Source organism: Uloborus diversus, chromosome 2, assembly GCF_026930045.1.
Source record: "Uloborus diversus isolate 005 chromosome 2, Udiv.v.3.1, whole genome shotgun sequence".
Lineage (NCBI taxonomy): Eukaryota > Metazoa > Arthropoda > Arachnida > Araneae > Uloboridae > Uloborus > Uloborus diversus.
Genome location: NC_072732.1, coordinates 150,970,094 through 151,174,248, shown reverse-complemented (window position 1 = coordinate 151,174,248; position 204,155 = coordinate 150,970,094). Strand labels below are relative to the sequence as shown.

The window sequence follows — 204,155 nt, the reverse complement described above, 5'->3', positions numbered from 1 at the left end:
CCTGTTAATACCAACATATGGACCAAATTTTGTTTGATTCCGCCAGTTACTTCCTGAGGAATAGCAAGCACGCGTAACTCGAAAAACGTCCCATTGCTCCACCCCCCCTTGGAGGAATTCGCGCCAAAAACTAATGGGCACAAGTTCACATAGGGGCACATATGTGTACTAAATTTCGTTCGATTTCCTGCGGTAGTTTTTGTTGTAGAGCGGCCACAAAAAAACTGGTCACACACAGACGTGACACACATACACACACACATACACACACACATACAGACAGACAGACAGACATTTTCCAAAAATGGTCGAAATGGACTCAGCACACCTCAAAACGTTCGAATCCGTCAAAATTCGAAAATTTGCACGAATCCAATACTTTCTTCTTTATATTAGATATAGAAGAAAGTAAAAATCAAAACGACTTTTTTCTGAGTAACAAAGATTAAAAATTCACTTCGTCCCCCCCCCCCCCAAATGCCATTGAAAATCTACTTCATGTGTGACCCTCAAGCATAAGGACGCCTGCCTCTGATGCAACATTTTTTTGATAATTGAGTGAAATTTGACACTTCGCTTCAGAAATGAGATTGATTTGTTAAATCCACGTATATGCAGCCTTTCTTTGTCATAGATTCTGCAAATTGTTGAATATGTTTAATTTTATGAGCCACGCAGTAGGAATATTGCATACAGTCCAATCTGTATATTTCGAATTTCACATCAAAGAAAAAAAAAACGAGATAAAGAGGTTTCGAAATACAGGGGCTGTAAGAAACTTTTTATAGAAATTTGAAATATGATGGTGAAAATTTGAAATCGATACTAAAGACAATATGGGCTCTTGATTAAAATTCCTCTTTATTAGTTTTGTTAGGTATTTATTCTAGTATTACATTATTAAGTGCTTTATTGCGAGTTTAAGGAATCATTTTGACAGTAAACGAAACTTTAAGCATATCTTTTTCAAGAAAAAGTTTTTTATTGCTTTTTGGTCCCTGATTTTTTTTCTTTCTTTTTTTGATTCATTATTTATCCTCTTGAGGTTAGCAGTTGCTGCAAATCTAACTTCACCAGTATTCTACGATTTTCCTTCTTTCATCACTTGAAAAAAACTTATACTTTCTTTTCACTCCTATCATTTCGGTTTTCTAAGGAATCACAATTTTAAGAAAGAGAGCAACCAAAGAACAGTACTAATCCAGATAACAGAGCGAAATGGCTTTTGACTGGAATGACCTTTAACCATGAACTTGAAATGTTCATCTTACATGTCAAACCTGTGAATTTCACCCCTTTGGTCATCTTTCAAGAAATTGTGCGAAACGACTGTCCTTTGGTTAATCTTCCTGGAAAGCCTATTCGTGGAACGCATTTCTCCCTTTTTTCTACTGCCTCCTCACCAGGAAACATCACGATCAAGGAAATTCAAAAAAATTCCAAATTGGTGGCATTCGAAAGAGCATTGGAAAACATGTTTATGGCACTGAAACTACGTGCCCTCGTGACCACGTTATCGAAATATGATGTCTTAAAAATTGCCGAAATTTTTAGTAAAGTCGCCAAATTTAGCGAGTTTTGTTCAGAAATGGAAGGTACGGCACGAATTCAACATCTGCATCTGACAAGACATTTCACTTCCATATTTGGTCACCACCAAAGCGTGTGAGAAATATCGCATTAATTCTTTACTCGGGGTGACTACCATGGCGCGGGGTGTCGTGGCACAGATTGCGGCATTGAAATTTTTAGGGGCTTGTGTTCCGGGATATTAACGTGCAACTGTATAGGGGAAAACGCCACAGCCCGAAATATTTGTTTTATTTTATTGTAAAAACAATGGAATTTTTTGTTATTCTTAAGACTGTTAAAAAACTGATGTTTAAAACTTTTATGCTTCTGCGGGTGAAATATTTCCACTGAAAGAGTTTTTTCGATGATGAAACTGTTTTGAAAAAAATATGATAACCGTAGAGAAACGGTAAACACACTTTAAAGTCTTTTTTTTTTTTTTTTGAAAAGTCGTAAATCTGAAGTCTTCAACAGTATCTAAATACGAAGAAAACGACATTTTTAAAGATTTCAAACTCTGTTCTCAAATTAAAAAAAAAAAAAAAAAACGATTTCTGTCAGTTATTTCCAGTGTGTTTTTCGTTACGTGTATCGTTTTCAAGTTATGTGTAAACCCTCTAACAAGTCAAATAAAAAAAAACTGTATTAGTTTTTATTTTGCTCGTATTTGAATTCCCTTTTAATGTGAAACATAATTGGTAAAAGTGACTTCAGTATTTTTAAAAATGACTAAATAACATGCAATATGATGTGCATTTACGTTATAGTGACTTTCAGTTGCAGTGACAGACTTTTTCGAACTACAGGGGTTGTTGTAATGAACGTCGACTATAAAATTTTTGATAAGAATCTGTTATGAAGTAATTTCCGACATCGTTAGTTTTGCTGTGCAAATTTTTGACATTTACTATCCGTTGTTTTCTTTTTTTTAATTATTATTTTTTTCGATTTTAAATTAAACATTTTCACTAGCAGTGGTCAGACAATAAAACTTCATGAATGATAATAACTTTTGAAAAAATAAATAAGAGCTGGGATACTACAATCCATGATCATGTTCTTTCAACATCAAAAACTATCCATTTTATTTTCAATATATAAGCTTTAATAAGCATGTTTTTTTTTTACTTATTCGTATTAATTCTCGTACATAATTATTAATTACTTACAACACATTTCATTACAAGAATACAAACTTAAATTAGTTAAGTAAAACACACTTGAAATGCACTTAAATTCTGAAATGCATTATTATCACGATTACAAAGTTAAATCCTACGTTCAATTTCGTTATGAAGTTGTAGCTCCTCTGGATAAAGCTCTCTAGTTTCCATTTCACAGGCTTCATAGTTACTTTTTAATTTTACCCACACAAGTAAAGGGTTAATTCGAAACATCGTTTACGCGCTTTGCAGATGACCAGAAATGAAAATGAGAGTCTTGCTAGACGCAGGCGATGAAATCACGTGGTATTTTCCATTTCTTGCCAAGTCTTTAAATTTGGCGAATTTTTGTAAGATTTCGACAGACTTTGACCCCCCATATCTCAAAAACAAAAGGACGAGGGCACACAATATTTGGGTCAATTTTTTTTCTAAAGATACTCTTTCGAATGCGACCATTTTTAACTTTTTTCATGATTACTGAACTCGTGATGTTTCCTGGTCAGCTCTTGAAGACAATTCCTCCGTTTCTGAGTTGAAGAAAACGTTTTCGTTTGCTGCTTTAAACATCATTGGGCTTTGAATCCAAAAATGATAGCATAACCGGAATTGGAGACAATAGAGGTTTTTGTTGGTCTGGTCTCGTGTGTGTCATATTTCATAGTTAGAGTCCCTATATGAAAACGTAGTTTTCAGAGTTGCGACAACAGCTACGCTCGGAAAGCGCAACCGGTTACAGGAGAAAGATAGGGTTGCCGCCGAGCTGCAAGATTGGCTCCTTGTTCGCTTTCGAGTTTCATTACAAAAAAATAGTCACAAGCGGGAGCGGGTTCTGAAGGATGTAAGCACGCGGATTCGAAAATGCATGCTGTCAATAAATGAAACACTCAATTTTGATTCAAACATTAGAAAAAGACAAAATGGCCCTGTGTTAGCAGAATTAAAAGCAGATTTTTTCTTTAACCTTATTCTCTTTAATACGATTAATTTTAAATTAATCAAAAGATTCTGAGACAACGAAAATTATATTATAGTTTGAATTGATTCAAAATGAATGAAGGAATAAAAACTGATTAAGAAACTGAAAATAAATAAATAAGCAACAAATAACGAACATAAAAAATTGCTTGTTTTTGCTACATTAATTAAGTTTTATAAAGATTTTTGAACATAGAAATATTTCTTGAATTGATATCAAAAGCATTGCTTATTTATTTATTTTTTTCTATAAAAGGAAAAAAAAATACAATTTTCTGATTTAAATGGAAAAGTTTAGCATTAGCTTAAAAATTCCGAAAGGAAATATATGCCTGGGATGTCCACCTACGGGGGAGGGGGGGGGGCACCCATGTATATGCAAAGGAAAGTTTGAAAGAGTAATACTAGAAATATGCAGAAGCTTAAAACAAGGTATCCTATCCAGGCCCGGATCTATATATTTTGGGCCTCCCTGCAACAAAATCTCTATAACTCCTCCCCAGAGGCCATCAGTGGGTATTTGTAACATTATATAAGTCTTAGTGCTAGGTTTTTTTCAATTTTTTTCTTCAATTGCATAGGCCGTTGAACCCCTTAAGACCTGGGACACCCCACACTGCGGGGATCCTATCTCGCTCCCCCCTTACTCCAAAAAAAAAAAAAAATTAAGAACCTCTGAATATTTCAATGGTTTAGTGGGCACACCTAGTTAATAGATTAATTTGTATTTAGTTGAAAACGAAATTATATTAATCAGAGGTAATTTTTATTTGAAACTAGATGCAGAAAGAAATATTCAGAAATGAATTGGGAAGTTAAGGGAGGGGGGCGTGTATTTTGACATATATTTTTTTAACATTCGTATATGCATAAGAAACAGATGTCTCCATTGTTTTATATTTATTTCTTGAAAGTACACTATCTATTATTTAAAATTTTCAACAACATTTTTATACCAAAACAATACTAGAATGAAAGGTAGTTAGGTAGTAGACATTTTTTTAATGAAACAAAATTAAAACAATTCAGAGCACCAAAAAAGGACTTGTACTTATTTTGAATTTTTATGAGAAAACAAAAACTAAAAATTAAAAACAATTTAGCATGAGGAAAATTCATTTATTTCATGCTAAGTTTTCAGATCAATAGCATGATCTTATAGTTGTTATCTTGTTGTTGTTGTAAACAACATAGATCTCTGTTGTTCAATTTATTTTTTGGTGTTATTGTATCTATAAACTTTATTTAAAACACAAAATTTCCAGCATTTTCATCCAAAAAAGAAAACATTAGTTTAATTAAAAACTTCAGTCACTAATGGGCTAATCTTCAAAAAGTGCAACTTTGCTGTCACATGCCTTTTACAGTTAAAACTAAGGAATAGTTTATTAGTTTTTAATTTCAGCAAAAATATATCCATTTAAATCTGCCGACAGTTTTTTTTTTTTGTAATAATTTTTATTTATTTATTTATTTATTTTTGGGAGTTTGCAGCATGTGAATTCTTACCTCAATGTATTAGAATTTAATTAATTCAAAATAAATGAAGTGATAAAAAAAAGGTAAGAAAATGAAAATAAATAAATGAACGACAGATGATGCACGTTAGAAATTGCTTGTTTTTGTTTCGGAAAGGCAAGCGTTATAAAGAGTTTTAAATCTAAAAATATTTCCTGTAACCATCTAAAAAGCAATATTACTAATAAAAATGGTTTGCTATTAAAAAAATTGCATGTTTAAGTTTACCCTGTACAATTTTCTGATTTAACTGTGATTAAGTTAAACATTAAATTAAAAATCTGAAAGGTAAATATGCAAAGGAAAATTTGAAAGCTTAATACTAGAAATAGGTAGATGGTTAAAACGAGGTAACCCCCCCCCCCCCCCAAAAAAAAAAAAGAAAGAAAAAATACCAAGAACCTCTAAATTTTTTAGTGGTTCAGTAGGTAATCATGGTTAAAATATTAATTTGAATAAAATTTAAAATTATTACTTTAATTTGATGTAGATAGAAATATTCAGAAATAAATTGAGGAGTTGAGGGGGTGTAATTTTAAACATTACTTATTTTCAACTCATATGAATAAGAAACAAATGTATCTATTGTTATTTATTTATTTCTCTGCATCATACATCTATTACTTAAATTTTGAACAATATTTTCACATCAAAACAATATTACAAAGAAAAAATCATTCACAGCACCAGTAGAGGACTTGTACTTATTTTCAATTTTTGTGGAAAAGCAATGTTTACATTTAATTTTGACAGATATTTTAAATACAACTTAGCATGAAGAAAACTCATTAATTCCATACTAAGTCTTCAGGTCATTACCACATAAAAATTACAGCTAAAGTATCTAATGTTCAATTTATTTTTTGGTGTTGTTACATCTGTAAACTTTATTTCAAACACAGAATTTCCAACATTTTTACACGAGGAAAAAAAGAGGAAACAAAGACATTTTTCTCAACTAGGCAATCAAACTCAAACTGAGGGTACCGAAACAGGATTTGTAGTTTTTATAGATTTTGGGACACACTATTATTATCAATAACTGCTTAAGTAACAAAATAGGCAAAGATTAATCTTTGTGTTTTCTGAAATGCAACGTAACCTCAAAATATTTAGATGTTCAAAATGTAGTTATTATTACCAAATTTTTAAAAATTCCTTACTCCAAAGTATCATTTCCTAAAATTAATAATTATGGACAAAACATTAGTTTAATCAAAATTTTCAGTCACTTATAAACATAAAGAAAATAATTTTTGTTATAGGCTTTTTTCCCATCTACTCAATCAGGGAGTTTCGATTAGACAGGGCAAAATATACTGATGCTTGTAATTTGTTTTCTTTTATACTATTTGTGAAGTGAATGTTTGTGAAAAAAAAAAAAAAAAAACCTTGATTGAAATAAATTGAATTTTTTGTTCAGATTTTTCATATAGATTGCAATTCCATTCATTACCCTGTATCATGGATGGATGAACATGAACTATATTCCAACATCCTGAAAAATGCTTCCAGAATTTAGTCAGAAACAGAGAAGGTGCATTGACAGTCGGAAGTGGACTAAGATAACAGTTGCTACCTATCCCTTCCAAAAATTGGAGTTATTTGCAGTTATTCAAATCCTGTCCTGTAGTTTAAATGGGGAGAAAAATCTCTTCTTGAGGGGGGGGGGATTTCTGGATAACTACACAAAGAGAATAAGCATCAATGAACTGTTCATTTAATGCTGAAATAAACAAACCTAAATATATCTTTTATAATTTTATGTATACCTAAATTTTTTAGCTTTGCATTGAATACCGAAAAATTTATTAAAAATCTAAATTGAAAACAATATTTTTACATGACAAACAAGCATAAACCTTAAAGCATTTGTTTTACAAAACAAATTCAAAACTCTAAATTTACAGAATCAAAACAGAATTCCAGCTATTTCTCAATTTCTGTTGCAAAATTATTGTTTGTTTTACCTCTTTACATTTCAATATTATTATACAAATGAATGATAATAAATATGATAACAAGCGTGACAAATCAGAAATACAGCACTGTTTGTATGAAAATCAAAATTTCATTTAATTACACTGTTTAGCATTTAAACGCAGAATTTTTGTTGGTTTGTATGTCATTGTTGAAAGTCCAAAGCCCATTTCGGCAACAAATTTCCTGAAGTCATCAGCATAATAAGAAGCATAACAAACATGAATGGCATATTATGTATGGAAGTTTATTATTTTTTTAACCAACTTCATTGGTTTTGATAAAGATGTCAAGCTAAGAAAACTTGGAAAATGATTTCTGGACATCCTGGTAAACTAAATATTGGATATCATTCTATTATACAGCGAACAGTACAATACTATCATGAGTTTTGTAGAACATCTGCATCAGAGCTATAATTCAGCTAGTAGTTGAGCTTTCTTCAAGTTGCAGAATATCTGGAAGAAACTTAAAAAACATTAAGGGCAAATAAATTTAAAAGCAGAAGTAAAACTCTTCAAATATGCTAAATCGTCAATACGGCTGAACACAATTGGCAGGAATGTTTTTTTTAACTAGTTCATAAAATTATAAATGGAAAATAAATAAACACACTTTAATTGAAATAGAGCTGTATTTCAACTACTTTGCATTAAGTGTGTTGTAAAATTTAATTTCAAATAACAGGGTATATTTTAAAAACACTTGAAAAAGTAAAACACATATTACAGGGGAATATTTTACCTAATTCATCCATCTCTTTTGACTAGCATAGATTGTTTTTCATTTAATTATGTACATATTTGTTACTGTGCATCATCTTTGCTCTTAAGAAGAGAAGTTTATGATGACTAAAATAAGTAATGAACGCTCGTGATTCTAAATTTTTTAGGAACCGTGAGAAAACTTGCTTGTTTTTTCTGCACCTCACTTAAGAATATCCACAACAAAATTGTAGGGGGAGGTGGGGCACGTTGGACAGTGGGGCATGTTGTACGGGTTCCAATTATTTGAATAATATTAATACTTTTTATTTTATTTTTTGACCAACAAATAGCTACTATGGTCCTACAAATCCTATAATGAAATCACGTGGTACAGTTATATTGAACAAATTTCATTCCAGAAAGTGTTATTTCAGCAGTCCTGAGTACTTTTCAGAAAACTATGAATTAATTTTTTTAATGGTTGTAGTCAAGATTGTGGAAAAAAAAAAAATTGAACTCCTGTCTTAAACTTTTATGCGAATGCCACTACCTCATCAAAGCGATTACTTGTGATTGTGATTGAAAAAATGTGAGTGCATACTAAAGAAATTAATTATAAACTGTTTTTGTTTGTTTTTAATATATAAATTTAAGTGAAGTAAAAATATAGAGAATGCAATATACTGATGCTTGAATTTAAATTCTTTAAAATAAAGCCACATTTTTTAGTAAATTCATTTATCTATACCTGATATTTCAGCTGGCCACATGAATCAGTTTTGAAAGCCGAATGTTGGGCACCACTGTTTTAGAGCATTTGAATTCCCCTTTATTTCAATGTTCTATTTCCTGACAAAAGTATTGATTTTCTAAAGACTTCAACAAATTAAGATAAGCTCTGATAAATTGAATATCTATTTATTTATATATTTATTTTTATGAGTGGTTGAAATGAACTCGGATGCAATTGAATTACTTTTCGAGTGGGTGAGGCAAAATCATGAACATGTAATAAATGAATATAAATAATGAAAGAAAAATTACTTTTAAAGTTGATGCATTATAATAATAATATAAGAAAGTAAATAACTCTGATTTAAGGAAGCAGTTACTAAACACTTTATTTTGCATTGGTTGAAAACATCGGATAAATATCAAAATATCCAATATACAGTCGACTCCCGCTACAAAGCGATCCAACTTACGCGAAATGGCTATAACGTGATTTTTTCAACAGTAAAGAATTTTTGAGCTAGCGCGAATTCCTCGCCCGCAACATGAAAATTTTCGGAAAGGAACCGCGGTGAGTAAGTTGTTTTTCGTGAACGGACCTTCATCCCTTTAGAATCACTGAGAGCAGAAGTACCCACACTGTACTAGTCTTTTATCGCTTATATAAATAACTACTTCTCATTTTCCATTATTTTTTTTTCATTCTAAATGCGAAAGTTAACGATATATAATGACACCTAGGAGCGATGCTTTATCTAAAGTTGGTGAAGATAGAAAGAAAAAGAGAACGTTTCTGACAATTAAAGAAAAGGGAAAGCTTCTTAAAAGCTGAAGCTGAACCGAAAAATGCTTCGAAAGGTAGCACAACAATTAGGTATGACGGTATGAGTGAATCTTCCATACGTACAATTAAAAGTCAAGAAAAGGAAATCCATAAAAGTTCACCGAGTAATAGTATCCAAGCAAAATGCAAAAATTATGAAAATGGAAGCTGTTTTTTATTGTAAATTAAAGAAACCAGGAAGAGGGGTAATGCCATAGCTGGAAACTTAATAAAAGAACCAATGAAGCAACTGTATTTAAAAATATATTAGAATAACTGCAGCATAAATCATAATTTTCACTTTTTTTAAGTTACAAATATCATTACTGAATCAACTGTACAGTACAACTATAGGGCATTTGTTCTTACTACATGCCGTACGTACAGTACTGGTTTATTTTACGTCTTTTTTCCCATTGATCATTGTTTTTGTGCATCATAGCAGTATTTTACGTTGAATAAAACGGCTTTTTTTAAAATACAAATAAAAATCCAGTTCTTTATGTAAGAAACAGTAAGGTATGGTTAAGAAAAGGTTTTTAATTGTTTAAGGTTGTGTTTACACGCGTGTCTAAAATGATTGGTTATGTTTATAAAAGTTTTTACACATACCTTTTTCCACAACGCGAAATTTCGACTTAAGCGAGAGGTCTTGGAATGCATCCCTCGCGTAAGTCGGGACTCGATTGTACATCAAAATATAGGATATTTTCGAACCCTGATCTTTACAGATAATCTCAAAACCCCACGATGACAGCCTTTATTTTAAAATGCAATTCCACACTAGTTAAAATTTAACTCCACATTAATCGAGATAGGATTATTTAAAAATAATTTTCGCCAGGGCCGATCCTAGCAGGTGTGCAGAGTGTGCACCGCACAAGGGCGGCCAAAGCAAGGGGCGGCCGCAGGCCGCATCAAAAAGTTATTTTAATCAAGCAAAATTCCTCAAGAATTTCTCAAAAGATAACTTATAATAAGTCAAATAAATGTGCTAAATTTTAAATGTTCAATTATCAAAGTAAGTGCCGATTTCTCAACAGCATAGCATAGTTTAAGAAAAATAGATTGTTAGGGAACATTGTGATGGTTCATTGTCCATTAATATCTACTCTTTACACACATGCTTCATTTGGTTGCAAAATTTATGACAGAACCGGTAATCAGGCATGGATACAGGGGAGGGGAGATGAGGGAAATGCCCCCTCCTGAAGCATGAAAGGGTGCCTTCTAAAAGGAGCACTCAGGGCCACTAATGTTTACCCTCCAAGCTTTTATAGACCTAAACAATGAAGACATACTTTATATATTATATTTAAAAAAAGCTATACTGATTAGATACTCTTACAAGCATTTCAAACAACAAATTCTGTTTTCAACAATCGCGGCTGCGTGGAGAGACTGGAAAATTGCGATTCCCCTGAGAGTCAAATATATATGAATGAACTAAAATTTTGTCTTTTTTCCCCTTTACAGCATTTTTTTCGAATTAAAATCACTCATGAACTGCCCGGTTTTAGATCAGGGCTCTTGCCTCGGGTAGTAAATTTAAACGTGGCTTCAAAACGAAGATCCAAAAGGATGCCATGACCTTCTTGACGAGACTAAAGAAGACTTAAAATGGCGTTTTTAGGACTTTAATTTCGGAAAATTTTGCTGATTGAACCACCGATCTTAAGGACCCAATTAAATCTCTGATTCACCCCTTCCAACTTAACTTAATCAAACATAGCCTGAAAATGCTGGCTTTAAAATCCAAAATGTGTTTCCAGAGGACAGCCCTTCTTAATGTCATCAAAAAATTGCTTAATGACATTTTTCCTATTTTTTTTTCGAAATTTTGGTGATGGAGGGCCCCGAAATCCATTCCCAAACATTACTATTAAAGATAGTCTCAATTAGCGTCTTTAGAGAGGTCCCTAATCCCACCCCCTCAGTTTGAAATTGACTTCGGTTTCAAAAAACAGTTCGTGAGGATACACTGAACCCCTGCCCGCTCTTTGTCCCATCGTAATCAAACAATGCCTAAAATACGATTTTGGAAATTCAATTCCTAACAAACTCTAGAAGAGAACTGCCTGGCTTATGTAACTTTTTACGGCGCTAGGGCATATACCCATCTATCGTCGAAGTGAGGTGGATAAAAGTCTATAGTTGTGTTTTTCAGATATTAATATCGAAAAATATCCGAAAGATCCGCCAAAGCTTCCCAGTTTTGTAAACGTCACCAAAGATAGCATAAAATTGCACTTTTAGAAATATCCGCTTGAGAGCCCCAAAGCCCTTCCTTCCCAAAAATAGCTTAAAATGGATTTTAGTTCCGAAAAATATTTCGGTTCGGAATTTTTTCACGTTTTCCCTATTGTTTTCAAATATAGCCAGAAATGGGTTTTTGAAACAATAGTGCCAAGAAATTACCGGAAAAAAGCCGCCAGATCCCTTACCGTCACCAAAGACAGCCTAAATTTGCGTTTTAAACTTCAATTTCGAAAACTTTCAATGGGAGATGATTGAATCTACCTCTCTCTAGTAACGTCAACAAAGATAACCCAAAACTGCTTATTTAAAGCTTCAGTTTCGGAAAATTTTCGGGAAGAGCGGCGATTTTTCCTAAGCTACGGTCACAAAAAATAGCTTCGAATTGATTTCAATTTTGAAAGAATTTTAGGAGAGAATTCCAACATTACTTTTCCCCTGAAGTCTCGAAAAAGTTCCTAAAATAGCGATATTTAACGTCAATTTCGAAAATTTCTCCATGCACCTTGAATATACCCGACTCTTTTCTACTTGCAACCAAACACAACCAAAGATTACTAAAACTATTTTTCATACGCCAATTTCAATAATTTTCTGGGAGCAATCCCCCCTTTCCTGATCTCCCTCCTCCATCCTTTCACTGATGTCACCGAAGAAAGACTATAAAATGCGTTTTTACGACTAGTAAATTTTGGCATCTATTATTTTCTTCAAAGATATTGTACCTAAGAAGTTTCTTACTAGAAAATTTTTCTTCATTTTTATAAGTTCAACCTTCTGTTTTTTTTTTTAATTTATTTTTCTTTTTTTTTCTTTTTTTTTTTTTTAATTAGAACTTGATTTTGAAATTTGAAGAAATATTTATATCGGCGTCAAAGATTAGTCAAAATATGCAAATTACTCTTGAAGGGCGGCACAGTAGGTCTTTGCACACGGGCGGCCGACACCCTAGGATCGGCCCTGATTTTCGCACCAAATATCGAAATTTTTACGAACTTGATGTGGGGTGAGAGCTTCATGTACTTTATTTTTCTGATGATCTAGAAGAGTAGAATTCTTCTAAAGTTTGATTCCAAGAAACAGGTTGTGTCATAATGACACACGATAGACGTGAAACATTTTAACTATTCATCAAACACTTTTGAACACATTGTGTTTCTCATTCATATTTTTACATAAAATTATATACATGTGTCCACTGATAATGATCATCTTCTTCCTTCTTAAGAAGAGAAATGATCTGTTTACGATAACTAAAGTAAGTAATTACAAATGTACATATTGATCTCCGCGCTGCCTGAACGCAGTAAATGCAACCATACAAAATGAGAAAGGAAGCGAGAAGAGTGTAATGTCTCACTTTTCTCCAATACCTGAAGGCAAGCAAGTCACTGCTTTCCTACTAACCGACATTGCTTATCCCCACCACTTTTCACCACACAAAAAGGTTGGATCATAACTTCAAAGCCCTCGCATAAAAAGTTTTAAAAAAATCTTTGCTTCACAGCATTTTATCATACAAGTATTGATATTTCAACCCGCAAAACTTTAAATGTACCCAATTTCTGACAAACAAGAGCTGTGGCTGGGAGGACTTTTACAATCTCAAAAACCCATGATAACGGTCCTGATCTCAAAGGTAATTCAACACTTGTTAAAACTTAATTATGTATCAATCATGGCCATAACTATTTAAAAATCATTTTCTCAATAAAAATAGAAATTTTTACTAACCTGAAGCGGGGTGATAGCATGCACTTTATTCTTCAGGTGATAAAGAAAGAGTAGCATGTAAAGGAAATAACTAGGCAACCTAAAAATTAGTAAACCCTAATTAGAGCATAATAAAAAGACCAACACACTACTTGAAATGAACTTAGAACATCACAGTTTTCTGTTTATGATGGAACACACAGCGAGTGACATGCTTGTTGAATAAAAAAGAGTAAATTACCAAAATAACCAAAACTGCCTACAATTCATTACATTTTTAATAAAATAGTACCCTTTTTTTTTTAAATTGGCTCACTCAACCTAAAAAATCGATAAAAACTGCCGTGTGTCAAGCAAGTGTTCTACTTCATATCCACCTCAAACGCTTTGGCAAATTCATGCGGTGACATTAATTTCATAATCGAATTGACATTTTTTTTTACAATTTTTAACTAATAAATATTTGGCAGAAAATCATAACAAATCGTTTTTCCTTAAATGTAAATGTTATTAAAAGATACTGCCAGTAAGCATTGAAAGTTCTATAATTTATAAGCATTTATTTCCTCTGCATCTCCTTCCAAAAAACAAAAATTTGACACTGTAAATACTTACATTGCATAAAGAGAAGATTTAACTTGGAGTTTTATAGCTTGAAGGAATATTAAAAACGATACATAACAGGGGTCTGTCCAGGATTTTTCACAGGGTCCGTTTTTTGTGAAAAATCAAATAATTTTGTGAAAAATCAAATACTTTTGTGAAAAATCAAATAATTTTGCAAAAAAAAAATTACTAATTTTTTTTTGCAAAAACGAAAGTTTCGACTCTTGAGATGGTGGAAACTGCATCATTGACACTTAAAGATGAGTGTTTTCCCTCTTTTCTGTTGAGAATATCATTCTTTAGTGCTTTTAAGTATTGGGGGGGGGGGGAGAGGCATCGCTCACTGGGAGATGGGCACCCCTCAAGTATCAATATTTATGTACCATTCTACATCATGTTAAATTATACTAGAAATGTTATTTGTATAGTATTTAAAACAACTAAGAAAAAAAAAATTCAGTCAGGGGTTCAGCATTTAAATTTTTAACCCAAGACACTGTTTAAGAGCACAGAGTTTCGTTTAAAACTTATAAATTCCGTGATTTTTACAAAAATAAAAAAAAATATTTTATTTGTTTACTTCTTAACTAAGCGTACTAAACATCGAAAATGCGAAAAATCAGATTCCCATAGCAGATGCAAAGAGATTGCAATCCTCAAAGTGAAGGCATCAAAAGTATAAAAACGGCTTGTAAAATAAATATCTTGGATAAAATTATTTTAGATTTGCATTTTAGAGCCCTATGATAAACATATCAATAATATCTGGACACAGTTGAAGCAATAATAATAATAATAATAAATAATTAAAATAAAAAATAAACAATCGATTCAGCATTTTAATTATTCTCATAAAAGAAAATGGAATTCCGCTTTAAAAACCTGAAATAAGCTCTGTTACAAAAATAAAGAACCCTTTTCATTTATTTGCATCCAAATAAAGCGAAGTTAGCTAGAAAAAAGAATGAAATATGATTCTCATATCGAATGTAAAAAGATTTCGTTTTTCAAAATGTAGGCATCTATAGAAAAAAACGGTAAATAAAAGAGTTTATTTTAAGTTAGTTATCCTTTTTAGCATCGAAAAATCAAACCCATATAACTTTCTCCCAAAATAACAGTTTAACATCGCACCACTAGACGCTGACGCTAAGTGGTGATTAGTTTGAATTTGGTAACTCTATCTGAAGCGATCACATCCCCCCCCCTACTACCCTTTGCAGTTCTAAGTTCATTTCGCTGTATATTATTGATTATTAAATCATGAGTGGGGAGAAAAGTGCTTACTACGCCTATTCAGAGAATGTTGACGCTTTTTCAAAGAAGTTTACAACAACACCGCTGCATAAAACAAACAAGCAAAATTATAAACCAAACTGACTTTCAGCTGTTAATTTCTTTCAAAGAAATCAACAACAGGCATTATATTTATTTGGCCGTAGTAATTTAATTGGATTGCAGGAGCATCACAAGAGTGCCGATTTTTTTTTTTTCTTTTGCGAAATTAGCTGATTTTGTATAAGTTGATTCCTCTAATTAAACTTTAAAAAAGGTTCCAACCATTATCGTTTTTATACAGGAAATATGCTGTATTATTTTAATTTGAGATTTGCTCTTTCAATAAACAATTTGTGAAAGATCCGTTTTTGTTTATCAGAATTTTGTGAAGGGTCTGTTTTGGTTGATCGGGATTTTGTGAAAGGTCCGTTTTGGTTGATTGGATTTTTGTGAAAGGTCCGTTTTGGTTGATCGGATTTTTGTGAAGGGTCCGTTAACGGACCCAAATTTGCTCTGGCCAGACCCCTGCATAAGTCAATTTTTGTCAATGATCAGGAAAAATAAAAACCCTAACATTAAAACATAATTTAAAATGGGTTTTAATATCAAGTCACATTTATTTTTAAAAAATATTTCTGCAACATACAGCATTTATAATACAAATCACAAGTTAAGACATCCTCACGTACATCACAAGTGTATGTTTTGTTTACTTTCACTCGTCGCCAAGCACGAAATTGATCGCGCCAAACCGAATACAGAGATCTATCGTTAAAAAAATTTAATTTACACAATTTAAACTTTTGCCTTGTCTCAAAGTGTTGTTTTTCAATAACGTTGTGATTGGAATAATCGATTTAACAGGAAAACTAACTATAAAAGACCCAAATAAAGTGTCAGAAGGGAATTTTAGCACACCGGAACACATGTTCTTGATATAATTACGCGATAGTTAAAGAAATAGGAATGGACTCACTCAAGTAAAGCTACACACGTATAATTTGAACATTGTAGAACAGTAATATGAGCATTAAAATCTTGGACTCACCTTTAATTTTCCAGATTCTGGGTTTTTCCACAGCACTGTCATACGCTCCATATTAATCCTACGGGAGAAGAAGAAACACTGCCTCAGGCGGTCTTCGACCAATAGGAAAATGATACCGCGTTGTCGCAACTCTGAAAACTACGTTTTCATATAGGGACTCTAGTCATAGTCTAAACGACCTTTGCTAACCAGAGTATCCATTGCAATCACATTGATTTTTCAGCCAGTATTTACTGCGTTTTCTTTTGGAAACGTACAGTCTGTTTAAAATAAGACATTCTAAGTGAAAGTTGTTGCATAATGAAGCGAGCAAAACCTATATCAAAGAAACCCAAAGAAAAAAATTAAAATGACGAAAAGGATTGCCCTAAAAAGAGAAAGTTAACGTCGTCTGAAGAAAATGAAGTGCAGTATGCAAAGCAGCATCCTATCGGGGACTTCTGAAGGTAATTTTATTTTAATTCAAAAGAAAAACTGCATAGCATTACATGAATAAAATGTTTAAAAGCGAAATGGATCTAGATTATTTCTATTAGCTTAGTTCAGATTAAAAAGTAGAAAATAAAAAAGACTTCTGTTTATAATACCCGAAAATTGCTGTTGCTCTCTCAAATAGATATTTATGTAAATTCTAAAGCAGCTAATAAAATTAAAAGTAAAGACTTGTGAGGAGAACAGATGGTATGCATTTGAGCGAACAACTTTCTTCCGCCTATATTTCTTCCCTAACTTTTTTTATTCAAATTTTATTAACTGCTTTAGAATTAGCATAAATGTAAATACATAAAAAGTAACATATAAATATAACGATATGAAAAGCAATTTCATTTTTTGCTGGTTATAATTCAAGAAGTCTTTTTTTTTTCATTTCATGCTTTTAGTGCAAACCAAGTTAGTAAAAATAGTCTTTATAGTCTGACCACCGATGAGATTGAAAGTCAAACATCCAGTTTACAGGCGGAAATGGAAGTATGTATTGACTTTCAGGGATGCCAACTTTTGTAGATGTAAGTTTGCCTCTAAATTAAGCAGTCACACTGAAACGTATGGAACCATAGACTAATAATAAGAGTAGACCGAGCTTTCTCATTCTTCCTGATAAAGAAAATTGGTTCATAGATGTATCATGTGACTAGTGGAAGGGCTTGGCGAAGACCTTGGCAGCATGGTTGCTAGATGGCAACATTATCTATAGTTTGGCACTCGACATGTATTTTAAGACAATGTGTTTTCATTAAAAAGAACTTCCAGGTGCAGAGATTGAACTGTGTTTCTTTTAGTTATGCATTATTTTGACATTAGTAATAGTTTTTGATCAGTTTTCGGTAACTTTTATTTCATTTGGAGCTGTCAGCGTTGGCGTGAACGAAATGGCGTAAACGTTTTGCGTTAACGCAAAAATGTACTAATCGGTATCTTAAATTGAAACTGTAGGTAAAAATCTTACCGTTTGCTGATTCCTCTTGGTCGCTTGCATCTTTTATTGCTTAGAGAGTTATTGAAATTGACTAAAGAAAATGCACAATACTATCTAAACAAAAAACTCACTATATTAACAAAATATTTACAACTTAGAGTAACAAATTTACAAATCGGACACCATAAAAGATCATTCTTCCGTGTTCCATCAATTCTATTTATTTTATTTCGCGCTGGCGTTGATCGTCTGCTACGATTAACGCCCGCTGTTGCTAGGATATCCACCAGTCACATGGTTTGGTTTATGAGCAGCAAAAGGGTTGCCATAGCTCGGTCTACTCTTATTATTAGTCTATGTATGGAACACGCTCATCAGATATTTGATTTCCCCCTGATTTGGATAGACTGGTTTTGACAAGATGTTGTTAGAAAATTTCACTTTAAATTAAATGGAGGGAAAAGAAAAAAAAAGTTGAATTTTCCGTAACATTAAAAAAATAAAAAATTCTTTGCATTTGTTTTGTTTGACACAAGTATCGGAATTCGGGCACCCCATTCCAAATTATGTAAGATTCACCTCCCTCTTATTTTTTTTAATACTAAAAAAATTTGCACACACACACATACATACATATATATATATAAAAGAAGAACCCCCTCCCCCCCCCCCCCGAAAGTCGAGTCTAGCTACGCCTCTTGTTTTAATTATTCTCATAATCTGTACTAAGCTGAAAAGTTTTTGTTTGAAGGCGCTAATCTCAGGAACTACTGGTTTGAATTAAAAAATTCTTTTTGTGTTGAATAGTCCATTCATTGAGGAAGGTTATAGGCAACAGGGCCGGATTTAGGGGAGGGCAGGCGGGGCTACTGCTCCGGGGCCTCCACAATAAAATTTTTACAAAATATCCTTACTTTCATAAGTCGAAAATATCCGATATATACATATATATCAAAATATTCGGATGGATATATATATATATATATATCTTACAAAATATCCTAACTTTCATAGGTCGAAAATATCCGATATCTTAATACATAAAAATCTTCTGTGCGGACGTTTGTCACCATAAGGCTTTTAAACGGCTGGACCGATTTTGATCAAATTTTTTGTGTGTAATTAAGTTGTGGCAAGCATGGTTTCGAAGCGCGATGGATGGAATCGGAAACGTTTTTGTTAATTAATTAATTTAAACATTGGATGGTTATATCTCCCAAATGGTTAATATGTATATTAACCTATTGTTGAGCGAGAATTGAAATAAATATTTAACCCGTTGCCAAAGGACAATTCTCAACTCCAACAAACTATAGGGGGCGCTGCAGCCACTGTCTAATGGCCGATGAAAAAACTAAAACAAACGCACGCTGGAACATATATAAATTGCTTCTAAACTTAGGAAACGATAGATATTTTTGTTCGCATGTATGATTTTTTGTTCTTTATTCATTTGAAAAGAGTTTTCAAAGTCTTTTTGTTATTCTGACCCATGTAGAAAGAGATTAGAAATCAAAAAGTATTACGAAAGCAAAAAATTATGCAGAACACACACTAAGTTGTTCTGAAGCAGCCATTTTCACGATGTTGAATTCGGAATTCTTAAATTTTTGTTTCGCTTCGAACAGCATTTTCATTTTGTACCGTTTTTTCTATACATTAGTACATATTAAGTTCAGTTTCGTGACATTTCCGGCATTTGTTGACATTTTTGTCTCATAGTGCACATACGTGACAGACTGTCAAAAGTAACGTTTAACACTAGATAATTTATTTCTATGACTATATGACTAGATATCAAAAGAAATCATCATGCATTTAATTCATTCGTCATGGAAATGATTTAACTGATATGCGATATCTTGTCAAGATACATTATTCTTTCACACAATTTTAAAACCATAACCCTATAAACAGATTTTTGGCGAACTTTTATTTTTTATTGTTCAAATTCTTAACGTTCTTTCTGGATTTTTCAATCTGTTCTGCGATAAATATTTTCAAGAAAATTTATTTGCATACTGTCTATTTCAGTAGGATGCTGTAGTAACAAAGGATATTTAAATCATTTATGTGGAATTAGGTTAAGGAAAAGTGTCCAGTCAATGTTGTTAAGTTCGTTTTTTTTTCATCAAATTGTAAAAACTAATATTTATTCAAATTCACTCAGAACAAGATAAATAAAATGTGCACTCACAGTTTATATATGGTGGTAGTTTTCTTTTCAGTTGATTGACCATTATTTCTTTTTACTTATCGAATTCTGTAATCTTACTATCATTTTATTCCACTCATGATAAAAATTAAAAATGGTTTAACTAAAAACGCGAAATCTCGCCAAGGCTACTTTGCTCGCACACTACTAAAACTATAACCCTAAACAAATTTGGCGAAACCTTTCAGCTGAGAATAAAAGGGATAAAGTAAATTCTTTCTCGGTTAAACATTTTTCATTTTGTTCTACGATAATAAATTCAAGAAAATATTTTGCATACTGTCCATTCCAACTAAATGCTGCTGTAAAATATGATTAGTTAAATTAATTTAAGATTAAAAAAAACTCATATTCTTACAAATTCATACAAAACAATAAAAAATTTTACCTGGTATAACGTTATCCAATTTTGTTAATCCAGAGTTTTCTTGTTTACACTTCCACCATTTAATTCTTTTTTGAAAGAAATAAAGAAAACTAACATTATTTTGAGAAGCTCGAGAATACTACTAAGGGACGAATTAATTTCTGTAGCTGAAAGCAAACTAAGACACATCGATTGCGTTAATAAATACTCAGAACAAACTGCCTGTGTTTACGTCAACAGACACACGTCACGTGGAACGCAACGTGGCAATGTTTTAGTTTCATCGGCAGTTTTGTAAATCACCGCAAGGTAGCGTATTCGAGCGCTGGAGTTCCGAATATCAGATATTTTTGATGTTACGCTGTTGCGGATGACGATTCCAAATGATGAATTACGCAAATAAAAAAAAAATACACATAACAAACTATTTGTTTTGCCCAAAATAAACACATGGAACGCAATGTTTTAGTTTTATCGGCAGTTTTGTAAATCTCCGCAAGGTAGCGTATTCGAGCGCTGGAGTTCCGAATAAGAAAGCTAGCTGTGCTTTTTGAAATGAAATTTTCCACTGTGATATGTCAATTGAGATTACATAAAACGTAGAGAGAGAGTGAAGCCTTCGTTTCTTGAAAGCTACGATTCCCGTCATATAATTTGAAGTAAAAAAACTGGAAGGTTCACGCAAAACGTGTGTTCTGTCGTAGTTTAACCATGTGACCGGATCGGTGCTTTAGGTTTTCCTAACCAATTGATCATAAAGTACCGTACCTAGCAGCATTTGTTTCTCGACTCAAATCCATCTGAGTTTTGGCACCAATGTCAAGAATGCTTGAAGGATTATCAAACTAATTAGTACATTATTAAAGGAAAAGATGATATACTTTAAAGACGAAACAAATTTTATTTTCGTTCAGATAAATTATAACAGGGCTTTTGTCGGATGTCTTTTCATCCATAAGCTCATTATTTTTTACATTGAAAAAGGCGTTCCCTGTAACGCCGAAACACGTGTCTGCTGTAATTTACAAATTTGTGCTTCTACTTACGATGTTTGGTCTGACTTGACTATTCAGCACAAAGGTATTTATTTATCTTATAACAGGGTAGTTCTGTACACAAAAGATCAGTGCAGTGGAAGATCTTTATCTTTGGTGGAAAGAACAAATTAGGCAATATATGAAGTTCTAAAAGTTTTCGTTCAAAAGATCGGACCGCTAATCTGTCGGAGTTGGCTTCGCTTACCGATCGGCTGGATTACAGTAACGTAGTGGCTTGGCGACTTTGGCTATAAACAATAGAGTTGCGTGATCATTTGTTTACATTTTAAAACTACTGTTAATGTAATTTATTATATTTTTTTTTTATTCTGCGAAATATTTCAAATTGCAAAGATTTTTTTTTTTTTTTTTTTTCGTTTTTAAAGAGTTTTTAGTCATTTTAGTAGAAGAATGTGTGTTTTTTTTTTTACATCGGGAGGGTAGGGGGAGGGAAGGAGTAATTTTCGCTTATTCAGAAAACTGTTTTTACCTTTATCTTTTTTTTAAACGATATCCATTCGATTGTTTTATTCTTTTTCATATGGGGGATGTTGCAGCGGGATTTCCCGTTTGTTCTAAATGGGTAGTTCGTTTTTTACACTTAATATCCCAGGACGCTTTTTATTTTTTGCCCAAGTAACACTGAAACGTTACGTCATCGTTACATCACGTTGCAATTAGTTGAAACATCGTTACCGTTTCCTACACAACGTGATATCACGTTGCTTTATCGATTCGTTACAAAAAGCGTAATTTTGAAACGTTACATCACGTTGCAAATTTCTTAAATTTGTAACGTTGACAAACAGTTGCAAAAGAAACGTTACTTATCGTTACTTTTCGTTGCACCTTTTGCCTCGTCTTCGGCAACCTCCGAATCCTAGTGGCCATTTTCAGTCAACAACTTCTGGCTTGCTATGCCGCCATTGTTTGCAGCTTCGCAATCGCGATCTCTCATCACTTTTAGCGGTAAGTACTTTGTATTATTGTTAGTGTATTATTGTTGATATACTTATTTAATCAAAAAAAAGTGTTATTGCATATTTTTATGATGTTAATGAACTGCCGTTGATCGGAGTTTGAGTATTTTTCCCACCGTACTTTTATTTATAATATTGTTTGAAAGAATAATGTTAGATGTTTTTATTTGAGTATTTATTCATTGATTTCTTAAAAAGATGCTGAAGCTTGGGGATATGTTCCATTAATAAGCTATAAAAGCGATAAATGATACCATTTTTTTACTCATTTAATCGGCTTTTTGCAGAATGATTTTGACGAAATAATTGTAGCAATTTTTTGAAAAAAAATTTTGCCATGTAACTGAAATTATCTTTAGTAATAATACTTCAAATTTTAGTTCAAAACTTTCATGCCATTCGAAAAATATTTCTGGAGTTCTTTAGTGATAATAATAATTATTTTTTTCAAGGATTTATTTATGAAAAAAGTTTTTATTTGATTTGCAGTAATATCGTTAATTTTGATCATTAATAGAACTCTAATTGATGTAAATTCGGCTATGCTATGTTATGCTCTATTTATTTTTAAGTGTCAGGAGTGCTCTTACAAAATATTGTGAATGAAGCAACAGTGTGAGAATACTCGAACGCCTTTAAACGGAATGAGACATTTTATTAAAAAAACAAAAAAAAAAACAAAGATTTTATAAAAGTATATTGACACTAATTACATTAACAAAAAATACAGAATACTTACTGTATCAAAATTTAAGGATTCAATGAGCCCACCTCCATTCTCAACAAGAAAAAACAACTTTATTCAAGCTTTGAAAAAAAAAAAAATCTTAATACAACGCTTAAAAGCAACGTGATGTAACATGATAAATAAAGGTTGATGTAACGCTTCAAAAATCGTTGATGTAACGTTACTGAAACCGTTGATGTAACGTTACTAAAACCGTTGCTTTTGCGTTTTGCAACGAGACATATTTTCGCTCTATCAACGTTACCAACGTGATGTCAACGATTCAGAGCAACGTGATGTAACGTGATTTATGTTACTTGGGTTGAGTATGGTTGAAGGAACAAACCATCAAGTACGGGAGAAAAGATGGTTAATAAAACAACTGCTCAGTTGGCATTAGATAAATCAAGTTGTAATAAATTTACGGATTCTGACACCAAGCAGGTTAAAACATTTTCTTTTTACTTATTTTTTTTCAACAGAACGGTTCAAACACTTGATAGTTTATTGAAATTTTATAACTTTTCAATTTACAAATGTTGCACAGAACAACGTCTGTCGGGTCCTCTAGTATACATATATATCAAAATATTCGGATATATATATATATATATATATATATATATATATATATATATATATATATATATATATATATATATATATATATATATATATATATATATATATATATCAAAGTATCGGATATTTTCGAAAATATGATGATCTTTTGGAACCCTGATTAGGGGCCTCCACTCCTTCGTTGCCCCGGGGCCTCCACACTTCCTAATCTTGCCCTGATAGGCTATATACATCATACTGTGTTTAATAGGAGTGGAGCAGCAATAAAGTGAAATTAAATCAATAATAATCATGATGCATTTTTAGTTGCATCAATAGCTCGAACTTTTGTTGCCCGAAGAGCTCAGTCAGTAAAGCGCTGGGCCAGCAACCCTACGGTCTCAAGTTCAAACCCGGCCGTGGGCAAGAAGATTTTCAGCATTAATTTCCCGGCTCATTTAAAAATTAATTTGTTTTTAAATCAGGTTTTTTCAATTTTTCTTTTTTTTTTTCAATTTTCTTATTTTACGGAAAACATTGATGTGGATAAGGGTGTGTAATTTTTTACTATATATATATCATAGCGTTATGTATTTAAAATAGATATTAAATACATATTTTGTCTTATTAACATGGGTGAAACTGCAGAGCACAGCTAAAAATAAATAAAGGAAAGTATAAATTGTTTGTCAATATTATTACTGACTTAGGCAATGCTGGGTATGTTTGTTAGTTAAAAATAAAAACAGCAAAGAGTAAAATAATCATATTTGAACAATTTATGTTCATATACAGTTTAATTTTGCAGGGGAAGAAAGAGAGAGATAGAAAATAAATTTTATTTTTCATCTAAATATTATTTACATCGATAAAAAGAGCAATTTATGCTTGTCTCAAGTTTTCATACCATGTCTGGAACGCAAACTTCCGAAATGGTTGTTTCTAGTGAAAAACTTTTTTTTTTTTTTTTTTTTGTGGTTCCAATGAATTGTGCATGATGAAGCCTTTTATGTGATGTATGAGTTCCAATCGAAAGTTTTCACTTCAGTTGTACAGAATTACAGGTAAGAGTTTTCCAATCTTTACTTTTCTATTTCTGCCAAATCAATGATCATGTCGGTAGCGCAAATTAAAACGCAAAATAAATAAAACCAGGGGCGGACTGGCTATGTGGGCATTTGGGCAAATGCCAGAAGGGCCGGTCCCCCGAGGGCCGCCGAGAAAGGATCAGAGCCTTAGACCAAGCAGAAGTGAAATTATCGGGCCGCGGCCCCCAAAGGGATACCGATAGCTTGGGGAAAGGTTTTTAAAACACTGTGTGGTGTACCGTAAAACTTTTCATGGGGGGCCGTTATCGGGGCCGACGAGAGGCCATGTTAGCCTAGTCGAAAACACAGGGCCGCCGAGCGCAGATCCTTGTCAGTCTGGTCCCCGGGCCCCCTCCCGCAGAAAACTTATGCTACTCCAATTCCAATCCGAACCCTTTCAAGTGCCATGTCCTTATTTTTACAACTAGGCTAATGTGGTCTCTCGTTGATCCTGCGGAAACAAGGGGCCTGGCTTGGAGTCCAAGCAGTATAAATTTTACAAGTTTTATGAAGGGGGTGGGGTCCATCTTGGTTCTCGTCGGCTGAGGCCCCCTCATAACACGTCTTCATACATATATGTGTGTGAGTTTGTATGATGTATAGTAGTTTTATGATATTTTTAATGAGTGTTTTGATCTCCTCTCATTCTCTTCGCGAAGCTGCTATATTTCAGTAGCTGTTGTGTACGAAGAGGGGGGGGGGGGTTGGATGTATTTTCCACTGGGGCTTGGTTAAGCTTACGGTGCTTTGTTCCTGGTCCTTCCTGAACGGAAAAAGGCCGGCCAAGAATTACCCACAGCCACTTGTTTTATTTTTCAAAGTAAATGCAGTTTACTATTTTAATAAAACTAGATCCCCCTTTTAGTGTCGAAAGTAAGAAAAATCTCTGTTTCAATGTTTAAAGCCTTTCACATCTGTGTGTGGCCTAGTGGTTCGCTTCAGGGCAGTTTCACAGCCGCTTTTCATGAATAGTTATTTGTACAATCTAGCTAAACTTTCTCTTCCTTGCGAGGATTGTCCCTGCTAAAAAAATAATGGTGTAATCGAAGACGTTCCTCTTGACAAGAAAGGAAACGGTAAAAAAGAATTGGAATTCTGGAATTTGGAAATCTGGAAACTGGAATTTGGTGAGGCGATCCTATCGTCGCGTAACATACATTTGATGTTCACTTAAATAAAAGGAAACAAAAGTAATCTTCTTCCAATTCATCTGAAGTACATGCTATCTTACTTTTTTTTACGATGGTTTTTTGTCAAAATACTTATTTTGGAATGACCAGAACTTACTATATCTTATCTAAGGAATCTCCCTCTTGGAAAAGGAATAGGAACAGAGCTGTGGGAAGTACACACCAATACAAAACAGCGGAAATGCTCAAATATCCCTTTTCAACAATTGAACGTCATAAAGCTGTCAACATGATGTTTTTCTCTCAGTTTGACGAAACGGACGAAAGCGTTCCCCGCTAGCCTAGGGAAAAAACGTTCACTGTTCCATTGGCCATAGTCCCTCTTTCAGGAATTGGGAGCCCCTTTTATGGATGCCCTCATCAACTGCCGCGAAATTTGGTGGTCTTTTTTGCGTGTTGTGAAGAGGCTGAACCTCAGAATCATTCTCTTAAAAAGAGCATTCTGCTTTAGCTCATATTCTCTGCGCTACTAGCTCATACCACTTACTTTTTTTTTATAGTTTTTGCCTTTTCTTTTTCGATTCCCAGGATTTTTTTGCTCATCATGTATGGTTTAAAATCAATTTTAAGATTTTTTTTTTTTATAAGTGTAACACCATATACGTCATGAACCTTTTCGTTCACATAAATCGTATTTTATTTCTTTTCCTACACCTCTGCTTCTAAATATTTTTTTTATTAAAAAAATTCATCAAATTAAAGTAAAAAATGAGTTAAATATTACACTGAAATGGGAACGTTAAGAGCAGTATCGGAAAATGTTTATTTAAAAATTTTTTCGCATTTTTGTCATGTGTTGTACTTTAGCATTCATGTACAAGCATGCTTATTTGCTTTCCACTTTAAAAAAAAGGTCAAATTGTATCATTTCGCTATTGTTAGTATCGAATCCAAAACACGTTTAATGTCTCAAAAATTCATCTCTGTAGATACTGCGCTTTATCTTCCCACGTTTGTGTTAAGTTAACATCTTGAAAAATGTTGTCTTTTCTGCAAACTTAATATCAAAGTAAGAAAAATAATATAGTTCTATTTAAAAAAATAGGCTTAATCATTTGTTTCTTTCCATATTTTGCAACATTTTAAAAAGGAAAAGAGAATTTTAATGCTTTTCCTTTTTTTTTTGTTTCTTTACGGTTGCAATCAGAGAAAGAAAAAGGTTAATAAACAGTTGTAGTTACCAAAATGATAGTTTGAGAAATCCAAAGCTCCGCCCCTTTTCTTTGGGACAACTCTCATTGGATGATTTTCTTTGTTTACATTGTAGTACTTTGTTTACATTGAGTCGTAGGTGCCAAATTTGGCAGTTTTTGGAAAAATACGCCAACGCGACCCAGTTACCGTAATTCTACCATCGCCAGATTCCCAATTATCGAAATATCCCCCTCACTTTCACTCAGACATTTACAAGACTTATATTATCTATATATATAAAAATGAATGTTTGTCTGTATGTCATCCATGAACTCAAAAACTACCCGGCAGATTTGGCTGAAACTTTCAGCGTTTGTTATTTTTGGTACTGGGAATGTTTATAGACCAGTTCGAAAAAAATCCGATCGATAGTTCCTTTTTTATTCCAATTTAAGTCACAATCCATTGGATAAATACGAATAAAATTATCGGCTGCAGAAATTTATTCGCGTGAAAGATCTCATTGATAAGAAGTTAGCTTTTGCCATTTTTCTTGAGTTTGAACAAATAAATTCTTTCTTTATTGTTTTATGGCTTTTCATGCAACGGGGGGATTTAAAACTTTTTCTATTTGATATTTTTAGCGATTGATTGATCTTGCAAACTGCGTGAGTACAAAATTTGAGTATAGTCACGGCTTCACTTGATACCTGGACCGATTATTATGAAAATTGCTATATATATATATATATATATATATATATATATATATATATATATATATATATATATATATATATATATATGTATTTTTCCACGGAAAAGGTGCATAATATGCTCATTGAAGCCACTCGCCACCAGGTGGCACTGCAGAGTAGCAACTTCTGCCCCGTTCAACCGATTGTCATGGAAATCAGTATAATGATGTATTTTTTTTGTTGGCGTAGCAACGCGCGTCGGGTACAGTTAGTATATATATATATTTCAATTGCTTCTACATTCCAGTACGTGGAAAGGATGAGATAAATCCAACAGTATTGTATTCAAAAATATGCATCCGAAATTACATATTTCCTATTTCATCTATTTCAGCCAGAGCAATTAGCACTACTGTTTACTTGTAAAACGCACTGATGTTTTCAAAGTTTCGCGCCAAGTCATAGATCGACGACTGGTGGCGTAACGAAGCGGGGGGGGAGGGAAGGAGTTTTCTGGCCTGTTATCACGTGTGTCTCGCTCTGGCCCATGACGTCCCTGGGGATTGAATTTTTGTATATGTACTCAATGGCCCCCCCCCCCCCAAGAATATGTATACAAAAAATCATGACCGTAGCTCCCCGGGGGGCTGTGATAGAACCCCGGGAAGGTACAATTTGGGGGGGTAAAAAAGAGGGGGGGAGGGGAGGGGGTCAAATGGCATAAAAGGCACATCAGTAGGGCACAAGGAATGTGTGTGCGAAATTTCAGCTTGATTCCTTTTTTCGTCTGGGCTGTAGCCCTGTCAAAGAAAGCGAAAACTTTTTTGAACAGCGATTTTATAACTTAATACCTCCTCCCCCTGATGGTCCAGGGGATTGTATTTTGGTTTACGGCCGTCAGGGGTCACTAGAGATTGAGTGTACCAAAAATCAACTCCGGCGGTCTTCATGGGGCTGAGATACAGAGGGGGTGAAAAACCCAAAAGACCCCAACTTGTTCTGTCGTGTAATCTTGGTCTTGGTCGCTTTTATTTCCTTTCGTCTTTGGCGGTGGATTTGCTTCTGTTGGCTGCTGACGTTTGGTTTCCTTGGCGGGGCGGTACGCTCCCGCGTCCCGTAACACCCCGTTTGCATTGCGAGCTAAGCGCGCTCAACCCATCAATGCACTTACGAGCTAAGCGCACTTACTTTAAAAGTCGTTTGCACTAGAGAACGCACTGGTCTTGTTGAGCTGCTTCCCAGTGTCGCTCAACTGAAGCGGCTTTGAGATGCGCTAAGTGAATGCGCAGTAGGTTAGCTGAAAACTAAGCGGCTTAATTCCGCCAGTGCAAACGGGGTGTAATCCATACGTCTAAAAATACTGAGGGGTGTCCCGTTATACTCTGCTCCTTTGCAAAGCATTAACGCATCCATGATCATTTCCATGATAGAACCTTCCTTCACTAACAAATCAGAAAAATCATTTCTATTGTTGAGGAATGACTGAAAATTTTTGTTTTGTGTCATCGATGTCGGTATTCTCGATGTTTTTGTCCTTTTTTGTCCAGTCAGTTCTGAACTGCGTGAGTTTAATAACTTTTCTTCTGGAAAGAGCTGTCTGGAACCATTCATATGAAATGTCTCCAGTGGCCCAAACTCGATTATTAGCATGCCAAAGTGCAGTTTATTAAGTGTTATCTGAAATCTTTAGGAGTTTGGATTTTAAAAGAGGGAAAATTTTTATCTGTTTGCACTGACGCATCCACATAAAACCGAAACTCATCCGTAAAAGAAAATAAAGGTGTCAAATCTTACCTGGTGGGCATCGAACCTTTTTTTCACAGTACATAATAAAAGCCCGTGATCATCACATTTTCTCGAAGAATATTTCATTTTACTAAAATAGAGAGCAAGGGCGCACTTAAGGAGCAGCAGAAAGGGCTCTGTAAAACCCTGCCCCCCCTCCCCAAAAAAATTTGAAACCACTCATTGTGAATAAGGATTTAATATTTTGCTCTGGCCTTTCCCAAAAGATATTTCTATATACGTACCTGATGGGGGTGTGGTGGGGGGTGCTGAGCAGAGGTCTAGCCCCTGTTCGAAAATGACCTAGTTACGTCCCTGGAACCTGCGTTTATGTCATAGCACATAAACTGGTAGTAAAATCGAAATCCCATAGGAGAATTTATAATAATAAGCCTTATGGAACATTTTTTTTTTTTTCAAATATTTGAACAGCTATTAATTCTTGCAAAGTACATATAGATCTTAACAAAAGATCTAGTAAATGTGATCAAAAAAAAAAAAAAAAAACTTATTTTATTCTTTTTGATTACCTATGCATTTAATATTTCACCATTTTGTTCAAAACGCTTTTTACTCATTTGTTTAGGATTTAGTTGCATACTTTAAAATGGTTCAGAAAAAAAGAAGAAAAGCCTTTGTTTCTCAAAATATGTTTTCCCCTTCATGTTTAATCATCCTAAAAGGATGTAACATGAAAAAGAATTAATTTTCTATTGATTAGCCATCTACTGATATAATTAATAAAATTTTATAAATTGTAATCGTTAAACTACAAAACTAGCATTACAACGCTTGTTTACGGTGTTTACTGGCATAAGAGTGCATGTTTTTCAGATTTCCTGTAGTTCCCCCCCCCCCCCCACCTCCCACAAGGGCCGGTCGATGTTAAAGATTCCAGGGCCGAATTTCCTTCCCAGTCCGCCCCTGAATAAAACTATTTTGTGTACTTGAAACTAATTTTTCTGCCATGAGAATAATAATGCGTATTAATTTTCGAATCTTTAATTAACGAGGTTCAGCGAGCAAAAATTCATCATGTTGGTAGCACATCATTAGAAACCATTTGTTACTGAACCTGATACGTACATTACCGATGTTTTTTCACAATTCTTGTCTTATGTAATGAGTTTGTTGACTATTTAATGATTGAAAAGCAGTTTAATTTCTTAAAATATGCTTCTAAAACGTTATTTTCTTCCAAAATTTTGAGTTCTCTAACAAAATTATCACAGTTTTTTGCCCTCTTTTCTCTTGCATAAATATTCAGACCTTTGTTCGTAAGTACTTGCCCCAAAAACTATAATTTTGTTTTAAAAAAGTAAATCTGTTGACTTGTGCAAAATCCACCCACCCTATTAACTTTAATTTCTGAGTATCTTTGAAAATCGAAAATTTCCGTGATCAAATTGGAAGTTTTCTTGATATTCATCCGAAAAGGTTCACAGAATTAGAAGCAAAAAGAAAAGAGTGAAGAAATGAATATGAATTCAATCTTGAAAAGTTTCTCAGGAATGGGCCTCACTTCCCAAAACGTCTAAAGTTTCGATTTTCAAACTATAGTTTCGAACAACTTCCCGGGTAGGACCCCCCAAACCCCCTGTCTGAGAGTAAATATTACATTTATGGATTTTTGACTAAATTCTTATTGCTATGTTTCTCTCTTCTCATATACATATTCCTGCTTATTTGTGTCTTCATATTTTGGTAATGACCGCCCTCCTAAACTAGAATCTGGATCTTTCTCTCTCTCTCTCTCTCTCTCTCTCTCTCTCTATGTGTATTTTAATATATGTGTGTATGAAAATAAAAAACATTAAGGGAACTCCAAACATTCCCCTCAACACACTGTTTTGACTTTGCAACAGCCATGAACTTGAACAGAGAGTGTTAAGAACAACATCATCATTAACATTGTTAAAATTGTAAAAATCAATTATCATGATTGAAATGACTACACAACATATTATAATTATTTTGAATTGATATGAAATGTATATGTGTGAGAGGGCTCCATCACTTCAGATACCTACGGGCCTGCAGCAGTCTTAATCCGACCCCGGCCCTTCTTAGCAGCAATAGATGTGTACTTTTTGGTGCAAGTTAGTTTGGAACCCAAGGACGGAAGGATCTTCAAAGCCCTTTAAAAAAAAAAAAAAAAACTTGTGTACGCATATTTCCATCAAGTTCTTCTTGTTTGCAGGTGGAGATGGATTTTTAATGCTATTCTTAATATGAGCTATTTACATAAATTCTGGTTTCTGCGGGAGGAGGATTTTCATTTTGTTCCAATTGTAACCCGCATTTTAATCTGATTCTCTCTAATATGCAGTTTAAGTCTTTACGAAACGAATAAGATTTTAAGCAAATTTCGGGGGTTGGTGGCCACGAGCAGGGGATTGATCCCCCTAGTAAAGATTAAAATAAATTATGATTAGGATGCGGTAATGAAGTTATGATTATTATGGCCAATTTTCATCCATACACTTATCATGAAAGATAATATATTTACAGCATATACCGTTGTGGTATTTTGATTTCTCATCACTGTTAAATGATAGGAATTAGTAATTTGTACATTTTGTATTTAGATGAAGTTTTGCTATTTTAGTTCATCTATGACTATAACATCAAAATTATTGGGACTGTTCCAAAAAAGCATATTTTTCCAGATTCCTCAGAAATAATACACCAATTGTTCTGTAACATTTGTCAGGTAAAAAGTATGCTCCAGCAGCTGTCATTTTGCAATAAAAAGTGAATCACCCATGCTTTTAGGGGATCAGTAACAAGATGGGATAACAATAAAACTTTTTTAATCATCCATCATCGTAAATGGCTGGAAATAAACAATAAATTTCAGAAATTACTAGTTTAAGAACTATGTAGAATTCATTTTTATATTTTTGTAATAGTATCCCTTATATTTACAAAGATCTGAGCATTTCTTTTAAAAATTCCAATTTTGCTCGAAGGTTTTTAGGCTCACAGCACACAGAGTTTTCCATCAAACCTTAAGAAGCTTTCAAAAAGCTTGACAGCATACAAGAGAAGTAAAACACTAAAATTTGCAATTAACATATTAAAAATTTCCTGAGGTATGAACGTTTAAAGCAATTAATTTTTCACTCTGCATGCTCAAAAGATAGCAATTTATAACCTTCATAATTCAAAACTCAAGTAGATCCCCCTAACTAGTAGTAAAATTTCAGTTCAATATCTAAAAATTTTAAAAACGATAGCAGCGATTTAATGAGCCGAATTTCAATAGTTTTTTGAAAAGGCAACAAATCGTGTGGGGTCGTTCTCAAATAACCTGTTTTTTACAATGAATCACATTGAACAGGCATCTCTTGCCTGCAATGTTGTAGCAAAACTTTGCGAACGACCCTTTGCGATTCGTCGCCTACCAAGAATAATTGACACTCAGCTCATTGGGCTTTTAAGTTATGAAGGTTATAAATTCTTATCTAATTTTTCTTGGGGAAAACCTGAGAAAAAAAAAATCCTCAGGAAAAAAGATTTTTTTTCGTGTTTCAATTCGCGTATTTCTGCGTGAGTAACTAGTTAATACGTGAAACGGGTAAAAATAAATGAGACTGATTAAGATTGTTCTTGGAAAATTCCATAAATTAAATGTACAGAAGCAGAGTAATAAATGCGAGTAAAGAAAAAATATTCGGCTATTTCTAATTTCTTGGTCGGCCAAGGCCATTCAATCAAATCCAATATGAGTAAAAGTTCTTTCTTGATGCAGGCGCTTGTGTTTATGAAGACAAAAAAAAAAGTTGGGGGAATTTTAGAAGAAAATTCGGTTATTTGGGGGGGGGGGGGGATTTCAAGAGAAAAAAAATATCATGTGAAGAACATTAGTTTTTATGAAAAGATTAGTGTAAAAAGAATTTTTTAATTTGGGGAATTTCGATAGAAAACATCGCTTTTTGGGGAAAAGATCTATAGGAAGTGGGGAAAATCTGGATTTGTGTGTGTGTGTGACCATCTGGTTACAATGGAGAGAAAAACGAGTGGCGAAATGGCGCCAAAACAACCCTTTTGCTAACCCTTGCAGAAAATGAACGAAGTACGTTTCTATGGCAGTAGACGGGCTCAGACTTTATGTTGGGAGCTTTGCTCTTGAAAGACACAGGGCCCAACTAACTAAAAGTGAGGCCCAAGGCCCCCAATGCTTTGGAGGCCCCTTCTGTATTCCATCACTTTGAGATCAAAGCACTTTAAGTCAAAGCAAAATGATGTTTAACACTTATTTAATGAGGAATTTTTATTATTTTTACAAAAATACACATATTTTGGATGCTATGCATAAGTTTTTAGAATCGTTTGGGGTCCTTAAGGGAGATTGGGCCCCAGGCCCAGGCCTAGCTGGTCTGTGCGGTAATCAGGCCCTGGAAGGACAGACAGTACTTTCACAAAATATAAAGATAAATTCTACTTAGTAAATAAATTTATTTCCGAAATTTATAGCTTATTACCAGCTAGCTACTTACGATGAGAGATGATCAAAGTCGTTTTTTTTTTTTTCTTTTTTTTTTTTTTTGCTTTTTCAATTAAGTCCCTTAAATGGATGGAGGGTTTAATTTTTATTGGAAAATGACAGCTGGAGTATACCTTTTATGTGACAAAAGTTACAGAACAATTAATCTCGTATTTCTCGAGAAATCCGTAAAAATGTGAATTTTTGAAAGTGTCCCACTACTTTTGACTGATATAGTGTAGGTGTTTTTCCTGAAAAACCGTGATGCTAATGTCCCCCCCCCCCCTTTTTTTAATGTAAAATCTGCTGGAGTTAAGCCTCGGAAAATAATGAATGAAGAGGAAAAAATGAAGGAAGGAAACCGCAGACAACTTGTAACCATGATGACGAAAATTAATCTCTCAAAAATAAATATTAGGTATGAATTAAAACTGAAATAAGTATGGGCCCAGTAGAGAGGGCTTACAGGTTTACCATTAAAACTTAAAAGTTAACTCACTGCTATTTAAATCAATTTGAATGCAAATGTTATTAAATATAACATGAACAAATACTTAATAACAATCATTATTATTTTAGCATTTAAAGGTTATGTATGTTGCAGTTAGTTCTTTTAAGTTGCATACGTATATAAACGTCTGCATACTGTAAATAAATATGATTTCTATGGGGAAAAGATTAAAATAATTCATCGTTTTTGGCTTTTTTTTTTTTTTTTTTGTAAATTAAACGAGATTCATTCTTGCGTGAGCTCTCTTTTTGCTTTTTTGAAATTTTGATCCAATATTTTTCTTAAATTACTTAAACTTGACAGATAAAACTTGAAATCATCTTCATTCGTAAGCACCGAACTTAAAAGAAATCCTCGTAGACATTTATTTTCTTCTTGAATCACTGCTAAATAGTCCCGTCTCGTTTGTGGAATCGGGTGGAGTACTGCTCTTCTCTTTTCCTTTCGTTACTTTGCCTTTTTCTGGCTCTTCTGGATATTTCAAAACAGCTATACGAATCTGATTCTCGGCACATAACTTTTCGGCTTCAATTAACTGTTTCGATACCAGATCGACCTTCTCTGCTAGCGTGGTCAATGAGGCTTGAAGGGTTTCATTTTCTTTAACTGTTCTTAAGTAAAATGTTTTGTTTTTCTGAAGATCAGTAACTGGTATGCTTTGATTCTTCTGGTGTCTTTTTAAAGCTGGGTCTAGCTGTAAAGTTTCCGGTTCCAACATTAATTTCATTAAGCTTTGATGAAGTATCATGTATTCTATCAACTTGGCATCATTACCAGCTCTCTCTTCATATTTCTTCAGTTTTTGTCTGGAAATTTTAATATTTTTTGTTAGACTCTTGTATCGAAACAAAGAAGCTCTGTGCGTTAAACGCAATTCATTTAATTCTTTTTTCAGCGCATCAATTGGTGTATTTTGGCGCAAAAAATTCATCTCTCTTGCCTTGAAGCAATGTCCTGTAGAGATTTTCTTGCTTTTCTGGAAGCTGCTTTATGTTGAAAAAATGTCTTGGGTCAAAAGGGCCGCGGTAATATTGCTTATGTGGGGCTTCTAAAACTGTGATCTAAAGGCCGCTAATTTCAGTTTTAGTGTCAATATTTCTTGAACTCTTCCTTGCCAACCTGGTCCTTGACCCTGCCTGACTAAAGCAGGGATGTCAACTTCTTCGCCAATTTCCCGGTGGAGAATTTCTTTATATTTTTTTTATCTCATCATTGATGTTCTTCATTAGGTCTCGCATATTCGTTCAATTTCTTTTTATTAAATTCAAGTTCTTGGTTTGGTGCTAATGATTTTACTTTTGATTCTAATTTTGCAATCGGTTGTGGCTGTAGATTTAAATTCTGTTTCTTCGCTTCACCCTCAAAATTGTTTAGCATTTCTTAATCGTTTATACGTTTATAATATTTAATTAAATATCAGATTTATATCTTTTTCCGTTTCGAAACCATAACTCATTCATTACGTCAATTTAATTTCACTAAAGTAAACCTGATTATGTGGTATTAAGCTGTTTTAAAAATTGATAATTTTACTGTAAAATCATTTCGGGTTTGCCAGACAAAATATTTTGATTGTTTGAAATTATATCCTAGGCTGAACTTAAGGCAAAATGTGTTCAAGGAACTGAAGGTACTGAAGGACAGAATGACTTCAAAAATAAGTAGCGTAGAGTAAAAAAAAAATTCTTTACTCTGTGATTAGTAATCATACATGTGTGTCATCAATACCCTCCATCCATAACTTTTAAATGTCAATTTTGAGTATGGGATGTTAACGCCGAACAGTTATTATTATTTTTCGACGCAATAAATAGATTCATTGGTGCTTCAAAAATGCGAATTGGGGCCATAATGTATACTTCATCAATGGTTGCACACCCCTCCCCCCTCATGTAACAGAATGTCTCTGTATAAGTGTTAAAAACGCATTTACAGGTCAGCTTTTTGACGTTAGGTAAAGGGATTGACACAGAAAGTTTTCCATGATTATTTTTTGAAAATGAATGTCCAAACAGACAACTTTAAACAATCTTCGATGATGCTAGGTTAAAGTGAATAGGGGAGCTCTTCCCTAGAAAGTGTTTGAAATCGCTGTCTTAAAAAACATAATTGTGGGGCATCTTTTAATGACGCTGAGGGAGAAAATGAATACGGGGAGCATTTCTTCTAAATTTTTTCGAAACTGAAATTCTGATAACACAGTTTTAGGACCACTTTTAGTGATATTTGGCAAGGCACATTCAAGGGGGGGGGGGTGCTTTAAGAGTTGGGAGGTGTTAAGGGCGTATTTAAGGAGTGGGACCCCCCACCCTCTCAATGAAATAAATTAAAAATTACCCACTCTGAATAATTTTGTAACTTCAAACAAAAGAGAAAAGAACATAGACATTTCCATTATAGCCCGCCAAAGATGACACAAAAGAGCTCACCCTCCATACAATAATTGTTATCCAGGTTACTTTTGATTTCCAACCAGATTGTAATATTAGTGCTGACAGAGTACATGTGTTAAAAGTCCCGAGCCGGATCACACCAACAGGACCCTCACCAATGCATTGTCTTGTACAATTAAACAGATAACATAGCTCCAACCACCCTATTCCTAGTGACAGCAGGAGGAATTTCACTGCCCCGGGTGATGTTGGCAAGTGCCGCCCCCTCGTCTCAAAAATACATATACATTTTTTAAATCGTCGTACACATTCCAACGTATTGATGCAATTTGAGCTGTAGAAAAAATAAAACTAAAAATCAAATTTGATTGTCGCCTTTGGAGTCGGACCTGCCTATCCCAAGCTTGCCAGAGGGAAGAAATGATCCCTTCTTGTTTATTAAGTGTCGAACATTAATTGCTCGTATTTTGCGAGGAGGAAAATGTGCTTTTAGCAGTTTATTGACAGAGACAAAATGAAGGCCACAGAGGCCAACCTCCCCCCCTCCCCCTATTCTAGATAGATTTTAGAATTTTCTATTATTTCCATTTTTTTTTTTTAAATTTCATTTGGAAAAAAAAAAAAACTTCTCGTGGTAACGTAAAACGAATTTTTCTTCAGGGGAGGGGGGGCAGTTGGCATTTTCCGGGAGGTCAGTGGAAGCCCCCCACTCCTCACCCCCCCCCTCACAAAAGCTACATGAATGAATAAACACTGTCTACGGTAGAGGAGGTGTCCTAAAGAGGCTCTACCTGATAACGAAATGGGAAGATTGGGCGCCGGGAATTTTGGGAGCCGAGCGTTTTGGGCGCCGGGAACTTTGGGCGCCGAGCATTTTGGGCGCCGGGAACTTTGGGCGCCAGGAACTTTGGGCGCCGAGCGTTTAGGGCGCCGGGAACTTTGGGCGCCTGGATTCTGGGCGCCGGCCGAGGCCTTCGAGATAGGAAGGTCATCCAACTAGCAAATGACGTCATCGTTCGTCGATCCACAATGATATTGGAAAATGAGCACTTCGATTAGTATTTTCGTTTAATTAAACTATTTGGTTTATTTATTATTGTCTTCTATTATTTTAATAGCATTAAAAGTTCTACTTTTTCATTTGAAAACATAAAAAGGAACCGATAATAATCATACACTAAAAAATACACTGAGCTTAATTCATAGTATTTTACATAAAAACATTTATAAGTCTTACAAAGTATTCAAATAACTAAACACGATTTTATTTTACAATCATGTTAAAACGAAGTGATAAATAAACACAGTTTTATTTTTCATTTGAATTTTTCTTTAAACTAATCGCATTTTAACTACTTGTATATTGTATTGAAACATTAACTCTTAAGAAGTATTCAAATAAATAAATGAACTTTCATTTTACAATTACATCAAAACAAAAAATAATTTTACCATTGTATTTGAATTAGAATAAATGAAATTTTAAAAAATAAATAAATTTTTTTACTTAAGTAAATGGGAAACATGACTGCATTATGTTTCAAAGACATAACATCAAATTAAAGTATATAATACCAGATTTTTAATGTTAACTTAGCTGAGCAAATTTATGCTTTTAAAAAGACATGAATGCTTGGGTGCCACCCCCCAAAGTAAACACTGCCCTACCCCCTTCAATTATGAAAACTTCAAGAAAAATACCCCAAAAACATCTCCCCCATCGCCCTTAAAATTTCAAGGGCACAGTTATTTAACTATAGCCGTTGAAAAGCTACCATTACTATGAGACTATGATTCCGACCCCCCCCCCCCCCTTCGGTGGGCACTTTTGAAAAATTACACAGGAATTCAACTTGAAAAACGTTAATTAAAGAAGGAATTATGCAACATCATGAATACTGTATGTTGTACATAAAAAAAATGTATTCAATATCTAAGCAGCCTTTTTTTTTTTTTTTTTTGGAATTTGGCTACTTTTCCATTTTCAGCTTTTTCTGCTGCTAATGATTCTTGTGGGGGGGGGGGGGCTTCAATAGTTCATCATTTTAGGCTTTGAAAAATTATTTTAAAAAGCATTAATTGATGACAAAGTAACCTTTTTCAAAAAACTTTTCATAGAATGACCATTTTAGCAACTTTCTTCAATACTTAAAACCTCATATATGTTAAATTTAGATCAACATTTTGCTGAGTATGCTCTTTTAGGAATTCAGTGTGACAGTTTTGTGACAGGGGGAAGGGAGGGGATAACAAGAAGTGTGACATCACGCGTTGTTTATAACAATATGCTCATGTTGAACAGCGTTACATGTAACAAGGAGGGGGGGGGGCATTTGTTCAAAATTTCGCAGCATACTTTATGGACAGCCCCTTAATTCAATTTATGTTACAGTTTCAGAGTTCTTGAAAGCTTATTAACAGAAAACCCAAGGAGTTCAAAAAATATGTAGTTCAAGACATTTTGCCCTTTTTAAGCATAAACAAACAAGCATAGAGCATTTGGCAAAAACACGTTGCGTATCCACTGCTCAAAAGTAATATTTCGTAAGCCCAGAAATTATGAATACCTTTTACTCAACCACAATTTGTGCATAAATATCATATAACTTAAAGACAACAGTGGAAAAAAAACATATATATATTTTTTTAATTTACGCTCAGAACCAGCTTGTTTGAATAACATTGCAGGAGCGTAGTTGGGGGGGAATGTTTGAGTATCGAACCCACGACCTCCGGCGTTCAAAGCTAATCTTCTACCTCAGAACTACGGAAGCCCATCAAGGAATGTTTTTCGATCAAAATAACACATGCTAGCGTATGAAACAATTTAATCGAAATCGAAAATATAAGATTAGTTCAGTTAAAAGCCTGTTTCAATAAACTTGTTTACATACATGTTAACTGAATATCAACACCAAGTTACGTTGCTTCTGATAGCAACAAGTATATTTGCAGAAAATTTTGACATATGTATATTGTCAGCTTGGAAAATCCATTTCGAATTAATGCGTGTACAAGGTTGAAAAAAATAAAGAAATAAAAAGTTGCACGTCAACCATTTCAAATATTAAAGCAGTACGCTGAAATTACAAATTAGACAAAGATATCAGAAAGGAAACTGACAATTGTTTGTGTAATAGAGGAAAAGTTAAGTAACCTTAACTGCATGAACTCAAAAGCATTGTTGAACTTAAAAGCAATTTGTTTATCTGAGAAAAATACTTACCTCCGAACTTTAAAATTTATTCCATAAGGAGTCCAACTTTTTTCTTCTCATGCAGGTTGTTCAGAAGCGGAAATCGCTAACTCACTTTCACTCAGCACACTTACAAAACTTATATTATATATACGAGGCGTGTTTTTAAAGTAAGTTCCGTTTTTATATAAAAAAGGAACGAGTACAGATAGAGCTAAGTAATTTAGTGCACAAAAATCTACCACCCTCACGCTATTTTTCGACATTGCTCCCGTGATTTTCCAAGCATTTGTCATAACGTGGTACAGGTTTTTGTATACCTATTTGTACAAAGTTACCGCCCGTTTAGTCAACCATGAGGACTCTTACAGGGCTTTGGCTGGGGCGTTTTTGAACATCCTCTGGTCTGCCCTCACCTCGCTCGCAGCATCTTTCATTTGTTTCGGCATCTAAAGTCTTTCCAAGGTGGTCTGTGGCACTACAGCAATAATGAGCTCAAAGAACATGTTATCCCATGGCTGACTACACAGGCGGCAATTTTATTGCTTCTACATTCCGGTACGTGGAAAGGACGAGATAAATCCAACAGTATTGTATTCAAAAATATGCATCCGAAGTTACATATTTCCCATTTCATCTATTTCAGCCAGAGCACTACCGTTTACTGGTAAAACGCACTGCTTTCAAAGTTTCGCGCCAAGTTCAAAGATCGACGACTGGTGGCGTAACGAAGCGGGGGGGGGGGGGAGTTGTCTGGCCTGTTATCACGTGGGTCTCGCGCCGGCAAGCGAATTTTGAAACCCTCTCAATTAGTGCATTGGCGAAATTCGGAAGAGGCCAAAATGGTTGGCGAGAATTTCGCAGTGCTGCTCTTTGCGGAGCGCAATGCTCCTTATGCTCTGCTCAAGCGCCTCTGCTTGCAACCTGTCCGTTTGAAAACAAAGTTCATTGTAATAGTCGCGATTGTCATAAAGTTCTGTATTTTTAAAACTCTGAACGATATTCTGTGCAGTCGTGAAAGCTTGGCTTCATCTTCATTCGTTATGGCTTTCATATTTTAACTCGTATTATATTTAAAATCCTTGAAACTTATGTTTTGTCACATCCAATCTTATTTTGTGAAACAACCACGAATTTTGTTAGCGTTACTAAAAAGTTGTTATATTGTTGACTAATATAATTAAAAAAATATATGAATTTTTTGGGATATATTTGACGTTTCTTTTAATTCAGTATTGATTCAATGTGTTTTAATTCGTAAATATACTTCAGTTTGATTCTTCTGTGTGTTGAAGTTACGCATAATTCAAATTGCAGACGATATTCCTTTTATATTTTCCGAAAAATATTAAAGTGCATTTTACTTATGAGTTAAAAACTAGTTGGGTTATGGAACAGTCAAAAAATATTAAGAATTTTTCCTACCTTTCCTGCAATCCTACTGGTGATTAAAAAGTTAAAGTTGAAAATAAAGAATGATAACGGAATATCATATCAATTTATTTTAAATACTAATAAAATATCGGTTGTGTTTCTTTAAAAAAAAAAAAAAAAAACCTATATTGTCCCCTCAAAGCAACAGTAAGATATCTTAGTGTTATATCTGTGATTAGGTATGTTACTGTTGTTCTGAAGCTATGATGGTATTTTGGTTTTGCATTAAAAAAAACGAGTTTAGACCAAAATATCTAGGACAGCATCAAGACAAGTAAAAAAAAAAAAAATTCTAAAGATGGAATGGCAGATCTACCATGTTGCAATTGTAAGGGGCTCCCAGGACAAAAATTGCAGCCTTTTTTTATTTATTTTTTACTTAGTTCTATGATAGACAAAGACTTAATGAACTTTTTAGAAATATCAATATTTTGAAATTTACCAAACTAAACAATGAGATGGGCTGGTCATTTCTCAAGAATGGAAAATGACAGAGCTGCGTTGACGGTCTTTAGTGCGGTCCCATTTGGACAGCGACCAATATGGGTAGACCAAAAACAAGATAGGTCGACTGTGTGGACTCTGATTTTGATTTCATTAAAATCAAAAACTGAAGGTCAACGACAAAGAGGAGGACAGCCTGGCGGGATCTCCTGAAAAAGGCCAAGGCTCGCAATGGGCTATCCAGCCTATTATGATGATAATTACAGACAAAGGGGTCCCCAAAAATATATTTCAATGGGCCTCTTAAACCCATAAATCAACCACTGAAAACTAATCTTCTGGTAAATCTGAAGTAATTTGAAGTGAATATTTACCAAATACTTGAACTACCTATAATCTGTGAAAAGGTAATTGTTTCTTATTCACAGTAATTATTACAATTGGCTAAAATCACATTGGTTTGCTCAAGACATGAATAAGTACAGAAATTCGTAATTTCTTAGTATTCCTGAATTGCTAATACTTCGTATAAGCAGGCTTGTCATTTCGAATTTTTCCAGTGTTTGAGGGGTGGGAGAGGGTGTTTACTCAATGCAAATTTTATTGCAGAAACTACAACCCCTTATATGTAACATTAATTTCTCAAAGCTGGGGGTGAGGCAACTGACCCTCCTAAATGACATGCCTGCTTATAGGAAGTTTAAATTTCGACGGGGTCAACAAGAGGCCATGTCTGCCTGGTGTAAACCTAACCGGCAGCTCTGTAATACTGTGATTAGGATTTGCGTAGCCTTCACAATATTCCCAGGTTGGGTTTGCCCCAACTATAGTGGGCCTAGCTTGGAATCTAAGTGATATATTTATGGAGGGCTGAAAAGAATAAGGTTTTGTCAAAATGTCTTCTGTTGAAAGGTTCTTCATTCATAAGGGCGTAAGGATTGGTAGGGGCACCATGGGCTCTCACAACCCTTTGCACTGAATCTTATTCAGCTCCCCATTCTGCACAAAGTATGGAGTTGAGAAGACGATTGAATGTCATGGAGAAGCGTGCCATATCTTACGCTCACTTAGGCTTCAGATCTGGCCCTTCCCCCAATTTTCCTTCCACTTCCACAGTGCCATGAATTCAAAATTAATTATAATGCAAGAATAATTAACTGCAAGCTCCTTCTGCAAACTTATATGGATTGCTTTGAACCTAAAAAAGAAAAATATGGGTGGCTCACATGTTGTAGGGTGCTTACATTGGCTCAAGAGCCCCCCCCCCCCTTTTCCCCCGACTACCAATCACTTCTGAAGTGCTCCAAATTCAGAGTTAATTACAATATAATATGAATAGCAACCCCTTCTGCAAGTTTTCCGGATTGCTTCACATGCCATGAATGTAAGGGAAAAAAAACGGAAACGAACAAGTTCAAAGGGTGCAAGAATGCACTAGCCAAGGGCAGGGGCGTAGCTAAGGGGGGGTTTTGGGGAAACACCCCCCCCCCCGAAAAGTTTGTCTCAAAAAAAAAAAAAAAAGAGAAAAAGAAGAGAGAAGAGAAAGAAAAAAAAAAGAAGAAAAGGGAAAAATTCCAAGCGATTATACATATATATATATATATATATATATATATATATATATATATATATATATATATATATATATATATATATATATATATATATATATATATATATATATATATATATATATATATATATATATATGTATATATATATTATATATGTATATATTATATATATATATATATATATATATATATATATATATATATATAAGAAGTAACCCCCCCCCCCGAAAGTCGGGTCTAGCTACGCCACTGGCCAAGGGCACTCACTTTGGCTCCCCTCTTCCCTCTAACTTAACTATCACAGGTGCTATGAATTCAAAGTCAATTATAGGCAAAATTAACAAGGCCAAAAAAAAAAAAATTTTTTTTAGAGCTCTGAATATATTATTATCATTAGCATACAAATGAACTCACACCTATTAGACTATAATGATTTAGTACAGTTAAGGAGTGACACAAGCTCGGAGCATAAAACAATCGAAATGGAACAGCTTACAGTTCCTGGGGCCAATGACTACTGATTGCGAGTAGTTGGTGGTAGACAAACGTGTCATTTCAATTTTTTCTAGGAAATGGGGGGGGGGGGGAGTGTGCAAAGGCTGACACTGGTCGCTCAAATTCTCACGAGCTCCCACAGAGCATAGGAGCAGTGACTCAACATCTTCCCACCCATCCTTCCCCCCCCCCCCTTTTTTTATAAAACTAAAAACTGAGACAGATGAAGGTGAAATTACAAATTAAATGAAAAGGATTATATTCTTTCCTGAGATCAAATGTATTTCTTAGATCATTAAATGGTAGTATTTTTTAGATTTTCTCACGATATTTTTATTGTTAAAAAAATTTATGAACTAGCCAAAATCTTCAACATTGTTCAGAGAAAACCAATAAATTAAAACATCAACAACATAAGAGAAGCACACTCAGATCGTATTTCAGTTACTATTCTCAAGAATATAAAAAAAATCAACAGTCAAAGAAACTCATTTTGAAACAGCATGTATTATCTACCATGTTTAAATCTGTTCTGCGTCTCTTTCAATGTGAGTTTATTGCGAATGTTTACAGCAAGCAGAATTTTCCAAACATAACAACAATACAGAAGTAAATTAAGATTCAGAAGAAGCCCTACGAAAACGGAAATATTTCACAACGCAAAAACGGTAAATCGGGAAATTAAAACGAACTAAAACTTTAAACAGCAGTATTTCGCATTGCAATTTCTACCTCACAATTTAAAGGGGCGGCTCTGTTTACATTTTACTCGGGGTTGCTTTAATTTATGCAGGTTACCATGCTGTTTAATAGAACGCGCTCGTTTTTATTTCTCATTTCTATTCTATTCTATTCAGGAGTCACAACTGACTTCAACTGTATTTATGTCGAGGACTGCATACTATGTGCCTTGCCTCTATTATTTTATGTACCGATAGATGGCAGCACCATCACCGGATCGAACAGTTAGTGAGAATTTTGAACTAGCCCAGGAGCTAATAGCTACCTAGTACTAGCGCCCCCAGAGGTATCGTTTCACTTGGAGGACATTGAGACCACGAGCATATTTAACGTCGCCCAGTCCCCTTTAATGACGACGGTGGGTCTTCGACCAGCGAGGATCGAACCCGAGGCCCTCCGGTCCCGAGTCCAATGCCTTACCGATCAGGCTACCACGGCCCCATTTCTCATTTCGCCCTTGTACTGTAATTGGTTTTGTTCGGCGATCCTAACCGATCGACCGCTGAGTAACCGGTGACTAACCGCTGCGTTTTATTATCAACCGGTTACCGTATTAATATGTTGATTAGTTGATTGAAGCACGTGATCATTAGATGTCACGTGATCGATTGACCGGTAGCTACCAGTTGAGCTCGTCGAACGCAAGCATTCCTTGCGTTCGACGAACCTCATCGGTCGACCAGTTACTAACCGCAGCGTTCTATGATCAACCGGTTACCATTTTAAGCAGTTGATTGGAGAATGTGATCATTAGCTGTCACGTGATTAACTAACCGGTAGCTACCGTGACGTAAGCATTGAGAGCGTTTCAGAATTCGCCGCCGGGAACATTGGGCGGCGAGCATTTTAGGCCCCGGGAATACTGGGCACAATATGCTCGGCGCCCAAAGTTCCCGGCGCCCAAAGTGCTCGGCACCCGAAATGCTCGGCGCCCAAAGTTCCCGGCGCCCAAAATGCTTGGCGCCCAAAGTTCCCAGCGCCCAATATGCGGCGCCCAATCTTCGGCGGCCAATCTTCCCATTTCGTAAATTCTAAGTGAATTTGCAACTTCAACAAACTATTGGGGTCACTGCAGCCACTGTCTACGGCGGATGAAAAAGGTAAAACAAACGCACGCTGTAACGTATAAATTTCTTCTAAGCTTAGTAAATGACAAATTTTTGTTCGTATGTATGATTTTTCTTTTCTTCAGTCTTTTGAAAAGATTTTTTTAATGTTTTTTGGTTATTCTGACCCTTGTAGAAATAGATGAGAAATCAAAAAATATTACGAAAGTAAGAAATTAATGCAAAGCACACAGAAAGTTGTTCTGAAGCAACCATTTTCACAATGTTGAATTCTGGGCGCGTTTCTAAACTCGAGACCGGTCGCGACCGATCGAGACCAGGAGTGTTTATAAACTCTCTTCGGGGGCTCCGAACGAAACCCACTCGTGTTTACAAACTCCGATCGTGGTCATTTCGGTCGCGACGCGACCAGAGCGACAGCGCTTTTTCGCCGGGCGAATTCGTCACGTGACCGGTCGAATACTGTTTTTGCACAAATAGGCCCGCGAAACTACTCTTATTTACATTTTGTTGGCTGCCGCGCAGATTGAGAGTATTAGAACAAAATAGAAAAAAAGTGCATTTTAAAATTCTCAATCATTTTAATTTTTTTTTTGTAACTACTGACAACCTGATCCACTGAATGTTTGGCGGAATCAACTCTTTTATTTTGTCTGTTCTTTTAGAGGAACACATTTACATTGCATGTTGAAGTTAGAAATTCATTCGTACAGCGGTCCTTAAACGTGGGGATAGAAAATAAATTTAAATTTTTACGCTCGAATGATGCATATGTAGGGTAGAATTTAAAGTTGAAATAATGGTAAATTTTTGTAAACGATGATTGAAAGCTTCGTTATCATATTTAACGCATGATTGTTGGCCCTAATATGCTGTTACAGTTGATATTTTTGTCAACCTAAAATTTGCAACTTTAGATCTGCATTTAAGATTCTTTTGATTTTCAGTGTGTTGGTTTTAATGAACAAAATTCAGTTTTATTTGCTTCAAGCTAAATGGAAATTTTATATGTCAACACTAATTCCTTTTAAATTCTATTCCTTGTACATATTAACAGGATATTCTGTTTCTTTTTTTCTGAACAAGAGTTTCATCAAATATCACAATATACTTCCAGTTTCAAAACTTCAACTGAAAAAGTTCTTTCTTTAAAGTAAAGCAGCTGCATTTATTCCATGTTAACAAAATGTGATAGTTCTAGCTGTATTGCAGAATAGTACTTTTAATTTCCATTTTTTAATTTTAAATGGTCATCTCTACTGAATATTCTCTAAATTTGCCAAAAAACACAGAAAAGGATATATCTTTAAACATCTCTACAAAGGTACTAATAGAAAAGTGGACTGCCAGCTGAATATTACTTAGTACTAATTTTACATGTTAAGCTTTTGTTAACTTATGTATACAAGATAGCAAAAAACAATGAGTTCTCAATTTATACCAGGATACGTGTTCAACATATATTGCAGATTGCACAAGTAGGATGAAAGTGGCATTTTTTGAATTTGATTACCATTTAGTGTGAATGCTCCAATGCTTTTCTAGTACACAACAGCTTCTTTGAAAAGATGCAGATTTTCTCATGGATGGGGACACCACTTTTTACCAGAGCTTGAGCATCATTTTCGGTTGATCGGGCACTGCGTGTTCAACCATATTGGGGAAGGGGGTATCATTACCTGTTCTAGCTTTTATTAAAATAGAACAGACTAGCATTTTTAGAAAAAGTTGATTTTTTTGAGCAATATACCTTACTATTCACATTTAACGCATCAAAGAATAAATTAATATTTGTGCAAAACAAAACTTTTGATGAAATTTCCAAAAAATCATTCTGATTTTTGTTACAGCATTTAATTGGTGTAGTCCTGAAAAAAAAGGTGGGGGATAATGCTTACAGATGAATCAGTGGTATGTTCAATGAACACTGGTTTGGGAAATTAAAGAGTTGGAGAACATCATGCCCTCTTGACTACACACCTGAAATACTTGAACTGCCAGATCTAGGGGGAGCAAGCCGGAGCTTTTGTCAGAGGGTAAAAATCTACAGTATAACTTCGATTTAACGATACCTGATTTAATGATTTTCTGAATTTAAGGATACATTTCACTGGTCTGGGTTTGACTGCATAGAATGTCTATGCTCCTCGATTTAACGATATCCTTGACTTAATATCTTTTTCCAGTCCCTTGACAATTGTTAAATCGGGTTTAAACTGTATTTGTCTTATTTTTTTTAAGTCGATGTACAAACTCAAAGAAAAATGAGTGAAGGCATCAGTTGTCTGGATAAATGAAGGTTTACTGCATTACACGTTTCCGTGACATAAAAAGCATTTGAGTGTTTTAGACTAGCGCTTCTCAACCTTTTGTGACCCGCAGACTGGTAAAAGCTGTTGAAAAAAGTTTGCAGACCATTTAAATTTCTTTAAAAAATATATAAAAAAAACTTACATTTGCAGACTATATTAAAAACATGCGACACTTTTTTTTTTTGAGGCTGTGGTTTTTCTTCCATTTATGGATTTATTTTAGAAAAAAAAAAAACTTCTGACTCAGGGAACGATAAAACTTTATAAAAGATTGTGTTGACAGCAAAGTTTTTTAAAAAAATTGTTGCAGAGTAATAAAAATAAATGAATAAATAAATAAAGAAAGGAAACTTAACAGGATTTTTTTTAAAAAAACATGAATGAAGAAAAAGTGTTTGAGGACTGGTCATGATTTTTTCCTGCTAACGAGTACTGGTCTGCCGGACCACTGGTTGAGAATCGCTGTGCTTCACTATAAAAAATGTTAACTTGAAAAATTTATTTTTAAATACGGTAAAAAAAAATTAACATGAAACTGAAGGGACTAAATTTTTTTTGTTTAAAAAATTGAATTAATTACACAATACTTTGTCCGGACTAATATATCATTGCGTGTTAACCATATATCATGTTAAACTTTTTTCACTGTATATCCATAGATGCAAGTTAGGAGACGAGCCCTGGATTGAAAGTATCTTGAATATGTGCCAGCATCCTACAGTACTTATTTATCAAAAAAATCAGATATTGACAGTTGGCCCAGTTATTTTCATGGTCAAATTTTTTTTTTCATTTTGCCATTACCTAAACCACGAAGGTTCAGGTAATGGGAATGTTCAGGGTGTGGAAGGTCCACCTACCACATAATTTAATTACCCTAGCAAAAGTTCTGTAGTCCTGCCTACATCTTCGGACATTTTCAAAAACCATATTCAGGGGCAGACTGGATCCCGCAAGAGGGTGTCAACCTTGGCCTCCAAAGGGCGCAAAAAAAAAAGGTGTAAACAAAAAAAAAAATGCAACAAAAAGATGGAAAAAGAAAGGAAAAAAAAACAATGGTACACAGGTTTACGAGTTAAAAGAAAAGAAACAGAAAAGGGAAGTCACACAGGTTCGTGAACGCAAAAAAAAAAAAAGGAAATTGCACTTAAATGTTTTTTTTTTAAAATTGATTAAAAGAAACCTTTTTTTTTAAAAAATGTTTTTAGGCTTGAGGGCACATTGGCCCGCGGGCCAGTCTGCCCCTGGCCATATTTAAATCACTAAGATGGAGACTGAACACTAAGCACCCTTAAATATTTTTTAGTGTAATGTGCATAAAATGAAAGATACAATAAACCAAATTTTACTGTAAAACTATACCACCTTTGCATTTTTCAATATTAAATTGAAAACAAGTCATTTTGAAAGATCTTCTCTATTTTGATTCTTTGAAACTTTACTGGTAATTAGAAATATGCATTACATAAAATGTTTAATATAAGAATATGCTTTATTTAGAACAACAAAAAACTTCTAAATTACGGTAAAACTACAGTTACCCAAATCAACCGGACCCCATTCGTATTATTAGATTTTTCCGATAGTACATTCTAATCTACTGTCGGCCCCATTTACACAAATATTGTTAGTTCCACCATATATTTGAATAAGTGGGGATTTTTAACATTGCATCTACGGCATGGTAAATATTCGGTTCCGGGATATTTTATTTATAAGCGGGGTATTCGTTTATCCGTTATGCGATTAAGCAGAGGCGACGGTATTTACTGTATGAATGTTGAAATTCAGAAAAACTATTTTTAAAGAGAAAGAGCTATCAATTGGTCAAGTAGAAAAGCTAACGCTTTTCATGCTAAGTGTACTAACAAGTGCTGCTGCAGAGAGAAGGATAATAGCATGCGCCGACAGAATAATAATTTTCCAAATTGCAGCGAGTGCAATCACCTTTTTTTTTGCTCAAATTCTGAAAGCGATTCAGATAGTTCTTGTAGAGTCATACTGTATATGTTAATGTATGGCATAACAATAAGAAACGCTTTGAATTTTCAAAAACCATTTTATAAGTTAAATTTTTCAATAGTACATTTGTCATTTACTAATCATAAAACCAGACACATGTTTGCATATATATATATATATATATACAATGGAGTCTCGAAAGTTAGAAGTTTCACTTAATTTGAGGTGTTTAATTTATATTATCAGTTATACAGTTTAGTTCCAAAAAATTGATTTTTATTAAAATCTAAAAATAAATACGTACAGCGTACAGACCTCGTGAGAGAAAAAAAGTTGCTTAGAGGTAATTAAAGCAAAATTTATGCTGAAATATCTGTGATAATTTTCCATGAAGACAATGCTTCCTTTTCTTTGCACAAAGAAAAGAGGCTCTTCCATACATTCTCTAAAAAAGGGTGCAAATTTAATCTGGAAGAATTTTCCGGATAATCCGAGTTTTCATCGATACGAGCCCCCAATTACCTTGAATTTTCGAGTTTCTACTCTGTACCCATATGGTAGTTTCCGCTTAATGAGATTACTTGGACAATAATTTTGATACCTAACTAAATTTGTAGAACGTTTTTCAGGGATCCATCCAGTTTTTATTTTTTAAGACCCCATTTTGTGAAAAAGCTAAATATTTTTTTGAATTTTCTTTATTTTTGAAAAGTGAATCATTTTGAATTACCAGGTTATATTTCAATTTGATAGCTATGAACGTGGCAAAATGATGCTTGTGCAACCTTTTAATTAGGTGTACGAAGGAAATTGTTAATGTCCAAGCTATAGAATCACAAAAAGTCTTTATTGCGGGTCACCACTTTTTCAATCTGTAGTGTCCCATGGTGAAGGGAGACTCTGAATCTTGACTTTTATTTCATGATGCAAATTTTTGTGAATGAGCTGCATTTACAATGTGTAATTTTGTGAAGTATCCACAAATTGGACCCAATTCAGGTCTGGGTCGATCCCTGTTCTTATATTTTTTCAAACAATTATGTATGATTAGATACATATTTTGGCGAACTCTGGGCCACAGAGAGCCAAGGAGGGCCCCTTGTCCGTTTGGTCGATGGGTGTCCCGCTTCCTATAAAACTTATAACATTTCCTGAAATGGCCTATGGTCGGCTCTGGGTGAGCAACAAAGGTTGTTCACAAATTTTGAGGTACTCCCAATGTTGAAAAAGCAACAAGAATAACTGAAAAAATATGCTGGTATCATTGTGGAACTCGACTATGGACATTTTTGCTGTCGTCATAATATAGCACTCGAGACTCGGGAGAAGTACAGCGTTTTTTTTTTTTTTTACAGAAATTTTTTAAGAGATAATTTGAATCACAGACAGTTTTAAATCTTATCAAGATTCTGGTTGAAGTTATTGTGTACTTGAATTTGTTATTTTTGATTTCAATGAAATCCTATCAACTTGAAACAGCAAAACATGCGAGAAAAATCAAGTAATTTTGTTTGTTAATTGAGCTTTTTACTGAAACAATATTATCAATGTATCATGATTATTACATTGTGCAAGTAAATGAGATAGAACGAACATCAAAACACCATAATTGAAATAACATTGGACAATAACTATTCTTACTTACCTGTCACAATCCAAAAAAGGGAAGCATATAGAACAAAAAAGGTCAGCAACAGAGTATGTTAGATTTTAAAGTATACTAGCACTCTCTTTTGCTGTCCATTTTGTTATCGATATTTCCATAATAAAGCTCGTTTGATGCAGTAGCGTAGTATTGACTAACTTTATATTAAAAAAAAAGACTGAAACAAAACACTTTTTGAAAAAACCTTCTTTGATTCTTACAGCTATAATGCATACTCAACAAAATTAGTAATGAGAGCTAAATATCGATCAAATTCAAATAAGAGCTAATGAATAAGCTGCTCTTGATTAAACTGATAAGCGAAATCTTGTCAAGATACCTTCACTCCTTCACACAATGCTAAAACAATAAGCCAAAACAAATGTTTGGCGAAACTCTTCCACTGATAATGGCAGCTTTTGCAGAGCAATAAAGTAAAGTTGGCGCACTATGTTAGCGATAAAAATTCCAAGCTTTTATTTTTATTGTTCAAATTCTTAACGTTCTTTCTGGATTTTTCAATCCGTTCTGTGATAAATATTTTCAAGAATATTTATTTGCATACTGTCCATTTCAGTTAGATGCTGTAGTTAATAAGATTATTTAAATCAATTATTTTGAATTAGGCTACGGAAAAGCAGTAATTTTTCAGCATGGCTCTCAGCCAATGTTATTTAGTCCGCTTTTTTTTCATCGAAATGAAAAACTAATATTTATTCAAATTCACTCAGAAAAAGATAAATAAAATGTGTACTCACAGTTATTTAGCAGATATTTTTGATATTATGCTGTTGCGGATAATGATTCTAAATGATGAAAAATATATATATATATATATATATATATATATATATATATATATATATATATATATATATATATATATATATATATATATATATATATATATATGCAGTCGAGTCCCGACTTACGCGAGGGATGCGTTCCAAGATTCCTCGCGTAAGTTGAAATTTCGCGTTGTGGAAAAACATATGCATACAAATTTTTTAAAGCGTACCAAATACTTTTAGGCACTTATAAACACCCCTCAAACTGCTCTAAAGCATTCCTTAACCATTACAGTTTCTTCCATAAAGAACTGAACTTTTACTGTATTTAAAAAATAAAAAAAACTGTTACTCAAAATAAAGTACTAAAGATGCACAAAATGGACGACCAATGGGAATAAAAGATGAAATAAACCCAACACGGCACGCACTGCATGCAATAAAATTAAAATGATGCACAAAATAGTACTGTACTGTAGATACTGTAGCAATATTTACGAGTTAAAAAATGAGGATACTAGTGATGATTTATGCTCCAAAATCATATCGTTATTCTTATCTAATACATTTTTAAATACGCTTCACCTTTTATTTAAAACGTTTGAATTTGTGGCTACATCTCCTCTACCTGATCTTTTTATTAATCCACAATGCAAGAGCGCGCGTAGCTTCCATTTTCATAATTTTTACTTTGCTAGACTGCTCTGCAAGCTTCAATATTGAAATTTAAGTTCTAAACTTTTACGGACATCTTTTTGTTTTGACTTTTAATTGTACATATGGAAGATTCACTCATACTTATTGTCGTGCTACCTTCGACGTTTTGTAATTGTTCTAGCATATCAAGAATCTTAGCCTTTTTAAATTTTTTTTATCAGAAACTTTTTTTTTCTTCACATTTTCAAACTTTAGATGAAGGTGACACAAAGGTGCCATTATGGTTATTTGATGCACTAGACTAGTTTGGAGTGGGAACTTTGGCTGTCAGTGATGCTCAAAGGGACGTAATAACATTCACGAAATCAATATTTAGTAGCCAATAACGAAGCTAATACTTCCTTCTAAAAAAATTCATGTTGTGGGCGAAAAATTCGCGTTAGCTCTAAAATACGTTACTCGTGAAAAATTCGCGTTATAGCCATTTCGCGTAAGTCGGATCGCGTTGTAGCGGGAGTCGACTGTATATTAATTTGAATTTTTGGCATCTTGAACTCAAATTATGTTTTTCGCAATCACGATCGTTTGTGTGTGTGTATGTATGCATGTGTGTTTGTGGCTGTGTGCAGGCGTGAGCGTGTGTATGTGTAGGTATGCGTGTGTGTGTAGGACATGGACGCAACCTGGACACGGTTTTCACAAGAGGAGCAGCATCGTGAGGCGGACGGTCGACGGTGATGCTGCAGAGGGTGCTGGCGGGAAATAAAATCAGCATAACTCCAAAAACAGTCAAATGAGAACAATAAGCAATCGTGATTGCTCAAAAACATAACAAACTGCTTGTTTTGCCCAAGATGGTACACGTGGAAGGCTATATGTTTTACCTTTTTCGGCAATTTTGTAAATCACCGCAAGGTAGCGTTTTTGAGCTCTGGAGTTGCGAATAATTTATTACTTAAAACTTACATTATTGCTGATACTTAAGACCTAGTAATGACTCCCTCCTACAGTGGCGGATTGGTTGAAAAAATCGGCCCTGGCATTAGGAGATGTAGCGGCCTCATAACTCTTTTAGATATTAAATTTTACCTAACGATTGGGCTATCAGTTAAATATGAGGAAATTATTCTTAACAACTAAATATGTTTTATTCAAACAAAATTTAACAGATAGGGACGCTTCTGCGCTTTAATGGTGAACAAATTGATACAGTATTAGCTAAACCTTATTTTGGGGGAAAATTGTGATTGTAATTGTCCATTTAAGTATTTTTATAATGCCCGGAACTTGATTGAATATTTCCGTAATGATAACACTGCTTGGCTAGTATGTCCTTTTCTGCAGTCATAACAAATAATTTAATTGCCCTGTTTTATGAAACAGATCTAGCGATGTTCATGGGTGAAAGAATAAAAGGCCGTCTTAGAACGTGATGGCTCCCTCGACACAAACATACGTTACGTGGCCCTATCATAAACATTCCTTTTTTTAAACTGCCATACCCTGACGACCCCAGACTCGATACGAGGTCAAAAACCTAGTGGGAGGGGTCGGGTACGAGTTTGGCAGCCCCTTAATTTTTTTTTTTTTTTTTGTCAAACGCATGTATCAATGCAAAGAGAGAGAGAGAGATAGAGAGAGAGAGAGTGGACTTAGCTTTCTGGCTTCTGGGAGTCATTAAAGTATTAGCAATATAAACTAAATGGAAAGATTAACATTGAGTCTGAAACAGAGGGTTCCGGGGGGGGGGGGGCCTCTCCCCCTGAAATGTTTTGAAATTGTAGTTTTAAAGCTCAATTTTAGACAATATTTGATGATGTTAAGGGAGCGTAGGTTCAGGGTTTCTCCTGCTGTAATTTTTCGGAAGTGGAAATCCAAAAACAGAATTTTAAATTATCTTCGAGTATATGCTATGAAGAGCGGTTCCGGGCGCCCTCCTCTGAAATTTTTTTAAAAAAATATTGGCTCCAAAAACGCAGTTTTAGAAGATCTTTGATGATTTTAAGTCGAGAGATATTCCGAGGCCATCCACCAGAAAGTTTTCAAATTGAAGTCTTTAAAGCCTTTTTTGGTAAAGACTAGGGCACCGGCAGTCCCTCGAAAGTTAAGTTCCAAAAACGAAATTTTTTCTGACTTTCAGTGATGTTAGAAAAAGGAGTTTTCAGGAGGCTCACATATCAAAATTTTCGAAATTGAAGCACTAAAAACGAGATTTAAAACGTTCTTCATTGATGATGTCTAGAGAAAGGAGGGGACGGGGCACCTTTCCAGAAAATTTTTGATACGGTTAATTTAAAATCAGTTTTAGACCATCTTTGGGAAGGTTAAAAAAATGGGAGAGGTTCGAGTGCTTTCCTCCAGTAAATTTTCGAAACTGGAATTCCATGTTATGGCGGGAGTGGATTCGCCTGTTCTCTTATGAAGTTATTCAAAATTAAAGCCCCAAAATTTAAATTTTACACCATCTTCGATGATATAAGGAGGGGGAGGGGAGGTTCTGGGGTCCACCAGAATTCTTTCAACATTGGTTTTTATCTACTTATTTTCTTTTTAAACTGAGGGGCCCGAAACCGTGAGTTTGTACAGCGTACAGAAAACTTTGTTTCGTCAAAAAATGCTTTAAACTCACATTTCGCCGGCCTTTGGCCTTTGATTTGATAATCTTAATAGTGTAGAGTCTTTCATGATCCTCAATGGTATTTTAGAATTGCATTTTTTATAAACAATTTTACGGAAAAAAATATTTTGTCCCTTTTATTCCAATTGTTATAAACAGGGTCGCCGAGAGCAAAAGGGGAAAAAATGACATAGGTCAATTTTTTTCACAGGCCCCCTTCTACACCTTTGACCATTAGGATATTTTATCCTCTGCACGAGTTCATTTCCGAGCCGAGCCCCTATTCTAAGTTGACACGACCTCAAGTCGGCCCTTGTTGTAAGTTGCATTTTATAGCAATTGTGAATTGTCATTTATAAATAAAACTGTCGAAGAGACCAAAAGTATTTTAACTTTTTACGACTGCTAAGGTTCCCCGTTTTTTTATTTATTTATTTATTTTTTATTACACCACTAAAAATATATTGGCAGCCCCAGGGCCCGACTAACTGAGAGTGAGACTTTAGGCCTACATTAATTTGAAGGACCCCTGAAGACTAAGCAGTGTTTGATTTACATTTTAAAGCACGAATGAACATTTGGAGACCTCTTTGTCTAATCACACAACTATGTATCAATCACTTATGTGCATTTATGAATCCCCTTTGGACCCCGTCATAATCGTGACCAAGGAAAATTCGTTACTGGCTGCATGATTAAAAATTCCTCTTTAAAGAAGTTTTTTTTTTTTTTTCCAATTAATAAATCATATTTTTTTTATATTTTTAATACATGTATTTTTCATATCGTTGCAATGCTATGCATAATTCTTTGAAAAATTTTGGCCCCTTAGGAACATGGGATCCCAGGCCTAGACTTAGTCAGCCTGTGTGGTAATCAGGTCCTGAGCAGCCCTATTTCAGAATTTCCCCCTCCCCAGTCCTCTTGGTGACGGCACTGTCTCCCTCCACCCTCAAGCTTTATAGCCCATGCGTAAAGAGGAGCTGAGTCTGTGTTTTGCGAAGTTGCGTTATTCTAAACACATGCGTGCAAAATTTATATTTTGCTGTTAGTAGACGTAGACAGGACCGAAATACTTTGCTGTTAGATGATCGGCCCGAAGCATGACCGGCCCACCGGGCAAATGCCCGGTTGCCCGCCGGCTGTATCCGCCACTGCCCTCCTAAACCAGAAGCTGAATCCCTTGATACCATCATGGACAATCCCTCGTTTGCTAAATGCATTTAGCTTTTTGACGAAGAATCCCTATACAATACGAATTAGTGATGTTCCGGATATCCATTTCCGCGGATATCCGAGGGAAACTAAAGATCTGTATCCGTATCTGCTACTTTTTTGACGGATCTTTAAACGGATCTTTTCTATTCTAAAAATTTCTAAATATTTGAATAAAAGACTCTTAAATTCCGCTTAAATTAGGTTTTATCCCCTATTTAAATTATAAGGTATCATTTCAGAAAGCCAATTTGTAACCCTCTAGTTCCAAAAAGAAACGGGTAATAAATTTTAAAAGTGGATCTGTGTGTTTATTTGTGGCATCGTAGCTCCTAAACAGATGAACCGATTTTGATAGTTCTTTTTTCGTTCAAAAGGTGACTTGATCGAAAGTGTTCTTAGCTTGGTCTCGTTTTTGCAGAACTTGAATTACCGGAAATATTAATAAAAACCGACTTAACGTATTTCAGAATTATAGCAGTAAAAACTTATCCGTACGTTAAAAATATTGGCCCCAAATTGAAAGAACTAAGTTTTCTGCGTTTGATATTTGTTTGGAACTTCCAAGTTATATACAGTAAAAGCTATAATCTTATTAAGGAAATTTTAAATGCAATTCAAAGCCTTTATACGCGTGATCGGTAGCTATTTCATAGTCGGATAAGGAGAAAAGCTCAATGATTTAAAATTTCTATCTGCTGTCAGTTTCATATTTGTTAACAATATGTGTTTTCTGAGTCGCGAAATCCATCTCAATATCAGATCGGCTCTCTGGGACATTTTTTTTTTTTTAATTTTTAGTTTAATATTAGTTTCTGTTATTGATTTATTGATTTCTAGCCTATCCAGTAGCAGCTTTGCACTCTTGCTCCTGTATCCTGCATCTACCAAGCAAGCTAGAAATAATCTATCACATTCTATTTAAGCATTAATGCAGCGTTGACCGGTTCTTTCCAACTCTCCCTTTTAACGGTGATTTCTTTCAAGAGTAAATCATAGTTTTGATTATATTTTCGCCGTAGATGACATTTTTTGAAGAAGCAGTGCTAGATTATGCTGACGGAAATACCTTCCGTAACAAATTAAACACTTGGATAGTTGAATTGGGTTAAAAAAAAATTGAGATCCGTATCCGTATCCACGGATCTTGACACTAATTATCCGGTTCCGTATCCGCGGATCTACTTTTTTGACGATCCGGCACATCACTAATACGAATATATAACTATAAAGCCTAGAAAGAGCCCCTTCTAGGCACTATATAACTCGAGTTTGAGACGTTTTGTTACACGAATAACGAAAAGGAGGATCTTTCAAGCTTATGGTTCTCGTGTTTTCTGCGCGAATCCACCAAACGAAATAAAATAGAATCGTCAATTTCAAATTTGCTTTGGCAACAAAATTGCAAAATATTTATTTCTGTTTTTTGTCAAGATTTTTGTTTTCCTATTCTTGGGATTCCGTGTCCTGTGATGTCTGTGTTTGTAATGCTTCCTGCTTGAGCAAGTAATCTTTTGAATTTGCATTAGCAATTTTAAGAAATGTGAAAATTCCAAACAAGGGTTTTGCTCTGTTTTCTATAATGTAGATACAATCGATTTACTGATTTGTTTGAAGGCCATTGTGTTGGATTTTTTTATCCTGCTAATTTTTTACTTGAAAAATTGTAAAGAGGGCTTAAGAAGCAAGTATACTTTTTTTTTTTTTTTTACTTTAATTCATCGCCTTTAAAAAAAAATACTTTTCATGAGGTAAAATGAATGGGGTTTCAGCAAATTTTCTATTTTCTTACTGGGATATTTGATTTTGTTCGACTAATCAAAGTAGTCGTGTTTTTTCATATTTGAGTTTAAGCTGTTATCTGTCCAGGATTTTTCACAAGGTCCTTTTTTTGAAAAAAAAAAATCTGATACTTTTGGGAAAAATCAAATAATTTCAAAATTTATACAATGAACGCTGCACCACTAGAATTTTCATGAAGGTGTTTTAAAGGTATATTTAATCTTTTCTGGGGAGAATATAATTCTTTTCTGGAGGGGGGGGGGGTCTTCATTGTATTTAAAAGGAAGGAGAGGATCATCGCTCTTCTGGAAAAGGGTACCCCTGATATATTTTCCTTATTATACTGGAAATGTCAACTAGAAAGGTTAAAAATCTGGTAAAAACTTAAATAATTGAAACAAAAATAAAATTCAGGTTGCAGTTTTGGATTTAACTTTTTGACATTATGATGTTCTTAAAGATATCCCAGAATTTGTATTAAATCTTCTCAATTTTGTGATTTAAAAAGCAAAACAAAAATGAAATTTAATTGTTTACCTCTTTCTTAACAAAGGGTAATAAATAACAAAAATGAAAAAAATCTGATTCCCGTAGTAGATGCAACTGGGATCGCAATTTTGAAAGTGAGGGCATGAAAGGTATTAAATTGGCATGTTATAGAATTTGTCTGGAAAAAAAAATCAACAGTCCCACAATTAAATCCATATAGACCGTAATATTTGTAATTGCAAATTAAATGTTTAATTAATTGTTTAGTTCTATGAATTCCTAATAGATGGCGGGGTAAGTTTGGTTCTATGAATTCCTAATTGATGGCTGGGTAAGTTAACTAACTCTTGAGAAGGCACTGGCTGACAGTGTCGATAGCTGTGAGGAACCATGCCCATGCTACGCTGTTGTGATTAGTGAACAGATTTTTGAATACTGTCGGATCCAGACTTACACAAGGGATACGTTCTAAGATCAATCTCGTTATGGAACGTATGTTTAGAAATATTTTATATTTTTTTGAATTTTAATTGTGGGCAGTTCTCAAAAGGTGGGAGCAAACACAGACTTCAACTTTGAAGCTTCAACACCAAATAACTTTCATTTTAATTAACTCTAAAATTTTTGAGGTAAATTATAATGCTGTATAGAGACAAGAATTGACATAAATTATGGAAAAAAAGCTCTTCAAATGCCCTTAAAAAATATTTTCTTTGCTAAATGGCACAATTTTGGACATACCAAAACGTTAACTGAGCAAATGTACCATTAAAAAAATTTTTTTTTAATTATTTCCATACGTTTCAAAAAAAAAAATCAAAGGCATGAATGAATCTTACACTGAATAATTTTTTGTTAATATTTTACACAAATAACAAAAGTAAAGACAGATTATTTACTTTGTAAACGATTTTAGAAAAAAATAAGTTTGAAATTTGATGCATGTCCAAAAGTTACGATCTTTACAATGCTATTATTTGAGAACTAAGTATATGATGTTTTCATTTTAAAGGTATTTATCGATCCTCAGAATCAGTTTTTAATTGTTTAAAAGTGTTTTCATAAGCTTTTATGCAGTATCTTAGAAGAAAAATAATTTTTCTTAAACATACATGTGAGATGTCCAAATGGCGTTACGATCTTGACGCCGATAATTCTGTCCGTTTATTTGTAATTTTTTTATAATCCACTGTCTTCTAACATCAATAAAAAAGATTACTATGATGTTATCTTTTTTAATCCATTGGTATTTTGGGAACAAATCTGATATACCCCCCTCTTGGGGACTTTTTCCTGTTGGCGCCAAAAAAGCGTCGCCAAGAAAACTATGTATGACGTCATATGTCATACATCGTTCTTAGCGATGCTTTTTTAGCGCCAACAGGAAAAATTCAAATTATGTCATTAATTATTTAATGAAATTAATGCATTAATTTTTTTCCGTTGTTTCTCCGGGATACGAGCCCTCGGTCTCATAGTACTTTTGTAATGAGACCTCGGCTCGCCGGCCCTGCCTCGGTCTCATTACGAAAGTACTATGAGACCTCGGGCTCGCCAGGACCTCGCTGCCGCTCGGTCCGTTATCCCTCCAACTTTTAATATACATCACAGTCGGATATAAGTCACAGATCTCCTCCGTTCAGTATACAATAAAGTCACAGATTTTATGTGAAATTAACACCATTTTTGTGCTACAAAAATGCCAACCAGACCAAAATACAAACTACCAGAAACACACTAAAAACACAATAATTCAAAATATGTTCACTTACCTTTTTTACTTTTCTTTTACTTCCTCACGTGAGGCAGTGCACATATGTTCCGCTCTTAGGGAAATTATCCCATTTTTTATTATCATTACTTTACAAAAATATTTAAATTATGTTTGTTTTGACAAAAAAAATTCCAAAAAAACAACAACCTTATTTTACTTGTATTTTGTACTCCACCCAATTAATTTCGCGAATTATTTCCAAAAACTTTACAAACATATCCTCATTTTTGTATTCACAATTTTTTTTGTATAAATAATAAGCTAAATAAAATTTAAAATCCCCTAATCTATTATATGTTGGTAGAGTACTTTTAACGTGTCTCCATGTGGATTCAATTGTGTTAGTGTGACATTTAGTTTTTGGATCTACAAAATTAAGTTTATGGTTGACTGTTAAATGCTCATACCCCTCCTCCCCCAATGTATCATATGCCCTCCAACAATCGAAGTGCACCGTCGTGCCTGGTAGTATCCACTGCTTAATTGCCAAAAATAGAGTTTCCCTACCCCTATCCCCAACAGCAACCAAAAAAGTTTTCCCCGAACCCCGTTCAACCCCCCCAAAAACCCATTGTCCCTCAACTGCATGTCCCCGATTATATTTTCTTTTCCCAAATTTAGATTCATCAACTTCAATAACTTTCCCAACCCCCCCTATTTGTTCGGATTTTAATTCAATGTAATTTAATATTTCTTCATTATATAATTTCGCCAATCGGCTAAAGTTTGTGATGAAAAAAAATATTGACTTTCAATATCAGCAGTTTTGGTCCCAATTAAAATCTCATATGTTATCAAAAAAATCTCCTCTATTTTCAACTTGCTAGAACTAAACCATGACCCACTCCTGATCATTGCTTCTTTTCCACAAACAACACCCCCAATAACCTTTCTACAAAAAAAAATTAACCCATCTGAACATTTTTTAGTTTTTTTAATTTTCATAACAGAATTACATCTAGAACATAACATTTCATTCTTAAGTAAACCAATTTCCCTTAAAAATTCTAAAAAAACCTCTTTATTTTCAATTAGTTTAAATATAAAAAATCTATTTAGGACTCCGGTACGTCCAAACGTTGGACGACCTGACGAAAAAGAAAAAGAAGATTCATTCAAAAATTTCAATTGATACATTTGGACAACATCACAAACCGAACTCATAATTAAAATAGAAAATTCAACTAAATTAACATTAAAAAACAACAAGAAAAAGAATACTCTAAAATAAAGTTTGAATTGAAACTTTATTTTAGAGTATTCAACTTAAAATCTCCCTAAGAGCGGAACATATGAGCACCTACCCTCCTACCACACAGACACGTGCAAAAAGACAGACTTCGAGAAACTACTTTCCAGCGTTCAAGTTGCAAAACCAGGGTTGCCAAGTTATCGCCTTATTGGCGATTTTCGTATCGAGCGAAAAATTAAAATCTCGCCAAGAGGGGGGCATATCAGAGGAGAGCCGTATTTTGCATAACTAATACGTTATACATTGAACAATACATAAATTACAGTAGAAACATGGCTTGTTATGATCGAATGAAAGCCATTTTGCGCGAAAATCGCCAAGCAAACCTCCGTTGGCGACAACACAGTATACGATAAGCTAAAGGTTACCAGAGGGGGATTCCAGTTCGACAAATGTAGTTAATCGTCAGCTGCACCAGTTTTGGCGCCTTTATCACCTGCGCTAGCAATTTTTTTTTTCCCGCCGCTTTTATTATTTTAGAATTTTTTTTTCTCTTTCTTTTAAACATAATTTAATGATCTCCAAAAAGAAATACGAATTTCTTTTTTCAATAATTTTTTTTAGACATCGTTTTAATTCTTATGACATTAGAAAAAATATTCATTATTAAAACTGATGTCACTTTTTACATTCTTTCTTAAAGCATATTTTGTTTATTTTTCCTTTAAAAATATATATATCGTATCTGTCTCTATTTTTATTCCTTATTTGTTCCAATAAATCAAACTACAAGTTTGTATAATTATTTCCATGAAGCTTTTTTCTACCTTTCAACTTCTTCAAAATCATTCCAAAACTTAATTATATGTAAAGAGCAGTATGTATAGCCATTCAAGTACTTCATTAATATCCTCTTTATCATTAAATTGCAAAATTCAAAAAGTAGTAAATAAAATTTTCATTGGAAAAGTTAAAAATCAGATTAACAGTTGTCAAAAATGGTGGAACTTACATTATGATGATGTCCAAAATCCGTTACCTACAGGACAACAATGTCCAAAATGTGTTACCTACAGACTGCTAATTTAATTTGCTAATTTACAATTTTTACAAATACCTGCTGTCTTTTCATGTTCATATATTGTGTTCTAGGTATGCATACTATAGAATAAAAGCAAAATTGATATCAAATTCGAAAATTTTTGAAATTGCTCAAAGTTAACTTTTTTGTTCCCACCTTTTGAGAACTGCCCTTGTACGTATCGAAGATTCACTCATACCTAATTGTCATGCTACCTTCGAAGCACTTTTTAATTGTTCAAGCACGTGTAAAAACTTGACCTTCTTTAAGGGTCAGAAACTTTCTCTTTTTTTTCCACTTTCAGATGAAAAAGCGCGTTTGATAGCCATTCTGTTTTATGAACGTTCATATGTTAAATGAAAAACAAACGTTAAGAATCGGAGCAGTTATTTGTACAAACTAAAGCAAAGCATTGTTTAGTTTAGACTTGTACAGTGCGTGAATTTCCACTTTCAGTGATGCTAAAGGGATGAAAGTCTATTCACAAAACTAATATTTAATGTCAACAAAGCCCATTCTAACGCTCTGCTGCTCCTTTCCAAAAAATTTCATGTTGCAGACGAGCAATTTTTTGTCTGAATTAAAAAATTCATTACTACTGAAAAACTCACATTATAGCCATTTCGCGTAAGGCGGATCGGATTGTAGCGGGATCCGACTGTACGTTTTGCTTGTCGACTGTTGCGTTGTCGCGGGATGCCGACTGTGCCTGATTTTGTGGGATCCGACTGTACGTTTGCAAATTCAGGTACATAATTTGATATTGTAGGACTTTTCTATTGGGTTTTGTTTTCCTTATTTTTTCAACATTTGTTTTCGTTCTTATAGTTGAAGATAGTTACTTATCTAAATGAATAATTTGATTTGTCATATTATTCAGTTGTGAGTGTTCTTTATATCATTTTTATTGTAGCATTGTTTATTTGGCGAATCAATTTAAATTGCAGGGAAAAAACCCACTTCACTCGCTAAAGGGAAGGGTTACGGCTAGGGTAGGGTCTCTAAAGGGCAGTGTGGCGTGTTAAGTGATGAACTATGTAGTTGAAGGATTATTTTCAGTTTTACAACTAACTAGACCTCAAGATTCAGAAAATTTTCAAGTGGCCAATGGCCACTAGACTCAAAAAATTTGGTGGCCACCAGTTTTTCGGGTTTTGAAAACAGCGCTCTAGTACAAGAATGGGGGGGGGGGGATTTCAATTTGTATTTCTTAAAACAAATATTATGAAAGTGATGCTAAAGGAATGCTTACAAGAAATATAAAAAATCATTAAACCAAAAATAAAGTAGTGTACACAGTGAAAAAAAAAGTATTTCCCATAAAAACAACAACAAATTCCTTTAAAATCTTTTTGTAAATCATTGCAAATGCCATGGTAGTAAAAATCAACATGCTCTTTTCAGATAACTAGTTTAATGAAAAGAATTAACTGTATGAAAATTAGCACGAAGGGAATCGAAAAAATATTAGATAAACATATGATTTGATTTTTTTTCAATAATTAAGATTTTTTTTTTTTTTTTGGCATAAAAATAATTAACGACAAACCTCCTCCAGTAATATACAATTTGGCATTTACCAAGAATATATTTCCAAAAAAAAAAAAACATTCTTTTTGCATTATTTGAACTAAAGATATGACCAAACATAGCGACTATGTTCCATACGCAGCATCTCCATGTTAGGATGACTATGAAGGGAAAACGATCAAAGGACTGGCTATTTGGATTATATTTTAATCTGATGCGATTGAAGATTAAAAAATTACAACAGTTATTCGAATACAAACTAGCCCCCGTTGTTTAAACGATTTTCAATGGAACGTATTCCTAATCGATTGCGAGTATTAGCGTCCACATCACCGCAGAAATATCTATATTTTATAGAAATATAGTAATATAGTTTTTTTTCTTTCTATTTTTAATGATATATAGGATTTTTAATGAAATACATTATTTATGGGACTACATGGAACATTGTTTATGGCAAAGGAATGATAAAACGGGGCTCACAGGGGAGGGGGGACTTTCTGCGGTCAAAAACAAGTTGCCTTTTCAAGTTTTAAATAAAATAATTTGTCTTCCTATTTTGACGATTGTTTCAGAATAAAGGCTGTTTGAGTTAATTGGGAATCAAATAGGATCGGAACGACCTTCGATGGTTTATGTAAAAAAACATACAATATGATGTTTTTTTTTTTGTTTCACTTTTAAAGAATCGAAATTTGCAAAATATTTTCATACTTTTAGAACAAGATCAATAATTAATCCTTAAAAAACTACAATTAAGACAAAATAGTCAGTTTTTAGCACATAAGCATCTAAATCAATTAGAATTTAAAAAAAAATGTTCTGAAGATAAAATTTCGCATTTTTCCAGAAAATAATTACGAATTACCCGGGGAAAAAGAGCACATTTTGCGTTGTTATCAATAGTTTGCACTGCAATGAACATCCAATGCCATTTTCGGAAACTTAGGCTCTTAAAAAGTCTTGTGCACTGCCGTCTCGGGAATGACCAAATATGGCGACTACGACAAAAATTAAGAAATAATTTTTTGAATTTGGCGTGAAAACAATTTAAAAATAATAAATCTTCGTGAAACTACAATTCAGTTGAAAAGTTTCTAGCACATTTGCGTCCAAGGCAATGAGGATAAGATTAAGTTTTAAGAACAAAATTTTTCATTTCTCAAGAAAATTACATATTTAAAATAAACCTAAAATGTAACCTACTCCTCTTTATGACGGAGCTTTTCAGACATTTGCAGAAAAACTTTTGACACAGTATATACATATATATATATATATATATATTATCAAGTAGTCTCTTATTGTAGAAAAGGCAATTCTGTTCTCCTTTACCTTTTATATCCTAATATATAAAAATCTTCTGTGTGAACGTTTGTCACCATAAGGTTTTTCAACGGCTGGACCGATTTTGATCGAATTGTTTGTGTGTAATTAACTTATGGCAAGCATGGTTTCGAAGGGCGATGGATCAAATCGGAAACGTTTTTGTTAATTAATTAATTAATTATAACATTGGATGGCTATATCTCCCAGATGATTAATATTTATTTTAACCTATTGTTGAGCGAGAACTGAAATAAATATTTAACCCGTTGTCAAAGGACAATAAAAAAGCCAGCTCTGCTTTTGGTAATGAAATTTGCTACTGTGATATGTCAATTGATAATAGATAAAACATAGAGAGAGAGAGAGGCCTTCATTTCTCTCTCTCTCTCTCTTGAAAGCAACGATTTTAGGTCCCGTGATATATTTTAAAGTAAAATACTGGAAGGTTCACCCGAAACATGCGTTCTGTCGTCGTAGTTGAACTATGTGACCGGATCGGTGCTTTAGGTTTTTCTAATCAATTGATCAGAAAGTACCGTACCTAGCAACATTTGTTTCTCGGCCGAAATCCATCGGAGTTTTGGCACCAATGTCAGGAATACTTTTAGAATTGACTAACTAATTAGTACATTATTAATGGAAAAGATGATGGAATTTAAAGACGAAACAAATTTTATTTTTGTCCAGATAAATTACAACAGGGTAGTTTTTACACAACAGGTCAGTGCTGTGGAAGATCTTTATCTTTAGTGGAAAGAACAAATTAAGCAATGTATGAAATTTTATAAGTTTTTGTTCAAAAGATTGGACCGCTAATCGGTCGGAGTTCGCTCACTGATCTGCTGGATTACACTAACAAAGTTGGCTTGGCGAATTTGGCTATAAACAATGGAGTTGTGTGATCATTTGTTTATATTTTAAAGCTACTGTTAATGTAATTTATTGAATTTTTTGTTTATTTGGCGAAATATTTCAAATTGTAAAGAATTGTTTTTCATTTTAAAAAGTGTTTAGTCATGTTTAAGAGACTTTGTATAAGAATGTGTTTATTTGACATAGGGAGGGGAGGTTGAGTGATTTTCGCTTATTCAGAGAACAGTTTTTACATTTATCATTTTTTTAAACAATATTCTTTCGATTGTTTTATTCTTTTTCATACGGGGGATGTTGCAGCGTGATTTCCTGTTTGTTCTAGATGGGTTAGTTAGTTTTTTACACTTAATATCTGAGGACACTTTTTATCCTTTGAGTATGTCTGAATGAACAAACCATCAAGTACGGGAGAAAAAATAGTTAATAAAACAACTGCTCAGTAGGCATTAGATAAATCAAGTTGTAATAAATATAAGCATTCTGATACCAAGCAGCTTAAAACATTTTCTTTTTACTTATTTTTTTCAACAAAACAGTTCAAACACATGATTGTTTATTGAATTTTTTTAACTTTTCAATTTACAAAGTTTGAACAGTACAACATCTGTCGGGACCTCTAGTTATTACATATATTATTTATATGTTTGCATTAAATGAAATCTGCATACAATGTTTTTAGTACAAATTTATGATATTGCCTTGAAAAACATTTTTTTTTTGCCTTGAAAACTACTTGAATTTTTTTTCTCCCTAAAGGTATGTAGTTGTTTGAAAGTTTCTTTTGCAGAGAAGAAAAATATATTTCTGTCCACAACATAAAAATATTGGAACTTGTCCTCACTTTTGGCTACACTAGTATCTTTATCACATTTCAATTATGTCTGTTATTAGTGAATTATGTTTTTTTTTTTTTTTTCATACCATGTATTTATTAAGCATGTTCTACAAATAGATTTTTTTTTTTGATAGATTTTGCCATTTTTTTAGCATAAATGCACTGGACAGTTCATTTAGAAGGTGGTCCACAGCGTGTGAATCATGCTGCTGTTGCAGTGGGGTCGAAGATATATTCTTTTGGAGGTTATTCCAGTTATGATGAGGTATCTGGAAGGATAGATGTGCAAGCTTTAGATACAGGTAATGCTGAAAAGAATGTGTTGTTTAATTTTTATTTGTTCTTTGAGCTCTCTTAATTTAAATTTTTATATTCTACACTTTTACTCTTCTTTTTTCTGCTAATAATGCTTCAAAGATTTTAGATACTTTTAAGAAAAAATTAAAGACTGATGTATACTAGTGTTTACTCTGATGAAAAAAATAGGGTACTAATGGGATTGTTTCCATCAGTCAAAAGTACTAACTTATAGTCTCTGAAAATGATAAAATGAGCAAAAAAAACATGGAGCGAGGAAATTCTTTTCAAAACGTTTAACTTTTAAGTAATTTTTTTAATTGTCTGATTTTTCAAACAAGGCGTGATCTTTGCGCGTACTCCACTGGGCCGCTGAATGTTTATGTTTGTTGTCTACAACGTTTCCAGGTTATGATAATTCAGTAGCAAGTTAAATATTGCTCTCTACGCTTGATATCAACCATATTGTTGCCACTACATATTAGGGGCATTCCAAGGTATTTTTGACACTTATGTATAGTCCGTAACCTGACCTTTTTTTGCCATAACTTTTTAATTTACTGTTTGATTAGCATATTATTTTATTTTGATCTTTTCCTTCCAACACACCAGCTCAAATTAAAATAATTTGCAAATCAAATAATCAAACGGTAAATTAAAAAGTTATGGCAAAAAAAGGTCACGTTATGGACTCTACATAAAGTCAAAAATACCGTGGAATGCCCCATGAGTAAAGAAGCAAATTAAATATTGCGCTCTGCACTAATGGCATCAGTGAATGGCATTTCATCATGTTGTGATGTCATGTGCAGAAGCACAAAAAAGAAATTGAATCTGCCCACCGATTAAAATAATTTTTTAAAAATATTTAACTTTGTCAAATCATTTATAAAATGGTCAGATCATATGTTTTTAAGTTTGCTCTTTCAGAAAAAAAATACTTTAAAATTTCAGAAATGACCCCATTGTTAGAAATGGTGCTACTTATGATATATATATATATATATATATATATATAAAATTAAGCAAACAGAATTTCAAATATTAAACAAATTATAAATAATAAATGATGATAAAAAGGAAAAATGCAAACAGCTATTAAGTAGGAATCGATAAAGTATGAATCCAGAGCTCATCAGCTGTGGAGGATTCATTAATTATGGTCAAAAGACCAAAATTTTTAAACTACGAACTAGAAGAGAATGTTTAAGCTCCAGTACATGCAATATAGAGTAACAATGGGCAAAAGCACCACTTGCTAAGCTAAAAGCAATAAACTAGAGCTCAAACCTAAAACTAAAAGCAGGGGGTTTCGCCTCGACTAATTAGGAAAACAAGTTCCGATAATTAGCCTTCCACCGGACAGTACCTGCCTATAACAAAATTGTCTTACCTTGAAATCCACGTAAACTCAGCCCAATCCATTGTTCAACCTAATAAAAATACATTCCAGTTGTGAACGTAACATTAAAAACATAAAAACATATCCGTGGAAGGCTAATTATCGGAACTTGTTTTCCTAATTAGTCGAGGTGAAACCCCCTGCTTTTAGTTTAAGGTTTGAGCTGTAGTTTATTGCTTTTAGCTTAGCAAGTGGTGCTTTTGCCCATTGTTACTCTATATTGCATGTACTGGAGCTTAAACATTCTCTTCTAGTTCATAGTTAAAAAATTTTGGCCTTTTGAACATAATTAATGAATCCTCCACAGCTGATGAGCTCTGGATTATCTATTCCTACTTAATAGCTGTTTGCATTTTTCCTTTTTATCATCATTTATTATTTATAATTTGTTTAATATTTGAAATTCTGTTTGCTTAATTTTATATTTACTTGGCTTTTTAGTTTTGCTGCGTTGCGCATCTATGGGCTCTTGGTGTGGTCTTTTCAATATTTTTCACTTTTATCATTATTATATATATATATCTTTTTATCTGTCTTTAGTGCAGGGACAGCTTGATTTTAATTGTTTCCCAGTTTAAGCAACCACCAAAGGTGGCTAGTAACATTTTAGAACACTACCAACAAATTAAAAAAAAGGGGACTTCATAACAAATTTCCAAAATTAATTATTCATCAATTATGAATGATAGATTTTTAAAAATATCTATATATAAATTTGGGCTGTCCACAATCAAGATTTCTGGAAGTTTCATGGAAATCCGATATGTTCCTGTTGAATGTCTTGTTGTTTTGACATGGAATGAGATTACCCTTACAGGTTCAATGGCGATTCTATTTCTTTATCCTCAAGGCTTGGATTTATGAATAGTTTTTCAACACTAACATTGCTTCCCAGAATTGAAAATACATGTGTAGCAATGTTTATAATTATTCTGTATGTTACTTCCTACGAGACTAAGCAATCACTCTACTTTTTGTATTTATTTACTTCTTTGTTGTCAACTAAATTAGCAAAAATTGAAATGGCTTCCCCAAAAGTACCAACAGAATCAAGTTTTGCAAAAAATTATGGATACAACAAGCCATCTTTAAAATGTGCATGTGTCTGAATGAATGCAAATGTGTTGCAACTTAGTTTAAAAGCAGGTTCAAAAATTCTTTTTCTGCTATTAAATCATTCAATTTTGCTTTATGAAAGTTATATTTTGTTTTAATACATGAAATTGAAACCATTTAATTTTCTTTAAGAATCATATAGGTGGTACACAGTATATTATCAAGCTTCGAAACATGTCCCCTTCAAACGTTACGGCCATTCAGTTGTTGCTTATGGGAGAAAGGTATATTTGTGGGGAGGAAGAAATGATCTAAATGCTTCAAATATCCTGCATTGTTATGATACTGGTAAGAAAGAATATGTAATTTGTGTGTGGTTATGTTTAAAAACAATGTATGCATAGCATATACTTTTAACTCATTTTAAAATAAAATCATTGTCTCGCTTTTTAAATACTGATTACAAATTTTAAAATAGTTCATTAAATGAAACGTTTTTTATTATTGTTCTGACCCCGATTAATAACTCTTCCAAAGCATATTACTTAAATTTGAAATTTATTATTTTGAAAATTTTAGTGTTTAAATATTTTTTAACTCTTTTCCTACACTACAATGCCACAACAATTCCTTTTGTTGTTTGAGAAATTAATAAATTAAAAATCAGGATATAAAAATTGATCCTCTAACAGAAAAAGAAAAAAAAAAAAGTCTTTGATGCTATAAATGCTATTATAAATGCAGGCCTAGGAGAGGCAGTGTCAGCCTAGTTAAAAACTGGGGTGACAGGTTCAAAGCAGTGTTGTTTAAGCTACATAAGTTTTACAGAGGGACGGGACAGTCTAGACTGACAAGAGGCCTTGGCTCTTGGCAGCAGGACCATCCAAAGAGCTGACAGCACGTGGGGCGAAAGTTTCCTGGCACCCCCTCCCCCTACACACAGAAAAATCACGTTAGTTATAACATCAGTGCATTATACGCATGAATTGCATTTTTTGAATCTTAATGAACGAAACATTCAGAGGGCTATGGATAATACAAATTAAAACACTCTTTTTAATACATGAAATACACCGCCAGCTCAGTCAATTCCAGCCGAAGACTGCAGTTTCGTGCTTATTAGCACTCATCAGCCCGGCATAGGAATGACTGAGCTGGAGGTGGAAAACCTCTTAAAACCTCCTTTTGAAGGCAAGGCAGGTATGTTCAGTAACTTACTGAACATACCTGCAGTCCTCGGCTGGAATTGACTGAGCTGGCGGTGTATTTCATGTATTTCTGCCTTAGCCCTGGCTGTAGGATGGTAACTTACTGAACTCTTTTTAATGTTTATTGTACATTAAAACTCCAAAAACTTTTTGAATAATGAAAATGTTAAAAATCCAAATATTTATCTTGTAAAATGTTACCCCACAAGATAAAAAACAAACAATTAAAACTTAATTAGTTACTCATATTGATCAAACTAAGAACATGTATGAATAATTTTTTGATTAAATAGATTTTTTTTTATTGAAATAAATTACATCAAAATTAAATTTCGATTTAGACTCATCCAATGATTCTTTTAAAGAAGTTTTTAGTTTTACTTGTACCTTCTTAATACCAGCTTTCTTATATGTTAAAAGCAAAGATATCAATTTTTTGCATCAAATTTTTGTAAGTTTCAGGGGAAAATCAACCAAATACTCATCAACATCGAAAATCACTTAGAATTGTGTTTTTAGAGCTTTAATTTCTAGAAATGTCTGCCATTAATGCTACAAAATAGGGCCTAACAATTGTATTTTTACGAATTTCGTTTCAGAAATGATTCAGGCAAATGTCCCCATACCGCCTTTCTTTAATATCACAAGCAATGGGTTTTTTAAACACTTACAAAGCATTTGAGTGGAACAGCCCCTGAATATAAAACACTGCTTAAGTTTTTTGGACAATAATTTTGTAAAATTTTCCAGGGAAAGGCTTCAGATTCTCCTTCCTTTATATCTTCAAAGTTTGTGTAAAATTGCATTTTTGAAACTTCAATTTCGAAAATTTGCACTTAGAGGGGCAATTGATTTAAGTTTATTTTTTTTAAAAAAATCAATCAGAGACAGTCCCTGAGCTTCATCCTTTACCTTAACGGCAATAAACATGGCCTATAATTTTGGGGCCCATCACAAATGACTTTTTCGGGCTCACCTCCATTGTGTGCCCCTATATTTCATGCCTGATTTTAAAAATATTGGACTCCCTTCAAGCTTGAACCAATAGGTGTGCCCCCCCCCCCATGCAAGTCCCTGCCCACGATCGCGTTTTTAAGGCTTCAACTTCTAGAAATTTCTACTGAGACCCCTATACCTTTTTCTGCTGTAGCATCTGCAAAGAAAATATAAAATTGGATTTTAAAAACTAAAAGTTTTAAAATTTTGACTGGGGACCCCTTTTTCTATCTGACCAATTTTTTTTTCAATGTGCTTCCCTAAAAATTTTTTCTGGTTACATCACTGCACGCAGGGAAAGAATTCCAAAAAATTTGGTTGGAACCAAGCAAAGGGGAAGTGCCTTTTGTTTGATTCTAAACAGTTATTTTCTCAGAATTTGCATCTACTTCAATGATACAAAAGAAAAGAATGTTTTGGCGACTGGGAGATAGGAATATTTTTGTGCACTAATAAAGAGTTGAGAATCGTTGCAATGATCCTCTATTTTGTGTGTCTATGACTGTGCATCTACATATTTTCCTGCGTATTATCCGAGGGCGGCCTATAATCCGCAGATCCTTAAATTGGCCTGAAGAAAAAAAGCTTTGTATAATCCGCGGATAATACGATGTAAAAAAAAGAAAACTAGGATTTAACATACTAATTTAGCAACTAAACTAAAAAGGTAAAAAAGTAATTACAATCTTTAAAAAAAAATGATCTTTTTAAAATCATGATTATAGTACATTAATTACTAGAAAAACTTAGAGTCAAGACAAAGGAACAAACGGTCTAATCTTGTGCAAATGAAAGATTCCTCTTTCACTGTATTGCTGTTTATTTTACATGGCCTGAATCGCGTAAGGGGCCATTCATTAAATACGTAAGGGTCCCAAGGGGAGGGGGGGCTGGAAATAATCTAATAATCTACATACCCTTACTCAAACCCATTCTTACGTAATATTTTCCAAGTCGATATTTTACATTGAAAATAGCGCGGTCAAGTGGTTTAACAGGGATTTTATTTCATTTGCGTCTGGAAGGTAAAAAATGTATAGGATGAGCTGTTTTTTATTTGCTTTACAAAGAAAAATAGTGTAAAATATAATAAAAGGATCGCACTATGTATTGCATGGTTAACTTTTGATTAGTATTGTATCATATTATAAAAAAATGTCGAAAAAACATTCAGTCTAGATTCCAACTTTTTAGTAAATATTTCTTTACACAAAAAGGTTTAATTTACTAATAGCGAGTTTAATTTCAATGCAAGTGATGTAAGATACGCTATTTTTATTGATTTAAAAAACAAAATGGCATCTTATGTACAGGGTTCGTACGGGTCATGGAAATCCTGGAAAGTCATGGAAAAAAAAATAAGCAAATTTCAGACCTGGAAAAGTCATGGAAAATGGATATTTTTGTTCAAAGTCATGGAAATGTATTTTAAAGTCATGGAAAAATGTCCTGGGCAAAAAGAAAGTAACAGTACTTAAAAGAGAATTAGAAATCTTAAGTGATTTTACAGTATTGCTTATAAAAGCTATTAAAACTCGAAATCTGAATATCCAAAAACAATCTGTCTTATAGAACAAGACTTGAATCATTTTGTCTTATATTTCTCGTTCACTTGTTCATTGTTGGACTTAGGTGTCCATTTCTTTTTAAACTGATAAAGGGGTTTGCACTCATAACCCTGAAACGGCTGTTTGCAGTTTTTAAACTCATTTTAATTGTTTTTATTTTTACTAGTAAGTATGTTATCACACTTTTACACATTTAAATCTGAATTTTGAAATCTCATTGCAACCACTTTTGTAGCAGCCCCTCGTCTTTTTTTTTGCAACATGATTTTACTACTTGGTTATCACTCGGTTCAAATTTACCATTGTTTTCAACACATCTTATATTTTATATTCTGTGTAGTAGCGAACTTGCACGTTCTTGATTTTGCCATGCCTAATCACAAAACCCAATTCGACTGCATCCCAGTTCGTTTAAATCACTCTTGAAAACGCTATAGTTAAATTTATCAGAGTTAATCTTAATTTGTTGAAGGTTTTAGGAAACAAAGATCTTTAGTCAGGTGATAGCAAATATAAATAGGGGAATTACTCTAAAACAGTAGTTTGCCCAATATAGGGCCCTCAAAACTCAATGTCAGGAATCAAGCACTATGTTCTGGAATTTCTGAACCTATTCATTAAAATGCATTTGAAAATGTGCAAATAACTGAAGAAGTACATTTGAATCAGAAAATTTATTCAATACTAAGTGCTTTTTTTTTTTTTGAATATGTGGTTTAAAAACATGAATTTACTAAAGAAGGTGGCATTACTTTAAAGAACCAAGATACTGTCAAGTTCTGTGGATTATTATGCACTGTTGACAGTAAAAGGCAACTTTTGAAGCAAGTTTATTGAAACTTAGTAATGACTCATTCAACCTTTGTCCCATTTATTATCATTCTGCCTGTTTATAAAATTAAATAAGACATTTAAGCATCGTTATGTTCCATTCACTACATTTTTACTTTACTTAAATTTATATGATGAAGACAAATAAGTATAGTTTAAGTTTTTAGTTGTACACTGATATTTTTTTTAATTTCAAGTAAGTGCTTTGACAAGGTAGAGGCATTCACATAAAATTTTCGCTAATGCTCATTTCCAAAATTTGGTAAGTTTGATATTGTATAGTACTATTCTCTTCATGTAACAAGGTCATGAAAATTTTTATGAAATCATGAAAAAGTCTTGGAAAAGTCATGGAATTTTTTCATCCAAATACAGTATGAACCCTGTATGTACGAATAGAGGGGAGGGGTTTGAAAGATCTTACGTACCCTTACATGGGGAGAGGGGATCAAAAATTGCCAAAATCATCCTTACGTAATTAATGAATGGCCCCTAAGAGGAACATTCAGGCAATGCAAAAGAAGCAACATATAGGCAGCAAAAGAACATTCAAGCTATGTAAAATAAACAACATTCAGACAGCGTACAGTCTCTATTGGTGAATCCTATCATAAATATGGAGGTTCAATGCGTTGGTGTTGAGGAAAAAAAATCACAGATAATCCGACTCTCATTTTCTTTGCACTTTTTTAACAGATAATCCGTGGATTATATGCAGAAAAATACTTTGTTGCATGAAATGAGGGGCCCCCTATTTTGTGGTTCCCGCGGCAATTGCCCCATACGCTCCCCTTGGGACGGCCCTGCTTGGCAGCCCTGCATAAATTCTTCCCCACATCTCAAAAATACTATCTGTTAAAATCAGTTAATTTCTGGACTTTTTTTCGGCTTCCAAAATGGCTGCTCTGAATATATCCATTTTGCCACTAAGTGCCAAAGCGGTAAAAATGGATAGGCTTTACTGGGATATAACATTAACATATTTTCAGTTGAATATGTTTAGTTAAAAGTGTTAATTTAAATTTAATATTTTATATATCTTTAAAATTTGGTTGCTGGAGGTAAATAAAACAATCATACTTCCCTCTCAAAAATGTATTTTACTCCAAAAATATATATTACTTAGGTTTCAGATATCTTTTTTATGTTTTGTCTTAACGCATAAATTTGCCATCTGAGTTTTTTTATAGTGTTGAATGTGCAGTGAATTCATTGCAGTTAGAATATTGTAAACTAAAGTTTTAGTTTTAAATGCATCTTTCTGCATTGTTATTTCACTCCATTTTTTTCATTCATACTACATCTTTGATTTTTGTTACAACTTGACCTGGAAAACCCTTGACATTTTTTGATGTTCCTACCGCAAAAAATGTACACACCTTGCAAATATAAATTTTAATACAATTGAATATCAAGATAAAATCTATCTACACTTATGTACTAAATTAAGAAGTACATACAAACCTGTTTTTATGCAGTGGATAGGGACAGCATAAAAAATATTGTTCGAAACTTAACGAGTAGCTTTAAAAAGTTGTTTTGGCAACAGTTAAAAAAAATATATTTTTTATACGGTGGATAGGGGCCGCATAAGAAAAGTCTCACACAGAAAATATCCCAAAAACTTACAAAATTGTAATATTTAAAGAAATCAAAATAAACCAAATGATGATAATTTTTGCTGAGTAGTCAGACAAAATTTCCCAAATAAGGAAATTTTTGGGAGCTCACAGTGACTTCCCATCCGGGTGCTTATGTCGTCACTTGAAGATACTACTTCGCACTCGTTTTAAAAATAATTTTGTCAACTGAATCCCAATCTGATTGAAATTTTAATGTACTGCACAAAAAAAAAAAAAAAAGAGAAAAAAAAAAAAAGCCTGCATAAAACAGGTTTGGGTGCAAATCATTATATCTTATCGTTCCAAAACAAATTGTTAACAAAAACGACTTTTTTCTTCTTTGAAAATGGGTTCTTTATAACCTCAAAATGCTTGTGCTTCACAATATTGTTCTCTAAATTCAAAACCATTAATTACTTCATGATCAATGAGACTAGTATAAATCATAAACTTGATTAATATTAAGTAATCAAAAATTATTAACTGAAATAGTTAAACTGAAAATTAAAAACAATGTTAAAACAGCAATCATTTAGTCACATATTAAGTCACTTATCTTCAAGTCTGGAAATCAATATGGACAAAAAAAAATGTCTGTGCTTTTTTCTTTTCATGTAAAATTTTGATAACTCTTATCATTATTTTATTCAATTAGTTTTTTGAATTATTTTGCAGATAATTTAACGTGGTCCATCCCAGCTGTAAAAGGTGCTATTCCATTTGCAACTGATGGACATGCAGCTTGTGTTATTGGGCATTACATGTATTTATTTGGTGGATTTGAAGAGCAGACAGAAAAATGTTCCCAATCGGTTCATCGATTGAATCTTGAGACATTCGTTTGGGAGGAAATAAATGTATCAGTAAGTATTAATATTTATTGTTTTAAAGTGAAAATATGTAAGTAAACACACCAGTAGTGGCCAGTGCTTAGTAGTGCTTCAGTAGTGGTCACTTCAAGGTTTATAATAGAAAAAATAGGATTCCAGGTTTCCCGATAGATTCAAACGTGCAGAAGGTGATACCTCCTGCAAATTTGATGCACTTTTGAATCTATTAGAGATCTGGAATCCTATTTTTTCAAATATAAATTTTGAAGTGGCCACTACTGAAGCACTGGCCATTACTGATGTTTTTAACTTATTGTTGCTCAATATTTTTAGTACCATGTACATACAGTTGGACTCTCTTAATGTGATAATGTTTAATACAAAAGCATGGCTAAAATGAACATTTTATTTGTTAAGTTTGGTTTCCTATCTAGTTACATTCAACATTTCGAGTATAATACATACAGGGCTCATAGTCCTCCTATATCTCCTATATTTCCTATATTTTCACAATTTGTCAGATATTCTCCTATATTTCCTATATTTTCTCACTAACTCCTATATTTTTTTCGTCAGATGTTAAATGCTACCCAAAAATGCAAAAACCTTTGATCCATTTTTTCTGCTTTCTCCTCTGCTTTGTCGATGTTAGTATATGTATTAAATTTCTGTTTAAATAATTTTATTTTTATGAAATATACAAAATATAGATGATTTTAATTGCAACTTTTAACTTGTTTTCAATTATTTTTTCCTTTTAATGATTTAACTTTAATTGTAATAGTAAGTCATGTTAACTTTAAGTGTACGGCTGAAAAGATTTTAAAAGCTTTTAATTTTGTCTCATATAATCTTACATGTAGTTCAAATGAATGGTGGTAGCTCAAACGATTGTTTTTGAAAATGCTGTGTACAGATTTTGGTATCAACTCAACTTTGAGTACTTCCAATGTTTCAAACCTTGTAGCTTGCTAAAAAATGTAACTATCTCAATGAAAAAAGCCATTTTATAGGATTTTGTCTGCTTTTTTCAAATTTGTTCTTTTTTTGTGTGTAGATTTTTTCAAAAATTTCAGGAATCGGTCGATAATGCCATTACAATGAGTGCCGGGTAATTGAATCAGCTACTTTAATGGATTAAATCCTCAAAAACAAAGCAAAATCTAGTTTTAACGTTAAAAAATTGCTGAATATTTGAATCAAACATGCCACTATAATGAATCAAGCGTATGAGACTGACCATTTCCTGCAAACGTGATGCATTAGCGCAGTCTTTTTTTCTTCGGCTTCATTTAGTAAAATTAGTTTTTTTTTTCTGTAAGTAGTGAAATGGGGAGGAAGCAGAGTGTTGCACACTTTTTGTAATGATTTTCTTGGGAAAAGTCCAACAAAACCAGTGAGACGAAGAGAGACATGGAGTGGATGGGACTTTGTGCTCTCGGCTTTCTCATCGTTAGTGTTAGCATTGAAGCAATGAGGTACCGATACCCAGGACTAAGGGTAGATTTATGACATTAAAAAAATAATGTCCAAGTTAATTCTTACCTAGTTCTAGCAATCAATAAGAGATGTATTTTTCGAAGCACATAAGTTATAATCTAAATTTTGTAATTTCTTTTTCATACTGTTTTGCGATAAAATTCTTTAAATAATCAGCGAATGAATATTTTGAGTGAGTAGTATACTTCTAATGATATGTCTTTTGACTAAAAACTTAATTTAAAGTTCTCTTAAATGTTATGTAGAATTCTACCTTTAGAAATAAAAGAAAAAATGCACACACAATTTTAGTTAATTGAATCTAAATTGTTTGAAGCAAACATGATTTATATAAGTGGCTATGAGTACAGAAATTCATTTGCTCTCACATCTGTTACTCTTCACATTACTATCTCTTCATGCATTATAGAATTGTATTGATAATGGCGCTCAGTTTTTTTTGTTTTTTTTTGGTACGGTCTTTAAACATATTAGATTCTATACTTTTTCGAAATTCCTATATATTTTCTACCAAAATCCTATATATTTTTCCTTTTAAGCTCCTATATATTTTGCTACCAAATTCCTATATTTTTCCTTTCAAACTCCTATATATTTTTTTCCACTTGCTATGAGCCCTGTACATACATTAAATTTGGGGGCCTAGGATCACACCCACTTTCAGTTTGAGTTATGTTTGCGTAACCCAAAGCCCCCGCATTGAAAGTCTCGGCTGAGATGAACAAACATTTCTGACCTCTTTACTTAAAATGTTCGCAGTTAAAGTGTAATTTTCTTCCTTTCTTTCTTTCTTTTTTTTTTTTTTGTAATATTTCATCATTTTGTTAGGTAGAAGAAGTCCTACTGTGTAAAGAAAAGAAAGTATTAAATATTTTGCATAGAAAATAAAGCCCATATATTTGTTTACCTGTGGGCATTTCAATTATTTATAGATAAAACTGTTCATCTTACATTGTAGATTGGCAGGGGCAGCATTTCAGCATTTCATTTGGGGGTTGAGTTTCTTAAACATGAATTAACTCAGTATAGAACAAAACACATATTGGCTAACAGCTAGTAATCATGATGGGGGGGGGGGGGAGATTGCGTAGTCAAAGAGAACCCAGAAAAGATATTTGTTGATGTGAGATTTTTTTTTTTCAAAAATATTATGTATATTTTTAAAGAGTATCTATGTCAGCATGCTATGCATTGAGCAGCTGAAATGTGTTTCTAGCAGAAGAAAGTGATGAACCCTCATTAAATAGACACACTTAAAACATGAGTGTAACAATGAATGTAAAATACCAAAGCATTTTTCTGTGAAAATCATGCAGCCACACCACTGCACGGGCCTCTCATAACCATCGTTACACAGAGCACGCAAGAACGAGTTATTTAGTCTATGTGAGGAAACTACGTCTTTCGTTAAAATTAACCATGATTCTTCATCAGTTTTTTTTCGGTTCTGAAAAGGCCTGCAAATGCTTGATGAATTTCTAATTAATCATTCAAAAAACGGAAAACACTTGCTCATGTCTGGAAATGGGCCGAGTTTTATCAACCATTATGGGTAACAAGCAAGATTGTTTTTCTTGAACATTGATTTGCGATTTACGTAAACTAAATTTGCTCACTTTTTAACACGCTTTTATTAGCTTCACCTGTATGTATGTATGTATGTATCTTGTAATGGAATCTTGCAGCTCAAATTTCGCCCATTGCCTGCGATCCGATTCTTTTGAAATTTGGCACTCGACCTCAGACCTGATGACAATGCAATATTCTATAATCAAATTAATTAATTAACTCTTTTAATTGTTAGTTTCCTCCAATTTTAATCAATATTTTGGCATAAATCCAGCAATGTGAAAAAGGAAAAATTAAAAAAAATACATTAAAAAATGCTCGCAAAAATTATTTAAAAATATCTATGAAAACCTTTGATTTTTCTGCATCAGAGAAAATTTGTTCCAATGTTCCAAGGTAATTAGAACATGAAATATAATTGTTTTTAACTAATTTCATGCCAAAATTTAGGTGAGCCTTCAATTGGAAATTCATTGCTGATCAGACCATTGTTGAACAAAACAATTTTTATTCAAATGCATCTCAAATTTTCAAAGTAATATAAATATGATTTCTGCAAACATACATCGATGACTCATAGTAGCTTCCCATCGTAGTGCTCTTGTCTTAACTTTTAGATATTACCTCTCACTCGTTTTATAGATAATTTCGCCACCTGATAATTCTCCAACATAAGACTAAAAAACAGAAAAATAAAATAATAGTTTAAAAAACTAAAAAAACACACTTTCATAACAAAATGAACTAAAAAGTGAAAAATCATCTTTGGATGATAGTAGTTGACCAATCACTTAATTTTAATGTAATACAAAAAAGCGTGGGGGGCTTCTTATCAGTTGTCTTCATGGGCGGATCCAGGGAGGGGGCCATGGCACCCTCCGAGAAAATTTCAATAGTTGAAATCCCCCTTTTTTAAGGGGGCAATAGCCACCATGAAAAAGTTTCAAAAATACTCAAAAACTTTTTTAGAGCTAAATGTAAAAAAATCCTTATTATTCCTCGAAGTCTAACAAGAATATAAAAACAATGCCAGGGAGCCATAAAACCACACTGAAGAAGTTTCAAGGTATATTTTTTTTAAACCCTCTTTCCTAGCTTAAAGTGAAAGAAAAAAAACTTTACTGTTATTCATGTCAAATCTAACGAGAATGGAAACAATGCCAGAGGGAGGGCATGACCATCCCGCGAAAATTTCGAAAATATTAAGTGTATACCAAATATTTGGGTTCATTTAGCATAATGGGCTCGTCTTGGTTGAAATGTTTACTTCCCCCATGGGGGAAGGAAAAGGGATAAGTAGTAAAGGGATAGTAAGTGTCCGATAAAAAGTTATACATTTAATGATTGCGCATTAAGTTAAAATTAGATTTAACTTAATGCGCAACCTGGCTTTAGGAGTGTTATGTAATTATTCTTCATTCCCTTTTTAATATGGGACCCTCCAAACAACTCCTCTTCCTCTTGGTAATGTTACTAAAGATCGTCAACAAATCACGTTTGAAAAAATAACTTGTAAAAGTATTCAGGGGATGGTCCCCCATCTCTCATTTTCGCCAACATCGTTCAAGATCTGCCTAAATTTTGTTTCAAGAACTTGAGTTTCAAAATGTTTCTGGTTAGAACTCCTCCTTCCTTAACATCATTGACAGTCTTTAGGAGTTTGGTTTATGGAGGTTCAATTTCGAAAAATTGCTCGTCCTCAAACAGTTACTTATGAAACATAGATTGCCTGCATTTGCAATTTAAAGAGTTCAATTTTGAAAAAAATTTTGGAGTGAACCTCAGAATCTCTTCAACCCCTAACTTACCGAAGATAGTCTAGAATGCGTTTTTAAGCCTATAAATTAGTAAAATTTCCTGAGAGGAGCCTTTTAATCTCTCCTCCCCTTAACATCACCAAGAATCGGGGAAAGCGCTCCAACGCTCTTCTCCCCTACCATTACCAAAGATAATTAGAATCAATCTTTAAGACTGCAAATTCGAAAAATTTCTTGGTGTGAGCCCTCGAATTTCTCCTCCACGTATCAACACGAAAAGATCGTATTAAACTGTGGGTTTGGATCTACAATGGCGAAAAAAAAAAGAAAGAAAGAAAAGAAAAAAAAATTCACCAGAGAAACCCCGAACTTCCTTCTTAACATTATTGGAGACAATATTTGTGTTTTTAAGGTTCCAATTTCAAAAAAAAAAGGGGGGGGGGGGGAGGGGGTTGCACACGAGCCCTTAATGCTACGAAAGACAGTTGAAATGCATTTCTAAGATTACAAATCAGAAAAACTTCCTTAGATGGGCCCTCAAATCTCTCCTCCCTTTAACATCGTCTGAAACTGCATTCTTAGAGCTACTATTTCAAAAAATAGACAGGTGAGCGCCACCGGACCTCCTCTCCCCTAACATTACCAAAGATTGTCTAAAATACTTTTTTAAGACTTTAAATTCGAAAATTTTCCGGGGGAGAAACCCCGGACCCCCTCTACTTCCGAGTTAATATTATACTTAGGGTTGGTTCATATCGGTCTCCTCTTAAATCAGAAGTCCTATCCACTCGCCTCAGAATACAATAGTGATTACAGGAATACCACTTTGAGGCCACAATATATGCACAGGTTTGTTAAGAAAAGAGAAAAATTATTGGAAATGTTATACAGCATTTTTGTTAAACTTGCGTCACCTAGTGAAAATTCCTTAAAAAACGCTCTAGTTAAAGGTGGCCTACATTGATATTTGTAAAATTCAAATTTTTTCCAAAGCATCGTATTTTTTCAAATGGCCCCCTCCGAGAATTCTGTCTGGATCCGTCCCTGGTTGTCTTGAATTTCTTCCATTTGTTGTCCAAGCAAAAATGTAAATAGACAGCACCCCACGCTTTTTCGTATTACATTAAAATTAAGTGATTGGTCAACTACTATCATCCAAAGATTATTTTTCACTTTTTAGTTCATTTTTCTACGAAAGCGTGTTTTTTTAGTTTTTTAAACTATTATTTTATTATTATTTCTCTCAAAAAATTTGGGGGTGCGACCGCCCCCTCTCGACCCCCCTATTTGCTGCCCCTGTAGATTGGTCCATGGTTCATCTTACATTGTTCACATCTATTCCGCGATTGTCAATTAGAGCCATTCCATGAAAAAGTCCTGTGTGGGAGGGACCCACTTCATATCTTTCATTTAAAAAAAAATATTTAAAAAATTAATGAGAAAATCTTTTGCTTAAGAAATCACGCATAAGTTTGAAATTTGTTAAGCAGAAAAAAATTGTTCATTAGTATTTTAAAGTATTTTTGATGAAATATATAAGGTGTCACATGCAGGACAAAATGACCGTTTTCCCTCGAATGACCCATTATCATTTTCCTTTGTCAATATTTTCCAAAAACATTCACTTATAAGAAATATGTGATTTTATTCTGAATTTATTAAAAGAAAGATTACAATGCTGTTTTCGTTGTCACACATTTGTTTTAAATATAGGTAAATAATTCTTTGTTTTTTCAGTTCTTCATTTATCACTTAAGTACGGTTCTTACAAATAACAGCTAATACGAACAAATTTGTGGATTTTGACATTTTGTATTAACCGAGTTCAGCCGTAACTATTTTATGATGAAAACTTCAGACATGCCAATCAAGTGAGTAGAAATGCATTTCATGGGACCAATGTAAAAGTTAAATTTTAGCATTTGCTTGTGAGCTGTTTTTTATTATAAACAGCTGAATCCATGAGTTCACACTACTTTTTTCTTTTGCAATTTGCTACTTTTTGGTCAATATGATTTAGAGATGTGTTGTTCATGAACGAACGGGTCAAAAAGAACAAATCCTTAAAATTAACGGATCCGTTCATTCACTTAAAAAATGAGCGACCATTCTTTTGAACGGTGAGCAGTGTGGAACATTGTATTAATTTATTTGTGATAAAAACGCATTATTTAAAAAAGTTACATGCATCTCCAAATTTTCCACTCTCATTTCATCTTAAATTTCCTTTTTAACAGTGCAATACGATGTATTCATTTCAAACATTTTTACTTTCTGATTTTTATTCATCATTTTTCTTTAACCATTTCAGTTCATTTGCACTTTTCCAATGTATCCATTAGTAATGTTTTGTGTAACTTGTTTAGGCTACTAAGAAAATGTATATGCTGAAGGCAAAACGCTCACTTCCTGTCCCACACAACTGCTAAAGTCCTTCTCACGCTTTCTGTCACCAAAATTATTTCCAAAAATACCTTTTATCACTTTTCTGGTCATCCTTTTGTTTTCTATAACATCTCAATGAACTACCATCTATATAGAATTGACTTTATTTTTACCTTACTTAACGACTACCAAGTCGCTTATTCAATATCCAGAGATTTTAAAATGGGTTATTGCTATCTAATTTTTTTTCCCCATTTAAAAAAGTGTTGCAATTTTTTTTTCTGTTCTCATCTGTACTGTGAAATAATTTTGAACCTCCCTAATATTTAGATGGATCTTTTTTTAAATTAAGTTATCTGGTATCCCAGCTGAGCTACCGATGTATTTATTGTTACCTTTTTTCGTTATACATGGTACTATAAGTATAATAAAAATTTAATAACTTAATTTTTTGAAATGCTGAAATAGAACCTGCGAGTTTAATGGAAAACATACAGTTGGCTCCCAAAAGTGTTTGTACACCTACGACTTTCAATGAAATAGGCCCCTATCCTTTGATTAAAATTAATATTTTGGAATAGGTATTTAATTATAAGATCTGTGATCTATTTCTAACAAAACTACATGAACAATTTTAATTACGTATTAAAACTTAATTTTTTAAAAACCAAAAAGTGCCAGAAATTTTATCTCACAAAAGTCTTTGTACACTTAAAAAATAATCTATTTATTATTGAATAATGTAACGTTTTATGAAGTTATTATTTAGTAGAATATCATTCAACATCCACAATAACATTTGAATGTCTTCGAATAGTTTTTTTTGTGCAATTTTTGAATAAGTGTTCAACCACACTTCGAGTCTTACTATTTCCAGCCCTTTTTTCGTTTTAAAGAGGTATTTTCGTAATCCAGCCTCCAGATATCTCTAAACATGTTACATTAGGTTCAAATCTGGAGATTGAGGGGATATTTCTAAGATTAAGACAATTTTTGAGGCACCAGGCACAAACGTTGAAAACCGTGTGCTTTTTATTGTTATTTTGATAAAAAACAAAGTTGCTTCCGATAACCAGATTTTGGGCTACTAGTTTAAAATTGTTTTTTAAAATATTTAAATGAACAGCGTAATTTATTTTATCAAAAAATTCCAAATTATTAAGTCCTGACGCTGATATCCACCCACAGACAAGAACCTCTTCACCATCCTGATTAACTGATCCAACTAAGTTCTTAAGATTAAATTCCTTACAACAATTTAACCAAAAATGTTGAATTTATTTTTGTGTGTAAGTAAGATGTTATTCCAATACGTTTTGAGCTTATTTATCATTGATTTTGCGATGAAACTGTTTTTCGCACAAACAAGAAAATTTCAGCGGGAGGAGGTCCCATTTAATCCAGCTAATCAGAGAACTTGGAGAACAATTTTAGGTGAAAATTAAACATAAAATGTTTCATTAAATTCTGCAAACTTCAACAGCACTCAATTGTGCATTTTTATAATGTTTTTAACGTAAATCTCCTATCACATTTTTTAAACTTTGCCGGTTGACTATTTCTTACCTTGTTTTCGATCCGATTCTTCTGATTAAAGCATTTTATCAAGTACTTCACTATAGAATGGTATAAATTAACTAATTTAGAGACATTTCAAACCAATATGCTGTTACTGTGAGGAAAAAAAATCAAATTTTGAATGGTGTTTGTTGTTTTTTACAAATGACAGCGATTTGAAAGTAATAAGCAGAATATTGGGGAATAAATAAACAAAATTAAAGCCAAATGACTTTACAGTGTCAACACGATGCAAAAATAATTAAAAAACGACATGTGATAAATTTAACCATGAATTTATACGAAAATATTTCTGTGTACGATGACTTTTGTGGCATATTTTTTCTCTGTCTCTTTTTTGACTAATTTCAAAAATAAAATCAGGCAATGTTTTGAAAAATACTACTGAGTTTTATTTAGAATGGCATAGGAATGGTGTGAAAAAATTTTAGACTTCATATTCGAATTCAGTTTCATGTTATTTTGGTTTTACTACGAAATTTTAAGGTGTACGAGCACTTTTGGGAGCCACTGTATCTTACTATTCGGCAAATGAGAAATATTTTACAAAATTAACCATAATTGCTTTATGCATTTAAACCTGAATAAAGTTTTTTGATTCCTTTTTAATAGGCTTATTTTCTTACTTTTAGATAATTTTAGTTATCTTTTCCTTCGAAGAATATTACCGATCTAATGAAACATATCGAATGTAGAGAGTATGTTGTGCAGAGAGATTACCTGCAACTTATTTAAAGGAACGAAGTCGTTCAAACGAACGAGTTAAATGAACGGATGAAAAGAATGAACGATCCTCTGATGAATGATCATTAAAAAGAACGACATTGCCCACCTCTAACATAATTGCACTCCAAAGTGATGTGGTACGAATTTAGCTCGATCTTGTCACAATTTCAGTGAAATCCACCATGTAGTTCCGAGTTTTGAGCATTTTAACACACAGACGCTTTTTTGGAGACTTCATTTTGTATTATATGGAGATATATTTTTTCCCCATTCAAGGTTCTGAGCAGGTGTTAGTATTTTTTAGTATTATTTGTGTGATTTTAATCCAAATTTTGAACCAATATAGTTTTAACAATATTATTTATTTTTTATCCAGTAATATTAATTAATCATTAGTGATACAAACTTTATAAGCCCATCTAATGTTTTTAGGGAAATATACCTACTGGTCGGGATTTTCACACTGCTTCAGCAATAGGAAATAAAATGTATATATTTGGAGGTAGAAGTTTTTTTGATGAGATCAATCCATCTGCCCTGAATGAGTATTATTGTAATAAAATCATTCGCTTCAATACTGAAAGTATGCTCTGGGAGGCTCCTGATGTTTCTGGGGACATACCATGTGGTCGAAGGAGCCACTCTGCCGGTAAGACATTTTGTATTACTTGATAAATAAGTCACCTTGTTTATTAGTTAATCGTTTTTTTTTTCTAGAAAAAAAACTTAAAATATTGCAAATCAATTGACTTTTTTGTTTTTGGAACTTTTATCTTTTTTCAAACGTTCAGAAAAAAAAAATCCAGCCACATATATGGCAAATTATGTCTCAGAGCTTATTATTATTTTTATTTTTTTAATATTATATAGCTTGTCGCACATAATTTCCCACTAAACTTTAAAAAACAAAAGGATTCAAGGTAAGGGCACCAGTAACAGACATGCTTAAGACATCACTCTCAGGTTAACTCAATATTTTGAGCCTTTTGGTGTATTCAGACTCTTTAAACTATTTTTATCTGATGCAACTACATCTCATCTAATGTTTGGCTGCTTCTGGATCCTCAGAATTAGTTAATTGCCTTTTTATTTGCTCAATTTCTAAATTAGTATGTTGTGGCCATCACGAAACTTTCTTCGATATTTTTCCTTTTTCTGATCCCTCCCCATGCTTGACGAGGAAACAATATTCCCAACAAAAACAAAATTACATATGCAAAAACTTGACGACCATCCCAATGTCTGAATTATTGTAAAAGCAAAGCAAAGAGCAAAAATTGAAAGTTATTTTAAAAGCCTTGCTTGAATTATTTACAAATATTTTGTTTGTTAACACACATAAGATGGCAACAGTTAAAAATTTTAAATCATTGAGATAATATTTCCGATCATTTCCATACAATTAAAATCACGAGAAATAAGCAGACTGTTCATTAATCACACAGATTAATTAATAAAGTTGTATTTATTTAAATAATAAAGTAAGAGCTGAGCAACAACAAATTTAACTCGTACACACAGTACCACTTAAAATCTTCCGAACACTATCTAGTTGCCATCTTCATCTCCGAAACAGATGAAAGAAATTAAAGTGCATGAAATAAATAAACAAGGCTTAACTAAAGACAAGAAAGAATTAAACAATACATAACCCTCCCTCCAATTCTTACTTGTCAAAATAAAAAATAATAATAATAAAGAAAGCTGAAAACTAATTAAAATGATCAAACAAAAATATAGCACTTTAAAACTTAGCAACACAGTTTATCAAAGTTCTAAGTTTTTCAAACTTATCCCTTGGCAGTGCTTTTGTAAAAATGTCCGCCAATTGTTCATTACTATTGACATATTCAATGACCACGGTTTTATTCTCGTACTTCTCACGGATAAAGTGGTACTTCACATCGATATGTTTGGTGCGTCGATGGTATACTGGATTTTTGATCAACTTGATCGCACTCTGGTTATCAATGTGTAAGCTACCACTTCTTCCACAGAATGCCTGCTCATCTATGTCACTTAGTAGCTGACGAAGCCATATCACTTCTTTGACAGCTGTAGATGCTGCAATGTATTCCGATTCTGTTGTTGAGGTGGACACAGAAGATTGCCTACTAGTGCACCATGTAATTGCACCAGCTGACAAAATGAAAACATATCCTGTGGTTGATTTTCTGGTATCTAAGTCACCAGCAAAATCTGCATCAGAGTAAGCAACAAGGTTGGGACTTTCCGTTTCTGACTTGTATAGGATGCCATACTGCTGAGTTCCTTTTAAATACCTCATTATTCTTTTTACAGCATTCCAATGTATTTGGCTGTGTTTGTTTTGAAACCTACTAACAAGGTTTGTTGCATACGTAATATCAGGACGTGTAGTGGCGGAAAGAAACATTGATGATCCAACGGCTTCACGATATGGTACACACGCTTCCTCCAATAGCATATCAGGTTCAGATGACAGAATAACGTTAGGATCAGCCGGAACATTTACTGGGTTGGAGTCCTCAAGGTTGAACCGTTTTAAGATTTTCTTTATGTAGGCCTGAGAATGGATAAAAATTGAACCATCTTTGTTTTGGTCAATTTCAATTCCAACAAAATAACCGGTTTTACAAATTGTAACTTCAAAGTTCAAGTTCATGTTTTCAATGATTTCATTTAGTATACTTTCATCTTCACAAAGAAGAAGGACATCATCCACTATGAGAACAAGGAAAACTTTCTTGTTTTTGAACATGCCATGGAATAAACAAGTATCAGCTAAACTCTGCTTAAATCCTAAATTCAGCAGGAAATCTGTAAATTTCTGGTTCCAACATCTTGATGACTGTTTGAGGGCATATAACGATTTTTTTAATTTACATACTAAGCCTGGCTCAATGGGTAATCCTGGGGAAGGCTGCATGTATATCTCCTTTTCAATATCACCATGTAAGAATGCCGTCTTTATATCACACTGTAATATTTTTTATTTCTTCTGAGCAGCTACTGCTATAATGGTTCGTATGGTCTGATATGCATATCTTGATGTAGGCGAGAACGTTTCTCCAAAATCAACTCCCTCCTTTTGCAGGAACCCTTTTGCACACAGCCGAGCCTTGAAACGCTGCATCTTTCCATTTGGAAAATACTTGATGTTAAACACCCATTTTGATCCAATCACATTTTTATATTTAGGATGTTCCACCAATTGCCAGGTATTATTCTTCTGCAGAGAATCAAGTTCTTCTTTTATTGCTTCACTCCACTCTTTTGACTGAGGTGAGTTAATAGCTTCTTCATATGTGGTTGGGATTTCAGCAACATTTAAATCATAATGCTTAGGAGCTTTCAAGTTTTGCCTCGGTCTGAGATTGTAAGAGATAACTTCATCTGTATTACTTGGTGTTTCCGATGCATCATTTTCGTTTGTTTGGTGGTCTATTTCTAAGTCACTTGTAGTGTCTTCGTTCATGGGTCCACTAACGTGAACAATCTTCTGAGCATCATTTGCTGACTTACTACAGTTTTCATTAAATGTGACGTTTCTTGAAATTTTTATGGTTTTAGACGTAGGCTCAAAATGTCTATAGTTTGATGAGTTCCCAGCATACCCAATAAAAATTGTTTTAATGCTTTTAGGTGACAGTTTCTTACATAATTGATCAGGAACGTGAATAAAAGCTTCTGAACCAAAAGTTCTTAAGTGCTTGAGGGACAACTTCTTCCCTGTCCATAGTTCATATGGAGTAGACTCTGGTGACCGACTACTCGGTGCATGGTTCTGAATGTATACAGCTGTGTTTACTGCTTCGGCCCACAAAAACAGTGGTAAACTCTTGTTGCACAACATTGATCGAGCACTTTCCATGATTGTTCTCATGTTCCTTTCGCCCCTCCCATTTTGCTCAGGAGTATAAGGGGCTGTAGGTTCAAGCTCTGTCCCCTTTTTCTGCAGAAAATTCTTGAAATCACCATTTATGTATTCCGTACCGTTATCCACTCTGAGGGATTTTACACTAGTGGAAAACTTGTTCTCACATAGCGAGACAAAATTCTTGAACTCTTCTAAGGTATCACACTTATGTTTCAAACATGAAACGCAAACATAACCACAAAAGTCATCTTTGAAAATTACAAAATACTTAGCTCCACCCAATGATGTAGTTGACATTGGACCACACAAGTCACTGTATATTAATTCACCACATCTGGTAGATTTGTTCTTCCTGTTACTGAAAGAGAGTCGATGTTGTTTCCCATACTGACAGCCTTCACACAGAAACTTGTCAGCAGCTGAAAAGTCAATATTATCTATCAGTCCTCTTTCACTTAATTCTTTAAGAGCTTTGATGTTAATATGACCCAATCTTTCATGCCAAAGCTTTACGCTATCTGTAGCAGAAGCCACATTCGCTTCAACAGCTTTTAATGTTTTAAACATCATTTTATACAGATTGTTCGATGTGCGAACTGCCAAGGCGATGACGTCGTTATCCCGATTGAATATTTTGGCATTATCGTTAGTTTTAACGATTTTCATACCCTTACTGGTTACAATTCCTTCGGAAAATAAGTTTCTCTTTAAACCTGGTACATACAATACATTTGTAATAACACCCTCAATCCATGAGTTGTTTATTAATTTCAAAATTCTAACATTTCCTTTGCCTTCTACTGGAAGCTCTGTATTGTCACCTAAACGAATTTTATCACTTCCATTTAATTTCCTAAACTCACATAAAGATTGCAAATCATATGTCATATGGGCAGACGATCCACTGTCAAGGATCCATTCACTGTGACAAACAGCGAATTTCTTTGTTTCAGCACTGAAGGCATCGTAGCTTACAGAGTCTTCTCCATGTTCAAAAGAATCTCCACCACTTTTTCTTGTTTGCTTGAAACGACATTCTTTGGCAAAATGTCCTTTCTTTCGACAGGAATAGCAAATAATTTTCGATTTATCAAATTTTACTTTTGCATTATTTCCTTTCGACTTGTTAGCTGAAGCTCCTGAATTTTTATGTTTCACTACTATAAATGCTGATTCTTTTCGCTCGCTTTCAGTTAAGTTTGATTCCTCATCAATTAGTCTCGTTGTTAAGTTTGATAACGTTTGTTTAGTTTCATCCATCGACAGCCAAGCTTGGCGGAAATTTCGATACTTTGCTGGCAAGGTGCCAAGGACTTTGGTTATCAAGGTAACATCAGTGATGTTTTCACCGGAGTTCTTAATTTGATGCGCTAAATTTTCCACTCGGGCGATATATTCAACAACAGTTTCATTTGTGTCCATCTTAAGTTGATGAAACTTGTCTAACAAATGCATTTTGTTAAAGTCAGATGCCCGCTGATAAATTGCATCAAGTTTTCTCAGCATAGCGAGACATGACGTGCAGCTTTCGATGAGCGTGATTTGCTTAATTTCCATTGTGGCAGTAATTGTGAACATTGCAATGGCGTCCTCTTTCTCCCACTTTTCGATATCACGGGCAGCTTCGGGTTTCAATTTTTCTCCACTTGCCACATTGTACACACCTTTGGCTTTTAGTGCACAACTTATTTGAAATCTCCATTGGGAGTAGTTATTTCCGTCAAATTTGTTCATTGAAGAAATGTCCAGTCCAGCCATAATCGGTTTCTTTCAATATGATTATACAAATAGGCTTAACGAACCGGCAAAACTTTAAATAGCAACTAATGCTAGGCTACAGCTCTTAACGCAGATAGCGACATGGATGCGTTCCTGGGCCCATAACCTGTTCATTAATCACACAGATTAATTAATAAAGTTGTATTTATTTAAATAATAAAGTAAGAGCTGAGCAACAACAAATTTAACTCGTACACACAGTACCACTTAAAATCTTTCGAACACTATCTAGTTGCCATCTTCATCTCCGAAACAGATGAAAGAAATTAAAGTGCATGAAATAAATAAACAAGGCTTAACTAAAGACAAGAAAGAATTAAACAATACATAACACAGACGATAATCTATTACGATTTATCTTTCTTATTGTTGCATTAATAAAGCTATTTTTATTCACAAAAAAAAAAAATCAACACCTCTTGGAGCGATTGGAGTCAAAATTGAACCAAAGCCTGTTTGCGTATGGATTCACATATATTCCAAATTTCAACCAGAACGTAGCATTACTTCTTGAGATGGGGCACTCACAATGGAAAAAAAGAACGGGCGATTGCGCTACCCCCCTTTTTAGCTGTTGACACCAAAATAAAATCAGCTCTTATACCCACTAAGGGCTACTTGTCAAAAAAATTTTATTTGATTCCGTTCGTTATTTCTTGAGATACAGCAGTCACAATTGACGACAAAAAACGTTCTATAACTCAACCCCCGTTTGAACTATTGACACCAAAATTGAATCAGCACCTGCTCCTGTTAGGGGCAACATGTGGAGCAAATTTTGTTTGATTCCGCCAGTTACTTCCTGAGGAATAGCAAGCATGCGTAACTCAAAAAAACGTCCCATTGCTCCACCCACCTTGGAGGAATTTGTGCCAAAAACCAATGGGCACAAGTTCACATAGGGGCACATATGTGTACCAAATTTTGTTCAATTTCATGCGGTAGTTTTTGCTGTAGAGCGGCCATAAAAAACTGGTCACACACAGACGTGACACACATACATACACACAGACAGACAGGCATTTTCCAAAAATAATCGAAATGAACTGAGCACAACTCAAAACGTTCGAATCCGTCAAAATTCGAAATTCGAAAATTTGCACGAATCCAGTACTTTCTTCTATATATTAGATATAGAAGAAAGTAAAAAGGTTCGATCGTTACCGAAAAATTTGATGATACCCAGTAACAGATAGCTGGAGGAAAGAACGAGTTATGGACAAAATTCCCTTTTTTTCTTCAAAATGTGCAAAAGTTCTTTATTTTTAGAAGTAAAGCCTTATTTAATTTAAATGAACATGGAACACCAGCTGACATCATGGTGACTGTTCATAACCTTCCACCACTACGCTGTAAATAACAACTAGCTCATAAAATCCACTCTGATAACACTAGATGGTTGAACTGTATGTATTCATGGGCCACAGCAACATCAGTTTTACCCGCCTAAAACTTTTATTATTTAAATCCAAACTTATAACTGTTTGTTTCTGGACTCTTGTCAGTTACTGATTTTTTTACCCTTAAAATTAAAAGAATAATTAATTAAAAACTCTAGCAGGAAAAAAAGTCTTTCTTAAAAATGTTCCAAGGATAATTTTTTTCTAAAACACCAAAAAAAAAAAAAGTTTTCTTGTTAGTTTACTTTATTAGACTTTACTGAAAGTCTAATTATTACTTTACATACGGATATGCTGCAATAGTCTATAGATAGACAACATTATGTTTTCTTGTGAATAAACCACTTTCTGGGCATAATTGATGACTAAATGACTACACTCTTACTTTCATTTTTGCACATGCATCAGACATTAATAATATGTTTTCAGAAGAAAACAAGAAAATGTTAATCAAAAAATCAATATTTTTACAAATGTAAATATTATTTTACAAATAGAATATCTTTTTACTCTGAATTTTGAACTTGAAAGAGTGAAAAAGGGAAATCTACACTTTGTTTCGGAAAGGAAACAATTTTTATGATTGTATTTACATGTCATAATTAGACAGTTAGACCCTTTAGATACAATGATGATATTCTTCAGATTTTCGTCTAAACTTCAAACTTTGTCATTTAATTAGAGTAAACATATTAAATCTCTCTCTAATTTGTTATGATCTGCTGCTGCCATCATGAATTGCTGCAACTTTTAAATGCACTTACTATTTTTTTATGAACTGATGCTATTTTTGTCGAGATTAAAAATTGAATAATTAAAATTTTTACAAGTCTGTCCTGTGGACACTCCTCTTTTACAGACAAAAAATATTCTCTCGTTAATTTCTGCTCCAGAAGGCACCACCTTCCAGTTTGTACCTTAGTATATAATTTAACTAAGTTGACATTTTAAACACATCTTTCTGATGTCTCTTACTATAAATTTGATAACATTTTCCAAAAATTCAAAGTGGAAATGTCAACAATGTTTAACATTGGTTTTCTATGATTCTCTAAACATTGTCAAACTGACTCTGGATTTGGCATCTCATTTTTCGGCTCCATATTTGGATGCACAATTGGTTTTAAAAAAACTTGGCAACCCATCTCAGTGTGATCATCATTTTATGTCATTGCTTCAGTTTGCATTTTGCAACAAATGACTTGAAAGTAACATTGATTAGACCATTTAAGAAGCTCAACTTTGCAAAAAATTGCAGACACTCATTTTAGGGGGGGGGGGTCTTTTTCAATGCAGAAAGATATCAGCTTATAAATGTAGAAGCCTCAGACAAAAGTTTTTAAAAAATTATTTTGTATGATGCCTTCATAGCTATAAGTGAACAGCATTTTGCAGTGAAAAAGGGTTCCTTGTAACCCTGAAACATGTGTCTGCAATGTTTTGCAATTTTGTGTTCCTTTAACTTTGTTGATTATACTTATACTTTTTGGCACTATTATTTCTAACACTAATATGGCCTAAAAAAGGAGCAAGTAACCTTTTTGAATCATCTGATTTAGTTCTGTCACAGGCACATACACAAATAGAGATGTCATGATTAAACTCTTAAAATGAACTCAGGAATGGTCAAATTTGACATTTTGGCTGTCTGTATGGGCCTATTCAGAGGGGGGCAAGGAAAACCGCTGCCTCCCCCCTAAAATAGAAAATATTTCAAATGAAACCAAAAAACCAGATTTAAAAAAATGATTAATTGAGGATTGCTTCAGTTTACTTATTGAAGACTTTGTCTCTGGTAATTTGGGTACTCATTTTCAAAGTGTATATTATTTGTTTATCTCATTGAAAAAGGACCATTGGGTTACTTTAAGGGGGAAACCAGTTTAGAACGGTTAAAAAATCCACTTTTTTTGATGTCATAAAATGTTAGTAAAACTATATAGAACATGTTACCAAAATTTGAGTGAAAATTTCTGATTAGTTCCAATGCTATGAGCACTTACAATGACTGTGCAGATTCGAAAATGCTCACAGCATTTTTTCAAACGTGTTTTTCTCGAAACAACTTTTTTCAACTGGTGTGCATTCTAGCTCAAAGAGTTTGACCAATCGTTCTTAAAATCTGTGTGAATATTCTTTATTCAATTATACTCTATATGAGCCTAACTATTTGATGATATTATTAATATTTTTTTTTTCAATGCAAGAAGTGTGGAAAAAAATGGTAGAAAAACATTATATTGTAATCAAACGCCTCAAAGAAGTGCAATTTTCAACTTTTTTGATCACAATTGGGTTCATATTCTAGGGAAATATGTTTACAAGAAAGAAAAATTATAATGATTACAGGAAAAAATTGTAGCTTCGGTAATGCACACCAGCAACAAGCTCTGGTGAAAATTACTTCAAAAAATTACTAGGTGTACTTCAAAAGATGAATGAAATGCCCTCTAAGTTAAATAAAATTCTGATCATTTCTTTCCTGTTAAAAAAAATTACACAAAACTAAAATTTTGGCCTCCTAAACTGGTTTCCCCACTTAAAGCCCTAATGCAAGGTCAAACAGCCTGAAAAACACATTTTCATTCTCCACAAACTCCCCACAAAACAAAGTGTTATTTCTTTTGCAAAAGAGTTTTTTACAAGTTAACTCCCCCACCCCCCTCTTTCACGATGTGAGAAAAGATTCAATTTAGAAAAGTGCCTTCCTCCTGGCCCCTTTGTTTTAAAACTTGGAGGGGACGGGACAAACTGTACATACTCGTTGCTTTCATTGGAGCAAAACAGAAAATACACAAATGCATTAACATATTGTTTCCAAAACCGGAACCAGGAGGTGGGGGGAGGGGGCAATAGGCCCTCCTGATGGAGCAAAAGACAAACCTGCTTCACATGCTTTTGATTGTCTGTCACAGAAATGTTCTTCTGAATGTGTCAAAAAAAAAAAAAAAAAACTGTTTCAAATTTGTCCGGTGGTGATTAAAATCAGAAATTTAGGTGACAATTTAAGTGAAACTTTTTATGGATTTAATACTTCTTTCACTTTGTACAAAAAAGGAAAAATGGATCACATCAAAATCAACATAGCATTCTAAAAGCAAACATCTTGTTGCAGCATACAGAGACTACTCTTCCCCTTAGATCGTCAGAGATATAGCTGGAGGTGTAACTTCTCATTCAGGCTGAGTTTAGGTTCAAACTGATAGTTAAATGTAAGATCAGTAGATCACTCAGAGGTCCACAAGCATGGGACAGCTTAGCCTCGTAAAATGCTTTAGTGTAAAAGATGAGTTTTGTGTACATTATCACATTTTGAGACACATCACTCGCCTGGCTCTGACTATAGATTTAGTTTAAATGTTTAATCCCCCCCCCCATATGATATTAACTTCATCAATTTTTATGTCATGCAGCAAAAAATGTTGTTCACTTTTTGTATGAAAGCTAAAATGTTTTGGGATTTACATAAGAAAATGAAGTTTAAATTTCAAAATCAGAAATAATTACATGACCTGTAATTACTGTTATCAAGTGCAAATATTTGATGTTCACTTTGTAATTAATTAACATTATTATTTTTTTTTTTGAGCAATCACGATTGCTTATTGTTCTCATTTGACCATTTTTTGGTGTCCGTGCCTTTTTCAACTTGGACCAGAAGCCTATGCAGCACCACCACCCACCGTCCTCTGCTGGCGGTACGGCGCGGCTGCTCCGGTTTTGAGCTACTACAGCTTCTCCTGGTCGGAGGCGTCCATGTCCTACACACATGCACGTGCACACACATACACACACACGACTTCACACACATACCCTCACACATGCCTACGTGCATACACGCAGGTCTACGCACAACACACAACTATGCACACGTAACTGCCCATTAGGAGAGGCAGGCTTGGGGGGGGGGAGCCGTTTTTAGAAGCAATAACTCCAATGAGTAGGGTCCTGTCTCAGTTCGTGATTGCGAAAAACATAATTTGAATTCAAAATTTCAGAATTCAAATTAATTTTCTTTTTTTTTCTTTTTTCATATACTAATCTGAATGTAACTGCTTTTCTAGTTGTTTATCAAGATGAACTTTATATTTTTGGTGGTTATAATGCTGGAAACAACAAGCATTTGAATGACTTGTATAAATTTAACCCTGGTAAGTCCTAGAATTATTTATTTCAATCTCAAAATTATATGCAGTGTTCTCCCTTCCTCCTAAAAAAACAATTATTCAAATTAATTTTATGGGTCTAAGCTTTTATTAGTAACTAGCGGTACCTGAACAGCTTTGCCCGTAGTAGAAAATTAAAAGCTCATTTGGTTCACCCTTATATTTACAAATAATGGATGATGATAGCTCCAGTATTACATCATGGACTGCAGTTTCATCTTTGTTATGGAATTATCAGTCTGGAACAGCCAAAGGCTGAGCTGGAGGCAAATATTTTCCCCCTGAAGCTGAGATTACCTTAAAACTAGTAGCTAAAATTAATTAAGCACACCAGCGAGAGTCTGGGTGTGGTAACTGGGCCTTTCGATTTATGCTTGTACTTTTTGCTTGCTATTTTACCATAAATTTTGAGAAAGTTCAATCATTGGATGAGCAAAATATAATGATAAATATTTAAAATATACGCGAGTCATTCCACGAAAATGTCAACCTGCAGGCCAAAATTTCAAACTCAATCAATGTTAATGTGTTATACATCATTTTAGAGAAAACATTCTTAATTTTCAAATCTCGTAAAAGGTTTTTTAAGATAGATGTGGTGCGTAGAATGATTACTGCTGGAAGATCTTCAACAACATGTAAATTTTCACTATAAAGCATTCAAGAAATACGACCTGTACTTTTTTAAGCATACATTCAATGTTTTTTTTTTTTTTCAGTTATTGCTTATATTTTGAGTTTCAGTTTCCTTAATTTCTTTCATTGAATTTTAATTTTTTTTTTGTTGAGCCTAATTTGAATTTTGTGTTGAACGGCCCATTAGGTTCATCACAAAACATCGTATTTTCCCTTCCACACTTTTTATAAGACTATAAAAAGAAAAAATTGCTTTATTCTCTTCCCAAGAGCTTCCTAGAATGCATTTAAAATGTTGAATTGTTATTAAATTATTTACACAATTAGCTATCAGTGGGACTAACGTAATCACTTGAAACAAACACTGCATCTTTCGAACGTTTAGTTCAATAAAAAATAAATGAAATGTATATTTTGAAATAGTTGTTTTTTCAATGTCACTGTATAATATTTTGTAATTTTTGCAACAATTAATTCGATTTTCCACACATGTTTGGGAATTTTCTTGGGTTGCATTTTATAGAAAAATTGGCAGCTCAAAAAGAGAGAGAGAGAGAGAGAGATAGTTAATGCAGAGTAAGAATGGCTGGTAAACAAAAAGAAAATGACAGGAAAAAAAGCAGCAGAGCGTATGCGAATATTACGGCAAAAAAAAAAAAAAAAAAAGACTGAGGAATCAAAAATGCGAAGTCAGGGGATGAGAATCTATTGTAGAGAAGCTGTTAAGCTAGCTTTGTATAGAGTTGTAAACCAATGCAACTTCGCCTTTCTCAACATGCTAAGTTTACGGAAAGTTTCAAAAAGCATGCTCTTCCATGTAGTCCCAGAAAAAATAGGCTTTTATATGTTATCTTGCTAAATAATAATAATATTGGAATTACTGTGGCAAAAATGAAAGTCAAAAAGTTCCTGGAAGAAGCCACCTAGAAAAAACAATCCTTACAATGGACATTGTTTTTGTAAAGAATATTACATTTCTTGATACCTTTTTTGGAAAAAAAAAGTTCCGCTGTTTGTGATTAAAAACAAAGAAATGTGTTGTAAAGACCCAAGACAGAAGAAAAGCTTTTATCTTTTCTTCTTTATTACATTCTAGTCTGCCATTTCACTCATATGTTTCCTCTCGCGCCAAGCTCTTGTTCTTTCTGCGTCTGACTTAGGCATATTCATAACATGACTGTATATTTTAATGAAGAAAATAGATTGTAAACTGTGAGGAAAATAAAAATTACTCGAAATCCGCATTATAGCTGTTGCCAAAAACAATAAAAAATAATAGTAATAATAAAGTTAATTTTGATGATAAAAGTTAACAAACTAAATTCAATTCTAAACCTTAGCAATGTGGGTTACACTCTTGAACTTGAATCTAAGAAATCCTTGAAAACCTGCGTTATTTAAAACATTTAAAGTGACCAAAGCCCACAAATATATATTAATTTAAGCCTTGAAATTAAATTATTAATTTTATTAACAAAATTCAATTTAAATGCTGTCATTTTTCATTTTTTTTCTCTGGCAACAATTAAAAAACTACGTTACTTCCATCACACAAAAAGGTTGGGGATCAGAAAATCAAAGCTCTTGCATAAAAAGTTTCCCTTTGAAACAGAGGAGAAAAAAAAGATTTTGCAAAGCCAATAAAAAAGCATTTATTTAATCAGTGTTGAAAACTTGTTGATATAAGTGTTACTTTTAACACAAAGTATCAGTGCTTACTTATTAACTAATATTTAGACACATAACGGTCTAAAAACTACACGAGTCTTCACCGTGACGAACGTAACTTCAGAGTTATGCTCTTCAATGTTACATTCGTCACACGTCATGTTTTGAAGAAATAGTCATTTCTGTTACATTATCAGAAAAATGAGTGTTATTCTGCACGAAAAATAAAGTTAAGGAATGAAAAAATTGCATTGCATTGTTTCTACAATAATATCTACCTAAACTTTAGAGAAATTGAGAGCTGAATTTCATGTTGCAAATTGAAAATTGCAAAAATGTTACGTTCGTCACACTATAGTAATTTGGTTTCAAAAACCATATTATGTGATTTATACTGTGATTTATTGCATGAATATTACACAAAAGTTTTATTCTTTCACAAAATTCCACAAAACCACAAGTAAATGATTATTAGACGTTTTAAACTCATGTTATGCAACGAAACAGAGTCTCTGAATTTTACGGTCCTCACTATGGAATGACCCACCCGTTTTAAACTTTTTATTAGCATTTTACATGTAAGATGAAAATCTCTTTGTAGATGACAGTCTGTGCTATCCAATATATGCGTGGATAATTATTTTGCATATAGATTTACTTTGACATATAGATTTTGTTTAACTTTCTGTTTTACAGGGTGCGGAGAAAGTTCCCACAATTTTATTAGATACTTCAATAGGCTGTAACTAACACATAATTCAACAAATCAACAAGTTAAAGCAATAAAAACTCTTTATTGAAACAATACGAATAACATTAAACAAAAAAATTATAACAATTGTTCAAAATTGGCTCCTTGGGTTTCAATACATTTACGAAGTCGCGAAAAGGCGAGCACCAGCGGTCAAGCGAAGCATCTGTCGAGCTTTTATCAATCTTTTCTACTTCATTGTGTCATTAAAGAAGTGGAGGCGATTGATCTTGTAAGAACGAAGTCCCAACTTGTTTTTCACAATGGTTCAGACGCTTTTTTCGCTGATCTCCAGTTCTTTGGCCATCTTTCGCATTGAGCGCTCTGGATTGCGATGGATGCTACAGCAGATCTTCTGCACATTCGCTGGAGTCGTTGCAGTGGTTGGATGACCACTCCGTGGACGGTCGGCAGTCCCTCCAGTCTCCTTGTAGGGTTTCACAGCGTCATAGACTGTTTTACTCTTGAATCCAGTCGTTCGAATAATATCGGTTGTTTTCATTCCTTTCTTGTGTAATCAAACGAGAGTAACACACACATTTTCACGATTCATAGCTCACTAACTCAATGAACTAACAAAGAACAAATGATTAAACCTGAAATACTTTTAATGCCAATAAACAATATGTGCCAAACAAATCGCCAACATACGATTTTAACGCTAAAAAAAACGTTTTGAACAAAATTGTGGGAACTTTCTCCGCACCCTGTATGTATTAAAGATTGAATTCTTATTTTAAAGGGACAAGTCGTGATATGTAAAACAATACTGTTAGAAATTTGAATGCAGGGTAATGATCAGCATGTTATCTTCTCCTCATGCCATCTTGTTAAATAATTTTACTGGGTATGTTCATGTTGAGTTTTCAGTTGTAAAAAGTTTGTTGTTTTTGAAATTGTTTCAGAAACCGGTGAATGGACAAAATTAGTTGCCATAGGGGAAGGTCCTTGTCCCAGGAGAAGACATTGCGCTTGTGTTGTAGGAAATCAGATGTTTTTATTTGGTGGTAGTAGGTGTGTATATATTTTTCTTAACTTTTCCGACGCTCTGAATTTTTCATTTTGATATTTTACTCATTGTTCAAATTGTTTGAAAGTACAGTTGAACCACAAATTTATGCAGCAAATAGATGAAACTGAAATAGCTGCTGCTGAATATAATGCAGATATCTCTCCTTTGGATAAACTTAATTTTTTAAAATAGAATACTATGATTATGTCACATGTGATGAACAGTTGTCTAGCTAGGCAACAAAACAGATAAGGGAGAACAACAGTAGTGGGCATGCCCCCCCCCCCTTTCTAATTTCACCCCTGAAATTGGTTAAGGAACTGTAATAGTAATTAGTATTTTCAATGCCAAAATTCAAGATTAAGCCCGCAATTTTTTCCAATATTTTGTGTTGCTATTGAAATTTTTGAGAAATATTTCATGAGACATGGCAAATGTCTTGATTATCTTGATAAAAGAGGGAAAGACAATGACTTGTGAATAAAAAAAATGGTCAGTTTAATTACCAGCGTGTTAGTTTGTCATACATGAGAGGCACTTGTCTTAAGGGGCTGTCCAAAAATGACGTCACACTTTTTTTCAAAATTTTTGACCCACTCCACTCTTTTTCATAAAGTGTCACACTTCACCTTCCCCTCGTCACATGTCAAGCTATTTTTCATAATCATAGTCTTATTGAAAAAATGGGTGATGTTGCTCTTCGTTGTACTCCCCTTGTTACTAACTCACAGTTCTTCAGGGACCAACTTGCTCAGATTTAACTAAGCAGTTAAAAGTGATAAACCAAGCAATAGGTTGGTTTGGGGGTCTCTGATGGTATCAAAACTAACTCATAATTTCATAAGAAGCCCCTCCTCCCTCTTAAGTCATGACGTGAGTGGAGGGTTTACCATGACGCAATCATGAGGGATCGCCACAACATAGCCCAAAAAGGCTTACGAAACTAATTTACGTAATTTTGTTCCTGTGTAAGCAGCCCCCAAATATGCATTGCAATGGATTTTCAAACCTGTCAATCCGTTGTTTTTGGACGGCCCTAAGCCTATTATTTAAAAAATTTCCTCTCTGATAGTACATATTCAATACATACTACTTGTTAAAAAGAAAAAAGTAAAGTGTATAAATCCACATAAAGTCTGGGCTGATGGTGTGCTTTATAAAGATCTTCTACTGGGACTAAGAGGAGAGAGGGAGGGGGGGGGGGTGAATAAGAATATGTAGTAAATATCAAGCTAGTAAAAGTTAAATGTTATTTAATTATGTGTTTTTGAAAGAAATTTCGGAGTATTTATAAACAAGTGTTGATCTAGAATTTCAAAAATATACATTGCACCACTGACTAACTTTTATTGAAATTAATGCATAAGATGTTCCTACAATTGGTGCATGGTTCATTTACATCAAGTAACCATCACATTCTCAAGTTAGGAAATACATTCTTACGGAGCTCATACATTTGATTATCTATATTTAGTGTTTGAGAATCTTTTTTTTATTTTTTTAAATAATGATTATCTATAATTGTGTATTCTTTTCAGTCCTTCTCAAGAGGCTGGATGGGAATCATTGTTATATGAAGAAGATTCTCAAAAATTAATTGATCATTCTGATCTTCATGTTTTAGATTTCTGTAAGTATTGAATTTTTTTGTTTCTTCTCTCAGTGAGGTAAGATTAGTTATGCAACAAAAAACACTAAAATGTTTAGCTATGATTAATTTTTAGGAATAACTCTTGAGATACTTTTTTTCTGGTGTTATTTTTGCACTGTGTAGAGCAAGTGAACACTTTAGCACATTTTCAAAAATTCATATTAAAAACTGCTGCATTTGGTAAATGACAGGAAAAGCATTTTTTATTGATTTATATTGGCGAATCCAAAAGGGGAAAGAGAGAAGGGGGGGGGGGCAGATACCTCCTTCCAAAATAAAAAATATTTAACATGGGGAAAATGTTTTAAAAATTTGATCAATTGACCGTTTTAATTCCTAAATTAATCAATGAGTTTGGCTCTAGCAACTTAGTAACTTCTTTTGAAATCATATATTTCTTCTTTGAAAGCTGATTGAAAAGGGAAAATTACTGGTGTTTAAATGGGTTAATAGTAGTTGATATTTCAACAAAGGTGACGCAACGTAATACATCAAAAACCACTTCCTTTTCCCCATAAGCACTCACTCTACACAAAAGTGTTCTTTCTTTTGCAAAAGCATGTTATTACACAAGACCCAATCCCCATACACCTAGAAAAGTTTAAATTGAGAAAAAGTGCCTCCTCCCCCTTTTCCCAGGCCAATCATTTCAAAATTTACCTGGGAGGGGGAACAAAAAATATGTACTCAAAGCATTTTGTAGGGAACAACAACAAAATATGCAGACAAATGCTTAAATAATATTGAGAGTAATTGACCCAAACCCTGATTGCTCAAATGACGGTTCGACCCCCCTCCATGCTGCACTGAATAAGCCCTTGTTGATATATGTAATTTTTAATTTAGAAATTGAGGGCTGTTATGGTTCTGCTTCATGTTTTTTTTTTTTTTTTTGTTGGTTTAAATAAAGTGATGCAGCAGCTCAGTAAATAAACATGTTTAAACTTATGTAAAACTTTTCAAACCAAAGTTTTATATTTCTCTTTTTCTATCTTTCATACTTTATTTTACTCCCTTATTTTTATTGCTTTCTAGTTAACTTTTTCTCTTCATTTTTTCAAAATTATATCCTTTTATAGACCCTTTTCCTTTTTCAAATTTTATTGTAGGAAGTTGGTTTTTTCGTTGAAGCAAAAAAACTTTTAAATCCATGTTATATCTATACATACAGACTTGGAAAAGTTCATTCATTGAACAGACTATCCGAATAATCAAGTTTTGTGTCCTTCTTTTCAGTTCCCTCATTGAAACGTTTATGCCAATTGAAAGTGATCGATTGGGGCCTTAACACAAATCATTTACCTAGGCTTCTAACGTAAGTATTGATCTTGCTGTTAAGTAAAATTGTTTTAATGTACCAACTATAAAATATAGTATAAAATCCATTCCCTTATTTAAAAAATCTTGGTTGTTTCTATCTTTAAGTTTTATTTTAAGAAAGCATTGATGTTTCAACTATCATCCTTTTTTTTAACTTAAAATGAGAATGAATCATCTGATCTCATACAATTGCTGCAACTTTCATACTTGTTGAAAATAACTGCTTTTAGTTGCCTGGAAACTAAATCTTAGTCTTTGAACTAATTTACTGTAATGCAGTGAAACTTGATCTGCAACCTTAGGGGATTTTTCGTTTTGACAATGTAATTGAGAGAAAAGCAAAAAATCTATTTAAATGATTTTCACTGAAGCTAAAATACTAGGAATGATAATCAACAGGCAATAGGGACAACTTGAAACTGATTTTACTGTATTACGGATTGCAAATAAAATTTGAAATAAACTTTAGGGAATTTAAGAACTTCAGCACAGAATAACTCCTTATCTACACACCCCTCAACCCCACATCCCTTATCAGTTTTGTAGCAACCTTTAATGAACATAATTTTCTCCTCTAACCTTCATTTTTCATGGGACAAACCATCTGAAGTGGAAAAGAAATCCAAGAATATCTCAGAAAAAATTTCGATGTATAGAAACAATTTTTCTATGTAATGGACATAGAAAATTTTGATACATGGAAGTTTAATATCTGGAGTTCCGACTGTATTAACTTCAATTTTACTAGTTTAAAGAGTTTCATTATGACTCATTAATCCATCCATAGTGACTTTCTTAAGGCTCAGCTATGTTTCTTCTAAGTTACTTTGTAATTTGCTAACAAATAAATCATTACAGTAAGTAATTCATTTCATAGTAACTATCTGTTGAAACTGATTTTTTATTTTACTCTTTCAGACAAGAAATAAATTTGATGATCAAGGACAATATAATGACCGGAGTTCCAAACCAATGTAATTTTTATCCCAGAAGAGATTATGAAATGCATGCATTCTCTGCGTAATCTTACATTTGATTCAATAATGTGATAAATTTGTCAAAACATCAACTTATGTTCAATGTAAATAAATATATTTTATATTTATATCAACAATGCATATAATTTTTTCTACTATCATTGAAAGATGAAGATTAGAGTAGTGGTGGGACATCTGTTTTTTAACATCGTTTTACATAAATTTTAAATCTCATACAAAAATTTATGGGGAAAAGTGAATTTTTTTTTTAAACTGTTGAAGCAAAATCAAGACATATTTGTAATATAAATGAATTATTAGAAATATTTGAATTTTAAATTGGATATAAAGAGTGAGTTACTCATACGTATTTTTGCTCAAAAAATGAAAAGGAAAAAAAAGTGTTTGAAGAAGATGTCTGCAATTGTATGTACTCTATTTAAAAATTAGAAGCAATTTGGAACATGTACTGCTGTTTACAGTATCCTACATATTGAATAAAATTATAATTTAGTTGTTAGAATAAACTTACTGCAAAAAAAAAAAAAAACTAGAAACAAGATAGAGAACTACAATAACATTCTAGTTAACAGTGTGTTGGGGAAAAAAAAAAGTCTTTCTTCAATACAAGCACACTTCTTCAAACAACTAATTATAGAAAACTGCCCAATCTGAAGGATGGGTGCGATCCAAAATTAGGTGTTTGGGAATTTGTCGGGAGTGATAGACTCAAGTAAAATTTTCTGAAGACCGTGCGAAATTTTAGGAAACTATGAGGAAAAAAAATTGTATTTATCTTTGTAAATATATGTTCAAAATATATAAAGAATGAATAAGGTACAAATAAAAACAAACATCTTCGTTTAAAAAAATTTTAATGAGAAATATAGCAGCAAAAAGAATTGATACAATTTCTATGTATTCAAGATATGAACGAACCTTTACAATATATTTGAATTTTAAATAAAATCTTCCTAAACTAAACAAACCAAAACCTTAAAAATATAATTAAACAAAATAAATTTAACAATTAAAAATATAACTCATTAAAAAAGAAATGTTTCATTTTAAAAAATCCAAAATTATACTAATAAGTTAAGACATTACTTTATACATGAACTATCAAGTGAAAGGCTCTGCTTAATAATTAAAACATATTACTTGATATGCTAAAAGCATCTTCAACATACAATTTACCTAACAAAAAGTTCATTTTTTAGTAAACATATTTGATAATTTCCAAAAATGAAACAGTACAAAACAAGAGGGGCAAAAATATTGAGCATTTTATTAATGAAGTTGTGATCTGTACCAGCAACAATTATAATCACATGAATTATAAATATCAAACAGATGCATGAATTGGAATATACTTTATGTGCGCTTTGAGAAAGCACTAACAAAAAAATATTTATCAAAAGGTTTGTACACAAACAAAGCAAGATAAATTATGCCATTCTAAATAAATTTTAAGTATAATCACTTTCTTCAAAACAAAATATGATATAAAAGTAGTGTTCTTTGAAGCTCTTTACAGCAATCTTACATGAACAATTATTTGAATCCAGTATACTCAGTACGACAAAATGGATTGAGATATGTAACAATTTTGGCAAACTAATGAATACTGTACAGTTTACATCAATTATGGATACTCTAAAAACCTAAAACAGTCATAGTTAAAATAAAAAATATAATTTCTGTACATGAATCAAATTTCTGTTTAAAAATGGAATGTTTCTTAAATTGGATACTGTTCTAATAAAATTTTTTGGCTTGTGATTCTTTGCTGCTCCTGGAAAATAAAAATCCAAAATGTAAAAAATGCTTAGAAAGTATATTTTAAATGATTGATAATGTATTATATCCAAATTTTTAAAATATTGCAGAATTCAGTTATATTGCATCTTGGTACACAATGGAATAAGTTGTACCACAGATGCTTTCAAATTTAAAAGAAATTTTTTTGAAGAAATATACTTAAAGTCAGGAACTTATATAGTGTAGAGCACCACCTTTTCTTACATATATCTACTTCTGCATTTCAAGCATTTTATGTTACAATTAAACTTAACATTTTCTCCAGTCAGAATTGCTATTTTAGGCCATTCAGATGCTTAAGTTATAATAACTAGTTTGTATGTATTTAAAAATTAAAATGCTGTTTATCTTAATATATAAAAATCAATGTCCTGAGATAATATATATACATATATATATATATATATATATATCAACGCACAGCCGAAACCGCTGAAGCTTCAGACTTGAAATTTGGCAGGCATGTCCGCATGATTACGAAAGTAACCACTAAGAAAGGATTTTTCGAAATCTCAATTAGTTCGGGAGAAATTAATTAAAACCTCTTAATTTCTGAGAAATTAAAACCTGTCATTGAATTCAAATCCCTTATTTTCGAAGGCTTTCCTCCATTCAAATCATTATTCAGTACTTCATCTCAACTTTTGGTCGATAGTGAACTATAAATTTGATATTGTTTTTGTTTCTCACGTGATTCTTCGAGGCTTTTCTTAAGTCAAATAATTCGCAAATAATTTTCAGTATTACAGATCGGACCCTTTTTTTCTTACTTTGTGTAAATTTTGTTGGCAAGCTGTTTTACTATTCAATTTTTGGTTTTTAAATAACATCATTTGTTTCTTGCAAATGTAATTAGAAAGGTTTAATTTGTTATTTTGTTTGATTTTATTATAAAACTTACTTTTTTAAAAACTCATTGAGGATGGAGCACATCAATGTGAACGGAACTATTCTTCCTCATCATGTCGTTAATATTACAGGTGATGGTGCATGTCTTTTCCGATCTCTTTCGTTTTTATTGTATAATAGTGAAGCTATGTTTAATGAAATTCGTGCTACCATAGTTAATTACGTTTATAATCATTGGGATCAATTTTCTATTATGTCATGTGATAAACACGGTAATAATTATGAAAGCTCCGAAGATTACTTAGTGGATATGTCGCAGGTTCATGTTTTTGGTGGATTCTGTGAATTATTCGCTGCTGGAGACATTTTTCAGTTCTTATTTGAAGTTTATTTTGAAGGCAAATTTTATGCAAAATTTGGAAATGACACTTTTCCAGTGAGAAGACTGAAATTTAGTGGTGATCTTTCAAATGGACACTTTGATGTTTACATACCGGTAAATGAAGCCAGTATAGTCTCTGAAAGTAGCACAGAATCACTCCATAATACCACTGATTTTGAAAACACTAAGGAAAAAAGGAAAAAAAGACGAGCCAGATTTTCAAATGCTACACGTAAAAAGCAGTTGAAAACTGCGGTCAAAAAATATCAACAAAGTCACCCAGAAACTTTAGCTGCTGCTGTGAAGAAATATCAAACAAGTCACCCAGAAGCTTTAGCTGCTGCTGTCAAGAAATATCAAACAAGTCACCCAGAAGCTTTAGCTGCTGCTGTCAAGAAATATCAAACAAGTCAACCAGAAGCTGTAGCTGCTGCTGTGAAGAAATATCAAACAAGCCACCCAGAAGCTGTAGCTGCTGCTGTCAAGAAATATCAAACAAGCCACCCAGAAGCTGTAGCTGCTGCTGTCAAGAAATATCAAACAAGCCACCCAGAAGCTTTATCTGCTGCTGTCAAGAAATATCAAACAAGTCACCCAGAAGCTTTAGCTGCTGCTGTCAAGAAATGTCAAACAAGTCACCCAGAAGCTTTAGCTGCATCAGTCAAAAAATATAAAAAAAATCACCCAGAAGCTCAGAGATCTGCTCAAAAAAATTATGAGAAACAAAATCCTGGTTTACGAACTGAACGCCGTTTACGTCCATGGAACACGAAAACCTACTCAGGTTTTGCATATGATTGTAATACAGAATATGAAAATGATATTGGTACTATGGACAATAAATGCCCAGTGTGCCATGCAAAAAAGTTCAAACGTGAAAGCCCAGGTTTGTGCTGCAGCGGGGGTAAAGTACAGCTTCCACCACTACCACCTCCACCAGAACCACTGTATAGTTTGCTCATGGGCCATCATCCAGATCACCGCCATTTTATTGATCGTATTCGGCAATACAACGGATGTTTTCAAATGACATCGTTTGGAGCCAAGCAAATTAAGGAGACTGGTTTCATGCCAACATTCAAAGTTCAAGGACAAGTTTACCATTTGTGTGGAAGTTTACTCCCAGAAACAGAGCAACAGGCTCAATTCTTACAGATATATTTCGTAGGTGATGATGAAAAAGAAGCTCACATAAGGTCACACAACTATCCTGGTGTCAAGCCAGACTTGGTAAAGCAACTTCAACATATGCTGCATGAAGTAAATAATTACATCAAGGATTTAAAAACTGCGTTAGATAAGGTGCCACTTGAGTGTCGAAATTTTCAAGTAATGATTCATGCAGATCGTATGCCTGCCAATGCACATAAAGGACGTTTCAATGCACCATCAGCCAACGAGGTGGCTCTGGTGATTGTAGGACAGCAGTTTCAGCAGAGAGACATCATCCTTGAAAGCCGCAATGCAAAACAGCAACGAATAAGCGAACTCCATAGGGCATATGATGCCCTGCAATATCCTCTCATGTTTTGCTATGGGGAAGATGGATATTCAGTTGATGTACTTCAGCAAGATACTGCTGATAAGTTGGGGCCTACTACTAAATTACCTGTCAAGAAAACTGTTTCTGCAGCTCAGTTTTATTCCTGGCGTATAATGTTACGAGATACAGAAGAAAATTATCTGTTACGCTACTGTGCTCTTCTAAGTCAATTTTTAGTTGATGAGTATGCTAAGATAGAAACTGAAAAACTGAATTTTCTCAAATACAATCAAAGCAAACTGAGATCAGAGGAATACATTCATTTAAGAGATGAAGTAGGAAGGTATGATGCTGATCAAATAGGACAGAGAGTGGTATTACCATCATCGTTTATCGGTGGACCCCGTTACATGCACGAACGAGCTCAAGATGCCATGTCATATGTACGTCATTATGGAAGTTCAGATTTATTTATAACTTTCACGTGTAACCCAAAATGGAAAGAGATTCAGCGAGAATTGTATCCCGGACAGAAGCATTATCAACGTCATGACATCATTGCGAGAGTTTTCCATATGAAAGTGAAGGAGTTTATGGATCTTATAGTTAAAGGACAAGTTTTTGGTAAAGTTCGGTGTCACATGTTATCTGTAGAGTGGCAAAAACGAGGGTTACCCCATATTCATTGCCTGCTGTGGCTGGAAGAAGCCATTACTGCTGATATGGTTGATAAAGTTGTGTGTGCTGAAATTCCAGATGTTGATCGTGATCCCCTTCTCTATGATATTGTTAAGGCTAATATGATTCATGGGCCATGCGGAAGAGTAAATACATTTTCTCCTTGCATGAAAGATGGTTGCTGCACAAAACGATATCCTCGCCCTTTCGTCCAAGAAACGCAGAGGGGACTAGATGGTTATCCTTTGTATCGTAGGAGAACTCCAGAGGACGGTGGTTTCAGTTAATCTTAAAGGATTTCAGTTAGATAACAGATGGGTTGTATCATACAATCCCGTTTTGTTGCGTACTTTTGAATCTCATATCAATGTTGAGATAACGAATTCCGTAAAATCCATAAAGTATGTTTGCAAATACATCACTAAAGGAAATGATCAAGCAGCCTTCATTTTAAAGAATGATAAAGATATTGATGAGATAGAGATATACGAATCTGGCAGATATATCAGCAGTTCAGAAGCAGTGTGGAAAATATTGGGATTTCCTATTCATGAGAGATACCCTGCAGTAATTCATCTTGCTGTGCATCTGGAAAATGGCCAACGTGTTTACTTCACCGCACAAAATATTCATAACAAAGTTGTAAAACCTCCAGAGACAACACTTTCGGCATTCTTCAACCTTTGCAAAATTGATGAGTTTGCCAGAACACTTCTGTATGTTGAAGTTCCTTCGTATTATGTGTGGCAACAGAATAAAAAGTTTACAAGACGTAGGCGGGGAGAGAAAATTGATCAATGGCCAGGGATAAAGAAAGATTCTGCTTTAGGACGCGTTTACACAATTCATCCTAACAATGTTGAGTGTTACCACCTACGCCTCCTCCTCCATCATGTTAGAGGTCCAACATCTTTTTCTTATTTAAAAACTGTAAGCAATGTTGAATACCCTACATTCAAAGCTGCATGCATGGCAATGGGATTGCTCGAGGATGATAAACAGTGGCAATACACTATTGAGGAAGCTATTTTAAGCAGCTCATCATTCAAACTGCGAGAACTTTTTTCAGTGATCTTGGTATTTTGTCATCCCTCTGATCCACGAAGCCTTTGGGAAAAGTACAAGGACAGTTTTTCAGAAGACATCCAGTTTCAGCATGAAAGACAACTGCAAGACTCCGCTCTTTCAACTAAGGACAAAGCGTACAACCAATGCTTGATTCTGATTGAAGACACTGTTCAGACTCTGGGAGGTCAGCGCTTAATGGATTATGGTTTACCTCAGCCTGAGCGATTTGAGACTAATTTGCAAAACAGAGAGTACATGCGAGAAACAAATTTTGATCTTGAAGATTTGAAGAAAAAAGTACATAATGCTGAAGCCTCTCTAACAGGCGAACAGTCCAGCGTATATCAAAAGGTCCTCAACAGCCTCGAGTCTGGTACAGGCCAAATATTTTTCTTAGATTCACCTGGTGGAACTGGAAAAACATTTCTCTTAAATTTACTTCTTTCAAAGGTCAGAAGCAATAAAGGCATTGCCTTGGCAACTGCATCATCTGGAATAGCTGCAACGTTATTGGAGGGTGGAAAGACAGCTCATTCTGCTTTTAGATTACCCCTTAACCTCAATTACTCAGAGAATCCAACGTGCAATATTAAAAAACAGAGCAATTTGGCTAAGGTTTTACGTGATTGTAAACTCATTATCTGGGATGAGAGTACTATGGCTCATAAAGCAGGATTCGAGAATCTTAATGCAACTCTCAAAGATCTAAGAAATTCTGAGGAAGTAATGGGTGGAGTAACTGTTCTACTAGCAGGAGATTTTCGGCAAACGTTACCCGTTGTACCTAGAGGAACACGTGCAAATGAAGTTAACGCATGCATCAAATCGTCGTATCTATGGCCTAAAGTGCAGAAACTTCGTTTGAGTAAGAATATGAGAGTTCATTTACATGGAGATGCGTCAGCGGAATTGTTTTCTAATCTTCTCCTTAAAATAGGAGACGGATTATATCCTGAATGTGCTGGCAAAATTATTATACCCCACGCACTCGCTACGATAGTAACGGAATTGCCAGATCTCATCGCCAAGATTTATCCTGATGTTGCTGATATAAAAAATAAGCCCATTGAATGGTTGTGCGAGCGTGCCATCTTATCTCCAAAAAATGATACAGCCGCAGAAGTCAACAGCATCTTATTAAAGTCGTTTACTGGAGAAGATATTTACTACAAATCTTTTGATACAACAACAAATCGTGATGATGCAGTGCAGTATCCAAAGGAGTTTCTTAATACCTTAGACCCTCCAGGTTTTCCACCTCACCTACTTCACCTGAAAGTTGGAACACCAATAATGCTACTACGAAACCTTTGTCCACCAAAGTTATGCAATGGCACCAGACTACAAGTGATTAGACTTAATAAGTATGTTATCGAAGCTACGATAATGACTGGATGTGCTCGAGGAGAGTTGGTTTTAATACCCCGCATTCCATTAATTCCGTCGGACTATCCTTTTGAATTTAGAAGAGTGCAGTTCCTGTAAAAGTTTGCTTTGCAATAACCATTAATAAGTCGCAAGGGCAGACGTTAAAAGTAGCGGGGATCGATTTAAGAGAAGACTGTTTTTCACACGGCCAATTTTATGTAGCTTGCTCCAGAGTCAGTTCATCAAGCAGTTTAATAATTTTAGCACCAGAAAAAAAAACCAAAAATGTTGTATACAAAGAAGTTCTTGCTTAAACACACAGGCATAACAATAAAATGTGGATGGTCTGCGTTTTCAAAGAAAATCAATACTTTAAAATGATCGTTAATAACAGTTAAGGATCGGTTTAGGCCAAGGGCATATATATTAGGAGTCCAGGGGTCCGGGACCCTCCCAAAATTAGAAAAAAAAATTAAGCAAGCATACAATCCCGTTTTGTTGCGTACTTTTGAATCTCATATTAATGTTGAGATAATGAATTCCGTAAAATCCATAAAGTATGTTTGTAAATACATCACTAAAGGAAATGATCAAGCAGCCTTCATTTTAAAAAATGATAAAGATATTGATGAGATAGAGATATACGAATCTGGCAGATATATCAGCAGTTCAGAAGCAGTGTGGAAAATATTGGGATTTCCTATTCATGAGAGATACCCTGCAGTAATTCATCTTGCTGTGCATCTGGAAAATGGCCAACGTGTTTACTTCACCGCACATAATATTCATAACAAAGTTGTAAAACCTCCAGAGACAACACTTTCGGCATTCTTCAACCTTTGCAAAATTGACGAGTTTGCCAGAACACTTCTGTATGTTGAAGTTCCTTCGTATTATGTGTGGCAACAGAGTAAAAAGTTTACAAGACGTAGGCGGGGAGAGAAAATTGATCAATGGCCAGGGATAAAGATAGATTCTGCTTTAGGACGCGTTTACACAATTCATCCTAACAATGTTGAGTGTTACCACCTACGCCTCCTCCTCCATCATGTTAGAGGTCCAACATCTTTTTCTTATTTAAAAACTGTAAGCAATGTTGAATATCCTACATTCAAATCTGCATGCATGGCAATGGGATTGTTCGAGGATGATAAACAGTGGCAATACACTATTGAGGAAGCTATTTTAAGCAGCTCATCATTCAAACTGCGAGAACTTTTTTCAGTGATCTTGGTATTTTGTCATCCCTCTGATCCCCGAAGCCTTTGGGAAAAGTACAAGGACAGTTTTTCAGAAGACATCCAGTTTCAGCATGAAAGACAACTGCAAGACTCCGCTCTTTCAACTAAGGACAAAGCGTACAACCAATGCTTGATTCTGATTGAAGACACTGTTCAGACTCTGGGAGGTCAGCGCTTAATGGATTATGGTTTACCTCAGCCTGAGCGATTTGAGACTAATTTGCAAAACAGAGAGTACATGCGAGAAACAAATTTTGATCTTGAAGATTTGAAGAAAAAAGTACATAATGCTGAAGTCTCTCTAACAGGCGAACAGTCCAGCGTATATCAAAAGGTCCTCAACAGCCTCGAGTCTGGTTCAGGCCAAATGTTTTTCTTAGATTCACCTGGTAGAACTGGAAAAACATTTCTCTTAAATTTACTTCTTTCAAAGGTCAGAAGCAATAAAGGCATTGCCTTGGCAACTGCATCATCTGGAATAGCTGCAACGTTATTGGAGGGTGGAAAGACAGCTCATTCTGCTTTTAGATTACCCCTTAACCTCAATTACTCAGAGAATCCAACGTGCAATATTAAAAAACAGAGTAATTTGGCTAAGGTTTTACGTGATTGTAAACTCATTATCTGGGATGAGAGTACTATGGCTCATAAAGCAGGATTCGAGGCTCTTAATGCAACTCTCAAAGATCTAAGAAATTCTGAGGAAGTAACGGGTGGAGTAACTGTTCTACTAGCAGGAGATTTTCGGCAAACATTACCGGTTGTACCTAGAGGAACACGTGCATATGAAGTTAACGCATGCATCAAATCGTCGTATCTATGGCCTAAAGTGCAGAAATTTCGTTCGAGTAAGAATATGAGAGTTCATTTACATGGAGATGCGTCAGCGGAATTGTTTTCTAATCTTCTCCTTAAAATAGGAGACGGATTATATCCTGAATGTGCTGGCAAAATTATTATACCCCACGCACTCGCTACGGTAGTCACGGAATTGCCAGATCTCATCGCCAAGATTTATCCTGATGTTGCTGATATAAAAAATAAGCCCATTGAATGGTTGTGCGAGCGTGCCATCTTATCTCCAGAAAATGACACAGCCGCAGAAGTCAACAGTATCTTATTAAAGTCGTTTAGTGGAGAAGATATTTACTACAAATCTTTTGATACAACAACAAATCGTGATGATGCAGTGCAGTATCCAGAAGAGTTTCTTAATACCTTAGACCCTCCAGGTTTTCCACCTCACCTACATCACCTGAAAGTTGGAACACCAGTAATGCTACTACGAAACCTTTGTCCACCAAAGTTATGCAATGGCACCAGACTACAAGTGATTAGACTTAATAAGTATGTTATCGAAGCTACGATAATGACTGGATGTGCTCGAGGAGAGTTGGTTTTAATACCCCGCATTCCATTAATTCCGTCGGACTATCCTTTTGAATTTAGAAGAGTGCAGTTTCCTGTAAAAGTTTGCTTTGCAATAACCATTAATAAGTCGCAAGGGCAGACGTTAAAAGTAGCGGGGATCGATTTAAGAGAAGACTGTTTTTCACACGGCCAATTTTATGTAGCTTGCTCCAGAGTCAGTTCATCAAGCAGTTTAATAATTTTAGCACCAGAAAAAAAAACCAAAAATGTTGTATACAAAGAAGTTCTTGCTTAAACACACAGGCATAACAATAAAATGTGGATGGTCTGCGTTTTCAAAGAAAATCAATACTTTAAAATGATCGTTAATAACAGTTAAGGATCGGTTTAGGCCAAGGGCATATATATTAGGAGTCCAGGGGTCCGGGACCCTCCCAAAATTAGAAAAAAAAATTAAGCAAGCATACAATCCCGTTTTGTTGCGTACTTTTGAATCTCATATTAATGTTGAGATAATGAATTCCGTAAAATCCATAAAGTATGTTTGTAAATACATCACTAAAGGAAATGATCAAGCAGCCTTCATTTTAAAAAATGATAAAGATATTGATGAGATAGAGATATACGAATCTGGTAGATATATCAGCAGTTCAGAAGCAGTGTGGAAAATATTGGGATTTCCTATTCATGAGAGATACCCTGCAGTAATTCATCTTGCTGTGCATCTGGAAAATGGCCAACGTGTTTACTTCACCGCACATAATATTCATAACAAAGTTGTAAAACCTCCAGAGACAACACTTTCGGCATTCTTCAACCTTTGCAAAATTGACGAGTTTGCCAGAACACTTCTGTATGTTGAAGTTCCTTCGTATTATGTGTGGCAACAGAGTAAAAAGTTTACAAGACGTAGGCGGGGAGAGAAAATTGATCAATGGCCAGGGATAAAGATAGATTCTGCTTTAGGACGCGTTTACACAATTCATCCTAACAATGTTGAGTGTTACCACCTACGCCTCCTCCTCCATCATGTTAGAGGTCCAACATCTTTTTCTTATTTAAAAACTGTAAGCAATGTTGAATATCCTACATTCAAATCTGCATGCATGGCAATGGGATTGCTCGAGGATGATAAACAGTGGCAATACACTATTGAGGAAGCTATTTTAAGCAGCTCATCATTCAAACTGCGAGAACTTTTTTCAGTGATCTTGGTATTTTGTCATCCCTCTGATCCCCGAAGCCTTTGGGAAAAGTACAAGGACAGTTTTTCAGAAGACATCCAGTTTCAGCATGAAAGACAACTGCAAGACTCCGCTCTTTCAACTAAGGACAAAGCGTACAACCAATGCTTGATTCTGATTGAAGACACTGTTCAGACTCTGGGAGGTCAGCGCTTAATGGATTATGGTTTACCTCAGCCTGAGCGATTTGAGACTAATTTGCAAAACAGAGAGTACATGCGAGAAACAAATTTTGATCTTGAAGATTTGAAGAAAAAAGTACATAATGCTGAAGTCTCTCTAACAGGCGAAGAGTCCAGCGTATATCAAAAGGTCCTCAACAGCCTCGAGTCTGGTTCAGGCCAAATGTTTTTCTTAGATTCACCTGGTAGAACTGGAAAAACATTTCTCTTAAATTTACTTCTTTCAAAGGTCAGAAGCAATAAAGGCATTGCCTTGGCAACTGCATCATCTGGAATAGCTGCAACGTTATTGGAGGGTGGAAAGACAGCTCATTCTGCTTTTAGATTACCCCTTAACCTCAATTACTCAGAGAATCCAACGTGCAATATTAAAAAACAGAGTAATTTGGCTAAGGTTTTACGTGATTGTAAACTCATTATCTGGGATGAGAGTACTATGGCTCATAAAGCAGGATTCGAGGCTCTTAATGCAACTCTCAAAGATCTAAGAAATTCTGAGGAAGTAACGGGTGGAGTAACTGTTCTACTAGCAGGAGATTTTCGGCAAACATTACCGGTTGTACCTAGAGGAACACGTGCATATGAAGTTAACGCATGCATCAAATCGTCGTATCTATGGCCTAAAGTGCAGAAATTTCGTTTGAGTAAGAATATGAGAGTTCATTTACATGGAGATGCGTCAGCGGAATTGTTTTCTAATCTTCTCCTTAAAATAGGAGACGGATTATATCCTGAATGTGCTGGCAAAATTATTATACCCCACGCACTCGCTACGGTAGTCACGGAATTGCCAGATCTCATCGCCAAGATTTATCCTGATGTTGCTGATATAAAAAATAAGCCCATTGAATGGTTGTGCGAGCGTGCCATCTTATCTCCAGAAAATGACACAGCCGCAGAAGTCAACAGTATCTTATTAAAGTCGTTTAGTGGAGAAGATATTTACTACAAATCTTTTGATACAACAACAAATCGTGATGATGCAGTGCAGTATCCAGAAGAGTTTCTTAATACCTTAGACCCTCCAGGTTTTCCACCTCACCTACATCACCTGAAAGTTGGAACACCAGTAATGCTACTACGAAACCTTTGTCCACCAAAGTTATGCAATGGCACCAGACTACAAGTGATTAGACTTAATAAGTATGTTATCGAAGCTACGATAATGACTGGATGTGCTCGAGGAGAGTTGGTTTTAATACCCCGCATTCCATTAATTCCGTCGGACTATCCTTTTGAATTTAGAAGAGTGCAGTTCCTGTAAAAGTTTGCTTTGCAATAACCATTAATAAGTCGCAAGGGCAGACGTTAAAAGTAGCGGGGATCGATTTAAGAGAAGACTGTTTTTCACACGGCCTATTTTATGTACCTTGCTCCAGAGTCAGTTCATCAAGCAGTTTAATAATTTTAGCACCAGAAAAAAAAACCCAAAAATGTTGTATACAAGGAAGTTCTTGCTTAAACACACAGGCATAACAATAAAATGTGGATGGTCTGCGTTTTCAAAGAAAATCAATACTTTAAAATGATCGTTAATGACAATTAAGGATCGGTTCAGGCCAAGGGCATATATATAAGGAGTCCAGGGGCCCCGGGACCCTCCTAAAATTAGAAAAATATAGGTAATAAGTAATTATTATAGGAGATTTTTATTTACTACGTGCACCAAACACTGTTATCCCCTGCTAATTCCATTACCCGAGCAATGCCGGGTACGGGAATGCTAGTCTTGATATATAAAAATCTTCTGTGTGGGCGTTTATCACCATAAAGCTTTTAAACAGCTGGACCGATTTTGATCAAATTTTTTGTGTGTAATTAAGTTGTGGCAAGCATGGTTTCGAAGTGCAATAGATCGAATTGGAAACATGTTTGTTAATTAACTAGTTAATTTAAACATTGGATGGTTATAGCTCCCAAATGATTAATATTTGTTTTAACCTATTGCTAAGCGAGAACTGAAATAAATATTTAACCCGTTGCCAAAGGACAATAAGAAACCAGCTCTGTTTTTTGTAATGAAATTTCCTACTGTGACATGTCTATTGAGAAGAGATAAAACTTCGAGAGAGAGTGAAGCCTTCATTTTTGAAAGCAGTGGTTTTAGGTCCCGTGATATATTTTAAAATGAAGTCCTAGAAGAAATAAAGTTTATTTCACTAGGTTCACGCAAAACGTGTCTTCTGTCCTCGTTGTTGAACCATGTGACCAGATTGGTGCTTTAGGTTTGCCTAAGCAAATGATTAGAAAGTACCATACCAAACAATATTTGTTTCTCGGCTTAAATCCATCCGAGTTTTGACGCCAATGGCACGAATACTTTAAGGATTATCAAACTAATCAGTACATTATTAAAGGAAAAGATCATGGAATTTAAAGACGAAACATTTTATTTTTGTCCAGATAAATTACAACAGGGTTGTTATGTACACAAAAAACCGGTGCAGAGGAAGATTTTTATCTTTGGTGGAAAGAACAAATTAGGCAATATATGAAGATCTAAAAGTTTTCGTTCAAAAGATCGGACCGCTAATCGGCCAGAGTTAGCTTCGCTCACTGATCGGCTGGAATACAGTAACATAGTGACTTGGCGACTTTGGCTATAAACGATAGAGTTGCATGATCATATGTTTACATTTTAAAGCTGCTGTTAATGTACTTAATTTTACTTTTGTTTATTTGGCGAAATATTTCAAATTGCAAAGAATTGTTGAACTTTCGATTTACACATTCTAAGAAGATACAAATATGGCTTCCCTAACACTGTTTCTAACTGCGATAAAAAATATTTTGAACATAAAAAATATTAAATTCCCTGGGGTTAACACTCATGAGTTGCAATGAAGGACACACACTGCATTGAAATTTTAAAATGTTAGATGAGCAGTTCTATAAATAAATTTCAGCTGTATTTAAATAACAAATATTACTTCTTTCTTAATGCACAAAAAATAAAAAAGGTTAAAAGTTTATGTGAACTTTCCAGCCAGGGCAAGAAAATTTTCATTAGTAGCTAACTAAAGTAATAGAAAAGACTTATAAATTTACAACCATTAAAAAGGACACTGAATGCAAAGAATTTAATGTAAAACAATGCCTCACTATATGGTTATGCCACGTCAAAAAAAAAAATATATATATATATATATATATATATATATATATATATATATATAATAATTATAATAATAATTTTATTACTATTTAATTCAATGGAAAAAGTGAGGACACCAAACTGTCAATCGTTTTGAAAATCACCCTAATGTGTAGTATTAGTGTCCTGTACTGTATTACTGCTGTAAGTTAATTTGTTATCTTACAAAGCATGTCCTCCATACCCTGTGTAATTACAGAGTTCAACTATAAGTAGTAATGAAATTTTGTTATTATAAAAAATCATAAATTCTAAAAAATATTTAAACATTAAAATATTTATTGCAGTGGGAAGTGAATTTCAAAAACATTTTTGAAAATTTCATATGAAAACTGCAAAAATAATTGTGGTGAGTAGGATAAAATTTTGAAGTTTAAAAAACAACGTGTGCATAGAATACGCTTTTTCAAACTATACTAGCTTCAGTAGTGTGTTTTTAGCATAGCATAACATTTGCATTTCTTTTTTTTAGCAATAAAAAATGTGAAAATTTTGTTTTTTTTTTTTTTTATTTCAACAACCAGTCAGTTTGACGAAAGGGCCATATGTTCCAAACTCATCTTCTGCACAGTCCCTTAAAACTTTGAACTCTAATCTCCAAGTTTTGGATGCAAATATTTCAAAATTTTTGTGTTGGCATTATATTTCAATGGAGATTATTTCCCTAATGAGGTCCCTAAAGAGTGTACTTAAAATAGAGGTGTCCCTTAAAGGAGTTATTACTGTACTAATGTAAGAGAGCAATCTTTTGAATGGAATATGGATTAGTAGTGTCAATATTTCGCTCCAAAAGCACGCAACCGTGCAGCGATCACCCTGTTGCGTACGATTTGCCGTAACTCAAGGGTGCAGCGTTAGGCTCTGAGGGGCATCTAGAGCTGAGGCATATTTGCGGCAATCGTCCCAAACAAGTTAACTGTGAAACACCAGTTAAGTGGAAGTTTTGAATCGATTCTTTCACTACAGAAAATTTATTTGGTTTGCTGCATTTAAGCTAAATGAAGACTTTCACGACACCATCATTCAAAGACAGATAGTGTCACCAGAACAGCAATAATGAGATTGACAACCGAAAATTTAAATAATAATAAAATAAATGCTATGTCTGAGTTTTGGTGGCTAAATTTGACATGATAACATGAAAAATTAATTTATGACTTCATACAGAAAATAAAACTATTGAGAAATACTTTTCCTGAATTAAGTAATTAATGGAAAAATGACTAGAAAAGCTAAAGAAATTTTCAAAGCAATTTTAATGCTTTTAGGGTGTTTTAAAAGAAAAGATAAAGGTGCAGCATAAATGGCTGCACTTCAAACTAAAAATAACATGCTGCTGTGCTTTGCCAAAAAATGCTAAGCGTCTACACTACATATGCACTGAAAGATTGAACAATACTGAAACAATAGTTTTTATTAGTAGAATTCAGTAATTACTAGAGGAGAAAAAAGGTACTTACTGGTAAGTAAAGTAGCCAATGAGTATTACTAACTGCAAACCCATGAACATGAAGAAATATGAAGGAGTAAGGCAGTTTGGAGTTTGAACTATGGGACAGGGCCCGCCCTAGGAAAAATGATGCAAACAATAAATAAGTAATTTTCACCAGCTGAGCATTTATATTATTCGGCAACATAGAAGATCACACTACTAAACTTAATTATTTACGTAATACGGATAAAATTCTAAAGTGAAATCTTACAGATCCACATTAAAAAGAAAATATGATTCATTATTGAACTGCAAGTTAGAATATTTTGTGCCTTGATAAATGTTTACATAAATTACAAAATGTTAAAAGTATAATTCAGTTTTATGGTTTTAACAAAAAAAAAAAAAAAAGAAGCTTAAAAAGTCTTTGGAATATACTGATGAAAATTATAACAAGATAGTTAAAATTAATCAGAAGCAAGCTATAAGGATATGAAACTTTTTGACAATTGCAAACATCTAGAGCCTGCAATTTTCAAAGGGAAAAATTAAGGAAAATGCTTTAACATTTTGGATTACAAATGTTTTAAAATAAATCAAATGTTGACCTAAAAATAAAACTTTCCCATTTCCTCCTATATCTTTTCTCTCAGCTGATAAAAATTGTCTTGGATTTTTGCTTCAAAGAAATTACACTGTGTGTATATCTTTATTAGTTTTTATAACTTCATATAGATAGCTTTAACTTCAATATTTTGTAACGTGGAATCAAAGTTGTTTTCATTCTGGAACACATTTTAACACATTCTAACTTCTAAACACATTTTATAATGTATTTATAAATATATAGTTATTTACATTTTTGGAAAAAAAATTGTGGTAGAATTCAAAGGTCTGCAGCATGTTAAAAATCCGAAAAATGTACTATATTTATGTACCAAGTACAGCTTCATTATTTTGATCTTTAAAACATTTGTTCATAACTATTATAATTTTGAGAACAACAGGGCTGAGCGATTTTAATCAGTTGATTTTTTTAAAGTCAGATTTAAATTATGATTTTTAAAAGTTAAAATTTTAAAAGTTCAGAAGAATGACTTTGATGAGCATGAAGTTTTTATTAGAAAAAACCATAAACAAACAGCTATTAATTATAAACAATTTCACCAAAAGAAAAAAAATATTGATTCATATTGAAGTAAGTTGGAATGAAGTAAATTGAAACTGAAGAAAAATAAAGAAATCATAACAGCTATAAACCAAAAAGAAAAGAACTTGCAAACAATAGATGAAACAAGATTTTTCTTTTCAAGTAAATTTAAGCAGAATAATTTAGATTGGATATTTATCTGTTAGGAGTTAAGTTATTTATTTTTTCATTTAAAAATAAACTTATCATATACTTTTTTCCTTCCGTTTAATTAAAACAGTGAAACTAAATACATGTATGCATATCAATAAGACAAGAACTCTAAACGAAAGAAAAAAAATTTTTGCTTTTCAGTCCCTGATCAATTTTATTAAAGATTTAAAAGTGAAGAAGCTGGTCTTTTTCTTTTCTTTTAATCATGCATTTTGTTTTAGGGTTCTTTTTTTTCAATAGAGGAAAAAATCATTATTTTAAGAAAATAATTCAATGCTCTATATACTTTTTATTCTTTACTTCCACAATTAATATAATATACACAGTTATATTTTTTAATTAATTTATTTTATTTTAGAAAAGGGGAACATGTTTTTTTTTATTTAAAAAAAAAAATTCTGCAAAATAGGCCCATCTGGATATGGAACTTTATATTGTAGTAAGTTTTTGTTTAACTCAGATATGCACCAGTAGTTCATGGTTGCCAGATGTGGCTAAAATTATAAAATTATCCAATTTGGTCAACTTGAATTATATGCATTTTTCATTATATATTAAAAAAGAATGATCTGATTTAGACATCTAACTTGCACAGTTTAATTTGTTGGTATCAAATATTACTTATATACATTAAACTTCAAAATTCTATTTATTTTTTTTAATCCAATTTTTTTAATTAAAAAAATGTTTTTTATCAACTCTGGAGAGCAGTAAGTTTTGTTACCTGTGAATTTGCTGAAATTGTTGCTAAATCTCTTTTAACTATATTTAGAGATTCTTTGATTTCTTGAAATACGGCATTAGCTTCAGATGCTATGCCTGCAACAGGTTGATGTTGATTTTGATTTGCTATTATAGTTCCAGTCCTTTGATGAATATCAGACAGGTAAGACCTAATGAAAAAAGTTAATGTTTTCATTAGCTTCCATTCTCTTAAAAAACATTTAGCATTTTTATTATATTTTTATTTTACTATTATCTTCGACACCCATGTGTTTAACTGGCTTGTTTTTTTTTTTTTTTTTAAATGTATTTTATTATTTTTTCTTTCATTTTTTTTTTAAATAAACTTTTTTAGCGGAAATGGAAATTTCAACTTCTTTCTCAAAACAATAGCGCCCTATCCTTCTTTTAGATCGAGAAATGCGCCCCGCCCTTTTCAAAAATAAGAAATTGCACCCTGTGTTTTTAAAAAGATGCCTCATCCATCGTTTCGACCTGCATCGATATTGGGGCAATTTTATTTGTCCAGCGATTGTCTGCAAAAACGCTCATGTCTTATCCTTGTTCCCAGAATTTCACCCTGAAAACGGCCTCATAAACAAAAGGTGAAGCAAATACCTAGGCAAAGAGGGGATGAGATTCTCAGAATTCAAACAGCAGACTTGCCAACTTTTCAAAACTGGCATCAGTAAAATTTTTCGTGAAGCATTTATTAAAACCGAGACAAATTAATTGACGCATTATAACATTAAATTATGCATGTGTAATACTAATAAAAAATTTATTATGTAATTGCATTATTTAAAAAAAGCGAATTACTGCAATTTCAACATTAAATTGAATTTTAGTTATGGAAAATATATAAAATCTAACTAAATATGAAAATGAATATTCATACAATTTTGCCAAGAGATCTTTTAGAAGTTAATCTTTTAGATGTGTATAATAATAGCCTGAAACAATTTCCCTTCCATGAAAAGATATTTACTTTTTCAACCTCTCAAAAGTCAAGTTGGGAGTAAAACATTTTTAGAAGCTCAAGTACAATCAATAATGCATCAAATATTCCAACCACATATCAATTTACTGTCTTGTACAAACTTTTATGAAACAAATGCTGATGATAGATGGTGCTTCAAATTTAAAAAAAAAAAACTATTTGTAAGGTTTATTACTCTTTACATTTTGCAAGATAAAAAGATGCATTTATAGTTGAAAAATATTTTCAAAATTGGCAACTTCAGCATGTGAAGAAAATGCAGCTGAATTTAATGAAGCAGTGGTGTTTTTTTAAAAATTCATTAAAAAACTCTTCTTGGCCGCGTCTACATTTCTCAACTGGACCCCTTCAGTCACATAGCGATCTACATCCCTTTCAACCGCTGTGAGAAATCATTAAGATAATCACAAATATCCCAATGCACATATTTCCCCCCTTTCTTATCAGACTTTTTAAACGCGGAAATTCACCAGTATATGAATCTTTGTTCATTTGAAAGAATTTTTTTTTTTTTTTTTGCTTTTTCCGACTCCATTTGTACAACGTGATACGAAATAAACAAACACACGTCTTGTTTCAGAACTCGTTCCGCGCCGTCTCGTTCTTTACCCGCGGATCGAAAAAAGCCCTGGAGTCGACCAATGAGCTTACAGAAACGAAGCTGGGAGGAAGTGGCTAGGGTTGCCAGATCTTTCCAGAGAGCAAGCAGATTGAAACGAAACAGCTTCTCCTGCCACCAGCTTGGGGCAAAAAATTCCCTATTGGGCGATTTTGACACAATCTGGCAACACCGCAGCCGCATAAATACTCTGAAGAAAAGACGAGGCAAAATGGCCAGTTGTGTTTCAAGAGGTAGCGGGGGAATGGAACACTTTTTTGGCTGCGTTTCAAGCGAATAAAAGTTTTTTTTTTGGAGGATTTTTTTTTTTTGAACAAAGTTATGATTTGATTGAAAAAACAGTTCCAAAACGTACCATAGCTAAAAACCGTAAAAATTGGGAGTCTATCCGTAAGCCCGTAAAGTTTAAATGACATCCGTAAATTTTACGGACAATCCGTAAAAGTTGGCAAGTCTGAAACAGGCTTATCAGTAGGAAACAAAGGCATGTTCTTCCTTCTACTGAGGGTGGGTATTTGAAAGGTTGTGGGAAGGAGTAGGACCTCTGGGAAGGGACGCATGAGCGGATTTATGGGGGGGCAGAGGAGGGCAATGCCCCCCCAGTTTTGGGAGGACTTTATGTAGTAACAACACATCTTTCAAAAATTTTAAAAAAAAACATAATTTTTTCGTTTTTGAATAGTTCAGAACAGCATGGGTGGCTTTATGGGGGGGGGGCAAAGGGAACAATGCTTCCGAGTTTTGGGAGGAGTTTATGTAGTAGCAACACATCTTCTAAAAATTAAAAAAAAAAATCATCATTTTTTCGTTTTTGAATAGTTTAGAAGAGCATGGGTGGATTTATAGGGGGGGGGGGGGGCAGTTTTGGGAAGAGTTTATGTAGTAACAATTTATCTTCCAAAATATTATTTAAAAAAAAAAAAGATTTTTCCTTCTTTGAATAGTTCAATGAAAATGAAGAGAATGTCCTTTTCTGAAGGGAGAAAAGAAAAAGAAAAAAAAAACGAACATTAAATACAAATAGTACAGCTGTCACTAGGTCTAAATTCACTATTTTGGACTGAAAACCATTTGGGCAAGTATATGAATGAAAATATAGGCTAAACGAGCTGTGCATTCTGCTGCAACACTTATAATAATTGACTTGATCTCCTTGTTTCTCTCTTTTCAGAATGTTTTTCAATATGCGTGATTTCAAAAACTAGACGTTTTGGGTTGTTACAGACGAAAGATTTTGAAGAACCTTCTGGATTCACACGTTCAAATGAAATTGGCTGATTTGAAATGTATGCTATTGCAAAAGAAGTACATAGCTAAAAGGTTTTTGTACAGCAAAATGCTATCAAATGTAACAGTTAACACCATACTCAACGAATGTATGTAACAATGAAACAAAAAGCTGGAAAAATTGTCCAACCATTAAACAGAATGTAAAATCACTGTAAACAATGCGTTAATTTTTTAGGGGGGGGGGAATAGGAATCTCAATCTCTAGCACTTCAAAACTAAATTTCTAATTTTCCAGAATCATACACTGTAAGGAAATCGTCGGAATAAAAGAAAAAGTGAGGGAGATATATTTTCCGGCACGAAAGTTTTGCACAATTCTTGTAAGATCATTTTATTACCTGATGAAATGTTTTTATAACTGTGTTTTCTTTATTTTTTAAAGGAAAAAATTTGTATATGGGTCATTCCATAGGAAATGAGCAAAATTCACAAAAAAGTGGTGGCCGCATGGTAACAGATTTTTATGAAATTTGGTATACAGGTTCCTTTTATGCCTATATAAAAATATCTGAAATATTTTTGCTTAAAATTTTTTATTTGAATAGTTGCATGTGATTGAAAATTGGTCAAATTGAACAGCATTCTCATAAATCAGGGTTGCCACGGAAGTTCAAGAATGAAATTCCCTGACATTTCCAGGTTTTCCAGGTGGTTTTGAGAAAAATTCCAGGTTATCGATCTCCACCTTCATTTTGCAACATTAATATATACATCTCAAATTTTGATAAAACTTACCTCATTTTCAAACTTTACAAACAATGGTTACCAAATTTAATTTACTCAAGCTGAAATAATCAAAAATATGTACTAAGGGTGGTTCCTTTTTTTTTTTTTCTCTCAGCTCGAGTCCAAGACACCCCTATTTTTTTTTTAGACTTACTAATAGTAGTGTGCTGTAAAAGTTTTAGCTTCTTACTCAAATTTTAAGAGGGTGCTCAATGACCCCTTAATTTAACATTAGCTCTAGCATAGAAAAAGTCACAAATTTAGAAACATTTAATTTCCCCGGCTGTTTTTTTTTATGTAAGTAATTATTTTATTGCAATGAATATGCATATAACTCGTGTAGATTATAGTATGTAACATTGTTTTTTTCAGTTCAATGTATTTTTTTAACCCCCTCCTCATACTTATGAAGTTTGAGGGAGGGGGTCGAGCACCCTCTTTCAGTTGGAATAGGAAGTTAAAATTCTTCCAGTATTTTACTATCCACAAGTCTGAAAACATTGAGTGGTGTCCTGTTTTCTAGGAGAAACCTTTTTTTTTAAGTGTATTTTTGAACTACCCTAATGTACTAACAAAAGTGAAGCAAATCACTGTAATAAACAATTAATGTAAATGTAGCATATCTAATTTTCAATAGCGAGGAGCCATTGCCTTACATCAAGTGAAAGAACTGCAAAATTAACAATTGTGACATCTGTATCACAAAAATAAAGTTAATTGCTAAAATAATCTGAACTAAAAACTTCTGAAACCTAAACTTTTTCAATTATTGCCTCTACCCCTCCAATCCATTGAACTCAAAGCGCTTTTAGACTTTGGTCTGTGAAAAAAATCATGCATCTTTTAGCTTCACATATTTCCCCTGTTTGTTGCTCATAAAACAGGGGTGCTCCCCCCCAAGTTCAATGGCACAACCCCCCCCCCCCAATATTTCTGAACGCCTTAGCGCTTTTTTTATTTTTAACCCTCTTTTTTTATTTATATTTTTACCTTTTTATTTATTTTTAATTATTATTGTTTTGAAAGAAAAGTGTGATCGCTCCCCAATAAAATACACACACACAGATGAAAATAATAAAGTAAAATGATATGAGTAAATAATTTGAATAAAAATAAAGTAAAATAAATAATTATAAAATCCCCCCCAAAAAATTTTGATGGTGCAACTTGCGCCATAATCACTCTTGTGGGCACCCTGTCATAAAGTTAAATTTTGAGCATTGATCAGAAACTCTCTGATGTACAGATTTTTTTTCAATCGGATTACTTTTATTTTGAAAGAAAGAAGCGCATTGGAAGTCTTTAAAGATCACTACCAAAATACTAAAAGATTAGCGATACTTCTGTAAAAAAGAAACTTTCTAAGTTTAAAATTGTCTAATGAACTAAATTTACAGAACAAAATTGTTTAGAATAATAAGATTTCATTAATTAATTTAAAGAAATAATATAAAATATGAAAAGATTATTGCAACTCATTAAAAACTTCAGTCGCACTCGCAGACAAAACAATGTGCTGTGCATCATAACTTCAGAACTGCCTGACGTAAACAAGCAGCGTTTAAACAGAGCCCACTCAAACGAGGAAGGCCGACTGCTATGGCGCACGCACGCGCCAATGGCAGAGAGTTGATAAAAAGAACTGCAGGGGGAAGAAGAAAGAGGGGAATGACAAAACGAGGAATGGGAAGGGGATGGCGGCGAAAAAAACAAGGCTGAAAGTTTTTTTTTTTTTTTTTTTGACATCATAGACCGCGGGCCGCGCTAAGAACGATCGGAAACATGCAATTTTTCATTTTCCCTGACATTTCCCTGATTTTCGGCCATTTTCATTTTCCCTGACAATTCCAGGTTTTCCCGGTGCGTGGCAACCCTGATAAATGCTCAATGTTGCACTTTTGAAGGCTTGTATCTTATTAACTATTTAATGAAAACATAAAAGTTATATGTTGTTGCAATCTATGGAGTAGGATAATTAATCTGATATCACTAAAATTTTCAAAGTTATTATAGTTAACTTTTAACTGAGTTTCAAAAACTGGAAATATCTTAATTTTCTCATAATTAAGCATTTTATTTTTTAATCTCAATCTTTAAGGAATGCATTAGCTTTGATGAAATTAATACCCAATAATGTGCTAAGTATCATAAAAGAAATACCTTACTTTTGAAGTTGTATTTTAACTCCTTTGTCTTCAAAATCTGTTTTAAACTTAGTGACATTTTGTAAAATGATGATTTTCCCCTTCACATACACACAAAAATTCCAATGAGGGAAAATTCAGACAACTTTAAAATTTTACAAGAATATAGAGCTGTGTTTCTACTATTTGCCTGAAGAAACTCGAAATTGGTTTTTGATTTTCAAACGTAAAATAAAATTCAGAAAAATAGCTTTTTTTTGTTTTATGAGTCAATCCATCCAGGTTCGACGGATGGGTGCGCTCGACCATTTTTACTTATTTTTTGAAATTCATATTCCTAAAAGCTGCATATGAAAGATGTTTAAAACCACTTTTATTTTTTCTCTCTACTGGACCTTTGATTTTTTAGAGGTCATCAAAGGTGATTTTCGTAGTCGAAAATGGGACTTTTAAACCTTTGCATTTTGGCCGAAATCTATTTGAATTACATTTATGACAGTTAATTTAACGCTTTGATGTTAAAGTGCATAAGTTGATAGTCTTACATGCTGAGTTATGTAGCTGTAAGTTAATAATTAAAATAATGGCAACAGGTTAAAGTTCAAGGCCAAATGTAAAAATTTTACTCATTTAAAAGGGGGATAACTCACGTAGGGGACAGAAACACAAAGTGAAATACGACAAAAACTAATCACTGGAACCATGCTAAAAAGAATATGTAACTGTTGCTGTGTGTTTGTGCACCCTTTATAGATTACAGCCCCTCAAAAATCGGAAAAATGACGAAAATGACATTTTTAGAACCCTATAAACCAAAAGGGGATGGAATTAAAAAATAAAATTTCCTGGCCAATTGAATACCCCGTTCATGTACTATACATGTTATACATATTGTTTTTTGTATTTGGTTTGTAAAAAAGATACAGGTCTTTGAAATTAAGCAATTTTGCTAGTCAATTCATACATTAAAACAGAAATAAAAAATTCCATCCGAGGATTGCAGTTTCGTGCTTTTTAGCACTCATCAGCCCGGAATAGGAATCACATGAGCTGGTTTTCGCCTCCAGCTCATGTGATTCCTATTCCGGGCTGATGAGTGCTAAAAAGCACGAAACAACAGTCCTCGGATGGAATAACTGGGCTGGTGGTGTATTTTAAGTATTTCTGCCTTAGCTCTGGCTTAGGGCGGTAACATACTACAAAATGAATGAGTAGTTTATACTGTATGGAACCTGTATGGATTGACCCTTATGTGAAATTACGAGAAGTCAAAGAATTAGATAAACGACTAAATAGTGCAAAAGCAAGTAAAACTAACATTTATTTCAATTAAAAAAATGTACATTTCAGACTGTACTTCATAAACATGCTTTTGAGAAAATGAAACACGAAAGAAATGGTTATTTTCCTAAACTTACGAAATAAAAAGAAGTAACTAATGAAATTTTACCTTAGTTCAAGTTACTCTAGTAACAAAAATACGCTGATACCAATGATTAAAATTTAGTAGCATCTAAAGGACACTTCAATATGTTACGTAAAAAAACTTGAGTAAATTTAGAGCATTCCCTCATCTTCAAAAAAACATCTAAAATAGAGGAAAAAATGAAATTTTCTATTTTTTAAAGTACGATTTCGTCATCAAGAAATTCATAAACAATAACTAAATTAGAACAGATAGTTAGTTATAGATAGTTTTTCAATCTGAATAATTTTTACTCTTATATTTTCATTAAAAGAGCTAGAAGAGTGATTTGAAATCTGAAGTAAATTGGCAAAATGTCAATATTTGTTAATATCTCAGATTCAAAAAAAGATCCGAATAAATTTTACTTTGCTTTTTCCCAATAGAGATTTGTTTATAGAATGCGAAAATATTTATTTTTTAAGTGTACGTTTATAACTTATGGAGTTATTGAGTCACAAACTGGCAGCAATGATATATGAAAATTTAGGCTTAGCGTAAGCATCAATTTCTAATGTCAATAACAAAGCAACAAACAGTTTTCAAACTTCCATACTTTGCATTCCCTCATAGATATGCATGGTTTATCTAAATAAAAATTTTCATTGAAATCTGTGACATGTCAGCCACAGCTGATTTGCTCATTTCGCATGGAATGACCCATATATGAAACTAATAGAACTGTACTTCATGCGCTTGGAAAAATTTCGGATTTTCTTTCTTTTTTGAGAAAGAGAAGTAAATACTATCGCAAACTGAATAAATTTCAGTTATCTGAACGTTCTGATTAATTGAATCTTTTTACTTAGAGGGAAAGTACCATTTTCCTTAATTTCTAAATACTGTTTAAAAATTAATGTACGTCATAATCATCTAAGTCAAAATGAGACACTTATTGTCATTGAAATCTGAGTAATTCAGTCATCAAAAGTTTTGGAAAAATTTGCTGAAATTTGATAAAAACCTTATAGCGTTCCCGTTATGCGTTTTTCAAAGGGCGCGGCGCCCTGCCCCTTTTCTTTAAAGAGCTGATGCGCCCTGCCCTCTTTAGACCCGAAGAAACGCGCCCTGCCCCTGCAGTAGAATTTTAATCATGCGCCCTGCTCTTTTACTGGTGTACAAACAATTTATATTTACGATATCCGAAGGGGAGAAAGGAGGAAACAATGTCCGAAAGGAAGATTCAAAATCATGACGTCAGCGCTTTCGCTCCCCATCGAACGTCGATGGAAGGAGGGAGGGGGAGGGGCGGGAACTGACCGACCCAGCACCTCACATCTTGCACCCCTTTTTTTTTTTTTTAAATTCCATGCGGTGAACTGGACAAAGCACGTGCGAATTTGCGGTCCGATCTCTGCCTACGTTTTTCTGAGACCGCTATTCTGATTTTTTCCGTCATGCCTTCTATGAATCGCAAACGGGAAGATGCAAGAACAAAGGAAGGAGCATTCTGTACGAAAATAGTAGATATGGTCAAAGTAAGTGCAAGAATTTTATTTTTACATTAATTTTTAATACTATCTTAGGATCGACATCGCTTCAATTAGTGTCGAAAATCGGAGCAGCCACGTGCTGTTATAAAGTAGAAACTGAATTACAATATTTCCTCTTTAACATACCTGAAATTATCATTCTACAAAATAAAATAAAGAAAGGGGAAAAAAATGTTTCAAAAATGAACTTAAGATTTAAAAAGTAAAATAGAAAAGGGAACTAGTTTGCGCAAGAAGTGCGAACCTTGGTGATGCGAAAGTATTTTATTGCAATTTGTTGTGATCATCATTTTTTAAAATTTTAATTGTGTCCCAAACGAAACAAATAGTATGAGTAATTTCTTTTTTTTTTCTTTTCATTATAATCGTGAATGAAAGTTGATTTTTGCTTTCTTCGTTTGTTGAGCACATTTGCTGCAACAATCTTTCAACATCTGCTTTTGGACAATTTTCCATATTCCAAATTAGTGAACAAAATTAAAGGTATTTATCGAGAATTCAGAGTTAAATTTAATTTTTAAAGGATGAGTTTCATTTACAAGATACTTAGTGCGCAGCAATCTTTGAACACGTGCTTTTGATTGCATGTGGCAAAAACGCGGGCAGTATTTTAGCCCTCTGTATTCAGTTGCTTTTCCTTAGGCGTTGACCAATGGCGTAGCCGGGGTTTAATTTAGGAGGAGCTACAAGCGGTTCGCACATCGGGACAACTCAAAACTCCTTGCCCCTCCACTTTTTTAATTTCAAAACTACAGATCGATCGAAAAATAATACTGTTGAGGAATTCATATGTTTAACAAAAGTAAAATTGACTTAATAAGTGTGTATTTTATATTTCTCATTGAAAGGGTACATCGCGGCGATTTTTTTTAAATTTATTGCTTTATAATATTGCACTGTTTCTTTCCCCACAATCGTTTTCAGGAAAATATTTATTAAATGAAATATTTGCAACCATTCGCATTTATATCGTAATATCATTCATGTCGTGAATAAAGGGCGTGAATCAGTGATGGGAGATCGCCAAGATCTCCCCAAAAGGTCCTTATTCATCAAATCTAAATCATAACATTTGATTTTTCTTTTCCTTTTTTTGGATGATTTTCTTCTAATTAAGTATAATGTAAGTATGGTATAAGTGCATCGTTCAAGAAATTTCATTCGGTTAAATTAGAATCCCCACCCTCTCCTGAAAATGTAAGTTTCAGCCCCCCTTCTATAACCATTTGATTTATTTATTTACGCTGCTTTATTTCACTTTCATTTTTAAACATGCATAATTCTAGCACAGCGCTGTAAGCCACGGGGAAGCTCTTTATACTATCGCTATTTTTCAAAATTAGTCTCTTTATGTCTCTATTTGAAAATTTCGTGTATTTTCGATCTTTTCCCTATTTCTTAATCACATGTGACTATCTTTTTTTTCTCTCTCTCCTTTTTATTTTTCTGCAATTTTTACGCGCACGCCGAAGTTCACGGCAACGGAGTGTACGCATGACGTCATCTTCGTGGAATCTGGTGATGGGGTTTTCCCCTATCCAAGCTGAAGTCCTAATAAAACGCTATTTTTGGGCTACGGAGACAGTCTCCCGAACAATAATCGAAATGCTAATTGCGACGATCTTTGATGAGCGTAGGAGAAGGTGTTAAGTCCAACTGTTCCCTTTTTTTTTTTTTAATAAAGCTGAATACAGCCTTTTTTTTTCTGATACAATTGCGCGACTTAGTTGTCCTGAAAGGTTATTAGCCCAAAGTGGAAGAATTTGGGGGATTGTTAGTATCGAAAATGGGGCGGTAGGGGGGGGGATTTTTGGGATACAAATATGCAAGGAGGAGCGGATGCAATTTTGTGATACAATTATGAGAATTAGTTTTTCTAGATGGTATTGGCCCAAAGAGAAAGAATTCGGAAGTTGCCAGTCTCAAAAGTGATCCAGGGGGAGTGGGGGAAATTTTTGTAATACAATAATGGGAGAGGGGGGATATTTGTTGTACAATTATGGGAGTTATTTTTTTCTGAAAGATATTGGCTCAAGGAGAAAGAATTTGGATGTTACCAGTCTTAAAAATGGTGCAGGAGGGCATGGGGGGGGGGTTATGATGCAATTATGCAGGGAGGAGTGGGGGCGATTTTTGTGATGCAATTATGGGAGTTAAGTTTTTCTGAAAGTCATTGGCCCAAAGAGAAAGAATTGGATGTCGCCAGTCTCAAAAATGGTGGTGGGGAAGAGGAGGAGGTTGCGATACAACAATACAGAGGTGGGAGGCAATTTTCGTGATACATTTATGGAAGCTAGTTTTTCTGAAAGGTATTGACCCAAAGAGTTGTTGAACTATGCACGATTTTTGCAAACAGATTATGTAGTTGTCGATGAAAGCTTTTCGCAGACAGCTACAAAACTTTCTGCCACTGGGGCTGTTGGAGATACTCCCAAAATGTTTTTGAAACAGCTGTCTTAAAAAATCTCTTAGCAAAAGCATTCACTGTGAACAAAATTTATATTTCAGTTTGCAATGATATCATGATGTAAACCAAAGCATGAAGACCTCAATTATTTTCATTCATTTGTTCAAAACCGTTAACATTCAGCAATAACTTTCTAAAAACACGGTAATAGTGCATAATTCCTTAATGCTGCATGTGTCGCATGTCATGCTTAACATTACCATGTTAGTGTAATCGTATAGCCATCTTTTAATCTCCGCTTTGGGTTTACGAACCTTTTTATTTTCGCACTTTAGTGTACAATACTATGCATATTGAACTAAAATACAAAAATATTTTTCGCATATTTATTTTTGTTTCTTTTATTGATTGGCTATTTGTATAAAGCACAGTAATAAAAGGTGAACTTCAGCAGGGTGCCCCCTGGGGGGGGGGGGGTTCATAGCGCAGATTGAGCCACGCCATTGAAATTTTTTAAGTGGGGTTGTTTGAGGGCATTTTTCTTTTTTGGGGGGGGGGGTGGGGGTGGGGACTTTATTTTGAGTGGAAGGTCTTTGCGATAATTAGGGAGGGGTGAGCCCTTGCTGGGGGGGGGAGGGGAACGATTTGGAAAACGGGGGATGTAGTAAGTATCTTGTAAATAAATTTGGTTATTTTGGAACAGTTTATATTTGGTAAATAGAATTAAAACTGAGAAATTTTTCTTAATTTTTTACGTCCGACACCATAGAATTGCCCAGAACGTCCTTTTAAAGAAAATGTAACAATCTCTGCTTACATCTTGAGAGTTACTTAGTGTCATAAAAATGAATTATTGATGGATGTACCACATCTATTAAACAACTTTCATAAAACTTAAGTGATGTTCCTATTGATGTGATGCATAAGGGAATCAGCTATCAATATTTTCCAAGACAATTTATTAGACCAGATCACTAGATATATAATTTTAATCTAAATTTGAAAATTATGAGTATATTCCTGTGAGTTTCTTCCTCTTAATTTCATGACTGTAATACACATAGTTAGTACATGGTTTAATATGTCACAAAAGTGTCTTCAGGATCACTCCAAACCCGATTGTTTAGGAAGAAGAAATTCGCAATTTACTCAACTTAAATTTGACCCAATTATTAAATACGACCATGCACTCATACCTAGATCTAATAGGGGGTCATTAAGTGTTGTTTAAAAAGAAAAAAAAAAGTATGTTGCATTATTGTCAACAAATTTGCTGAATCGGAAATTTTTAGAAGCTCACGTTCTTCTTTTTTGGCCGAGCGGGGGGGGGGGGGGTCTTCCTGATTTTGGAGGGGTATGCATCCTTGCTCTTGGGGGGGGGGGCACCCATTGTGTTGACTTCCTACTGGGTCATCCCCGAGTGCCTTTTTACTTCCTAAAAAGTGCCCCTTTTTAAATCGAAAATGCCCTCTCTGAGAAATTTACCCTGCCCCTTTTTGAAAAAAATGTGAACACTAACCTTACACAGATTGGTAAAATCGTATAAATCCTTTAACTGTAAAAAACTGACGAATTTTCGTTAAAATTACAAAAATCAAACAAAAATCTGCAGGTAAGAGTGAATTACATGTAGGGCCTGATTTGCCTGTAAGATAAACAAGCGATAGCTTAGGGCCCCTGCTTAGAAGCGGGGCCCTAACTCCCAAAAAATTGTGATTCGTTCCTTAAAAAATGGAAAGAAAAACTAATTTCATTTTCAAGTACTACTTGAAAACTTTGAATATTTGGAAACGTGTGGCTACAAACCTTAAATTTTAAAATTTCTAACAAATTGTAGCGGGAGGAATGCCAAAATGTGTCAAATTCAGCTCCTTGCTACATGTTGCATCAAGAATGTAAAAATCATGGTTCTCGCGTTTGTAACATATTACTTGAAATAAATTTTTGTGACTCACATGTTTCATATCTTGCTATTTATTTAATCCTGAATGCAGAATTTTGGAAATTTTTTTATATTGGTTGCTTTTATCTTACTTTTACTGCATATTGTTAATGTGTTTAGCTCGGGAAAAAATGATACACTATCCCTATTTCTTTTCGTTTTCTGCACTACTTATAATTAAAAAAAAGTTGTAATGAGAAATTTAAGTTTATTTTTCTTTTAAACTTAAAACAGCCGTTTCTTACAAAGTTTGAACAATACTGTACAACTGTATAATCTACTACTCAATTTCAGAGGCTGGAAAGTGCAAATTATTAATAGGTTCTAAAATCCCTAAAAAGAATCGGTACAGTATAGCCTACTAGGGCTCTTGAGCCAAAAAAACAATGTAACCAACCAAACCTTGAAAATAATTAGACAAGTCTTTGAAACTCCTAAGCAAAGTGCTTCAATTTTATTTCTTATCAAGTGTATAAATTAAGAATTGTACCAATGGGTGGTATGTTACTCTCTTGATACCTATTCTCTAAATCAGTGCACCATTTCTTTTAAAGTATTAACTTGCATCACAAAGCACTTTTAAAGCGTAAAAACTTAAAATAATTTGCCTATTATTTCCAATTAACCCTTATTAAACTTCAAAATGCAGCATTTTATGTCCATTTTATATAATTTCCTCCGGGGGAGTAACCCCCGGTCCCCTAAATTAGAGATATTCTATATCCTATTTGAGAGGGAGCCCTGCGTCACTCTCTTAATACCAGCCCCCTCTCTTTTAAGGTCAATTCAAAAAGGACAGCATGATTATACACAGTAATGAAAACGACACATAAAAAAGTAAAGAATGGCCTTATGCATCACAGAAAACAGACAAAAAAATGGGAGAGGGGGAGGGCAATTAAAAATGTTGCTCCAAAAAAAAAAATCCTGCCCCCCCAGGAACTCAGTCCTAAATTCGCCTATGGAAGGGAGAGATCTTTGTTTCATTACTTCCCATCCTTGATCTTCTGAGAATCAACAATGAGAGGGAATAGGACATTTTCCTAACATTTCAGCCCTTTGTGTCCGTTTCTCGTTTGCACATGGAAATTAGGCTTAGCTAATTTTAGCGCATTGCTAGCGATTGTGTAGTAATCTTTTCACATCTGTTTCTGGAAAGTTAACTTTCTGATTATTTCCTTAGAAGAACATAGTACAAAGCTTACTGGGCTAAAATGCAAGGGTATTTTTTTAATATCTTAGATTTTTAACCCGCATCCCCCCCCCTAAAAACTGTTTGAAATGGAAAAATATCGCCTTGACTGGACGTTCATTCAATTTTTTCCTTTTTGCTAAGAATTTTTATTATCTTTTTATGTATATATATATAATTCATAAAACAGATTATTTAAAACACTTATTGACACAATAAAAAGCATACTTTTGACATACTTGTGCTTTTTTCTAACTAAAATGATCTTGCACTGTTTATTTTTCCTTTATAAATATTATACAACTGATTTTTAAAAAAATCACAAAATTAAAATGCCGATATATTAAATTTTCACAAAAATTGTCTGAGATAAAAATCTTAGCTTGGCCCAAGCTGCTTATGTACTGCATTTAGGAGCGCATACATCTGCCAACACATTTGTGTTATGAATTTAAACAACTCTAAGACTAGGAAATAGAGCTCAATTCAAGTCTTTTTAGTTTTGCAACTTGCTACCACTGCATTTTGAAGCACTGCACACAGTATTTTAAGTTATTCTATTTGAAGTGTAGTATATTTAAAACAGGAGAATTTACACTCATCACGATTTTGATATCTACTAAAATACTCAATGGCACAATGCACATTACTAGGCAGTTTCTTTGGTAAAAAGGGGATATCAGTAATTAAACAATGTTCTTCTTAAATTGAAATTCAAAGGGTTTTGAAATGCCTAGAATTTTTTTAACTCTTACAGGTAGTTAAAATTATGGCCTGAAAAGTGTTGAAAAACACCCAAAGCCAGGTTTCAGTTTTTGCCAAATGTTCCTATGGAGTATGGAAAATGTGCTTAGCTTAGTTGGCATTTGTGTGTGGGGGGGGGGGGGTGAGCTAACCCTATTCTGCAGACAAGTGCGTTTTCTGGATGAAATCATATTTAATACTAAAGTCAGTGGTGACGGCGATCAAGGGGGGGGGGTGATCATGGTGCACACTAGAGTGAATTTTTGCAAGGTGTTTTAAGTGTTATTTCTCCTCTTAATTTTTTTCGGGGGGGGGGGGGGGCGCTCAGTACTTTTTGAGTGGTGCATCATTGGTCTTGGGTGGGGGGGGACACCGCGTTGAAATAGTGCCCTTTTTTTAGAAAGTGGCCCCTTTCAAAGGCCCTTTTCACCTTGCCTTTTTTTTCCCCTAGAGTGAACATTAATCACACACACAAAACTAGACCCAGCTTGATTTGCATTTTAAGTTTCTTTATCTTAATATATAAAAATCAATGTCCTGGATAACATATATATCAACACACAGCCAATACGGCTGAAGCCTCAGACTTGAAATTTGGCAGGCATATCCACATGATTACGAAAGTATCCACTAAGAAAGGATTTTTCAAAATACCAATTAGTTCAGGAGAAATTAATTAAAACCCGTTAATTTCTGTGAAATTAAAACCTGTCATTGAAATTTAAATCCCTTATTTTAAGAGGCTTTCCTCCATTCAAATCATTATTCAGTACTTCATCTCAACTTTTGGTCGATAGCGAATTTTAAATTTGATATTGTTTTTATTTCTCACGTGATTCTTCGAGGCTTTTCTCAAGTCAAATAATAATGTTTCTGTCATTTGCTTTCATTTTTTCAAAGAAACGAAATTTTTCAGAACATCATCATAGGCGGACTATATCCTTTTGAATTTAGAAGAGTGCAGTTTCCTGTAAAAGTTTGCTTTGCAATAACCGTTAATAAAACACAAGGACAGACATTAAAAGTAGCAGGGATCAATTTAAAGAAGACTTTTTTTTCACATGGCCAATTTTATGTAGCTTGCTCCAAAGTCTGTTCATCAAGCAGCTTAATGATTTTAGCACCAGAAAAAAACAACAACCTAAAAATGTGTTATTATGTGTTCTTGCTTAAACATAGGTATAACAATAAAATGTGGATGGCCTGTGTTTGCAAAGATAATCAATACTTGAAAAGGATCGTTAATAACAGTTTAAAGATCGGTTAAGTACAAGGGCATATACATAAGGAGTCCAGGGGCCCCGGGATCCTCCCAAAATTAAAAAAATATATAGGTAATAAGTAATTATTACAGGGGATTTTCGAAACTAGGTGCCCCAAACACTGTTAACCCTTGCTAATTCCGGGAATGCTAGTATAAACATATTGAGTTTCAGTTCCTAATACATTTTTCTGAATGGGTTCAAAGCATCTAAAAATATGAAACTTCAAAATGTTTAGGAAACCTCTGCAATAGAAAATCTAGTCAAACATTTACTACTTGTGCTCCTTTATTCATGGAAGGTTAAAGGGTCAATATTCAATTTTGATTAGAATGGCTCTTGGAACAGTTCAACATCAGAACAAACAGTAACGATACACAGCAACTATGTATTAGAATACAGTCGAACCTGTCTATCTCGAACCTGTCTATCTCGAAAACCTGTCTATCTCGAAAACCTGTCTATCTCGAAAACCTGTCTATCTCGAAATGTTTTAATTTCAATGCATTTTCAGCCAAAATTTAATGTATTTTCCATGTTTATCTCGAAAAAAATCCCGAATACCTCTATATCTCGAATTCCAGCAATGATGACATTTTCGAATTCAAAGCCCAGCAATCTTCAAAACAGCGAACAACTTTCCTTAAACACAGAAACAGTAGCACTATTCTCAAAGGCAGGGGAAAAAAAGGAGAAATGCACCTAGGTATTTTTTTCAGGAAGACTAACGAAAGGACAGTCATTGCGAGCACTTTCTCGGAAGCAGAGCAGAGGACAGAGAATGGGACAATGAGGAGAGGGCTGGGCTTAACAGATTTGACATGTGGGGTGACTTTTTCAAGTTCGTAGTTGAAGGTCATTCAAATTAAAACTCATTTCATTATCTGTTATCTGGTTTAGGTATTGATCCATGAGTGATCTCTTGCTTGAAGTTGTGATTGCGTAGAAAACCGAGATGATAGGCGTGAAAAGAAAGCTAAAGATTTTTTCAAATGATGAAAAAGTGAAATTTCTAAAATTTTTGGACGGCAATCCATTAATGAAGAAAAATGGAATTGCCGCCAAGTTAAATATGTAAAATAGGGCAAGATGGGTTTTCAGCCATTGCCAACCTCAAGAGAGGATATTTGAATCTAAAAAAAATCAGGCACCAAAAAACAATAAAAGACTACATATTTTGCTTGCAAAAGGTATGCTAAATTTCATTACTGTCAAAATGATTTCTTAAACTTGCAATAAAGTGCTTAGTACAAAATAGTAAAACAAAACTATTGTGGAAGAATTTTAATATTTCGCATGTTTAGTCTCTGGTATAAAATTCAAAAATTTTCATAATCAGATTCCAAATTTCAATGAGTTTCTCAAAACCTCTTTATCTCGAAATTTTCTCCCGTCCCGTAAAATTCGAGAGACAGGTTCGACTGTACACAGTAGCAATCATAATTTGCATTTTTATTTGCCATATTGACTAAGGCAACTGGATATTTTGATGCAAGTTTTTTATATAACCTTAAACTACTCACATGAGCTCTGAAGAATGAAAAACATTGTGAACAATACACACAGATTCAAAAAAAGAAGGAGCGTTGAAGAACTGGCACAAGCAGATCAAGTACTGAACAGGTTCATGCACATTAACTACATTTCAGATTCTGATCGCAACCATTTTCTTGAAATTAAGACTTTTGGAGTGTGCCCTTCTCACTACTGAAAAGTACAAACTTTTTTTTTTTTTTGATTTGAAGTGCCTTTGCGTGCTTTATTTTGAGTAGTATTAGAGTGCCTTTTTTAAACAAAACACCTATATGCAAGCAGTAAAAATCTTGCTCTTTACATGAGTTTGTACAGGAGTTTTGTGAAAACAGATATTCAACTGATGATTTTGCGAAGTAAGTTTCAACAGAAAAACAATTTACAGCATATTGGTAGAGAAAAGTATACAAAAGCAATTGAAGATCAGAAAAAGTAGTTAGTTGCATCACAACATCTGATCCAAAATATAAACTGCTTCCAATGGAAATTAGACATTGTGCTTTAAGTGCATTTTTTTTCAACTTTAACTGCATTTATAGCATTTTTTTAGTGTATTTTAAGAGCATTAGTAGGGTTTTTCGATCATTAACTTCAGGCCCTGATTCGCACTTTTATTACAGTCAAACCACACCAAAACGAACTCAAAAGGACCAATTAATCTCATCCAACAAACAATAAACAGCAAACAATATCATGGAGATCGCAAATGTTGTTCATCTTAACAGTAGTTCTCTTAAATCATGTTCGAATAAACAAGGTTCGACTGCCTTTTGTAATTTTCCAACTCCATTTTTTTCTCCACTCTTGCATATCCACCTTATATACTAATACAAGTGCCATATATGACATTAAAATGTCATCAATAGACTGATAAAATACTGTCCTTGTTCCCTTCAACAGCTAGAAGAAGTCATTATCTAAATTAGTAACATTTAAATTCAAAATAAATATATTGGTTAAAGTAATTTGAAAATTTCGACACTAAAATGTTTATATTATGCCAGTTATAGCGCAGTAAGTGCTATGGATGTCTAGGTGCCCAACGTTGGTATGTATGCTGTTGAAACATAGATAAAATTTATATTTCCTTCAACAAGAACAATAAACTTTTACTGATGGTACATTGCTCATTATTAGCTCAACAACTAATATAAATTTTCGCATTTTTTTCTAATAACTTCACTCATTTAATTTGAATCTTTCTTGAGAAAATATTCCACTGTTGATTTGCAAATTTTAAACTGAACTTCTTATACAAAGATATTTCAACAAAATAGGTAATTTCTCCATTATGCAATATTTTACTTCTGCATCAATTTTAATTTAGTTGAAGATTCTTTTTCCAGCTGAGGCTAAATATTTTTATGCTGCACAATCAATCATAATCTTTATTATTCATTTCTAAACCACAATTGCTTCCTTTCATCTACTTTTGATTGATTAAAAAAATTAACTAGGTAAATGGTTACTCAAACAACAAATATTTAAAAAACCAATTATAGATATTTAGTTTATATTAGTTAATATGTAAATAAAAATATAAACTCTTACTCACTTCATGTCTCTAGAAGTTTGAACCATTTCTCTCTGCCCGCCAAGAAGAGCTTCAATTTCATGGCGTCCTAGACCCGCTCCAGCTTGAGGTGGAACTCCTTGCCCTCCCGCCTGTGGAGGAACACCTGGAAACATTTTTTTTTTTTAGTATAAATTACAGCAATCTAGAGAGGATTTCCAACAACACTACATCTACAAGACCAGCAAAATATCAACACTAATAGTTGAAGCTGGAGAAGAATGACCCATAGAGAATGATTTTATTTTCGATATGTTACAAGCTATCAGTGACGGCAATTCGGGGGGAGGGGGGAGCACTGCCCCCGTACTTTTTTCATCAAAGATTTCCTCAACATTAAGATTTCAATTTTAAACCATTCTGAGTGAGATTACCCGAACGCCACCAAATTTTGTTTAAAATTTGTTTTAAAACTTCAGTTTTGAAAGTTTTCCCGAGAGAAAATCTCCGAGCGCACTCCTTCCTCCCTTTAAATTGAAAGATGACCAAAATTTGCATTATAAAGACTCCAGTTTAATGGAGAAAAATGAGGAAAAGAATTCTCCTAGATAGCGTAAAACTGTATTTTAAGGCTCCAACTTAGAAAAAAAAATTGAGATTTTTTTTTTGAACTCCCCAAAGAATGTTTAAAATACTAGGAGAATCTCCGAACCCTTTTGTTCCTCCTTAAGTCAGAAGAAGCTGAAATAACATTTTATAAGATGTTTTAAAAATGTTTTAAACTTCTGGGAGGGAACCCCAAATCCTAGCTCTAAAACCTCTAAATTTCTAAAATTTAGACAGGTTTTATTTCAACTAGCATATTTTGACTGGGCTGAAAGAACCCAAATTTAAGGTCTTTCAAAGTCGTTGGTGATGAAGATTATTTTGCAAGGGCACCCATATGCAAAATTTTAAGGGGGGGCTCAGATATTTTCCCCCATAGAAACCGATTTCAGTACAGATTAGAGTTATTAAAATTCTCAATAACTTATTAAGTGCTGGAGAAGAAATGTTTTTACATTTTTGCAAAAAAAACCCTAAAAGTAAGGAAGTTCTAATTTCAAGGGGGGGGGGGGGCTTGAGCCCCATTTGCCCCCCTATATAGGCGTCTTTGTTATTTCGGAATGGAACAAAATAGTTATTTTCTGATCATGCATTAAGAAGTTTATTCATTTCTGTTACAGGCAAAAAAAAAAATCTTAATCCTAACATACTTTTTAAATATCGTTAATAAATGTCATAAAGCAAAAGGATATGTACCTGTTAAAATAATGTTAAAAAATAGTAAACTGTAAAATGCTTGCAAACCATATTTTATTATAAACACTAACCTCCTGTTTGTACAGCAGAAATCATAGACAAAGCTCGCTCTTGACGACCAATTACTTCATCTATTTTTCGATGCAATGCCCTTAAGATTTCAAACATAGAACTTTGACCTTGAAATATTTGTTGCAGTTCTCTTTGCTGATGAGTTTCATACTAAAAAATTTAAAGAAAAAAGGCATAATTTGCATAAAGTCATTTAGCATTGGAAATTATTTGAGTTTCAGGGCAAGTTCAAAAAATCTATGTCTAGTCTTTTAAATACATGGTGATTTAATTTTTATTGAAACACATATTAGCTAAAGCATGCATTTTATGTGGCAAAAGTTACAGAACAATTATTCTTTTATTTCTCAAGAAATTCTTTAAAATGCAAATTTTTGCAAATGATTTTTTCTTTTTTTTTTGTCCGCCATTGTATTTATTTTAATATGTAAGTAATAAAAAACAGAACTGACCACTTCATCCGGGTTAAACTCAAGATCTTTTCTTTTAGCTTCATCTGGATGATCTTTGCGATATCTGAAGAAAAAATGCAGAAATACAAGAATTACTTTAAAAATGTTTAAAGATAAAATTGTTTTTTTAAAGCAAGCAGTTAAAATTTTTTTTTTTTTTTTGAATTATCTTAATAAAATTTATTCTCTGTAAAGATATTTTTGTGTAGTACTAATAATAAATGTCACTCAAACTATAAGTTTTATAACCTATCTATTATGCACTAGTCATAAAAAATAAATTAAAAATTATTTTTGAGAAAGATGGGAGAAGAACTTTCAATTAACTGTAACAGATTATTCAAAGGTTTTAGCTGGTCCCGAGTTATCAAGAGTTGACTGTACCTTCAATTGCTCTGCCTTGATAATAACATTGTAGAATATAAATTAAAAAGCTTGGAACATAAAAAAAAAACCTTCTATTTTTCAAATTTTTGAGAGTTACAATACTTATATGTATACTACTTTTTCCTCTCCTAATTTATGTCAGGCATATGATGTATTTCGTACTGCAAGAAATAAAGAAAGACGGACTGCGATTAAAAACGAAAGTTTAGTTTAGAGACCACATAATGCCATCTGACATCATTCATTTAAAAACTAGACTACAACAATCACTAAATTTAGCTTTTCTGCTAAGAAGCGATCTCACACAACTTTCTTGAGAGGAATAGGAATTCAGAATGTGCACATGGCAATGGCGTTCAACAAAATAATTATAGCTAATAGTTTTTTTTTCTTTTTTTTTTTTTAATGAAGAATAACATACTCTTCTTTCTGCTTTTCAAGTTTCTCTTTATATTCTTCATACTCTTTAGAGAACTTTTCTTTCTCAGCTTCTCCTATTTGTGATGCCTATTGAACACAAAACAAATTCAGGCTTTTAAAATGCTGTTTTTTGCCATACTCATTAAAACATATATAAAAATTCATTCTTAAAACACTTCTGCATAAGAGTCAAGTAAAACTCTTATGCAGTATACATAGCATTCATAACAGTAAAACTAAAAACTAATGAGGAATTAAGTTCACAATTTTGTATTTGGAATGGCTTTGTCTCGGGTAATTATCGGCTCAAAGCAGAAATTTGGCATCCATCAAAGCTTCACTTCTTTAAGGATTAATTTATCTAGAAAGGAAACTTGAAGGATCCATGTTTAAAAATAATGGAGCTTTAGGGTTCTGTCATTTCTGCTTTATTAATAAGAAATATTTGTTAACATTTCAAGTACTTTGCTAATGGAATACAAGATGATTTGTGATAAACCGCTAGAAAGGAAATTTTAAGGACAATTCTACATCTTTTATATCAGTATCAAACTTGCAATGAATGCATTTAAGAGCTACCTGCTATTCAAGACTTTGTTATAGTCAGTACTGGACATACCTTTTTTTTGTTTGTGGATCCACTTATAAAGTTTGTTGCAACCCTTTCCAACTCTTGAACAGAAAAACATTTAAAATTGACATTAAGATTTTGAAGCAAAGCAAAAAACTAAAAGCTATTTATTTATTTGAACATTTTCAACAACTTGCCGGGAAATTAAACCAAGAAACTGCAAAAATTTTTAGGTTATTAAACAGACTTTCACTTACTGGTTGTGTTCCGGGAGGATACAAACTGTACGTCAAAAATTTTAAGGCATCGTGATCATCTATGAACAAATTATATTAGTATTAAAAGAATTGCTATTTTAAGGTCATATTATCATACTTAAATTATGTACACATATTTATATTTATTAAGCAAAAAAATCTTACCAGCTAGGCCACCAGTAGCAGCTGAAAGACCAAAATAACCATTCTGAGGTAAATATACATTATCTGCTCGTAAACACAATTCATAATCCTCATCATTATTTGTATTTCCATTATGGAACAAGACCTAAAATGATAGAATGCATTATTAAAGCAAGTGATCAAAATCGATTGCACATAAGTCAGACAACTTAATAAGTTATTTGATAATGTTAGATTAATAAATAAGATCATTTGATAAAAGAAACAGAGACATGTAATAAGTATTTAAGAGCTCCATAATAACAGCTAAAGTAATTACTATTTGTTGCTGAGAATCGGGCTAAAATATTAAATTGATAACATCTATGAGTTTTTTTACAGACAAAAATTTAATACTTACCGTTAAGACATTTTTGTAGTATTCTATTTTTGCTCGGACAGGGAAAGGCTTATTTCGGAAATCTCGTTGGCACCCAGAAAGCTGCTGGTTTATTCCATCACTAAAAAATATTAATTTCCAATATTATTCGGAAATGAGAATCTAGGAGTTGAACAGACGCACTTTATAAAAATGTTATTACCTTTGATGATCAAATGCTTTAGTACCATCATTAGCCATAGCCATTATGTAGGGATTATTGCCCTATAGAAGAAATCAAACTGTTTATAAAAACATTAAAAACAAGTTCATTTAGTGATGAGTTTGTGTATCATGGCTTCCAATAGATTCTTAGTTTATCTCTAAAGAGAAAAGCGATCTAAATTCTAGAAAAAGAGACCTATTATATTAACATTTAAAGGGTAAAATTCTGGATGCATTGATTAATCTACCGTAATCAGTAACCAAGCACTTGGCCAATTATTTAATATCAGAAGATTTTAACCAATTCATCGGCAAAAAACTTTTTCAATTGAAATTACTTTTGCCTAGACTAACAACTTGCTACACCCACCAACAGCTTCAAACTCTAGTTGTCATGACCCAATTTGATTAAAATTTTAAATTATCATGCTAGAGTGTGAACGACACATTCAGGTACGGTTTTAAAAAAAATAAACATTCATAAGGTTACAGAGAAAACTCAAAATTAAACTGAAATTTCAAAGGAAAAAGAAAAAAAAAGATCACATTTCGGAAAAAAAAAACTTTTAAGGGCAAAAAAAAGTAACTAGCTCAAAGCCCTAATACATATGGAAAAAAAAACTACTGAACCAAAAATTCAATCAATACAGATCTTAGTTTCAGCTAATTATGATTTGTAAAATTGTCTTTTCACTTATTGCCATGAAGATACATTTATTAGTGTGCTAGCCCTATATTGAGGGAGAGGAGAGAAGGAGGGTGGAAAACCCAAGCCCAAGCAGATATTCTAACTGCGTAAGTGCAAAATTTCAAAAACTTGTCAAGTCTTATGGTTTAAAATAAAATATTAAAATTAAATTAAAATTAAAATAATTATTTTTGTGATAATTATATACATTGACAAATGCTACCAATAACTGACAAATTTTTAATGAAAATTGGGTATACGTGTTCCCGAGTTCCTTTCTTTCATGCAAGATGAAGCTAATCAAGAAAAATAGCTCTACTACAAATCTCATGACCAGATATGTCATTCACTTCACACATAGCCAGGGGCGTGAGCAGAGCTTCAGTGCTGGGGGTTAAGATAACACCAGAAAATGGGTACAGGGTGGCGAAGAGACAAAATTAGGCGAGTGTTGGGCATTGGTGGCATCTGAAGTTTTTCAAAGGGAGATTTTAAAAATGGAGTTCAGTGAGTCAAAACTAAAACTGAGAATACAAAATATGAACCTAATAGTAAGCACAATATCCACTAAGGAAGAGGGGCGGGGTTGGGGTTTCTCCCGAGAAAGTTTTTAAATTTTAGTCTTTAAAAATGCATGTAAGATTATCTTTGGTAACATTAACGGGAAAAGGTTCAATTATGATTCCCCCGTCCATTTTTTGAAATTGAAACTTTTAAAAATGCCATTGTTATCTAAGCTTACGTTAAAAAATAGAGGGCCAACAATTTGGGGAGGGGGGTGCTCAACCCCCCCCCTTATTGTTGCTCTGACATTGCAATTTTAGACATTCTTTGATGATGTGGGGAGGAGCGATTCGAGGGCTCTCCCTCGAAATGTTTTTGAAATTGATCGACAAACTTAAAACAAAGTTCAATACGATCTTCAACGATGTTGGCGAGAGAGGAACGCTCTCCCGAAAAAATTTTGAAGGCTGCTTTTAAAGTGCTTAATTTTTGAAGGATCTTTGGTAATGTTAGTGGGCGGAAAAGTTTGTGGCCCGCCTATGTATTTTCCGAAATTTAAATTCCATAAATTTAATTCTAGATGATGTTCAATGATATTATCAGGGAGTTCAAGTGCGCTACCCCGGGAATTTTTTTCAAATTGAAGCTCTAAAATAGTAATTTTAGACAATCTTTGATGATATTAAGTTGAGGGGCGGTTCGGGGATGCCCGGAAAATTTTACAGACTGAGATTGTCCTTAAAACAAAATTTTAGACAATCATTAATGGTGAACAGGGTGTGTTTGACGCAGATTTAGGTTGGGTGTTTCTCGGGGATTTGAGCGGGAGCACTATGTTTGAAGCTTTTCAGAATTGACGTCTTCAATATGTAAAAGCCATTTTGATGAGGTTTGGGAACTCTCCCCTGCCACTTTTTCAAAATCATAGTTTCAAAAACGCTCTTCTAGGCTACTTTTTGGTAATGTAAAGTGAAGGGGGTTTTGGGAACCTCCTTATTTCCCTTTCTTTAATATTGCTCCATCTTTTTGTTTTAATTGTGATAAAAATATTGTGGAAACTCCTCCCCAAGTTTTCCTTTTTCAAAACCAATAGTGTTTTTTGGTTAGAAATAATGAAATTTTCAATATCTAGCCTGATATTTTTATTTGCTTGAAATACAAGAGTGTGTGGTCTCAGTAAAAATACTTTTACCAATTTAGACTGTTGAGATACCTTTTAGTGATACAGGAGCGGCTCTTGCCAAGATTGCAACAGGAAGAGGGGCCGTAATTTGTCAAGATTATTTCCAAAAAAATATTGAGTTTAAATTTGATTACTTTAATGATTTTTTCGAAGAAAATTAGTTACAATAGAACTAGAAGAAAATTAGACACTTACTAATGTCCCCCCCCCCAAAAAAAAGAATTTTTCATGCATGGCACATCTCCTGGGTCAGCTTAATACATCTGCATTGTTAGTGACGTAACTGGGAGTGGTAAGATACGACTTTCCGCCCCAAATAATCCCTCATTTTCGAAAAGGGAGCGGCATTTTAACTCTCAATGTGAAAAATATTTTGAAGCATTATTCAAATATGATACAATATACACTCAAGAGTCAAAACATTATGACCACCCCTACATTTTGCAATGAACTCCCCTGGATGACGTGGAAGGCACGTGATCAGGTGGAAGTGTTATTTAACTGCTGCTGGAGAGTCTGAAGAATCATTCTTTCACTTACTTCTGTGTGTGATGGGAAAGACTGCGAATCTAAGCGACTTGGATAGAGAGCAGATTGTAAAGGCTCGAAGGCTCGGAACAAGTATTTCAGAAACTGCACGACTCGTGGGTTGTTCGCGATCTACAGTTGTTAGTATTTATGCAAAGTGCATGAATGACGGTGAAACCAGCAGTAGACGACATGGTATTGGACGTCCACACGCTATCAAAGAAAAAGGTGGTTGGAGACTGTTTCGCATGGTGAAGCAAAACCGGCAAATCTTCTTGGAAAGCCCATTCGTGGAATGCGTTTCAATTTTTTTTCCACTGCCTCCTCAGCTCTTGAAGACAATTCCTCTGTTTCTGAGTTGAAGAAAATGTTTTTGTTTGCTGCTTTAAAGATCATTGGGCTTCGAATCCAAAAATGATAGCATAACCGGAATTCGAGATGATAGAGGTTTTTGTTGGTCTGGTCTTGTGTGTGTCATAGGTCATAGTCCAAACGACCTTTGCTAACCAGAGTATCCATTGCAATCATTGATTTTTCAGCCAGTATTTACTGCGTTTTCTTTTGGAAACGTACAGTCTGTTTAAAATAAGACATTCTAAGTGAAAGTTGTTGCATAATGAAGCGAGAAAAACATAACAAGCTTTTTTCAATCCAAAGAAAAAAATTAAAATGACGAAAAGGATTGCTCTAAAAAGAGAAAGTTAACGTCTTGTGAAGAAAACGAAGTACAGTCTGCAAAGCAGCATTAGTCCCATCGGACCCTTCTTTCTGAAGGTAATTTTATTTTAATTCAAAAGAAAAACTGCATAGCATTACATAAATAAAATGTTTAAAAACGAAATGAATCTAGATTATTTCTATTAGCTTGGTTCGGATTAAAAAGTAGAAAATAAAAAAAACTTCTGTTTATAATACCCTAAATTGCTGTTGCTCACTCAAAAAGATATTTATGTAAATTCTAAAGCAGCTAATAAAATTAAAAATAAAGACTTGAAGGGAGAACTGATGGTATGATGTTGAGCGAATAACTTTCTACCGCCAATATTTCTTCCCTAACTTTTTTATTCAAATTTTATTAACTGCTTTAGAATTAGCATAAATGTAAATACATAAAAAGCAATATATAAATATAACGATATGAAAAGCAGTTTTATTTTTTTCGGGTTATAATTCAAGAAGTCTTTTTTTATTTTGTTTCATACTTTTAGTGCAAACCAAGTTAGTAAAAATAGTCTTTATAGTCTGACCACGGATGACATTGAAAGTCAAACATCCAGGTTACAGGTGGAAATGGAAGTATGTATTAGCTTTCAGGGATGCCAGCTTTTGTAGATGTGTGTTAGCCTCTAAATTAAGCAGTCACACTGAAATGAACGGAACACGCTCATCAGATATTTGATTTTCCCGATTTGGATAGACAGGTTTTGACAAGACGTTGCTAGAAAATTTCACTTTAAATTAAATGGAGGGAAAAGAAAAAAAAGTTGATTTTTCCACAACATTAAAAAAAATAAAAAATTCTTAGCTTTTGTTTTGTTTGACACAAGTATCGGAATTGGGGCATCCCATTCCGAAGTATGTAAGATTCACCTCCCTCTTATTTTTTTTAATACTAAAAAAAATTTACATATATATATACACAAACACACACATATATATATACACATATATAGAAAAGAAGAAACCCCTCCCGAAAGTCGGGTCTAGCTACGCCTCTGTTTTAGAAACTCAATTGCAAAAATTACTGGGGGAGGAACCCAGAATCTCTCCCCTACTGAGACCTATCATTATCAAAACTAGACTGAAACTGCGTTTTTACTACTACAATTTTGAGACTTTTCTAATACAGCAATCCTCGGATCCCCCTACTTCTGATTGAATATTTTCTTTAAGGTTAGGTTCTAATATTTCATAATGAATTGCTAATGCTACTTTCAGTAATGAATTTCTGGGCAACGGTATGGAGGGAGGATGCTATCCTTTAAGGCTCTTCTATACCCTCCATCTTGGTTTTCGACGCTAATGCTTTCTCTACGGGAAAATCTGCTACCTATTCAAAGCATAACTCGAGAAATTACTGGAATATTTTCATGCGGTTTGTTTTAAACGATGGCTATGGCACAGAACTAGAAATGCTCTTCTTTATTTTTTCTGTGGTTATTTTGAAATTTTTTAAATAACATTTTAAAACTTTAAACGACTATTTTCACACGTTTGAAATATGATATGGAAAAACTGAAAAAGGAGCGCAAGAGATTGAACATTTCTCCTTAAAAACATATTTTAAGTTTATTTCTGCGACAATTTGTTCTATTGATATTCTCCACGTAGTAAAGCCTTGTTTTCGAAAAATTGTGAAAAACTGCGAAAAACACGCCTTTCATCAGACCACACCCATTTCCTCCCACTTTGAGGGACCACTTTCTCTTCTCCCCCCAGGGTCTTCACAGGGGTCTTGTCTGCTGCTTCTCCTTCCTCCGCTCTGCCTCAATGACAGGCAATAAATTACTGAATCCCTACTAATGACCATTCATTCTTTGTCGTTTTGTGTGTTGGTCTTGTATCTCTGTGACATCCACGAAATTCGTTCTAAAAAGAACAGCTTTTTTCTTCTTTCGAGTTCTATTCGATAAGTTTTTGAAATTATTTAGGTGATATATTTTTCAATGCTGTTTTAATATAAGTACCCCGTTTAAATGTAGAAGTTATTTTGTTTGAAAAATCAGCGAAAATTACCGCATTTTAAAATGGGAAAAAAATTCGAAATGCCATTTTTATTTATGTATTTCTTTATTAAATTATTAATTTAAAAAATACAGTGGCTCCCAAAAGTCTTTGTACACCTACGACTTTCAACGAAATAGGCCCCAATCCATTGGTTAGAATTAATATTTCGGAATAGGTATTTAATTATAAGATCTATGATCAATTTTTAACAAAACTGCATGAAAAGATTTCAAAAAATATTAAAACTTAATTTTTTTTAAATCAAAAACCGAAAAGTGCCGGAAATTTTATCTCACAAAAGTCTTCGTACACTTTATAAAATGTCTATGTATTATTGAATAATCTAACTTTTGTTTAAGTTATTAATTAGTAGAATATCATACAGTATTCATAACACCTTTTAAACGTCTAGGAATAGATTTCATTCTTTTTCTTTCTTTTTTAGCGTAATTTCTGAGTAAGTAATCCTACCACACTTCGAGTCTTACTGTTTCTAGCTCTATTTTCGTTTTAAAGCACTATTTTCGTAATCTAGCCTCCAGATATCTCTAAATACGTTGCATTAAGTTAAAATCTGGAGATTAAGGGGGTATTTTCTAAACTTTAGGACAATTTTCGAGGCACTAGACGCAAACGTTGAAAACCGTGTGCTTCTTATCGTTATCTTGATAAAAAACAAAGTTGTTTCCAGTAACCAAATTTTTGGCTAAGAGTTCAAAATTGTTTTTTTAAATATTTAACGGAACAGCATGATTCATTATTTCATCAAAAAATTACAAACTACCAAGTCCTGATGCTGATATGCACCCTCACACTAAAACACCTCCACCGTCCTGATTAACTGATCCAACTAAGTTCTTAAGATTAAGTTCCTAATTTTTTTTCTTCTACTTAAAGTTATACAACAATTTAACCAAAAATGTTGAGTTAATTTTTATCTGTAAGTAAGACGTGATTCCAAAACGTTTTTAGCTTATCATTGATTTTGCGAAGAAAAGTGTAAGTTTTCTGTTTTTCGCACGACCAAGGAAATTTCTGCGGGAAGAGGGTCCCATTTAATCTAGCTAATCAGAGAAATTGGCGAACAATTTTAGGTGAAAATTAAATGTAAAATGTTTCATTTAACTCTGCAGAAACTTTTACAGTACTCAAATGTGTAATTTTCATGATTTTTTTAACTTTAAATCTCCGATCACATTTTGTCAACTTTGCCGGTTGACCTTTTCTTACCTTGTTTTCGGTACGATTCCTTTCTTTAAAGCATTTTATAAAGCACTTTACTATACAAACAAATAAATTGACTAATTTAGAGACATTTCAAACCAATTTACCACTACTGTGGGAAAAAAATTCAAATTTTGAATGGTGTTTGCGGTTTTTTTAAGAATACCAGCCATTTTACAGTAATAAGCACAATATTAAAGAATAAATAAATGAAAAATTAAAGCAAAATGACTTATAAGGGTCAACACAATGCAAAAATATTAATAAAACTGCATATGATAATTTTAATTACGAATTTATTCGAAAATATTTGAGTGTACGATGACTTTTGTGGCGTGTTATTTCTCTGTTTCTTCGTTTTTTGACCCATTTCAAAAAGAAGATCCGTCAATATTTTGAAAAAAGCAATGGGTTGTATTTAGAGTGACATAGGAATGCAGGGTTTCCGCTACGGTCGCATTTTTTGCATAATGCGAAAATACTATCCGAATTGCGAAAATAAAGCAATGCATTTTCGCTTTTTTGCTCAAATAAAAAATAAATTTTTTTTTTAAAAAGAAGAAATGTAATGATCCTAGAGAGGAAGCATGCATGGCAATAATCAACTTAAATCTTTTTTAAATCTTAGCTAAGATGTTTAAACTACAATTAAGTTCAATAACTATTAGTCTTATCCAGCATTATGTCCCCCCAATAACTGCTTTATTAGGAGGAGGGGACTGCAACGTTCTAAACACCAATCGTGTTTTCTTTTTTTATTTTATGTTTTAAAAAAATAGCTGTTGTACTTATTTCTTCAAAGATGTTACAGATGAAATATGAATTTTATTTTCAACTGGAGATAAACACACTGAGGCATATATAAACATATGAGAATGTGTAACATTTTAGCATTTTGCTAACATTTTTCCCTTCATTTTAGCTTTTATGCTAAAGAACTTTTGAACCCAGCTTAAACCCTGTAGGAATGATGTGAAAAAATATTGGACTTTATATTCGATTTCAGTTTTGAGTTATTTTGGTTTTACTAAAAAATTTCAAAGTGTACGAACACTTTTGGGAGCCACTGTATATAGCCAAGTACAGTGATTGCGATTTATATCTCGAAGTGAAATTTGCAAAAACATAAACCAATTCACTTAAAATACACTAGCCACATTAGGGGAAGTGGCAAGTAAATCATGAAATTTCCCGCTCCTGAGTGTATGTGCAGTAGAATGAGATTAATCTGGCGATTATACATACAAAGCCCGACTAACTAAAAGTGAGGCCCAAGGCCCACAAAAATTTTGATGCCCCTTGAAGGCTATTATTTTAAAAATGTGATTATTTTTTTGTATAGTTGTAATGTTATGCAAAATTCTTTAAGTAATTTGGGGCCCCTTAGGAAGAGAGGGCCCCAGGACCAGGCCTAGTAGGCCTGTGCGGTAATCAGGCCCTGTATACATATTCCGCAGAGATTATTCAAAATGGGGTTGTTTCCTTCAGTCAAAAGTACTATTTTTAGTCATTGAAATTGATAGAATAAGCAAAAAATAAAAATAACATGAAGCGAGGAAAAACTTTCATTTTCCAGACGCTTATTTTTTAACATGTTCGATTTTGAAAGTAAGACGTGGTCTTTATGACGTCACAAATGATGTACTTAGGCGCATCTGTGTACTGCGTTTTCGCGTTATTGTAATCAAGAAGCGAATTAAATATTACGCTCTACGAATGGCAACAGTGAATGGCATTTCATCATTTGTGATGTCATCAGCAGAAGCGCACATAATAAAAGTGCACCGATTAAAATAAATTTTTAAAATTATTAAACTTAGTCAAATTATTTAAGAAACGGTCAGATCCTATTCGCATCTCCAGAGCTCGAATACGCTACCTTGCGGTGATTAACAATACTAAAGAAAGAGGTAAAACATTCCATTCCACGTGTTTTCTTTGGGATAAATTACAGGCTTCAGCCAGTTTGTGGTGTAATGTAATTTCAGAAAGATAGAAAAGAAAGCTTTCCACAAACACGATCAAAAATTACTGTTCAGAATGTTACCCCTTTTGTTTCTCGGTTGTGACTAAATAAAATTTTGTTTTCTGTTTCTGTTTTGAGGTAAAAATTTCCCCTTTTGATTATTATTAGGCGATTAGTCTTCTTTCTTTCTTTCTCTCTTTTTTTTTAAGGATTTTAGTTGTATTTCTGGAGGGTTGTGTTTAATTTTTACTGTTGATTTCCCATTTTCTTTTTTCTATCTTTGAGAATGATTGTTTTGATGGGAAATTTTGTAGTATTTTTTTTTCTCTAATTGAAGCCTGATTGTTGAACATGCGTCATTTGACAAAACTTTTATTTTCGAGGTAGACCGTGCAAAGCCTGGCAATGCAGCTAGTCTATATAAATAAAATAGAGAATATATTTATATGTGTGTGTGTGTATGTTACCTATACAATTTCACAGTTTACGTCGGATCTCGACCAAATTTGACAGGGAGGTACTTGGGCACCCGAGAAGGAACGTAGGAGGGTTTTCGAATGCAAAAAGTACCGAACCTTTCGAATTTTAATTTTAAAGTCTGAAAATGGTATTAAATGGTTCTCTCGAACCGAAATAATTAGTCGATCAGTTCGATTTTGGCGCCATTCAAAAGCCCGCGAAAAACACCGGTAGAGCTCATTCATTTCCTTCGAGTTTCACTAAAAGAAACGAGCTGATGTGTGCATCACATGACTTAATTTTACACTAATTTAAAGTTATTTCCCCATTATTGCCAATTTTAATTTGATCCAATAGTTAACTCTAAATATCACCAACAATGGCCAGATTGAAACCAGATTTAAAAAAACAAAACAAAAAAAAAAATTTTCAAAATTAATTTGAATTTTGAAATTTTGAATTTAAATTATATTTTACGCAATCACGAGTTGCGACAGGACGCTACTCATTGACTCTGGCCGCAGTGGAAGTAAAGGGAAAATTTGCGTGTTCTTTAATAATTGGCGAAAGCTATTTTATGCACGGAGAGAAGAGGGTTTATACTATGTAGAACCGTTTGCGTACGATACTGCAGAAAATAAACAAGTAGAAAGCGGATTCAACGTAAATGCCGGGTACTGTTAAACAAACGCAAATTGTAGAAAATAAACAAACGGAAGTCGGATTTAACGTAAATGCTGGAACTGTTAAACAAAATCAACTCTCCAACCTTTGGCATAGGAGATTTTGTCATATAAATTATGATTACATCCGAGATACTAGTAAAAATCAAAGCGTGAATGGTCTTCCAAAAATAGAAAAACCAGACGAAAAATGTGAAGTTTGTATTCTAGCTAAGTCAACTAGAATTTCTTTTAAATCAAATCCTAAGACCTCAAATTCTGCACTACAGTTAGTTTTTATGGACGTTTGTGGTCCTCTACCAACGCCATCAAAAAGTGGGAGTAGATATTTTCTTTCGATAATTGATGATTTTAGTCGTTTCGTGACTGTTTACACTTTAAAACGAAAAGATGAAGTTTTAAGCAAATTCATCCACTATCATAAGAAAATGGAAAGAATAACGGGAAAGAAACTTGTTAGCATTCGTACAGACAACGGGGGCGAATTTTGCAATGAAGAGTTTGAACGGTATTTAAGTTCTTACGGTATTCAAGCCCAAAGAACAAATGCTTATACGCCAGAGGAAAACGGGATTTGCGAACGTTTCAACAAGACAGCTTTAGACGGGATAAAAGCAATGCTAAAAGACGCGAAAATGAACAATGAATGGTGGGCGGAAGCATTATATTGTTTCACTTTCACTTGGAATCGAATTTGTCATAAAACAACCAAAACTCCTTTTGAAATGTTTTTCGGCAGAAAACCCTCGGTAGTATTCCTAAAAGCTTTCGGAAGTAAAGCTTTCGTTAATGTTCCAAAACAACGGAGAAATAAATTCGAAATGCGTGCAATTGAGGGAATAATGATAGGATATGCGATAAATACCAGAGGATATAGAGTTTGGTTAAATAACGAGCAAAAAGTAATTGAAACTTGTAATGTTAAGTTTAATGAAAATAAGAGCGCAGTGGAAGCGTGCTGGGCCCATAACCTGTTGACATAAAAAATTCCTTTCCTGAACTTTCCCAACGTTCTAAGCCCATGTAGCAGTTGTTTTTGAAAGAAAAACTAATTTTTAAAAACTCGTCGTTTATTTGAACACTTAATCATAACTATTTACAGGATAATAGAAATAAAGAAACAGAATCGCTTAAAAACAAAAACGATCTCCATCTATCAACTTGATAGTCACCCTCACACACTCATTCCAAACACCACCTCATTCCATCTCAATGCACGTGTCTTATGCACGTCGACTCGGCACGTGCCGATCGCCGATTGGCGATGACGTCAATCGCGTCAGCCCGCACCCAACCGACGTGCAAGAACGAATTTGCATGGGAATCAATAATGTTTTCAATAGCCAACAGTTATTACCCCACTCACTTGTTTCTAGAAACTGTTCCTGTCCCTCCAAGCCTGTCCCTTCTCTTGGGTGGTTACGTGTATGTGTGGGCTTGTATGTGTGTGTAGACCTGTGTGTATGCACATTGGTGTGTGTGTGTGTGTGTGTAAAGGCGCGTGTGTGTGTGAGCGTGCGTGTGTCTAGGACATGGACACCACTGACCACGAGCATCGGCTACTTGGGAACGAATTTTAATTTTAGGGCCCAAAAATAACATTAAATGACTCTTTCTACCCGAAATAACTATCCGATCAGTTCAATTTTGGCGCCATTCGAAAACGCGCGTAAAACTCCCATACAGTTCATTCATTCATTTCTTTCGAATAAAAAAAAAAAAAAGGCCGTTAAAAAAACTAAAAAGCACTGCTAAGCCTAATAGAACTATATTTACATCGGAGATGACTCATTTTAAATTAGCATTCAGAAGGTTGCCAGGTTTTTTTTTCTCGGTTGTGACTAAATAAAATTTTATTTTTGTTTTGAGGTAAAAAATTCCCCTTTTGGTTTATTATTTGGCGATTTATCTTCTTTCTTTTTTGGGGGGGTGGGGGGGGGGGTGGATTTTAGTAGTATTTATGGGGGGTTGCGTTTAATTTTTTCGGGGCTTTTGATTTGCCGTTTTCTTTCTTTGAGAATGATTATTTTTCAACCCAGTTGCCTATTTTTTAAAAGGTGCCTGTTTTTCACCCTAGATAGAAGTACCATTTCGGCTCCGTATAGGGTGCCGCTGGTGGTCAAGCATTCAACCCCTGAAAGGTGCCGAATGCAACCTGTATTTTTAATAGTGTACTCGAGCATCGTAGAAAGATCTGACACTGGCACCCCTAATTGAAGATGTCTTAAACTTTAAAAAATATGTCTTTATAGCTTTCTCTTTCTTCTCCCTCATTTTAAAATAAATTTTTAATCAAATGTTAGGTGCTAATATTTTACATCTTCAAGAAAATTTGAAAAAACACCAAGAATTCATACCTTAATTACAAATTTTAATCGTAACTGAAAAGAGCCTCATTCCTATTCTACGCGAACGAAAATAAAGCAGAAATACCAAAAGAAACCTTTTTAAAAAAGCTTTGTAGGATTGTAGCATATTTATATTTTGATCCCAGAATTACAGCTATGGAAAGTTTAATTACTAGCACAACAAAATAGATTATTGCAAGGTAGAGTTTTGCAAGAGTGTGAAGTAGATATTTTTCAGACATTGTCATTAACTTTAAAAATTTTTTTTGTCAGTTTCCCAGTTGCAACATGCATGCTAGAGACGCATCGAGTACTCGGTTCTCGGCCATATTTTGATCAAGAACTCGGCCAATACCGCGTAATTGAAAAAAATTGAACATTGTTCAAAGCAAATTTTAAAATTAATAAAAAAGTTCAAGCATATAATATACTACAATCATTTACAATTCAAATTTTGAAAATAATGAATTTTTTTATGCTTCAATGGAATAAATCTTATATTTTAATGCCCCAAAGTTAATGAAACTTGTTTATTAAAAATGGAGCAAAAAAGGTAAGTACAGAAAATATGAAATTTTTATGTTATTAAATGGATTTTTGAAGCATAAAAATACCTTTTCTTAAAAAATAAAACGTTAAAAGCAAATGTGCAGGAACACTGCAGACACATGTTCTGGCATTACAGGAAATGGCTTTTTTCAATGCACAAAACGTGAGCATATGGATTTGAAGACATCCGACAAAAGTCGTATTTTTTAAACATTCATTAGCTCACATTTTATGCACTGAAAAAGATGTTTCTTCTGATGCAGAAACACGAGTCTGCAGTGCTCCTGCAGATTTGTGCTTTTAACGTTCCATTTGCTTTTAAAAATTATTTACGTTTGGAGGACTAGAAGTATGGATTGATATAATTTGTTTTAATTCCAACTTGATTAACACTACGTTTTATGTATCTGTTTATTTTTAATTTAAAAAATAACTTATTTGTCAAATTATTGACAGAAACAAATCTTTTCAATAATTCGCAATTAAATTTCGGCTGGAATTTTGTTTTTGAAACTATTATTTGTGTGTGTGTGGAAATGGAAGTATATACTACTCTTCTATTGACCACTGAGTTCAAAATTTGTCACGTGTGTGTCGGTGGTTCTTCTTAAAACATAATTGGAACTTAGAACTCGATACTCGACCAAAGTACTACTCGGTACGTCTCTAATGCATGAATTACTGAAAGGTTCTTTTGTTCAATGAAATGATAAAAAAATATTTCCTAACATGTTTCCCTTCGACATACTGGGTTGATAAAATTAGAATTTTTATTATATCCTCCTTGAATGTACGCGAACCTTTTGAACCTTTTTTACTTTCTTCTATATCAAATATATATAGAAGAAAGTATTGGATTCGTGCAAATTTTCGAATTTCGACGGATTCGAACGTTTTGAGATGTGCTGAGTCCATTTCGACTATTTTTGGAAAATGTCTGTGTCTGTGTGTATGTGTGTGTGTGTATGTGTGTCACGTCTGTGTGACCAGTTTTTTGTGGCCGCTCTACAGCAAAAACTACCGCATGAAATCGAACGAAATTTGGTACACATATGTGCCCCTATGTGAACTTGTGCCCATTGGTTTTTGGCGCAAATTCCTTTAAGGGAGATGGAGCAATAAGACGTTTTTTGAGTTACGCGTGATTGCTATTCCTCAGGAAGTAACAGGCGGAATCAAACAAAATTTGGTCCATATGTTGCCAGTAACAGGAGCAGGTGCTGATTCAATTTTGGTATCAATAACTCAAACGGGGGTTGAGCTATAGAACGTTTTTTGTCGTCAATTGTGACTGCTGTATCTCAAGAAATAATGAACGGAATGAAAGAAAAATTTATCGGCAAGTAGCCCTTAGTGGGTATAAAAGCTGATTTTATTTTGGTGTCAACAGCTAAAAAGGGGGGTAGCGCAATCGCCCATTCTTTTTTTCCATTGTGAGTGCCCTATCTCAAGAAGTAACGCTACGTTCTGGTTGAAATTTGGAATATATGTGAATCCATATGTAAACAGGCTTTGGTTCAATTTTGGCGCCAATCACGCCAAGAGGTGCTGATTTATTTTTATTATCATTATTTTTTAGCGAATAAAAATAGCTTTATTAATGCAACAATAAGAAAGATAAATCGTAATAGATTATCGTCTGCTTATTTCTCGTGATTTTAATTGTATGGAAATGATCGGAAATATTATCTCAATGATTTAAAATTTTTAACTGTTGCCATCTTATGTTTGTTAACAAATAAAATATTTGTAATTAATTCAAGCAAGGCTTTTAAAATAACTTTCAATTTTCGCTCTTTGCTTTGCTTTTGCAATAATTCAGACATTGGGATGGTCATCAAGTTTTTGCATGTGTAATTTTGTTTTTGTTGGGAATATTGCTTCCTCGTCAAGCATGGGGAGGGATCAGAAAAAAAAAAGAAAAATATAGAAGAAAGTTTCGTGATGGCCACAACATACTAGTTATTTTTAATGCCTCGTCTGTGCTCGGAAGTTATAAAATGGCTTTCAACAATTTTCCAGTGCACAGTTCACCGTTTTAGGGTAATGTTAAATTTTGTTCTCAAGGTGTCATTATTGTACTTAATGATATTGATCTCAATTATTTTCATTACTGCATTACAAAAAATTCAAACCCTGAGCAGTTTTAAATCGAATGAAAGAAGTAGAAATACCTTTTCTGTCGGACTGCGATCTGTTGTTTCCACTTTATATCATGTAACTTGATTTTATGTTATGTTATTAGGTAGTTTTTTTACTTACTCCTTTCTTCGGATTGAAATGTTGCATTGAAAACCCGAGTACAGTCAAATACATCAGTTGATATGAAAAAATAAATTCAAGGAACGGGAATTTATTTCCAACTTGTAACATTGTGGAATTGATAAAATTTTATTCAGGGCGAATGACTAATGTCTGAGAATAACATCCATATTTATAGTGGAATAATGTGTTTGTTTTTGTTAGTGATAGTTCTTGAAATTGCATCTTTTATCTCAATGACTATTATACATCCCCCTCCCCCCTCGCAACATTAATTTCTGTTCCCGCCCTCCGCTCCTGTTTGTAACTGAAAAGGAAAAAAACCTTGGAATGTTCCTATTTATTCTCAAGTATCACTTATTGTGATATGTGCAGTAGTTTCGAAAATTCGATTTTTAAAAATTTTGTTCATCATTTATGCGCACCATGTTCAATATTGAAATTTAGATGATTAATAAAGCACTTGAATTTATTTTATAACTTTTCTTTTCTCTCTTTTTTTTCTACCTTCATTTCTCAATTCTATTTTCTACGCATTCTGCAAATTTTCTAGTTTGCAGAATAAGTTAATTTCCAGACACATGGTCTTCTTTCTTGTCACCTTTTGGCGGGAGAACTTGAGTGGACAACTCAGACAGCTTTCCCTGCTATTCCTTTCGCTGAATACCGATTTCTCGGAAATCGTAAGCAGTCAGCTCTAGAAACACTTTGAAACGAAAACACATGTTTACTGACTAACAGAGGGGAAACAGGCCAGGTGGGAAACATGTTTTGGAACAGGATCCTTCGAATCCTTCGCAGCTCTCTGCCCTCGTCGGATCGCAAAGACAGTACCGACGGGCACAGCTTAGATTTATGGCTGTCCATTCACGTAATTAGTGATTGACGCTGTCCATCATGAAATCTGACCAATTAGCAGTGCAAAAAAAAATCGAGTTAGACCCTCCCAGATACACTCTCTGTGTTGCCACAGATTTCGTGATTTCGCCGTGTCAGATTTTACGGAGAGGTTTAGAAGACCTTAACCCGTTCGCGCTATGATCACGTATACGTGATGACACGTTTCTCCCTCCAGCGGCCGCGTTATCGCAGGCATGATTATAGTTTTCATGCCAGGCGGGCCATGAGCTTGTCCGTGTGATCTCAGTTAGGAATGATATATTTGAATTTTTAAATGACACCAGATGGCGGTTAAGTTTGGTTACTTTTTCCAATACGGATCTACAGAGTGTTGACCTTCAATTTGTGATTTTGGTTAAATATATATTTTTAATCTAGGGACTTGGAAAAGAAAAACAACTAAGAGCTAAGATTTATGCCTTTTGGTCCTTGTGTTTGTTTATATTTTAGTGAAATGAAAAGGATGAATATTTATTGGTTAGGGGTGTGAGTAAAAATTTCAGTTTTTGGTTTGCTAGGTCACATTTGGTATGGTTAGGATCAGTTTTACTTCAATCACGATGGATAAAAGAATGAAATTTTCAACAGAGGGTCTGATATAAAAACTGATGAATGAATCATGCATGAAAAGGAAGGCATTAATTTTGAATATTGGAGACAGTGATACTGAGGATCTGGGTTTTAATGCAGATTTTTTAGCGCAAGTTAATTGCAAATGGACATCAAAGCTTCAGAGGTATTTCAGCAATTTTTAGTTCGATGAACTATCTCACTTTTGTCTGAAATACTTTGTTTTGATTTTCAAATGTTTTGCCTGTATTTTGAATGCTTGTACGAAAACTTATAATCCACATACATAGACAATCTTGTTTTCAGGGAAAAACCATTTTTCCTCAAACTTTCGTAATTATTGTTTTTTAATATGATGAAAATTTTGCTGGAATGTATTCAGAGAATATTAATGATAGTGAATCAAAATTTTCAGCGTATTCAACTGCAACAATGGTTTTATACAAATTTTTAAATAAAATTATTCTTAACTACGAAAATCGGCTGGCACCCATGTGCACCGATTCCCACAAAGCGTGCGGGCCTGGGAAAAAGCTTCTTCTTTCTGCTGGTCCTGAACAGGTTACGTTCACCAGAGACGCTATAGACCCCGTAGGTACATCACTGAGCACCTTTAATTTTCACACGAGCATCCCTTATTTTTCTTTCATGAAAAGCATGATGTTCCTAGATATTTTTACTAAGTATTAAAATGTTTTGAACTTCATTCGTGTAAAAAGGGGGTAAAAGTTCATTTGAAAGATGTCAGAAAGAGCTCCCATTGAAATTTAGAACTTGACTTCATGAAACATCAGTTCTCCCTTTCTGAAGCACCATTTCATGAAAACATTTTTTTTAAACTTTTATTGTTTCCAATGGGGCTGTATAAGAGACCCACCACAAGAGGTGTCTGAGCTTTAAACAGACCTAGTACACTTCCCTACAATGCATTAGTCTTTCATGTGTCACCATCAAGGCGCTGATACATGACACTGTAGTTTTTTGACGCCAAGTTTCCACCAGATGGAGGCACCTGGGCTCTCTTTTGATACAAAATTGCACTTTTTTTTAAAATACTATCTTCACATAAATGAAATACATACAAAGAAATGATGAAAGCTCAGTGGTGAATGGGACAGCATGCACCGGCCCTGGCATTTACACGCCTGCCGGCCCCTTAACACTTGCTCCTTGAAGAGTAGACGCCAGGGGCGTAGCTAAGGGGGGGGTTTTGGGGACAACCCCCCCCCCCCGAAAAGTTAGTCTCAAAAAAAAAGAGAAAAAGAAGAGAGAAGTGAAAGAAAAAAAAAAGAAAAGGAAAAAATTCCAAGCGATTATATATATATATATATATATATATATATATATATATATATATAAAAGAAGTAACCCCCCCCCCCCGAAAGTCGGGTCTAGCTACGCCACTGGTAGACGCTCCCGCCACCTTTTTGGTTTTTTTTCTTTTTTTTTTCAGATGTAAAAGATTAGAGTGGATACATCTTCTAGTTTTAGAAAGGAGTCACCAATGGAATTTGAGGATTCAAATTAGGAGAACTGCATTCACGAATGTGGAGAAAAAGAATCAATAATATGAATGCCTGCATAGTAAAAAGTACATCGTGCTGATGATGGGTGGTACGGGAGCACTCCCCCGAAAAACTTTCAAAATTATAGCATCAAAAACGTATTGTTAGCCTTTTTAGATGATCTTGGGCGATATTTGCCATTTGCGGGAAGGGGGTACGTGAAGAATTCCCTCAAAACATTTTCAAAATCAGTGCTCTAAAATGTATGTGTAAGATATGTTTGGAAACACTGGGAGGGGAGAAAAGAGAAGGGGTTCAGGAATTCTTTCTAGGCAAAATTGCTCAATTGAAGTTCGCAAAGTGCCTACTTAGGTGACAGTTGAGACTCTTTGGGGGGAAGGCAATGTTTTTTAAAAGTGTAATATTCGTGCAGATGATGGGGGGGGGCACTCCCCCAGAGAATTTTCGAAAGTATAGCTTCAAAAACGTATTGTTAGCTATTCAGTATTTGTAACTTTATCGCCCTGGCGAAGTTATTTCCTTTGAACTATTCACGCCAACATAAGGCAAACCTTTTTTTGTTTTGTTACGATAAGAAAATCGCCATTGAAAACTTGTCTTGTCTGTCCATAGCAATAAAACGCATACAGTCCACTCGCTTGAAGATTCTTTCAACTAAGTACGGCACATTTTGGTCCTAAGCGACCCGGATACGATAAATTTGAATTAGTTATAAAATTCAAGTTAACTCGCAAATATACAATTAAGTTAAACTACGCAATCGCTATAATTGCAATGGCGGACATCACCTCGCTAAACCGCAAGAGCGGTAACATTAAAGGGCAAATCACCAAGATTTCTATTGCCCTCGCTAAAAGAAAGGACGAGATGGACATTTCCGAGTTAGAAGATGACTTCTACAAAATCATCACCGAAAAGCAATTTGAGGAATGTGAAGACTTATTGTCTCAAGTGGACGAAGATATTCAAAACTTGGAGGTAAGCTTGAAATCATCTATTAACAAACTGAAGTTACAGCATTACAGTGACTCTGTACTAAAACAAAGTATTGATACTTCTACGCAAGAAATTAATTCGATGAATGTTGCTCAGCCAAAAAAGGCTTCAATGAAACTTCCGAAAATTCCTCTTCCAACTTTTAGCGGAAAATTTGAGGAATGGAACTTGTTCAAAACTCAATTCAATAGCCTAATAAATGAAAATCCCGAACTTTCTGAAAGTGAAAAGCTTCATTACTTACGCGGTTCATTAAAGGGAGAAGCAAAAATTCTAGAAACAACTGACGATAGTTTTTCTTCACTCTTTAAAGCTTTAGAACAAAGATACGAAAACAAAAGAATAATTGTCGACTGTCACATTAACAACATTCTTAATATTCAACCAATTAAACATGAATCTGCTAAAGATCTTCGTATCATTTTGGATAATGTTAAGAAAAACCTAAGATCGCTAAAACTCTTAGATTTCGCAAGGGACAAATTATCTAATGCAATTTTATTGAATGTTGTTCAAGAAAAATTAGACCTCGAAACGAGAAAGCAATATGAACTAACTATTAAAGATAATGAAGTTCCAGATTTTGATGCATTGCTGGAATTCTTAGAAAGAAGATGTCAAATCTTAAATAGTATTAGTGTGAATATTTCATGTAAATCCAAATCCTTTATTGTTAAATCTAATAACATTTCGAAAATATGTGTCGCGTGTAAAACTCAAACACATCAATTGTATCACTGTGATAAATTTAAAGCAATGAAATTATCCGAAAGGATAGATCTAGTTAAAAAGCATCGGCTTTGTTTCAACTGTTTAAGCGATCGTCATTTAGTCTCCCAATGTAATTCGAAAAGTTCTTGCTTCGTTTGTAAGAAAAAAATGAATCATCATACTTTACTTCATACATACCTAAACTGCATAAACAGCAGACAAAATAACGCAGATTGTGGAGGTTCGACGGGAACGCCTCAGATTCAATCGCAAGGACTAAGCCAACAACAGAACATAAGCAATTCTGAATTTGACTCGCAAATGTCAGAAAATACTCGCGTCTCTTTCTTCACTAATGGGAACGAGAAAACTGTTTTGATAAATACAGTAATAGTTTATGTTAGAGATTCTACTGGCGTAAGAAGGGGCTTACGCGCAATTTTGGATTGTGCAAGTGAAAGTTCATTTCTGTTAGGGCAGTGGAAGCTTTGGGTTTGAAAAGGGAAAGAATAAATATTCCGATAAGTGGATTAAATGATTCAGCGCTAAATATTAAGAAGAAGATAACAGCTCACTTGTCTAACAAAGGGGAGGATTCGCATTGGGAAATCGACTTATTAATTGTTCCAAAAATCACAGATTTCATGCCTTCTAAGAAAATTAATATCGCTCATTTAAACATTCCAAACGATGTATGCTTAGCAGATCCAGCGTTTTATATTCCACAAAAAGTAGATATTCTTTTGGGTGCAGAATTATTCTTCGCATTTTTGAAGGTAGATAAAAGAAAGCTGAAAGATAACTTGTATTTACAATCGAGTTGTTTTGGTTATCTTGTTTCGGGTAGCATTTCAGACAGCAGCTCTGATCATTCCGCAAAACACTGCTTTTTGTCAAAAAATTTGGAAACTCTCAATATTACTCTAACTAAGTTCTGGGAAATCGAAGAAGTCGAAAATCATACGCCCTGTAGTGATGATGAATTAAACTACTGCAATGAACACTTCGCAAAAACGCATTTCAGGAATTCGGATGGTAGATACGTAGTTCAAATGCCATTCAAACCAGAATGTTCTGAAATCATGCTAGGAAATTCTAAACAAACGGCATCTAGAAGGTTAGATCAAGTATGGAAACGATTAGAACGGGATCCGGCTATGAAAGCGTGGTATACAGAATTTCTTAACGAATACAAAACTTTGAATCACATGAAAGAAATAAAAGATAAGGGAACAGATGTCGGGTACTATCTCCCTCATCATGGTATTTTTCGACCAGATAGCAAAACTACTAAATTGCGCGTAGTTTTCAACGCAAGTGCGAAAACAACCAGCGGACATTCTTTGAATGATTTATTGAGTAAAGGAGGGGTAATTCAGGAAGATCTATTTTCAATTCTAATTAGATTTAGAAAGTATATTTACGCATTTACCACTGACATTAAACAAATGTTCAGGATGATTGAAGTAGATTCTTCTCAAACTAAGCTACAAAAAATATTATGGAAAGAGAGTGAATTTGCACCAACTAAGATTTACCAGTTACAAACTGTCACGTATGGGACTGCATCTGCTCCGTACTTAGCAACGAAAGTTTTACAGCAACTTGCATTGGACGAGGGAAAGGACTTTCCTATGGCGTCCACAGCCGTTCTTCAAGATTTCTACATGGATGATTGCCTTTCTGGTAGTTCTAACTTGAAGGAGTTTTTGAATCTTCAGTCAGAATTGACGCAACTTCTCCAAAGAGGAAGCATGAATTTACACAAATGGTGCAGCAACGGAGGTTCTACGACCGAACTTCAGGAATTTCCTCCGGACAGAAATTCTGAAGAAATTGTAGTTAAAACGCTAGGAATGCTTTGGAATAGCTCAAGTGATTCATTTATGTACAAGGTTAGCAACAATTCAAAACGCAATTTCACCAAACGAGATGTACTTTCGGAAATCGCACGGATCTACGATCCACTTGGACTTTTAGGCCCTGTCATCTCCAAGGCAAAAATATTTATGCAACAATTATGGCTACTTAAATTAGACTGGAATGAAACGCTCCCTCCAGAAATTGCGGAGCAATGGTACAACTTCGTCAAATCATTCCCTGAGTTGCAATCTATCCAAGTGCCTAGTTGTATTTTAAAATCCGACACCAAGTCTGTTATACTTCAAGGTTTTTCAGATGCGTCTTCAAAGGCTTATGGTGCAGTTATATATGTGAAAACTGTTTCCCAAACCAACGAAATAAAGAAGCAACTTCTGTGCAATAAATCACGAGTTTCCTCGACCAAATTCATGAGTATACCTCGCCTCGAGCTTTCTGCATGTTTGCTTCTATCCAAACTTACGCAAAAAGTCTTAGCCGCTATTAAATTGCATATAGACTCTGTGGAACTGTATTCAGACTACTATTGCGCTAGCATGGATTAATACCTCTTCGAGTCAACTCAAAACCTTTGTAAGCAACCGGGTATCGCAAATCCAGCAAATGACAAAGAACTTCCAATGGTCACACGTTTTATCGGAGGATAATCCAGCCGACAAGATTTCACGTGGGATGGATGTCAAATCTCTTGCTACTTGTGAACTGTGGTGGAATGGTCCGAATCTTGTCAAGCTGAACTTAACTGATCCGCAGACTTTGAAAAATTCCAGTGATTTGTCAAATCAACTCTACACCGAGGAGCTTAAACCTGTTTCCCAAGTGACATTAACTTTTAGTAGTGACTAACTTCTTTGACAGATTATTAGATATCACTAACAACTTTCAAAAATTAATTAGGATTCTAGCATTTATTTTTAGGTTTAGTAGAAACTGCAAATCTCCTGTGAAACAAACAGGTCAGCTCACACATGAAGAATGTGTAAATGCCGAAAACCATCTCTTAAGAAATTTACAGGTAAGGTATTTTTCACCTGAGATATCGGCACTGGAAAAGGGAACTTCAGTTATGCCTACAAGCAAGTTAAAATTTCTCAATCCTTTTATAGACCTATCGGAAGGATTAATAAGAGTAGGTGGCAGAAAACGCAAAAAAAAAGGTCCAAACTATTTGGAAATATTGGCAAAATAGCTATTTGAGCCATTTACAACAGCGATCTAAATGGCTGTTTAAAAGGCAAAATTTAATTCCAGGCATGTTAGTCTTATTAAAGGACATTCAACTTCCCATATGTAATTGGTCAATGGGTTGAATTGTTAAGGTAATTCCAGGTCCAGACGGAAACGTAAGAGTTGCCGAAATATGTACGGCCAAAGGCATTTTTAAAAGGCCAATATCAAAAATTAGTGTTTTGCCACTTGAAGATAATCAAATTTCATCCTGTTACCTAAATCAGTTTATTGTAATTTTTATATTTGTTCTCTTTTCTAAAATGTTCTATCATCTATTGTGTTTAAAATTGTTTTGTGTCTTGTGTAATTTCTTGAAAATTTGAAATAATGTTATATTTCAACGCCGGGCGGGATGTTCAGTGTTTGTAACTTTATCGCCCTGGTGAAGTTATTTTCTTTGAACTATTCACGCCAACATATGGCAAACCTTTTTTTGTTTTGTTACGATAAGAAAATCGCCATTGAAAACCTGTCTTGTCTGTCCATAGCAATAAAACGAATACAGTCCACTCGCTTGAAGATTTTTTCAACTAAGTACCGCACAGTTAGCCTTTTTAGATATCTTGGGCATTGTTTGCGGGAGGAGGTATTTCAGAAATTTCCCCAAAACATTTTCAAAATCATAGCTTTAAAGCGTATGTGTATAAGCAAAGTTTGGAAACACTAGGAGAAGGAAGGGGGTTCAGGAATTCTTTCCAGGCAAACTTTCTCAATTGAAGTTTCCAAAGCGCACATTTAGGTGACAATTGACGCTCTTTGGAGGGAGGGCGATGTTTTTTGAAATTGAATCTCTTCAACAAGTTCATTACCGATAAATTGCCCCTCCCAGGAACTTTTCACGCGATATCGCGTGAAAAGAGAATGTATAATTTTGCTGAACGTCTTTAAACTATCTTTGACAATGTTAATGAGAGCAAAAATCCGGTGCCCCCTCCCCCTCCGGGATTTTTTTTTTTTTTTTTTTGAATCAGTTGTCTTAAAAATGCATTCTAGATGATCTTAGGTAATGTTAGGGAGAGAAGAGGCTCGAGAGTACTCTCCAGTAATTTTTTCGTAGTTAAAAACTCAAGAAAGGTATTGTAGGTCTTCTTTGATAGCATAAAGGACAACTCTTTCAAAAATGTTATTAAACTATTGATATAAATATTATGGAAAAATCTCCCCCCCCCCCCAGTATTTCGTTTGCAAGACCATTGTAGTTCTTGGTTTTTTTCAACGTGAAATTTTCAATTTCTAACCTGAAGTTTGAATTTGTTTTAATTAAAGTGTTTGGGATTCGTTAAAATTATCTTTTAACATTTTGGACTGATGTGGTACTTTTCAGTGACACCGTAGGTCTTCTCCCAAGTTTATTTTACTTTAAATATCCTCCAGTTAGAATATCTTAGTAAAGTTTTATTTTATTTTCGTTTTATACATTCGATCACTTAGTATTCATTACAATATTTTAAATCCCCCTTACTGCATTTTAACTTTTTTTAATTTAAAACATGCTTCGGCGACCCCTATGAAACCATCATAATTATTTATTTAATCATTTATTGTATTAATCTGAACAGTGGCGCACACAGAATTTTTTCAAGGGGAGGGTCCAAGGTCGAAAGCCTCATTCTCATATCATACCCCATTGCGCCATCAAACATATTGACTTGCTTTTATCGAATCCCATGAACGAAAAACATATAACTATAAACTATTGAATACATAATTACCATTTGTGATGAAGTATACTTAAATAAATAAACAAAAAGCAAGATAATTAACGCTTTGAATTTTGACATAATTAAAAAATGGGTCCAATTTCAGAGAATCTCATTTTAATCTGTAATTACAAAACTGAAACGTGGTATTACTGTGTATTCATTTAAAATCACCATTCTGCTTCTTGTAGGCAATTCGTTATGGGAGAAGTGCACAATATTTTGAAAAATCTTTTAACATGAGGATTTTTTTCACTTATTAGAATCGAAATAATTGTTACATTTGTTTGAAATTATTCTACATACAAAATACATAGATACGTAATAAATCGGAAAGAAAACAAGACCTATGGGAGGGGTCCGGACCCACTGGACCCCTCCCTTGTGTGCGCCACTGAATTTGAAACTTGTCATAGGTTTGTACTATGTTCTGAATACTTTTTTCGTAGAAATTTTTTTGCATAATTTGTCAGAATGTCTCGAAAAATTTCAGCTGCCTTTAGTTAGGTAAATTATAATAAAGAACCGTGGCTGTTCCTAAATCGTCACAGGAATTCCACTTGGTATTTTGTTACTACTATTTTTTTTTTAATACTGAGAACGTTTTCTTTCTTTTTTTTTACATTGTTCATTCTTGAATTAAAATTGACAGTCTCGGTTCTACGCCTCCTCTGACGACGCATAGTGGAGACTGAAAATCCTGGCCAAAAGTCCAAAATTAAAATTTTACCCCGATTTTTATGAAAATTTATTCTATGATAGTTGACTAACTGGTGCATCGATCGGCACCTATTTTGGAAACTTGAGTCACGTACGATTGCTCACAGCCTCGGTAAAAGATGAGATTTCTATCAGAATTTTCGCTTTTTTGTTACGTTTCAGCTTAATTATTACGTTTCAATGTAGATTTTTTTGTGGCTTTATAAATGAATGGAATTGAACCAAACCAATTTTACGGGATGAAGAAATGTCAGGGCTTTGTGCTAATTATGAATCAAAGTAAATATTTTTATTTTCCTTTTTGAAAAAAAAATAAAGAAAACTTGGTACGGGAGATTTTTAAAGGCTTTTCGCCTTAATTTATAACTAGAGAAAGCTTTTTAAATGGATGTCGGGCATGGTCGGGCTGTTTTGAAAGTTACATCGTATTTGGCAAAGTCTCTAGCGCTAATTTCAGCAAAAAAATCTTCCACCTACAACTGCCCTTTTTTTTAATGATTTTTTTTTTTTAAAGGTCATAATCCGATCGTATTGTGACATCATGATTTTAAACTGAATTTACCTACAAAGATTTAAAAAATTTGTAAAAGGTTATCATAAGTACTACTGAATGAAAAGATCGACATATTTGAGCGCACAAACAACAATAAAATTTCAGACACGAGTTTCAGGGATTCGAGAAACCGCTTCATCAATGTATAAAGATGTAAGCTATGAAATAAGAATCATCCAATTAATTTCGAAAACGCTTACCTTTATGCATCGCTAAAGAGATTCATTGCACCCCTAAAACATGTGTTTGCGTTCAATTATGTTAATTTTCTCATGTACGTTAATGAGTTAATAAATTATTTTGTGATCTCACTAAGAAAATTTGCTCTTCCTTTAAATTGAGATAGATTTTAGATAAAATAAATAAATATTTATATTTTTTCACATCATTGCTGCAAATAATGTGCCGGGGGAGGGGGCCTTTTCCCTTTATACGTAGCATAAGGGGGAAAAGACCCCCCCCCCACACACACACTCACTAGCGTTAGGAAACAATTGTAATTGTCTCCTAACGCTAGCGAGGTATTCACATTTAAGACATTTTACCTACTCATTGTGAAATTGAAGTTATATTAAATTTTAGTTCCAAGTTTTTGTTCGTACAATTTTTAGCGGGACACATCAAGCTAAGTAAAACTAAGGATCGACCCAAGGTACAGGTATATGTACAATATATACAATTAAAAAACAAGAGCTTTTGAATATCCATTTTCAAGTGTTTTTACAGTTATAACATCCTAGTTCATTTATTTATTTATTTTTACAGCAGAAAAAAGTTTCTTTAGAACCCCGAAACCCTTGTCTTTAATTCTTTTTGTGTATGATTAACTCAGGGTTTTAATGATTGAAACCAAACGGAAAGAATAAAATTGATTTTTTTTTTGGTTTCAAATTAGTGTTTTGTACAAAATACTAGGATTTTCTAACCGCTTTTTTTTTCCTCGAACAGTGCACTTAATTACATATCTTCAAAGGAAAACAGCCATTCGCATCAAACATGTTTACTTATAACTTGTCTAAGCATCATTTGGCAAGCAGCCAACTGCGGCATTCATTTGGATCGAGTGAAAATTATTGAAAATTTTTATTTCAACTCACTGAAAAAAAAAATCATTATAAATCAGTGAAACAACATAACTTCACCGTTTTCACTGTAAATAAAGGTAAGGTGTTTATATTATTTCCTTAAAAGGTTTCAGAGCCATAACATTATCAGAATATCGGATGCAGGAATTTTAGTTTACATTGATTGAATAATTGAAAAAAGTTGAAAAAGTGATCTCCCTTTGTAAATTCCTAGAAATTCAATCAATTACGATATAACTTCAAAGAAACCATATTCTTGAAGAAAATTATTTTTCCTATCTAGTGATGCATTGGGCTTTTTTTCTACGTTTACTAGGATCGTTTTTACGGTCGTAAACATGCAAAAGTCTAAACCGTGGATAAAATATTAAATATTTCATTTTCTAATTCAAATTTTAAAAATTGAGTTTCAAATTGTAACATCAGACCTTTCAGACAACTTGTATATCAAATTTCGTGTCTATAAGTGGGATCTTCGCCGTACAGCACACAAACGCACATAAGGGTGTCTGTCGCCTTCAGAAAAGTGAAAATTTCAAACTAGTTTTAGCCAGGATTTTCAGTCAAATACTCCACTGTGCGACGGCCCTGCCTTTACGTGTTCATTGTCCCCTACAGACTATTATTACAGGCAGCTGTTAGGGCCTTAGAAAGTCCTGGACAGTTATGCAACAAAGTTATCTTATCGGCCGTCCGATGAATTTATAGGCCCACAGTAAAAACATCTTATACTCACAGCATATAAGTTAGCAGATTAATTTTTCTTTTTTTAAATTTTGCAACCATTACTTTTCTTGCAGCGATTTTCTCATAAGTCGTTTAGAAATACACCGGATTAATATGATATTTTCAGAGATATTTAAATTTTTTTTTTTTTAAGCAAGAAAAAAAGAAAAGAAAAGTCTTTTTTTTTTTTTGCACTATTCAATTGAAAGAGACAATGCGGCCCAAACAGAGGCGGCCCACCGGGCATTTGCCCGGCTGCCCGCCGGCCCCATCCGCCACTGTGAAAGCTGGTTAGGAGAGACTTCTTTGACAGTTAGTCACAGCAAAACATTATGGTGCTCTGAACTTATAACCGTATCTTTTTTTTTCGAGTTAATGGGGGTTCCGCGGTACCCCAGGTGACCCAGTGCGCACATCTCTGCACATAACTGCCACTGCCTAATGTCAGTCGGGTTTTGAAGAAGTAACACTGTTTTGTTCAAGTATAATCATTTTCCAACCAATAAAAAGCATATATAGTTCACATTGTTTTGTGAATACACTACTAATGATCTAGTTTTTTATTTTATTTTCACACTAACTGTTATGGTGGCAGCATTTAAAGATTATAAGTAGTTTACAAAATCGAGAAGTAAATTGACCCTCACCCAAAAACCCTGAAAAGCACCGCATGGTTGGGATGAGAATAAGTGTGAAGTTAAAACCACGGCTGCGGAGTCTGAAGAAAAATTACCGGCTCCGACTCCAGGATTTTGAAATGCCCGATTCCGGCTTTTATATATATATTTTTCAAATCCCCCCCCTTCATGGGAAGAGGGAAACCCTCTAAACAGAGATTGAAATATTATATCCTTTCAATGAAATTATCACATAGTATTTTATTGTAAACCAAAGATGCATACAACTTTAGAAATAAATTTGAAAATCAAATTATCCAATAGTTACGAATTCTAAAGTGAGATTAATTAAAAATACCATTTAAAAAAAAATTGAGTGATTACTTTGCTCTCCTTTAATGTTTAACAAATAGATGCTGATCAAATCCTATGCTTTCAATGTTTGAAAGCATAGAGAGTAGTGAGAGAATTTTGAGAGAAAAAACACATTTTTGCTCAATCAAAAAACTTCTCTAGAGAGGGGGTGTTCCACCACTCCCTCCCGGGGACACTCATCTGGTGGGTGACACCTCAACTTCATTTCAGAGTTTACAAAATTGAAATACTTAAATTCTGAAAACTTTCCATAATAATAAATCTTAAATTTCATCTTAAAACTTTCAACAAAAATATTGAACTATATTGCGGAGAGAGGTCGGGTACATGTTTGTCTGGAGCAAATTTTACACAAAATGTGGTGGTATACAGCTTTGTACAAAATGTGGTGTTATATAACCTTTAACTATACCTGCATTTCTTGACTTAATTTTTAGTTTAAATTTTATTGGCGGCTTTCAGAATTAACCTTAATATGAAGATTTTAGGATTAACTACAAATATTGAGTGTTGTAACCAATAAATCATGTACTAATTTTATTTGCATTTTTCAGTAATAGGCAAGCTTTCTCAGATAAAGTCTTTAGATAAAAAAACTTTATATTTTATTCAATCTTTTGGATTTGCGCTTTCATACCAACACTTATTTGAATTTTCCAAGCACCCTCAGAAGTTTCCCGACTTGCTCAAGCGATACATACATTCCTTTTACTATTTTATAACTGAGATTGAGGTAAAAAATACATAGTTATTTTTATTTGAAAGTGATTACTTAGAAACTGTTAGGCAACAAAACTGTTTGCTGACAGTTGCTATCAGTTAAATAATGTTAGAAAATAAGCAAACTAGAAGATGGCGTAAGTATAGCTGTTACAGAAAGTTCAATAAACAATTCAAGCCAGCTGGTTGCCACAATGAGTTTTTTCTGATTATCAAGCCTTTATACATATAATCAAAATAATTGGTAGTCGGTATTTTAAAAAATGCGACGAGAGTCAGTGAAAATTAAAGAAAAAAAGAGACTTGGAGTCGGAATGTTTTCGAACGACTCCGACTTCTTTACCCCACAATCAGTCCGACTCCACATCCCTGGTTAAAACGAGCGAAAGAAAACGGGCTCTCTTCCTTCTTGCAAAACTGAAACCCCAAATATTAGTATTATTGAGCAATTCAATAATGACAACTAATTTTTAACAACTATTCTCGAACGACTCCGACTTCTTTACCCCAAAATCAGTCCGACTCCACATCCCTGGTTAAAACGAGCGAAAGAAAACGGGCTCTCTTCCTTCTTGCAAAACTGAAACCCCAAATATTAGTATTATTGAGCAATTTAATAATGACAACTAATTTTTAACAACTATTCAAACAGATTTCTGCAATTGAAAATTATTAAAATCATTCAGATGGAGAATTTTTATGTTAAAGAAAATACTAAAATTCCAGGATCCCTCAACTAAAGAACTCCGGGCTTCTTCACATAAAATCATGCAACTAGTTGCACATTAATACTAAATTAATGGAGAAGATCAAAATAAAATTTTAAAGCAATAACAAAAACAGTTTTAAAGAAAAATTACTTTACTTACTCTTCCATCATTATCAAATGAATCAAAGAATACACCTAAACCAATCCAATTGTCATTACTGCCAAACACAGGTCCTTCCACACCTTTATTTTGTGTATACCAAAATGCCTGAAAGTATTACTGAACATTAACTTCTAACCGAAACATCAAAATTAATATCAGAGTCATATCTAAAGCAAAATAATCAAATTAATAAAGCTATTTATATGAAGTTCTAAAGGTTGTGTCTTATATGGAGAAACAATAATCAGTAACATTTTACAATTTGCATTACAATTTTAAAAAAAAAAATGGTGAGAATTTTGTACTCTACCTCAAAAACGATTAGTGAATAATGAAATGTTTATCATAAAAATTAATAAAACCAATGTACTAAAGCACAAAATTGATTTTAAAAAAAATTTAAGAAAAGAAATTGAATCTGTTTTTTAGAGGGGGGGGGGTCATTTCACGTAAAATCAACACAATTTGAAACAATTTTAGGATGGACCGTCTCAGATCTGGATGAAACTTGCCACATGAAGAGATTTAACCAAGTTATGAATGAAAATGCTGATTTTTTTTTTCTTTTTACCTCATTCAAAAGTCATTATCAATTATTCAAATTTTCATTAAGAAATGCTAAACTTGGAGATGGTTAATGCTCATTTTCTCAGAAACTATAAAAGAGACAAGCTTAAAATTGATCTTGTTTTAAAGTTCTTCTAATCTGCATTAACTTGATGTGCCACTTTATAAAATAAAAAAATACTTTTAAAATTTAATTAAATTTAATTAAATTTTAAAATTTAAATTTCTCAAAAACAGACAATTTTAAAATTTTGAAAAATGTCACAAAATTGCATTGTGTTATCCTCTCAGATCTAGCCAAGTTTCCTAATGGGATCAGTTGATATAGGGAGGACAAGTTTCACATATCTGAGAAAATATGGGTTATTGTGCAAAAATAGTTAATTTTTTATCAACAAAAAAAAAAAAAGGTAAAATAATTCAAATTGTTAGAACATTTCAATTAAATCTGCTTCATACATGTTTACTATTTTCATGCACTTTTTTTTTCCGCAAATGAAGTTTCTTCTTAGTCTGATTTGTTCCTGAGAAATAACTAATTAATAAAAATATTAATCGTCTAAATCTCATTTTATTGACAAAAAAAAAAAAGAAAAGATTTTAAAAAGGAAAGAAAAGAAAAAGCAAAAGAGGGAACTCAAGCAATAAGCTACACCCATTTCAGCCTCTTTGCTAACAAAATGCAGGGGTGCCCACCTAGGGGGAGGGGGTCTGACTGCCTAATCAATGGGGGGTTAAGGGGTATTTTTCTCTTTTTAGCGGGAGCACTAGCTTGGGACACCCCTACAAAATGAAACAGGCTGGGGGCTTTTGAGAATGAGATAGTTTAATCCATCCAATGGTTTATTCCAAAACCCCCTGGGTTTGTTTGAGGTAGCAGTAGTTTGTGACTTTTCCAAAAACTGCAGCTTTGCTTTGCAAGATGATCAATGGAAAAGAAATCAAGCCATAAGTCATCCTTTTGTCATATACTTCAAAAATGAATACAAAATTCAACAAAATAGTTTCATAATAATCTCGGAATATCTCGAGCAAAACACAGTAGCTGTTCACCTGTTTTAAGAAAAGCTAATAATTGTTTAAAACAAAATTGGAGAATGGGTTAGACATTTTTTTTTATTTCTCCGATATATCAGCTGCACAGTACAAATATAAAAAGAACTTTTAAAATCTATGCTGCCATGAAAGAGATTTTGGTATTAAGCTTGAGTGGCATTTTTCTGCCACTGCTCATGGTAAAGGCCCATGTGATGGTGTGGGTGGTACACTAAAAGAGAAGCAGCAACGGCAAGTCTTTAAATGCCATACAAAAGCAAACCTATGCGACGGTTTGGCCATAGAAAACCAAATATGTATGGCCAAACATACATATTTGACCATACCATTTGGTTACGACACCTATACAACTGTACTAAAAGGCAAAATCTAACCTTTCAATGACCACGGATTTCAGTTCCGTCACCCAAGATTAATAAATTGAAACTGCAGTACAAATCTCTCATCATTTCCAACAAGCAGTGATAGTACCAGGTACCCAAAAGCTGCATGCCTTGATTCCCTCCAGCTGTGAAGCAAGAATGAGTGCCGAAGCATTTTCATTTTCTCCATCATCAACCAAATATTCTGTTATCTCAACTGGAGAAAGGTTTATTTTAACGATGAAAATCTAAATGGATATATCATTTCCATGTATGATGAAAAATGGTGGCAAAGTTATGTTTTGCAAAGTAAATCCCATCACGCCAACAGGCCGAACATATTCTCTACAGCTGAAGAAAGAATGAAATGGTAAAGATTTTGCAGCTCAGACTAAAAAATTCCGATAAATGTAGGACAATGCTGATGTTCTTTTTTCTAAAAAATTACAGTTAATATGATTTTATACATATATATTTCAATTATTATATTTTATTCAATTTTTATGAACTAGAAGGTTTTACATTGCTATTAGCAGTATATGTAGTTTGTTGGGCTGGTTTTTATAACTTAGAATAATATTTTATCGATCTATCAGAAAGCCATTTGTCCAAAATGCAAGATGTGAGAGGATAACAAAGTAATCTTTTGAATTTTTTCAAAATTTTAAAATTGTCCATTTAAGAAATTGAAATTTTAAAATTTAAATTAATATTAAAATGAATATTTTTTAAATTTTATCAAGTTTCACAGAAAATTGAAGCAGATTAAAAGAGCTTTAAAACAAGACCAATTTTAAGTTTGTATCTTTCATAGTTTCTGAGAAAAGGAGGATTAACAGCTCGAAGTGTAACATTTTGTAATGAAAATTTGATTAATTAATGCAGGGTTCATACTCCATTTGGATGAAAAAATTCCATGACTTTTCCAAGAATTTCATGACTTTAATGAAAATTTTCATGACCTCGTTACACACTATTTTATCTCAAACTTGCTAACTTTTGGAAATGAGTATTCGCAAAATGTCTGCATGAATGCTACAGCCTCATTGAAGCACTTACTCGTAATGGACAAAATGTAAGTGTAATGTTCTTACTTGTCTTCATCATATAAATTTAAGCAAAGTATAAATGCAGTGAAATGATAATGATGTTTAAATGTCTGATATTTGTTTTATAAACATGCAGAATGATATTGAATGGGACAAAGGTTGAATGAGTCATCACTACGTTTCAATAAAATTTGCTTCAAAAATTGCCTTTTAGTGTCAACAGCATTAAATCATCCACATAACTTGACAGTATTTTGGTTCTTTAAAGTAAAGGAACATAGTTTAGTTTTTTATGTTTCTAAACCAGATCTTTTATGATAGAACCAGTCGGTAATGAATCAATCTTCCGATTAAAAAGTATACTTGTTTTGTTCTTATTTGCACATTTTCAAATGCATATAAATTGAATAGGTTCAGAAATTCCAGAACATGCTTGATTCCTGACATTGAACGTAGCAGTGGGTCGCATGGATCAGTTTTGAGGGCTGTATGTTGGGCACTACTGTTTTAGAATATTAGAATTCCTCTTTTTCTGTATTCTTTCATCTGACTAAAGATCTTTATTTTCTAAAACCTCCAACAAATTAAGATAAACTCTGATAAATTTAATAATGAAGTTCTTACGAGTGATGGAATCAAACTCGGATGCAATTGAACTACTTTTTAAGTGATGTCCAAGCAGGGGCATTCCAAGGTATTTTTGACATTTATGTGGAGTCCGTAACGTGACCTTTTTAGCCATAACTTTTTAATTTACTGTTTGATTAGCATATTATTTTATTTTGATCTTTACCAACCAACATACCAGCTCAAATTAAAATAATTTGCAAATCAAACGGTAAATTAAAACGTTATGGCAAAAAAAGGTCACGTTACGGACTCTACATAATGTCAAAAATACCTTGGAATGCCCCAGCAGTTAAATCACATCGCAAAAAAAGGCAAGCGGCTGCGAAAGAAGTTTATGCAATGAGATTTCAAAATTCAGGTTTGATTTTGGGATCGTTCAATTTCCCCTTTTAATAGCTTTTATGTACTCTACTGTTAAATCACTCAAGATTTCTAATGCTCCTTTAGTTACTCTTACTTTCTCTTTGTCCAGGACATTTTTCCATGACTTGAGATACATTTCCATGACTTTCAATGAAAATTTCAATTTTCCATGACTTTTCCAGGTCTGAAATTCGGTTATTTTTTTCCCATGACTTTCCAGGATTTCCATGACCCGTACGAACCCTGTTAATAATTAATAACTTTTGAATGAGGTGAAAGATTTTTTTTTCAGCATTTTTCATTCATAACTAGGTTAAATCTCTTCATGTACCATGTTTCATCCAGATCTGTGACGGTCTGAACTAAACTGAGTGATAATTTGACACAAATAACCCAGGAGAGATTACAAGGAACCCTTTTCTCAACTTTTCTGCGCTGAAAAAAATATATAATTTGACCATTATTTTGTAGAGATAGCACCCCTCTCCTTTTTTTTTAATTTCAATTTTAACCTGTTTTGTAGGTATTAATTTGATTTGGAGGGGGAACAGAGATATATTAAGATTAAATATGTAAAAAAAAACATTTAAATGATATGCTTACAAATCCATCCGCTCCAAGCCTTCCTCTTCCATTAATTCTAAACACTACCTCAACTTGCCACCAGTCAAAATTTGTAGGATTCTTAGTCCATATAGAACCTATATGTATCATAGAGAATAATATATGTGCATGAACATAAACCAGAAATTAAAAAAATATGATAAAGGCAAAAATATTGAAATTTTCTTAAAACATTATAATAAAATATTTTCTTAAATATAACACACAAAAACAATTACAAAAGATGACTATTGTGATGGACACCTTGGGACCAGAGGTTTTGCATTATGTAGGATTTGGCATTCTATAGATCAGAGAAAGTAATTTTTACTCAGAGAAAGTAATATTCGGATAGAAATGATCTTTCAGATTTGTTAGTGAAAGAAGACTGTCATGCAAATGATCATGGATGTGTTAATCTCTGCAAATAACTCTAGAGAAAAACTCCTGACTGGCAAAAGACTATCCCAGCCAGCTCCTTTTCATAAATACTAAATTAATTTGTGTTTTCTGTATGCATGTTGTACATAGAAATCGATATAAGTACACATTCAACTTACTATACAATTAGTCATCACTGGATTTTTTTTCGACTATGGAACCTAACCCCTGGCCTTAGATAAAATGAAAAGCTTTCTGCGAACACAAATCCTAACTGGAAAATTTTCTGCAAATAATTATTCTGCCTAATTCACGCTTGAATAAAGAATTAAATTTATATTCAAATATGAAAAAGACAAAAAAAAAGTGCTTTAAATCATTTTTTTTTTTCAATAACATATGGTTTGAGTTTATCACCAACATATTAAGTCTCAATTTACGCGGCATTTCCGTGGAATGTAACCCCTGCATAAAATGAGGGTTTACTGTATTTTCACATTAGAATTTAAGTTTTTATTAAAATGAGTATTTGAGTTCAATTTATGCAATTTAATGCATAGATTATCAACCACACATAAATACACAGTTCATTCAAAAAGCAATGAATTTTCCCGAGATATATTTATTGATTGTAAATGCACAAACATTTAAAATTTCTCAAAATAATCTCCTTCTCGCATCAATACACTTGAGGAGACGCACCTGCAATGCCTGGAAGGCACCCTGAAAGTCTTCGATGTGAATGCCTCTTAGGAACATTGTTACATGGTGCTGGATGTCTTCCAGTCTCCTTTAATGCATTTCTTTCATATCTCTCTTCAATCAGAGAAAGAGAAAAAAAAGATGAAAGTGGATAGTATTACTATAAAGTGTGATGATACTTTACTGCTTAGCTGATAGCACGCTAATTCATTAATAACTTTCAAGGATTTTTGTTACGAGAATAAAAATTTTGACTTCACACGATCGACGGAAAATTTTTGATTCAAAAACTAAAAAAAAAAAGAAGTAATTGGGGCCTTGGTGCCACTGTGGTAGATGCTGTGTCTTCTAAGCCAGAGGTGTGGGTTCGATTCACACCTTGCCCTGGGTGTTCTTCCATTTTCATGTATTATAAATCTTTCATTTGTACTGTACTGAGAATAAAATTTGGAAAAACGTTGTAGATTATAGGTATAAAGCTTCTCTGCTGAGAATAGCTAAAGACCTCAATGTGTGTTATCAAATCAAAATCAAGAAATAATTAAAACAGCATTTCAAAATTTCACACTTTTAGCTTTTAATTTTACCTTTTTTACTTCGCAATGAAGGTGTTATTCGCACCATTTCTTCACTAGCAATAGCATCTGAAAAAATACATATTTATACATATTAATGAATAATAAATACAAGTTTTAACAATATGTTAATTACAAATACTTTTTTGCTAAAATGCTTCATTGCAACAAACAAATATACATTTTAAATTATTTAAGGCGATTAGCCCAATTTCTGAATAACTGCAACAGCTTGGCTTGATTTCCTTTTATTTGATAGAAGTTGCATGGAAAAGTAGTCTATCAAAGGATAGTATTTACAACGATTCAAAATGGCTTGGTTTGGATCATTACTTCAAAATTTGATTCAAATCAGAAGATTTTTACACTCAAAACTGAAAATACAAATTCATTATAATAAAGGGATCAACTTCAGATCTTTAAGTTACTAGCACTCATCATGACAAAAACAATGTATCCATAAATGCCTTACTTTATATAAATCCAACATAGCAACTTCACAAGATATTAAAAATGGGTCATTAAGGGCGTATTAAAAGGCAAAAATACTGTACTTGTAAATAATAAAAAAAGTACAAATTACACTATGAGGCATTTGAACCAAAATTAAGAGTTAATTCAATGTTTTATTAAAAACCCTGCTGAATATGAGAAATGAAAAAGACAGGATAGGCCTTTGAAATTATTGCCATGGGATATTCGCCAAATACTTGTAGCTGCTTTGAATAGAATAAACAGCAGCATGCAGATTAGACAGCATGCGGAGTTGATGTTTTCAAATCAAGGATTTTACGAAATTTCAAAAGAAGTATCTTAGTTTAACCAAGAAGATTAAGAAGAATAAAGTGTTCCGTTTTTTCGATCTACATAACAGAATGAAATAATAAATCGTAGTGGTTATAACACAGACCACCGCTTAAGAGTCATAGATTTTTCTCCAGTTTTAGATAATTTCATTTCTTTTCCCCATGAAAGACAACTGATTTGCACAAGAAAGCCAAAATTATGAAACCATGTTATGGATAGATATGAAAACGAAAAATCACGTTAATTACTGTGTGATTACAATTACAAATGCAATAGAATTATGCGAAATGTTTTAGCTTTTATAAATCAATAAACATAATGCTTGGTAAAATTATTATTCTATAATGTTAATTGAAATGATTAATTTGGAGTCACTACACATTAAATTATTTTACACGCACCGATACTCACAATCTATACAAAACATATGGTTAAAATATAAAGAGAAAAAAATTAGGAAATACTGAAACAGAAATGAGAGGACATAAACAATAAACGTTTATCAATATCATGTTTTAACACGTAATATTATAATTATAATATAAAAATGAGAACTGACGCTTGGAAAAGCCACGTGTACTAATAAATACAAACTACACATTTTCAAAAACATACTTACTGCCAAAATGCTCCCAAAACGGAACCGTTCCATCTTTTTGAGCTAAATAAGGTCCTTTAAAACTATATTTATATTCAAATTTTGGATGAGGAAGTTCACATATTACATAAAATATCTGAAGAACAAATATTATTAAAATTAACATTCTGACAGCACACAGATCTACCGGAAAGTGAGCAGAAGTAGTTCACTGGAGAAGTTGCCATTTAACTTTCGACTTTTAAAAATTTAGCCTATGAGCGAATGATACGTCAACATCAGAAAAAAGTATGGATCACATTCTAATAAAGAAGAAGAACACCATAGCAAGCGGCTGAGAGCTGAAAACAAATGAACATGCGAACAATATTTGCTTCGGTGTGTGGTGTTTGTTGCAAAAAAATTATCCTTCTTTGTAAGAAAAAATAATACTACTAATTATTGATACATAATTTCGAAGTAATTAAGTTGGAAAAAGTGTAGTAAAGGGCAAAAAAAATCTTCCTATTCCTATTTTAAACCATTCTGACTCTGCTCATAAGATGATTAAAGAGTTATTGTCGATTGCACGGATGTAATTTTTTGGAAAAAGTTGTTTAAAGTGGAACTTTTTTATTGTTTTGTTGCCCAAAATAGATGCATAACTTAGAGACTCAAAATACTCTCTATTGAAAGATTTGTATTCGCTGTCCCCAAATTTTCTGCTGTATTTGCCAGTTAAAAATTAAGGTAATTTTGTTATGAGCTGTTAACAGAGCGACCTACCAAAAGGCACAAGGATCAGTGGCTGCCCAGAGCAGCCACTTACAAACGACTTACAAACGACTCTTACAAATGACGAAAAAACTAAAAACAAAAGTTACAAAAGAAAAAATATTAAAATTATTTAGAAGTGCAACCGTACATAAATCAAAATATTTTGAGTACAAATGAGGCAGTGAGAAGCGCAGTGACAAAGCCAAGAGGGGGGGGGGTGCTACAACCCTCCCCTTCCCAGTTTTTCAGAAGTGGTGCCGCCAATTTCATTTTTGTGCGTAACAAACGAAGAAAATGGGAAACTCTTTGTTGTTATAAAAAATTAAAATAGTGTAATCATAAATGAACAATTGAAAGAATAGTGACAAAAAGCATTTTTCTGTAAAATTTGAACAGAAAATGTAATCTTAAATTACAATTTAAGAACATCATGATTCTCTTTCAATAAGATTATCTAAGCAAGGACCGCTTCAAACATTTTTAACGCAAAATAAAAGGATTTAGTAAGCATCAGAGTTTGTATCTGCGCATATGGGCCCGGCTCAAATTAAAGTATTGTGCATAGAGTAAGATTACTACAATGGGAGGGAGGACCAGCGACAAAACTAGCATGGTGCACGCCTTGTCTCTCGGCGGCCCCGGTTATAAAAACCATGCTTCATGGTTCTTCAGTTAAATAAATAAAAAAAAGAGAGATAAATAAATAGGATGGCTTCATAGGGGGCCGCCGAAACATTCAAACATATAATTTTTTGATGAAAAATATTGTCCTGAAAATCATTGCTTTGTGCAGAAAAACGCATTAATTTGAAAAAGAGAGGGAAAAAAGTTTAATGCAAAGTTAGATTCAAAGTATTGTGATAAACCAGAAGTTCCAAATGTTTGAACGTAAAAATCGTAAGTAAATCAAAGGTTGATCAAGAGATGCAGGAGGTGCGGCACATTTAAAATAAAACGAAATGAAATAAATAAGACCTAGACCTAAGGTATCACAGAAAATTTACCACATCCGTTCAAAATGTTAAAAGCTCTTTTTCTGCGGCGCAGATGCTTGTATTTCAAGAAAACAAAAATATTAGGCTAGAAATTGTAAATTTTACTACTGAAATCCAAGCAAATAATCGTGTTCGGCAAAGAAAAATTGGAAGAAAGTATTACCACAATATGTCTATCAATGATTAAAATTTAAAATGAAGATAGACTAAACTGAGAGAAGAATGGGGTAACTCAAAACTCTTCTTTTTATGTCCCCAAAGGCTGGCCTGGAAGTGAGCTTTTAAAACTAAGGTTTTGAAAAAATTCCGGGAAAACGTTCTCAAACCCCATCCCTTGCCCTAACGTCATTAAAGATGGCATACACATGAGTATTTTGGATCAATTTTCGAAAACCCATGAGAGTGCTCCCAACGCAACCCCAGAGACACGCCCTCTCAATTAATCATTCATCAATCATCATTCACAGCCGAATAAATTTCGTCTTTTAATTAAAAAAACTCCTTCAGGACTCCTGAACCTGTCCTCCTCCTAATATTACCGAATATCCTCAAAAATTTCATTGTTAAAGTTTCAATTCAGAAATTGTTTTTGCGGGAGATCTCCCCCCCCCCCCCATCCTTCTAACAGTATTGAAAATCTTCTACGATTGCGTTAATTGAATTTCAATTTTAAAAATTTGCCAGGGAAGGACTCCGAATTTCGTCACCCATTAACATTACCAAAAACCTTCAAAAACTCCCCCTCTATCTCGCCAACATCATCGAAAAACGTCTTAAATACCACTTTTAGTGCTTCAATTAGAAAACATTTCTGTGCGCGACCCCCTTCGAACCCTTCCCCCTTTCATTGAAGGTTGGCTTCAATTACGTTTTCGGAACTTTAATTTCAAGAAACTGGTGGTGCACTCAATTTTAACAAAACAAAAAACCAAAAAAAAAGCCTACAACCGCGTTTTAAAGGCTTCAAATTTCGAAACATTTCGGGGCTTCATTTTCAAAAAAAAAAAAAAAACTCACCCTTCTTCCCCTTAATATAGCCATAGTTCGTCTAAAACTGCATTTTTCAAACTGCAATTTTAAATTTTTTCCTGGGAGAGATCCCACGGATCCCCCCCACCCCCCCCCCCCCCCTTCTCTGCCACAATCAGAAATGATTCACAATTGCGTGCTTGGAGTTTGAAATTTGAAAAATTATAGGAGGATGACCCGAGTCTCTTCTTTCCTTAACATCACCATATATCGACTAAAACTGTTTTTCAAATAACAATCTTGAAAATTTCACGGGGGAGAGCCCCCGGGCCCCTTCTCCTGAATATAATCAAATATAAACGTACGATTGTATTTTGGGAACTTAAATTTGAGTAAAAATTATTGGGAGAGGCTATCTTGGACCTCCTCTCCCTTTCCTCCGCAAACCGCAAGTTAAAATATCGAAAATTTTGGGTGGCGGGAACATTGGGCGATGAGCATTTTGGGAACCGCTGCGACAGTAACGGTTCATTGCGTTGATCAGTTAATTAATTAAATTAGTTAATAAATTCATAAATTTAATAAATAAATTAATTAATTAAATATAAAAAAAGACGAAAGAGAAGGTTCATTGTAGTAAAAAGTTTAAAATAATGATCTCTTAACAACATCGTTCACTTTCTGACAAGACCACTTATCTTTGGATATCTACTTCGGAAAGAAGTTTTCTATTTTTGTGCTACACTGTGAGTGATTGATAGACAAAATTGATCTTATTCACGGTTTAGCAACGATCTCATCAGCTGTCCGTCTGTCCGGGTATTTTGACCAACTACGCAGTGTTAAGTAGTACTAAAAAAACTCGTTTTATTTAAGGATTACTGGACTTCATGCACATCATGAACATGCTTAGGGCTTATATAGGCTTATGACTGCATGAAAAATGTCAAGAAAAGGGAAAAGTAAAACGAGAATTCGAGTTTTCACCATGTTTCTGATAAGGAACCAAAGAGGTTTAAACCCATGAAAATACAATAATAAAAAGAGTATTTCGTATTAAATGAACCGTTCATCACTCTTTTACAACGTTTCTTAGTTAAAAACTAGAAAAAAAAAAAAAAAACCTCTCATTTTTAAATAGAAAGAAGAGTTTATAAGCCGCATTAATGCAAGTGTTATTATACTCTGTAATACCGGATTTTCATTTGCTACAGCTTCCACAATGCACTGCAGTGCCGGTTTTGACCCGCAGTGACATCAGATAAATACTGTCCATGAGACAGCACACTATAGCCAGTCAATTTTCGGTAAAAAAATATGTATATACTCAAATTTTACAGGGTAGGTGATAGAAACTTAAGTAGTACTTCCAACGAGTTGTCAGAGCAAGAGCACCCAATAACTCAAAGTAATTCGCAGTTCTCTGAAATTTTTTTAAATGTATTTCTTTAAATACTAGGGGACTCCGCCCCTTGCTCGTTGTCGCCTATTAATTATCGACAATTGCTTTGCAATCTCATTTGGTTAGCAAGGATTTAAATCGTCTATCAGAAAGAATCAGATTGAAAAAAGCGTTACCAGTTCCATTTCGAACAAAATGAAAATCCTCATCTCCTTCCCGTAGAAAATAGAATTTAAGAAAAGAGCTCAAAGTTAGTACACAATCCCGCTCCCACCCGAAGACAAAAAGAGCATGATAGAAATATGCATAACCGACTATTAAGATATTTAAAAAAAAAGAAAGAGAAAGAAAGAAAGCATTTTGAAGTGCACCCCTTTCCCGAGTTCCAAAACTAGCTTGTACCAACTTGCCCAGGTTCTAAGAGGCTCCTGAGAATTGCAAAACGGCAGTTTGTACGCTTGAAAAGTCGCTTTCAAATTCTTGGTATCTTATTAACCGACTTCAAAAAGGAGGCGGTTATCAATTCATGCCGTATGCATGTTTTTTTTTTTTTGTTTGTCCACTCATAGCGTCTCACCTAGTGAACCGATTTTGATGATTCTTTTTTTAATGGATAGGGGATGGCTCAACTTAGGTCCCATTACTTTGTTTGACCATATTTGTTCTTTAGAAAAAAAGTTATGGGCAAAAAACAGTAAATTTCATGCAATTTCCCTATTAAATGATATTGTAGCGAAGTTCGCACTTTTCATCCGTGGATAACGGTGGCTCAGTGGTAGAATTATCGCCTCTCACACGAGCGACCCGGGTTCAAATCCCGACTAGGACAAAGTGAATTTTACTAAAATTTCGTTTCTACTGTTTCCCGTATTTTCTCGAATCTTCTTTTAATTTCTGTATCTTTCCAATTCTGGAAAGTTCCAGCACTTTCTCAAGTTGTATATAAGGAGATGTAACGTTCATTCGTGGTTCTGAATAAAGATCTCGAGTTGAGACTAACGAGTATTCGCTTCATTTGGCTTTCACATTGTCTTCACTATCTTCATCTACGCGACTATATGAAACTCATTGTTATAAAAGTTTGGTGCCATCATATAACAGTAACATTAATAGTAATTGTAATGATAATTTTGAATGACGGCTTCTCTGAAGCAAGCATCAAATTTCTTCAAGGGATATTTCGATAATGGGGAATCTGGCGCTGTCGTCTCATTTTTGGCGTAAATAATTTTATTTTAGTAATCCTGCTGATTTATAGTAAGCCTATGTGAATTATCGAAATCTTCCTTTCTTCAGTGCTATTGCTCCATAGTAGGGGTAAACCTAACCTGGAAGCGAGGTGATGCAGTGATTAGGATCTGCTTAGCCTTCACAATGCTACCATTAGGTTTGACTCAACTACTCTGTAGTATTTTTATCGTTATCATCTATGCCGATAACAAATGATCGGGGCTAAGTACGAAAATACAGGATTGCATCATGAGCAACTTAGATGCTGTGGAATGTAAATTAGTTAGGAAAAACGTAATACTTAAATGGTTATAATTAAACTAACTACGCATGATTTCCAGAGAGTGAACAAAGATAAGTTTTTAGTGCCAATCGCTTAAAGTTTAACGCGTGTCAATAGTTTTTTTTTTTATTATTATGGAGCATTTTTAAGAAAAAAATGTGAAGTTTCGTGATTGTAACTTATTATTTCTGAAATACCTACATTTACACTAAAAAGAATAAAATAAAAAAATTTTGAAAAAAATAGAACCAACTTCAAAATTGCTCTAAAAAGTGAAAAATAATTTTATTCTTTAAACACCATCGATAATGCTTTTAAACATAATTTTTGAAGTTGGCGCAAAAACGATAGATAAAATCATTCTCAGCCATAACTCAAATACAACTATAAATTTAACCAGGACCAGTTTCTTCATTATTACATACATTATGCATTGATGACAGCATATTTGAATAGCGATATAAATGTTTCGTTCGTAACTTTGGATGCTTTTCTGAAAAAAAAAAAAAAAATATGAATGAAGCATGGTTACACTGGATTTTACGTTTTTTTTTTTTTTTTTTTTTTTTGCGCCAACTTCAAAAATTATGTTTAAAAGCATTATCGATGGTGTTTAAAGAATAAAATTATTTTTCACTTTTTAGAGCAATTTTGAAGTTGGTTCTATTTTTTTTCAAAATTTTTTTTTTTTGCTCTTTAGCTCCGGGATTGATTTGAGGTGAGCATATGACTTTTCGCTAAAACATAAATCATGATACTTATTATTGCCTGCTGTTCTAAATAGGGAAAATTGAAACAAGCTTTATTTGATGCAGATTTTTTTTCTTCTTTTGAACGTTATAGAGAATGTTAAGGGGTGTGAGAAATCTTTCATCCCTTTAATAGTAAACTTACGTAAAATTTTAGCTTAAAAATTGAATTTAATAAATTCGAAATTTAGAAGTAAAACCCCCAAGTGCAAACCCTGAAGTAATTTTGTACGAAATTTCAAGGCTGTAGGTACTATGGTTACTCCTGGACACAGGCCCACCACAGACATCCTTTTGCAATTTCTTTGACGTTACTTTATTTAATTTATAGAGATAGAGATGAAAGGTACGAGGGAGGTGAGGTAAAAGGTATGGCAAATATTAAAACATAGAAGTAAAAATCACAAATCATTTATTCCAAGTTCTTTTTTCAAACTAAATTAGTTTTTAAAAATCAGTTATTGAATTGAGTACTTCATTCACCCTCATAACGTGTCAATATTTACCACAATATTTTCAACAATTTAATAATCGCCAAGAACTATAAATAGAATGAAACAGTATTGCGTACATACAGCGATGACTCATGCACGACCGAGCGTGCTTGCACTAGAACTTGAAAATTTTAAAGTGCTGAATAATAATAAGAATAATAATAAATGCATAATGTATATCCATCTGTTTTTCAAATCCTCACCTTAAGATGGATTAATATTACATTTGATCCACTGGTTACACAGCATAAGGAAGTACTATCCTTTTTTTTTCACACTATAAATTTGTTTATGTTTATTTTAAAGCATTTTCTTTCATATGTTTTTTGAAGGATTGAAAAACATAATATACTCATATGTCGGTTTCAATTTTTTCATAATACTAGAAAATCGCCCGTCAAGGTATGACGGGTAAAAATTGCTTCTACATTTCGTCGCCTCAGAGCAACAGCAACTGTAAGATATCTTAGTATTATTCATGGGATTAGCTGTATTACAGTCTCTCTGAGGTGACGATTTGAACGCAGCAAATGCCTGTGTGATGATATTTTGGTAGTTGAAATTTTAACCCTAACTCCAGTGAATTAACCCAAACTCCAGTAGAGCGTTCATTGTTGATAACTTTTTTGTTTCTTCATTCCCCTGAAATGAGTCTTACCAGTAAAACAGTTACCGGATCCAGTTCAGTCTTGTCTCAATAAAGCCTTTCCCTGAATGTCAAACACTACCAAAAAATATTATCGAATTAGCATACCGTGAAGCGAGTTTCATTGTTGATGACGTCAGGAGCGTTACTCGATCATTGGCCATTATATAAATGAGGATAATCCTCTCCCATGCAACGTGAGACAATTTTGCTACTTCCAAAAAAGGGGAGGGGGGCGCTCTGAAAAAGTTATTTCTTTGCAAGTGCAGTGTAAATAATGTAAGAAAATCAATATGCCCTCGTGAACGGCGGGGAAGGAGATGGATTAATAGCAGAGTGCATAAGTGCACTACACTAATTACACAACACTAGGGAATTTTTTCCTAGGACCAGCATTTTTTCCCTTCACAATATACTTTTATTTTTGTTCAAAGTTAAGCATTTTTGCCTTGACTTCATACATTTCTAGCTACGGAACGTCTCTCCATTGATCTTTACCTGCGTACGTACAAAGACGTATTTTTAACTCGTGCTTTTTACTTCCTTTTTCATAGTAAAGGAAGTATTCGCAAAAAAAAAAATTCTCTCAAAAATCGGCTTTAATTTTCATTTTGCTAGCCCCCGAATGAATATTGAGTTGTTTTTTTTTTCAACTCGACCACACGTGGATATATGCCTAATAACGTAGAGACACCCGAAATATCAATTTTGACGATCCCCCCGAGTTCATTATAACGAGTTTTCTCGTGACGTCCGTATGTACGTATGCATGCGCGTATGTTTCTCGCATAACTCAAGCCGGTCTGTCCTAGAAAGTTGAAATTTGGTACGTAGACTCCTAGCGGGGTCTAATTGTGCACTTCCCTTTTTGGTTGCATTCGGATATTCCAAAGGGGTCTTTTACACCTTTTTGAGGGAAATCATTGTTAATTTCAATGCAAACTCAAGTGGTGTAATAATTTGGCGAACACTTTACTGGCACTATCGCCAGGATTTTGGTCGCCTATTTGGTGACAAATTTGGCGTGTTTTTTTTTCTTTTTTAAAACCTGGTTTTAATTTAGCCATACCATTGGCGATATTTAGAGAGTTAATCATTGAATCACATTAAAATCACCAATATTGGGAAAATTAATCTATATAAAACGTTTTATTTATTTATTGGCTTCGTTCGCCACAAACTTGGGGTGAAAATATTTAAAGTGTTTCTTTGCTTAATCCAAGTCCAAGGCACTATTATCATTAAATTAGCGTGAAAGGAAGTCATGTGTTGCAAACATCAGCTCGTTTTTTTGTATAGAGATATCCATCCATTCACTGAACTTCTTGGACGTACCTTGAACGTTTTTTTTGCAAGATCAGAATGAGCGAAAGGGGGAAAAAAATTAAAAAATCTGTCCTATCAAACGTATGAAATGGGATGGATCAAGATCAGACATGTTACTGATTACCGCGCACAAGGGAATATTATTTCCGTATTCCCCCCCCCACCCGAAAGATTACTTTTTGTTCATTTTAAAAGGATTCTTTTAACATTTCCCGAATGCATGCAAAGGGCATCTCTGTCCCGCTCACCACCAGACAATTCTGTTAGTTTTCAATACAAATCAATTCCGTAAAAGTTGTTTCCCTGCAAACGCAGTGTAAATGAGAGAAAAACAACTTGTCCTCGCGTACAGTGTGGAATGGGATGGAATTAACACCAGATTTAATACACTGATTACTCGGCACTAGTGAGTTGTAAATGCGTGTTTCTTTCAAAAAAAAAAAACTTCGTTTTCAAGCATTTTTTCTTCACATTTTTCGAACGATTGTAAAACGTAAGGTTTGATTTTTCTTGATACGAATAGAGCTAAGTTTATTTTTCAAAGTATTTCTAGCCTTAATTTGCATTCGTTTTCCCGTCCTGCAACAACACCACATCAGCAGAATGTGCAAAATTCCAGGAGCATTTTACAGGATTGCCAACTGCTCCGCATTTTGCGGAGTTGCTCCACAAAAATAGCGAAACTCCGCAAAGAAGTTCTTTTGCTCCGCATTTCCCGGCCGAAAATTTAAAAGCTTAAATTTTGCTATTTTATCATAAAAAACATGTAATTATGAGAAATTAACGATGCTTGTACTCAAGGATCGAAATAGTATTTAAAGCTGTTTTATTAATTTAAAAACGACTATTTTTATATTCGTGCTTAAAATGATTTATAAAAGCTTTAAAACAATTTTAGATAAGTGGTTTTAGATATTGTTATACGAAATACCGAACTGCTCCGCAAAATTTTAAATTGCTCCTCAAAATCATCACAGATGCTCTGCAAATTGTTTCTCCACGGTCGATAACCCTGCAACCTGCATTTAAACTCCTGGCACTCTGCTTCATTCTCTAACTTTTCAATTCCAACTCATGTCAGTCTTGGTTGTTTTTCGGCGGCTCAGTGAGTTGAGTCGGCCCGATAGTCACAGCCTGGTGCTCTTAATATGCATTTCGTAGCTCTAAATGTTTAAATTAGCGTTTCATGTTTTAACTTAGGAGGTTTGCTTCATATATCATTTAAAGTGTTGCCTCTGTAAGAGATGAGCTACTCCTTTTGTATAGAGCTTACTTTCTATTTGTCATTGTATATTTCACTGTAAATAGCCGTAATAAATATTAAATTATTTCTAACTTCGGTTCTTCCTGACGTTTCACGAGATAAAGACATAAGATGATTTTTCATAAACTATCACACGTTCTGGTTGACTGATAGATTCATCCCGTTCCCTGCATTACCTCTAAAGGTAATGCAGGGAATTGTAGACCTGTAAGTCTGACTTCAGTGGTTTGTAAGATCTTTGAAACTTTGATCAAAATTTAGATAATGGAATTCTTAGAAGGTAATAGTTTGTCGACTAGTTAGCAGTGTGGTTTCAAGAGAGATCGTCTGCTACTAATTAATTGCATTTCTATGACAAGGTTACTTTGGCTTTAGATAACAAAAAGTGCGTGACTGTTGTTTATATTGATTTTCAAAAAGCTTTTGATAAGGTACCGCATGTTGCTCTTCTCAGTAAACTAGCTGATACAGTAATAGGAGGAAAAACTTTACTTTGGGTTAGGAATTGGCTAACTGGAAGGAAACATTTTCTTGCTCTTCTCAGTAAACTGGCTGATACAGGAATAGGAGGAAAAACTTTACTTTGGGTTAGGAATTGGCTAACTGGAAGGAAAAATTTTCTTGCTCTTCTCAGTAAATTGACTGATACAGGAATAGGAGGAAAAACTTTACTTTGGGTTAGGAAATGGCTAACTGGAAGAAACATTTTCTTGCTCTTCTCAGTAAACTGGCTGATACAGTAATAGGAAGAAAAACTTTACTTTGGGATATGAATTGGCTAACTGGAAGGAAACATTTTCTTGCTCTTCTCAATAAACTGGCTGATACAGGAATAGGAGGAAAAACTTTACTTTGGGTTAAGAATTGGCTGATTGGAAGGAAACAAAGAGTAGTTGTGAGGGGAAACCATTCTAAATAGAGTGATGTTTTAAGCAGGGTTCCTCAGGGATCGGTTTTAGGGCTTGTTTTGCTCATTATTTTTATGAATAAACTTCATAAAATATTTCTGGAAACATGAATTGTTTTGCTGATGACGTAAAAGTTATGGGGATAGTAGAAAATGAGGAACTAGTAAAACAGTTTCAAGACGATTTAGATTATATTACTATGTGGGTAGATTAGTGGGGTATGGCAGTTAATGTAGGGAAATGTCAAGTGCTACACTTAAGTCATGGTAATAAGCATACAAGTTATTATTTACAGGTTTGGTCATTTAGTCAGGTAGAAAATGTTATTGATCTGGGTGTCTTAATAAATCAGGATTTAAATTTAGTCAACGGCACAGAATTGCAAGTAACAAAGTCAACAGAATGCTTGGGTTTATCAACAGATCTATTTCAAACAAATCTAAGAAGGTTCTTCTACTTTTCTATAGGAGTTTAAGTGTATAGGATTTTGTCTCACTTAGGCAGAGCTTAAAAGAGGTATTTTCGTCAGGATTGGAAAATAGCAATGTAGATCTGCAGTGGACAGAATTTAAGGAAAAACTAGCAAAAACGGTTGGGGATTATGTTCCATTTAGGAGAAAAGTTAGAACTAAATATTGGCCCATGTGGTTCTCCAGGGAGATAAAAGAATCTCTAAACAATAAGCAAGCTGCTTTTCGTCAATTTAAAGAAACTGGTCAGAGTGCTGACATTCTCCAGTATTGTAAGACAAGACGTAGTTTTAAGTACTTGGTACGGATTCTGAAAAGAGAATTGGAGCAAAGGCTAGCAGATAACATTGACAATAACATAGACAGAAATCCTTAAAAGGTTTTTTGCTTATGCTAATTCTGGGAAAGCTTGAAGTAGTCAAATTGGGCCATTGGTTAATCAGCATGGAAATTTAATTCAAAACGATAGGGATATTGCAAACGTTCTTAATAACTTTTTTTCCACTGTGTTTAACGATAACTGTATCGCAACAGTTCACACTAACAGTTCTCACAAGCTATTATACAGATAGAGGATTTTGTGTTTTCCAGGGAGGAGGTTCTATTTCATTTGAAAAAAACTAAAGCAACTAAAGCTCCGGGACAAGACAATATTTATCCAAAAATTTTAGTGGAATGTGCAGAGGAATTAGTGGATGTTATTTTAAATATTTGCAATGCTTCTAATAACTTGGGGACAGTGCCAGAGAACTGGAAGCTGGCTAATATTACGCCGCTCTTCAAGAAAGGGTCTAAAGGTAAAGCAGGAAATTATAGACCTGCAAGTCAGACTTCAGTGGTTTGTAAGAATTTTGAAACTTTGATCAAAATTAAGATTATGAATTTCTTAGAAACTAATAGTCTGTTGACTAGTTTGCTGTATGGTTTCAGGAAAGATAAATCGTGGGCTACAATGCCCTCTTTATATTAAGCATAAAGTGGGTATAGTATTAGGGATAAATAGTAGGGGCAAATATTATTAGGGGTATAATATTTAGGGGTAACTAAGTATTAAGGGGGGCGTTGATTCAGATAAGACTCGTCTTAACTGGATATTTGCCAATTCCATATAATCTTTGGGCAGACTGCACGAAAGCTTACAGCTTAACATTTCTCATAACATTAATGTCTCCCACAACACCGAACATTTTTGCTAGCACTCTATCTCTCTCAAAAAAAAAAACAAAAAAAACAGGCTAATAGCCTATGTATTTAGCCGTAAGTTACCGCCCCTGAGCCAGGGCTAAGGCAGAAGTACATGCAATATATCAAACAGCCCGTTTATCACATCCTGAGACTGCACTTTCATTCTTATTAGAACTCCTCAGTCAGGAATAGTGAATAACCGAGCTGGAAGCAGATGTCATCTCATTGAAGTTAAGAGTGCCAACAAACTGGTAGAAAGTGAATTTATCTCACTAGGGAGTATCCACAGCATGGTGAATGACTCGTGAATTGAAGGCATGGCACAACAAGAGCTTGGTTAACAAGCAAATATTACAATCACTTTGCACTTGTTATAAGTTAGTTCAACAATTTTTAAGCTGATTACTTTTTGCATAAGAACTACACATCACCACTTAATACTTTGACATTAAAATTAATTTCAGTATGAAGAAGTCAGTTTATGAATCAGGGTCCGCGTTCAGCATTCGCCACAGTGTCAAAAGCGATAAAAACATAAATTCGGCAAAGCAAACTCTGATTGGCAAAAAGGAAGTTCTACATCAATTCCACAGAAAAAAATACCATCTTCAAAACTATACCTTAAGATTTAAAAATTCGGATAGAGAAAATAAACCTCACCAAACAAGTTTATCAGTGTATGCTGCATTTTTAAAGCATAAGTACAAGTAAAATAAGAAATAAAAACGCATAATAGCACAAATTGCAGATTACTACAGACACATGTTTTGGCATTACAAGGAACATCTTTTTCAACACATAAGAAATGAGCTTCATTGTTATTTCTTATTTTGCTTTTTATGCACAAAAGTATTTATTTAACTTATAAGTACAAGTGTTTGCGTTTTATACTTTCTAAAATTACATTTAGTACACTGATTTGTTAAAATTTAGTCTCTGACTAAGAGTTTGGAAATTTGGCTAATATTTTTAAAATTTGGCTAATTTACTGGCTAGCAATTAGAAATCTCTATCACAGGTCCTGTAAATAGTACTCAAATAACAAAGGGTGGATTGTTCTTTACCTCTCTTTTCAGGATTGCATAAAGGTAACAGCATCTACAACTAATAAACTATGAAAAGTAAAGGTAAGTAAACTGCACAACACACATACTCATTTATTCAGAACAACATAAATCACTGTTCAAAAGAGTAATTTCAGAATTTTATTCATAATCTACATCAACAAGTGTTACCTTCAACATGGCAGTACCTTTTCAGTACAGACAAATGCAATACATAATTGGTATCACCAGAAAATAATTGCATCCACCATTGAAAGATTTTTTTACAATAATTACTGCAGACACTCATTAGGGCTTGAAACATTTTTATTTGTTTTAATATGATTCAATAATTACTTCATTTCATAAAAACTGCATAGATAGTAGGAAATGTTTTAAAATTGGAATTATTTCAACAAAAATAATATATAGAAGTAATTACTGTGAGCAACAGAAATAAATGAGTTACAAGAAAAAAAAAATATATTTTCATGCACTTTGATTACACATGAGAGTATTTAGAAAATTAATACAATGAAAACTACAAGGAAAAAAAGTTAAATAAAAGTATTTGCAAAACTAAAAATGAAAGAATAATTTGAACTCTTAATGTTGTTTTCAAAGTCATTTGAATTAAAATATTTTGAAAAAAAAAAATCTAGAAATTAAATTTATAAGCTTTTTTTTTAAATCTCAAATAATGTCCTGAAGTTGTATCATTTAAACCTAATGAAATAAAAACAAGCATGAGTCTGATTGTACTGGCTGAGAAAAAGAATATCTAGAGATCTATTACAATCTATAAGTTAGTATTAAATAAATATTTACACAAGTAGAGGCAATGATCCAAAGTAGGGCTGGGCGATATACCAATATATCAATATATCGTCATATATCGATATATAACTATTACCATGGTAACAATATTTAGATTTCTATCCGTCGGATATATTGGTTGAAACGGAAATACGGGAGGTAATTACGGAGAAATTGAAATACTGACTCAAAAATACATAACTTTTTATAGTTCTGTATGATGGATGAGTGCTTGAAATTTCAAGAAATTAACTGCATTCTTCAATCAGTTATTTTATTTTTAATTATAGTACAAGGGAAAATTAACAGAACTGCCAAAGGTCAAGGTGGACCCATTGTCAGATTGGTCTCCAGATCCCATCTCCCTAAAAAGTTTTCAAGAGCAGGGTCCTTCTAAGGACCGCCCCCCTAGTTTCTGACAAGGCTGATATGGCCTCTTGTGGGCCCTGAAAAGTGAATGCGTGTTGGTTAAAAAAGCATCTTAATGCAACAATTAAAAATTAACCAATGGAGGTATCAACACGGTTCATAATTCTAATTAAACGTAAACCATTGACATTACGCTGAATAAAAGGTTTGCGAAATATACTGAACAGAAATGCTTGTATTAAAAAAGAAATGAAAAACGAAAAGAACCTAATGAGTTTAAATAAAATACACCGCCAGCTCAATCATTTCCATCCGAGCTGTTGTATCTCACTAAACAGAGCGCAACTCGTAACTGAATAAAAATAGTAGCTTTATCTTTAATAATAAGAGGGAAAATTTTTATTCCGTTCATAACACAAGGCACAACTTGAACCGGTAATCCAATTTTAAAGCATTATCGCCGGCAACCCTGACATCACCGTTAATGCACTGACATAGTGTTTTTTGTGAAAGTTGTATGCATTAACGTTAATGCGATGACATAGTGCTGTTTGTGAAAGTTGTATGCATTAACGAAGATGGAATTGAGTTCTACCATGCACGATCATGGGTTCTTTGAAAAGTTCTACGCATTTTCGGAAGAGTAACAAGTACCATGATTGAAAAAGCTGAGCTTGTCGATTCATGACATTTATTGGATGGTTTACCAAGATTCTCTAAGACCGTTGGATGAAGATAAAAAGTAAGTAAAATTTTTAAGCATTTTTTTTTAAATTTACTAATGTAACATAAATGAATAATATACATAATTCGAGGATTTTAAAAATTATGAAAACTTTCATTGAAATAAAAAAATGTCTTAAAATTTATTTAAAAATGCCAAAAAAAGAAATTTACTGCATTAATTTTGACAATATTCAGATTTTTTCAATAAATAAATAAATAAATAAGTAAATTTTTTTAATTTTATTTTCCCCGCAAAAATATTTAAGTTACATATCAAATTGCAGTGAATTTATAGCTGCATTCTTTAAAGATTTATTTTTAGTATTTTCTTACTCATTTAAAAAGTAAAAAGTCTTAAAGCAAAAGCTATTAAATGACTAAAAACAAACTATTTAAGACATCAATACGAAATACAGTTCAAAGTACATTCAAATTATTGAGACTGCTCAAATTGAAAGATTTAAACAAAATATTGAATTGAATATTTAAAACTTTTTTGTTGCGAAGCACTTTTGTCATGAACTGAGCTATACCATTGAGTACGCCCTCTCCCCCCCCCCTAGAGGAAAGATTTGAATTAGAGAAATATTATATTTGGAAATGTTTTTTGTTGTTTTTTGATCCTTTGAACCCCTTCCCCTCCAAAAAAATATATCGATATATCGAAAATATCGATATTTGGAGAGCGATATATCGCGTTATTAAAATTCTGATATCGCCCAGTCCTAATCCAGTTTTTTATCAAACAAAATTATTATACTGCAGTACCTTTTGCATTTCTTTATTAAATATTAGTTTCATTCCAAACTTTCTAAAAAGGCAAACAGGACTATTTTAAGTATATGTTCAGAATGATTTATTTTTAAAGTATTGCTAACTTTTTATCTGTAATAACAGTTTGAAAGAGTAAGATTATAAAAGATCTATTACCTAATACATGATTTTTTTCTTTTCTTTATACAGTTGCAATTTCATTTAAGTAACAATATAGTAATTTAATTTACTACAGGGGCGCAGCCTGTACTAATGATTCACTGTGTTCAAAAACAAGCATGATTGTTTCCAAAAAAAAGAGAGAGAGAGAGAAAAAATGGATTCCTCAAACGTAAAAAACAAAACAGTGTATGAAAAAAATAACAGAACTTCAAAACATACATAACACTTTAAATAATACATACAAATTTTTTGACAACATGATATTTTGATAAATACTAGTGCACCCATAACAGTTGCAAATTCAAACAAATACATTCAAAATACAAAATTGTTGATTTCACAATTATTTGCTTATTTTTTTTTTAAATGTACAAAGGTATTTTAGAAGTGTAAATTATAAATAGAATAAAATGATTGCAATAATTAAAACATGCCTCTTGGCATTTTAAATCATGAACACTGGGGAAAAAAAAATCACTCGTGAAACAACAGTTTGTAATAATAATTAACTGATTTCAAACATGGGCATCTATATGCAAAATTTTAAGGGGAAGCTCAGATATTTTCCCCATGGTTAAGCAGGATATTTTCCCCATGGAAACCAATTTCAGTACAGATTAGAGTTATTAAAATTTGACATTTTTAATAATGTATTCATTAATAGCCGGAGTAGAAATGTTTTTAGATTTTTGAAAAGAAAAAAAGTACTAAAACAAGAAAGTTCTAATTTCTAATTGGGGGGGGGGGGGGCTTGAGCCCGCACTTGCCCCCTATATGGGCGCCCATGATTTCAAACAATGTTTCAAGAAAACTTATGAAACAAATCAAAACTTCATGATCTTTACCATGATCATGTCACTCAAAAATAAGAAACAACTAAGGACAAATGCTTTTCCCATGCATTTCATCTTGTATTTAAAAAAAAAAAAGAGCAGGGAGGGGGTGGGGGAAGAGAAGATCCTATAATGAAAATTGCATCATAAAATACAATGAATCAACACAGGTGAAAATTGCTTTAAAGTTTATTTTATAAACTCACTAAACTGTTGACTGAACTGAAGAAGCATGTAAAACAAACACAGGAAATAGGAACTACTTTTTAAGGTGAAGCACACGTCACTGATAAAAAATTAAAACACTACATCCACACTAAGAATAATTTGTTTCTGCAAG

The 204,155-nt window shown here is 33.6% G+C and overlaps 2 protein-coding genes across 3 annotated transcripts; one reads left to right on the top strand and one right to left on the bottom strand.

Annotated features, from left to right (window-relative positions):
* The first annotated feature begins 58,543 nt into the window (after nt 1-58,543).
* On the top strand, nt 58,544-106,670 carry LOC129216082 (kelch domain-containing protein 3-like). Of its 2 annotated transcripts, none has more exons than XM_054850229.1 (10): nt 58,544-58,619; nt 68,133-68,300; nt 70,946-71,101; nt 77,654-77,841; nt 87,756-87,972; nt 98,426-98,512; nt 102,488-102,596; nt 104,133-104,224; nt 105,482-105,560; nt 106,484-106,670. In XM_054850229.1, exons 2-10 carry the CDS (start codon nt 68,156-68,158, stop codon nt 106,587-106,589), a joined length of 1,179 nt encoding a protein of 392 aa, XP_054706204.1. In that variant the 5' UTR covers nt 58,544-58,619; nt 68,133-68,155; the 3' UTR covers nt 106,590-106,670. The 2 variants fall into 2 exon arrangements, with proteins under 2 accessions (XP_054706204.1, XP_054706205.1); XM_054850230.1 differs by having other exon boundaries at nt 58,550-58,619; nt 68,151-68,300.
* Nucleotides 106,671-107,805: 1,135 nt separating this feature from the next.
* LOC129216081 (protein ERGIC-53-like) lies at nt 107,806-186,634 on the bottom strand. The gene is made up of 15 exons (XM_054850227.1): nt 186,437-186,634; nt 185,023-185,079; nt 183,353-183,450; nt 178,720-178,827; nt 148,418-148,479; nt 148,237-148,336; nt 147,858-147,981; nt 147,693-147,751; nt 146,866-146,951; nt 146,058-146,121; nt 145,605-145,755; nt 144,274-144,397; nt 124,903-125,071; nt 122,844-122,950; nt 107,806-108,337 (listed from the first exon to the last, which is right to left on the bottom strand). Exons 1-15 carry the CDS (start codon nt 186,579-186,581, stop codon nt 108,301-108,303), a joined length of 1,491 nt encoding a protein of 496 aa, XP_054706202.1. The 5' UTR covers nt 186,582-186,634; the 3' UTR covers nt 107,806-108,300.
* Between the last annotated feature and the right edge of the window lie 17,521 nt (nt 186,635-204,155).

Coding starts and splice junctions, on each gene's coding strand:
- LOC129216082 (XM_054850229.1), top strand. CDS start 68,156: ATGCACTGGACAGTTCATTTAGAAGGTGGTCCACAGCGTGTGAATCAT. Junction 71,102..77,653: donor CCTGCATTGTTATGATACTG/GTAAGAAAGAAT, acceptor ATTATTTTGCAG/ATAATTTAACGTGGTCCATC. Junction 102,597..104,132: donor TTTTTATTTGGTGGTAGTAG/GTGTGTATATAT, acceptor TATTCTTTTCAG/TCCTTCTCAAGAGGCTGGAT.
- LOC129216081 (XM_054850227.1), bottom strand. CDS start 186,581: ATGTTAATTTTAATAATATTTGTTCTTCAGATATTTTATGTAATATGT. Junction 183,451..185,022: donor TTCATTGCGAAGTAAAAAAG/GTAAAATTAAAA, acceptor TGATACATATAG/GTTCTATATGGACTAAGAAT. Junction 144,398..145,604: donor TTCTGCTGTACAAACAGGAG/GTTAGTGTTTAT, acceptor AAATGTTTCCAG/GTGTTCCTCCACAGGCGGGA.